Genomic DNA, 285,916 nt, shown 5'->3' on the forward strand with positions numbered 1-285,916 from the left:
CACACAATCGTGGACACACTCTAGATTTACTTATCAGTACGGGTTTAAACATCTCATCAATTGTTATTAAGGATGTAGCACTGTCTGACCATTTCTGTATTTTCTTTGATATATTAATCTCTCATGCCGTTGAAGCTAGAGCTGTGTCTGTCAAGGAGAGATGCTTAAATGAAAACACTGGTGTGCTATTTATGGAGGCTATATCTTTAAAACCAAGCATATCTGCTGACTCTGTTGATTTTCTCCTTGATTCTTTTAACTCAAAAGTTAACAGTGTAATTGATGATATTGCTCCTGTGAAAGTCAGGAAGAATAGTGGCAGACAAAAAGCACCTTGGAGAAACTCAACAGCTGTGCAAAATATGAAAAGACAATGCAGAAGAGCAGAACGCATGTGGCGGAAGACAAAACTTGTAGTCCATTATAACATCTACAAAGACAGCATCCACGCTTTCAATAGGGAACTAGGCAAAGCTAGACGGACTTTCATCTCAAATATTATAAACAGCAATATAAACAACACACGCACTCTTTTTGCTACTGTAGAGAGACTGACAACCCCCCCCCCCCCCCCCCCGAGCCAGATTCCCATAGAAATGCTCTCAGAAAGGAAATGCAGTGAGTTTGCTTCTTTCTTCTCTGAGAAAATCAATAACATCAGAAAGGTGATTAGCACATCCTTGAGTTGCTCTGGGGTCAGGCAGATCAGACCACAACCTGAGAAAGTAGCTACTATGTCTGATTTCGAAGAAATTGATGGCACAATTTTGGAAGAAACCGTACAGCACCTTAAAACATCAAACTGCGCCATTGACACACTTCCCACATCTTTTTTCAAAAGTGTGTTAAACTGTTTAGAAGCAGATCTCCTAGAAGTGGTAAATGCCTCACTTCGCTCTGGGAATTTTCCGAACTCCCTGAAAACTGCAGTTGTCAAGCCCCTCCTGAAAAAGAGCAATCTGGATAAGACCATCTTCAGCAACTATAGACCAATCTCAAATCTTCCTTTCATAGGCAAGATCATTGAAAAGGTTATCTTCAATCAGCTGAACAAATTCTTAAGCTCAAATTGATACTTTGACAATTTTCAATCTGGTTTCCGATCACATCACAGCACGGAGACAGCTCTCATAAAGATAATAAACGATATTCGCTTAAATACTGATACAGGCAAATTATCCGTGTTGGTACTACTCGACCTCAGTGCTGCATTTGACACTGTTGATCATGATATACTTCTTGACAGGCTGGAAAACTGGGTGGGGTTTTCTGGGATAGTCCTAAAATGGTTCAGGTCATACTTAGAAGGGAGAGGTTATTTTGTGAGTATGGGAGAACATAAGTCTGAGTGGACATCCATGACTTGCGGAGTCCCTCAGGGCTCGATTCTTGCGCCACTCCTGTTCAACCTGTATATGCTCCCAATGAGCCAAATAATGAGAAAGAACCAAATCGCTTACCACAGCTATGCAGACGACACACAGCTCTACTTAGCCCTATCGCCTAACGACTACAGCCCCATTAACTCCCTGTGCCAATGCATTGATGAAGTAAACGGTTGGATGTGTCAACTTTCTTCAGTTAAACAAAGACAAAACTGAAGTTATTGCGTTTGGAAACAAAGATGAAGTTATCAAGGTGAATGCATACCTTGACGCTAGGGGTCTAACAACTAAAAATCAAGTCAGGAATCTTGGTGTGTCTCTAGAATCAGACCTTAGTTTCAGTAGTCATGTCAAAGCAATAACTAAATCAGCATACTATCATCTGAAAAATATTTCAAGAATTAGATGCTTTGTTTCCAGTCAAGACTTAGAGAAACTTGTGCATGCTTTCATCACCAGCAGGGTGGATTACTGTAATGGCCTCCTCACTGGCCTTCCTAAAAAGACCATAAGACAGTTGCAGCTCATACAGAACGCTGCTGCCAGGATTCTGAGCAGGACCAGAAAATATGAACACGTCACACCAGTCCTCAGGTCTTTACACTGGCTGCCAGTTACATTTAGGATTGATTTTAAAGTATTATTACTGGTATATAAATCATTTAGTGGGTTAGGACCTCAATATATTGCAGATATGCTCACTGAATATAAACCCAACAGATCACTCAGATCATTAGGATCACATCAGCTAGAAATACCGAGGGTTCACTCTAAGCATGGAGAGTCTGCTTTTAGCTATTATGCCAGCCGCAGCTGGAACCAGCTTCCAGAAGAGATCAGGTGTGCTCCTACAGTAGTCACATTCAAATCAAGACTCAAAACACATCTGTTTAGCTGTGCATTTACTGAATGAGCACTGTGCCACTGTTCGTCCAACTGATACTGTACTTCATTTTATTCTAAATGGTTTTAATTTACTGTATTTTATTTCTATCATAATTTTTATTTTTCATTATTTCTTATTTTTTATTCTAAACTGTTTTAATTATTCTGATTTATTTTGATTATTTTAATTTCTTCTATGTAAAGCACTTTGAATTGCCATCGTGTATGAAATGTGCAATATAAATAAACTTGCCTTGCCTTGCCTTGCCTAAATCGTGGGAAATGCACTTGAACACACTCATGTGGTATTTCCACTGGGCAGCTCGTAGAATATTTTGATGCACGAGTTCCCGAGATGAGATAACCTTTGACCCTTTCAAAATGGCGGAGAGCAACGCGAGAGTCGTGAATGGTAAAAATATGTACTTTTCATGATCTAGAAAATATACAGCATATTATTTACCGTTTGAGTTTTGATTAATCATTTTTGTGCTGTAGCAGATCATGTAAGCAATCTCAAATGGTTTTAGATTAAAGGACAACTCCGGCGCAAAATGAACCTTTGGTCTAATTGCACATTGTTACCTATTCAACCGTTATCTGAGATTTTTTTTCATGATTGCCGAATCTAAATAGTTTTATCTATAAAAACAGTTTAGCCTATAACGCTAGTATAACGCTAGTCTATAGGGCATAGAGTAATGACAATGTAACTAATCAAATAAATGTAACTTTATTTGTATTTTTTAAGTGAATACATTTTTGTGTTTTTTTTTTCAGTATAAACAATGAGGCCATTGAAATGTCAAATTAAAATTTCAAGATAAAATACTAAGAAAAAAAATACAGACTTTATATTGATGGTTTCCAATAGCATTTTACTATTAGGAAAACATTAGATTTAAAAATATATATATCTTGTTAGACAATGCACATATTGCATATTGTCTGTGACGGGGTGACCTTGCCTGCATAAAAAGGATATTAAGGATTTTGTGCCTGAGGTGGGAAAATATGTTTTGTGGAGGATTAATGTATCTTTAAAGTTGTACGTTTTTTAAAAATAATATTTTTTTTTAATGAAAATTTGGATAATTGCTAAGTGGAAGTTTCATAGAATGACTGTTTAAACTGTGTTCTGTTTAGACAAGTGTTCTCATCGATACGCTTGTTGTGATTTGTGGAGTTTTGACGAGTTTTATAGACTTTCAAAAATTCAAAAGTGGTGACCTAAAAAAAAAGGGAAAGAAGTAACGAGTAGAAATAAGGTGTGGCCCCTTTAAGAGCTGCGCGCTCCCGGATGAATGCTCTGCTTTTGTATGTGCGTCTCGATCACACCATGCGGGTTATTTCTGTCTGATGCTCTTTTTAAAGTAATTGTGTTTAGTTAATAATGCTGTGGACGGTTGATCGTGTCTGACAGAGAGTTACAGGAGATCAACTGGGGAATAAAGAGTGAGTTGTGAATTCCCGATCGCTCCGTGAGTCTGTGGCCTCTGAAATGACTCCAGATAAGTGAGATTTCCATAGTTTACTCCGAACACAACGTCTTACAAATACCCTGACTTTGAATGTGGAGGATCCTCAGAATTTCAACCAAGGAGTGAGTCCTTATTTCGGGAAATATCCCATTCACAGGAAAGGATGCGTGTAGCCAACGCTCTCAAATCACCCCCAATCCTGATCGCTTGTTCAAAAAATAGAAAATGGCGAACGTTAGGAGTCGGAGTGATAACGGCAATGTGCTTTCAAATGTAAGCAAGTTTAAGTGTAATTTCAGTTTATTTAAAGTTGCCATTTATTTAATGTTTGTTAAACTATTAATAGATACATTAATTAGATTAACAGCGTGATTTACGAGGGGGGATTTAAAGCTGTTCCCTTATACCGGTGATTCACTTATTAAAGGTTCTATATGGAACTTATTTTATAAAATGAATCCTCTTTTTATTGCCTGTGTTTGAAGGGGTTGTAATCACACATTGCAATGATCCACTTTTCGGGTTTTGCTATTACCTCTGAAGGCCAATATTCATATTTATATGAGAGGTCTCCGGGGTCGGATTCCCTGCGAAATCCTTCGGATGTGACGTGCATGCGCGCTCCCGAGCCTCTCTATCCTACAGCCTATGCGACCCATAGACAGTAAAGGAAATGGACACAGTAACCCCGTTGATTTCAACATGCGACCAACAGTCTTTACTCGGACACACACTGCGCGTACTTCAATCTATCGCTGTTGCAGAGACTCTATTCATTCTGGTGAAATCACGAAATAAAATGCACTCAAATGTGTCTCTGCTTGATATAGACTGTAACCACTGATGAACATATTCGGTTTGATGGGAGAAAAAAACTATATGAGTGCGGATTAGAACCCGTAACCTCTGACACGCTTGGCAAAAGATCTTCCACTAGACCATTGAAGAACTTGAGCAAATATTAGCGGATCGATGCATTTATTTACGGGTTGAGCAGAAAGGCTGCACAGTTTGTACCAGCACTTTTGAAAATGCACTTCCGAATGCGTCTCTGTCCAGCACATTTCAACCCAAACTGACACCCGTGTGTTATACTGAGCGGCGTCTGTTATCAAGAAACCGTGAATTCTACCAAGCCATGTAATAAATGCCTATCTTTAAATGCAAATATGAACAATAACAGTGTATAATAAATCACTAATATATCACTAATCGTGCTCCTGTCCTGTCCATGCTGCTGGGTCCTTCCTCATCTGCACCTCCAGCTGCCATTTAGCTGCCTCTTGTGCCAATGTTTTTTATTTTAATTTTTAATTCATATTTTTTCGGCCCCATCCATTTCTTTCTCTTCTTTCCTTCTTTTGGACATTTTTACCACCAAACTTGACCAAAAGTAAACTCCTTTGATCGGCGTCAGGAAAAACGAGGATCAGTCCAAGTTGGGAGGGGCCGCTCGTATCCCCCCTCAGATTGAGAGTATTGGCCCGGTCTGATGATGCGTTCGCGTGCTATCCACAAGTTTCCTACGCCCCATGAGGCCTTGCGTCAAAAGTGGGCGCGACTTCCGGTTTGAAGTAAACAAAGCGCTACTTGACATGCTTGACACTCGTTCATTCAACAGTTGACAGTCATTCAAGTTATAGCGATCCAAACTAGCTAACGATGTGGGAACACAACCTCAACGAAATTCAAAAGGGTGAAGAATAGTGGTGCAACGGATCATTACTGATCCGTGATTCGTTCGGATCAATGTCTTCGGTTCGGCACACACGTGATCCGCGGATTGATTATGAAAAAAAAATGAAAAAAAAAACGTGCGCATGTTGTTCAGTCAACGCACAGCTTCGTCATAGCGAGCGGAGGAACGGATCGAGAAGCTTGAACGCCCCGCGTCATTTCAGGGCTCCAAACCAGACTGCGACCAAAATTTGAGAGTGTGCGACTGAATTTTACATCCAGTCGCACATGTGCGACCAGTGAATTTGCCACACGTTAAACGCATGGTAAAGCGGCGCGTCAATGAATCCGTGACAAGAATAGCGCGCGTAAACATCTGTGGGAGGGAGACGGAGACAAATATCACAACCTGATGTGCGTCTGAGCAATCAGCGATCTATCGACTTGTCAGTCGTTACCTAGCAGCGAATGCAAACAAAATGAAAGTGGAACGAAAATACGCTACTCATTTATGATTAGGACCGTGGTCGGAGCAGCAGCAGCGATCCATTGACAAAATAAAGCCCCGAACTTGACAGTCGCGGGCCGATCTCGCTCACGCAACACTGTTACTAGGAGATGAGCTCCAGTGAAGAAATCCATTGAATTCGCCTCAGAATTAATTACATCAACACCACGAGATCCAATTAGAAACACTCCGATTCGGCGCAGGTTTCTGTTATAAACCATATCAGATCAAACAGAGCTGACGTGGAAACCAGGAGAAACACTTAAAGAAGGCTTTCAGTCCACAAATCAGCCTATATATGATAATGTGTAAGAAATAGTCAAATGCTTACAAGTAGCCTACTACACATCTTTTCCCAGCACTTCAATAATATCATAAATAAATGTTTTATTTTTTTGAATTTTTTATGTGATTACCAACACATTTTTTGTTTATCCTTTAAAGATTGTCCTAAAATGAAAAAAGTACGATGATATTTTCACTACTTTTATTAATTGATATTAAGACATTATAAATGATAATAACGAAGTTAATTTCATCTACACCCTATTAAGCTTAGTGATTTATAATGTCAGCCCCAGTGCTACCAGAATTTTTTTTTTTTTTTTTTTTTTTTTTTGTAGAACTCGCTGTGAGTTCTCATTTGAGGTGATGCTGCCCTCAACTTTCAGTTTGGAACCCTGTGAAGTTAAAATAAAACAGAATATCATAATGTTAAGTCTATTTATTATTAAAGAATTTGTCAGTAGGCTATTACAGTTATTTTGGTTATTATTTACAGTAATTTTTTTTTTTTTGCTGATCCGAAAAATGATCCGATCCGTGACCCTGATCCGAGAAACGATCCGATCCGTGAGTTTTTTGATCCGTTGCACCCCTAGTGAAGAACAGTACCTTTACCCTCCGCAGTAGTTGATTGGGAGTATTATAATAACATTATTAATAATCAATACTCATCAAGGCATGGTGACAGACAGTTGTGTGAGCTGACAAACAATTAAAATAAAAAATACACACTTAGTCGTTGTGCTTTGGAGTTTATTCAAAATTATAAATGAATGTGCTGCTTGAATACATTACTGGCACATTTGGTATTCTGTCAACACAGGCTTTGATCCTGAGTTTAGGTGTAACATCAGTAGCGAACAGCCAATCACATGCTGATAGAGTTTATAGAATATTAAGAATTTAAACAAATGTACACAGGAAGATTCGTTTTCTTTTGGGAGGTGATGGAAACTACAGTGGTTGGCAGGATCACTCTGATTTCGTTTTCGGCTTATGTTCAAAACAATCACGTTTAAGCCACTAAATTAGTTTAGTCCGGTTATACATACAACCGCGAACAGCACATGTTGTCCCTGAGCTCCGTAACGACATCTCTCATAAAGATTGGCGTCTTTAAATAGTAAAATAAATCTCCGAAAAACAGCTAGCCTCTTCGCTAACTAACACACAAAATACCATTGGAATGCTACTTCCGCCGCCTCACCGGAAGTTTCACCCACTTTATTTTTTACAGGAGCGCCCCTCGGAAACTTGTGGATTGTTATTATGGTAAATCGTGGGAAATGCACTTGAACACACTCATGTGGTATTTCCACTGGGCAGCTCGTAGAATATTTTGATGCACGAGTTGCCGAGACGAGATAACCTTTGACCTTTTCAAAATGGCGGCGAGCAACGCGAGAGTCGTGAATGGTAAAACTATGTACTATTCATGATCTATAAAATATACAGCATATTATTTGCTGTATGAGTTTTGATAAATCATTTTCGTGCTGTAGCAGATGATGTAAGCAATCTAAAATAGTTTTAGCTTAATAACAGGTCTGGATCTCCATCTTTTTACCACATTACGACAACAAAAGCACTTGATCACAACACACTGGTAACGTTAAATACCAGTTCACAAGTGGAAAATATATTTTCTATAGCACGTGAACACACCATGACACACACACACACACACACATACACACACACACACACACACACACACACAGTGTTCTGCTGCGGCTGAGCGGCTGGTCACGTATCATACTTTTTTTTTTTAAACTCTTTGACCACCGACCGGTCTTCGGCCTGAATTGGACCGGCTGTTCGGGATTGTTCCCGGTATTCCCGATGGCCAATCCGCCCCTGCCTTGTGTGTGCAGACCTCTATGGTACATGATTATTCATAAACCCTTATTGTAAAGTGTTACCAGAAAAATACTGTATGATTGTAATCTTCTGCTTGTTATGCTGGTTTGGTTTATGGTTTGATTTATTAATAAATATCATAATGATCACTGAGATCTACTGTGTTTCAGGCACCAGTGGAGTGGATCATGTGTTCATCAGTTCTGGTGGAAATGTCCGTCTGTCCTGTAATAAAACTCTTTCTGACTGCAAATCAACTGCATGGATCTATAACAGATTCAGACATTTAGCAGCAGTTGAACTGATATATTTAGGGATAAAGAAAGACACAGAGAGACATGAGAGACTGAGTCTGGAGTCTGACTGCTCTCTGAACATCAAGAACGTCACAGAAGAAGATTATGGATCTTACACCTGCAGACAATATGTGAACGACACACAACATCACCAACCAGAAACTGATGCACTTGTTTATCTGCATGTTCTTCATGGTAAGTTTATGATTATATGGTCAATTTAAAAAGGGAAGATTCTTTATTAAACTCAGATGATGATTGAAGAGTCTGTGATTTGTGTCTTGTGTTCAGTTTCAGTGTCTCCATCATCATCATCATCTTCATCCTCACAGACTGAGATCAGTCCAGGCCGCTCTGTGACTCTCTCCTGTCAGTTGTATTCATATATTAGATACTCCTGTGATGATTGGGTTTATGCTCAGGGATTTGAGCTGTTGTGGGTGAATCAGGCTGGTGTTGATCTGAAGACAGACTCCAGATATCAGATATCATCATCATCATCATCATCATATCGCTGTATCATCACTCTGACTACAACACTCCTGAATGAAGATAACAACAGACAGTGGAGATGTCAGCTTACTCACAGAAATCAACTCCAGACGTCAGTCACATACACTGTCAAGTATTCAGGTGAGAAACTGTTAGAAGACAGATTTGAGAAAACTTCCACAGACTGGCTCTACTCTTTATGATGACTTCATACGTTTGGAAATTGTAAAATATTAGTATTAACCTCCTATATGGGTCATATATGAAATATTTTATACATCTATTAAAGCCTAGTATGACCCATGTAGGAGTTCAGCTTTAGGAGTTATACGGCTTAATAATGTCCTTCATTCAGGAAAGCTGAAGGTTTATGGGAAGCAGCTCAACTGTGTTTCACTCTCATATAAATCATATAAAATTATTAGACGGGTCCGTTGCATTACGATTGAAAGCAGGACAAATAATATAAAAAATGTGATGTGCAGTCGAGTTTGTGTGTGTGTGTGTGTGTGTGTGTGTGTGTGTGCTGTTTAAATAAGTGTTTTCACTGATACACTTGTTGTGATTCGCTGAGTTCTGACGAGTTTTACTGTAAACTGTCACGCATTGAGCGCGAGACTCACACAGTTGACCCTTTCCACACACTCTCACCACACATCCATTTACTCACACAGAGAATGATCATGTAGCAAAGAGGACACTGACACCGACAGACAAGACATAGCAGGTTACTTTAATACAAAACAAATGATCAGCGCTCAGATTCTGTCCATTTTATTACCAAATTCAATCAATAAATGGCGTTTTGGCTCTTGTAAGTGTGTCGTGACAGATCTCAGTAGCGCTTCAGTTCAAGCGGCACGTAACCGATCATCTGTTACTCTTCTTTACTACTAATATAAGCACGAATTATCAATAGGCCATTTTGAAAAATATCTAATTTGAAAATTTGAAATAAAATTTCTTGATCAGTGTTTATCAACCGGGGAAAGAGGTCCATAAAACAGCTGGAGAACAACATGTCAACGTTACATTTACCTCACGAAAGCCATTTAATGATCATACAGGCTAGACAAATTAGCTATAGAGAGAAGTGTTTTGTTAAATATGTCCACTATATTAGGCTACATATTATATTTTTACTTTACTTATATCATTAAAATATTTTTACGTTGTCGTTATTATAAAACGAACCTCTCTAGGGTTAGTTCGGTATTTTACACTTAAAGCCCTGTTTTAAAGGATTAGTTCACTTTTGAAAAAACTTTTGCTGATAATTTACTCACCTCCATGTCATCCAAGATGTCCATGTCTTTCTTTCTTCAGTCGAAAAGAAATTAAGGTTTTTGATGAAAACATTCCAGGATTTTTCTCCATATAATGGACTTACATGGGAACCAGTTGGTCGGAGGTCCAAAAGAGAGTTAATAACAGTTTCAGATGCAGCTTCAAATCTCTTTAAACGACACCAGACGATGAATAAGGGTCTTATCATGCGAAACGATCGGTTATTCCAAAACTTATTCCAAAAATGTAACTTTTCTAAGGACAAATGCTAGCCTTGTATTAAACTGTGAGGCGCGTTTGCAACGTCACGTATTACGTAATTACGTTCAAAAGGTCACGGGCGACGTAGCCAGAAGTACAGAATCAAAATCGTCCGACATCGTTGTTTTACCTTTTAATTCCTTTTTTGTAAACGGCGTTTGAGTTAGTTTTCACGTTCAACCTATGCGTTCAACTTGTAAACACTCTGACTCTGTACTTCCGGCTACGTCGCCCGTGACCTTTTGAACGTAATTACGTATTATGTGACGTTGCAAACGCGCCTCACAGAATAGAGCAAGGCTAGCATTTGTCCTTAGAAAAGTTACATTTTTGGAATAAGTTTTGAAATAACCGATCGTTTCGCATGATAAGACCCTTATTCATCGTCTGGTGTCGTTTAAAGAGATTTGAAGCTGCATCTGAAACTGTTATTAACTGTCGTTTGGACCTCCGACCAACTGGTTCCCATGTAAGTCCATTATATGGAGAAAAATCCTGGAATGTTTTCATCTAAAACCTTAATTTCTTTTCGACTGAAGAAAGAAAGACATGGACATCTTGGATGACATGGGGGTGAGTAAATTATCAGCAAAAGTTTTTTCAAAAGTGAACTAATCTTTTAAGATCGTTTCTGATGAAATAGAACGGTTAAGATTGAAATTTGGACAAATGCTGCTGTCCCGAGAATTGTAGTTTTCTGTGTTAGCACCCCCACATACACAATGGTTGTCTATGTGCACATGAACAATCATTCATAAAACACATTAAACTTTAGTTTACAAAGACGTGAAACTCACCGAGTGGTCTGGGGTGTTCACTGATATACTCACACAAATATCGCTGCAAAAGATGCTTTCCAACAGGTTTTAGCGTAGTTTTGTCCGACTCCATTGACTTGACTTGGTACAAAAACTACGATAAAACCTGTTGGAAAGCATCTTCACAATGTGACGATATGATGTTAATGTCCTACAGGTGATGTGTGTGAACATTCATCTTCTGCAGCTCCAGTCTCTTCAACAACACTTGACTCCAGTCAGCAGATCAAACTCTGAGAAGACATCAAGCAGAACTACAGCAACAGCTCCTACACAAGGTTCATGATCACATGACCACGGGCACACATCATCACTCTCGCTTCAGTGGTTTGATCACACCACAGTAAAATCAGCCGGATAATTCCATCAATTCAGTATTGAAACCTCAAAGGATATATTGTGTTCATGTATTAAAATATGACATTTCTATTTCCATCTTGTTTTCTAATAGTTGTGACTACAACTACATCAACTACAGTAACAGCACGTCCCACAGTAACTGCTGGATTATTATACAGAGGTACGACACGTTGATTTAGACGGACAGCTTTCTAACATTACACTATCAGTCCGTCTGTAAATGCTTCATCAATAACTGTTGATAGATGAAGACCCTTGACTTCAGTCATGTCCAGTTTCTCTTCTTCCTCTCATGTTTCCTGCAGTGATTGTGAGTATTGTTGAGATGGCAGTGTTTGCTGCTCCTACTGTGATTCTTCTTCAGATCATCTGTGCAAGAAGAGCTGGTGAGTTTGAGCCGCACACACTCTGAAGATTCACACTCGTCTGATCTGAACATCTGCAATCATGATAAACACACACCAGAGGTCAGGCAATGCTTTTATTTTGCAGGGAGGAAGGACTCGAGACACCCGGAGGAAATAGAGATGCCTGCAATACAACAATAAAAACTGGTGAGTTGTGAGCAAATCTGCAATAATATTTACAATAGCAAAAACTGAGTTCGTTTTATTTTTTTCTTCTCAGATAAAAAACTCTTCCTCCATTTCTCGACGTCTGTCGCCATGGTTACTGTGGTTGTCTGAGCAGAAACTGAGGGTAACGTGGATATGACGCCATTGACTGGAAACTCCCTCAGCCCTGCTCACACGCCCCGTTTCCTTGGTTACCATCGCAATTTTCTCGCTTTTGGATATTTTACTGCAAAAATCCTACATATTGTACCTTTAAGTCACCATTATAGTGATCAGTGTTTAAGTTGGGCTCATGAGATTGAGATTTTGAATGTGCCTTTGTTTTAACAGTTTTTAGTGTGGTCTAAAATGAATTCTCAGGAGAGTTATTTTAACACTCGTGTTTTTGCTGTGTAAATATAGATGAAGTGTGATCATGATGTCAACAACACTTCTGGGGGTTGTGCATTTGTGGTTGTCATGATAAAGACTTCTTAAACAATTCCATATTTGCATTAAAAATGTCATTATTGAGTGAAAGACTTAATGACAGTTGTCATAAAACCTTACTTCATGTTCAAGACACATGTCATGTCATGGTTATGAAGGGTGTCGTGTCAGTCTTATGCACACCCCTTCAAGTAAAGTGTCACGAACATTTTTACTTAGTTCCCAAAACAATGAATTATTCGTGAAGCAAGAAGAATCCGCAGACAAAACAAATTCTCCATGGAGAGCCGCCCCAAAGTGTGGAGTTTTGTTCGCAGGTCCTGGACATATTACATTTTTTTTACTATTAGAAGGTCCGTCCTCCCAAGCCTCTCTAAGCACATCCAATACCCCACGGGGCTGGCGTCCATAGAGAAGCTCGAAGGGGGAAAACCCCGTGGAGGCTTGCGGGACCTCCCGTACAGCGAACAAGAGGGGTTCTAACCACTTATCCCAATTTTTGGCGTCTTCCCGCACGAACTTACGAATCATGGACTTTAACGTGCGATTAAATCGTTCCACCAAGCCGTCCGTTTGTGGGTGATAGACGCTGGTGCGAATCGATTTAATGCCCAATAACTCATACAGTTCGCGTAAGGTCCGTGACATAAACGCCGTGCCCTGATCGGTGAGAATCTCTTTCGGGATTCCCACCCGGGAGATTAATGAAAACAGTGCACTCGCAACACTTTTAGCCGAGATATTGCGAAGTGGTACTGCCTCCGGGTATCGCGTTGCATAATCCACCAGGACTAATGCAAAGCGATGCCCCCGTGGTGATCGCTCTAATGGCCCGATGAGGTCCATCCCAATTCGCTCGAAGGGGACCTCGACTAACGGAAGCGGGCACAATGGTGCTTTATTTTGGGCCGGCGGGTTCACTAACGGACATTCATGACAAGACGCGCACCACCTGCACACGTTCTCATGAATGCCCGGCCAAAAAAATCGGGTCATTAGACGATTTAACGTGGCTGCCTGCCCGAGGTGTCCAGCCATCGGATTACAATGAGCCGGCTGGAATAGCGTTTCCCGAAGGCTCTTAGGAACTAACAACTGGGTTGTATCTTGCTTTGTCTGGGTGTCCTGGGTCACCCGATACAACCTGTCTTTTATCATGGCAAAATAAGGGTACGTGAGCGGCTGATCCGGCCGTACCGGCTGTCCGTCAATGACCTGGACCCGTTCAAACGCGTTTTTTAGCGTGTCATCACGGGACTGTTCCAGAGGAAAATCATCACGGACCGAAAAGATGGGTATTTCGGTCCCGCTCTGTTCCTCTGAACCAGCCGCCGATGGTCCCGGTATAGCCTCACCAGCCTGAACAGTCCGGTGCCGTTGTTTTTGCCCAGGAGCACCCGCACGCAAACAAGCCAATAAAGATTGAAACCCTGGCCAATTGGTTCCCAAAATCAGCGGGTGCCGGAGGTGCGGATTAACTGCCACCTCCACACTATGTTTTTGTCCCCTAAATTGAATTATAACTGGCACGACGGGATAACCCATCACCTCGCCGTGCACACACCGCACCATAACCTCGCGGCTCCTATCCAATGCCACCGGCTGAATCAAACTTTGGTGGATGGAGGTCTGGTTAAAACCTGAATCCACCAAAGCTTGATACGTATCCCCCTTAATACTTACAGGTATCTGATACAGCCCAGTCTGATCGGGGGCGGCCTGTGGCGCATAGGGGACCCGAATGAAGGTGTCCACCTCCATCAATGGACACCTATCAATAAAGTGCCCCGGGTCCCCACAACGCCAACAGGCCGGCCCAGGCCTCCCCGCCACTCCGGTGGCGGGAAGCGGGTCAAGGGATTGGCGAGGGGAGAGCGCGGGGCCAGAGAACGGAGGAGCGCTCCCGGTCAGGGATCCTCCCCGAGGTGGAGCACGGGGCGCTGGGGCCGCCTCTGTGCTCGGCCCGGGTCTCCAGCGGGGTGCCGGTCGCGGGGGTATTCCGCCTCGGGACCTGGGGGCAGGGACAGGGCGAGAGAGAGAGGGAGGGGGAGAGAGAGAGAGAGAGAGAAGAAGATGTTTGGGGTTCGCCGACCCCCGGGCACGCCACCAGCTGGTCCTCCGTCAATGTGATGGCCTGGTCCAGCGACGTCGGCCGGTGGCACTGGACCCACTGCGCGGTTTTCTTCGGCAGCTTAGTGATGAACTGCTCCAGTACCACCAGCTCGATGACTCCCTCGACGTTGCGTCCCTCGGCCACCAGCCATTTGCGGCAGGCGTCTAGACTATTGAAGAATTCAAATGGAAAATGGAAATATCCCTTTAAAAAGCTTTTTCAATGAATCTCCCAGCTCTGTGTATTAATGCTGTTTTGTGATTGAGATCGGCAAACCCGAGTAAACCCTGTCGTATTGCTCTGAGCTGATAAACTGTTTGCGATGCACAGCTCAGACGAGTAGCGGGGTTTCATTCCTCTCCAGCATTATAGGGGGAGAGGAGAGATTTGGCTTTAGGGTGATGTGTGGCTAACTTACACAAAAGAGAATTTGTTACTAAGCACATGAAAATAAACTACTTACCGTGATTTCAGACTGTGGTGATGTGGTGATCTTTTCACACTGATCACATGTGAACGGCTTCTCCCCAGTATGAACTCTCATGTGAATCTCAAGACTACATTTGGTTGTAATACTCTTCCCACACTGAGTGCAGGTGAAAGATTTCTCGGCTCTTCTTTTCTTTAAAAATGTCTGTTTAGTCTTTGAGCGACTCAAGGGTTTTCCTCCAGGTTGGACATGATGTTCCTCCTCCACTTCACTCAGTTCTTCTCTCTCCTCGCTCTCTTCCATCAGGTCTGAAATAAAAGAAAAAATATATTTTTTAAAATGTTTTCACCTCGCTCTGCTACTCCGGTTATCTGTGTATGTACATTCTAGGCAACATTAAAACTAATTTTATTATAAAACGATTATAAAACACCACTCTGCTTCTTTTCGATTTCATTTAAATACATTTTAAACATTATAAGCACACAACTCATGTTTGTGTTTGTAGCTTCGGAGAATTTCTTCACTAATCCTTGATTTTCTTCTTTACCACTTATTTATAAACAAGCACTTTCTATTTCTATATCATGTGAACTTATCCTCGATACTATTCCTTATAAAAAACAATTGGATTGCTTTGATATCGCTACTTATATCCAACCTTCGAGATCTCCACCCGGAACCGCTTCTCCCCTCTTCGCGAGCCGGAACGCGACGACGCCGTGATCATCGGCACATCCATGGTCCGCCATGTCCGCGCTACTACTTCGGGGAAAGGTAAGGTGCGCACTCACTGCTTTCCTGGTGCTCGTGTTCTTGATGTCGCTGCACAGGTTCCCGAGATCCTGAACGGGGACGAGCGCGTCGGAGCTGTTGTGCTGCACGCGGGAGCGAACGACATCAGGCTGCGGCAGACGGAGGTTCTGAAGAAGGACTACAGGAGCCTGATCGAGACGGTACGCAGCACAGCGCCTAAAGCAGCGATCATCGTGTCTGGACCGCTTCCCACGTACAGACAAGGACAGGAAAGGTTCAGTAGACTATTTGCATTAAATGAATGGTTAATGTCATTGTGTAATGAACAGAAGCTGCTCTTTGTAAATAATTGGCATCTGTTTTGGGAGAGACCCAGGCTGTATCGTGCTGATGGCCTTCACCCCAGCAGAATCGGAGCGGCTGTGCTGTCGGACAACATCTCCAAGACGTTACGCACCAGATGACTAGTAAGTCAAAGTCCAAATCACAGCCTTTGCGGCCCAAACTTACCTAATATGCATAGTGTGGAACATTATATAGAAACTGTGTCTATTCCTCGTTTAGTGAAGCCAAACAATAAATCTAGTGCAGGATCTAGCAAAAATCTTAACCAGAAAATCTAAATATCGGTGAACAAAAACAATTTCTAAAGCTAGGTCTTCTAAACATTAGATCGCTCACACCTGAGGCGGTTATTGTAAATGAAATGGTCACAGATAATAACTTATCTGTTGGAGGAGGAGCTGTAACTATATAATGAAGAGGAGGAGCTGTAACTATATAAAATGAGGAGGAGGAGCTGATGATGTTTAAAGGAGGAGCTGTAACTGTATATAATAAAGAGGAAGACAGACAGAAGCTGACAGAAGCAGAAATGTCTGATCAGTGTGATCTGTGTCTGCTGGGACTGATCATTCTCTCTTCACTTCTCACAGGTAAAGAAATCTGTATTTTCTCTAAACACATTTAGTGGAATTAGTCTGGAAAGAGTTGATTTGAACATGCTCAGTTTATTCTTGCACACATTCACGTTGTGATCTCAGAGTTGTGTATTGATACACACAGATCATACTGTATTATTCCTGATACTGGACATAGTGTCAAAGGGTAACACTTTACAATAAGGCTACATGAATAATCATGTACTAAAACCTGAATTAATACTTTATTAAACATGAACTAATAATTATTGAAGGCACGACCGAATCATGAACCAATGAAGAGTTATCTTGAACTACGACTGCAGTCATTATGGATTCACACATGAATAACGGCAGCCTTCACTACATGTTATACATGTTTGATAATTAATTAATTCATTAACATTTATGGATAAACTTAATCAAACCAGAGATACAGGAAGTGGGTGTGCAGCAGCTGCAGATTTTGTGTTCATTTCTATTTCCTGTATCTGTGTACGCTCTTCTATTGTGTGTTTCAGTGTAAACAGCACAATAACCCTTTTATTTAAAGGGTTAATTTATGTCCTGTAGACCAGTCCGTTGCATTACGATTGAAAGCAGTATCAATAATGTCGAAAATAATGTCAAAAATTTGATGCGAGTCATTCTAGCAAACTGGTGCCATTTGGGTCCGCAACGTTTGATGAGATGTTTAAGGCACAAAATGTCCCAAAATGTGTTTATAAAGCTTAAAGTTATTAATTCAAGATATGTGATAAAATACTATTTTTAAAAAATAACATACTATTTTTAATAATTTGTCATCAGTACATTGCCAATTTCACATGTACGTGAATTAATGTTGAATGCTGTTCTTGTTATGTGGACTAATCAAATAAATGCAACTTTATTTGTATTTTTTAAGTGAATTCATTTTTGTGTTTTTTTTTCAGTATAAACAACGAGGCCATTGAGATGTCAAATTCAAATTTCAAGATTATAAACTAAGGAAAAAAAATACAGACGTTATATCGATGGTTTCCAATAGCATTTTACTAGGGAAACATTAGATATAAAAAAATATATATTTCTTGTCTGTGACAAGACTTCCTCGCCTGAAAAAAAAGGATATTAAGGATTTTGTGCCTGAGGTGGGAAAATATGTTTTTTGGAGGATTAACATATCTTTAAAGTTGTAAGTTTTTTAAAAAATAATATTTTTTTAATGAAAATTTGGAAAATTGCTAAGTGGAAGTCGCACCCATTTCATGGAATGACTGATGTTTAAACTGTGTTCTTTAGACACGCTTGTTGTGATTTGCAGAGTTTTGACAAGTTTTATAGACTTTCGAAAATTCAAAAGTGGTGACCTAAAAAAAAAAATGAAAGAAGTAACAGTAGAAATATGTGGCCCCTTTAAGAGCTGCGCGCTCCCGGTTAAACGGTCTTCTTTGTATGTGCGTCTCGATCACACCATGCGGGTTATTTCTGTCTCATGCTCTTTTTAAAGTAATTGTCTTTAGTTAAAGGGATACTCCACCGGGTTTTCATATTAAACTATGTTATTCCCTTCACTAAGACGAGCTGATGCATACCTCTCTCGTCTCAGTGCGTGCACTCTATCGCTCTGTATTGCCGCAAAACTATGTTAGCACTTAGCTTAGCCCAGTGCATTAAATATGGGCCAAAAAGAGAAGCACTTCCTCGTTTTCCCTATTTAAACACAGTTACTCGATTAGTGTACCTCGACCTAGGCTGGTGACACAAAATAAAACGTTGTGTTTTTCTAAGCGTTTAAAATTAATGACTATATTGTATGGCGGAATACCATAAAAAAGTGCTTTAGAGCACTTCAACTTGGCGCAATAATACCTTCACTCGTGAAAAGTCCTCTTACCGGCTCCCGCTTTGTCGCATGTCACGTTGGTTGCATTGACGGAAATAAGAAGGAGGGGGAGAGCGAGGAAGCGGGAGCCGGTAAGAGGACTTGTCACGAGTCCATTGCGGTGCCATTGAAGAACTCGAGCAAGTATTTACGGATCAATGCATTTATTTACGGGTTGAGCAGAAAGGCTGCACAGTTTGTTCCCAGCACTTTTGAAAATGCACTTCCGAATGCGTCTCTGTCCAGCACATTTCAACCCAAACTGACACCCGTGTGTTATACTGAGCAGTGTCTGTTATCAAGAAACCGTGGAATTCTACCAAGCCATGTAATAAATGCCTATCTTTAAATGCAAATATGAACAATAACAGTGTATAAATATAGCTGCGAGCAGCGATTCCGGGCCCAAGCCGGTGGCACCGCAATCGCGGTGCCTTTAGGTGTGGTTCCACTGGCTTTGGCCCTCATTGCTGCTCACAGCTATTTATATATATATATATATATATAAGCCAGTGGCACTGCCACCATGGTGCCTTGAGGGTTATTGTGCACGACATGCAAAACGTAACCCTGCTTTGACTGATGCAAGCTTGACACCACAGTTCTTTTTGACAGTGTGGGTGCAAAAGTGCGGCATCGAGGGCATATATAAACCACAAAGTATGCGTGAGTAACCTTCTGAAACCTAAAATGAAAAATGAGACGCCCTACAGACGTCATGGATTTAACGGACACATGATATAAGTACACAAGACTGAAAATACATATGAAGTGAGCCATTTGGGACAGGACCTATGATTGTGAACACAGTTCAATTCCCTTTAATTTTTTACTTGCTGAGATTTTTAATATTTGGCTCACATTTTTCACCACCTGATCAAAAATACCTGTACAGCACGTAGAAACACAATGGTTTCAACATTCAGTTTTAACTTTTAACTTGAGTATGCCATTTATATTTTATTTGACCCTTGATGTAACTTAAGCCAAGTTCACACTACATGATTTTAAGCCCGATTTATGCCCGATTTGCAAATCGTTGAGTCGCCGACAGGTCAGGGTGTTATCGCGTGCAAATCGCGGGAGATTAGCGGGCGATGAACGCTTGCCAATCTGTTAGTATGAAAGAGCCAACAACGCAGCGAAAACGCTCGCAGACGCGTCGCCGAGCCCAGAAAAATATCTAGCCTGCTAGATATCCAGAGCAGTCGCGCGACTCAAACTCAGTGATGTCATGAGTACAGCCAATCATAGCAACGCATGGGTTGAGGACACCAGGTAAATCTTACTTTTTCTTTTCTTTTTTGCATTTTTTTTTCTCAGAGCAGATCGTCGAGCAAACAGTGTGCAGCAGTAGTTTCTGTCTGACGTCCATATTCGTGTGTTGTGTTCTTCTCTGCAGTTTCGCGTCATTTCTGGTTCGTTTTATTGCGTGGTTTCTCGTGACAAAACATGGTTTCTAGTCCAGATAGAATTGTGTTGTTGTCAACTCGTTATTTGTTTGATTATTTTCAGGATTTAGACCGTACTATAGTACTGAAACAGCTCTCATTGAGTCACAAATGATATGCTCTTATCATCCGATCGTGGTTGTATCTCTATGTAGTGCGTTGTTAACTCGTGTAGTGAGTTACCTCCTGTTGTGGATCAATCACGTTGTGTTGTGTGGTGTGAACAGCTAAACAACTTGAACACTCATGATTTCACTGAGAGCAAGTCATGTAGTGTGAACCGCACAGTTCAGCCCGACATTTTAAAATCATGTAGTGTGAACTAGGCTTTATTGGTATTAAATTATATTTGTGAAAACAAGCAGTTTGTTAAGAAGTCACTAAATGAAGCACATTTTAGGTTATCTGATATTTTTTTCCAGTGCTGTTAACTGTACAGTCTTTACCAATAAACACTATGAAAAATTATTTACATTATTTAAATCTTTTGCAGGACAGTTCAATTGTTTACAATAAAAGAATATAGTAAGAAAGAAAAGTAAGCTGTTACACTGAGATGGTTTGGGAAAACCATAGTGTTTTTGTACAGTCAATGAATTGTGTACAGGAAGCATTAAACCATCAAAGTTAAATGATTGTTTGTTTCTTGTGAATTTTCAATATTTTCTTTAGCAATACAAGGGGTTTCAGACTTTTTAATGGCAATGAGCCCTAAACAATACACTTGTGAGGTTCTTAATTTAGCCTTAAAATATAATAAAATATAGGCCTAATTCAACCTAAACAATAGCTTTGTTAGATTCTTTATTTAGGCTCATAATGTAATACAAAAGAGGCCTAATATAATATAATATAAAAAAACGAATTGAAGTATTTGAAGTGATATAATATATCAGTTTAAATGCTTCAATTTGTGCACATATTATATTATTATAATATGAAAATAAACTGAAGCATTTAAATAAATCTAATAGCTAAATATGTTCAAGAAAAGTGAATTGCAAACTCTTTAATAGTAATTAAACTAATGATGTATTTTGGCTTCACGTGGGTGGGTGTGTAATTTTTACTGTTCTGTGTCCATCAACTGTTATTTCCACCACTTTAATCAAACCACTCTTCTTTAAACATTATGTTGTGATTTTATTTCACGTCTTATTGTTTCTCGTTGCCTTTCCTATTGAGCTATTTTGTCCGCACACAGGACTCACTGCCAATCACACGTTCTCACATCATTCTCTTTCTATGAAAGCTGTAAACTGCATTCACCAGTTCCCTTTCGTAGTCACTTCGAGTTACGTCAGAAGTGATGGAGAATGGGGGTTTCGCATAGAAAGCCAATCCTCTTCGAGTATTTAACAACGAGCCAATGGCATGAAAATGCCTTGGGGCTGCGGAATTTGCATAGCGTATCTCCGCCCCACGCAGTGGGTATAAAAGGAGGAAGTGAATGCAACCGCAGTGTTTTCGCTTCGGAGCCAAGAGATTTCTTCACTCCTCAAGCCATTCTCACTGATTCAAGACTCTTCGAGACGAGCGTCCTCTTCAGTGTTGGTTTGACGGCGGTACCCAGCGAGACTCTGCATTGCCTGCGATCTGAGCAGTGGTCTGCCAGACTTTGCGCTTCTCCCTGGTCGCCTCAGCGCTGAAAGAGTGAATTTCCTCCTCTCTAGTGAAAGAGCTGCACGCGGCAAGTCTTTTTAAAGACAACTCGCCCGTGTTCTTCTGGGTGCGGTCGTTTCATGTCATTTTCTGATGGTCGCGATCGCTGCTCTGTGTGCCTGGGCTTTCAGCATGCAGTAGCAGCGTTCGTGGATGACTCATGTTCCTTCTGAATGGAACATGAGCATCTCTACACTGTGATCGAGACTCAATGATCTGATAAAGTGAGAGTCCCCGTGTCCGTTACACGTTCTGCTTCTTAAAATAGAAGCTCTTCGACTCACGGATAGGGTGATATGACGGTGAATGTGTGGCACAACCCCCGACGCTAGTTCCTCGGGCCACACCCACCGCTCCAGTGTTAGAGCCAGTGAGCGCTGTATCGCTTCAGACGTCTGCCTCTTTGCAGGTACCGTCTGTTTCGTTCAGCTGCCGCCCTACGGCCACGGCCAACCCCAATTTCCTTTTTCCCCGAGTTTCCTTTTCGCCGCCGAGGACGCCCCCCTGCGGCTCCCTTCCCTCCCACGCGGCCCCAGCAGCAGCCTTCAGCCGGTTCGCGTCGCGGAGGAGGCCACAGGTAAGCATCTCAGCCCCCTCAGGCCGTGTGCCCCGCTAACGTGTGCTCCCTGGTCTCTTCTGTCGGGGAACGGGGCTCGACTGGGCATCCGCACAGGGTAACTCCTGTGTGCATGCCGGTCTCCCTGTACCGCTGCCCCTCCGGGGGGACGTCTGTGGTTCGCATGACTCCGCTGGTTCAGTTCCTGGGAGCCTGGCTAGAGCTCCTCGACCTGTCCCGCTGCGTCATCAGAACGATCAGATTCGGCTACGCGACTCAGTTCGCGAGATCTCCTCCCCGTTTCAGGGGAGTTCGCTCCACGGTGGTCGGTGGCAATGCCCCGGTCATGAGAGCGGAGATTGCGACCCTGCTGGCGAAGGGTGTAATCGAGATGGTCCCTCCAGCCGAGGTGAGGTCCGGGTTTACAGCCCATACTTCTCTGTCCCCAAGAAGACCGGTGGGTTACGACCGATCCTGGATCTGCGCATTTTGAACCGTACTCTCCATCGACTTCCGTCAAAATGCTCACAGCCAAACACATTTTCGAATGCGTTCGGCCTCAGGATTGGTTTGCAGCGATCGACCTGAAGGACGCGTACTTTCATGTCTCCATATTGCCTCGACACAGACCGTTCTCGGTTTGCCTCAAGGCCAGGCATCAGTACACGGTTCTCCCTTTCGGGTTAGCTCTGTCCCCTCGCGTCTTCACGAAGATCGTCGAGGCAGCCCTTGTTCCCCTTCGGGAACACGGGGTTCGCATCCTGATTTATCTCGACGATTGGCTGATACTGGCACACTCTCGAGCTCAGGTTTGCGAACACAGAGACCTGGTGCTCCGGCACCTAGCCCGTCTGGGCCTTCGGGTCAACCGGGAGAAGAGCAAACTTTGCCCCGTGCAGAGGATCTCTTTTCTCGGCATGGAGATAGACTCGGTCGCCATGTCCGCGCGGCTCACGAATGAGCACGCGCACTCACTGCTGACTTGTCTTCGACTGTTCGAGGGCAAGAGTGCGGTGGCATCCGCTGCCACGGCAACGCCGCTCGGATTGCTTCATATGAGACCGCTTCAGCTGTGGCTTCGCGATCGAGTCCCGAGGTGGGCATAGCATCGAGGCTCGCTCCGAGTTCCAGTGACTCCAGCGTGCCACCAAACCTTCTCCGTGGTCGAACCTCAGCTTTTTACGGGCCGGTGTCCCTCTTCAGCGAGTTTCCAGGCATCTCGTTGTCTCCACGGATGCATCTACCACTCCACTCTACAATCTACTTCTCCCTCCATCATCCTTCTGCAGTGTGTGCCAATCCATTCAACCTGAATGGCACTCACACACCTGGACACAGTATGAACGACCACAGGACTTCACTTCAACACCTAAATGGACATATTGCTGACACATCACACAAGGACAATGATAACACCACTCAGCCACAACAACAACCTCTGCTCATGGATACAATCTCAACAGAGCTCTGCCCACAGAGCTCACCACAGACAGACTGTGACATATCAGAACTGCTCCCAGATTCAGCACCCAAGGACGACTTTCTGGAAAACAACGAGGGAAACCAGGACAGCATTTTACACCCCCCAATAACACCAGAGCAACAGCCCATCTCACCTGACACGTTATCACTCTCTCCAGCATCTCCACTTCTGTGCTTCTCAGAGAAAATGGAACAACTGGTGTCTGCTGGAACCAAACTATCACACTCTTTTGCTGCAAGCCCCCAGATACCAACCAAAAAAACGGCAGGCCCCAAAACCACCAAAGCTTTCGGGCTCAGCTCGCCCTCCCCCTCCTCGGAGAGCTCTTCGGCCTCTGCCACAGCGCCAGGGCCCACACTCTCCCCCATCGGCTCAAGGTGAACCAAAAACAACTGATACCAGCTCTAAGTGAAATATTTCGGTTCCTCGCTATGAAAACAATAACTTTATAAAATGTTTACAGAACAAGCGGGAACGCAGTGTGCCTGAATCTTTCTCTATTGCTGTTCATTTACATAATAGAAAATCTAAGGCCTTCAACAGCCGTACAGCAAACCCATCTAATCTGGTGCCCATTACACACCAAACTAAGACTGCTGTGAGGACAAAAAGTAAGACTATAAAGTTAGCACTTTTAAACATCCGCTCCATTAAAAATAAATCACTTCTAGTCAATGACTTAATAACCACACACAACCTGGACTTCATGTTTCTAACTGAATCTTGGCTAGAAGACAGCTGTAGTGCAACGGTCCTAAACGAAACATCCCCTCCAAATTTTACTTATATGAGTGTCTGCAGAGCGGGTAAGAGAGGTGGCGGCTTAGCTGCTCTTTTAAAAGATGTTTATCAATGTAAGCAAATATCATTTGGGAATTACCCCTCTTTCGAATATCTGGTTATTGTGTTAAAAGGTGCTCCACGTATTTTACTTATCATAGTTTACAGGCCTCCAAAATACTCTCCAGCCTTTGCTGAGGATTTTACTGAATTGCTATCAACAATTGCCTCTGAGTTTGACTGTTTTGCCATTGCTGGAGATTTTAACATTCACATAGATAACGCAGAAAACAATATGGCAAAAGAAATTAAAACTGTTTTAAAAACTTTTGATCTGACACAGCATGTACACGGTCCCACACACAATCGTGGACACACTCTAGATTTACTTATCAGTACGGGTTTAAACATCTCATCGATTGTTATTAAGGATGTAGCACTGTCTGACCATTTCTGTATTTTCTCTGATATATTAATCTCTCCTGCCGTTGAAGCTAGAGCTGTGTCTGTCAAGAAGAGATTCTTAAATGAAAACACTGGTGTGCTATTTATGAAGGCTATAGCTTTAAAACCAAGCATATCTGCTGACTCTGTTGATTTTCTCCTTGATTCTTTTAACTCAAAAGTTAAGAGTGTAATTGATGATATTGCTCCTGTCAAAGTCAGGAAGAATAGTGGCAGACAAAAAGCACCTTGGAGAAACTCAACAGCTGTGCAAAATATGAAAAGAGCAGAACGCATGTGGCGGAAGACAAAACTTGTAGTCCATTATAACATCTACAAAGACAGCATCCACGCTTTCAATAGGGAACTAGGCAAAGTCAGACAGACTTTCTTCTCAAATATTATAAACAGCAATATAAACAACACACGCACTCTTTTTGCTACTGTAGAGAGACTGACAAACCCCCCGAGCCAGACTCCCATAGAAATGCTCTCAGAAAGGAAATGCAGTGAGTTTGCTTCTTTCTTCTCTGAGAAAATCAATAACATCAGAAAGGTGATCAGCACATCCTTGAGTTGCTCTGGGGTCAGGCAGATCAGACCACAACCTGAGAAAGTAGTTACTATGTCTGATTTCGAAGAAATTGATGACACAATTTTGGTAGAAACCGTACAGCACCTTAAAACATCAAACTGCGCCCTTGACACACTTCCCACATCTTTTTTCAAAAGTGTGTTAAACTGTTTAGAAGCAGATCTCCTAGAAGTGGTAAATGCCTCACTTCGCTCTGGGAATTTTCTGAACTCCCTGAAAACTGCAGTTGTCAAGCCCCTCCTGAAAAAGAGCAATCTGGATAAGACCATCTTGAGCAATTATAGACCGATCTCAAATCTTCCTTTCATAGGCAAGATCATTGAAAAGGTTGTCTTCAATCAGCTGAACAAATTCTTAAGCTCAAATGGATATTTTGACAATTTTCAATCTGGTTTCCGATCGCATCACAGCACGGAGACAGCTCTCATAAAGATAATAAACGATATAAATACTGATACAGGCAAATTATCCGTGTTGGTACTACTCGACCTCAGTGCTGCATTTGACACTGTTGATCACAACATACTTCTTGACAGGCTGGAAAACTGGGTGGGGCTTTCTGGGATAGTCCTAAAATGGTTCAGGTCATACTTAGAAGGGAGAGGTTATTTTGTGAGTATGGGAGAACATAAGTCTGAGTGGACATCCATGACTTGCGGAGTCCCTCAGGGCTCGATTCTTGCGCCACTCCTATTCAACCTGTATATGCTCCCAATGAGCCAAATAATGAAAAAGAACCAAATAGCTTACCACAGCTACGCAGACGACACACAGCTCTACTTAGCCCTATCGCCTAACGACTACAGCCCCATTGACTCCCTGTGCCAATGCATTGATGAAGTAAACGGTTGGATGTGTCAAAACTTTCTGCAGTTAAACAAAGACAAAACTGAAGTTATTGCGTTTGGAAACAAAGATGAAGTTCTTAAGGTGAATGCATACCTTGACGCTAGGGGTCTAACAACTAAAAATCAAGTCAGGAATCTTGGTGTGTCTCTAGAGTCAGACCTTAGTTTCAATAGTCATGTCAAAGCAATTACTAAATCAGCATACTATCATCTGAAAAATATTTCAAGAATTAGATGCTTTGTTTCCAGTCAAGACTTAGAGAAACTTGTGCATGCTTTCATCACCAGCAGGGTGGATTACTGTAATGGCCTCCTCTCTGGCCTTCCTAAAAAGACCATAAGACAGTTGCAGCTCATACAGAACGCTGCTGCCAGGATTCTGAGCAGGACCAGAAAATATGAACACATCACACCAGTCCTCAGGTCTTTACACTGGCTGCCAGTTACATTTAGGATTGATTTGAAAGTATTATTACTGGTATATAAATCATTTAATGGGTTAGGACCTCAATATATTGCAGATATGCTCACTGAATATAAACCCAACAGATCACTCAGATCATTAGGATCACATCAGCTAGAAATACCAAGGGTTCACTCTAAGCATGGAGAGTCTGCTTTTAGCTATTATGCCAGCCGCAGCTGGAACCAGCTTCCAGAAGAGATCAGGTGTGCTCCTACAGTAGTCACATTCAAATCAAGACTCAAAACACATCTATTTAGCTGTGCATTTACTGAATGAGCACTGTGCCACTGTTCGTCCAACTGTTACTGCACTTTATTTTATTCTAAATAGTTTTAATTTACTGTATTTTATTTTTATCATAATTTTTATTTTTTTCATTATTTCTTATTTTTTATTCTAAACTGTTTTAATTATTCTGATTTCTTTTGATTATTTTAATTTCTTCTATGTAAAGCACTTTGAATTGCCATTGTGTATGAAATGTGCTATATAAATAAACTTGCCTTGCCTTGCCTACCACGGGTTGGGGTGCCATGTGCAATGGGCATGCAGCCACGGGTTCCTGGACAGGACCCCAGCGCCTCATGCACATCAATTGCCTCGAGCTGCTGGCAGTACGCCTGGCCCTGCACCGCTTTCGAGCACTGCTCAGGGTCAACACGTACTTGTCCGTTCAGACAACACCGCTGCAGTAGCGTACATCAACCACCAGGGTGGTCTACGCTCACGCCGGTTGTCGCAGCTCGCCCGCCACCTCCTGATATGGAGTCAGAAGCACCTGAGGTCCCTTCGTGCAGTGTACATTCCAGGAGACCGGAACCTGGCGGCCGACGAGCGGTCACGGGTCCGCCCTATCTCCGGCGAATGGCGACTCCATCCCCAGACGGCCCAGCTGATTTGGGACCAGTTCGGGGAGGCACAGATACTTCTGTTCGCCTCCCGGGACTCATCCCACTGCGCCCAGTTTTATTCCCTGTCCGAGGGCTCACTCGGCACAGATGCACTGGCGCACAGCTGGCCGCGGGGCCTATGCGTTTTCCCAGTGAGCCTTCTTGCACGGGTGTTGTGCAAGATCAAGGAGGACGAGGAGCAGGTCTTGCTGGTAGCCCCCTATTGGCCCACCAAGACGTGGTTCTCCGAACTCATGCTCCTCACGACAGCACCTCCTTGGCCTATTCCTCTGAGACTAGATCTACTCACTCAGAGACGGGGCACTCTGTGGCACCCTCGTCCCGATCTTGGAGGCTACACGTGTGGCTCCGGGACGGGGCAGGTTTGAGTTCGCTGCCACGTGCGGTGGCGGCAACCATCACTTCCGCTAGAGCGTCGTCCACGAGACACCTGTACGCGTTGAAGTGGAACCTCTTCATCAACTGGTGCTCTTCTCGCGGAGACGACCCCCGGAGATGTTCGATCGGAGTCGTGCTTTCCTTCCTGCAAGAAGGGCTGTCGCCCTCCACCCTTAGGGTTCATGTCGCGGCCATTGCCGCGTCTCATGATGCAGTGAAAGGTAAGTCTATGGGAAGCATGACCTGGTCATCAGGTTCCTGAGGGGAGCGAGGAGGCTAAAACCACCTTCCTCCCCTCGTGCCCTCTGGGGACCTCTCAGTAGATCTAAGTGCTCTGCAGAGGCCTCCCCTGAAGCCTTGCAGTCGGTAGAGTTTAGCCCTGTCCTATGTAGACAGCACTCCTGATTGCATTGGCCTCCATCAGGAGAGTAAGGGACCTGCACGCACTCTCCGTTGATGAAGCGTGCCTGGAGTTCGGGCCGGCTTACTCTCATGTGTTCTTGAGACCCCGGCCTGGATATATGCCCAAGGTTCCTACCACTCCCTTCCGGGACCAGGTGGTGAACCTGCAAGCGCTGCCCCTGGAGGAGGCAGACCCAGCCTTGGCACTGCTCTGTCCGGTACGTGCTCTCCGCACCTACGTCGACAGAACGCGGTGTTTCAGGACCTCAGACCAGCTCTTTGTCTGTCATGGGGGGAGCCAGAAGGGAAGGGCTCTCTCAAAGCAAAGGCTGTCTCACTGGATGGTGGACGCCATTGCTTTGTCTTACCAGCAGCAAGGCCGCCGTGCCCCCTTGGTGTGACGGCCCATTCCACTCGGAGTGTGGCCTCCTCTTGGGCTCTAGCGCACGGCGCCTCGCTAACAGACATTTGCAGAGCTGCAGGCTGGGCGACACCAAACACCTTCGCGAGTTTCTATAATCTGCGAATTGAGCCGGTGTCCTCTCACGGACTCGCTTCCGCCAGTACTGGACCCGCTCAGGTGTCTTTGCTTGCTCGCCATTTCACTCCTCGGATTGGATAAGTGCGATTTTTCCTCAGTTCTTCCATTGAAGCCTTGAGTCCTCCAGCACCGACGATGCAGGCACCACTACTGTTGCTCTGGATGCCGGCTAGGTGCCTCCGTGTGCACGGTTCCCAATGGTAACTGTCTCATGTTTATTATCCACTGTAAGCCTCTCTGAGCATGTGTCTTCCCTTGGCAAGCCAACTGCCACCCCTGGAGTTAAATTCTATTAGCCACCTGCGGTTGGTGCTCCAGTGATCTCCATATGCGTTCCTACGCGGCCATATGCATATTAGTAAGTCCTCCTTCGGTAGGCATCTGGTAGCATGTCCCTCCCGGGATATGTTTCCCAGTGTACCTTGGTAATCCTGTGTCAAAGTGGGACCCCTGTTAAAAAAAAAAAAAAAAGAGTTCAGGGGTTCAGACTTTCGCAGGGCACTGGAAGACAGCTTGAAGATGGCGTGATGGCACTGACCCCCATTCTCCGTCACTTCTGACGTAACTCGAAGTGACTACGAAAGGGAATGTCTCGGTTACGGATGTAACCCTCGTTCCCTGAGTAGGGAACGGAGACGTTACGTCTCCCTGCCACTTCTGCTGTATCGCTGGTTAGACGCCGGAGTTCAGTCTTGGCTCCCCAGCGAAGACATACTACGGTTGCGTTCACTTCCTCCTTTTATACTCACTGCGTGGGGCGGAGATACGCTATGCAAATTCCAAGGCATTTTCATGCCATTGGCTCGTTGTTAAATACTCGAAGAGGGTTGGCTTTCTATGCGAAACCCCCATTCTCCGTCACTTCTGACGTAACGTCTCCGTTCCCTACTCAGGGAACGAGGGTTACATCCGTAACCGAGACGTTTTCACTCTACAGCGGTTAACCAGAGCACTGAAATTATTTCTCACTTAAACTACAATCAAATGGATTTCCACACATTTCGCGTTGGTCCTCTGCGTGGCATTTTCTTATTTTCTGCGCCCCAGTGGCTTCAGAAGTGCACACGCTCAAAGGGAACTTTAATACACACACTTCGACGCGTGCGCTTCTCTCAAGCCGGAGTGTGTGTGTGTGTGTGTGAACAGTGGAAACAGGAAACATAATCCGTTATTTTGTTCATAAAGGACAACATTCAGACTGCAAACTCTTTACCTATATTTGTGTACACTCGCAATAAAATAACATCCTCTGTCACATACGTAATAAATATAGAAAAATAATGACACAAGAGTGCATTATAGCCCTACTTATGATTTTGAGTTTAAACTATCGTCTGAAGTGATTCTGAAAGAATGGTAAAGTTTATGCCACGGCAACAGTATCAAAGATATCAAGAATCCATTCACAGGTCTACATCTGCCATGTATTTACATTATACAGATGAAGTTTGAAGCAAATCGGGTAAAAATAAAAGGGGGAGTTCAAAGCATTTTGAAAGTGACACACTTTCTGCTGCCAGTTGGTGGCACTATAACTTTGACTCACAATAGTCACATCCATGTGATCATCCTCTTACAGCGAACACACTGCTGAAGTTTCATCAGGATCAGTTAATGTATGCAGAAGTTATAACACTCTTCCTGTTTCATGTTTCTCGCCATAATTTTGTTTCCTCGCCACGGCCAAACCGTTCGAGATATCAAAAATCCCCTGGCAATTTTTTATCCTCAATGTCTTGACTTCACGCTGATCGAGTTTGTGGCATTTCTTTGAATTCTCTAGAGAAGTACTTTAAATTATTCCATTGCATGTTTTTTTTACAAACAACCCTAAATAGCCGACTTCCTGTTGGGCTGGGGTAAAACGTAAGAGTGTGAAGTATACATGAACCGATGAGATCCATATGTTTACCGAGTTTCATATTATTACAAGCAAGTGTGTTTGATTTATGGACCAAATTTTCAGACCAAGTTTATTGACCAAGTTAATCTGATTAATAAACTAATTATATAAAACTATTGTCAATGCACTACAATTAAACTAGTTATATGCATTTACTTATAAAAAATGAAAATAAAAACTTATTTAAAAAATACCAGGCTTAAGAAATGTATTTTCTTTATGCAGGTCATATGTAGAGGCTGCAGTCTTTAGCCTCCTTGCTAGAGCGTCCGACTCTCACGCCGGAGACCCGGGTTCGAGGCCCGCTCGGAGCGGGGCGAGTAGGACCCGGGTGTGAGGGGTTACATTGGTGCCGTGACCCGGATGAGAGTGAGGTTTAGGGGGGTGAGTGTAACGGAGGCCAGCTAGTAGTTGCTGTGCGAGTAAACCTCACTCCCCGATCTCAATAAGGCGCTCTAGCGACAGACGCTAGAGGCTGCAGTCTTTAGCCTCCTTGCTAGAGCGTCCGACTCTCACGCCGGAGACCCGGGTTCGAGGCCCGCTCGGAGCGGGGCGAGTAGGACCCGGGTGTGAGGGGTTACACATACACACAGCAGTGAAATGGTTAAGGCACACACACAAAGCCAAAGACACAGAGACATGTAGGCTCAGAGTGAGCATGACCATATTCAAACAAAAATATCTGACTTTCTGTGGGTCCTAGCTAATAAGTGTAAATTAGAAAGTTGTCCGGCTCGAGGAGTACAATATACAAACCGAATTCCATAAAAGTTGGGACACTGTACAAATTGTGAATAAAAACAGAATGCAATGATGTGGAAGTTTCAAATTTCAATATTATATTTAGAATACAACATAGATGACATATCAAATGTTTAAACTGAGAAAATGCATAATTTTAAGGGAAAAATAAGTTGATTTTAAATTTCATGGCATCAACACATCTCAAAAAAGTTGGGACAAGGCCATTTTTACCACTGTGTGGCATCCCCTCTTCTTTTAAAAACAGTCTGCAAACGTCTGGGGACTGAGGAGACAAGTTGCTCAAGTTTAGGAATAGGAATGTTGTCCCATTCTTGTCTAATAAAGATCTTCCTCTTTATGATGCGCCAAATGTTTTCTATGGGTGAAAGATCTGGACTGCAGGCTGGCCATTTCAGTACCCGGATCCTTCTTCTACGCAGCCATGATGTTGTAATTGACACAGTGTGTGGTTTGGCATTGTCTTGTTGGAAAATACAAGGTCTTCCCTGAAAGAGACGATGTCTGGATGGGAGCATATGTTGTTCTAGAACTTGGATATACCTTTCAACATTGATGGTGCCTTTCCAGATGTGTAAGCTGCCCATGCCACACGCACTCATGCAACCCCATACCATCAGAGATGCAGGCTTCTGAACTGAGCGCTGATAACAACTTGGGTTGTCCTTGTCCTCTTTAGTCCGGATGACATGGCGTCCCAGTTTTCCAAAAAGAACTTCAAATTTTGATTCGTCTGACCACAGAACAGTTTTCCACTTTGCTAGAGTCCACTTTAAATGAGCCTTGGCCCAGAGAAAACGCCTGCGCTTCTGGTTCCCGTTTAGATATGGCTTCTTTTTTGACCTATAGAGTTTTAGCCGGCAACGGTGAATGGCACGGTGGATTGTGTTCACTGATAATGTTTTCTGGAAGTATTCTTGAGCCCATGTTGTGATTTCCATTACAGTAGCATTCCTGTGTGTGATGCAGTGCCGTCTAAGGGTCCGAAGATCACGGGCATTCAGTATGGTTTTCCGGCCTTGACCCTTACGCACAGAGATTGTTCCAGATTCTCTGAATCTTTGGATGATATTATGCGCTGTAGATGATGATAACTTCAAACTCTTTGCAATTTTTCTCTGAGAAACTCCTTTCTGATATTGCTCCACTATTTTTTGCCTCAGCATTGGGGGAATTGGTGATCCTCTGCCCATCTTGACTTCTGAGAGACACTGCCACTCTGAGAGGCTCTTTTTATACCCAATCATGTTGCCAATTGACCTAATAAGTTGCAAATTGGTCCTCCAGCTGTTCCTTATATGTACATTTAACTTTTCTGGCCTCTTATTGCTACCTGTCCCAACTTTTTTGGAATTTGTAGCTCTCATGAAATCCAAAAGGAGCCAATATTAGGCATGGCAATTCAAAATGTCTCACTTTCAACATTTGATATGTTATTTGTATTCTATTGTGAATAAAATATAAGTTTATGAGATTTCTAAATTATTCCATTCTTTTTTTACTCACAATTTGTACAGTGTCCCAACTTTTTTGGAATCGGGTTTGTACATACCAATTTTTGTAACTCTAGTTAAAACTAACAACCCCACTTTTGTCAAAAGGTGGTGCTACTGAGCCCTCACCACGCCCGTTTCTGAAACTTTGCACATGTTTACTGGCTAATAAATGTGATGTGTCTGTCGAGTTTCATGCAATTTGAAGCATGCTAAGAGTCTCAAAAGCATCCTAAAAGAATGGTAAAGTTTGATGCGTTGCCACGGCAACAGTTTCAAAGATATCAAGAATCCATTCACAGGTCTTCATCTGCCATGTATTTCCATTATACAGATGAAGTTTGAAGCAAATCGAGTTAAAATTAGAGGGTGATTTCAAAGCGTTTTGGCAGTGGTGGCGCTATAACTTTGACTCACAATAGTCACATCCATGTGATCGTCCTCTTACAGCGAACACACTGCTGAAGTTTCATCAAGATCAGTTAATGTATGCTGAAGTTATGACACACTTCCTGTTTCTCGCCATAATTTCGTTTCCTCACCACGGCCAAACCGTTCGAGATATAAAAAATCCCCTCGCAAACTTTTATCCTCAATGTCTTAACTTCACGCTGCTCGAGTTTGGTCGAATTTGGATCAAAGCTCTAGGAGGAGTATTTCAAATTCCATTGCAAGTGTTTTACGAACAACCCTAAATAGCCAACTTCCTGTTGGGCTGGGGTAAAAAGTAAAAGTGCGAAGTATATATGAAACAATGAGGTCGATATGTGTACCGCTGTCGAGCCCCTCTGCCACGCCCGGGTACCATCTTCAGCCCGGCCCTGATGGCCGCGGGTTCTGACCCGTGTGCAAAGTTTCAAGAGTTTTTGAGCATGTTAAGGGCCCCAAAAGTGCCGGAATAGTCGTTAGAAAAATAAAATATAAAAATAATCGGAAGGAAAACAATAGGGCCTTCGCCCTTTCAGGGCTTGGGCCCTAATAAATCACTAATATATCACTAATCGTGCTCCTGTGCTGTTTATGCTGCTGGGTCCTTTCTCATCTGCACCTCCGGCTGCCATTTAGCTGCCTCTTGTGCCAATGTTTTTTATTTAAATTTTTAATTCTTATTTTGTCGGCCACATCCATTTCTTTCTCTTCTTTCCTTCTTTTGTCCATTTTTACCATCCGTCTCTGTTGCATTAACACAAACCCACCAAACATGACCAAAAGTAAACTCCTTTGATCGGCGCCTAGTTTGAGCCAATCGGATGTCAGGAAAAACGAGGATCAGTCCAAGTTGAGAGGGGCCGCTCATATCCCCCCTCAGATTGGCCCGGTCTGATGATGCGTTCGCGTGCTATGGTAATTATGGTAAATCGTGGGAAATGCACTTGAACACACTCATGTGGTATTTCCACTGGGCAGCTCGTAGAATATTTTGATGCACGAGTTGCTGAGACGAGATAACCTTTGACCTTTTCAAAATGGCGGAAAGCAACGCGAGAGTCGTGAATGGTAAAATAATGTACTATTCATGATTTAGAAAATATACAGCATATTATTTACCGTTTGAGTTTTGAAAAATCATTTTCGTGCTGTAACAGATGATGTAAGCAATCTAAAATAGTTTTAGCTTAATAACAGGTCTGGATCTCCATCTTTTTACCACATTACGACAACAAAAGCACTTGACCGCAACACACTGGTAACGTTAAATACCAGTTCAAGAGTGGAAAATATCATATTTACCATAGCACATGAACGCACCATGAAACACACACACACACACAGTGTTCCACTGCAGCTGAGCGGCCGATCGCTTATCATTTAAAAAAATTAAAAAAGATGTTTACAATAGTTTACAATGGTTTTATTAATAAATATCATAATGATCACTGAGATCTACTGTGTTTCAGGCACCAGTGGAGTGGATGATGATGATCATGTGTTCATCAGTTCTGGTGTAGATGTCCGTCTGTCCTGTAATAATGCTCTTTCTGACTGCAAATCAACTACATGGCTCTATAACAGCTTCAGACATTCATGGACAGATGAACTGATTACTTTAGGGATAAAGAATGAAGACACAGAGAGACATGAGAGACTGAGTCTGGAGTCTGACTGCTCTCTGAACATCAAGAACGCCACAGAAGAAGATTATGGATTATACAGCTGCCAACAATATGTGAACGACAGACAACAAGGAACTGATGCTGATGTTTATCTGCATGTTCTTCATGGTAAGTTTATGATTATATGGTCAATTTAAAAAGGGCAGATTCTTTATTAAACTCAGATGATGATTGAAGAGTCTGTGATTTGTGTCTTGTGTTCAGTTTCAGTGTCTCCATCATCATCATCATCTTCATCCTCACAGACTGAGATCAGTCCAGGCCGCTCTGTGACTCTCTCCTGTCAGTTGTATAAATATATGAGATACTCCTGTAATGATCGGGTTCGTTCTGAGGGAGTTGAGCTGTTGTGGGTGAATCAGGCTGGTGTTGATCTGAAGACAGACTCCAGATATCAGATATCATCATCATCATCATCATCATCATCATCATCATCTCCAGATCACTGTATCATCACTCTGACTACAACACTCCTGAATGAAGATGACAACAGAGAGTGGAGATGTCAGCTTACTCACAGAAATCAACTCCAGGCCTCAGTCACATACACTGTCAAGTATTCAGGTGAGAAACACTGTTAGAAGACAGATTTGAGAAAACTTCCACAGACTGGCTCTACTCTTTATGATGACTTCAATTGTAAAATATTAGTGGTCAAAGTCATAAACTGCATAAAAATCCTTAAAAGTCCCGATATATTTCACACATGATAAATTGCATAAATCAGAAGAGTCTATTAAAGCCTAGTATGACCCATGTAGGAGTTCAGCTTTAGGAGTTATACGGCTTAATAATGTCCTTCATTCAGGAAAGCTGAAGGTTTATGGGAAGCAGCTCAACTGTGTTTCACTCTCATATAAATCATATAAAATTATTAGACAGGTCCGTTGCATTACGATTGAAAGCAGGACCAATAATGTCAAAAATGTGATGTGCAGTCGAGTGTGTGTGTGTGTGTGTGTGTGTGTTTGTGTGTGTGTGTGTGTGTGTGTGTGTGTGTGTGTGCTGTTTAAATAAGTGTTTTCACTGATACACTTGTTGTGATTCGCTGAGTTCTGACGAGTTTTACTGTAAACTGTCACGCATTGAGCGCGAGACTCACACAGTTGACCCTTTCCACACACTCTCACGACACATCCATTTACTCACACAGAGAATGATCATGTAGCAAAGAGGACACTGACACCGACAGACAAGACATAGCAGGTTACTTTAATACAAAACAAATGATCAGCGCTCAGATTCTGTCCATTTTATTACCAAATTCAATCAATAAATGGCGTTTTGGCTCTTGTAAGTGTGTCGTGACAGATCTCAGTAGCGCTTCAGTTCAAGCGGCACGTAACCGATCATCTGTTACTCTTCTTTACTACTAATATAAGCACGAATGATGAATAGGCCATTTTGAAAAATATTTCATTTGAAAATTTGAAATAAAACTCTTGATCAGTGTTTATCAACCGGGGAAAGAGGTCCATAAAACATCTGGAGAACAACATGTCAACGTTACATTTACCTCACGAAAGCCGTTTAATGATCATACAGGCTAGACAAATTAGCTATAGAGAGAAGCGTTTTGTTAAGTATGTCCACTATATTAGGCTACATATTATATTTTTACTTTACTTACTGTATATCATTAAAAATGTTTAAGTTGTTATTATAAAACGAACCTGTCTAGGGTTAGTTCGGTATTTTAAACTTAAAGCCCTGTTTTAAGATCGTTTCTGATGAAATAAAACGGTTAAGATTGAAATTTGGACAAATGCTGCTGTCCCGAGAATTGTAGTTTTCTGTGTTAGCACCCCCACCTACACAATGGTTGTCTATGCGCACTGGAACAATCATTCATAAAACACATTAAACTTTAGTTTACAAAGACGTGAAACTCACCGAGTGGTCTGGGGTGTTCACTGATATGCTCACACAAATATCGCTGCAAAAGATGCTTTCCAACAGGTTTTAGTGTAGTTTTGTCCGACTCCATTGACTTGACTTGGTACAAAAACTACGATAAAACCTGTTGGAAAGCATCTTCACAATGTGAAGATATGATGTTAATGTCCTACAGGTGATGTGTGTGAACATTCATCTTCTGCAGCTCCAGTCTCTTCAACAACACTGACTCCAGACACCACAACAAACTCTCTGAATCCAGGTGTGTATGAATGAACTACAGCAACAGCTCCTACACAAGGTTCATGATCACATGACCACTGGCACACATCATCACTCTCGCTTCAGTGGTTTGATCACACCACAGTAAAATCAGCCGGATAATTCCATCAATTCAGTATTGAAACCTCAAAGGATATTGTTACGAACTGCTCCGAGACTTGGAGATGAAGATCCAAATGCAGCTTTATTTAAGATTAGTCGTACAGGCAGGGTCGAGAATTAGCAGACAGGACAATGGAGAATACACAGTGGGAATCCGGGAAACAGGCAGAGGTCAGGGCAGGCAGCAGTAATCAAAATCCAAGAACAATCCAACGTCAAAAACCAGAAAACAAACACGGAAAACGCTCAGAAATGCAGTGTAACACTTAAACAAGACTTCGCAAACACTGAACGTGAACACAAGGTATATATAGACACACTAACAGGATGAGACACAGGTGAATGCAATCAGTGAATGAGGTACAGGTGAATGTGATCAGTGATGATGAGTCCGGGCAGTGAGTTCTGGGAAATGTAGTTTGTGTGAAACATAGTCTTATCTGGAGTGCCCTCTGGTGGCTCAAGAGGGCACTCCAGCTGGTAACCGTTACATAGCCCCCCCTTTAAGGAGCGGATTCCAGATGCTCCTCAAAATGTCCAGGAGGGAGGTGGAGCGGAGGCGGACCTGGGGGCGGGATGGAGGGCCAGGCCCGTGGAGCGGAAGAGGACCTGGAGACTGCGGCGGAGCTGGCTGTGGAGGCGACCAGGTCAGAGCAGGCTGTGCAGGCGGCCAGGGCGGAGCAGGTTGTAAGGGAGGCCAAGGCGGCGGAGACCCCTCGGGCGGCCACGCCGGCGAAGACCCCTCGGGAGGCCACGGCGGCAAGGACCCCTCGGGCAGGTACGGCGGCGAAGACCCCTCGGGCGGCCACGGCGGCAAAGACCCCTCAGGCGGCCACGGCGGCGAAGACCCCTCGGGCGGCCACGGTGGCAAAGACCCCTCGGGCGGCCACGGCGGCGAAGACCCCTCGGGCGGCCACGGCGGTGAAGACCCCTCGGGCGGCCACGGCGGTGAAGACCCCTCGGGCGGCCACGGCGGTGAAGACCCCTCGGGCGGCCACGGCGGTGAAGACCCCTCGGGTGGCCACGGCTGTGAAGACCCCTCGGGCGGCCACGGCGGTGAAGACCCCTTGGGCGGCCATGGCGGTGAAGACCCCTTGGGCGGCCTGGGCGGTGATGCCCTCTCAGGACCAGACACCGGCTCGGGACCAGACACCAGCTCAGGAACAGACACCGGCTCAGGAACAGACACTAGAACAGAAATGGTCACAAACACAGAAACAAACTCAGGAACAGACACTGGGTCGGCCATCTTGTCCGGAGACACTGGGTCGGCCATCTTGTCCGGAGACACTGGGTCGGCCATCTTGTCCGGAGACACTGGGTCGGCCATCTTGTCCGGAGACACTGGGTCGGCCATCTTGTCCGGAGACACTGGGTCGGCCATCTTGTCCGGAGACACTGGGTCGGCCATCTTGTCCGGAGACACTGGCTTGGAGGCGGCCATCTTGTCCGGAGACACTGGCTTGGAGGCGGCCATCTTGTCCGGAGACACTGGCTTGGAGGCGGCCATCTTGTCCGGAGACACTGGCTTGGAGGCGGCCATCTTGTCCGGAGACACTGGCTTGGAGGCGGCCATCTTGTCCGGAGACACTGGCTTGGAGGCGGCCATCTTGTCCGGAGACACTGGCTGCGTTCCAAACCGCATACTCAATGAGTAGGTACTTAATTTCAATAAGTACTTACTCATCGAGCGCTAAAAGAGTAGGTACTTTATAGCCAAATCTCGTTGAGTATGAATGCGAACCGGACATCTGCCATGTTGACGTTATCATGTGACCTACTACGCGTTATCACAAGCGCAACACCTTCATGCAATTAAAAAAAATATGAACGATACGTTTAATTAATCTACCTATAAATATCTTGATATTGATGAAACTTGCTCATTTTGTTGTGGTATTGTTGAAGAAACAGCTGCCTATTTATTTTGTGAATACATTTAGGGTTGATTTAAGTTGTTATATTTTAAACCCTACTGACCAACAGTGTTATTCTAACGATACTTTTTTTTTATTAAGAAACCCCAAAATCATCATCTCTTGATTATGTTGTTAATTTCTTTATTTTATACCCAAAAAGTTTCTCCTTTAAGTTTTCCTCTTTTTCTTCATGAATTTACCTCGTTTCATCCCTCAGATATAACAACAACTTTTTTTATGTATTATGAAGAACTATAATGAAGATATTTAGCCTTTTTTATTGTTCTTATTTCCTGTGTATAAATATAATTTTATGTCATATTATGATGTACACAAACCAATGATCTTTATATTTTCTGTTTTGTCACTATGATTGTTACATAAACTATAGTATCTTTCCATGATCTTGCATATTAATAAGTTTAAATTATATGAGCGACAGGTGCTCTAACACTTCATAACATCAGTAACTTGACAGCACAACCTAGAACAGCGCTTGTAATGTCTGCACAAAGGAGACGGGCAGCTGCTTGAAGATCTCTTTTGGAGAAAACTGTTGATTTTATACTCCAAAAATGTAAGTATCACTGCTTAAAAATTAATATTACCTCAGAATGAATTTCATTGTTAGCCCACCCCAAAACTTAAACAAAATAATAATATTAAATGCTGACCAATACTTATATAACTTTTTATATACTAAAAATATAATTTAATAAAACAAGCAAAATGTCATTTGTTTTGTAATATGACAGTAATGCATGAATTCATTTATATTGCTAAATGCAGTGAAACATCTCAATTGTCAGTCAATCGATGAATTAATGCATAAATTAATTACATTTTATATACTGACAACAATAAGAAACATGAATAAATGAGTAAAAGAACAAATAAAAGTAAATAAAAGTAACCATCACAATAAACAAATGCATATACAAGTCAACACATGAAACAGCTTTATTCAAACTACAAGCATGTATTACAGGCACTGAACCCCAAACCCTACTGCCGACTCAACACAGCGGTTCCCATTCTTTGATGACAGCATTCAGCATCATGAGCCTCTCTCCACTGGATAAACACACGCGTGTTCTCCTGTCCCTGTAACATACAGACAAGATTCACATTACGAGCTCAACACTGCATTTACATGTTGAGGTTGATGTGTTAACTCACTTTTAATCCAACTTAAATGTTCCTCAATATATCAACACCAATAAGGGACAAATTAAATATATATCATGTTTAGTTACTTTATATATGTTTTTATTCACAGCACATAATTTGTCTAATGTAAGCAGTGTTGACAACAGTGAATTATCCTACATAATAGCACACACATGTATTTTTCATGTTGGGATGTGCTCACCTGCAATACTTATACAATATTTTCCTTCCTGATGTAAATAGACATTTTAAATAAGCGTTTTTAAGATGTATGGTTATGTAAATACACGTTGGAAACGTAACTTTACGGTTACTGGAGCTCCCCTGTTATCAATACATAATAAAACATGTGTTTACAGCAAAATCACAACTATACTATACTGTCTAACTCCTTTAGACGTTCAACAGTTAAAACGTTTACTCTATAGTAGTTTAACACATACGATTTAAACCGTATTTACTCACATTTGAAAACCCCCGCGTCGCTTATCTCCGCGATGTTGATATTGACGTATCCTCTCTTCTTCTTCTTCTTCTTCTTCTGTGATTTTTATTGGCAGTTTGCAAGCTATGTGCATTGACGTATCCTCTCGCGTGGCCTCCTGGGATAGATGAGTATCATGAGTAGCCGTGGAAAAGCACTCAAAAATCTGGGCGGAAGCAGTAAGCCATCCGGGAACTTCTCGCCTACTCTTTTTATGAAAACTGATGTTTGGAACGTACTGCTTCCTTCACGTACTGTTTTCGCCTACTATATAGTAGGAAAGTAGGCATATTGGAACGCACTTAAGTCCGAATCTCGCGACAATTGCTACGTCACCCAGGTAATTCTCGCCTACTCTTTTGGATTCATTCATACTTTTTTGCTCGCCTACTCTTTTTCCCATACTAAATAGTAGGGAAGTATGCGGTTTGGAACGCAGCCACTGGCTTGGAGGCGGCCATCTTGTCCGGAGACACTGGCTTGGAGGCGGCCATCTTGTCCGTAGACACTGGCTTGGAGGCGGCCATCTTGTCCGGAGACACTGGCATGGAGGCGGCCATCTTGTCCGTAGACACTGGCTTGGAGGCGGCCATCTTGTCCGTAGACACTGGCTTGGAGGCGGCCATCTTGTCTTTAGACACTGGCTTGGCAGAAGTGACGTGGAGCGTCTCTGGCTCGGCAGAAGTGACGTGGAGCGTCTCTGGCTCGGCAGAAGTGACGTGGAGCGTCTCTGGCTCGGCAGAAGTGACGTGAAGCGTCTCTGGCTCGGCAGAAGTGACGTGGAGCGTCTCTGGCTCGGCAGAAGTGACGTGAAGCGTCTCTGGCTCGGCAGAAGTGACGTGGAGCGTCTCTGGCTCGGCAGAAGTGACGTGGAGCGTCTCTGGCTCGGCAGAAGTGACGTGAAGCGTCTCTGTCTCGGTAGGGCTGACATGGAACTCTGGCTGGGCTGTCTCGGCAGGACGAGACTCTGGCTGGGCTGTCTCGGCAGGACGAGACTCTGGCTGGGCTGTCTCGGCAGGACGAGACTCTGGCTGGGCTGTCTCGGCGGGACGAGACTCTGGCTGGGCTGTCTCGGCGGGACGAGACTCTGGCTGGAAGGTGAGCGCAGGCGCGGCAGGGCTGACGGTGAGCGCGGGCTCGGCATGAAGCTCTGGCATAACGTGAAGCTCTGGTTGAGTAGATACCACGGGTTCATGAATCTCCTTCTCTACAACGCCCACAGTAAACAAGGAACCGCTTAGCAAAAGGGCCTGGTTAATATAGTCCTCTAATGTCCCGTGACGATTGTGTAAGGGCATGAGTGAACTAAGGGGTTCAGAGAGTCCTCCTCGGAAAAAGATCATTAAACACTCTGTGCTCATTGAGGCGAAATGGGCCAGTTCAATGAACTCAGAAACATAGTCCTCGACGGACCGATTCTCCTGACGGAGACGCAAGATCTGGACGTCTGGGCTTCTTGTTGGCATGGCTGCTGGATCTTGGTGTGGCGAAGTCTTCTGTTACGAACTGCTCCGAGACTTGGAGATGAAGATCCAAATGCAGCTTTATTTAAGATTAGTCGTACAGGCAGGGTCGAGAATTAGCAGACAGGACAATGGAGAATACACAGTGGGAATCCGGGAAACAGGCAGAAGTCAGGGCAGGCAGCAGTAATCAAAATCCAAGAACAATCCAACGTCAAAAACCAGAAAACAAACACGGAAAACGCTCAGAAATGCAGTGTAACACTTAAACAAGACTTCGCAAACACTGAACGTGAACACAAGGTATATATAGACACACTAACAGGATGAGACACAGGTGAATGCAATCAGTGAATGAGGTACAGGTGTATGTGATCAGTGATGATGAGTCCGGGCAGTGAGTTCTGGGAAATGTAGTTTGTGTGAAACATAGTCTTATCTGGAGTGCCCTCTGGTGGCTCAAGAGGGCACTCCAGCTGGTAACCGTTACAGATATATTGTGTTCATGTATTAAAATATGACATTTCTATTTCCATCTTGTTTTTAATAGTTGTGACTACAGCTTCTTCAACTACAGTAACAACACGTCCCACAACAAACTCTCCGAATCCAGGTGTGTATGAACATCATCCTCATTGTCCAGAGAATCAGTTTCTGATCACATCATCACTCTCGCTTCAGTGGTTTGCACTGGCTCTCTCAGGCTGGTTTATTATCACAGATATTATCTACAAGAAGTATCTCTTAAGTCAGATTTGTCAGTGAGTCTATGCCATTTTAATACATACCCCACTAAACACAATGATGTCCAAAAGACGCCTTTTGGACATAATTTTGCTTACTGGGACAGTATGACTTGTACTTTCTGTTGTCTGATACAAATTAATTATAAATATTATACAGATAGTGTATCTCATGCCATCCCATGATAAATTCAAATGATAGTGTGGATTCATTTTTGGAAAATAAATGCCTTGACATTCTGTTCATGCATTAAAATATGACATATTTCTATTTCCATCTTGTTTTAATAGTTGTAACTACAACTACATCAACTACAGTAATAGGACTTCCCACAGCAAAATCTCTGAATCCAGGTGTGTATGAACATCATCCTCGTTTGATCGATTCAAAGTTTATAGAATCAGTATCTGAATCCTCTCTAAAGTTGTTCAAACAGCTGATCACAAATATTGTTTGTTATTAAATGTCAAAGATACATCATTCTCATCCAGACTGTCCTAAACAATAGGGGAGTGATTTGCTTACATTCATAAACATATTTAAAAAGAGCAGCTAATCCCCTGCCTCTTATACCCGCTCTGCAGACACTCATAACTGTAAAGTTCCATTGAGGACTGTCTTATAGGCAAGTTTCATTTAGAAACATAAAGTCCAGGTTTTATGTGGTTATTAAGTCGTTGACCAGAAGTTATTAATTTTTAAGTGAGCGGATGTTTAAAAGCGCTAACTTAACAGTCTTTTTGTCCCCACAGCAATCTTAGTTTGGCATGTAATAGGCATCAGATTAGATGGGTTTGCTGTGCAGCTTTTGAAGGCCTTAGACTTTCTATTGTGCACAGCAATAGAGAAAGATACAGGCACACTGGGTTCCCGCTTGTTTTGTAAACATTCAAGAAAGTTACTGTTATCATAGCGGGGACCCGATACATATCAGCGAGAGCTAGTATCAGTTGTTTTTGGTTCACCTCGAGCCTCCGGAGGAGAGTATGGGGCCTGGTGCTGTGTCATAGGCCATAGAGCTCTCAGAGGAGGGGGGAGGAGGGCTTGGGGGTGAGCTGGGCCTACAGGCTTTGGTGGTTGTGAGGCCTGCCGTTTTTTGGTTGACATCTGGGGGCTTGCAGCAAAAGAGTGGGATAGTTTAGTTCCAGCATACACCAGTATTTCCTGGTTGAAATGCTGGAGAGAGGGATAACTGTTCCCTCGCTTTTTTCCAGAAAGTTGTCCCTGGTATCTGAATCTTGGAGCAGTTCTAGCATGTCACAGTCTGTCTGCGGTGAATTGTGGGCAGAGCTCAGCTGAAATTGTGTCTGTGAGGTGTTATCATTGTCCTTGTGTGGTATGTCAACCGCATGTCCATTCAGGTGTTGACGTGAAGTCCTGTGGTCATTCATACTGTGTCCAGGTGTGTGTGTGCCATTCAGGTTGAGTGGATTGCCACACATTGCAGAAGGATGATTGGGGGAGAAGAAGATATAGTCGTTGAGCACTCTTGAACCAAGTTTGTTTGGGTGGTGGCCATCCCGTTGAAACAGTTGCCTCTGACTCCAGAAAAGATTGAAGTTGTCAATGAAGTTCCCTCCTTTTATATTGCAGGTTTTTTGCAGCCATGTATTAAACCCAAAGCAACCGTGAAAACCTGTTTGTTCCTCTTGCTGGGAGTGGTCCACTGATGAATGTCTGAACTTTCAGTCTTTTAAGTGCTTCAAAAAGTTCATTGAAATCATTCTTTAGGAGTTCTGACTGCTCTTTATGAATATCAATCTTTCCCCACATGAATGATGAATCAATATGTTTCATCAGAATGTTCTGAAGTTCCCTGTTTACATCATAAGTTGTTGCTTGTGGAAGGCAGAACGTGGTTGTATCCCTGTGAGTCCTCTCTGGCGACTTGTGCTGGATGAGCAGAGCAGATGTTTACAATAGTTTACAATGGTTTTTATTTTTAAAGAAACAGCAAAAACGATCTTGGAGGCAGTGACGCGGTCGTAATGTGAATGTAGAGGCGCATATTCTGTGCTAATTCCACCCTTGCACTCCGTCAAGGCGATATCACAAGACCACTTCCACTCGACAAGAGATCTCATCACATTTTATTCTCGCGAGGTCTCGTCACATTTTTGTCTCGTGATATCTCGTCACATTTTTGTCTCGTGAGATCTCGTCACATTTTATTCTCGCGAGATCTCGTCACATTTTAGTATTGCAAGATCTCATCACATTTTATTCTCGCGAGGTCTCGTCACATTTTTGTCTCGTGAGATCTCGTCACATTTTTTTCTCGCGAGGTCTCGTCACATTTTTTCTCGTGAGATCTCGTCACATTTTATTCTAGCGAGGTCTCGTCACATTTTATTCTCGTGAGATCTCGTCACATTTTATTCTCGCGAGATCTCATCACATTTTATTCTCGCGAGGTCTCGTCACATTTTATTCTCGCGAGGTCTCGTCACATTTTATTCTCGCGAGGTCTCGTCACATTTTATTCTCGCGAGGTCTCATCACATTTTTGTCTCGTGAGATCTCGTCACATTTTATTCTCGCGAGGTCTCGTCACATTTTTGTCTCGTGAGGTCTCGTCACATTTTATTCTCGCGAGGTCTCGACACATTTTATTCTAGCGAGGTCTCGTCACATTTTATTCTAGTGAGATCTCGTCACATTTTATTCTCGTGAGATCTCGTCACATTTTATTCTCGCGAGATCTCGTCACATTTTATTCTCGTGAGATCTCGTCACATTTTAGTATTGCGAAATCTTGTCACATTTTAGTCTTGTGAGATCTCACCACATTTTAGTCCCACGAGATCCCGTCACATTTAAGTCCAATGAGATCTCTTCACATTTTACCCTCGCGAGATTTTGTCACACCCCGACTAGTGAACATGTGAGGTACAGTCAGTTAGTGTGCAGATGGCTTTCAGCACATATAAACAATCTGCAAAACTTGAATTATTATTAATATCACTCTTATATTGAGTATACTCTTAATATATACTCTTATTTACTGATATTGTTTGTGTTGTTGCTGTATTTATAGTTAAGGCTTTAAGATAATAAACACTTTACAGGTGCTGATCTATGAAGCAACAACAGTATCTCAGAGGACCATCACTATAATAATATCTGACAGAAACTTACTGAACTTTATATAAATTCATCAATTTACTTTATGATAAATATGGATAATTATGCTATAGTTGTTTTTATGTTTTTGGTTAAACAGTAATATAGTCCTGCTGAATGTGTCTCTCTATTTATAATGTCTCTCTCAGGGCTTGTGGCTGTGATTGTGATTGTTGCCGCTTCATTCGCTCTGGCTCTTATTCTCTGGGTGATTCGTAAAAAAAGAGCAGGTGAGTTTTTCATATTTGTAACAACAGACAAAATTTTAAAAACTGATTGTCATCTGCATTATAGACTGTGTGTTTGATCATAAACTTTCCTGTGACATTATGTTTCAGGCAACAGAAGAGGGACTGGTGACTCTGTGGTAAGTATTGCAGGTTTAACCATGAGTTATTAATGTTCATGTGGTGGGGAAGGGCAAAAATTACACTAATGTCCAAAATAGAGTAAGATAAAGAGCAGACTACACCACCACATTTCCATAAACTGGGAAATTTCATGAGGCACATAGGTTCGCTACCACATGTAGGTGCAACGTCACTTATAGTCAACTGAATGTGTTAAAGGGACCATCCAAATAAAGTGAAACTGACAAATTAAGATGGCGTCTGAAAGTTGCGGCTGTTTGTGTGTAAATGTAAATTTTTGATTAACTTTTACCGCTTGTGGTGTCATTTCTAGCGATAAATTACTATTGTAGTCATTAAATATTCTCTCAGTTTTCACCAAAGCTCGCTCTATTTTGTTGTAGATTATTAAACCGTAGCAGAAGTCTGAAATCAGTTTCGTGAGGAACGTTCAACGACAACGACACGTTCACGACAACGCTTTCAACCAAAAACTTAAAACTTTTTATTTACACGACAGTGTTTTGGGTGCCTGAAATCTGTGAAATGTAAACAACAAAAACGTGAATCTGTGGAGACGATAACATCATGCACATGCGTATTACATGTTCAGTCTATAGTGTTTCATCGCCATCTAGTGGCCTGGCAGAAAAATACAGTGTTTAGTCGTTTTCGCGGATCTGTGTGAACGGGGATAATTTTGACAATCGTGTCGTCTGTACGCGGAAAACTCAAAGGAAAAACTTATTTTTTTAAGCATAATGTTTTAGAGTAAACGTACCCTGAGTGTGTGTGTGTTGTTGTGCTACTGCAAAACCTGAGTAAAATATTATTGATGGATGGCATTTGATTTTTAATCGTATTTCCATTGATGTTTAGGAGCAGACAGATGACGTGACTTATACTGAAGTCGCTGCGTACAGTAAAAAACAAAACAAAAAGAACAAGGTGAGCGAACACTTCCTTGATGTTGTCCAGCTTCACTCAACATGATAGTTTGTGTTTTCCTCTCATATTCAGTTATTCTTGATTTGTGTGATGATATGCAGTTCTTCATGAATTGAGCTCAGACAACATGCTGTAATAATGGTGGGTTGAAACGACTGTGATGTTCATTCAGGTTCGCTGTGATGATAGAGTGACGTATGCTTCCATCAGAGGAGCAAAAGCTGGAGCTCAGGAGAACTGCAGTGAACTTTATGCCTCTGTGAACAAGAACACACCAGTCAAATAATTATACAAAACACACATCAGCAGAGGAATATCAATCTAATATAACTCATTCTTTAACATGTTAACAAACTAATTGTAGTGAATTGTGTCTTTTATCCTCTTTGTGTTCTGGCTTTGAGTTCTAGCGCTTTCAGAACTGTTTTAATAACCTTTGGTCTAGTTTTAATTTAGCGATATGGAGCTAGTGTGACTAACGGTATATATTTTCAGTAGTATTTTCAGAGCGATGAACTCACTGTTGAGGTCTGGGAACATGTTACTGATGTGTGTGAGAACTCAGTTAGTTTGACCACACACGCTATTAGAGAAACACGTGTGGTTAAAGAAGAAAGAAAGAAGAGGAACTGACATCTTAACCCACACACAACTGGTCATCTCTGAACCCAGTTTGGACAAATGGGTTTTGGGGGTTTGTGAACCCGAGGTTACCCCGTGAGTCAGTCCTAGAGCTCGTCCTGTCCGACTTTAGGGGGAAATCGGGTCCATCAGAGACACCCAGTAGATTTATATTGCGCCAAAACAACAAGTGTAATCGAAAATCTCAGGGTAAAACTGGGTGTTGTGAAAAATACAATACATCCAAGTTTTGCCAGATGAGAAGTTTATCTAATGCATCATCTTTTTACTATTTAAATCATTTTTTAACTGTATCATATATATTTTTTTAATATTATTATTATTCCAATAGAATTATGGCTTTCTCAATTCTCAATGTCTAAAACCAGTATGGCCAAACTAACACACACGTGTTTCTGCCTAATTGTTGTCTTTTGTCCTCTTGGAGTTCTTGTGCTTTCAGAACTATTTTAATAACCTTTAGTCTAATTAATTGGAGCTAGTGTGACTTCATATTTTCAGTAGTATTTTCAGAGCGATGAACTCACTGTTGAGGTCTGGGAACATGTTACTGATGTGTGTGAGAGCTCAGTTAGTTTAACCACACACGCTATTAGAGAAACATGTGTGGTTAAAGAAGAAAGAAAGAAGAGGAACTGACATCCTCACCCACACACAACTGGTCATCTCTGAACCCAGTTTGGACTGAACCTGAACATGAAAACAATGTTGCAAGAGAAAATGAACTTCCATATAGACCATTTCACAAGATGTAAACAACACTGGTCCAGAAACACTTCCTGTTTCAGTTTGTAACTGTTTTCTTTATTTCACATGTAAAGAAAACATCTTAAAGATGTTTGTTTAACTTTTTGATTCAGTTTTAAATGTTCTGTTGGTTGTATTTTATCCCAGCTTTTATGTGTTAAAAAACTGAAACAGGAAGTGCTTCTGGACCAGTGTTGTTTACATCTTGTGAAATGGTCTATATCGCAGATCCTTGATGTATTCCTTATCATGTTTTATTGACCCCAAATAAATGTGTGTAAATGGTCAGTGAATCAAACATTATACATATATTGAAGAGTTCAGATGCAAAAGCCTCTAAATGCCATTTGAAATTTTCTTCTTTAATGATGATTTTTATCAAACTTGTATATTTAAGTTCAGTAATTTCACTTAAATAACAATTAATAGGTAATTATCATTGCCATTTAAGTGAAATCACTGAACTTAAATATACAAGTTTGATAAAAATCATCATTAAAGAAGAAAATTTCAAATGGCATTTAGAGGCTTTTGCATCTGAACTCTTCATATATATAAGGATTATTAGGAACACCACACTAATACTGTGTTTGACCCCATTTCACCTTCAGAATTGCTTTAATTCTACGTAATTTTAATGGTGAAAATGCATAGCTTTTCGATCGAGGGAACCCATGTGCTGCTAACTTCTGAGTTGTCCCACAAAGTGACATCATCACTTCAGCACTCAAGTGTGTCCAGAAAACATCCCCACACCATTACACCACCACCACCAGCCTGCACAGTGGGAACAAGGCCCATTTACTTTTTTTTTCTTTTTTTTTTTCAAATATTTAATCTTTACTGCTTTATCTGCTAATTTGTTACTGCTGTTCAGCTGAAATAAATGATCACATCTTAAGACTCCAACATTTCTCTTTGTAACATGTTGTTCAGGTTTGATTCTAATCATAATGTAACATTATTGAAAAACTGTGGTTTCTTCAGTACAAAAACCAATGCTAAACTTTGACAAAAAGTATTTTATTTTTGTTATAATTGTGATTTTATAATATTTAGATATGAATCCAACTTTAGAAACTATATCTTTCAGTAATTCAAATAGTATATAGGCCTAGGATCTCTATAGCCATCTAGTGGTTAAAGTGACTTATTACATATTTTAACCTGTATTTTCCACACAAAAAAATGGGCAAAAGTCTTACATTAAACCTTGTAAAATTATCCATGGCATCCCCAGTAATGAAAGTTAGAAATCTGGGTCTTTTATAAAGTTTATTGGTAACACTTTACAATACGGGGGCATTAATTCATGCTTAACTAATGCACAGATAATACTGAATTAATGTGTAACTAATGATTATTTAAGCTATTCATTAATGATTACCACATTAGGAACTAATTAAGAGTCTGAAAGGTTAATGTATTAGTTCATACATGAAATGTTATTAATTAAATATGTAATTGTGGTGACCCACAAATAACACTGCGAGACATTCACCTAAGAAATATACCTTTAAGAGAGGAGGAGGCAGTTGGTAGTTCCGGGGTGACGTTGTTGTGTCGATTTGACTGTTGTGTAGTTCTGTATTATTGAAGTGGAGAGTAAAGCTAACTCAACGCATTCCCATCTCCAGTCTACTTCTTTTTGCACTCCACATTGGTGACCCCGACGCGAGTTGGATACGGCAGAATTATGTCACACAACGACGGTGGCGAAAACGCTGCTGCTGCGGCGCCAGATGCTGTTAGCGGCGCGGCTAATGTCGGCGCTATATACGCGGCCACCATCAAGTTACCGGACTTTTGGCAGCACAATCCACGGCCGTGGTTTCAACACATCGAGGCACAGTTCCAGCTGAGAGGAATAACACAGGACGTTACAAAGTATTTCCATGTGGTAGCGGCCTTAGATGCATCGACAACAGCCAGGGCTATGGCGTTATTAGAGGCTCCGCCAGCTGACGGCAAATACGACGCGCTCAAAACGTTTCTGTTAAACCTCTTTGAACTGTCGGAGCTAGAAAAAGCAGATCGCCTGCTGTCCCTGAACGGCCTTGGTGACAGTAAGCCGTCTGAGTTAATGGAGAGGATGCTAGCGGTGCTGGGCGCGGCGGATCCCGCGTTCCTTTTCGCCCACATATTCCTGCGGCAACTTCCAGCACCTGTGCGCACCGCACTGGCCAGCTCCGCCCTCCCTTCCTCCAGAGACTACCGAGCGCTTGCTGTGGAGGCAGACAGGATTTTTCTCGCCAACCGGCAACAGTTTGTCCACGCACTGCTTCCCCCCCCGCACGCGGCTGTTCCGTTTCCACCCGCAGCGGACGACCCAGACACCGCGGCTGCGGTGACGGCCCGCCGGCAGCGTGAAAACGGGTGGTGCTATTACCATTCAAGGTTTGGGGCCAAGGCCAAACAGTGTCGCCAACCTTGCAGTTTTGGAGCCCAGGGAAAAGCCAGGGCCGGCGCTCATTAGCAGCTATGGGCGCTGGCCGGGACTGCAAGCTGTTATTCATCACTGACACATTGTCCGGCCGGCGGTTGCTGGTCGATTCGGGGGCTCAGCGTAGCATCTTGCCGGCGAAGCTGGTGGACACAATGGCTGGCGGGCATGGCCCCCCAATGGATGCCGCCAACGGCACACCCATTCGTACATATGGCACAAGGTATGTGGAAGTGTGTTTCGGCGGGCGGCGTTTCGGCTGGGATTTCGTCATGGCTGCCGTGTCTACGTCGCTCCTGGGGGCGGATTTCCTCTGTGCTTACAGGCTGTTGGTGGACGTTACAAACCACCGCCTGATCGACGCCCTCTCTTTTGCTTCATACCCCTGTACACTGGGGGGACGGGGGCACTTTGTCTGTCAAACACATTAGCCACAGGGGACCTGTACCAACGTCTTCTCGCTGAGTTCCCTGACATCACCACACCCACGTTTTCATCGGCGGTGGCTAAACACGGCGTGGAGCACTACATCACCACGGTGGGCCCACCAGTCTACGCACGAGCTCGGCGCCTCGACTCTGCCAAGCTCGCGATCGCCAGGGAGGAGTTTGCCACTATGGAGCACCTCGGCATCGTGCGCCGCTCCAACAGCCCGTGGGCTTCCCCCCTGCACATGGTGACAAAGTCCGATGGCAGTTGGCGTCCCTGTGGTGATTTCCGTCGCCTGAACAACGCTACAACCCCCGACCGGTACCCGGTGCCGCACATACAGGACTTTTCCGCCCACCTAGCCGGCACCACCATATTCTCAAAGGTGGACCTGGTGCGCGGTTACCATCAGGTGCCGGTCCACCCGCAGGATGTCCCCAAGACAGCGGTCATCACACCCTTTGGCCTTTTTGAATTCTTACGGATGCCTTTCGGCCTTAAAGGGGCAGCGCAAACGTTTCAGCGCCTTATGGACTCTGTGCTGAGAGACATGCCGTTTCTATTTGTCTATTTGGATGACATTCTCGTGGCCAGCGCGTCCGCAGACGACCACCTGACGCATCTCCGGCAGCTGTTTGGCAGGCTCAGTGAACATGGTCTCATCATCAACCCGGCCAAGTGTGAGTTTGGCCGGTCATCCATCACTTTCCTCGGCCATCACGTCACACCGCAAGGGGCCGTCCCCCTCCCGGCCAAGGTGGATGCCGTCGCCAATTTCTCTCGCCCACACACGGTAAAGTCCCTGCAGGAGTTTCTGGGTATGGTCAACTTCTACAACCGTTTCCTCCCCCATGCGGCTCAGCTCATGCGACCATTGTACGATGCCTTGCGTGGTGGGCGGGCGGCGGAAGTGTTGGATTGGTCCCCAGAGATGGTTTGTGCTTTTGATGCTGCCAAAACGGCGCTGGCCAATGCTGCTCTGCTAGCGCACCCATCTCCTACCGCCCCAGTGGCTCTGACTACGGACGCCTCGGACTACGCCGTTGGGGCAGTGTGTGAGCAGTGGGTGGGCGGAGCCTGGCAGCCGCTGGCCTTTTTCAGCAGGAAGCTCCGGGACAACGAGAGGAAATACAGCGCCTTCGACAGGGAGCTCCTGGGTCTTTTCCTCGCCACCCGTCATTTTCGTTTCCTGTTGGAGGGCCGGCGGTTCACGGCTTTCGTTGACCACAAGCCGCTGACGTTTGCTATGGCCAAGTCTTCAGAGCCATGGTCTGGTCGCCAGCAGCGTCAGCTCTCTGCCATATCTGAATATACCACCGACATTCAGCATGTGGCCGGTAAGGAAAACTTTGTGGCCGACTGTCTCTCCCGGGCGATCATTGGTTCCGTCCACTTGGGCCTTGACTACGCAGCTATGGCTGAGGATCAAACCGCGGACTCTGAGGTGCAAGCCTACAGGACGGCTCCCACAGCGCTGCTCATGGAGGATGTGGTGTTTGACACTGCCAACTCTACACTTCTCTGCGACGTCTCCACTGGACAACCGCGCCCCATGGTACCTGTTGGCTGGAGACGTAAGGTGTTTGACACTATACACGGTCTTTCCCACCCAGGGGTGAAGGCCTCGACCAAGCTGGTGGGGGCCAAGTTCGTCTGGCCAGGCCTGCGGAGGGACGTCAAGGCGTGGGCTGCTTCCTGTGTGGCGTGCCAGCGCGCAAAGGTGACTCGTCATACCAAGGCCCCTTTGGCAACCTTCAAAGTGCCGGAGAGGCGTTTTGATCATGTGAATGTGGACCTGGTGGGCCCACTTCCCCCCTCCCGTGGTTACTCCTACCTCCTCACCATGGTGGACAGGACCACCAGATGGCCGGAAGTGGTGCCCCTGGCCTCCACTACATCAGCTGAGGTGGCACGGGCGTTCATTATGGCTTGGGTGGCCCGTTTCGGTACGCCGTCTGACCTCTCCTCGGACCGAGGTCCGCAGTTTACGTCGGAGCTTTGGAATGCGGTCGCCGAGGTCCTGGGAGTGAAGGTCCACCGTACCACAGCCTATAACCCCCAGAGCAACGGACTTTGCGAGCGGTTCCATCGGGACATGAAGGCCGCGCTCAGGGCCAGCCTCACGGGTAGCGACTGGGCTGACCGCCTCCCATGGGTTATGCTTGGCCTTCGTTCTGCCCCCAAAGAGGATCTTCAAGCCTCATCGGCAGAGTTGGTGTACGGCCAGCCTCTGCGCGTCCCGGGGGAGTTTCTTCCAGATGCAACGGCCCCGTGGTCGGTTGACTCCCATCGTACTGTGTCTCGGGACATTGCCAACGCTTTTATTCCTCTTCCAACGTCGCACCATGGCCTCCCCCAGACCTACGTGCCCAAGGATTTACCGTCAGCCAAGTATGTGTTCATCCGCCACGACGGACATCGTACTCCACTGCGTCCCCCCTATGATGGGCCCTTCCGTGTCCTGACGGGAGGGTCTAAGAACTTTGTGGTGGATATGGGAGGTAGGCCTGAGCGGGTGGCTATAGACCGGCTCAAGCCTGCTCATGTGGATATTGGCGAACCCCTGCAGTTGGCCCTGCCCCCACGGCGGGGGCGCCCCCCTGCGGAGGCCTCGAACCAGGTACCTGCCCCGCCCCAAGCCCCTGGCCCCTCTTTGGTGAAGCGCAGCCGGTATGGCCGCCCGGTCCGCCCCCCTATGCGTTGACTTTTCTAAAGACTGTTCGGACCTGGACTGTTCTGTTTTGCACTGGTGAATAGCGCCCTATGTTCTGTTGGGGGTGCCCGTTTGTTTTGGACTTGTTTATGGGTGAATTATGGGGGGGCCTGTGTGGTGACCCACAAATAACACTGCGAGACATTCACCTAAGAAATATACCTTTAAGAGAGGAGGAGGCAGTTGGTAGTTCCGGGGTGACGTTGTTGTGTCGATTTGACTGTTGTGTAGTTCTGTATTATTGAAGTGGAGAGTAAAGCTAACTCAACGCATTCCCATCTCCAGTCTACTTCTTTTTGCACTCCACATAATTGTGGATTAATTCCATTATAACAATTTTTGTTTAACTAATAGTGTTAATTAATATCTTAATGTAGAGAATCGAGGCGAATCAAACACAACTTAATCAAATTAATCTCTCATGGGATTAATTCACATGGCTTCAACAGAGTCACGGAACGGCACCAAGGGTCTGCTCCAAAAGGACAATAACCCCCCCCCTCCGAAGACTTTTTATGGTCCTGCAGATAGCAACAGAATGCCACAGGAAGAAACGTGTCAATATGTTAATGTTTTACTAAGACAAATCGGCTCCAAAATGGTGGAACGAGAGGCTCACAACAAAGACCCCTTTGATCCACTGACAGAGATGTTCCACAGAACACCTTTCCTCGTCCCCTACGAGTTGAACCCTCAGTGACCTTGCGGTTGAGTTTGGAGATCTCCCACATAAAATCATATAAACTCACCACAGAACAATTCTTGGACTTATAACTAGGGTTGGGTATCGTTTGAATTTGAACGATTCTGATTCCGATTCCTTGTTTCGATTCCGGTTCCTAACGATTCTCGATTCCGATTCTTTTAAGAGGCAGGGTCAAAAAAGTTTAGCTAACCTTGCTAACCAACTGCCTTTCTGAAGGAAATACTCCTTCTGTAAAAATACTGTGAAGCCACACTTTGGATCGCCGACGTAAGCTACTCATGTTCGACTCGCGTGGTTATGCCAACACTTCCGGCAGACGCTTCTTCGTTAGTGTTGTTCAGCGGTTTCTTCTTCCGCTCGGCGGACTGTGAATATCGAAACTAGGAATCGAAATTTTAACTTTTGTTTTGAACGATTCCGGGAAAAACGAAAAGTTAGTCTCGGTTCCAATCAATACTCGATTCTCGATACCCAACCCTACTTATAACCAGTCATAATTCTTGTTGTTCCTACACTTCATGTGTTATTATGCTTAGATCACATAATAATCATGTAATTGTTGTTAACTATTAACTCTTGTAATTGTCATACAACCATTAGGAGTGTGAATGCCTCGTTTACTCTTAAACGAACCGTATTCTCCTAATTCAAAAGATGGCTTGATTGAAATCTGCGTAAACGGTTTTGTTTTATGATTACAATAATCATAAGGTTTAAACTATAGTCTTTTGTCTCTCTGCTAAGTGCTGGAGACCAGCTCACAGACCATGCATAAATTATGATAAGCAAGAAGTAGATCCACCTCCTTAAATCATGCCATTACCTCATTGGCCAGAAGTTTCTAGGAGGTTGGACTAAAGTCTAAGTTAAAGATTTGAACAAAGAACAAAGGACCTCATGTTAGATTTTTGTTCCGTTCCTGTTAGATTTTTCTGTTCGTGTTTTCCAGTTTGTAACTGTTAAGTTCGTGCCTCTCTCTAAAACCAGCAAGAGAGTGTTCTGTTCGTGCTTATCTCTGAAAAAAAAAGAGCGTGTTCGCATGCTTCTACATCGACTAGACCAAATTCGACCAGCAGACGAATAACCCATCAAGATCAGGGTTACAATTCAGCTCAGTCAAGCCATCCGACTCGCCTTACTTTCATTTCTTTCCTTTATTTCCTTTTTCGTAAAAGTCTCGTTTCAAAGTTAAGTTTGCTGCCAAGCTTCGTTTTAAACGGCTCTCCGCAACGCGCTTCGAAATCGTAAAGACTTTTCATTCGGCTGCTAGTCACACGTGACCGGCAAACTCAGGAACTTCCAGCCAGGCACTTTAAAGACAACCCGCCACGAGGACCCGGGGAACCGCCTTCGATGCAACGCAACAAAGGAATCCCCAAAGCCACGCAAAGACACAAGCAAGTACTCCAGACTCTTAGCTGAACTGGTGCTTTAATGTGAAGTGAATAACCTCTCTAAGAAACGAAGGTTCAAATTAATGCTTGGTGGTCCTTTCAGGTCATGTCTTACGTGCATATAGAAAGTTAAAACTTTCTCTCACTCTTTCCAACTCACTCTTTCCCTTTCGCGACTGTATGAATGTGTGTGCGTGATTATGTTTAGACCTTAGTTTTGGGTTTAGAATAGCTAATAAAGTCTTCCATATATTTGAAAAGATAATTGCCTTGTGTTGTGTTTGCACATTTAATGTCTTGTACTGTTCGATCTAAAGTTACCTTGCTAAGACATAGTGTTTCACTATAGATTTGGTATTTATATCCTTGCAAAGGTTATAATTACGGCCCGTTCAAATGAATTCTAAGCGAGTCATTTGCTCGGTTCAGTGATTCGGTTCCATAGATTCATTGCAAATCAATGAATCATTTCCCTTTGAGCTAAATTGGCCTTCGGCCCCCTTAAATACATTTTATGTATATTATTAAATGTTGCATTTGCTACATTAATTACCAGAATTGAAGTGCATAGCTTTGACTAATTGTGGTAATTAATACATTAATTTACACGATTACTTAATAAAATGTGTTATTAAGGAATTAATACACAATGACACATTGAATTAATAGCAATTAATGTACTTAATCTATTAATCATATAGACTCTTTATTAGTTGCTGATGCAGTAATCATTAATTAATGGTTTAGTTCTTCATTAGTTATACATTAACTCATGATTATCTGTGCATTAGTTACGCATGAATTAATGTATTTTAGTGCACCCGTATTGTAAAGTGTCACCAGTTTATTTAACATAAAATGCTGATGTTTCAGCACCGCAGAACTATTATGTCATAACAGTCTGAGGACCACTGCGCCAGCCCGACAGTCTGAAGGCGGAAGTGGGCGGATAGCAGTCCGATGCCGGAACTGTACGGAGTTCATGTTTAGACGTGTTTAGACTACACAGAAAAAGGTTTTAAGACAGTAAAAGTTTTAATTATGGCGGAGCACACTGTAGAACAAGGAAAAGAAGACGAAGAAGAAGAGAAAGAGGTAAAAAGAAGTTATATATATTTGATATGGATCATGCAACATACTTAACATTATAACGTTACGCTTTTTTACGCTACGATTTTCTTTTCGATCCGATACCAAGTACTTTCAGGACAAGTATCGCCGATACCGATACCGATACTTTTATGAAATATTTTTATGTACGGGATTTTATAGAGTATTTTGATAGCAACATTATTAATAATAAATAAAATGGACATGATAACGTTTTGCTTGCGTTTATTAACAAACACTGAACACTGTTTTACCACATTTCTTCCCTTTATAGGTTTTTGAGATGAAACAAGTTGACATTAACATTTTCCTCTTGAGCCTGTTTTTTCTATGACTGATAAACTCTACAGCTTAAAAAATAAAATAACCCCCTGATAAAAGACTGGAATGCACTTGAAACCAAACCAGGGATGACTGTTAGGCTGAGAACACTTCAAATTAGTTAAATGTCAAACTTGAACCTGAACTTGTTAAGTTGGAATCTTCATATGTTAACACAGTCTCATCCCAAAAAGTCATATAACTGACGTTTTGGGACGTATTTTGACCATACGTCAATATCAGCCTTTTTAGGCCCCCCTTAAACGTCGGTAGATGGCGATCCCGGGCCGTCATACAACTGACGCTTTACCTTTAACGTCAGTAAGGTGACGTGTTAGGTTTAGGGTTAAGTTTAGGTATGGGGTAGAGTTAGGATCCCATAACCTCATCTACCGACGTTTAAGGGGGCCCTAAAAAGGCGAATATTGACGTATGGTCAAAAGACGTCCCAAAACGTCAGTTATATGACGTCTTGAGGTGAGACCGGGTTGCATATGTGCATGTACTGATATATACACAGCCAGCATGAGTAAACCATTAAATGATTTAGAACTGATTTATAGGTTTTTGTTAAGGAACAAGAGAATGTTGACATTTTTGCCCTTTAGTCTGTTTCTTCTGTGACTGATCAACTCCCCTGCTTTGGAAAAAAGTCTCTCAGAAGGGACAGATGATGCAGTGACCCCAAGATATTTTCCTGCTAGTTTGCTGAGAGTTGGAAACGTTTGTTCGTGATTTCTCCACCAAACTAATGGGTCTTGGTTTCGGGGAAGTACTTTTTCCTCAGCATAGCGACGCATTTCAATTATGGAATCGCTGCTTCCTGATTGTTGTTGTTGTGCTGATAGAACCTGCGAGTCAAAATCCCCCCATATGCCTCCTTTAGCTGTAGATGATGCAGTACATGGGGTCATTGGAGGAGTCTCGGATGATGCACAGTTTGCAGGTACTGACACAGACCTTAGGGTAGATGTTGAGGTAGCTCAAGTGAACATCCCGCATTTCAGATAGGAGTCGCTTTTTTACAGCTTCTACATCAGAGATGCCCAAACTAGGGCCCGCGGGCCAAATTTGATTGATTAATTTGATTGATTTGGCCCGCCATACCGTCCGGGGAGAGAGCAGTGTTTCCGCTACATTCGTTCCGCTGTGGCGGGCCGCCACACAAATCCTCCCTGCACGGCTGCAGCTTCTGTATTGTGTTGTTTTGTTGAGCCCCACTAAAGGCATAAAAAACGTTGTAAAGCACAATCGAGTTTTCGCACTATATTGCAAGACTTCTAAAGTCATTCAATAGCATAATGTGAGGTAAAATGAATATTTAAGTCGTAAAGTTAAGTCATCTCTCCTCAGTCATTCTCCATTCAGCATTCAAACTGCACGTCGCGTTCGGTTGCGACAGTAACACGACGACACTCTCTTCAAGATCAATGTTCCCATTATAATAGGCTACTTTATTTGTAGATAAAGCATAAAGGTCTAAAATGACTTTCTCGTTGGAGTTTATTGCCCTTTCTAAATCATATCCCTTTCTCCCAGGTGTCCGTAAGATTCCAGCACTGGAGTCGAGTGCTATAATTGTTCTTCATGCCCACTGCGTAACTGAAATTTAAAAATGTTAAAAGAAAAGGCTAAAAAAAACTGTTGCATAGATAGAATACACTAAGCATTAGTGCTGCACGATTAATCATATCATATAGCAATCGTAATAATAGCGTTTAGTAGGCTATATAACGCAAAATGCCGCGATTTTATTAAATAAACAAATTAGGGATATTAACGCAGTACAGTAGGATATCTCTTCTTTTTTGTCATCCTTTGACTAGTGTTCCATGATCCCGCTCTTATTCGTGAAAATGCCGTTTTGCATTTTGTACGACAAGAAGTCAAAAGAGAGCGCGCTGCCTGGATGTCCTGAATGAGACTCGCAGAAAGACGCGCGCCAGAATAATGCGCAGACCGCGTACCAGAGAATGCAGTTCTCTTTCGAGCTTGAACGAACAATAACACACACAATTATGCCAAAATGTCGTTTTGTCGAGTATGTTAATAACATAAGAAAAGTCTTATATGGACGAAAAGAGTTGTGCATGTGGGAGAATGAGGCGCGCGTGAGATCCGCGTCTCGGCAACTGCTGCTCTTTTTACTCACTGCTCTTGACTAAAGAACTTTAGTAGCTTTAATAAAGTCTGTATATAATTTATAATTCATGCAGCGCAGACTGTTTATTCAATTTCTGTATCCTACTTTTTAAGACAGGAAGGGCACATGTAAATATGGCACTTATGGGTTTATGTGAGGATTGTTTGAAGTTCACTTTATTTAAAAGCTGTTATATTTTTTTAAGCCTAATAATTTTTTTAAAAAGCTCGATCGCTTGTGGAGCCTTTCATATTATAATACTTAAGGCCAATTTATACTTCTGCGTCGAGGGTACGCCGTAGTGTACGGCGTTGGCTACGCACGTAGGCGACGCCGTTGTGAGCATTTATACTTCTGCGTTCAGCTCTTGGTTGCACTGCAGTACTGCTCCGAAACGCTAGTTGGCGGCGGAGGGTTTTAATGTTCCACTGTGTTTAGATTCCTCACGGCTAGGTTACTACAAGCAATAGCGACTGAAAGAGAGTGGATCATGTTGGAGTTGGAGCTTATTGAGGTGGAAAAACAGTTCAATTTAGTGAAATTACTAAAACTGAAAGGCAGAAATGAGAGAGGACGTCGGAGGAGATGGTACGTGTGGAAATCATAGATAGTGGTGGAAATGAGTGAGAAGGTACGTGCGGAAATGCGTAGGAGGAAATGCGATGCTACCAAGCCGACCAATCACAGATCTTGCGGTCTGCGTCGTCGCGACGTGTAGTTACATTTTTGAAGAGGTGCGCGTCAGGCGAAGGGTACGCGGTATGGGACGCGTCTGTGCGTATGCTACGGCGTACCTACCGCGCGCACCCTACGCAGAAGTATAAATTGGCCTTTAGGGGAGACAAGGGGGCGTGGCCTAAGGGAATATCACTCGTGGGCCACGCCCCCTCCCCCTGGGGATATGGGCCTGCCACCACAGCTTGGAAAAATCCTAGAGGAAACACTGGAGGGGATTTCTTTAAAATGCAAAACTTTACAAATAAAACTGCATTAGTTAATCAGATTGAAGTTGTTTTATATTTATTTTAAATATTATAAAATAAATAAACCCATAGCAACTTTAATGTAATACCGTTTGATTTATGATGCAAAATTTACTTTACAATCAAGTTTGATTTTTGGCCCTTCGTAGGAAAAAGTTTGGGCACCCCTGTTCTACATGATCCTTGTCACGAAATGCCAGGTGCTTAAACCTTATGTCAAGAAAGGTGCTGGCACCAAGACTGTGAATCTCCGCTGACATTGCTGTGCCAGTTCTGTGGCAAAAGAGCTTCCTTGACGCTCAGTGGCAGCAGATGCTTTAAGCAGCAGTGATACTAGGGGAATGACCTTTGAGACAGAAGTGTATGTTTCTGCTGATACTTCACGTGTTGCCTCCTCAAAAGGTTTCAGGGCCTCAATGGTGGATAACAGACCGCTCTTCAGTTGTAAAGCACAGGTCACTCTTTTCCAAGTAAACAGAGGGCTGTGGTAACCGGATGTAGCCTCTCCAACATGTAGAAAGCTGAATTCCACCGGGTTTCAACTGAAATAATCAGTTTATGTTCTGCCACTTTCAGTTGATTTTGTATCTGTTTAAGCTTCTCTGTGGCTTTTGTGCTGTGGTGGAAAAAAGGATACAATGCTTCTGCATTTTTCCAGCAGATGAACGGTCTCCGGAGATTCCTTTATTGCATCTTTGACCACCAAGTTTAATGTGTGGGCAAAACATGGGTAATGCCTCCACCCAGCCTTATGCACTGCTGCAACCATGTTTGCACCATTGTCTGTGACAACTGCAAGCACCTTTTGAGTTATGCCCCATTCTTCAGCTGTTCTTTTTAGCTCTGCACTAATATTGTCAGCTGTGCGCTGTACACTGAAATGGCAGGTTTCTAGCACAAAATCCTGCATTTGCCAGTTGTCAATAAAATGACAGGTCACAGTTCAATATGCCTCTATGGACCTTGAGGTCCACATATCTGTTGTGAGAATGACATGGTTTGCATGTTGTAATTTTGTCATTACTTTGGCTTTACATTCAGCATACATATTGTTAATTGTGCACTCCATCATCTTTTTCCGAGAAGGGATTTGGTAACGTTGATCAAGAATCTTGACAAGAGCAATAAATCCTCTGTCTTCTACAACTGAGATTGGCTGGAGGTCCCTTGCAATCATCTCTCCTATGCCTCTTGTAATTTCTGATGCTCTCTACGAGTCATCTATAAAATATAATACATATATTTTATTCTTAAAGCTGTTACAGGCATTAAGAATTTATAATGACAGTAAATCTCTCCTGTATTACTTGACACTTAAACTGTCATTTGTTTAATAATTTTTTTAAATGATAAAAATAATATATAAATTATTTAATTAAGAATATCCACCAGATAGCCTATCAAGTAACAGAAATAGATATAGCTAATGAAAAACATTTAAAGCAAAATATCCAGTTTAATATTCTGCTCCACATCTTCATATCCGAAACAGTAGGCCTATGTATTGTACAAAGTAGCCTATAGCTATAAAATATAGTGACTTAAAGGGATAGTTGACTTTGAAATTAATTTTTGATATGTTTTAGCTAACCTCAAGGTACTGGTAAAAGGTAAAAACTATATAAATTATGTTCGTTTTCTCACACAAACCTCTCGTTTCGTGTCTTAGGCCATCAATGTGTACTTACATTTACGAGTCATTAAATCATGTTTAATTTTGACTTCTCTGTGCATGCTTTTTGGCCTTAGCCTCCAGAGATAGACTGATAGACAACAACGGTTTGACTGAAAAATGCCAAAATTGAAAATACCGTGGAAACAAAGACACCTACATCTTGGATGCCCTTGAGGTAAGATAAAACATATCAAATTAATTTCAAAGTCAACTATCCCTTTAACTTTTTGTATTCAAATAATCTAACAACCACTTGATACCTGGATAACGTCGTTGACCTCTCTGAAAGCATTCTGCTAATGAACTCTGCCTCGAACCAGAAGATGGGGGTCGTGTCTGTGTTACCTCCTCTGCTCGCTTCAGCTGCACTTCGTCGTGTCTGTAGGGTGTTTTGCTTTAAGATGTTTTGTCAAATTTGTGGTATTACCACAGTGGCGTATGTTTTTTTTACAAATGTCACACGAGGCTTCATCAGTATTTACTGGAGTGAAATAACTCCAAATTACACTTCTTTTTCTTTCACTCATCGCAGCCATGCACTCTAACGATCACCTTTCTTAAACCTGACTGTCTGCGCTGACTGACTGAGCGTGCTCCTGTGCTGGACTTGTTGTGAGTGTTTGAGCGCCGCGGCGCGCACGGTGATATACAGCGGAAGGAGACGTAACGTGAGCGAACGCGGTGATACAGTTCGCTCACGTAAGAAGATATAGTTCCCATTGACGTTATAATTTAAGTGTATTTGTACAATACGGTGTACTACTCATTTTAAAAATGAAAAAAAAAAACGTACACAAAAAACAGATAGTATCGATACTTGTATGTGAGAATCGATCCTTTCGATACAAAAGCAGTATCGAAAAAATATCGATACTTAAGGATCGATCCGCCCATCCCTACTGATGGTAATCTCTTTTCACATTGATCACATGTGAACGGCTTCTCTCCAGTGTGGATCCTCGTGTAATGCTCAACAATAAAACTAATTATATTATAAAACGATTATAAAACACCACTCTGCTTCTTTTCGATTTAATTTAAATACATTTTAAACATTATAAGCACACAACTCATGTTTGTGTTTGTAGCTCTGGAGAATTTCTTCACTAATCCTTGATTTTCTTCTTTACCACTTATTTATAAACAAGCACTTTCTATTTTTATATCATGTGAACTTGATACTATTCCTCATAAAAAACAATTGGATTGCTTTGATATCGTTACTTATATCCAACCTTCCTAATCCCGGCTACTAGCCTTTAGCCCGCTAGCATTCCACGCGTGGCCTATTGATCGTCTCATTTTACATCCGTTTCACTGAATCCTGGTTATTTCCGGCATTTCAGTCCTAAATTAGTGGTGATGGTTGTAGTATCACTACTAACTTACTGTTCATCTGTTATAATGGCGAACACATCAGATGCGTGTCTAACATTACCTCTGAGTGCAGGTGAGGACACGTTCGAGCTCTTCACGGTGAAGCAGGAGCTGGAATACGTCGAGAAACAGATCCGTGGTCTGCTGGTGAAGCAAGCCGAGCTGTTGGATCGGCGCTCAACGCTTGAAGCATCACGCGCAAATCAGTGGTTAGTAACGTTAACTCTTTGACTCCGACTTCCTCTACTCCGTATGTTCCTCTGCCCAGGAGGACGCGATCATCTCGGGCTTCATTCACTCCGGCACCGAAACAGCAACATGGACCGTGGATCACACAGCGGAAGACACAAGCTAGGACCAGAGCTGCCTCTCCGCCCCTCCCGGTCTTCGAGATCTCCACCCGGAACCGCTTCTCCCCTCTTCGCGAGCCGGAACGCGACGACGCCGTGATTATCGGCACATCCATGGTCCGTCACGTCCGCGCTACTACTTCGGGGAAAGGTAAGGTGCGCACTCACTGCTTTCCTGGTGCTCGTGTTCTTGATGTCGCTGCACAGGTTCCCGAGATCCTGAATGGGGACGAGCGCGTCGGAGCTGTTGTGCTGCACGCGGGAGCGAACGACATCAGGCTGCGGCAGACGGAGGTTCTGAAGAAGGACTACAGGAGCCTGATCGAGACGGTACGCAGCACAGCACCTAAAGCAACGATCATCGTGTCTGGACCGCTTCCCGCGTACAGACAAGGACAGGAAAGGTTCAGTAGACTATTTACGCAGAACTAGTAAGTCAAAGTCCAAATCACACCCTTTGCGGCCCAAACTTACCTAATATGCATAGTGTGGAACATTATATAGAAACATTATATAGGATCTAGCAAAAATCTTATTGTAATTAAACCAGAAAATCTAAATATCGGTGAACAAAAACAATTTCTAAAGCTAGGTCTTCTAAACATTAGATCGCTCACACCTAAGGCGGTTATTGTAAATGAAATGGTCACAGAAAATAACTTATCTGTTGGAGGAGGAGCTGTAACTATATATAATGACGAGGAGGAGCTGTAACTATATATAATGATGAGGAGGAGCTGTAACTATATAATGAAGAGGAGGAGCTGTAACTATATATAATGACGAGGAGGAGCTGTAACTATATATAATGAAGAGGAGGAGCTGTAACTGTATATAATGAAGAGGAGGAGCTCTAACTGTATATAATGAAGATGAGGAGCTGTAACTATATAATGAAGAGGAGGAGCTGTAACTGTATATAATGAAGAGTTGGAGCTGTAACTATATAATGAAGAGGAGGAGCTGTAACTTTATATAATGAAGAGTTGGAGCTGTAACTATATAATGAAGAGGAGGAGCTGTAACTATATAATGAAGAGGAGGAGCTGTAACTATATATATTAAAGAGGAGGAGCTGTAACTATATATAATGAAGAGGAGGAGCTGATGATGTTTAAAGGAGGAGCTGTAACTATATATAATAAAGAGGAAGACAGACAGAAGCGGACAGAAGCAGAAATGTCTGATCAGTGTGATCTGTGTCTGCTGGGACTGATCATTCTCTCTTCACTTCTCACAGGTAAAGAAATCTGTATTTTCTCTAAACACATTTAGTGGAATTAGTCTGGAAAGAGTTGATTTGAACATGCTCAGTTTATTCTTGCACACATTCACGTTGTGATCTCAGAGTTGTGTATTGATACACACAGATCATACTGTATTATTCCTGATACTGGACATAGTGTCACAGGGTAACACTTTACAATAAGGCTACATGAATAATCATGCACTAATACCTGAATTAATACTTTATTAAACATGAACTAATAATTATTGAAGGCACGACCGAATCATGAACCAATGAAGAGTTATCCTGGACTGTCATTACGGATTCACACATCAATAACGGCAGCCTTCACTACATGTTATACATGTTTGATAATTAATTAATTCATTAACATTTATGGATAAACTTAATCAAACCAGAGATACAGGAAGTGGGGGTGCAGCAGCTGCAGCTTTTGTGTTCATTTCTATTTCCTGTATCTGTGTACGCTCTTCTATTGTGTGTTTGTTTCAGTGTAAACAGCACAATAACCCTTTTATTTAAAGGGTTAATTTATGTCCTGTAGACCAGTCCGTTGCATTACGATTGAAAGCAGTATCAATAATGTCGAAAATAATGTAAAAAATTTGATGCGAGTCATTCTAGCAAACTGGTGCCATTTGGGTCCGCAACGTTTGATGAGATGTTTAAGGCACAAAATGTCCCAAAATGTGTTTATAAAGCTTAAAGTTATTAATTCAAGATATGTGATAAAATACTATTTTTAAAGAATAACATACTATTTTTAATAATTTGTCATTAGTACATTGCCAATTTCACATCTACGTGAATTAATGTTGAATGCTGTTCTTGTTATGTGGACTAATCAAATAAATGTAACTTTATTTGTATTTTTTAAGTGAATTTATTTTTGTGGTTTTTTTCTTCAGTATAAACAATGAGGCCATTGAAATGTCAAATTCAAATTTCAAGATTAAAAACTAAGAAAAAAATACAGACTTTATATTGATGGTTTCCAATAGCATTTTACTATTAGGAAAACATTAGATTTAAAAATATATATGTCTTGTTAGACAATGCACATATTGCATATTGTCTGTGACGGGGTGACCTTGCCTGCATAAAAAGGATATTAAGGATTTTGTGCCTGAGGTGGGAAAATATGTTTTGTGGAGGATTAATGTATCTTTAAAGTTGTACGCTTTTAAAAAATAATCTTTTTTTTATGAAAATTTGGATAATTGCTAAGTGGAAGTGGCACCCGTTTCATAGAATGACTGATGTTTAAACTGTGTTCTGTTAGACAAGTGTTCTCATCGATACGCTTGTTGTAATTTGTGGAGTTTTGACGAGTTTTATAGACTTTCAAAAATTCAAAAGTGGTGACCTAAAAAAAAAAAAGGAAAGAAGTAACGAGTAGAAATAAGGTGTGGCCCCTTTAAGAGCTGCGCGCTCCCTGTTGAATGCTCTGCTTTTGTATGTGCGTCTCGATCACACCATGCCGGTTATTTCTGTCTGATGCTCTTTTTAAAGTAATTGTGTTTAGTTAATAACGCTGTGGACGGTTGATCGTGTCTGACAGAGAGTTACAGGAGATCAACTGGGGAATAAAGAGTGAGTTGTGAATTCCCGATCGCTCCGTGAGTCTGTGGCCTCTGAAACGACTCCAGATAAAATGAGATTTCCATAGTTTACTCCGAACACAACGTCTTACAAATACCCTGACTTTGAATGTGGAGGATCCTCAGAATTTCAACCAAGGAGTGAGTCCTTATTTCGGGAAATATCCCATTCACAGGAAAGGATGCGTGTAGCCTAACGCTCTCAAATCACCCCCAATCCTGATCGCTTGTTCAAAAAATAGAAAATGTCGGACGTTAGCGGAGTCGGAGTGATAACGGCAATGTGCTTTCAAATGTAAGCAAGTTTAAGTATAATTTCAGTTTTGCCATTTATTTAATGTTTGTTAAACTATTAATAGATACATTAATTACATTATCAGCTCAAGTGATTTACGAGGGGGGATTTAAAGCTGTTCCCTTATACCGGTGATTCACTTATTAAAGAGTAACTAAACCCCTGGTCAGAGCCTGACTCCACCCACTAGCAATATTTGAAAAATGCTGAAAAAATGGGCAGACCCCAGCGGAGCCAAGGGGCGTGCACCTGAGACCAGCCGTGACCCGTGAGTGACAGCTGCTGTCAGACTCTAAAATAGAGAGAGACTGGAGTGACGCAAGTAGCTGCCTTTGCAACAGAGCGGCCATTTGAAGTCGAGGACTTTTCTCCTTCACCTTCACCTGAAGTGGATGAGGGTGAATTGTATGTAGACACAGGGCCAAATCCATTCGAGCCGCTGGCTCAAACTGCGGTCTTAACTCCCGCATCGCGACCGGCATCTGATGAGTTTTGTCGTCGAGTTGATCTCAATAGCGCGCGCTCTGTGGGCATATATTCATATTGATATTCTGCCGCTATGTGAAAAAATCCAGCAAAATGCACCGGCTCATTTGTCGACCCCAGAGGATTAACTTTATCCTAACCATAAATTGTGATTAAAATATCCATGATCACTCACATCAAGACGCCGCTGCGGTGGAGGAGTCCATGCAGGAGGAGCTGTGTTTGGCGCTGTGTGGAGAAGCCCATGTCCACCTCTATTCCGTTACTATCCTGATCACTGTACTAAACACTGATAAATCTATGCTAACTTGAAGCTATCCTAACTGTACTATGCTACTAGCTACACAAAATAATCTAAATTATCTATATAATGCTATGCTAAATAGATGCAACAATACTCTATCCTGATTGTTTTCATAAATAACTATATAAATGCTATGCTAACTAGATGCTAATATATGCTATCCTGATCGTTTTCAATACTCATAAATCCAACTCCTGACTCGCTACAGTAGTTTTGACGGAACCAGATGCTTTTATACCAGGGGCTGCCAAGGGCGTGGTGAGCTCGCACCAAGGGTGTGACAGAGTGCGTCTGAGAGTTCGCTACGTCAGCAAGTACCCCTACTGCAGGAGCTTTCCGTTTAACCTGAAGAGGGCAGCACTCAGACGTTTTTACACCATATATTTGAAAATCAAAACACTTTATACTCAATTGTCAAAAAATGTACTCGAATCAATGAACAGCATTTATGAAGCTCCATTCTTACAGATCATTAACTAAAAAAGTTGTTTTGGTGTTTAGTTACCCTTTTAAGGTTCTATATGGAACTTTTTTTATAAAATGAATCCTCTTTTTATTGCCTGTGTTTTTGAAGGGGTTGTAATCACACATTGCAATGATCCACTTTTCGGGTTTTGCTATTACCTCTGAAGGCCAATATTCATATTTATATGAGAGGTCTCCGGGTCGGATTCCCTGCGAAATCCTTCGGATGTGACGTGCATGCACGCTCCCGAGCCTCTCTATCCTACAGCCTATGCGACCCATAGACAGTAAAGGAAATGGACACAGTAACCCCTTTGATTTCAACATGCGACCAACGGCACTTCAGCTGACGACACGGAGTCTGATAACTCCCCAAAACGTCTCACAACACAGACTCCACAAAAATAACAAAAGTTTTATCTGCTGAAGCTCGTCAGGCAAAACGTGAATCTGATCGACTCCGGACGCAAACGCGGATCAACATCGGCAACATATTAGTAAACTCTAGTGAAATAGCAGGTAAAGTACATGAAACATGACATGAATACAAAAGAATGATCCAGGATAACAAAAAGTCGGTGCTTTAGGATGTAACTTATTTTATTTACTAGATCTACTGACTAACGTCACTCATCCACTACTACCATATTGTTTATACACATTTCCAGACACGTTCACTACAGTAATGTCACTTCCTACAATCTTACTGATACACTGAAACTGTTCAGTTTAGTTCACTAACCGTTTTCGTTATCATATTATACATTCACCTGTGTTGACATATCTGATTGTGAAAGATACACGAATAGTTAGAGAAATGGCTTATGCTATATAACATCACATGTTAGCTAAATGTAGTTCCCTTTCGTAGTCACTTCGAGTTACGTCAGAAGTGACGGAGATTGGGGGTTTCGCATAGAAAGCCAATCCTCTTCGAGTATTTAAAAACGAGCCAATGGCGTGAAATGCCTTGGGGCTGCGGAAATTTGCATAGCGTACTCCGCCCTACTCCATGAGTATAAAAGGAGGAAGTGAACGCAACCGCCGTATGTTTTCGCTTCGGAGCCAAGAGAACTCTTCACTCCTGAAAGCCATTCTCACTGTTCAAGACTCTTCGAGACGAGCGTCCTCTTCAGTGTTGGTGTGACGGCGGTACCCAGCGAGATTCTGCATCGCCTGCGATCTGAGCAGTGGTCTGCCAGACTTTGAGCTTCTCCCTGGTCGCCTCAGCGCTGAAAGAGTGAATTTCCTCTTCTCTTTGAAAGAGCTGCACGCGGCACGTCTTTTTAAAGATGGTCGTCATCTGATGGTCACGATCGCTGCTCTGTGTGCCTGGGCATTCAGCATGCAGCAGCAGCGTTCGTGGATGACTCATGTTCCTTCTGTGGGAACATGACCATCTCTACACTGAGGTCGAGACTCAATGATCTGACTAAAGTGAGAGTCCCGGTCCCCCCTACTCCTCCACTTCTCCTCCACTGCTTCCCTCACGGGGGGCCCGTCGACCCAGGGACCTGGTGATTTCACGGTGACGGTGTGGAACAAAGCCCCGACGATTTCTCGGGCCACACCTCCCGCCTCAGTGCGAGAGCCAGCGAGCGTTAGTTCGATTCAGTCGGCTGCTTCTTCAGTGGTACCGGCTGTTTCGGGCAGCGCTCCAGATGATGATGCGATGTCGATCACAGCATCACTAGGCGGGCTAGAGTCCTCGGGAGATGAGGATGCGGCTGCGTTGCCTCCTTCGGGAGTGCCAGCGTTGCCCGTGTCGGATCCCGAGCTGACGGCCATGCTGTCTCGAGCCGCTGGGACTATCGGGTTAGAGTGGAACCCTCCGCCCTTCCCCCGATCTCTCACGGATGGATGATTGGTTTTTGGACAAAGCTGCCGCCGCAAGGCCGCGGCCAACTCCAACTCCATTTCCCCGAGCTGCATGTGGAGTTATCGCGCTCTTGGGGGGCTCCCCTGTCCACTCGAGAGCGCGATCTCTCCCCCGCCTTTCCCCCCCTCGATGGTGGGGCCGCCCGTGGGTACACTGGGATGCCCCCGGTGGAGCGCTCTGTTGCGATGCAGCTGTGTCCACAGGGCGCCTCCTCCCGTGGTCCTCCTAAGCACCCATCCAAAGCCTGTAGGTTCTCGTCTGCTATGGCGGCGCGTTCCTATAGAGCGGCGGGACAGGCGGCCTCCGCTTTGCATGCGATGAGCACTTTGCAGGTCTTCCAAGCGAAGCTGCTCAGAGATATGCACGAGGGCGGGACTGATCCAACGGCATTCAAAGATTTGCGGTCCGCCACTGACTTTGCTCTCCGGGCGACGAAAGTGGCCGCTCGCGCCGTTGGTCAGGTGATGGCCACCAGTGTGGTCCAGGAGCGTCATCTCTGGCTCAACCTGGCAGACACTCGGAGCGCTGAGCGGACTCGTCTGCTCGACGCCCCACTCTCCCAGGTTGGCCTTTTCAGCAGTGCAGTCGAGGACTTTGCCCAGCAGTTCTCCACTGCCCAGAAGCAGACGGAGGCAATCAAACATATTCTGCCCCGGCGACCAGCTGCTGCCTCCACCCAGTCGTCGGCACAGATGCCTCCCGCTGCTCGCCGCCGAGGACACCCCCAGGCTAAGCGACGTTCCTGACACGGGCTGCTCAGTGATGAGGTTGAGTTTTTCCCAGGAGGCGGTAGCAGGCCCCCTCCTTCCCCCGGTGGAGGGCCGGGGGAGAATCTTTTGTTCTCAGCTCCCCGCTGCTCACCCACAGGTGGGCAGCACCCTGAGTTGGTTAAAGAAAGACTTGACATCATCACTGAGCACACAGACAGGATTGGGTGCGCTCGACATCCCAGTGCGTCAGCCCACTCATTCCTCTCTGTCTTTGAGGGCGCGGAAGGGTGCGTGTGTCGTCCCCGGGCTACGGCCCTCCCTTCCCCCTCTATCGCCAGACCCCCGGCAGAACAGACCCCCGTGGAACGCTCTGCCTTCCCTGGTCTCTTCTGTCGGGGAGCGGGCTTCGACGGTGCATCCGGGCGGGGTAACTCCTGCGCGCATGCCGGTCGACCCGCCTCGCTGCCCTTCCGGGGGGACGTCTTTGGCTCGGATGACCCCGCTGGTTCACTTTCTGGAAGCCTGGCTAGAGCTGCCCGGGCTGTCTCGCTGGGTCATCAAAACGATCAGATTCGGCTACGCGATTCAGTTCGCACGGTCTCCTCCCCGTTTCGGGGGAGTTCGCTCCACGATGGTCGGTGGCAATGCCCCGGTCATGAGAGCGGAAATTGCGACCCTGCTGGCGAAGGGTGCAATCGAGACGGTCCCTCCAGCCGAGATGAGGTCCGGGTTTTACAGCCCCTACTTCATTGTCCCCAAAAAGACCGGTGGGTTACGACCGATCCTAGACCTGCGCATTTTGAACCGTTCTCTCCATCGACTACTGTTCAAAATGCTCACAGCCAAACGCATTCTCGAATGCGCTCGGTTTCAGGATTGGTTTGCAGCGATCGACCTGAAGGACACGTACTTTCATGTCTCCATTTTGCCTCGACACAGACCGTTTCTTCGGTTTGCTTTCGAGGGCCAGGCATATCAGTACACGGTTCTCCCATTCGGGTTAGCTCTGTCCCCTCGCGTCTTCACAAAGATCGTCGAGGCAGCCCTTGTTCCTCTTCGCGAGCACGGGGTTCGCATCCTGAACTATCTCGACGACTGGCTGATACTGGCACACTCTCGAGCTCAGGTTTGCGAACACAGAGACCTGGTGCTCCGGCACCTAGCCCGTCTGGGCCTTCGGGTCAACCGGGAAAAGAGCAAACTTTGCCCCGTGCAGAGGATCTCTTTTCTCGGCATGGAGATAGACTCGGTCGCCATGTCCGCGCAGCTCACGAACGAGCGCGTGCACTCACTGCTGACTTGTCTTCGACAGTTCGAGGGCAAGAGTGCGGTTCCACTGAAACTATTTCAGAGGCTCCTGGGGCATATGGCATCCACGGCCGCGGCAACGCCGCTCGGTTTGCTTCATATGAGACCGCTTCAGCTGTGGCTTCGCGATCGAGTCCCGAGGTGGGCATGGCATCGCGGTTCGCTCCGAGTTCCAGTGACTCCAGCAGGCCGCCGAACCTTCTTCCCGTGGTCGAACCTCAGCTTCTTACGGACCGGTGTCCCTATTCAGCGAGTTTCCAGGCATCTCGTTGTCTCCACGGATGCGTCTACCACGGGTTGGGGTGCCATGTGCAATGGGCATGCAGCCGCGGGTTCCTGGACAGGAACCCAGCGCCTCATGCACATCAATTGCCTCGAGCTGCTGGCAGTACGGCTCGCCCTGCACCGCTTCCGAGCGTTGCTCACGGGCCAGCATGTGCTACACTACGGCAGTAGCGTACATCAACCACTAGGGGGGTCTACGCTCACGCCGGTTGTCGCAGCTCGCCCGCCACCTCTTGTTATGGAGTCAGAAGCACCTGAGGTCCCTTCGTGCAGTATACATTCCTGGAGACCGGAACCTGGCAGCCGACGAACCGTCACGGGTCCGTCCTATCTCCGGCGAATGGCGACTCCATCCCCAGTCGGTCCAGCTGATTTGGGACCAGTTCGGGGAGGCACAGATAGATCTGTTCGCCTCTCGGGACTCATCCCACTGCGCCCAGTTTTATTCCCTGACCGAGGGTACGCTCGGCTCAGATGCACTGGCGCACAGCTGGCCACGGGGCCCACGCAAGTATGCGTTTCCCCCAGTGAGCCTCCTTGCACGGGTGTTGTGCAAGATCAAGGAGGACGAGGAGCAGATCTTGCTGGTAGCCCCCTATTGGCCCACCAAGACGTGGTTCTCCGAACTCATGCTCCTCGCGACAGCACCTCCTTGGCCTATTCCTCTGAGACAAGATCTACTCTCTCAGAGACGGGGCACTCTGTGGCTCCTGGACGGGACGAGGCAGGTTTGAGTTCGCTGCCACCTGCGGTGGCGGCAACCATCATTTCCGCAAGAGCGTCGTCCACGAGACACCTTTATGTGTTAAAGTGGAACCTCTTCGTCAATTGGTGTTCTTCTCGCGGAGAAGACCCCCGGAGATGTTCGATCACGGTCGTGCTTTCCTTCCTGCAAGAAGGGTTGGAGCGCAGGCTGTCGCCCTCCACCCTTAAGGTTTACGTCGCGGCCATTGCCGCTTCTCATGAAGCAGTGGAAGGTAAGTCCTTAGGGAAGCACGACCTGGTCATCAGGTTCCTGAGGGGAGCGAGGAGGCTACATCCGCCTCGTCCTCCCCTCGTACCCTCTTGGGACCTCTCGGTAGTTTTAAGTGCACTGCAGAGGCATCCCTTTGAGCCTTTGCAATCGGTAGAGTTAAAGTTTCTGTCCATGAAGACAGCACTCCTGGTTGCATTGGCCTCCATCAAGAGGGTGGGGGACCTGCACGCATTCTCCGTTGACGAAGCGTGCCTGGAGTTCGGACTGGCTTACTCTCACGTAATCCTGGGACCCCGGGCTGGATATGTGCCCAAGGTTCCCACCACTCCCTTCCGGGACCAGGTGGTGAACCTGCAAGCGCTGCCCCTGGAGGAGGCAGACCCAGCCTTGGCACTGCTCTCTCCCCGGTACGTGCTCTCCACACCTATGTCGACAGAACGCGGTGTTTCAGGACCTCAGACCAGCTCTTTGTCTGTCATGGGGGGAGCCAGAAGGGAAGGGCTCTCTCAAAGCAACGGCTGTCCCACTGGATAGTGGACGCCATTGCTTTGTCTTACCAGCAGCAAGGCCGTCCGTGCCCCCTTGGTGTGACGGCCCATTCCACTCGGAGTGTGGCCTCCTCTTGGGCTCTAGCGCACGGCGCCTCGCTAACAGACATCTGCAGAGCTGCAGGCTGGGCGACACCCAACACCTTCGCCAGATTCTATAATCTGCGAATTGAGCCGGTGTCCTCTCACGTACTCGCTTCCGCCAGTACTGGACCCGCTCAGGTGTCTTCGCTTGCTCGCCACTCCACTCCCCAGACTGGATAAGTGCGATATTTCCTCAGTTCTTCCATTGAAGTCTTGAGTCCTCCAGCACCGACGATGCGGGCACCACTGCTGTTGCTCTGGATGCTGGCTAGGTGCCTCCATGCGCACGGTTCCCCATGGTAACCATCTCATGTGTATTTTCCACTGTAAGCCTCTCTGAGCATGTGTCTTCCCTTGGCAAGCCATCTGCCACCCCTGGAGTTAAATTTTAGTAGCCACCTCGGTTGGTGCTCCAGAGTTTCCATATGCGTTCCTATGCGGCCATATGTGTATTGTAAGTCCTCCCCTTGGTAGGCAGCTGGTAGCATGTCCCTCCCGGGATATGTTTCCCAGTGTACCTTGGTAATCCTGTGTTAAAGTGGGATCCCTAAAAAAAAAAAAAAAAAAGAGAGGAGTCCAGACTTTCGCAGGGCACTGGTAGACAGCTTGAAGATGGCGTGATGGCACAGACCCCCAATCTCCGTCACTTCTGACGTAACTCGAAGTGACTACGAAAGGGAACGTCTCGGTTACGGATGTAACCCTCGTTCCCTGAGTAGGGAACGGAGACGTTACGTCTCCCTGCCACTTCTGCTGTATCGCTGGGTAGACGCCGAGTTCAATCTTGGCTCCTCAGGGAAGACATACTGCGGTTGCGTTCACTTCCTCCTTTTATACTCACGGAGTAGGGCGGAATACGCTATGCAAATTTCCGCAGCCCCAAGGCATTTCACGCCATTGGCTCGTTTTTAAATACTCGAAGAGGATTGGCTTTCTATGCGAAACCCCCAATCTCCGTCACTTCTGACGTAACGTCTCCGTTCCCTACTCAGGGAACGAGGGTTACATCCGTAACCGAGACGTTTATTGTAACATTATGATCATGGTACGAGCACAGAGCATTACTTCAACGTCAAGCTGATAAAAGTAGGCTATTATTGTACCTGCAGTGGGAGTTTACATTAGTTTCCAGCATGTTGTGTGATGATTTCGCCGTTGCGTTGAAAGTCTCCGTGTGGCCGGTAGTGAATGCTCGCTCTTGAGATTGATCACGCTCACGAGCACGAGCGCTCTTGTTGTATTCTAAAACATCACCGCTAGAGGCCGCTAAAAACTCCATAGAGTACCTTTAATTTTTACTTCATATAACGTTAACGTTAGCCTTTTTTGTTGATCACATATTTTACCATTGCATGTTTTAACAGCTAGATTGTGTTGCTATGGACGCAGTTCTGTTCACTCCGGTAATATAATCGTTTTTAAATTAATAAACTCCTTTTTAAATCAATATTTTGTGTCAAATTATTGATTTATTTGGTGCAGATGTACCTAATACAAATAAAACATCTCGAGTTAACTAGCAGAGCATTAATTCAGTTCGCTCTTTAATAAGAGATCTAGTGCTAAAATAAATCAAGCTGAGCGCTCGTTATCGCTGCTGTCAGTGTCATGGATACAGTGTTTGGACAGTCTTCACTCGGACACACACTGCGCGTACTTCAATCTATCGCTGTTACGGAGACTCTATTCATTCTGGTGAAATCACGAAATAAAATGCACTCAAACGTGTCCCTGCTTGATATAGACTGTAACCACTGATGAACATATTCGGTTTTGATGAGAGATAAAACTGTACGAGTGCGGATCAGAACCCGTAACCTCTGACACGCTTGGCAAAAGATCTTCCACTAGACCATTGAAGAACTCGAGCAAATATTTGCGGATCGATGCATTTATTTACGGGTTGAGCAGAAAGGCTGCACAGTTTGTACCAGCACTTTTGAAAATGCACTTCCGAATGCGTCTCTGTCCCAGCACATTTCAACCCAAACTGACACCCGTGTGTTATACTGAGCGGTGTCTGTTATCAAGAAACTGTGTAATTCTACCAAGCCATGTAATAAATGCCTATCTTTAAATGCAAATATGAACAATAACAGTGTATAATAAATCACTAATATATCACTAATCGTGCTCCTGTGCTGTCCATGCTGCTGGGTCCTTCCTCATCTGCACCTCCAGCTGCCATTTAGCTGCCTCTTGTGCCAATGTTTTTTTTTCTTTAATTCATATTTTTTTGGCCACATCCATTTCTTTCTCTTCTTTCCTTCTTTTGGCCATTTTACCATCCGTCTCTGTTGCATTCACACAAACCTGCCAAACATGATGAAAAGTAAACTCCTTTGATTGACGCCTAGTTTGAGCCAATCGGATGTCAGGAGAAACGAGGATCAGTCCAAGTTGGGAGGGGCCGCTCGTATCCCCCCTCAGATTGAAAGTATTGGCCCGGTCTGATGATGCGTTCGCGTGCTATGGTAATTATGGTAAATCGTGGGAAATGCACTTGAACACACTCATGTGGTATTTCCACTGGGCAGCTCGTAGAATATTTTGATGCACGAGTTGCCGAGATGAGATAACCTTTGACCTTTTCAAAATGGCGGAGAGCAACACGAGAGTCGTGAATGGTAAAACTATGTACTTTTCATGATCTAGAAAATATACAGCATATTATTTACCGTTTAAGTTTTGATAAATCACTTTTGTGCTGTAGCAGATGACTTTAGCAATCTAAAATAGTTTTAGCTTAATAACAGGTCTGGATCTCCATCTTTTTACCACATTACGACAACAAAAGCACTTGAATGCAACACACTGGTAACGTTAAATACCAGTTCACAAGTGGAAAATATATTTTCTATAGCACGTGAACGCACCATGACACACACACACACACACACACACATAGTGTTCTGCTGCGGCTGAGCGGCTGGTCACGTATCATACATTTTTTTTTAAACTCTTTGACCACCGACCGGTCTTCGGCCTGAATTGGACCGGACGGTCGGGATTGTTCCCGGTATTCCCGATGGCCAATCCGCCCCTGCCTTGTGTGTGCAGACCTCTATGGTACATGATTATTCATAAACCCTTATTGTAAAGCGTTACCGGAAAAATACTGTATGATTGTAATCTTCTGCTTGTTATGCTGGTATGGTTTATGGTTTGATTTATTAATAAATATCATAATTATCACTGAGATCTACTGTGTTTCAGGCACCAGTGAAGTGGATGATGTGTTCATCAGTTCTGGTGTAGATGTCCGTCTGTCCTGTAATAATGCTCTTTCTGACTGCAAATCAACTACATGGATCTACTCTAACATATTCAGACGTCCACAGATAGTTGAACTGATTGAGTTAGGGATAAAGAATGAAGACACAGAGAGACATGAGAGACTGAGTCTGGAGTCTGACTGCTCTCTGAACATCAAGAACGCCACAGGAGAAGATTATGGATTATACACCTGCCAACAATGTGTGAGCGGACGACAACACCAACCAGAAACTGATGCACATGTTTATCTGCATGTTCTTCATGGTAAGTTTATGATTATATGGTCAATTTAAAAAGGGCAGATTCTTTGATTCTGTGAATTGTGTCTTGTGTTCAGTTTCAGTGTCATCATCATCATCATCATCATCTTCATCCTCACAGACTGAGATCAGTCCAGGCCGCTCTGTGACTCTCTCCTGTCAGTTGTATTCATATACTGGATACTCCTGTGATTATCGGGTTCGTTCTGAGGGATTTGAGCTGTTGTGGGTGAATCAGGCTGGTGTTGATCTGAAGACAGACTCCAGATATCAGATATCATCATCATCATCATCATCATTATCATATCGCTGTATCATCACTCTGACTACAACACTCCTGAATGAAGATAACAACAGACAGTGGAGATGTCAGGTTACTCTCAGAAATCAACTCCAGACGTCAGTCACATACACTGTCAAGTATTCAGGTGAGAAACTGTTAGAAGACAGATTTGAGAAAACTTCCACAGACTGGCTCTACTCTTTATGATGACTTCATACGTTTGGAAATTGTAAAATATTAGTATTAACCTCCTACATGGATCATATATGAAATATTTTATACATCTATTAAAGCCTAGTATGACCCATGTAGGAGGTCAGCTTTAGGAGTTATACGGCTTAATAATGTCCTTCATTCAGGAAAGCTGAAGGTTTATGGGAAGCAGCTCAACTGTGTTTCACTCTCATATAAATCACATAAAATTATTAGACGGGTCCGTTGCAATACGATTGAAAGCAGGACCAATAATGTCAAAAATGTGATGTGCAGTCAAGTTTGTGTGTGTGTGTGTGTGTGCTGTTTAAATAAGTGTTTTCACTGATACACTTGTTGTGATTCGCTGAGTTCTGACGAGTTTTACTGTAAACTGTCACGCATTGAGCGCGAGACTCACACAGTTGACCCTTTCCACACACTCTCACCACACATCCATTTACTCACACAGAGAATGATCATGTAGCAAAGAGGACACTGACACCGACAGACAAGACATAGCAGGTTACTTTAATACAAAACAAATGATCAGCGCTCAGATTCTGTCCATTTTATTACCAAATTCAATCAATAAATGGCGTTTTGGCTCTTGTAAGTGTGTCGTGACAGATCTCAGTAGCGCTTCAGTTCAAGCGGCACGTAACCGATCATCTGTTACTCTTCTTTACTACTAATATAAGCACGAATGATCAATAGGCCATTTTGAAAAATATCTCATTTGAAAATTTGAAATAAAACTCTTGATCAGTGTTTATCAACCGGGGAAAGAGGTCCATAAAACAGCTGGAGAACAACATGTCAACGTTACATTTACCTCACGAAAGCCATTTAATGATCATACAGGCTAGACAAATTAGCTATAGAGAGAAGTGTTTTGTTAAATATGTCCACTATATTAGGCTACATATTATATTTTTACTTTACTTATATCATTAAAATATTTTTTTAAGTTGTTGTTATTAAAAAACAAACCTCTCTAGGGTTAGTTTGATATTTTACACTTAAAGCCCTGTTTTAAGATCGTTTCTGATGAAATAGAACGGTTAAGATTGAAATTTGGGCAAATGCTGCAGAATTGTAGTTCCCTTTCGTAGTCACTTCGAGTTACGTCAGAAGTGACGGAAATTGGGGGTTTCGCATAGAAAGCCAATCCTCTTCGAGTATTTAAAAACGAGCCAATGGCGTGCAATGCCTTGGGGCTGCGGAAATTTGCATAGCGTACTCCGCCCTACTCCGTGAGTATAAAAGGAGGAAGTGAACGCAACCGCAGTATGTTTTTGCTTCGGAGCCAAGAGAACCTCTTCACTCCTGAAAGCCATTCTCACTGTTCAAGACTCTTCGAGACGAGCGTCCTCTTCAGTGTTGGTGTGACGGCGGTACCCAGCGAGATTCTGCATCGCCTGCGATCTGAGCAGTGGTCTGCTAGACTTTGCGCTTCTCCCTGGTCGCCTCAGTGCTGAAAGAGTGAATTTCCTCCTCTCATTGAAAGAGCTGCACGTGGCACGTCTTTTTAAAGATGGTTCGCCCGTGTTCTTCTGGGTGTGGTCGATTTCTATCGTCATCTGATGGTCACGATCGCTGCTTTGTATGCCCGGGCATTCAGCATGCAGCAGCAGCGTTCGTGGATGACTCATGTTCCTTCTGTGGGAACATGACCATCTCTACACTGAGGTCGAGACTCAATGATCTGACTAAAGTGAGAGTCCCCGTGTCCGTTACTCGTTCTGCTTCCCTCACGGGGGGCCCGTCGACTCGGGGACCTGGTGATCTAACGGTGACGGTGTGGAACAAAGCCCCGACGATTCCTCGGGCCACACCTCCCGCCTCAGTGCGAGAGCCAGCGAGCGTTAGTTCGATTCAGTCGGTTGCTTCTTCAGTGGTACCGGCTGCTTCGGACAGCGCTCCAGATGATGATGCGATGTTGATCACAACATCACTAGGCGGGCTAGAGTCCTCGGGAGATGAGGATGCGGCTCCGTTGCCTCCTTCGGGAGTGCCAGCGTTGCCCGTGTCGGATCCCGAGCTGACGGCCATGCTGTCTCGAGCCGCTGGGAGTATCGGGTTAGAGTGGAACCCTCCGCCCTTCCCCCGATCTCTCACGGATGGATGATTGGTTTTTGGACAAAGCTGCCGCCGCAAGGCCACGGCCAACTCCATTGCCTTTCTTCCCCGAGCTGCATGTGGAGCTGTCGGGCTCTTGGGGGGCTCCCCTGTCCACTCGAGAGCGCAATCTCTCCCCCGCCTTTCCCCCCCTCGATGGTGGGGCCGCCCGTGGGTACACTGGGATGCCCCCGGTGGAGCGCTCTGTTGCGATGCAGCTGTGTCCACAGAGCGCCTCCTCCCGTGGTCCTCCTAAGCACCCATCCAAAGCCTGTAGGTTCTCGTCTGCTATGGCGGCGCGTTCCTATTGAGCGGCGGGACAGGTGGCCTCCGCTCTGCATGCGATGAGCACTTTGCAGGTCTTCCAAGCGAAGCTGCTCAGAGATATGCACGAGGGCGGGACTGATCCAACGGCATTCAAAGATTTGCGGTCCGCCACTGACCTTGGTCTCCGGGCGACGAAAGTGGCCGCTCGCGCCGTTGGTCAGGTGATGGCCACCAGTGTGGTCCAGGAGCGTCATCTCTGGCTCAACCTGGCAGACACTCGGAGCGCTGAGCGGACTCGTCTGCTCGACGCCCCACTCTCCCAGGTTGGCCTTTTCGGCGGTGCAGTCGAGGACTTTGCCCAGCAGTTCTCGACTGCCCAGAAGCAGACGGAGGCAATTAAACATATTCTGCCCCGACGACCAGCTGCTGCCTCCACCCAGTCGTCGGCACAGATGCCTCCCGCTGCTCGCCGCCGAGGACGCCCCCCCGCGGCTCCCCTCCCTCCCGCCCGGCCCCAGCAGCAGCCTTCACCCGGGCCGCGGCATAGAGGAGGCCGCGGCGTAGAGGAGGCCGCAGGCAGGCGTCACAGCCCCCTCAGGCCGCACGCCCCGCTAAACGCCAGGCTAAGCGACGTTCCTGAGACGGGCTGCTCAGTGATGAGGTTGAGTTTTTCCCAGGAGGCGGTAGCAGGCCCCCTCCTTCCCCCGGTGGAGGGCCGGGGGAGAATCTTTTGTTCTCAGCTCCCCGCTGCTCACCCACGGGTGAGCAGTACCCTGAGTTGGTTAAAGAAAGACTTGACATCACTAAACACACAGACAGGATTGGGTGCGCTCGACGTCCCAGTGCGTCAGCCCACTCATTCCTCTCTGTCTCTGAGGGCGTGGAAGGGAGCGTGTGTCGTCCCCGGGCTACGCCCCTCCCTTCCCCCTCTATCGCCAGACCCCCGTGAAACGCTTTGCCTTCCCTGGTCTCTTCTGTCGGGGAGCGGGCCTCGACGGTGCATCCGGGCGGGGTAACTCCTGCGCGCATGCCGGTCGACCCGCCTCGCTGCCCCTCCGGGGGGACGTCTGTGGTTCGGATGACCCCGCTGGTTCAATTCCTGAAAGCCTGGCTAGAGCTTCCCGGGCTGTCCCGCTGGGTCATCAGAACGATCAGATTCGGCTACGCGATTCAGTTCGCACAGTCTCCTCCCCGTTTCGGGGGAGTTCGCTCCACGATGGTCGGTGGCAATGCCCCGGTTATGAGAGCGGAGATTGCGACCCTGCTGGCGAAGGGTGCAATCGAGACGGTCCCTCCAGCCGAGATGAGGTCCGGGTTTTACAGCCCCTACTTCATTGTCCCCAAAAAGACCGGTGGGTTACGACCGATCCTAGACCTGCGCATTTTGAACCGTTCTCTCCATCGACTACCGTTCAAAATGCTCACAGCCAAACGCATTCTCGAATGCGTTCGGTTTCAGGATTGGTTTGCAGCGATCGACCTGAAGGACGCGTACTTTCATGTCTCCATTTTGCCTCGACACAGACCGTTTCTTCGGTTTGCTTTCGAGGGCCAGGCATATCAGTACACGGTTCTCCCATTCGGGTTAGCTCTGTCCCCTCGCGTCTTCACGAAGATCGTCGAGGCAGCCCTTGTTCCCCTTCGCGAGAACGGGGTTCGCATCCTGAACTATCTCGACGACTGGCTGATACTGGCACACTCTCGAGCTCAGGTTTGCGAACACAGAGACCTGGTGCTCCGGCACCTAGCCCGTCTGGGCCTTCGGGTCAACCGGGAGAAAAGCAAACTTTGCCCCGTGCAGAGGATCTCTTTTCTCGGCATGGAGATAGACTCGGTCGCCATGTCCGCGCAGCTCACGATCTAGCGCGCGCACTCACTGCTGACTTGTCTTCGACAGTTCGAGGGCAAGAGTGCGGTTCCACTGAAACTATTTCAGAGGCTCCTGGGGCATATGGCATCCGCTGCCGCGGCAACGCCGCTCGGTTTGCTTCATATGAGACCGCTTCAGCTGTGGCTTCGCGATCGAGTCCCGAGGTGGGCATGGCATCGCGGTTCGCTCCGAGTTCCAGTGACTCCAGCATGCCGCCGAACCTTCTTCCCGTGGTCGAACCTCAGCTTCTTACGGACCGGCGTCCCTATTCAGCGAGTTTCCAGGCATCTCGTTGTCTCCACGGATGCGTCTACCACGGGTTGGGGTGCCATGTGCAATGGGCATGCAGCCGCGGGTTCCTGGACAGGAACCCAGCGCCTCATGCACATCAATTGCCTCGAGCTGCTGGCAGTGCGGCTCGCCCTGCACCGCTTCCGAGTGTTGCTCACGGGCCAGCATGTGCTTGTCCGTTCAGACAACACTACGGCAGTAGCGTACATCAACCACCAGGGGGGTCTACGCTCACGCCGGTTGTCCGCAGCTCGCCCGCCACCTCTTGTTATGGAGTCAGAAGCACCTGAGGTCCCTTCGTGCAGTTTACATTCCTGGAGACCGGAACCTGGCAGCCGACGAACTGTCACGGGTCCATCCTATCTCCGGCGAATGGCGACTCCATCCCCAGTCGGTCCAGCTGATTTGGGACCAGTTCGGGGAGGCACAGATAGATCTGTTCGCCTCTCGGGACTCATCCCACTGCGCCCAGTTTTATTCCCTGACCGAGGGTACGCTCGGCTCAGATGCACTGGCGCACAGCTGGCCACGGGGCCCACGCAAGTATGCGTTTCCCCCAGTGAGCCTCCTTGCACTGGTGTTGTGCAAGATCAAGGAGGACGAGGAGCAGGTCTTGCTGGTAGCCCCCTATTGGCCCACCAAGACGTGGTTCTCCGAACTCATGCTCCTCGCGACAGCACCTCCTTGGCCTATTCCTCTGAGACAGGACCTACTCTCTCAGAGACGGGGCACTCTGTGGCACCCTCGTCCCGATCTTTGGAGGCTGCATGTGTGGCTCCTGGACGGGTCGAGGCAGGTTTGAGTTCGCTGCCACCTGCGATGGCGGCAACCATCACTTCCGCAAGAGCGTCGTCCACGAGACACCTTTATGCGTTGAAGTGGAACCTCTTCGTCAATTGGTGTTCTTCTCGCGGAGAAGACCCCCGGAGATGTTCGATCGCGGTTGTGCTTTCCTTCCTGCAAGAAGGGTTGGAGCGCAGGCTGTCGCCCTCCACCCTTAAGGTTTACGTCGCGGCCATTGCCGCTTCTCATGAAGCAGTGGAGGGTAAGTCCTTAGGGAAGCACGACCTGGTCATCAGGTTCCTGAGGGGAGCGAGGAGGCTACATCCGCCTCGTCCTCCCCTCGTACCCTCTTGGGACCTCTCGGTAGTTTTAAGTGCACTGCAGAGGCATCCCTTTGAGCCTTTGCAATCGGTAGAGTTAAAGTTTCTGTCCATGAAGGCAGCACTCCTGGTTGCATTGGCCTCCATCAAGATGGTGGGGGACCTGCACGCATTCTCCGTTGACGAAGCGTGCCTGGAGTTCGGGCCGGCTTACTCTCACGTGATCCTGAGACCCCGGCCTGGATATGTGCCCAAGGTTCCCACCACTCCCTTCCGGGACCAGGTGGTGAACCTGCAAGCGCTGCCCCTGGAGGAGGCAGACCCAGCCTTGGCACTGCTCTGTCCGGTACGTGCTCTCCGCACCTATGTCGACAGAACGCGGTGTTTCAGGACCTCAGACCAGCTCTTTGTCTGTCATGGGGGGAGCCAGAAGGGAAGGGCTCTCTCAAAGCAACGGCTGTCCCACTGGATATCCCTAAAAAAAAAAAAAAAAGGAGGGGTCCAGACTTTCGCAGGGCACTGGTAGACAGCTTGAAGATGGCGTGATGGCACAGACCCCCAATCTCCGTCACTTCTGACGTAACTCGAAGTGACTACGAAAGGGAACGTCTCGGTTACGGATGTAACCCTCGTTCCCTGAGTAGGGAACGGAGACGTTACGTCTCCCTGCCACTTCTGCTGTATCGCTGGGTAGACGCCGAGTTCAATCTTGGCTCCTCAGCGAAGACATACTGCGGTTGCGTTCACTTCCTCCTTTTATACTCACGGAGTAGGGCGGAGTACGCTATGCAAATTTCCGCAGCCCCAAGGCATTTCACGCCATTGGCTCGTTTTTAAATACTCGAAGAGGATTGGCTTTCTATGCGAAACCCCCAATCTCCGTCACTTCTGACGTAACGTCTCCGTTCCCTACTCAGGGAACGAGGGTTACATCCGTAACTGAGACGTTTTCTGTGTTAGCACCCCCACCTACACAATGGTTGTCTATGTGCACATGAACAATCATTCATAAAACACATTAAACTTTAGTTTACAAAGACGTGAAACTCACCGAGTGGTCTGGGGTGTTCACTGATATGCTCACACAAATATCGCTGCAAAAGATGCTTTCCAACAGGTTTTAGCGTAGTTTTGTCCGACTCCATTGACTTGACTTGGTACAAAAACTAAGATAAAACCTGTTGGAAAGCATCGTTAATGTCCTACAGGTGATGTGTGTGAACATTCATCTTCTGCAGCTCCAGTCTCTTCAACAACACTGACTCCAGTCAGCAGATCAAACTCTGAGAAGACATCAAGCAGAACTACAGCAACAGCTCCTACACAAGGTTCATGATCACATGACCACTGGCACACATCATCACTCTCGCTTCAGTGGTTTGATCACACCACAGTAAAATCAGCCGGATAATTCCATCAATTCAGTATTGAAACCTCAAAGGATATATTGTGTTCATGCATTAAAATATGACATTTCTATTTCCATCTTGTTTTAATAGTTGCAACTACAACTACATCAACTACAGTAACAACACGTCCCACAGCAAACTCTCCGAATCCAGGTGTGTATGAACATCATCCTCATCATCCAGAGAATCAGTTTCTGAACACACATCATCACTCTCGCTTCAGTGGTTTGCACTGGCTCTCTCAGGCTGGTTTATTATCACAGATATTATCTACAAAAAGTATCTCTTAAGTCAGATTTGTCAGTGAGCCATTTTGATACATACAGTATGACTTGTACTTCCTGTTGTCTGATGCAAATTAATTATAAATATTATACCGATAGTGTATCTCATGCCATCCCATGATAAATTCAAATGATATTTAGGATTCATTTTTGGAAAATAAATGCCTTGACATTCTGTTCATGTATTAAAATATGACATATTTCTATTTCCATCTTGTTTTAATAGTTGTAACTACAACTACATCAACTACAGTAATAGCACATCCCACAGCAAAATCTCTGAATCCAGGTGTGTATGAACATCATCCTCATTTGATCGACTCATAGATTTTATAGAATCAGTATCTGAATCGTCTCTAAAGTTGTTCAAACAGCTGATCACAAATATTGATTGTTATTGTCAAAGATACATCATACAAAGATACACTGGGTTCCCGCTTGTTTTGTAAACATTCAAGAAAGTTACTGTTATCATAGCGGAGACCCGATACATATCACTGAGAGCTAGTATCAGTTGTTTTTGGTTCACCTCGAGCCGCCGGAGGAGGGTATGGGGTCTGGCGCTGTGTCATAGGCCAAAGAGCTCTCGGAGGAGGGGGGAGGGGGGCTTGGGGGTGAGCTGGGCCTACAGGCTTTGGTGGTTGTGAGGCCTGGCGTTTTTTGGTTGACATCTGGGGGCTTGCAGCAAAAGAGTGGGATAGTTGCTCTGGTGTTATCTTAAATAAGGCTGTAATATGTAAGGCTAAAAATATAAAAGCGATAGAGCGATAAAAATATAAAAGCGATAAAACAAAGCGCGGAGCAGTAAGCAAGAGCGTCCGAACAGTAGCTGAGCAGGAAATGTTGATCGTTGGTGGAGAGAAAGTGTTCAGCACTGTTTTGTGTTCAACCTCCCTTATCTATCGTTCTTCAGACGCTACACCTCTCTCAATATTCAAAGTGCAAACAGAGACCAGAGCTACAACTACTCAGTCCAGGATAGGTTTGATAGCTCTGTTGCGCAGCAAACCCTTCGCCATCATCACGTGATCAGTGAACTGTGAGTCCTACTCTGGCGACTCGTGCTGGATGAGCAGAGCAGACGTTTACAATAGTTTACAATGGTTTTTATTTTTTATAGAAACAGCAAAACGATCTTGGAGGCAGTGATGCAGTCATAATGTGAATGTAGTGGCGCATATTCTGTGCTAATTCCACCCTTGCACTCCGTCAAGGCGATATCACAAGACCGATCGTCTCGTCACATTTTATTCTCGCGAGATCTCGTCACATTTTACTCTCGTGAGATCTCGTCACATTTTATTCTCGCGAGATCTCGTCACGTTTTAGTATTGCAAGATCTCGTCACATTTTAGTATTGAAATATCTCGTCACATTTTAGTCTCACGAGATCTCATCACATTTTATTCTAGCGAGATCTCGTCACATTTTAGTCTCACGAGATCTCGTCACATTTTAGTCTCGTGAGATCTTGTCACATTTTAGTATTGAAATATCTCGTCACATTTTAGTCTCACGAGATCTCATCACATTTTATTCTAGCGAGATCTCGTCACATTTTAGTCTCACGAGATCTCATCACATTTTATTCTAGCGAGATCTCGTCACATTTTAGTCTCATGAGATCTCGTCACATTTTAGTCTCGCGAGATCTCGTCACATTTTATTCTCGTGAGATCTCGTCACAGTTTAGTATTGCGAGATCTCATCACATTTTAGTCTCTCGAGATCCCGTCACATTTTAGCTTCACGAGATTTCGTCACACACCGACTAGTGAACATGTGTGGTGCAGTCAGTGTCCAGATGGCTTTCAGCAGCATATAAACAATCTGCAATACTTGAAATATTATTAATATATTATATTGAGTATACACTTAATATATACTCTTATTTACTGATATTGTTTGTGTTGTTGCTGTATTTTTAGTTAAGGCTTTAAGATAATAAACACTTTACAGCTGCTGAACTATGAAGCAACAACAGGATCTCAGAGGACCATCACTATAATAATATCTGACAGAAACTTACTGAACTTTATATAAAATCATCAATTTACTTCATGATAAATATGGATAATTATGCTATAGTTGTTTTTATGTTTTTGGTTAAACAGTAATATAGTCCTGCTGAATGTGTCTCTCTATTTATAATGTCTCTCTCAGGGCTTGTGGCTGTGATTGTGATTGTTGCCGCTTCATTCGCTCTGGCTCTTATTCTCTGGGTGATTCGTAAGAAAAGAGCAGGTGAGTTTTTCATATTTTGTAACAACAGACAAAATTTTAAAAACTGATTGTCATCTGCATTATAGACTGTGTGTTTGATCATAAACTTTCCTGTGACATTATGTTTCAGTTAACAGAAGAGGGACTGCCCAGCAAGCAATAGCCCTCATTTCACCATCTAGGTTAAATATAGACCCGATATAGTCCGGCTATGTGTAACCCACTTTTAGCCAAAATAACATTGAATCATGGCTAAATGTAATTTTTTCCAAAATAGCTTGCAAAATGTATTTATTCCATCATGTAAGCAAAGTCAACTGTGATTACAAGGTGTTTGGTTTGATTTCTTTGACATTTTCTATGTGTAGGCTGTGTGTAGACGCGATCTAGCTCGTATAGTCTGCCCGGCTATTTATAGCCCACTTCTAGTCGAAACTGATTAATTGTCGTTTTAACGAATTGTTGGGCAGGCAACGCATGAGATGGTTGATATTTGATATCCCATCATGTTCGCATTAGTAAACATATCTACAAGGTGCCAGTGTCATATCATTACATGATCGATCTGTATAGTCACGATCCTCTTGGATGGGCTATGTACAGTCTGCTTTTAGTCCACCGGCGAAATCGAGGCAATCAGTGGTCTACGTTTAACGGCTTGGCTATAGCCCTGATTTAGACCAGCGATTAGTATAGCCAAAATAAAATCTTAAAATTGTTTACTTGTTTTTCACCCACGCAGCTTCATGTTTGCTGTCACAGTCACACATTAATAAAAAATCTACGGTTTTATTTGACTGTCTTTCATTTTAAATTAAATAAAAATACAATTACATTTCTCAACCGCTAGATGGGAACAGCCCTACTGAGACATGCTGACAACGCGAGACTTGATAGCACAGATCACCGGTCACGCGATCGACCATTTTTTCAAGTATTTTAAACGAGGCAGAGCATGCATGCATTCAGCTGAGGGTCGACGACAACAGGTAAAATACATTCCCACTTTTGTCTTGTAAGCATCTGTGTTTTCATTTTGACGTGTTAATTTTTTAGATAAATTATTTGTTATCATGTTGTTGGAATCGTGACATTTTAGCGGGTAACAGTGTATCATGGTACATGCACGTGTAACTGCTTTATCTGCTTATTTGTTACTGCTGTTCAGCTGAAATAAATGATCAAATCTTAAGACTCCAACATTTCTCTCTGTAATATGTTGTTCAGGTTTAATTCTAATCATAATGTAACATTATTGAAAAACTGTGGTTTCTTCAGTACAAAAACCAATGCTAAACTTTGACAAAAAATATTTTATTTTTGTTATAATTGTGATTTTATAATATTTAGATATGAATCCAACTTTAGAAACTATATCTTTCAGTAATTCAAATAGTATATAGGCCTAGGAGCTCTATAGCCATCTAGTGGTTAAAGTGACTTATTACAAATTTTAACCTGTATTTTCCAAATAATGAGCAAAAGTTTTACATTAAACCTTATAAAATTATCCATGGTATCCCCAGGAATGAAAGTTAGAAATCTGGGTCTTTTATAAAGTTTATTGGTAACACTTTACAATACGGGGGCATTAATTCATGCTTAACTAATGCACAGATAATACTGAATTAATGTGTAACTAATGATTATTTAAGCTATAAATTAATGATTACCACATTAGGAACTAATTAAGAGTCTGTAAGGTTAATGTATTAGTTCATACACAAAATGTTATTAATTAAATATGTAATTGTGGATTAATTTCATAATAACTAATTTTTTAACTTATAGTGTTAATTAATATGTTAATTACCAGAATGAGCCAAAGCCTTGTATTTCAACTTCCAGATAATATGACAGGTACATTAATTTGCATTAATACATGATTAATTACTTTTTTAATTTGATTAATTTACTTTATTACATTGTTACTGCAAATTCATGTGCAAATTACCACAATTATTAAATGACTAGTTAATAATGATGTGCCCCAACAAGTAAAGTCATGATATAATGATACTTTATTAGCTAATGATTAATTAAAGCAGACAACTGGAAGTTGAAGTGCATAGCTTTGACTAATTATGGTAATTAACACATTAATTTACACGATTAGTTAATAAAATATGTTATTAAAGGATTAGTTCACTTTTGAAAAAACTTTTGCTGATAATTTACTCACCCCCATGTCATCCAAGATGTCCATGTCTTTCTTTCTTCAGTCGAAAAGAAATTAAGGGTTTTGATGAAAACATTCCAGGATTTTCTCCATATAATGGACTTACATGGGAACCAGTTGGTCGGAGGTCCAAACGACAGTTAATAACAGTTTCAGATGCAGCTTCAAATGTCTTTAAACGACACCAGACGATGAATAAGGGTCTTATCATGCGAAACGATCGGTTATTTCAAAGCTTATTCCAAAAATGTAACTTTTCTAAGGACAAATGCTAGCCTTTCTCCATTCTGCGAGGCGCGTTTGCAACGTCACGTAATACGTAATTACGTTCAAAAGGTCACGGGCGACGTAGCCGGAAGTACAGAATCAAAATCGCCCGACATCGTTGTTTTTCCTTTTAATTCCTTTTTTGTAAACGGCGTTTGAGTTAGTTTTCACGTTCAACCTATGCGTTCAACTTGTAAACACTGACTCTGTACTTCCGGCTACGTCACCCGTGACCTTTTGAACGTAATTACGTATTACGTGACGTTGCAAACGCGCCTCGCAGAATGGAGAAAGGCTAGCATTTGTCCTTAGAAAAGTTACATTTTTGGAATAAGTTTTGAAATAACCGATCGTTTCGCATGATAAGACCCTTATTCATCGTCTGGTGTCGTTTAAAGACATTTGAAGCTGCATCTGAAACTGTTATTAACTGTCGTTTGGACCTCGGTTAGACCTGGTTCCCATTGAAGTCCATTATAAGGAGAAAAATAGTGGAATGTTTTCATCAAAAACCTTAATTTCTTTTCGACTGAGGAAAGAAAGACATGGACATCTTGGATGACATGGGGGTGAGTAAATTATCAGCAAAAGTTTTTTCAAAACTAATCCTTTAAGGAATTAATCCACAATGACACATTGAATTAATAGCAATTCATGTAATACTAAATATATTAATCATATAGACTCTTTATTAGTTGCTGATGCAGTAATCATTAATTAATGGTTTAGTTCTTCATTAGTTATACATTAACTCATGATTATCTGTGCATTAGTTACGCATGAATTAATGCATATTAGTGCACCCGTATTGTAAAGTGTTACCAGTTTATTTAACATAAAATGCTGATGTTGTTTTTGTGTGTGTGTGTGTGTGTAAAAATCCTATTTAAATAAATATTTATTTAGAATACTCTCAACAGCCGTTTATGAGCGCTATTTATTCATATTACACATTTAATTTAGTAGAAACTAAAAAAAAGATTATAACTTTAATAACGGTGAGGCTGAAATGGAGAAACAACCGGTGTCTTTATACATTTTATTCTTGCAAGAAGCTTGTTCGGACACACAGAGAGTGTGCCGCTGTCAGAAAGGAAGTCACAATCAGACAGTTAACAGTCACACAAAATATGTTGCACAAGACAACCACTGAGTTTCATTTCCTCTATGTTAGACACAAAACGGCCTACACAGTGTGTTTAAATTAGCCTATACAGCACTTAAAAACTTGCAGAGTAGACTACAGTCTTCGTGCTCGCAGACACAACACAAGTAATTTAACAATTTATTGGGATAAATTCATCTGGGATTTCTGTATGAAGATCAAATTTACGTTACGTCATACCGTTTGTTGTTTTCTTGTCTGGCAGAAAGTTTAGATCTGGAAGCGGTGACACAAGACTTAAGCAGAAAGCACTGAAGCGTTTATGCCAAACCATAGACATAAACACCAGACCTCACCTGGGGGTTCTAAGCATGCGTCAAAACCGCCGCCATCTTGGAACAGGGGTCTTGTCATAGGAAGAAGCTACAGTAGATAACGCTGCTATCTCTGCCTTTACTTCGAATTCATTGATGGTGGCGGACTGTTGTGCAGCGTATGATGTTCACGGATGAAATCTGAACTAGGAAGAATGTTTTTAATTTTTTTTACAAGTCTGACCGTTGGAACAAACCAAAAAAACGAGAAAAAAATCGCGTTCATGATTATTTATGGTGATTTTATTTCCGTTAGACCTGAGTCTACATTGACGCTGATGCATTAAAGTGGAGGGGCTCGTCTGTTTCAAGATGGCGGCTCTATTGACGCATTCGTTCCAATGAACTGCCGTAGCCAAGGTGACGTCTAGTTTATATATGTCTATGATGCAGAACAGGCAGCTTTCACAACCAATCGTAAAGACCTTTCAATGCGCCCATTTCTTAATTTAAATTATAGTTAACGTTTAATGTTGTGTTAGTTAGCAATTATAATTGTCTACACAACAGCACGTAACATTTGTTAGTTAATCATAACTGGTTACAGACGCACATCGTGCTCTTGAAAACCTCATACGACAGCGAACTAGCCCAGGACTGCAAACACAAGGAAAATAAATAGGGAGCAAACAAAGCAGGTAATGAGGGAGGACAGGTGAGGAAAATTAACCAATAATCAGGACACAAGGGGTTAGACAATTGAAAGGAGACCACATGGCATGAGGAAACACGCATGCTCACAACAAAAATGACAAAAAACACAAGCACACGGCCAGCAAACACAATAACAAGCCATTACCTCAAAACAAGACAGAGCGAATGAGGTCCAAATCTTGACACAGAACCGAAGCAAAACAACAACAGACAACACACGGCGGGAAATCAAAACACAGAGAGAAAGAGGGGAGGGAGTCAAGCCACTGCTGACGGAAAGACCCCAGAAGGTCTGTATGAAAACATGGCAAAGTTTTTCTTTTACTGTAGCCGTGATGATATAGATGAGATTCTGTGCTCTGATCGACTACAGACGAGATGATAGTTCCTCCAAACACCAGAGAGATGAAAACTTCCCGTATGATGAGATCATGATCTGAATCATTAATGTTTATTTATGGTCTAGTTCTTGTAAAGTTCATCCTGCGGTTTATCTTCTCTTCCTCTGATGGCAGCGTAAGTCACAGTATCATGATCCTGAAAGAACAGATTCTGTCCATCAATGTTTGAACCACAGCGATTATTATTATTATTAGAGCATGAGCTGGTATCTACTCACATTGAGCGATTTTGCTGGCTTTGTACTGGAAGAAGTGACCTCAGAATAAGTCACCTCATCTGTCTGCTCCTAAACATCAATGCAAACGTACAGAGAGTCGAGTTTAACACACAGAACAGACATTTCTCTCACTAAAATATGTAGAATAACACAAACATGAACGTAATGTTTGATGATTTAGACTCACATCGGCTCTTGCAGCAGGAGGAATGGACATGTTGATCGTCTCATACGTCTCTTTATGTTCATCCTCATCTTTGACCTTTAGACAACAAACGATTAAAACTTCATGAATGACACTTTATTGAGCTTTAAAGACTAATCAAATCTAAATCACTGCATTACTGAACTCACCGCAGAGTCGCCAGTCCCTCGTTTATTATCTGAAAACAAAAACAAGTGCCTCATGAAATACAACTATTTATGATAAAACACACATGTGCAAAACACACAATCTTCACAATAAGATAGTTTTGTGAGTACTAAAAACGTCTCTGTTACTTACGTAACCTCAGTTCCCTAAGAGAACGGAAACGAGTGTTGGGTCTTTGCTAGACGCAATGGGGGAAACTCCTTTTCTCAGAATTGTTAAGCCTTTAAAGGGGTGGTTTAATGTCCTTTTCACAAGATGTAAAATAAATCTTTGAGTTCCCAGAGTGCGTACGTGAAGTTTTAGCTCAAAATACCCCACAGGTATTTTTATATACCGAGGTTACATAAATAACCAAGACTTTCCGTTTCGAAATGTTTACTTGTATTGTATCTATGCTAGATGCTATGGGGAACCAATCTATGTGAGCATTATGACATATTCTGTGGCCCTAGCCTGGGATGCTTGGGTAAGGGTCTATAGATCCCTTTTCAGTTGGTAAACATGGTGACGTTTTTATGTGGGCGGAGCTTAGGTGGAAGCAGAACGATCCCTCCGGCCGCTTCACTAACGCTAGTTAGCAAGTTTTATTAGCTTGTTTTTTTAACAATGACTGGAGAAAAATAGATTTTATCTTGATGTGTAAGGTCACTCAGTGTCCAGGACCGCGATTGTTATTTACACAAGTAACTTTTAACAGACGGAACCAGATTGGCCGACCCGTAGCCGGCTACACGCTCACTCAATGATGGACAATCTGACAGGATTAACGTACGTTACCTCGGTTGAGTGGCCTGACTTCTACACCTACCTTATAGAGAAACCGATCGTAAAGAGAAACTGAGGGCATATAAATCTTTAGATGACTATATGGTCCTGTACAAGACTTGTGTGTATGATCCGCAGTTCTGCCGAGCCAGCGCCGAGACCACGACAATGTAAAGAGTGTCATTACGGTGCGATTTTAATCATGTGAATATTTTCTAGAAATGAAAAATCCAGATACAGCATATTCATTTTTCATTGATTCTTGCACCAAACAACACAATAAGATGACATTCAAAAATATTAACAGTAATTTAAGCTCCTTATTATGTAGCCGAATCTGTGCTGGTTTGCATTGGCCGCCTCCAGTTTTCACTTTGCTTTGCCTCCAGCTAGCGCCGTGACGTAACTGTGATGTCGTCGCAAAAGGGGTCTATAGGCAATAGGGCTAGGGAAGGGCAAGTTATCAGATCAAAAAAGGTGGTCGGACTGAGGTCGGCGCCTCCGGAGAGGTTATAGTTGGTTGAGCTCCCTCTGAGATCAACTCCTGCTAGACAGAGGATTTGAGCCTGCAGTTGTAAAATCTGGCGAAGGTGGACGGCGAGAAGCGCACCGATGTCGCCAATACACACACAACTGGACCACGCCCAGGAAGACCCCACGCTTCACGACTCCGATGGGGCATTGGAGGCCCACTGAAGCATAAGCCAACGTGATAGTGTCCACTATCCAGCAGGATAAGCGTGATAGTGTCCACTATCCGTCCACCTTCATAATCACTTTGGTGCGACCACCGAAACATACAAAGAGCTGCTCTAACTGTCTGAAATGGACAGAGCACTGTATATATACGCCTAAGGCCTGAGCAGGGCAGAGTAAGTGAGGTTGACGCTGGTCTTCTGAATCGGGAAGAGCGGACAGCGTAAGAACTTGAGCTCTGAACAGACTAGAGAGCACTTTGGGCACATAGCCATGCTGTGGCTTGAGGATGACCTTCGAGTCGATAGGCCCAAACTCGAGGCAGGAAGCGCTGACGGAGAGAGCTCGCAGGTTATCCACTCGCTTCGCCGATGCTAATGCTAGCAGTAGTGTGGCCTTTAGCGAAAGTGGCCTGAGCTCAGCCGATTGTAGCGGCTCGAACAGGGCCTCTAAGGAAAGATAGATCCCAAGAGGGTACGGTAAGAGGACGAGGCAGGTTGAGACTCCTTGCCCCTTTCAGGAAGCGGACGAGCAAGTCGCTTCTACCCAGAGACTGGCCGGCCACCGGAGTGTGATGAGGTCTTGTAAGATGAGAGTCCCAGAGGTACTTTGTATGAGTACCTTCACCCCGGATGCGCAGCGAGGGGTCCTGGGTGTCCAATCCAGACCTGCATTTATTGTAAGTGCACTTTTAACTTGGGGGCGGCAGTGGTTCATGTAGGTTGTCTACAAACCAGAAGGTTGGTGGTTCAATCCCCGGTTCCACCTGACCAAGTGTCGAGGTGTCCGTGAGCAAGACACTTAACCCCAGCTGCTCCCGACGAGCTGGATGGCGCCTTGCATGGCTGACACCGCCGTCGGTGTATGAATGGGTGAATGTGAGGCAAACTGTAAAGCGCTTTGGAAGCCATTGGGTCTGTGAAAGCGCTATATGAATGCAGTCCATTCACCATTACCATGATAAAGGGTCCATCATGGTATGAAAAGCTAAGCTCGATTAGCCAGAGGACGTGTAAGCCTGCCCGGCATTGGCTGAAGTCGTCCTGCATGCCGAACTCTGAACAGAGTCAGAGATCTATCTGCGGTCCTTAGGGCTCTCAAAGGCCTCTTGTTCTCGGCCCCTCGGCTGAGCTCAGGCCACTTTCGCTAAAGGCCGCACTACTGCTAGCATTAGCATCGGTCAAGCGAGTGGATAAGCTCAAGTTCTTACGCTGTCCGCTCTTCCCGATTCAGAAGACCAGCGTCAACCTCACTTACTCTGCCCTGCTCGGTATATATACAGTATATATACAGTGCTCTGTCCATTTCAGACAATCAGCTCCTTGTATGTTTCGGTGGTCGCACCAAAGTGATTATGAAGATGGTCGTATAGTGGACAGTATCATGCTTATCCTTTTTTGGACGAGCCACCTTTCCATCCAGTGGCAGTGGGCACACAGAGGTATTCCTAGAGATTAAGGGGGCAGGTGACTCTCGTGTACTTTTTCCACGGCACCATCAACGGTAATGAGAACAGTGCTAATGCGCCAAGTTCGTCGTGACCCTCAATGAAGAAAGGTGCTCCTCGCTGGAGAGGAGTCTGCAGGCGCCCCGGCTGGAACCAATCATCATCGCAGCTGCGAGTGTCAATACCAGACTTGGTGTCGCTCATGTCCACTGAGCTCGACCAATGCAGACCATTCATTGGCTGCCATAGACACGCTGCTTAGCTAAGGGTTCATGCAGTTCCCACTGATGTGCTCAGATCTCTGCACTGTTATAAGTGTGTAGTGGCGCTGCTTTTTTCATTTAAAGGCTTCAAAATTCGGAGAAAAGAAGTTCCCCCCATAGCGACCAGCAAAGATGCAATACGAGTAGGAAAGATTTTTGTTTCACTTGATAACTATTTGAGATTGACATTACAGGATTTCTCAGCAGGAATAAACTTCTGTTTGAGAATTGAATATTATCCACATGTTTCTGTGATACTTACAGTCTGAACATGATGTGTTTGTTTGCTCATCTGAACTGTTTTTAATCGTTGTAAAGGAGTAAATCTGAATCTCACCAGCTGTTTTTCTGTAGATCAGCCAGAGAAGAGCAAGAAGGAGAACAGCGACTGCAGCGACAGAAATCCCTATGACTGAAGAAGAGATCGAGCTCAGAGTCAGAGACGGACAGGTCAGATTGAGGACAATTATAGACAAAAGATGTGATTATGAACCTGTGTTTGTAGTTGAATTATCCTGAGAGTCTGTGCCTGGTTTTGTTGTATCAGCTTGAGCTGAAAAGGATGATTAGGGACAGTTATAGACAAAGACGAAAGCCATCGACACCGGATGACATTTCAAATGATTCTGACTGTAGATTAATGCCATGAGATTTATTTATTGTTCATTTCTCTTCTTTCAAGAAATGAAAGGAAAAAGTCATCTCAACTCTTAGACCCCGTTTACACCTGGTATTAAAATGCGATCTGTATCCAGATAAGTTATCCGGATAATAAGCACTGATTCCATTTACACCTGGCCACATAAATGTGTTTTTGCAAAACGGATATAAATCCGATCTTCACCTCCCGCGTATGCAGATTTATTGGATTGCACGCCACCAAAAGCAACAGATCTGAGCGGCATTTTATTGATCATCAGCTAATTTCCAAATCAGAGACATCAATAAGAGAGAGTGGCAATAGGCCTGGTAAGATAATTTCGTTTCTTTACTTAAAGATGTGTTAACTGCGTCTGTGACTTACTTTCACTTTTATTTGCGATGTTTGCACGTTGAATCGACGCTCAGCTGCTCATCTGCGGTGATGCGTGTCGCGTGTCGCATCTGACTAGGCTATAACATGTCATAGCCTATATAACACGCTCTCACTCGTTTATTTTTTTTAGCATTTTTGGGAGGAGTAAAATATACATATGTGGTTTCAACAACCAGATTGCGTTTACACCTAGTAAAGATCCGGACACAATGCGAGCCAGACTACCTCCAGATGTGGTCAGGCAGATCCGATCACGATCCGATCACAACGCGTTTACACCTTGTATTAACATGCGTTTTTTATTATCCGGATAACTTATCTGGATACAGATCGCATTTTAATACCAGGTGTAAACGGGGTCTTACATACATTATTTAAATAATGTGGTAGAGTGTATATATGGTAAATCATTTATATTTTCTATTAAATTGTAATACAAATCTGTTCTGTGAATAACATCAAGGCTTAAACGCATCAGCATCATCGTGTACCTTTTGTAGAAGGACTCACTGGTGGTGTTGGATCAACTGGAGCTGTAAAGATGAATGTTTGTTCAGATGATTCATAATGTACAATATTATCATATTGTCAAAAGTTAAGGATAACAGGATAACTTTTAATACTGATTAATGAGAGTGTTTCTCACCTGAATACTTGACAGTGTATGTGACTGAGGTCTGGAGTTGATTTCTGTGAGTAAGCTGACATCTCCACTGTCTGTTGTTATCTTCATTCAGGAGTGTTGTAGTCAGAGTGATGATACAGCGATATGATGATGATGATGATGATGATGATATCTGATATCTGGAGTCTGTCTTCAGGTCAACACCAGCCTGATTCACCCACAACAGCTCAACTCCCTCAGAACTGACCAAATCATCACAGGTGTATCTAATATATGTATACAACTGACAGGAGAGAGTCACAGAGCGGCCTGGACTGATCTCAGTCTGTGAGGATGAAGATGATGATGAAGATGGAGACACTGAAACTGAACAAAAGACACAAATCACAGACTCTTCAATCATCATCTGAGTTTAATAAAGAATCTGCCAATTTTAAATTGACCATATAATCATAAACTTACCATGAAGAACATGCAGATAAACAGGTGCATCAGGTCCGTGTTGTTGTCTGTTCACATATTGTCTGCAGTTGTAAGATCCATAATCTTCTCCTGTGACGTTCTTGATGTTCAGAGAGCAGTCAGACTCCAGACTCAGTCTCTCATGTCTCTCTGTGTCTTCATTCTTTACCCCTAAAGTAATCAGTTCAACTGTTGAATGACTGAAGCTGTAGATCCATGTAGTTGATTTGCAGCCAGAAAGAGCATTATTACAGGACAGACGGACATTTACACCAGAACTGATGAACACATGATGATCATCCACTCCACTGGTGCCTGAAACACAGTAGATCTCAGTGATCATTATGATATTTATTAATAAATTAAACCATAAACTATACCAGCATAACAAGCAGAAGATTCAAATTATACAGTGTTTTTCCTCACTAAAAGCAATCAACACACTCTCCAGAATAAACTATGAGTGTTTATCAGAGAGCTGTTCAAATCACTGACACACTCTTAATATGAAGATCATTCTTCATCATCAGATGTTTGAGTGACACTATGTCCAGTATCAGGAATAATACAGTATAATCTGTGTGTATCAATACACAACTCTGAGATCACAACGTGAATGTGTGCAGGAATAAACTGAGCATGTTCAAATCAACTCTTTCCAGACTAATTCCACTAAATGTGTTTAGAGAAAATACAGATTTCTTTACCTGTGAGAAGTGAAGAGAGAATGATCAGTCCCAGCAGACACAGATCACACTGATCAGACATTTCTGCTTCTGTCCGTCTTCGTCTTCATTAGATATAGTTACAGCTCTTCCTCTTGTCGTACATCGTCAACTCCTCCTCTGGTTGTGAACTTCCTCTGTTTTGACAGACTGGGTGATGAAACCCTGAGAAGTGTTACTTCACTTTAATATTAATGCTTATGTAGTAAGTGGCTCGATTATGGAGTTAATATGTGCCATAAATAAACAAACATATAAAGCATTTTGCAAACAAATTCAATCTGCTTTGCAAAGGAAAACTCGACTCGGAAACAAACAGAAAGCAATGTGCCAGTACAAAGGCCAAATTGAGCGAAAATGCAGTGGAGTAACACATATGCATTGTGCTTCGCAAATATAAATAAATTAGCCTAAATAATCTTTCACAAGTAAATACAAACCATTCTTCAAATTGCATGTAACCTTTGAACAAACAATCTGTCTGTTATAATTGTGAGACACTTGGCTTTTTCTTTTAATTATGGCACAAATTAGCTCCATACTAAATTCTTAGCGACTACGTAAGCCTGAAATAACAGGAAAAAACAATCCAAATAAAGACTTCCACTTAGAAAAGGGCAAAGGCGTGAGTTCCTCTTCAAAAAAATATCTTTTATTAAAGCGAAAATAGTTGGCCAACAATCTTTTAAAACTGGAAGTGAACAATCAAATCAGTTATTGGTTGAATAAAACAGAAAAAAAAAGAAAATTAGCAATAGTTATGGGCTTTGTACGTGAGAGCGGGCGAGTTCAACACAGCCAATCAGAATCACATCCAGAAAGTTGGCTGCAAATAATGACACATCAATACTGAAAAAGAAATAACTAACGCCAACCCTTAAGGAAGTAAAGAACCCGCTTCAGGAAGTGCTCAGAAATAAATCAAACTAAAAAAAAATTAAATTAGATAAAAACACAAATTACAATACACTTTATAAATAAAAGAACCATACGCTTTAAAGACAGAAACAAAGAGTTCACAAAAGATCACAACAAACTTAAAGCTAATTACACGCAATATATTAATATGTTAATTAATATTTCACAATGGCCGAAACCACTACTACTACTAGGCCTACCAATACAATTGATGAGACTGTTGCAAAACATTGAGAATAACTCAACGTCGTGCGTGAACGATCCATTCATTGCGTCCGTCACGCGACAAATGAACGAAAGACTCGGAAGGTAAAGTAATTATATGTTCTCTGTAAATTACTTTTTACTGCAATATAACGATTTCTTAATTCAGAATATGATCAAGTTTGCGTAGGTGTGTGTTCGGGGAATTTCGACAGTTGATAACATTTAAAGCCCCTTAAAGCTACAATATGCAAGATTGTTTCGCCACCAGGGGTCGCTAACCTCTTACAATAACAAAGGCGCATATTTATGACGCAGAATTGTGGATCTTGTCGTCAAGCTGATGGATCTTTTATGGATGAGTGAATACATTGATGTTTTTATCATGACTGTAGTATAATGCAGGGCGTGATTGCTGGACGTATACCACACGCAACGCGAGTCCCGCGGAAATAAAGGATTAAGGACAAATCATTCTCCGAACTAAACGCATGTGCTGAATAACTCACACAGGTCAGTTTATTCGAGGAATTAAACTTGAGGCATTTTGAGTTTGTTATGGTGCTTTCTAAATCTGCCCTCCACTTGTATTTCGTCATATGAAAACAAGCTATTGGATGTAATGTTTTAAATTATTTTATTGCACTGTTTGTGGAGCACCTTGGCCAACTGCCGTTGTATTATGTTTGATATATATATATAAAAAAAAAAATAAAAAAAAATAACAATAAAGAAAAAATATTTCTGAAGGAATTTAATTATTATGTTTCATGGTAAAGTGAAAATGTATTCTTTTTAGTGTTCTTAGTAGTTTTTTTTTTATTATTATTTTATTATACATTTTAAATTTGTAGTTAGCTAAATATGCAGGATCATTTTGCTTAATAATTAGAGTTAATTTTCGTGCATTTATAATGTCCTGGGGACAGAAATATCACACTGTTGGTGGAATGGCTTATTTATACAATAGATAGCAGAATATAAATATTGTAATAAAATTATCCCAAAGATAAATAATGGTAAGGAAACAATTCAATGCATAAAGACAGAAATAAATGTACATAGTAACCACCAAATCCCCTCAGTCTGCTGACACCAATGAAATGAGCTTTAAGTGTCAATTTACAGGAGATGACATCAGCATAATAAATGAGGTGAAAACAGGAACTATTGTCATAAAATAAAGAGTGTTTTCAGCATTTCTGTTAATATTGACGATCCTCAGACTATCAGCACTCATTGACATAAATGCTTAACAGGTTAAAGAACGAATATTTTTGCAACCTTTCATTATCTATTGTGTGGATATGTGAGTATTTAATGAGTCTTGTATTGATCAGTCGCGGGTATTGTGAGAGTTGTTTGTTGTGTAGGTTCGCCCTCTATTGGACAGAGGCGACAGTGGCGCTCATTTACTGAATCTTCCCGCTCGTTTCTTAGTCTGCATTTACTGGACTGAGAGAGGTACGTGTTCACATCAGTGCGATGTCCGCTTGAAATATACCGGTTGAAACTTTAACTTTAGTACACATGGTAACTTGTACGTGTATTTTATTATGAGTGAACATACTTTTAGTGAAGATGTGTCGAGAACTGCTGTTTTGAGTGCTTAAGAAATTGCTAGCATAGCTCTCCTCATGGTTTGTTTTGCTGTATGCTAGCGCGCTCGCCGTTCTATCGTCTTTTAATGAAGCCCACACGTTTCAGTTTTCCTTTTTCTTCTGTTAGGCTGATTCTGAATGGAGATATAATCCTGAACCTTTGTTCTCTGTGAAATTGTACAGGTATGTAGACTACTTCAGATACCTGGTTTAAAATATAATGTGTTTATAAAAGTTTTCTTGTATTGATTTGTGTTCAATGGCACTGAACAGCCCAGATGTGAAGCCTGTACATTTTGATTCATGCATGTTACTGTGTGTAATTAGTGAAAGGAAGATTCATGATGCTTAATGTAAAATATTATCTTTATTATTTATAACTTCAAAACGTCATTACCCATAGTTAATAACAGAAATAACTCACAATATGACAGATACACATGGTAAAAACAAGGCTAATGTGATATGTTCATTTTTCATAGTAATTTTTCTGTATTTTATTTTCTGAGTTTTGAATGTGATAAAATACTGAGTCTGCATTTTACTCAAATGATTCTCATTGAAGATCGTCAGTGTCCTGTCATTAGTTTACCAGAACACAACGCAGGAGTCAGAGAAGTGCAGACCGCACCAGCTACACTCAGAAGTGTAATTTATTATAAAAACAAACTCAGTAATTGATACTTTTGATTTTGGCAGATCAGCTCCCCCATCTCTGGAATTCATCATCAGTGAAACTCCTCCCACTGCTGTCACATCATCAGCGAAGCTCCTCCCACAGTAATTCAGGAATAAACGCTGTAAATTCCCATCAGCTACAAGTGAAGACGAGCATCAGGAAGAGCTGAAATCTGTAAAGACTGAGTTTATTAAAGAGGACAGTGAGAACATGAGTGATCCAGAACCCTGCAGAATGAAACACACTGAAGATCCTGAAGAACAAAGAGGTTGGTGTTTATTCTTCATTCATTCATGATGCTGGAGAACATTCATGTTAAAAACATTCAAGCTCTTCATCACATTTAGATAAAGAGTTAAACTATCAAATGCTACAGAATGTTCTGGGTTTTCTTCAACAAATGGTCAGTAAAGGGATTTATATTGATTATCAATATTAAATCAAGCTAAATACTATTTTACATTTATTTTATGACTGGTTTCCAAATTGCAACAACGTTACCAGAATTTATTTTTGTAATTTTTAACAATTATATATATTTTTTAAGAATAATCAGTAAATACAAGTTACTAATGATGTTGTATTTTTTAAATCTCACACAAGTTATTCATAGTTATAGAGATTCCTCTTACAGTAACTTTGGTAACAGGGTTGATGAATGCAGTCAATGCTACGGTTTGTGTAAAAACGATGACGATGGATTGAGATTATTTTCTCGTCTTCCCATCAAGAAATGTTGTGTTTTTTTTTAAAAGGATGAAAATCATGTCAGGAGTAACAGGGTTAAGTGAAACATGTAGGACACAGATCATGCTGATAAAAATGGTTTATTTAAAGGGTTAGTTTGATATTTTACACTTAACGCTTAACGTTTCTGATGAAATAGAACGGTTAAGATTGAAATTTGGACCAATGCTGCTGTCCCGAGAATTGTAGTTTTCTGTGTTAGCACCCCCACCTACACAATGGTTGTCTATGTGCACTTGAACAATCATTCATAAAACGCATTAAACTTTAGTTTACAAAGACGTGAAACTCACCGAGTGGTCTGGGGTGTTCATTGATATGCTTACACAAATATCGCTGCAAAAGATGCTTTCCAACAGGTTTTAACATAGTTTTTGTATCAAGTCAGTGGAGTCAGACTAAAACTACGATAAAACATCTTTTTACAGAAGCATCTTTTGAACCCATCTATCCTTTCATCTATCTATCTATTTCAATTAATGCCGAGTTCAGACTGTACGATTTTCAAAGTAGTCGGGTCACTGTTTTATTCACACCGCATGACTATCTTGGCCAGCATTCAGTCGCTGCATGATTTTACTATAGAATCGCCGAGAACTCTGTCTAGCACGCTGCGCGTAAACTACGTTTCACAACAAACACAGGCGAGATTTGACAAGGAAACAACGCTCATGTGCAAGACCGGTTACAGCTCAGATGAAACGTCAAACAGACACGAGTGCTCCTGCCAAATTTCTACTAATTCTTCCAAAACCTGTCGGCAAGCCAAAATCGTGCAGTCTGATCTCGACGCGCCCCCTTTTACAGTTAGTTAAAGCCGTGGCCACTCTACACTGTGAGCATGTGAAGTTTCTACACACACTGCAACGGTCGTGAAATGACGTCACATTCTGCGGCAGCTTTTTCACAAACAGAAATTTATTGAATGATAATGTTTGTGTTATTTCTCTCCGGGTTATTGACTTGAGCTTGTGTTTCTGGTGTCCCACTTTCACAGACTCATGAATGGAAGTCAGTGCAAGGGAAAGTCTAGTGTGGACGGCCATTAATAATTAAAACATTTTAGTTAAATAAATATTAATCTCAAAGTTGGTGTCAAAATATGGCAGTACATTTTAATGTTCATATTATGTTGGATGATTGTGTCGTTGCTAAAGAAACATGGGATTTGTGCCTATAATGTTTTAAAAATTATAATTGGATTGGAAGATAAATTTACCTCATTCATCAGTAGCACCTCAATGCAGAACATGAGATCCACGGGGAGGAGTCGGATCACGATCCAAAGGGTGGAGATGGGTAGGATTAGGGTTGGGTTTAGGGATTAGGGGGCGGAGTTGATTAGGTTTAGGTGTATGTAAGGTGGGAGGAGTTGGATCTGGATCCGACTCCTCCCCATGGATTTCATGTTCCGCAGTGAGGACCATCTCTCATTCATGGAAAGTTTCAAGGACATGTAATCAATTTATAAAAAGGCATGACATTATCATAATAATTTAGAACAGTTGTCTATTTCACACTTTCATGTCCTTTCACTTTATATTTCTCTCTTTGAAGAGAAATATTTTGATGTACTAAAAATTAAATGTAATAATTGTTTCTTTCCTGTCAGACCCGTTGGAAGTGAAGGAGGAGAGAGAAGAACTGAGTGAAGTGGAGGAGGAACATCATGTCCAACCTGGAGGAAAACCCTTGAGTCGCTCAAAGACTAAACAGACATTTTTAAAGAAAAGAAGAGCCGAGAAATCTTTCACCTGCACTCAGTGTGGGAAGAGTTTAACAACCAAACAATATCTTGATGTTCACATGAGGATCCACACTGGAGAGAAGTCGTTCACATGTGATCAGTGCGGAAAGAGTTTCTCTTGTAAAGCTGAACTGAAGATACACATGAGGATCCACACCGGAGAGAAGCCGTTCTCATGTGATCAGTGCGGGAAGAGTTTCAGACAATCTTCACACCTTAATGTTCACATGATGATCCACACTGGAGAGAAGTTGTTCACATGTCATCATTGTTGCAAAACGTTTCTAAGGGCATCAGAGCTGAAGAGACACCTGAGAGTTCATACGAAGGAGAAGCCGCATTCATGTTCTGTGTGTGGAAAAAGTTTTTCACTGCTGACAACTTTACATAGACACGAGAAAACTCACACTGGTGTGAGAGAGTACATGTGCTTTGAGTGTGAGAAGACTTTTATTACAGAAAACAGTTTAAAGGTGCACCAGAGAATTCACACTGGAGAAAAACCTTACAAGTGTTCACACTGCGACAAGAGATTCAGTGACTCATCACATCTGAAAACCCATGAGATGGACCACACTGGAGAAAAACCTTACAAGTGTTCAAACTGTGACAAGAGATTCAGTCAGGCAGGAAATCTGAAAACACATGAGATGATCCACACTGGAGAGAAGCCGCACACGTGTGATCAGTGCGGGAAGAGTTTCTCTATTAAAACTAACCTGAAGCGACACACGAAGGTCCATACGGTGGATAAACCACTGAAACACAGTCTGAAATCACGCTAAGATGATTTTCATGTGATGAGCAACAAAGTCTCTTCTGTGTAAGTTAGCCACACATCACCCGATAGCCACATCTCTCCTCACCACCTGTAGCCGGTGTGTGGTGAGCACAGGACACTTTGTTGATTGATTGATATCTATTAGCTTGTGTTCAACCGACAGGAATGTGTAATTCGTCAGTTCAAGTCAAAGCAAATATATATACAGGGCTCTAGACTGCGATATTTGAGATATTTGGCAAATTGTTATCTGCTCAATTCCAGATGTACTGATCAATCAGTCCTTCCAGAAAAACGCGGAGTTTTTTTGTGATTGTTGCGGGCAAAAATCCTTGATTACGCGGCCCGTTTTCTTTAAAAATGCGATGGAATATGCGGGATATTTATGCAAATTTATGCAATAAAATTGCTGGAACTTGCAAAAATTGCGGGAATTGCAAAAACTGTGGTTTGATGAAAAAGAGAAAAAAAAGTGATTCCCCCAACACCCTGTTCTCACTAGGCTACTACCTTAATGTAAAGAGTCATTTCTTTTTATTTCCTTTGATAAGCAAGCATACTACATCATAGAAAGTGCTGGGAATATTTAATTACTCATCTTGTTTTATTTCAGACTGTAACGAGTGTAAATAAGGTGTGGCCCCTTTAAGAGCTGCGCGCTCCCTGTTGAAGTGTGTGCGCCTCAAACACCCCATGTGTGCGGGTAATTTCTGTTTGATGCTACTTCCTTTATCTTATGTTGTTTATTAAGTAACGATGTGACGGTAGAACGTGTGACGGACAGTTATACGAGTTCGATTTGTGAGATATCGATCGCCTCCGTGAGTCTGTCTGGCCTCTGCAATAACTTCAGCTGTGAGCTATCCCGTCGCGTAATTGTGTCACTTCATAACGTTCCCATGGAAACGGAGAAATTGCTGCTCTCGTGTGAAGCAAACGCAACATTTTTCAACTTTCTGCTAAGATATATGTGGCTTTTTTGCAACGAAAATGCGAGGATTATAAAATCATGCAAACCCCGCATATTTTGCACGAAAATCGGCAATTTATGCGGAAAGTGCGGCATATTTGAAAAAATGCGGCCCCCGCATAAATATGCGGACTTTGGCTGATTTTGCGTTGAATTCAGCGATCGCATAATCGCGTTTTTCTGGAGGGACTGATCAATAAGATGCCACCGGTTTTAATGACAGGCACCATTGTGCAGTCAATGTATCAAAATGAGCCTGAGAGTGAAATCTTTCAAATGTTTGAACTTTTTGAGAGTATTCTGTAATTAAAGATGTTTTCCACAACAGTGTAATTGTCCTTGAATTAATGCTTATAAATGCAGGGTGTGTGTACAGCCATCGCTCGTGTGGTGCTTCATTTTCAAAATTGTAAATGCATACTAGACCAAATGTCTTGTGTTAAAAATGAAAAATACTGATAATTTTAATCATTTACAATCAAAATGTGTTGAATGAGTTTGTCTGTGTTGAATGAGTGTCGCACTGCTATTTTCCATAAAGTTGGAGTTAAAACATACACAGGACCACAGAAACGCCACACGGCTACAATGTTTCACAGTTCCGTTAGCCATGTAGATGTGTTTTGTTTTGTTTTTTTCACAAATTTGTCTTTTATCATGTTTGAGTAGATATACGTCACAACCAAACGTTAGCGATCCTTAGCGACCTTCTAGGAAATGAATTCTTATCAGAGTGGCCAGACTCTCAGGTCCCGTACACACTGCGTTTTCGTTTAAAAACGGACAATTTACAAATGGGATCTCCGTCCACACCAGCGTTTTATCTGCGTATTAGAATTGATCTCCGTCCACATTAAAACGACTGAAAACGTGGATAACGTGACCATTCACCAACACTGGGCATGATCAGGATCATCAGCAGATCATCTCACTTTATTCTGAGTAGATAGACAGACATAAATGCTTAACAGGTTAAAGAACGAATATTTTTGCAACCTTTCATTATCTATTGTGTGGATATGTGAGTATTTAATGAGTCTTGTATTGATCAGTCGCGGGTATTGTGAGAGTTGTTTGTTGTGTAGGTTCGCCCTCTATTGGACAGAGGCGACAGTGGCGCTCATTTACTGAATCTTCCCGCTCGTTTCTTAGTCTGCATTTTACTGGACTGAGAGAGGTACGTGTTCACGTCAGTGCTATGTCCGCTTAAAAATATACCTTTTGTAACTTTAGCTTTAGTACACATAACTTGTACGTGTATTTTATGATGAGTGAACATACTTTTAGTGAAGATGTGTCGAGAACTGCTGTTTTGAGTGCTTAAGAAATTGCTAGCATAGCTCTCCTCATGGTTTGTTTTGCTGTATGCTAGCGCGCTCGCCGTTCTATCGTCTTGTAATGAAGCCCACATGTTTCAGTTTTCCTTTTTCTTCTGTTAGGCTGATTCTGAATGGAGATATAATCCTGAACCTTTGCTCTCTGTGAAATTGTACAGGTATGTAGGCTTTCCAGTCCCGGTTTAAAATATAATGTGTTCATATAAAAGTTTTCTTGTATTGATTTGTGTTCAATGGCGCTGAACAGCCCAGATGTGAAGCCTGTACATTTTGATTCATGCATGTTACTGTGTGTAAACTAGTGAAAGGAAGATGGTTTATTCATGATGCTTAATGTAAAACATTATCTTTATTATAACGTCAAAACGTCATTACCCATAGTTAATAACAGAAATAACTCACAATATGACAGATACACATGGTAAAAACAAGCCTAATGTGATATGTTCATTTTTCGTAGTAATTTTTCTGTATTTTATTTTCTGAGTTTTGATTGTGATAAAATACTGAGTCTGCATTTTACTCGAATGATTCTCATTGAAGATCGTCAGTGTCCTGTCATTAGTTTACCAGAACACAACGCAGGAGTCAGAGAAGTGCAGACCACACCAGCTACACTCAGAAGTGTAATTTATTATAAAAACAAACTTGGTAATTGATACTTTTGATTTTGGCAGATCAGCTCCTCAACTCTGGAATTCATCATCAGTGAAACTCCTCCCACTGTTGTCACATCATCAGCGAAGCTCCTCCCACAGTAATTCAGGAATAAATGCTGTAAATTCCCATCTCTACAAGTGAAGACGAGCATCAGGAAGAGCTGAAATCTGCAAAGACTGAGTTTATTAAAGAGGACAGTGAGAACATGAGAGATCCAGAACCCTGCAGAATGAAACACACTGAAGATCCTGAAGAACAAAGAGGTTGGTGTTTATTCTTCATTCATTCATGATGATGGAGAACATTCATGTTAGAAAGCTTTAAGCTCTTCATCACATTTAGATAAACAGTTAAATAATGTTCTGGGTTTTCTTCAACAAATGGTCAGTAAAGGGAAGTTTGTGACAATTTTATATTGATTATCAATATTAAATTAAGCTAAATACTATTTTACATTTATTTTATGACTGGTATCCAGTTTGCAACAACGTTACCGGAATTTTATTTTTGTAATTTTCAACAATTATATTTTTTAAGAATAATCAGTAAATACAAGTTACTAATGAAGTTGTATTTTTCAAATATCATACAAGTTATTCATAGTTATAGAGATTCCTCTTACAGTAACTTTGGTAACAGGGTTAATGAATGCAGTCAATGCTACGGTTTGTGTAAAAACTGGATTGAGATTATTTTCTCGTCTTCCCATCAAGAAATGTTGTGGTTTTTTAAAGGAAGAAAATCATGTCAGGAGTAACAGGGTTAAGTGAAACATATAGGACACAGATCATGCTAATAAAAATTGTGTATTTAAAGGGTTAGTTCGGTATTTTAAACTTAAAGCCCTGTTTTAAGATCGTTTCTGATGAAATAGAACGGTTAAGATTGAAATTTGGACAAATGCTGCTGTCCCGAGAATTGTAGGTCCCTTTCGTAGTCACTCCGAGTTACGTCAGGAGTGATGGAGAATGGGGGTTTCGCATAGAAAGAGTGAATTTCCTCCTCTCTATTAAAAAAGAGCTGCACGTGGCACGTCTTTTTAAAGATGGTTCGCCCGTGTTCTTCTGGGTGCGGTCGATCCATGTCATCTTCTGATGGTCACGATCGCTGCTCTGCGTGTCTGGGCATTCTGCATGCAGTAGCAGCATTCGTGGATGACTCATGTTCCTTCTGAATAAGGGGAACATGATCGTCTCTACACTGTGATCTAGACTCAATGATCTGATAAAGTGAGAGTCCCCGTGTCCGCTACTCGTTCTGCTTCTTCTTAATAGAAGCTCTTCGACTCGCGGACAGGGTGATTTGACGGTGACTGTGTGGAACAGACCCCCGACGCTAGCTCCTCGGGCCACACCCACCGTTCGAGTGTTAAGGCCTCATTATGCTTCTGCGTCAACTCCACGGCGTAGCTACGTCGTCACTGCTACGGCGTCGTGGCCGTTTTATACTTCTGCGTGAGGTTGTGGTGCATCGCGGTGCATTTTGCCGCCAGAACGCTAGGGGGGTTCGCGAATCTCTTTGGTTCCGTGCGCCGCGAGCGAAAGAGAGCGAATGTTGTTGTTTTTGCAGCTGCCAGCTGGAGCTAATCGACATTGAATAACAAGACGACACAAACTTTATCCCCACAGAATCAACACGGATGTCCAGGGCCCGTTCCACCCATAGACAGTAAAATAAAGGTTCCACCCAAGCTGCCATAACGATACCTGTTCGAAATGACTTGAAAGGATTTTTTTCAGTCTCCACATGGAACTGTGCTATTCAGGATAATGTGTCCCGTGGCAGACTTGGTTAGTACTGTATTATCAATGATGTAACCGTGAACATTGTATTGAAAATAAACAACAAACTGTGTTTCAAAACAAACGTTGATTTATTGATTGATTGAAGTTTATTGCGAGCAAAAAAGAAAGAAAAGAATATAGACATATATATTAACAATGAAATAAAAAAATAGTTTATTTTTAGATTAATTCTTTATTTACTTTCTTTATAAGAGTATTATAATTATCAGAACGAGGGTGCAGGTGCAAATGTTAAAAATAGAGCTAATAGCGGGAGGGGGAAATCGGAAAAGCTACACTCCTGAAATTATGTATAATCTGACCAATCAAAGCCCTTGCTGTCTGCGTCGCCTCGACGCGTAGTTACAAATTTTTGGAGGTGCACGTCGAGCTACGGCGGAAGGGTCGGAGAGGGGTTCGCGTCGACGGATAGGGGTCTGCGGGGGTACGCCGTCGATTCGACGCAGAAGCATAAAACAGGCTTTAGAGCCAGCGAGCGCCGGATCGCGGCAGGGGTCTGCCTCTTCGCAGGTACCGTCTGTTTCGTTCGGCGCTCCAGAGGATGATCCGATGTCGATCGCAGCATCACAAGGCGGGCTTGATTCCTCGGGAAGTGAGGATGCGGCTGCGCTGCCTCCCTCGGGAGCGTCAGCTTCGCCGTGTCTGATCCCGAGATGAAGGCCATGCTATATCGGGCCACCGTGAGCATCGGGTGGGAGTGGAACTCCGCCCTGTCCCGATCTCTCACGGATGGATAATTGGTTTTTGGTTAAAGCAGCCGCCTCACGGCCACAGCCACAGCCAACCCCAATTTCCTTTTTTCCCCCGAGTTGCATGCGGAACTGACACGCACTTGGTGGGCCCCTTCGTCCTCCCGAGAGCGCGCTTCAGCTTCCCCGCCTTTCCTCTCCTCGGCGGCCGGTTGCCCGTGGGTACACTGGAACTCCCCCGGTGAAGCGCTCTGTTGTGATGCTTCTGCGTCCGCAGAGCGCGTCCTCCCGCGGTACTCCCAAGCGCCCACCCAAAGCCTGTAGGTTCTCGTCGTCTATGGCGGCGCGATCCTATAGAGCGGCGGAACAGGCAGCCTCCGCCCTGCTAGTGATAAGCACCTGCAAAGCTGCTCAGGGATATGCACGAGGGGGGGACGGACCAAGCGAGCTGCCGCCGACCTCGCTCTCAAACAGGCGACGGAAGTGGCCACTCGCTCCCCTGGTCAGGTGATGGCCACCACGGTGGTCCAGGAGCGTCATCTATGACTTTTCGGCGGTGCGGTCCAGGACTTCGCCCAGCGGTTTTTGACCGCCCAGGAGCAGACGGAGGCGGTTGTACACTTCTGCCCCGACGGCCAGCTGCTGCCTCCACTCAGCCGTCAGTTCAGACGCCTCCGCCTGCTCGCCGCCGAGGACGCCCCTTCCCTCCCACGCGGCCCCAGCAGCAGCCTTCAGCCGGTTTGCGTTGCGGAGGAGGCCACAGGTGAGCGTCACAGCCCCCTCAGGCCACGTCAGGGCTCGAGACTAACGGCGACCTATCGTCCTGGGGACGATAGAAAATGTGTTTAGGACGAACAGAAATATTCTCCAGGACGCCTACAGGACGAAAGACATTTTGTATGTGAGTTCACAGGGCTCGAATTTCGGCGCGGGTATTGCGCATAATTCTATTCATTCCCCACAGGTCTCCTAATTATAATGCGGGATATTCCCGCAATCGTAATCCACAAAGATTATAAAATGCCAGACGCAATTTCACAAACAGCGTGAGTGTTCAGCGGTGCCGCGTCTTCTCTCCTCTCAATGTTGTGGAAGGCAAGCATCAGTCACTGCTGCGAGAATACACACTCGCGTTCAGGAGTGGGACATGACGGAATATTCACTTGCACAATCGGGCAAGCAGTGCATCGTGAATGAAGTTTACCAGTTGCACGACTTTTTAAGTCTTAGCAGTTTAAACATTCAGGCGATTTTAAACTAATCAGTGCTTGCGCGCTCTCTGGGATGACTATGCGCACATTCATAGAAAATCCGCCTCAAGAACAGCTGGCCAGTAACAAAAGTTATTTTTCACGGATTATATTGCATTTAACACTCAAAACTGTGTCAATTTCGGTCTTCGTGAGTACAATAGTCTAAATATAGTCGGTTTTGTCTTTAATAAGCATAAAACGCATGCCAGTACAGGGCTCCAGACTAACTTTTTTACTAGGAGCGCAGTTGCCCCTGACTGAAAATTTTAGGAGCGCAAGCAGAAAATTTAGGGGCACACCTTAAATCAGCTTGCAATGCAATTATTCAAATTTCCCCCAAAATTACTGTAATACTGACAAATTCTTTAATAATAAATAGACTTAAAACTATGATACGCTGTTTTATTTTAACTTCACAGGGTTCCAGACTCAAAGTTGAGGGGCAGCATCACCTCAAATGAGAACTCACAGCGAGTTCTACAAAAAAAAAAAAAAATTCTGGTAGCACTGGGGCTGACAATAAATCACTAAGCTTAATTTAGGATGTAGATGAAATTAACTTAGTTATTATTATTTATAATGTCTTAATATTAATTAAAATAATAATATGTATATGGAGTGAAAATAGCCAATAAACATCCTACTGTTTACAATGGTATTATTATTAATTATTTTAGTGTTTAAATAAGAGTTTTCCAACATCTTAAATTTTTTGCGTTTCAGGACAATCTTTAAAGGATGAACAAAAAATGTGTTGGTAACGTTTATCACATAAAAAAATTAAAAAAAATAAAACATTTATATATGATATTATTGAAGTGCTGGGAAAAGATGTGTAGTAGGCTACTTGTAAGCATTTGACTTTCTTACACATTATCATATTTATGGTTAGTTAACTTACTACATTAGCCTAAATCCATGGTTCTGTTAGGCTGATTTGTGGATTGAAAGCCTTCTATAAGTGTTTCTCCTGGTTTCAACATCAGCGCTGTTTGATCTGATATAACAGAACTCTGAGTGTTTCTCACTGGATCTCATGATGTTGATGTTAATAATTCTGAGGCGAATTCAATGGATTTCTTCACTGGATCTCCTAGTAACAGTAGTTGCATGAGCGAGATTGGCTAATCATATTTGAGTGGCGTTGAGTGGCGTAGAAGTGTTCCACTTCCATTTAGTTTGCATTCGCTGCTAGGTAACGACTAACGAGTCGATAGATCGCTGATTACTCAGATGCACATCAGGTTGTGATATTTGTCTCCTTCCCACAGACGTTTACGCGCGCTATTCTTGTCACGGATTAATTGACGCGCCCCTTCCACGCTTTACCATGCGTTTAACGTGTGGCAAATTTACGCTATTCTTGTCACGGATTAATTGACGCGCCCATTCCACGCTTTACCATGCGTTTAACGTGTGGCAAATTTACTGGTCGCACATGTGCGACTGGATGTAAAAGTCAGTCGCATACTCTCAAATTTTGGTTGCAAAATGCGACCATTTGGTTGCAGCCTGGAGCCCTGCATACAGTCCAGCTGTAGGCGGAGTGAGACAGAGAGCAGGGCGTTGCTAGCAGTCTTCATATTATTCTTTTCAAAGAACTTTATGACTACCCCTAATAACCTGGGAGTCTTCTCACCTCAGAGGTGTCTGCCCAACCACCTGCTGAGTGCCTCACACACACTCTCCAGCACACACAACAACACACAACAACAGAAACACAAGAGGCTCTCTGTTCTAGCATTCAGGAATACAGAGATCATATGGTATTTTTTTTAATGCAATGTCCATTAATCAGCCAATATTAAAATTTCCACTACAAAACAAACAACATACAAACACACACACATACACACACTTATGCAAAGCCACGCCAACAGCGTTCCCACAGCGGTCTTGGCCAAGGCCAGTGCTGGTTGAGGGCGGCCAAAAACAGATAAGATTGGGATTGTTTGGTCTTGGGGCGAAAAGCCGCTTTCAATTCACACGGCTAATTCTCGTGGTCTCTGGTCTCCGAAACAATCCATATCCTTCTGCAAAGCTGTGAGCTTATATGGATCGTTTCGGAGACCAACATGGACCTTAAGAATGGCCGTGTAAATTGAATGCGGCTTCTCACCCCAAGACCAAACAATCCTAATCTTATCTGTTTTTGGCCGCCCTCAACCAGCACTGGCCTTGGCCAAGACCGCTGCTGGATCAACAACTCCCCCGGAAGAGCACTGCAGTGAGCCGCTCTTGCGTTTCTTCCCCGACTCCACAGACACCTGGTGATTGTTGACTCTGGCACCTGATCAAGGTTTTCTCCATGGTAACTTGCTGTGTATCGCTATGACAATCCTGCGGACTGAGGCACCTAGATTATGATGCCAGGCATAGCGACTCTCCAGGCCTACACACACACAAACTCTTACACATAAATACAGATATGCAATCACCCGCCCCACACCCCATCCCTCGCCTCGCTTTGTACCCCCAGTCTGACAGGCGGGTCTGTGACCAGCGTCCCGTACCTGTGGTCTGTCCCTCACTCCCCAACACTGTTGCAAGTTTTGTTCATGTTGTACTGATTGTGCTAATGTTGCTGAGGTGTTTTTTCCGGTTCCCACAATGCACTCCTTACAGGAGGATAGTCTGGGGGTTGCCTCTTTTTCCTCACCTCTCCTCATGTCATGCTGTATTTTCCTCAATTGCCTGTCTTCCTGTCCTGTCTACCCCCTTGTCATATCGTATATATGTTTGTATGGGCAGGTTGATGGACAATTTCGCTGGTACTTGTGACCAAGTGACACAGTTCCTTCCATTCCATCTCCAGACATAAACATCAAATTATTTTCACATGACTCTGCGGTAACGAATACATAAACATACGCTCGTATTTTAGCCATCTCCGTCGAGATATCTGGAAAGAAGCGAAGTTTCATTCCGCAAACCTTTTGTACCCTTTCTTCTTGAGCTTGTGTTTCTGGTGTCCCACTTTCACAGACTCAGGAATGGAAGTCAGTGCAAGGAAAAGTCTAGTGTGGACGGCCATTAATAATTAAAACGGGTCCCACTTTATATTAAGTGGCTTTAAGTACTATGTACTTACATTGAAATTAATAATTTGATACAATGGACTTATTGTGTAGATACATGTTTTTACATTGTACTTATATTTTGAAAATACCTGCATGTAATTACAGCTGTAATTAATAAATGTAATTACATTTGTAATTACACAGTTGACCCTTCCCTTACACCTTAACCCACCCTTAAACCGACCCATACAACCACACCTAACCCTAACCTTACCCGTATCACACCTCAATAGCAACAAAAGTGTTTTACAATACAACCCTAACAAAATAAGTACATTGTACTTATTTTTTGATGTAAGTACATAGTACTTAAAGCCACTTAATATAAAGTGGGACCTTAAAACGTTTTTGTAAAATAAATATCAATTTTAAAGTTGGTGTCTAAATATTTTAATGTTAATATTATGTCATTGCTAAAGAAACATGGGATTTTTGCCTGTTTTAAAAATGATAATTGGAAGATAAATTTACCTTGTTCATGGAAACTTTCAAGGACATGTAATCAATTAATAAAAAGGCATGAAGTTCATAATATTTTATAACAGTTGTCTACTTTCTACCATTACATCAGGGCTCACTTTCATGTCCTTTCACTTTATATTTCTCTCTTTGAAGAGAAATATTTTGATGTACTAAAAATTAAATTTAATAATTGTTTCTTTCCTGTCAGACCCGACGGAAGAGAGTGAGGAGAGAGAAGAACTGAGAGAAGTGAAGGAGGAGAGAGAAGAACTGAGTGAAGTGAAGGAGGAGAGAGAAGAACTGATGGAAGTGAAGGAGGAGAGAGAAGAACTGAGAGAAGTGAAGGAGGAGAGAGAAGAACTGAGTGAAGTGAAGGAGGAGAGAGAAGAACTGAGAGAAGTGAAGGAGGAGAGAGAAGAACTGATGGAAGTGAAGGAGGAGAGAGAAGAACTGAGTGAAGTGAAGGAGGAGAGAGAAGAACTGAGTGAAGTGAAGGAGGAACATCATGTCCAACCTGGAGGAAAACACTTGAGTCGCTCAAAGACTAAACAGACATTTTTAAAGAAAAGAATAGCCGAGAAATCTTTCACCTGCACTCAGTGTGGGAAAAGTTTCAGTCGATCATCACACCTTAATGCTCACATGATGATCCACACCGGAGAGAAGTCGTTCACATGTGATCAGTGCGACAAAACGTTTCTTAGGGCATCACACCTGAAGAGACACCTGAGAGTTCATACGAAGGAGAAGCCGTATTCATGTTCTGTGTGTGGAAAGAGTTTTTCACAGAGTAAATCTGTACGTATACATGAGAAAATCCACACTGGTGTGAGAGAGTACATGTGCTTTGAGTGTGAGAAGACTTTTATTACAGAAAAACGTTTAAAGGTGCACCAGAGAATTCACACTGGAGAAAAACCTTACAAGTGTTCACACTGCGACAAGAGATTCAATCAGACAGGACATCTGAAAACACATGAGAGGATCCACACTGGAGAGAAGCCGCACACGTGTGATCAGTGCGGGAAGAGTTTCGCTTTTAAAAGTGAACTGAAGAGACACATGATGATCCACACTGGAGAAAAACCTTACAAGTGTTCACACTGTGACAAGAGATTCAGTCAATCATCACATCTGAAAACACATGAGAGGATCCACACTGGAGAGAAGCCGCACACGTGTGATCAGTGTGGAAAGAGTTTCGCTTTTAAAAGTGAACTGAAGAGACACATGATGATCCACACCGGAGAGAAACCGCACACGTGTGATCAGTGTGGAAAGAGTTTCGCTTTTAAAAGTGAACTGAAGAGACACATGATGATCCACACCGGAGAGAAGCCGTTCGCATGTGATCAGTGCGGGAAGAGTTTCTCTACTAAATCTGAACTGAGGATGCACATGATGATCCACACTGGAGAAAAACCTTACAAGTGTTCACACTGTGATGAGAGATTCAGTGTTTCAGCAAATCTGAAAAGACATGAGATGATCCACACTGGAGAGAATTCGCACACGTGTGATCAGTGCGGAAAGAGTTTCGCTTTTAAAAGTGAACTGAAGAGACACATGATGATCCACACTGGAGAGAAGCCGTTCTCATGTGATCAGTGCGGGAAGAGTTTCGCACAATCTTCTTCCCTTAATGCTCACATGATGATCCACACTGGAGAGAAGAAGTTCACATGTCATCATTGTTGCAAAACGTTTCTTTGGGCATCAAAGCTGAAGACACACCTGAGAGTTCATACGAAGGTGAAGCCGCATTCATGTTCTGTGTGTGGAAAGAGTTTTTCACGGCTGCAATATTTAAAACTACATCAGAAAGTTCACACTGGTGTGAGAGAGTACATGTGCTTTGAGTGTGAGAAGACTTTCACTACAGCAAACTGTTTAAAACTACACCAGAGAATTCACACTGGAGAAAAACCTTACAAGTGTTCACACTGTGACGAGATACAGTTAGGGCTGTCAGTTTAACGCGTTATTAACGGCATTAACGCAAACCCATTTTAACTGCGTTAATTTTTTTATCGCGCGATTAACAGTCTTTTTTGTCCTAGCAAACTTTGTAGTTTTTTCACATGCTTTTGCAACAGGACGCGGCATGCGTCCTGATCCATTTCGGCGTCTCGCGCTTGTCCACTCAAAGCCGGCTCGCAAGTCCAAACGTGTGTTTGCGGCGTGCCTGTTGTTTTGTTTATGGTCTTGATCCGCTTGCGCTTTGGTCGAAGAAGCAACAAAATGTCCTCGCCCAGCGCAAGCCATTGAAATGAATGGGTTTCAGAGCGCAGCGTGAGGTCGTTTCGGCTTGCGAGCCGGCCAAATAGTAACGTTACTTTTGAGTGGATGACGAGTGCGAGATGCCGAAATGGATGCCCTAAAATTCTGAATCGAAAGTTTACTTTTAAAAAGTTGCCATATTGTCCCATTGACAAGACCAAGTGATCTGTGTGTTTTGTCATTGTGAACTGAGCGATCATCATCGCAGTACGTCCAGTCAGAAACACCACTTGATGGCCAAGCAAACACACACACACACACAGATGATGCGAATTCTCCACCCCCTCGCCAATATTAGGGCCTCGTCAGTATTTCTTTCTTTCACCCTTTTATTGATAGCCAGTGTTACATTGTGTGAGAGATTATTTATAGGCTATATTTTAGTGTGAAATTGAACACTATTCCAGTGTTATTTTCGATAATAATTTTTCCACTTTTCCATATTGATAAGAGCATTAAAATGAGAAAAAAAAATAATGTAACAAAAAGAAATCAAGAGACATTTAGAATAGATAAAAATGTGCGATTTAATCGTGAGTTAACTATAACATTAATGCGATTAATCGCGATTAAACATTTGAATCGTTTGACAGCACTAGATTCAGTGTTTCATCACATCTGAAAACTCATGAGAGGATCCACTTTGGAGAAAAACCTTACAAGTGTTCACACTGCGACAAGAGATTCAATCAGTCGGGAAATCTGAAAACACATGAGAGGATTCACACTGGAGAGAAGCCGTACACGTGTGATCAGTGTGGGAAGAGTTTCTCTATATAAACTAACCTGAAGCGACACATGGAGATCCATGCGGTGGATAAACCACTGAAACAGTCTGAAATCACGCTAAGATGATTTTCATGTGATGAGCAACAAAGTCTCTTCTGTGTAAGTTAGTCATCACCCGATAGCCACATCTCTCCTCTCCACCTGTAGTTGGTGTGTGGTGACAATTTTTCATACCCCTAGATTTTTTTTTATGAATAAAATGTCTATGAAGTATATTCCCATTAAGATTTACCTTTTTTAGCACACCAGGGTGACTAGGAACATGAAATTGTCCAGCTGTGACTTCTTGTTTCAAGGAGTTTAAATATGAGGAAGCACAAAGGCCAAATTCCCTGAATCATCCATCACAATGAATAAAACCAAAGAACATGGTTCTGATGTGCATCAAAAGATTGTTGTGCTTCACAAAATAGAAAGTGGATGTAAGAAAATAGGAAAAGAATTGAAAATTCACATTTTGACCATCAGGACAATAATTAAGAAGTTAATCAACTAAAGATGTTACGATTCTGTTTACTTGCATTTAATTACAATGCAGTCTTGACCTCCGCAAAATGGCGGACCCGTTGACTTATCGCAGCAACGTTCCAAAGCGGCCAATAGGGGGTCTATGTATATATTATGTCTATGTTCCTGCCTCCTTCTTCCCTGAACCTTACTACAGTAATGTTTGAAATTATTTTATTCCACTGTTTGTGAAGCACCTTGGGCAACGGCTGTCTTATTATGTGTGCTAAATAAAATAAATAAATAAAGATTTCTGAAGGATTTTAATCGTTATGTTACATAGTAAAGTTTAGAGATAGAGAGTGGCGACATGCTGAAAATGTTTTGTGTGTGTGTGTGTGTGTATTCTTAGTTGTTGCTTTTTGATTTTTTTATTATAGCCTACATTTTAAATTTCTAGTTAGCTTAATATGCAGGATCATTTTGCTTAATAATTAGAGTTAATTTTCGTGCATTTATAATGTCCTGGGGACAGAAATATCACACTGTCGGTGGAATGGCTCTTTTATACTTATAGATAGCAGAATATAAATATTGTATAAAGATAAATAATGGTAAGGAAACAATTCAATGCATAAAGACAGAAATAAATGTACATAGTAACCACTATCCCCTCAGTCTTCTGACACCAATGAAATGAGATTTAAGTGTCAATTTACAGGAGATGTGAAGACATCAGCATAATAAATGAGGTGAAAACACGAACTATTGATAATATATGAAATACAGAGTGTTTTCAGCAGATCTGTTAATATTGACGATCCTCAGACTATCAACACTCATTCAACAAGCCATTCAGGATCATCAGCAGATCATCTCACTTTATTCTGAGTAGATAGACAGACATAAATGCTTAACAGGTTAAAGAACGAATATTTTTGCAACCTTTCATTATCTATTGTGTGGATATGTGAGTATTTAATGAGTCTTGTTTTGATCAGTTGCGGGTATTGTGAGAGTTGTTTGTTGTGTAGGTTCGCCCTCTATTGGACAGAGGCGACAGTGGCGCTCATTTACTGAATCTTCCCGCTCGTTTCTTAGTCTGCATTTACTGGACTGAGAGAGGTACGTGTTCACATCAGTGCGATGTCCGCTTGAAATATACCGGTTGTAACTTTAGCTTTAGTACACATGGTAACTTGTACGTGTATTTTATGATGAGTGAACGTACTTTTAGTGAAGATGTGTCGAGAACTGCTGTTTTGAGTGCTTAAGAAATTGCTAGCATAGCTCTCCTCACTGTTTGTTTTGCTGTATGCTAGCGCGCTCGCCGTTTTATCGTCTTGTAATGAAGCCCACATGTTTCAGTTTTCCTTTTTCTTATGTTAGGCTGATTCTGAATGGAGATATAATCCTGAACTTTTGCTCTAATGGCGCTGAACAGCCCAGATGTAAAGCCTGTACATTTTGCTTCATGCATGTTACTGTGTGTAAACTAGTGAAAGGAAGATGGTTTATTTCATGATGCTTAATGTAAAACATCTTTATTATAACGTCAAAACGTCATTACCCATAGTTAATAACAGAAATAACTCACAAATTGACAGATACACATGGTTAAAACAATGTTATTTTCTGAGTTTTGAATTTGATAAAATACTGCGTCTGCATTTTACTTTACTCTAAGAGAGACTGATTCTGATCGTCAGTGTCCTGTCATCAGTTTACCACAACGAAGTGCAGACCGCGCCAGATACACTTACAAGTGTAATTTATTATAAAACAAACTCAGTAATTGATGCTTTTGATTTTGGCAGATCAGCTCCCCCAACTCTGGAATTCATCATCAGTGAAACTCCTCCCACTGCAAATACATCATCAGCGAAGCTCCTCCCACAGTAATTCAGCAATAAATGCTGTAAATTCCCATCAGTTACAAGTGAAGACGAGCATCAGGAAGAGCTGAAATCTGCAAAGACTGAGTTTATTAAAGAGGACAGTGAGAACATGAGTGATCCAGAACCCTGCAGAATGAAACACACTGAAGATCCTGAAGAACAAAGAGGTTGGTGTTTATTCTTCATTCATTCATGATGCTGGAGAACATTCATGTTGGAAACATTCAAGCTCTTCATCACATTTAGATAAAGAGTTAAACTATCAAATGCTACAGAATGTTCTGGGTTTTCTTCAACAAATGGTCAGTAAAGGGATTTATATTGATTATCAATATTAAATCAAGCTAAATACTATTTTACATTTATTTTATGTCTGGTTTCCAATTTGCAACAACGTTACCAGAATTTATTTTTGTCATTTTTAACAATTATATTTTTTTAAGAAATAAGAATAATCAGTAAATACAAGTTACTAATGAAGTTGTATTTTTCAAATATCACACAAGTTATTCATAGTTATAGAGATTCCTCTTACAGTAACTTTGGTAACAGGGTTGATGAATGCAGTCAATGCTACGGTTTGTGTAAAAACGATGACGATGGATTGAGATTATTTTCTCGTCTTCCCATCAAGAAATGTTGTGTTTTTTAAAAGGATGAAAGTCATGTCAGGAGTAACAGGGTTAAATGAAACATGTAGGACACAGATCATGCTGAAAAAAATGGTTTATTTAAAGTAAGGTTAGTTTAATGTTTTACACTTAAAGCTCTGTTTTAAGATCGTATCTGATGAAATAGAACGGTTAAGATTGAAATTTGGACAAATGCTGCTGTCCCGAGAATTGTAGTTTTCTGTGTTAGCACCCCCACCTACACAATGGTTGTCTATGCCAGTCATTCCCAAAGGCGGGGTCCCGACCCACAAATGGGTCGTGGAAGATTTTGAATGGGTCGCCAAGTCGAGCACTATTTTTCAGTGTGCTATATATATACTCTCTAGATCAGGGCTATTCAATTGGCGGCCCGTGGGTGAAGTGCGGCCCGCCATTAATCTCCATACGGCCCGAGGGCACCCCAACCTCCCTCCTCCTATTTTCTAGTGGTGCGGCTAAATTTGGTTAGATATGCGCGTGGCCGCAGTGGCGCGTGCAGCTGGACGACTATACGCACTGTGTGTGGCGCTCTGACTGACCTGAGAGAAACGTTTACAGTCCGAATATTTCAGCAGTCCTTATCTGTGTCCCGTATTTCTGTCGATTGAACCAGCGATATTAATCATTCGTTGGTTTGATTATTTCCTTTCCATGAATTGGCCAAACGCGCGTGCATAATGGTCTGAAACGATTTGGATTCGTTCACCTGAAGCGTTTTCTCGGTCAGTAATAACAAACAGAGAACAAAATAGCGCTGGGTTCAGTTGTTTCACTAGTTTACTTTGAACTAGGCAGCACGGGCCAGTGGATAACGAAACGCAAAGCTTAAAGGAGTCGCGTTTACTCCCGGTCCCGGACACTATTATTAAACAGCGTTGTGAAATCTAGTGAGAAGCGTTGCGGACACTCTTACAAACCATAAATCACTCAATGATTTTATCTAGTTTTAAATCGGATGAAACAGCCTTAACATTCCCAATAAATGTGGAATATTTATATTGAATACTATGTTATAGTCATTTATATTGCATTAGATTTATTAGGGGGGTAGATGAATATATACTAATTGTGTGTATAGTTTTTTTTTTACCTGTTTAGGCATTTTTTTATACAGTGGTAGTGAGCCATGCATGGTTACAAAGTCTCACTGTCAGGATATTTTAATTTAAGCCTATAATAATTATTATAGTATATTGTGTACACTGTAATGATGAGAATATGAAAACAGTGAGATGCCCTGTCAACTCTTCATTTCTCATTTCACCTCTGCATTTCGCTTATTGCCAACAACAGGTTAATAAAAAAAGTGCTTTGTATCTGTATCTCTTTTAAATAGTTAACTGGAAGCTTAAGTGATCTTAAAAATGGTCATACATATTTTGTTAATGCATACATTCTCTTTGTGATATATTTAGTTATTTATCCTTATGTTTATTGGGTCACAAAGATTTATCGACTTTAAAATGGTCTATGCGCACTGGAACAATCATTCATAAAACGCATTAAACTTTAGTTTACAAAGACGTGAAACTCACCGAGTGGTCTTGGGTGTTCACTGATATGCTCACACAAATATCGCTGCGAAAGATGCTTTCCAACAGGTTTTAGCGTAGTTTTTGTACCAAGTTTAGTTTGGTTTATTAAGATCCCCGTTAGCTACTGCAACTACTGGGTCTATAGACTTCAACACACACCAAAAAATTCTTATAACATAAAACCATACTGTAGGAGCCATTTCAATGTTTATGTCCAGGTTTGGCCATTAGGTGGCACTAGGGTTATGGCACATGAATTGGGGCTCATTTACTTAGGAGGTTAGCTGTAATCAAGGACAGGTGTGCCAGAGGGAAAAGGGCAAACTAGTTTTTGACCGCCACCGAGGCTGTGGTTGAATGTTTTGTTATGTGAAAGTGTTGGTGAAGATGGAATACTGTTCCGTTATGGAAAAGGAAATCCTTGTGTAAATCCAATAAATCTCTCACAACAGAGAAGAAAACCGAACTTTAAGCTTTGTTGCATTATTCAATCAAGCCAAATCGACCACGGTAAGCGCGTCAACTATAGCCCACTTCAACCCTCTGCATAACCCTCGGCTGTTTTAAGCTTAGCGGTTACACAAAGTCAAAAACTACCTTTTATGAAGCGGGAAGATCGTCGCGTGTGGAGTTAGATGTCCACCGTTAAAGACATGCGGAGTGGACGCTGGAAAGGGGACATCTGAAAGCTACTCATCGTGTATCTGCCCGGCTGTGTTACACATCGGAACCCGGCGAGAGGACAGGCTGAAACGGAGTCAGCGGGGAGATTACCCGCTCAGCCCAGCATCGGTGATGTGACGCGGCGGTGCTCAGCCAGCACGGAACCAATCTATGCAACTGTTTGAGGACAACGATAAACTTCTTTCATCATTCACCAATGTGAGGACATCGTGAAACGATTCTTCATCTACAAGGCGCCCCACGTAAGGTATGTTGTAGCGCTACAAAGTAATTGAATGGCCATTCATGAGTTGTGTGCACACTATTATAATTACCCGGGCGTAAAAAATCCAATGCATTGGTAAAGAAAGAACTGAACGGTAACTTTGTATTGACAACAAATTGCATTGACAATTGATTACGTGGTGACGTTTAAGTGCACTATGAGTTTACTTGAAAAAGACGTGTCAGCTGCTGAGGCGGTTGCGCAATCAGCTGAATGTAACAGTAAAGCAGATGGTCCGGGTGTGTTAAAAGAAAAGGAAAAACGTGTTGTAACATTAACTGCAAAGGCATTTGAACAAAAGCTGGAAATACTGCAAAATGATAGGAAGGCTAAATTAAATAAGGCTTCTAAGCTAAGGGAGAAAATCAAAGAGCTTATGCAAATAAGTGATAAAGAGGGTGTACAATGTACAATGAGTGCTCTTGTTGATTTGTGTGATGATGCAAAATGTGTTCATGATTCCTTGCTGGTCATATTACCTGAGGGTGAAAGGGAAAAACATGATATTTGGTTCAAAGCAAAAATGATTTGCAATGATGAAATGCTGTCTGAGGTAAACCGCTGGTTAAATGCTATTCAATTAAAAAAAGGTAATAAAGGTAATGAATGTGGTGATGAAAAAGGTTCTCAAAAAGGTAAAAGGCATGAGCAGAATAATGATGATATCAGGCCAGAGGACAGTATCTCAAATGTTTCTAGCAAGCAATCAAGCAGGAGGAGTTGTCGTAGTGGAAAATCTACTAACTCTGCAAGAATAAAGGAAAAGGCAGAAAGAGCTGCACTGCTTGCTCAGGCTGCATCTTTAAAGGAACGGCATGCATTGGAGGAACAGGAGCAACAACTAAAAAGGAGAAGAGAGCAACTTGAGCTGGAAGCTATGCTAGCTGCCTCCAATGCCAAACTGGAAGTGCTGGCCTCTGCCTCTGACATCAGTACCACATCTAATGGAATGAGTTCTTATATGAGTAAAAGCAAAAGACCAGCAAATGTTACTGCGCTCAATCCTATGGCAAAGGAATACAGGCCTGTAAACCACCACCAAGCACAGCAGGGCCAGGATTGGGCATTGCCAATTGGCAATCCACAACCTACAGCTAGGCTAACACAGCAGTCTAGTCACCAAAGCCAGGCTGGGCTAAACCAAAGGATTGGTTCTCAAAAGGACGGTCATCATATTGTACCACCACAAAGTTTGGGACCCCACTCATTCAATGCTCAGCCATTAGAGGAACAGCAGCGGGGGAACATCTGTTCCATAATGGAAAGGCAAAACGAAATAACTACTGCATTGGTCCAACAGCAGCGCTTCATGTTATTGCCTGCAAGAGAGATTCCCTTATTTGATGGGGATCCTCTTCAATATATTTCATTTATGCGAGCATTTGAGCAGGTAGTGGAGGATAAGGTTAGTCAAAGTGATTGTTTATATTACCTGGAACAATTCACGAGAGGACAGCCACGGGAATTGGTACGAAGCTGCCAGCACATGGCAGCTGATCTAGGTTATGTTAAAGCAAAGGAGCTGCTTAAACAACACTTTGGCAACGAGTATAAGGTTGCCTCTGCATATATGGAAAGGGTTTTTGCGTGGCCGTCTATAAGGGCAGAAGATGTCAATGCACTGCAGGCCTATTCACTTTTTCTGCGCTCATGCTGTAATGTCATGGAGAACATACAACATATGCAGGAGTTAGACATGACAAGCAACATGAGAACAGTCACGTCCAAGCTCCCATTCAAGCTGAGGGAGCAATGGAGGTCGGTGGCACATAACATAATGCATACATCTGACCGCAGAGCTCTGTTCAAGGATTTGGTGGCATTCATTGAGAAACATGTCCATATTCTGTCAGACCCTTTATTTGGCGATATTCGGGACTCAGCACCAGGTACAGGTGGTGCTAAGGTCATTGGGCTGAAGTCGCAGCCAGGCACAAGATTTAAAGGAAACAGTTTTGCCACCAGTATTGCCCCTGTACATTCAGCAAGGGGCTTTGGAGAGAGAAAGACTGTCTTGCCAGAAAATGGTTCTACTATTAGATCAATTTGTGTGTGTTGTTCGCAAAGTCACTCTTTGGAGGAATGTCAACAGTTCAAAGGGAAGAAGCACCAGGATAAAATAACCTTTCTAAAGGAGAAAGAGCTTTGCTTTGGCTGTTTATGTGCTGGGCACATGAGTCGCAGTTGTGGAAAGCGTGCAACCTGTGGGATTTGCGGTCAAGCACATCCTAGTGTGCTTCATGTCGACAGGAGAGACAAAGCCAATGCATACATGGAGCGATCTAAGGAGCTTGTGAGACCCAACACCACAGCATCTAAAGAAGCCTGTGGCCGTGTAGGGGTCGGAAGTGATCGCTGCCTCCTTTCCATCTTGCCAGTCCAAGTCAAATCTATCAAAGGAGGCAGAGTAGTACAAACTTATGCATTTCTGGACCCCGGCAGTTCAGCCACTTTCTGTTCGGAACATCTCATGCAAAGGCTTGGGTTGTCTGGTAAACGAACACATTTTCTGTTACAGACCATGGGACAGGAAAGGGTCGTGCCAGCAAATTTATTGTCGGACTTGGAGGTGTCTGGTATGGATAGTAATGTTTTCTATAAGCTACCAGAAGTCCTCACGCAGAAGAAAATGCCTGTAAGTGCAGACAGTATTGTCTCTAAAGAAGAGTTGGCAAAATGGTCATATCTGGCAAAAGTACAGATTCCCAGCTTAGAGGCTAATGTCGACCTATTGATTGGAAGCAATGCTCCCAGGATATTGGAACCTTGGGAGGTCATAAACAGCCAAGGGGGAGGACCATATGCAATTAAGACGGTATTGGGGTGGGTCCTTAATGGCCCTTTGCAGTCTAATGACAGCAGTTTGGAAACAGAGGCCTCTTCAGTAGTTGTCAACAGGATTTCTGTGAGACGATTGGAAGAAATGCTACACAGCCAGTACAATCATGATTTCAATGAAAGAGCTACAGAGGACAAAGGCCCTTCAGTAGAAGACATCAAGTTCATGGAAATTATGGAAAATTCTGTAACACTGGACGATGGTCATTACAGTTTGAAGCTGCCCTTTAAAAGGAACAATGTTTCTCTGCCCAACAACTTCTCGGTAGTAAAGCAAAGGTTGCTCGGGCTGAAAAGGAGGTTCCTTAATAACAAAGAGTTTTATGAGGAATACAAAATGAACCTCAACAGGGTGATCAGTCTGGGCTACGCAGAGCAAGTTCCAGATCAGCAGTTGGATCACAATAGTGGTAGGGTGTGGTATCTCCCGCACCATGGTGTATGTCACCCCAAGAAGAGGAGTCTGCGGGTGGTGTTTGACTGTGGCGCAACCTTTAAGGGAACATCTTTGAACCAGCAGCTCTTGCAAGGTCCTAATTTGACCAGTACATTGCTTGGTGTCCTGCTCAGGTTTAGGCTGGAACCTGTAGCAGTTATGGGTGACATACAGGCAATGTTCCATCAGGTCAGAGTTGCAAAGGAGGATAGAGACTTCCTGCGCTTTGTATGGTGGCCAGAGGGAGATCTCAGCAAGGAGGTAGCTGAGTTTCGTATGACTGTCCATCTGTTCGGTGCTGTGTCCTCCCCGAGTTGTGCTAGCTTTGCTCTGAGAAAAACAGCAGCTGATAATCAATCTGAATTTCCAGCAGAAGTTCTTCAAACAGTAAAGGAGAACTTTTATGTGGACGATTGTTTGAAGAGCATGCCCTCTGATGAAGAAGCTGCCTTTATGGTCAAAAATTTAATTACTCTCTGTCAGGCAGGAGGATTCACTCTGATGAAATGGATCAGTAACAGTCGCACCACCCTGCAGACTATTCCAGAGGAATACAGAGCTAAAGATCTGACTGAACTGAATCTGGATAGAGACAAACTTCCTCTTGAGAGAGCTCTTGGCTTGCAATGGTGCGTTGAGAGTGATTCGTTCAAGTTCAAAATGGAGATCCAGCAGAGGCCAGTCACCAGGAGAGGAATGTTGTCAGTGGCTAGTTCGGTGTACGATCCTCTTGGCTTTGTTGCACCTGTGGTGTTGCCTGCCAAAATCATGCTACAAGAACTTTGCAGAAGAAATTATGGATGGGATGAGACTGTGCCACAAGACATCTTGCAACGGTGGTTCAGGTGGTTGGAGGAATTGGATATGCTGTCTGAATTTAAGGTTGATCGGTGTATTAAGCCCAAGGGCTTTGGACAATCAAGACATGCTCAGCTGCATCACTTTGCAGATGCTAGTGAAACAGGATATGGTGCCGTCACATATCTCAGGATGCTGAATGAAGGAAATGATATTCATGTTGCATTCCTGATGGGCAAGGCCAGGGTTACACCTTTAAAGACTGTTACTATTCCTCGCCTGGAGCTAACTGCTGCTGTGCTTGCCATTCGTGTTGATCTGCTGTTGAAGGCTGAGCTGAGATTCCAGTTGCAGCAGTCCATTTTTTGGACCGACAGTACGTCTGTGTTGAAGTATATAAAAAACGAAGATAAACGTTTTCATACATTTGTGGCCAACAGGGTTTCAACTATAAGAGGAGCCACTAAAACTTCACAATGGCGATACATCAGTTCCAAGGAAAATCCAGCGGATGAGGCATCCAGAGGAGTGAGGGCTGGAGACTTTATTCATGGCCGTAGGTGGATAGAGGGTCCAAGTTTTTTGCGTAAACCAGAAGCTAATTGGATAACAAATGTGGTAGAAACTATCATGGAACCAGATGATCAGGAGGTCAAGAAGGAAGTCACAGTGAATGTTGTGTCTGTGGATGGCCTACCTGATGCCACAAACCGGTTACTGACTTACTTCTCAAGTTGGAGTAAGCTCAAGGTGGCAGTAGCCTGGTTACTTAAATGGAAAACCATCCTGTTGGAAAAATGCTGCAGGAGGAGGGAGGAGAAATCTGCTGTTGCTGGTAAGACTACAGACAATAATGTGTCATGGAGGAGGCAAGGGTTAAAGGACAAGCCTGGAGGGCAAAATTTGTCCATAGATGACCTTATGGGAGCTGAGCTGGCTATCATTCGATACTGTCAGCAACAGAGATTTGGAGAGGAAATCGCCATGTTGTCAGCTGGGAAATCTACAGTGAGCAGGCGTAGTACAATCCATAGGTTGGATCCGCGCTTGGATGATGGGCTTCTCAGAGTTGGAGGGCGGCTGACTAAAGGTTCTTTGCCAGAGTCGATTAAACATCCAATAATCCTCGCCAAGGATCAAAATGTGGCCACTCTCATCCTCAAGCACATTCATCAGCAGCAGGGCCATAGTGGGCGGAATCACACGCTATCAACACTACGGAAGAAGTATTGGGTCACTAGCGCCAACTCCGCTGTAAGAAAGGTCATTGCAGAATGTTTCTGTTGCAAGAAATATAATGGAAAGATGCAGGAGCAAAAAATGGCAGATTTGCCAGAGGAAAGGATTCTTCCTGACAAACCACCATTTACTAACGTTGGCATTGATTATTTTGGCCCAATTACAGTGAGGAAAGGACGTGGTACAGACAAGCGCTATGGCGTGATACTAACCTGCTTGGCAAGCAGAGCAATCCATCTCGAAGTGGCTGACTCTTTGAACACTGATGCATGTATCAATGCTCTGCGACGTTTCATCTGTAGAAGGGGTCAAGTTTCTCATATTATATCTGATAATGGAACCAACTTTATAGGAGCAGAGCGAGAACTAAGAGAGGCTCTCGCAGCTTTGGATCATGGAAAAATTCAGAGAGTTCTACGGCAAAGGGGAGTTAAGTGGAGCTTTAATCCTCCAGCAGGTTCACATCATGGTGGAGTTTGGGAGCGTGTTATCCGCATGGTGAGAAGGATTTTAAGTTCAGTTCTTCAACAGCAGACCCTGAACGATGATGGGCTTCATACAGTTATGTGTGAAGCTGAAGCCATCCTAAATGATCGGCCTATCACCAAACTCTCAGATGATCCAAATGATTTGGAGCCACTTACTCCCAACCACATTCTTCTGATGAAAGGAAATCCATCATTGCCGCCAGGATTGTTTGAGCCACATGACTTGTATTTAAAAAGGAGATGGAAGCAAGTCCAGTATATTGCTGAACTTTTTTGGAAACGTTGGATACGGGAGTATTTACCTTTGCTGCAAGAGAGGCAAAAATGGCATGAAATCAGGAGAAACCTGACGCCTGGAGATATTGTCGTTATTATGGATCCTACTGCCCCACGAGGTTCTTGGCCACTAGGAAGAGTGTTGGAAGCTTTCCAGGATAAAAAGGGATTTGTGCGTTCAGTGAGTCTACAAACAAAGTCAAGTGTCATTCAACGTCCTGTTACAAAGCTCTGCCTTTTGCTTGAGGCTGCAGGTTAAATGGGCAATTTTCAGGGTTAATGTGTGTGTGAACTCTTGTAACAAATGTTGGATAATATGTTATGTCAGGTTGGTGATGGCTCCTTAATTTGGTTTGTTTTGAATTGTAATGTTTGTTAACCATTCCAATTGGGGGCCGGTGTTGTAGGAGCCATTTCAATGTTTATGTCCAGGTTTGGCCATTAGGTGGCACTAGGGTTATGGCACATGAATTGGGGCTCATCTACTTAGGAGGTTAGCTGTAATCAAGGACAGGTGTGCCAGAGGGAAAAGGGCAAACTAGTTTTTGACCGCCACCGAGGCTGTGGTTGAATGTTTTGTTATGTGAAAGTGTTGGTGAAGATGGAATACTGTTCCGTTATGGAAAAGGAAATCCTTGTGTAAATCCAATAAATCTCTCACAACAGAGAAGAAAACCGAACTTTAAGCTTTGTTGCATTATTCAATCAAGCCAAATCGACCACGGTAAGCGCGTCAACTATAGCCCACTTCAACCCTCTGCATAACCCTCGGCTGTTTTAAGCTTAGCGGTTACACATACATTATATAGACAAAAAAGGAGTGTAAACATTCATACTAACCATACAGCAATGTACTAAAAAAAATACAGTTCATACCTTGACTTAAAGTTGAAACTTTATTCTTGAAATAAGAACTTAAATGATTTGCAATATCACTGGGGTTTTTTTTGTTTCTTTCGGGTTGTTTTTAATCTTCTAAAACCTGTCGGATCGTCCGCTTTTTGTCCCGCCAAAGCCTTTTTGATCGGCGAGTGTTGTATAATAGAATGACTGATGCGTTTGACCGGACGCTAACGAGCTGAGAGCGAGAGCGCGCGCACTATCATGTCTTCATACAACATAAGCGCTGTCTTGCATGCTGTCTCTCTCATGATAGGACATGATAGTAAAAGGTTTGTGTCTTTATAATAGGCATGCTAATCACAATCATATAGGCTACCATCTGGGCCTGCATGGCGGCAGGAAAAAGACGCAGAGATGTAAGTCTCTACCTTACGATGGTTTGGTACACCAAAGGTAGATTTGCGCTCTGGAGTTCGGCTGATAAACTCTGCCATGAGCTAACTAATTATATTGCTAGCGCTGATGTTGACATCGACTAACGTTATATGATCACTGGCAGTTTTTTAGACTAGTTTTTTTTTGTGCTGTGTAGGCTGAATCATAATCGCGTGATTCGCGTCAAGACACCTGAATGGCTAATACTAAACACTGAGGATAAATTAAATAATGTTTTATTAAATAATTACTGAAAATACCCCTCTCTTCATCCCACACCCCAAACATGACATACAAAATGTTGTGGAACAGAAACAACAACCAGAGATATAAGCTATCATTTTATTGTCATCACAGTTTGCCAACAGTCCTGCGTCCATAATTCTACATTGATTAAAAAAGAAAATCAAATGTGTTTTAATGGTAATTATTTTATACGTAAACCATTTATTTATAATTCAGATGAGAATAAAGTGTTAATTAAAATTAAGGAAAACAAATATATTGATCTGAAATATAGCAAATTAATTTTACATTCATTGAAGTACAATTACCAAACATATATTAAGGTCATTTTGTCTTTTTATTCATTTAATTAATAAACTAATTATATAAAACTATTGTCCGTGCACTACAAATAAACTGGTTCCTTTATTAATAAAACTTAAATACGAGGCTTAAGAGATTTATAAAAATGCCTTCTGCATTTTTGTTTTGCTTTTCACTCCATTGTACCGAAATTGTACTGAACCGAGGTATGAACCCAACCGTGACTTCTGTACCGTTCCACCCCTAATGCAGTTTCATTATTATTCATTACTATTCCAGAGAGCGGCTTACTATAAATAATTTGTGCGAACATATCATGTTTTGCGCCCTTAACTGAAAAAGTTAATAGCGCAAGTGCCACCAGTGGAAAAGGTTATTGTAGTTCCCTGGATTGAGATATCTGGAAAATCTCTTGCACCCTTTTCTTGTTGAGCTTGTGTTTCTGGTGTCCCACTTTCACAGACTCATGAATGGAAGTCAGTGCAAGGAAAAGTCTAGTGTGGACGGCCATTAAAAATTAAAACGTTTTTGTATAATAAACATCGATCTTAAAGTTGGTGTCTAAATATTTTAATGTTAATATTTTGTTAGATGATTGTGTCATTGCTAAAGAAACATGGGATTTGTGCCTATAATGTTCTAAAAATTATAATTGGAAGATAAATTTAGCTCATTCATGGCAACTTCAAGGACATGTAATCAATTAATAAAAAGGCATGAAGTTATCATAATATTTTATAAAAGTTGTCTACTTTCTACCATTACATCAGGGCTCACTTTCATGTAATAATTGTTTCTTTCCTGTCAGGCCTGATGGAAGAGAGCGAGGAGAGTGAAGAACTGAGTGAAGTGGAGGAGGAACATCATGTCCAACCTGGAGGAAAACCTTCGAGTCGCTCAAAGACTAAAAAGACTTTTTTAAAGAAAAGAAGAGCCAAGAAATCTTTCACCTGCACTCAGTGTGGGAAGAGTTTCACAACCAAACAACATCTTGATGTTCACATGAGGATCCACACCGGAGAGAGGCCGTTCTCATGTGATCAGTGTGGGCAGAGTTTCAGTCGATCATCAAGCCTTAATGTTCACATGATGATCCACACCGGAGTGAAGCCGTTCTCATGTGATCAGTGTGGGCAGAGTTTCAGTCGATCATCAAGCCTTAATGTTCACATGAGGATCCACACCGGAGTGAAGCCGTTCTCATGTGATCAGTGTGGAAAAACATTTCTTAGGGCATCACACCTGAAGACACACCTGATGGTTCATACGAAGGAGAAGCCGTATTCATGTTCTGTGTGTGGAAAGAGTTTCTCTCAAAGTCAATCTGTACGTGTACATGAGAAAATCCACACTGGTGTGAAAGAGTACATGTGCTTTGAGTGTGGGAAGACTTTTATTACAGAAAGAAGTTTAAAGGTGCACCAGAGAATTCACACTGGAGAAAAACCTTACAAGTGTTCACACTGCGACAAGAGATTCAGTCAGACAGGAAATCTGAAAACCCATGAGATGAACCATACTGGAGAAAAACCGCACACGTGTGATCAGTGCGGGAAGAGGTTCTCTTCTAAAGTTGACCTGAGAAGGCACATGATGATCCACACTGGAGAAAAACCTTACAAGTGTTCACACTGTGACAAGAGATTCAATCACTCATCACATCTGAAAAGACATGAGATGATCCACACTGGAGAGAAGCCGCACACGTGTGATCAGTGCGGGAAGAGTTTCTCTTGTAAAAGTGACCTGATGATACACATGAGGATCCACACTGGAGAGAAGCCGTATGAATGCCATCAATGCGGGAAGAGTTTCACATCCAAAAATTCTCTTAACGATCACATGTTGATCCACACCGGAGAGAAGAAGTTCACATGTCATCATTGTTGCAAAATGTTTCTAAGGGCATCAGAGCTGAAGTCACACCTGAGAGTTCATACGAAGGAGAAGCCGCATTCATGTTCTGTGTGTGGAAAGAGTTTTTCACGGCTGCAACATTTACGTGGACATGAGAAAATCCACACTAATGAAAGCGAGTACATGTGCATTGAGTGTGGGAAGACTTTTACTTCAGCGAACGGTTTAAAACTGCACCAGAGGATCCACACTGGAGAAAAACCTTACAAGTGTTCACACTGCGACAAGAGATTCAGTCAATCATCATATCTGAAAAAACATGAGAGGATCCACACTGGAAAGAAACCACACACGTGTGATCAGTGCGGGAAGAGTTTCTCTATTAAAAATAACCTGAAGAAACACATGAGGATTCACACTGGAGAAAAACCTTACAAGTGTTCACACTGTGACAAGAGATTCAATCACTCAGCACATCTGAAAACACATGAGAGGATCCACACTGGAGAGAAACCGCACACGTGTGATCAGTGCGGGAAGAGTTTCGCTTTTAAAAGTGAACTGAAGATACACATGAGGATCCACAACGGAGAGAAGCCGTTCTCATGTGATCAGTGTGGGAAGAGTTTCAGTCAATCAGCACACCTTAATGCTCACATGATGATCCACACCGGAAAGAAGTTGTTCACATGTCATCATTGTTGCAAAACGTTTCTTAGGGCATCAGCGCTGAAGTCACACCTGAGTGTTCATACGAAGGAGAAGCCGCATTCATGTTCTGTGTGTGGAAAGAGTTTTTCACTGCTGCAATATTTACATAGACATGAGAAAATCCACACTGGTGTGAGAGAGTACATGTGCTTTGAGTGTGAGAAGACTTTTACTACAGAAAACAGTTTAAAACGACACCAGAGGATCCACACTGGAGAAAAACCTTACAAGTGTTAACACTGTGACAAGAGATTCAATCAGTCATCAAATCTGAAAAAGCATGAGATAATTCACACTGAAGAGAAGCCGCACACGTGTGATCAGTGCGGGAAGAGTTTCTCTAATAAAACTAACCTGAAGAGATCCATGTAGTGTATAAACCACTGAAACACAGTCTGAAATCACGCTAAGATGATTTTCATGTGATGAGCTACAAAGTCTCTTCTGTGTAAGTTATCCACACATCACCCGATAGTTTTGTTGATTGATTGATTATCTATTATCTTGTGTTCAACCGACAGGAATGTGTAATTCGTCAGTTCAAGACAAAGCAAATATATATACAGGGCTCTAGACAGAGATATTTGGCAAATTGTTATCTGCTCAATTGGCTTTATGCACAGCTGCACTACTTCCTGAACTTAAGCCAGCTCCTTGTTTCCTGTCTGCCATTATTGGCCGAACTTGATTAATTCAGGTGTGTTTGATTATTGTTGCCGTGACTACTGAGGTCAGGCACACCTCAGGGGTGTTCCATTCGTCAGGGTCCCTACGCAGTGTTCACTGCTCCCTACTCCCTGAACACGGTTTATCATTTGAAGTGGACTTCACTGACTTCCTGTGAAGTGATGTATCGATGTTCCCTTATTCCCTATGCCGTTTGCAGTGCCCTTCGAACTGAACATGTTTGTTCCCTTCGAATTGGAATCTCACTTAAGATGGCTAAATACCCTGTGAAGTCCACTTCGCAGTCCACTTACGGTCGAATGGAACGCACCTCTGGATTAATCAATTTGTCCAATAATGACAGACAGGAAACAAGGAGCTGGCTTAAGTTCAGGAAGTAGTGCAGCTGTGCATAAGGTCAATTCCAGATGTACTGATCAATAAGATACCACCGGTTTTAATGACGGGCACCATTGTACGGTCAATGTATCAAAATGAGCCTGAGAGTGAAATCTTTCAAGTGTTTTAACTTTTTGAGAGTATTCTGTAATTAAAGATGTTTTCCACAACAGTGTAATTGTCCTTGAATTACTGCTTACAAATGTAGAGTGTGTACAGCCATCGCTCATGTGGTGCTTCATTTTCAAAATTGTAAATGCAAACTAGACCAAATGTCTTGTGTTAAAAATGAAAAATAATGTTATTGTTAATCATTTACAATCAACATGTGTTGAATGAGTTTGTCTTCTTAGTGTCGCACTGCTATTTCCCATATAGCTGGAGTTAAAACATACACAGGAGCACAGAAACGCCACACGGCTATGCTTCACAGTTCTGTTAGCCATGTAGATGTTTTTTTTTTCACAAATTTGTCTTTTACCATGCTCTAGTAACAAACCATGATGAAAAGTAATTTGATCCCATTTACAACCTGATCACAAGTCTCATTCCCCATCTCACTAAAAAGATGTTGATGGACTCCCTGTTGCTAGCCTGGCTCCGGCGTCCTACGCACTTCTGCTCAATTTTCATTTTCCTTCAGTACTACGTCTGGGCTTGCGGTGAATTCTTAGGTTTTCTCCTGTTGATTTTTAACTGCCCTAGATTGAGTTGATATACGTCACGACCAAATGCTAGCGATCCTTAGCGACCTTCAAGGAAGTTAACGCTTATCAGAGTGGCCAGACTCTCAGGTCCCGTACACACTACTGCGTTTTCGTTTAAAAACGGAGAATTTTCGAATGCGATCTCCGTCCACGCCAGCGTTTTATCTGCCTATTAGAATTGATCTCCGTCCACATTAAAACGACTGAAAATATGGATCACGTGACCATTCACCAACACTGGGCATGCGTGTGCCGGTGTAAACACGAAACGGATTGACTATTCCTCAGATTTGGGGACGGGTCATGTGATGGGTGGCTGACGAATCAGGGACAGAAAAGTGATGACTGATGACACCCAATTATAGAGCTGAGCGTGAGTCTTTGCGTCATCGTTTCTAAAGTCCTCCGTCTTGTCCCGTCTTCGCTAAAACGCCGTCCGGAGATTCAAAAATGCTAAACGGAACTGCACCGTTTCTAAACTACGTTTTAGTCCTTCGTTTTTTTTTCGTTTTAATCTGGGCGGGAGGTGCAAACGTAGCAAAAGGTCTCCATTTTTAAACGAAAGCGCAGTAGTGTGGACTGGGTCTGAGTACAAATGAAATGTTCAAGAGTCTGGTAGCTCCAGGTGACCTTGTTGCATCACAGGACCAAATTTACATCATAATTGTCAACAGCAACCTTTCTCACCTTGGGTTGGAGCATGGTCCACAAACACACAGGTAAATATGATCACACAAACACACAGCTAAATACGATCACACAAACACACAGCTAAATACAGTCACACAGATGTTCTCGTCAGGGCCGTAATAGAAAGAGTCCCTTACATTGGGGATGCGACAAACACACCCAAATTAGCTTCGGTTAAACATGCATATAATAATTTGGGTAAATCTGTTAGCTTTATGCCTATTTTTCCCATCGTCATGGACACAACAATGATTTCCCTCATGTTAAATATTTTTCCTTATAATAACATATTATTAGCAAAAAGAAAAAATGCATCTGTATAGATGAGAGAATCATCTACAGTGTTTGACGCACCCACCGCTAGCCTAGCTTAGCACAAAGACTGGATGTGACTGGTTGCAGCTTTCATACTAATCCAAATGAGTGGCAAAATAACGCAAACGTTTTCCTATTTACATGTTGTGATTTGTATAGTCACATAATGTACAAATAACAAAGTCAAATGAGACACAGACATCTTTTAACCGTATAAAACCTGGGAACTATTCTCTGAAGGCGAAGCACTGCTACTTTGACGGAGTAATAACCGCATCACCGGAGACACGCCGTGGTGAGGAGCGGAGAGTTCGCTCAGTGTTTGGATAATAGAGTCAGCAATTTATAAATAGTAAAAGCGTAGTTTACAGTCATGGGTTTTCGCTCTATTGTAAATAGCTGCGACAGTAAACAGGGGAGGTAATACCATGTTTCACAGAATTCCAACTAAAAACGCTGACTGGATAAAGAAATGGCTAACTTACTCTGGATATTTATCCAAACACACCTAAGATTATCAAGGGACATTATGTTTGCTCGGTACATTTCAATGAAGACGACTGTTTTGAAAAAATGAAATTTGCCACACGGACCATAATGTGCTGAAGGATACGGCCATCCCATCGATAGCACAGACAGGACAAGTGGATCACCTGCGGCTGAGGTAAGTGTTCCGTTATGTTTTTAGATGACCTACTGTAACAGTGCCATTAGCCAGAGCTAATGTAACGTTAGTGACACTATTATATGATTAGGGTATGAATATGTTTTTATCTTGATGCGGTGCGGACGCGCTTGGGAAAAAAAACGAGCGCGTTCACCGCGTTGAACTTGCACCCTGCACGCGGCGCGCCTAGTAGCCTAAATTTGAAATAACCATGGAAATAACGAACTTGAGCGTGCAAAAGGGTACGATAGGCTGTGAGTTCATTGTGCAAAAACAATTTGTGCTATTACTTTCCCCTTATTCTATCCTATAGTAATGCAATACTGTATATTATACAGGCTACTGTTGAATACATTTGGTTCAGCTAATAAATTGCATTTAAAATATATTGATTCCTGTAATAATAATTATTTATTCATGTGATATTTATAAATCTGGGTGCGTTTTTGGTTGGAAATCAATGAAACATGGTACTGTATTACCTGGTCTCCCCTGTTTATTGTCACAGCTCATACAATAAAGCAAACACCCATGATAAACTATGCTTTTCTATCTAACGTTAGTAATTGCTGACTCTTTATTCCAACGCTGAGCGAAGCGAACTCTCTGCTCCTCGTCACGGTGCGTCTCAGGTGATTGTTATCACTCTGCCCAGTGCTTCCCCTTCAGAAAATATAGTATTTATACGGTCAAAAGATGTCTGTGTCTCATATGGCCTTGATATTTGCACACTCTGTGACTATACAAACCACAACAAGTAAATAGGAAAACGTTTGCGTTATTTTGCCACTCATTTGGATTAGTATGAAAGCTGCAACCATTCACATCCAGTCTTTGTGCTAAGCTAGGCTAGCGGTGGGTGCGTCAAACAGACTTATAGCACGCACGGAGATGAAAAAGGTATGTATGGACTTATCTAACTCTGGGGGGTAAGGTGAATAGGCTAAAGTCCCAAAAAGTCGGAGTGTTCCTTTAACAATTAAAACGTTTTTGTAAAATAAATATCAATCTCAAAGTTGGTGTCTAAATATGTCAGTACATTTTAATGTTAATATTATGTTGGATGATTGTGTCGTTGCTAAAGAAACATGGGATTTGTGCCTATAATGTTTTAAAAAATAATAATTGGAAGATAAATTTACCTCATTCATGGAAACTTTCAAGGACATTTAATCAATTAATAAAAAGACATTAAGTTATCATAATATTTTATAACAGTTGTCTACTTTCATGTCCTTTCACTTTATATTTCTCTCTTTGAAGGGAAATATTTTGATGTACTAAAAATGAAATGTAATAATTGTTTCTTCCCTGTTAGGCCTGATGGAAGAGAGTGAGGACAGTGAAGATCTGAGTGAAGTGGAGGAGGAACATCATGTCCAACCTGGAGGAAAACCCTTGAGTCACTCAAAGACTAAAAATACATTTTTAAAGAAAAGAAGAGCCAAGAAATCTTTCACCTGCGCTCAGTGTGGGAAGAGTTTCACAACCAAACATAATCTTGAGGTTCACATGAGAGTTCATACTGGAGAAAAGCCGTTCTCATGTGATCGGTGCGGGAAGAGTTTCTCTTCTAAAGCTGACCTGAGGATACACACTGGAGAAAAACCTTACAAGTGTTCACACTGTGACAAGAGATTCAGTGTTTCAGCAAATCTGAAAACACATGAGAGGATCCACACTGGAAAGAAGCCGCACACGTGTGATCAGTGCGGGAAGAGTTTCACTTATAAAAGTGACCTGAGGAGACACATGATGATCCACACTGGAGAGAAGCCGTTCTCATGTGATCAGTGCGGGAAGAGTTTCACACAATCTTCTTCCCTTAATGGTCACATGAGGATCCACAGCGGAGAGAAGCCGTTCTCATGTGATCAGTGCGGGAAGAGTTTCACACAATCTTCTTCCCTTAATGGTCACATGAGGATCCACAGCGGAGAGAGGCCGTTCTCATGTGATCAGTGTGGGAAGAGTTTCAGTCGATCATCACACCTTAATGCTCACATGATGATCCACACCGGAGAGAAGTCGTTCTCATGTGATCAGTGCGACAAAACATTTCTTAGGGCATCAGACCTGAAGTCACACCTGAGAGTTCATACGAAGGAGAAGCCGTATTCATGTTCTGTGTGTGGAAAGAGTTTCTCACAGAGTCAATCTGTACGTGTACATGAGAAAATCCACACTGGTGTGAGAGAGTACATGTGCTTTGAGTGTGGGAAGACTTTTTTTTTAGAGACAAAATTAAAAGTGCACCAGAGAATTCACACTGGAGAAAAACCTTACAAGTGTTCACACTGCGACAAGAGATTCAGTCGATCATCACATCTGAAAACACATGAGATGATCCACACTGGAGAGAAGCCGCACACATGTGATCAGTGCGGGAAGAGTTTCTCTACTAAAGCTGACCTGAGAAAGCACATGAGGATCCACACTGGAGAGAAACCGTACACGTGTGATCAGTGCGGGAAGAGTTTCTCTGGTAAAACTCACCTGAAGCGACACATGAAGGTCCATGCGGTGGATAAACCACTGAAACACAGTCTGAAATCACGCTAAGATGATTTTCATGTGATGAGCAACAAAGTCTCGTCTGTGTAAGTTAGCCACACATCACCCGCCACATCTCTCCTCTCCACCTATAGTTGGTGTGTGGTGAGCACAGGACACTTTGTTGATTGATTGATTATCTATTAACTTGTGTTCAACCGACAGGAATGTGTAATTCGTCAGTTCAAGTCAAAGTATGCAGCCGTGCTCAGAATTAATGGCACCCCTGGTAAATATGAGGAAAACTGGCTGTAAAAAATAATTCTGCATTGTTTATCCTTTTGATCTTCCATTCAAAAAATTGGCAAAATCCTAACCTTTCATTGAAGCAAAAGAATTGAAAGTGGGGGTAAATCACACTATGAAATAAATGTTTTTCTCCAAAACACTCTGGCCATTATTGTTGGCACCCCTAGAATTTTTTATGAGAAAAATATCTCTGAAGTACATTCCCATTAATATTTATTTTTTTAAGCAAATCAGGGGGACTAGGAACATGAAATTGTCCAGCTATGACTTCTTGTTTCAAGGAGTTTAAATATCAGGAAGCACAAAGGTCAAATTCCCTGAATCATCCATCACAATGAATAAAACCAAAGAACATGGTTCTGATGTGCAGCAAAAGATTGTTGAGCTTCACAAAATAGAAAGTGGATGTAAGAAAATAGCTAAAGAATTGAAAATCCCCATTTTGACCATCAGGACAATAATTAAGAAGTTAATCAACTAAAGATCTTATGATTCTGCCAGGAAGAGGACGTGTGTCTTTTTTGCCTTAATGGACGGTGAGGATGAAAGTTTGAGTGTCCAAAGACTCTTCAAGGATCACAGATGGAGAATTGCAGAGATTAGTTGAGTCTTGGGGTCAGAAAACCTAAAAAAAAATTATCTGACAACCCCTACATCCCCACATGTTGTTTGAGAGGGTTTCAAGAAAAATGCTCCTCCAAAAACAAACTCCAGCATATTCAGGTGTCAGACACGACTGGATCTTCAAACGGCACAGGGTTCTGTGGTCAGATGAGACTAAAAAAGGGGCTTTTTGGCAGCAAACCCAGCAGATGTGTTTGGTGCAAACAGGGATGAAGAGTACCCCATGCCTACGGTTAAATATACTGCTGGATCTTATATGTTGTGGGCCTATTTATTTGCTGGAGGTCCTGGACATCTTGTTCAGATACATGGCATTATGGATTCTATCAAATACAAAAAGATAAAAAATAAAAACCTGACGCCTTCTGCTAGAAATCTTATAATGGGCCGTGGTTGGATCTTCCATCAGGACAACGATCCAAAACAAAAATCAAAAATCAACACAAAAATTAGTTACGGAGCACAAAATGAAGCTTCTGCCATGACCGTTCCAGACCCTGACCTGATGAGTGGAGTGAACTGAAGAGATGAAGCACCAACATGGATCGGGGAATCTGCAGGATCTGGAGAGAGTCTGTATGGAGGAATGGTGTCTGATCTTTGGTCAGGTGTTCTCCAAACTCATCACGCATTATAGGAGAAGATCTGTTATCTTGGCAAAAGTTTACAGATCTGAGGTGGCAAAAAGTTTTTAATAACAGGGTGCCAATAATTATGGCCAGAGTGTTTTGGAGAAAAAACATGTATTTCATAGTGTGATTTACCCCCAGTTTCAATTCTTTTGCTTCAATGAAAGGTTAGAATTTTGCCAATTTTTTGAATGGAAGATCAAAAGGATAAAAAATGCAGAATTATTTTTTACAGACAGTTTTCATCATATTTACCAGGGGTGCCATTAATTCTGAGCACGACTATATATACAGGGCTCTAGACTGCGATATTTGAGATATTTGGGAAATTGTTATCTGCTCAATTCCAGATGTACTGATCAATAAGATACCACCGGTTTTAATGACAGGCACCATTGTGCAGTCAATGTATCAAAATGAGCCTAAGAGTGAAATCTTTCAAATGTTTGAACTTTTTGAGAGTATTCTGTAATTAAAGATGTTTTCCACAACAGTGTAATTGTCCTTGAATTAATGCTTACAAATGCAGGGTGTGTGTACAGCCATCGCTCGTGTGGTGCTTCATTTTCAAAATTGTAAATGCATACTAGACCAAATGTCTAGTGTTAAAAATGAAAAATACTGTTATTGTTAATCATTTACAATCAAAATGTGTTGAATGAGTTTGTCTGTGTTGAATGAGTGTCGCACTGCTATTTTCCATAAAGTTGGAGTTAAAACATACACAGGAGCACAGAAACGCCACACGGCTACAATGTTTCACAGTTACGTTAGCCATGTAGATGTGTTTTGTTTTGTTTTTTCACAAATTTGTCTTTTATCATGTTTGAGTAGATATACGTCACAACCAAACGTTAGCGATCCTTAGCGACCTTCTAGGAAATGAATTCTTATCAGAGTGGCCAGACTCTCAGGTCCCGTACACACTGCGTTTTCGTTTAAAAACGGACCATTAACAAATGCGATCTCCGTCCACACCAGCGTTTTATCTGTGTATTAGAATTGATCTCCGTCCACATTAAAACGACTGAAAACGTGGATCATGTGACCATTCACCAACACTGGGCATGCGCGTGCCGGTGTAAACACGAAACGGATTGACTATTCCTCAGATTTGGGGACGGGTCATGTGATGGGTGGCTGACGAATCAGGGAAGCACACGTCATGACTGATGACACCCAATCATAGAGCCGAGCGTGAGTCTTTGCGTCATCGTTTCTAAAGTCCTCACTAAAACGCCGTCCGGAGATTCAAAAACGCAAAACGGAGCTGCAGCGTTTCGAAACTTCTCCGTTTTAGGGCTTTGTTTTTTCCGTTTTAGTCTGGACGGGAGGTGCAAACGTAACAAAAGGTCTCCTTTTTAAACTAAAGCGCAGTAGTGTGGATGGGGCCTAACTGGTTGCAGTTTCTATGATTTCTTTTGGTACGCGAGAAAAACTCCTTGTGGTTTGATCGATTCAAGTAACCATAAATTACTCAAAACACAGGCATTTTGAGTTTGTTACATTGCTTTCTAAATGCAGCAAATCACTTCCTGCCCTCCATTTATATTTTGCATCATGGCAACGCAGTGGCGTGACGTCATATGAAAACAAGCTATTGTATAGCCTGGGTTTCCCCTCGCTGCAGTACGATTTTATTCACGCTGCTAGGCAGCCTGGACACCATGAACCAAATTTTCCCCTGAGATAGGGAACCAATCACAGAATGGGGAGGGAGTCTTTGTGTATAAATAAATCTCCTAAATCTCTGACCCATCGTCATCTTCATCGTCTAATTTTCTGTCGCTCTACATACATCATCTGGTATCATTGACCCGATTGGCGATGAGCTACGCACAGGCGCATTTGATAGACATTCGTAGCACCCAATAATACGGCTCTGGGCATTCGTAAACCACGCCTCAAATACGAGAAAATGAACATGTGGTTTCCAGATCACGTCTCGTTCTCAATGATACGTGGTCTGGCGTTAGCCAGGCTAGCTACATGTAATTGTGGCAAACAGGACGGCAGAGGGACGTGAGAGAATGTCGCGAGACCGGTGTACTCACAGGTGTTGCTCATTAGCAATCACGATTTCTCTCAATTCCACAATTCGATACAATAGCTAGCCTGGCTAATGCCAGACCGTTTATCATTGAGAACGAGACTTGGTCTGGAAACCATCTCTCACAGAGGAGCAGAAGCATAAAGGGGGAGCGACGACGTGGATGAGGGAGAGAGGAACAGGCCTGCTTTTGTTTGTATTTTGTTATATTTTATTTTGGTAGCCAGCAGTCGTCCGCGAGGGATTGCTGGCAGGTAGTTTGTTTGTTTATTTCATTTGAATAAAGTTTTTATTTGATTGTTCTCTGGTTCCTGCCTCCTTCTTCCCTGAACCTTACTACTGTAATGTTTGAAATTATTTTATTCCACTGTTTGTGAAGCACCTTGGGCAACGGCCGTCTTATTATGTGTGCTAAATAAAAATAAATAAATAAAGATTTCTGAAGGATTTTAATCATTATGTTACATAGTAAAGTTTAGAGATAGAGAGTGGGGACATGCTGAAAATGTGTGTGTGTGTGTGTGTGTGTGTGTTCTTGTTGTTTTTTTGATTTTTTGATTATAGCCTACATTTTAAATTTCTAGTTAGCTTAATATGCAGGATCATTTTGCTTAATAATCAGAGTTAATTTTCATGCATTTATAATGTCCTGGGGACAGAAATGTCACACTGTCGGTGGAATGGCTCTTTTATACTTATAGATAGCAGAATATACATATTGTAATAAAATTATCCCAAAGATAAATAATGGTAAGGAAATAATTCAATGCATAAAGACAGAAATAAATGTACATAGTAGCCACCAAATCCCCTCAGTCTGCTGAAACCAATGAAATGAGCTTTAAGTGTCAATTTACAGTAGATGTGAAGACATCAGCATAATAAATGAGGTGAAAACAGGAACTATTGTCATGAAATACAGAGTGTTTTCAGCAGATCTGTTAATATTGACGATCCTCAGACTATCAACACTCATTCAACAAGCCATTCAGGATCATCAGCAGATCATCTCACTTTATTCTGAGTAGATAGACAGACAGACATAAATGCTTAACAGGTTAAAGAACGAATATTTTTGCAACCTTTCATTATCTATTGTGTGGATATGTGAGTATTTAATGAGTCTTGTATTGATCAGTCGCGGGTAACGTGAGAGTTGTTTGTTGTGTAGGTTCGCCCCCTATTGGACAGAGGCGACAGTGGCGCTCATTTACTGAATCTTCCCGCTCGTTTCTTAGTCTGCATTTACTGGACTGAGAGAGGTACGTGTTCACATCAGTGCGATGTCCGCTTGAAATATACCGGTTGTAACTTTAGCTTTAGTACACATGGTAACTTGTACGTGTATTTTATGATGAGTGAACATACTTTTAGTGAAGATGTGTCGAGAACTGCTGTTTTGAGTGCTTAAGAAATTGCTAGCATAGCTCTCCTCACGGTTTGTTTTGCTGTATGCTAGCGCGCTCGCCGTTTTATCGTCTTGTAATGAAGCCCACACGTTTCAGTTTTCCCTTTTCTTATGTTAGGCTGATTCTGAATGGAGATATAATCCTGAACTTTTGCTCTCTGTGAAATTTTACAGGTATGTAGACTACTTCCAACACCTGGTTTAAAATATAATGTGTTCATGAAAGTTTTCTTGTATTGATTGGTGTCAATGGCACTGAACAGCCCAGATGTGAAGCCTGTACAGTATTTTGATTCATGCATGTTACTGTGTGTAAACTAGTGAAAGGAAGATGGTTTATTTCATGATGCTTAATGTAAAACATTATCTTTATTATAACGTCAAAACGTCATTACCCATAGTTAATAACAGAAATAACTCCCAATATGACAGATACACATGGTTAAAACAAGCCTTATGTGATATGTTCATTTTTCATTGTAAATTTTCTTTATTTTATTTTCTGATTTTTTTTCATGAGTCTGCATTCTACTTGACTAAGAGAGACTGATTCTGATTGAAGATCGTCAGTGTCCTGTCATCAGTTTAACATAAAGTGCAGACTGCGCCAACTACACTTACAAGTGTAATTTATTATAAAAACAAACTCAGTAATTGATACTTTTGATTTTGGCAGATCAGCTCCCCCAACTCTGGAATTCCTCATCAGTGAAACTCCTCCCACTGTTGTCACATCATCAGCGAAGCTCCTCCCACAGTAATTCAGCAATAAATGCTGTAAATTCCCATCAGTTACAAGTGAACACGAGCATCAGGAAGAGCTGAAATCTGCAAAGACTGAGTTTATTAAAGAGGACAGTGAGAACATGAGAGATCCAGAACCCTGCAGAATGAAACACACTGAAGATCCTGAAGAACAAAGAGGTTGGTGTTTATTCTTCATTCATGATGCTGGAGAACATTCATGTTGGAAACATTCAAGCTCTTCATCACATTTAGATAAAGAGTTAAATAATGTTCTGGGTTTTCTTCAACAAATGGTTAGTAAAGGGAGGTTTGTGACATGTTTATTTTGATTATCAAAATTAAATCAAGCTAAATACTATTTTACATTTATTTTATGTCTGGTTTCCAATTTGCAACAACGTTACCAGAATTTATTTTCGTCATTTTTAACAATTATATTTTTTTTAAGAAATAAGAATAATCAGTAAATACAAGTTACTAATGAAGTTGTATTTTTCAAATATCACACAAGTTATTCATAGTTATAGAGATTCCTCTTACAGTAACTTTGGTAACAGGGTTGATGAATGCAGTCAATGCTACAGTTTGTGTAAAAACGATGACGATGGATTGAGATTATTTTCTCGTCTTCCCATCAAGAAATGTTGTGTTTTTTTAAAGGAGAAAAGTCATGTCAGGAGTAACAGGGTTAAGTGAAACATGTAGGACACAGATAATGCTGATAAAAATGGTTTATTTAAAGGGTTATTTTAATATTTTACACTTAAAGCCCTGTTTTAAGATCATTTCTGATTAAATAGTACGGTTAAGGTTGAAATTTGGACAAATGCGGCAGAATTGTAGTTTTCTGTGTTAGCACCCACACCCACACAATGGTTGTCTATGCGCACTGGAACAATCATTCATAAAACACATTAAAGTTTAGTTACAAAGACGTGAAACTCACCGAGTGGTCTGGGTTGTTCACTGATATGCTCACACAAATATCACTGCAAAAGATGCTTTCCAACAGGTTTTAGCACCAAGTTTATTTTAGTTTATTAAGATCCCCATTAGCTACTGCAACTACTGGGTCTATAGACTTCAACACACACAAAAAAATTCTTATAACATAAAACCATACATTATATAGACAAAAAAGGAGTGTAAACATTCATACTAACCATGCAGCAATGTACTAAAAAAAATACAACAGTTCATACCTTGACTTAAAGTTGAAACTTTATTCTTGAAATAAGAGCTTAAATGATTTGCAATATCACTGGGTTTAGTCAAAAAGGATCCGGCAACTTCAATAAAAGATGCCACTATTTCAGTTTTTCTCCCCAAATATCCTTTTTGTTTTTCTCTTCCAAAATATCCTGAATCTTGTTTCTCAGGCTACAGACATTTAAATATGCTATGCGTAACCCTTTAATATTTAATCCATCTCTGTCAATAGTAGAAGTGTACAACAACAATAAATAACATCTAACAATAAATATACAGACAGAACCACATAGAAGCACACTGATGTGGCAAAATCAATAATTAAACAGAGCATCACGTTAAGAGACCCCAGATTCCAAATTGTATTAAAAAAAGATTTATTTCTTGCAAAAAAGTTCCCAGTCAACCATTCAGTCCAGCTGTAGGCGGAGTGAGACAGAGAGCAGGGGGTTGCTAGCACTCTTTATACTATTCTTTTCAAAGAACTTTATGACTACTTTTAATGACCAGGGGGTCTTCTCACCTCAGAGGTGTCTGCCCAACCACCTGCTGAGTGCCTCACACACACTCTCCAGCTGCATACACACAACAACAGAAACACAAGAGGCTCTCTGTTCTGGTATTCAGGAATACAGAGATCATATGGTATTTTCAATGCAATGTCCATTAATCAGCGAATATTAAAATTTCCACAACAATACAAACAACCAAAACAACATACAAACACACACACTTATGCAAACCCCACTTGTCAACATTTTTCAGACCCTCCAGACAAACAATGCAAAATCAGCCAAAGTCCGCATATTTATGCGGGGGCCGCATTTTTCAAATACACCGCACTTTCGCCGCATAAATTGCCGATTTCTGTGCAAAATATGCGGGGTTTGCGTGATTTCATAATCCTCGCGTTTTCGTTGCAAAAAAGTCACATATATCTAAGCAGAAAGTTGAAAAATTTTGCGTTTGCTTCACACAAGAGCAGCAATTTCCCCGTTTCCATGGGAACGTTATGAAGTGATGCAATTACGCGACGGATAAAGCTCACAGCTGAAGTTACTGCAGAGGCCAGACAGACTCACGGAGGCGATTGACATCTCCCAAATCGAACTCGTATAACTGTCTGTCACACGTTCTACCGTCACATCGTTACTAAGATGAAACAAGTTGCATCAAACAGAAATTACCCCCACACATGGGGTGTTCGAGGTGCACATATAACACTTCAACAGGGAGCGCGCAGCTCTTAAAGGGGCCACACCTTATACTCGTTACAGTCTAAAATAAAACAAGATGAGAAATTAAATATTCCCATTACTTTCTATGATGTAGTATGCTTGCTTATCAAAGGAAGTAATAAGAAATGACTCTTTACATTAAGGTAGTAGCCTAGTGAGAACAGGATGTTGGGGGAATCACTTTTTTTTTCACTTTTTCATCAAACCGCAGTTTTTGCAAGTTCCCGCAATTTCATCGCATAAAATTGCAAAAATGTCCCGCATATTCCATCGCATTTTTAAAGAAAACGGGCCGTGTAATCAAGGCTTTTTGCCCGCAACAATCACAAAAAAACTGCGTTTTTCTGGAAGGACTGATTTATGAGCAAAACCAATTGGCAGCCATGCCAACAGCGTTCCCACAGCGGTCTTGGCCAAGGCCAGTGCTGGTTGAGGGCAACCGAAAACAGATAAGATTGGGATTATTTGGTCTTGGGGTGAAAAACCGCATTCAATTTACACGGCTAATTCTCATGGTCTTTGGTCTCCAAACAATCCATATCCTTCTGCAAATCTGAGAAGCTCACAGCTTATATGGATCGTTTCTGAGACCAACATGGACCTTAAGATTAGCCGTGTAAATTGAATGGGGCTTCTCACCCCAAGACCAAACAATCCCAATCTTATCTGTTTTCCTCAACCTCAACCAGCACTGGCCTTGGCCAAGACCGCTGCTGGATCAACAACTCCCCCGGAAGAGCACTGCAGTGAGCCGCTCTTGCGTTTCTTCCCCGACTCCACAGACACCTGGTGATTGTTGACTCTGTCTGGCACCTGATCAAGGTTTTCTCCATGGTAACTTGCTGTGTATTGCTATGACAAATCTTATCTTATCTAATCCCAATCTTATCTGTTTTCCTCAACCTCAACCAGCACTGGCCTTGGCCAAGACCGCTGCTGGATCAACAACTCCCCCGGAAGAGCACTGCAGTGAGCCGCTCTTGCGTTTCTTCCCCGACTCCACAGACACCTGGTGATTGTTGACTCTGCCTGGCACCTGATCATGGTTTTCTCCATGGTAACTTGCTGTGTATTGCTATGACAATCCTGCGGACTGAGGCGCCTAGATTATGATGCCAGGCATAGCGACTCTCCAGGCCTACACACACACAAACTCTTACACATAAATACAGATATGCATTAACTTGCCCCACACCCCATCCCTCGTCTTCACCGCTGTGTACCCCCAGTCTGACAGGCGGGTCTGTGACCAGCGTCCCGTACCTGTGGTCCGTCCCCCACTCCCCAACATTGTTGCAAGTTTTGTTCATGTTGTACTGATTGTGCTAATGTTGCTGAGGTGTTTTTTTCCGGTTCCCACAATGCACTCCTTACAGGAGGATAGTCTGGGGGTTGCCTCTTTTTCCTCACCTCTCCTCATGTCATGCTGTATTTTCCTCAATTCCCTGTCTTCCTGTCCTGTCTACCCCCTTGTCATATCGTATATATGTTTGTATGGGCAGGTTGATGGACAATTTCGCTGGTACTTGTTATGTCTCTGCAGGTAGATGGTTGGAAAACTTTTTCGAAGTTATCATAATATTTTATAAAAGTTGTCTACTTTCTACCATTACATCAGGGCTCACTTTCATGTAATAATTGTTTCATTCCTGCCAGACCCGATGGAAGAGAGCGAGGAGAGTGAAGAACTGAGTGAATTGGAGGAGGAACATCATGTCCAACCTGGAAGAAAACCTTCGAGTCGCTCAAAGACTAAACAGACATTTTTAAAGAAAAGAAGAGCCGAGAAATCTTTCACCTGCACTCAGTGTGGGAAGAGTTTCACAACCAAACAATATCTTGATGTTCACATGATGATCCACACCGGAGAGAGGCCGTTCTCATGTGATCAGTGTGGGCAGAGTTTCAGTCAATCATCAAGCCTTAATGTTCACATGATGATCCACACCGGAGTGAAGCCGTTCTCATGTGATCAGTGTGGGCAGAGTTTCAGTCGATCATCAAGCCTTAATGTTCACATGATGATCCACACCGGAGAGAAGCCGTTCACATGTGATCAGTGCGGCAAAACATTTCTTACTGCATCACACCTGAAGACACACCTGATGGTTCATACGAAGGAGAAGCCGTATTCATGTTCTGTGTGTGGAAAGAGTTTCTCTCAGAGTCAATCTGTACGTGTACATGAGAAAACTCACACTGGTGTGAAAGAGTACATGTGCTTTGAGTGTGGGAAGACTTTTACTGCAGAAAAAAGTTTAAAGGTGCACCAGAGAATTCACACTGGAGAAAAACCTTACAAGTGTTCACACTGCGACAAGAGATTCAATCAGGCAGGAAATCTGAAAACCCATGAGATGAACCATACTGGAGAAAAACCGCACACGTGTGATCAGTGCGGGAAGAGTTTCTCTTCTAAAGTTGACCTGAGAAGGCACATGAGGATCCACACTGGAGAAAAACCTTACAAGTGTTCACACTGTGACAAGAGATTCAATCACTCATCACATCTGAAAAGACATGAGAGGATCCACACTGGAGAGAAGCCGCACACGTGTGATCAGTGCGGGAAGAGTTTCTCGGGTAAAGCTGAACTGATGATACACATGAGGATCCACACTGGAGAGAAGCCGTATGAATGCCATCAATGCGGGAAGAGTTTCACATGCAAGAATTCTCTTAACGATCACATGTTGATCCACACTGGAGAGAAGAAGTTCACATGTCATCATTGTTGCAAAACATTTCTTAGGGCATCAGAGCTAAAGAGACACCTGAGAGTTCATACGAAGGAGAAGCCACATTCATGTTCTGTGTGTGGAAAGAGTTTTTCACAGCTGCAATATTTACGTGGACATGAGAAAATCCACACTAATGAAAGCGAGTACATGTGCATTGAGTGTGAGAAGACTTTTACTACAGCGGAAAGTTTAAAACTGCACCAGAGAATTCACACTGGAGAAAAACCTTACAAGTGTTCACACTGTGACAAGAGATTCCGTGTGTTATCATCTCTGAAAACACACGAGACAATTCACACCGGAAAGAAACCACACACGTGTGATCAGTGTGGGAAGAGTTTCTCTATTAAAAATAACCTGAAGATACACATGAGGATCCACACCGGAGAAAAACCTTACAAGTGTTCACACTGTGACAAGAGATTCAGTCACTCAGTAAATATGAAAACACATGAGATGGACCACACTGGAGAAAAACCTTACAAGTGTTCACACTGTGACAAGAGATTCAGTCAATCATCATATCTGAAAACACATGAGATGATCCACACTGGAGAGAAGCCGCACACGTGTGATCAGTGCGGGAAGAGTTTCTCTATTAAAACTAACCTGAAGCGACACATGAAGATCCATGTAGTGTATAAACCACTGAAACACAGTCTGAAATCACGCTAAGATGATTTTCATGTGATGAGCAACAAAGTCTGTTCTGTGTAAGTTAGCCACACATCACCCGCCACATCTCTCCTCTCCACCTATAGTTGGTGTGTGGTGAGCACAGGACACTTTGTTGATTGATTGATTATCTATTAGCTTGTGTTCAACCGACAGGAATGTGTAATTCGTCAGTTCAAGTCAAAGCAAATATATATACAGGGCTCTAGACTGCGATATTTGAGATATTTGGCAAATTGTTATCTGCTCAATTCCAGATGTACTGATCAATAAGATACCACCGGTTTTAATGACAGGCACCATTGTACGGTCAATGTATCAAAATGAGCCTGAGAGTGAAATCTTTCAAATCTTTTAACTTTTTGAGAGTATTCTGGAATTAAAGATGTTTTCCACAACAGTGTAATTGTCCTTGAATTACTGCTTATAAATGCAGGGTGTGTGTACAGCCATCGCTCGTGTGGTGCTTCATTTTCAAAATTGTAAATGCAAACTAGACCAAATGTCTAGTGTTAAAAATGAAAAATACTGTTATTGTTAATCATGTACAATCAACATGTGTTGAATGAGTTTGTCTCCTTAGTGTCGCACTGCTATTTTCCATATAGCTGGAGTTAAAACAAACACAGGAGCACAGAAACGCCACACGGCTATGCTTTACAGTTCTGTTAGCCATATAGATGTTTGTTTGTTTTTTCACAAATTTGTCTTTTACCATGCTCTAGTAACAAACCTAGATGAAAAGTAATTTGACCATTTGCAACCTGATCACCTGATCAAGTCTCATTCCCCATCTCACTAAAAAGATGTTGATGTACTCCCTGTTGCTAGCCTGGCTCCGGCGTCCTACGCACGTCTGCTCAATTATCATTTTCCTTCAGTACTACGTCTAGCTTCAGTACTACGTCATGAACCAAATTTTCCCCTGAGATAGGGAACCAATCACAGAACAGGGAGGGAGCCTTTGTGTATACATAAATCTAAATCTCTGACCCATCGTCGTCTTCATCGTCTAATTTTCTGTCGCTCTACATACGTCATCTGGTATCATTGACCCGATTGGCGATGAGCTACGCACAGGCGCATTTGATAGACATTCGTAGCACCCAATAATACGGCTCTGGGCATTCGTAAACCACGCCTCAAATACGAGAAAATGAACATGTGGTTTCCAGATCACATCTCGTTCTCAATGATACGTGGTCTGGCGTTAGCCAGGCTAGCTGTAATTGTGGCGAACAGGACGGCAGAGGGACGTGAGAGAATGTCGCGAGACCGGTGTACTCACAGCTGTTGCTCATAAGCAATCGCGATTTCTCTCAATTCCACAATTCGATACAATAGCTAGCCTGGCTAACGCCAGACCGTTTATCATTGAGAACGAGACTTGGTCTGGAAACCATCTCTCACAGAGGAGCAGAAGCATTTAAAGGGGGAGCGACAACGTGGATGAGGGAGAGAGGAACAGGCCTGCTTTTGTTTGTATTTTGTTATATTTTATTTTGGTAGCCAGCAGTCGTCCGCGAGGGATTGCTGGCAGGTATTTTGTTTGTTTATTTCATTTGAATAAAGTTTTTATTTGATTGTTCTCCGGTTCCTGCCTCCTTCTTCCCTGAACCTTACTACAGTAATGTTTGAAATTATTTTATTCCACTGTTTGTGAAGCACCTTGGGCAACGGCCGTCTTATAATGTGTGCTAAATAAAAATAAAAATAAAAAGATTTCTGAAGGATTTTTATCATTATGTTACATAGTAAAGTTTAGAGATAGAGAGTGGGGACATGCTGAAAATGTTGTTTTTTTGTGTGTGTGTATTCTTAGTTGTTGTTTTTTGATTTTTTTATTATTATAGCCTACATTTTAAATTTCTAGTTAGCTTAATATGCAGGATCATTTTGCTTAATAATCAGAGTTAATTTTCATGCATTTATAAAGTCCTGGGGACAGAAATGTCATACTGTCGGTGGCTCTTTTATACGTATAGATAGCAGAATATAAATATTGTAATAAAATTATCCCAAAGATAAATAATGGTAAGGAAATAATTCAATGCATAAAGACAGAAATAAATGTACATAGTAACCACCAAATCCCCTCAGTCTGCTGACACCAATGAAATGAGCTTTAAGTCTCAATTTACAGGAGATGTGAAGACATCAGCATAATAAATGAGGTGAAAACAGGAACTATTGTCATGAAATAAAGAGTGTTTTCAGCAAATCTGTTAATATTGACGATCCTCAGCTCAGACTATCAACACTCATTCAACAAGCCATTCAGGATCATCAGCAGATCATCTCACTTTATTCTGAGTAGATAGAAAGACATAAATGCTTATTTGTGTATAATTTAAGTTAAAGAACGAATACTTTTGCAACCTTTCATTTTCTATTGTGAGTATTTAATGAGTCTTGTATTGATCAGTCACATGTATTGTGAGAGTTGTTTGTTGTGTAGGTTCGCCCTCTATTGGACAGAGGCGACAGTGGCGCTCATTTACTGAATCTTCCCGCTCGTTTCTTAGTCTGCATTTTACTGGACTGAGAGAGGTACGTGTTCACATCAGTGCGATGTCCGCTTGAAATATACCGGTTGAAACTTTAGCTTTAATACACATGGTAACTTGTACGTGTATTTTATGATGAGTGAACATACTTTTAGTGAAGATGTGTCGAGAACTGCTGTTTTGAGTGCTTAAGAAATTGCTAGCATAGCTCTCCTCACGGTTTGTTTTGCTGTATGCTAGCGCGCTCGCCGTTCTATCGTCTTGTAATGAAGCCCACATGTTTCAGTTTTCCTTTTTCTAATGTTAGGCTGATTCTGAATGGAGATATAATCCTGAACTTTTGCTCTCTGTGAAATTGTACAGGTATGTAGACTACTTCCAATGGTTTAAAATATAATGTGTTCATATACAAGTTTTCTTGTATTGATTTGTGTTCAATGGCGCTGAACAGCCCAGATGTGAAGCCTGTTCATTTTGATTCATGCATGTTACTGTGTGTAAACTAGTGAAAGGAAGATGGTTTATTTCATGATGCTTAATGTAAAACATTATCTTTAATATAACGTCATTACCAATTTAATAACAGAAATAACTCACAATATGACAGATACACATGGTAAAAACAAGCCTAATGTGATATGTTCATTTTTCATTGTCATTTTTCTGTATTTTATTTTCAGATTTTTTTCATGAGTCTGCATTTTACTTGACTAAGAGAGACTGATTCTGATTGAAGATCGTCAGTGTCCTGTCATCAGTTTACCATAACGAAGTGCAGACTGCGCCAGTTACACTTACAAGTGTAATTTATTATAAAAACAAACTCAGTAATTGATACTTTTGATTTTGGCAGATCAGCTCCCCCAACTCTGGAATTCATCATCAGTGAAACTCCTCCCACTGTTGTCACATCATCAGTGAAGCTCCTCCCACAGTAATTCAGCAATAAATGCTGTAAATTCCCATCAGTTACAAGTGAAGACGAGCATCAGGAAGAGCTGAAATCTGCAAAGACTGAGTTTATTAAAGAGGACAGTGAGAACATGAGAGATCCAGAACCCTGCAGAATGAAACACACTGAAGATCCTGAAGAACAAAGAGGTTGGTGTTTATTCTTCATTCATTCATGATGCTGGAGAACATTCATGTTGGAAACATTCAAGCTCTTCATCACATTTAGATAAAGAGTTAAACTATCAAATGCTACAGAATGTTCTGGGTTTTCTTCAACAAATGGTCAGTAAAGGGATTTATATTGATTATCAATATTAAATCAAGCTAAATACTATTTTACATTTATTTTATGTCTGGTTTCCAATTTGCAACAACGTTACCAGAATTTATTTTTGTCATTTTTAACAATTATATTTTTTTAAGAAATAAGAATAATCAGTAAATACAAGTTACTAATGCAGTTGTATTTTTCAAATATCACACAAGTTATTCATAGTTATAGAGATTCCTCTTACAGTAACTTTGGTAACAGGGTTGATGAATGCAGTCAATGCTACGGTTTGTGTAAAAACGATGACGATGGATTGAGATTATTTTCTCGTCTTCCCGTCAAGAAATGTTCTGTCTTTTAAAAGAGGAAATTCATGTCAGGAGTAACAGGGTTAAGTGAAACATGTAGGACACAGATAATGCTGATAAAAATGGTTGATTTAAAGTAAGGTTAGTTTGATATTTTACACTTAAAGCCCTGTTTTAAGATCGTATCTGATGAAATAGAACGGTTAAGATTGAAATTTGGACAAATGCTGCTGTCCCGAGAATTGTAGTTTTCTGTGTTAGCACCCCCACCTACACAATGGTTGTCTATGCCAGTCATTCCCAAAGGCGGGGTCCCGACCCACAAATGGGTCGTGGAAGATTTTGAATGGGTCGCCAAGTCGAGCACTATTTTTCAGTGTGCTATATATACTCTCTAGATCAGGGCTATTCAATTGGCGGCCCGTGGGTGAAGTGCGGCCCGCCATTAATCTCCATACGGCCCGAGGGCACCCCAACCTCCCTCCTCCTATTTTCTAGTGGTGCGGCTAAATTTGGTTAGATATGCGCGTGGCCGCAGCTGGACGACTATACGCACTGTGTGTGGCGCTCCGACTGACCTGAGAGAAAAGTTTACAGTCCGAATATTTCAGCAGTCCTTATCTGTGTCCCGTATTTCTGTCGATTGAACCAGCGATATTAATCATTCGTTGGTTTGATTATTTCCTTTCCATGAATTGGCCAAACGCGCGTGCATAACGGTCTGAAACGATTTAGATTCGTTCACCTGAAGCGTTTTCTCGGTCAGTAATAACAAACAGAGAACAAAATAGCGCTGGGTTCAGTTGTTTCACTAGTTTACTTTGAACTAGGCAGCACGGCCCAGTGGATAACGAAACGCAAAGCTTAAAGGAGTCGCGTTTACTCCCGGTCCCGGACACTATTATTAAACAGCGTTGTGACATCTAGTGAGAAGCGTTGCGGACACTCTTAAAAACCACAAATCACTCAATGATTTTATCTAGTTTTAAATCGGATGAAACAGCCTTAACATTCCCAATAAATGTGGAATATTTATATTGAATACTATGTTATAGTCATTTATATTGCATTAGATTTATTAGGGGGGTAGATGAATATATACTAATTGTGTGTATAGTTTTTTTTTACCTGTTTAGGCATTTTTTATGCAGTGGTAGTGAGCCATGCATGGTTACAAAGTCTCACTGTCAGGATATTTTAATTTAAGCCTATAATAATTATTATAGTATATTGTGTACACTGTAATGATGAGAATATGAAAACAGTGAGATGCCCTGTCAACTCTTCATTTCTCATTTCACCTCTGCATTTCGCTTATTGTCAACAACAGGTTAATAAAAAAAAAGTGCTTTGTCAAATATCTGTATCTCTTTTAAATAGTTAACTGGAAGCTTAAGTGATCTTAAAAATGGTCATACATATTTTGTTAATGCATACATTTTCTTTGTGATATATTTATTTATTTATCCTTATGTTTATTGGGTCACAAAGATTTATCGACTTTAAAATGGTCTATGCGCACTGGAACAATCATTCATAAAACGCATTAAACTTTAGTTTACAAAGACGTGAAACTCACCGAGTGGTCTGGGTTGTTCACTGATATGCTCACACAAATATCGCTGCAAAAGATGCTTTCCAACAGGTTTTAGTGTAGTTTTTGTACCAAGTTTAGTTTAGTTTATTAAGATCCCCATTAGCTACTGCAACTACTGGGTCTATAGACTTCAACACACACAAAAAAATTCTTATAACATAAAACCATACATTATATAGACAAAAAATGAGTGTAAACATTCATACTAACCATACAGCAATGTACTAAAAAAAATACAGTTCATACCTTGACTTGTTGAAACTTTATTCTTGAAATAAGAACTTAAATGATTTGCAATATCACTGGGTTTAGTCAAAAAGGATCCGGCAACTTCAATAAAAGACGGCACTATTTCAGTTTTTCTCCCCAAATATCTATTTTGTTTTTCTCTTCCAAAATATCCTGAATCTTATTTCTCAGACTAAAGATAATTAAATATGCTATGCGTAACCCTTTAATATTTAATCCATCTTTTACCATAACCGTTGTTATACATATACATAACAACTGATTAAAGAAGCTCACAGCTTTGCAGAAGGATATGGATCGTTTCAGAGACCAACAGGGCTTCTCGCCTCAAGACCAAACAATCCCAATCTTATCTGTTTTCGGCCGCCCTCAACCAGCACTGGCCTTGGCCAAGACCGCTGCTGGATCAACAACTCCCCCGGAAGAGCACTGCAGTGAGCCGCTCTTGCGTTTCTTCCCCGACTCCACAGACACCTGGTGATTGTTGACTCTGTCTGGCACCTGATCAAGGTTTTCTCCATGGTAACTTGCTGTGTATCGCTATGACAATCCTGCGGACTGAGGCACCTAGATTATGATGCCAGGCATAGCGACTCTCCAGGCCTACACACACACAAACTCTTACACATAAATACAGATATGCATTAACCTGCCCCACACCCCATCCCTCGCCTCGCTGTGTACCCCCAGTCTGACAGGCGGGTCTGTGACCAGCGTCCCGTACCTGTGGTCCATCCCCCACTCCCCAACACTGTTGCAAGTTTTGTTCATGTTGTACTGATTGTGCTAATGTTGCTGAGGTGTTTTTTTCTGGTTCCCACAATGCACTCCTTACAGGAGGATAGTCTGGGGGTTGCCTCTTTTTCCTCACCTCTCCTCATGTCATGCTGTATTTTCCTCAATTCCCTGTCTTCCTGTCCTGTCTACCCCCTTGTCATATCGTATATATGTTTGTATGGGCAGGTTGATGGACAATTTCGCTGGTACTTGTGACCAAGTGACAAAGTTCATTCCATTCCATCTCCAGACATAAACATAAAATTATTTTCACATTACTCTGCGGTAACGAATACAGAAACAAACTTATAATCGTTTAGTTATTATGAAACATTCTGTTGTACAGTCTCACAAAATTCTTCCTGCTACCTCTTATCAAGCCTCTTCCTTGTCTTGTTTTTCCAACTCAGGCTCTATGACCGTCTTTAGATATGTCTCTGCAGCTAGATGGTTGGAAAACTTTTTCGTATTGAAAGTCAGAATCAAGGTGGCAGGGAACTACACTGCGACCAAAATGGTCGCATATGCGACCTTTTGAAATCCCATTGCGACCCTAATTTTTTATGGGTCGCAAATGTATCACTGACTATTTTGACGGGTCGTTTTTTGGGGTTTTTTTTTGTTTTTTTGTTTCTTTCGGGTTGTATTTAATCTTCTAAAACCTGTCGGATCGTCCGCTTTTTGTCTTGCCAAAGCCTTTTTGATCGGCGAGTGTTGTATAATAGAATGACTGATGCGTTTGACCGGGCGCTAACGAGCTGAGAGAGAGAGAGCGCGCGCACTATCACGTCTTCACACAACATAAGCGCTGTCTTGCATGCTGTCTCTCTCATGATAGGACATGATAGTAAAAGGTTTGTGTCTTTATAATAGGCATGCTAATCACAATCATATAGGCTACCATCTGGGCCTGCATGGCGGCAGGAAAAAGACGCAGAGATGTAAGTCTCTACCTTGCGATGGTTTGGTACACCAAAGGTAGATTTCCGGTCTGGTGTTCAGCTGATAAACTCTGCCATGGAGAGTAAAATTTGTTATTTCGGTTTTTGTCCAAAACCCACTTTTGCGAACTAGTCCCTGGTTTTTTGCCCAATACTATTCTCTGGACTCTCTAGATAAATAATTATCGAAAAAAAGTAGAAATTTTGCTTTTGATTGGCTTTAACAGAGTCGTTTACAAAAGGGGTGGGACAAAATGCACCCAAAATCATATAAATCCTAAAGGAAAACTCTTTTGCTCTTTTACATATGCTCATCAAAAATTGATGAGCACATGTCTCATAACTTGCCGAAGAAGCATGCACAGTTTCATGGAGATCGGACCATAGGTGGCACTATAACTGTTAAAAAGCTTTAAAACCATGCATTTCCAATGTTAAATTGCCTGTATTGATTGTAAATGGTGTTTTACATCTATTATGTCCGTGGATAAATGCATGTTAAATAAAATTGAATGCCTTTCGATGCTTTTGTGCTTAAAGGCCTGGACTGCTTGAACACCGATAAATGCTGCTTGCAGCTTTAATAATTAAAACGTTTTTGTATAATAGTTATAAAGTTGGTGTCTAAATATTTTAATGTTAATATTATGTTAGATGATTGTGTCATTGCTAAAGAAACATGGGATGTGTGCCTATAATGTTTTAAAAATTATAATTGGAAGATAAATTTAGCTCATTCATGGCAACTTTCAAGGACATGTAATCAATTAATAAAAAGACATGAAGTTATCATAATATTTTATAACAGTTGTCTACTTTCTACCATTACATCAGGGCTTACTTTCATGTAATAATTGTTTCATTCCTGTCAGACCTGATGGAAGAGAGCGAGGAGAGTGAAGAACTGAGTGAAGTGGAGGAGGAACATCATGTCCAACCTGGAGGAAAACCTTCGAGTCGCTCAAAGACTAAACAGACATTTTTAAAGAAAAGAAGAGCCGAGAAATCTTTCACCTGCACTCAGTGTGGGAAGAGTTTCACAACCAAACAATATCTTGAGATGCACATGATGATCCACACCGGAGAGAGGCCGTTCTCATGTGATCAGTGTGGGCAGAGTTTCAGTCAATCATCAAGCCTTAATGTTCACATGAGGATCCACACCGGAGAGAAGCCGTTCAGATGTGATCAGTGTGGAAAAACATTTCTTACTGCATCACACCTGAAGACACACCTGATGGTTCATACGAAGGAGAAGCCGTATTCATGTTCTGTGTGTGGAAAGAGTTTCTCTCAGAGTCAATCTGTACGTAGACATGAGAAAATCCACACTGGTGTGAAAGAATACATGTGCTTTGAGTGTGGGAAGACTTTTATTACAGAAAAAAGTTTAAAGGTGCACCAGAGAATTCACACTGGAGAAAAACCTTACAAGTGTTCACACTGTGACAAGAGATTCAATCAGGCAGGAAATCTGAAAACACATGAGATGATCCACACTGGAGGGAAGCCGCACACGTGTGATCAGTGCGGGAAGAGTTTCTTTTCTAAAGCTGACCTGAGAAGGCACATGATGATCCACACTGGAGAAAAACCTTACAAGTGTTCACACTGCGACAAGAGATTCAATCACTCATCAACTCTGAAAAGACATGAGAGGATCCACACTGGAGAGAAGCCGCACACGTGTGATCAGTGTGGGAAGAGTTTCTCCGGTAAAAGTGACCTGATGATACACATGAGGATCCACACTGGAGAGAAGCCGTATGAATGCCATCAATGCGGGAAGAGTTTCACATCCAAAAATTCTCTTAACGATCACATGTTGATCCACACCGGAGAGAAGAAGTTCACATGTCATCATTGTTGCAAAATGTTTCTTAGGGCATCAGCGCTGAAGACACACCTGGAAGTTCATACGAAGGAGAAGCCGCATTCATGTTCTGTGTGTGGAAAGAGTTTTTCACAGCTGCAATATTTACGTGGACATGAGAAAATCCACACTAATGAAAGCGAGTACATGTGCATTGAGTGTGAGAAGACTTTTACTACAGCAAACAGTTTAAAACGGCACCAGAGGATCCACACTGGAGAAAAACCTTACAAGTGTTCACACTGTGACAAGAGATTCAGTCAGTCAGTAAATCTGAAAACACATGAGATGATCCACACTGGAGAGAAGCCGCACACGTGTGATCAGTGCGGGAAGAGTTTCTCTATTAAAAATAACCTGAAGCGACACATGAAGGTCCATGTAGTGTATAAACCACTGAAACACAGTCTGAAATCACGCTAAGATGGTTTTCATGTGATGAACAACAAAGTCTGTTCTGTGTAAGTTATCCACACATCACCTGATAGCCACATCTCTCCTCTCCACCTGTAGCTGGTGTGTGGTGAGCACAGGACATTTTGTTGATTGATATCTATTAGCTTGTGTTCAACTGACAGGAATGACTGTTATATTTTAGATACATTTGGCAAATTGTTATCTGCTCAATTCCAGATGTACTGATCAATAAGATACCACATGTTTTAATGACGGGCACCATTGTGCAGTCAATGTATCAAAATGAGCCTGAGAGTGAAATCTTTCAAATCTTTTAACTTTTTGTGAGTATTCTGTAATTAAAGTGTAAATCTCCTTGAATTAATGCTTATAAATGCAGGGTGTGTGTACAGCCATCACTCGTGTGGTGCTTCTCCAGCACAAAATACATTGTGAGGTAGCTGTGTTATTTAGAAAACCACACTGTGCCAAACTGAACAGATTCTGTGATTCCTGTCACAAAACAGGCCATACAGAGGAAAAGTGCTGGTCATTGGGCAGCGGCAGACCTAAACCCTATTTCATAAGAGAGAGCCCGACCGATAAAGCATTTTGATGGCCGATACCGATACAAATATTTGTTGGTTTTAAAATCCGATATATCGGCCGATAATTATATATTTTTTTACATTTCAGAAACGCGCAACAAAACATTAACAGATTTCGCTAACATTAGTTATTTGTATGAGTTTTAACTAAAATAATATGATAATTCATTTTGCTTCTTTTATTGTCACAACAGAACAGACTGATGATAGTGGCATTAGCTAGCTTTGTGGTTAGCTAGTCTATGATGAGCCATAATTTAGCAATGGATAACGTAAAACCTAAATTGAAAAACATGCATTTTCAATATAACAGGCCAAGGAGAGATGATGCGTCTCATTGCTGTAACTGTCACACGCCATTAAAGAAATACTTCAGTCACATTGTCAAAAGTTAAAAGGACAGTCAGTCAACTACACTGTAACGTAACTATTACTAGCTAATTCCGCTTCACTCTCGGCTTATTTAACAGCAGCAAAACTGGACATGATGGTCACAAATTTTGTCATGCTTATTTGAGTTAAGTGAACTGATGGGGATGATCTTTTAATTGTTATTCAAACAATGTATGTCTCGTGACCAATTAGCCTTTCGCCGAGCCCCGCCCCCCTTAGTTACTGTTGATACCTCCGTCAAACAAATGATTGCGTGTCATGCTCATGCTGAATGCGATTTTCGTGTTTAAAAAGTAACGTTATGCATAAGAGACGGAAAGAGGCAGAGAACCATACGTTATTTAAGGTTATTTCTATTCGTTACGATATTGATATATGAACTGATGTTGTCATGTAAGCTTCATGCTTTCCCCGTTGCGAACGTCCTCTAAACTGTAGTCTACGGTGCTGCACTGCTAACTTAGCTGACTGCTGCTCATTTTCCCAGAGAATATCATGGTATGTTAACAACAACCCTTTAGAAAATGTACAGTAAGTCCTTTGTGGATCCTCTTGATCTGCTTTCTCCGTGCTTCTTTGACTAATCTCAGTCGCACGCGAGACGAGTTAACCATGTTCGACACATTTAACTGGAATTGGGGCGTCCACACTATTTAATACATCTTAGGCACCGCTCGCGTTGTGTTTTGGGCTTTGGAAAGGGAAAAAACACAATTTCTCGGGGTATCATGTGTCCGATTTACTAACGCCGTGGGCGCACCACTTAACTGTTTGACGGAACAGCTCACACAGTAACGGTTGCTATGATGTGTGATTGGACAATGGCCATTTTGTGGGAGGGGCCGGCGAAAGGTCAATTCAATGAGTGTTGCCAACAGGAACGGTGTAGAGCGCCCTCTGGTGGACAAACTATACAACTCCGACACTCATGATATGGTAGAAGCGTGTTTCGTCTGTTTTTATTTTATTTTTGAAATATTCATTTATCTGCCATTATAACTGCCGATACCGATAGTTTGGAAAATGCCTAATATCGGCCTGCCGATAAATCGGTCTGGCTCTACTTTACACACTGAGTTAAAATAAATTCCTCTTCTTATTGTAACAGCACATAAACTGAATTATTTTCATTACTGAAACATCATACATCAGATGTATGCATTCAACTAAGTATTTAATTTTTTGCTTTTGTCTATTTTTCCATCTTTGTTTTTTGCCATCTTACAGTAACACCGTGTGCATTTCATTTACTTTTCATTTGAGACTTTTTTGTTGTTGTTGAGGTCTTTACTGTTAATTATAGAAGCTTGTTTCTGCCACAGAATGAAAAATAAAAAAGGTAATTGTTGCTTTTTATCTCACAATTCAGACTTTTTTTTCTCACAATTGCGAGTTTACATCTTACATCTTTATTTCTTTAAAGTCAGAATTGTGAGATAAAAAGTTGCACTGTCTTTTTTTCTCAGAATTGCGACTTTATATGACGCAATTCGGACTTTATCATGCAATTCGGAATTTATCACGCAATTCTGACTTTATATCTCGCAATTCTGACTTTATATCACGCAATTCTGACTTTACATCTTGCTATTCTGACTTTATATCTTGAAATTCTGACTTTATATCTCGCAATTCAGACTTTATATCTCACAATTCAGACTTTATATCACGCAATTCGGACTATATCACCCAATTCGGACTTTATATCTCACAATTCAGACTTTATATCTCGCAATTCGGACTTTATATCTCAGAATTCAGACTTTATATCTCGCAATTCGGACTTCATATCTCACAATTCAGACTTTATATCTCGCAATTCAGACTTTATATCTCACAATTCAGACTTTATATCTCGCAATTCGGACTTTATATCTCACAATTCTGAATTTATATCACGCAATTCTGACTTTATATCACGCAATCCTGACTTTATATTTCGCAATTCGGACTTTATATCTCAGAATTCAGACTTTATATCTCGCAATTCGGACTTTATATCTCGCAATTCGGACTTTATATCTCACAATTCAGACTTTATATCTCGCAATTCTGACTTTATATCTCGCAATTCTGACTTTATCACCCAATTCGGACTTTATATCTCACAATTCAGACTTTATATCACGCAATTCGGACTATATCACCCAATTCGGACTTTATATCTCACAATTCAGACTTTATATCTCGCAATTCGGACTTTATATCTCAGAATTCAGACTTTATATCTCGCAATTCGGACTTCATATCTCACAATTCAGACTTTATATCTCGCAATTCAGACTTTATATCTCACAATTCAGACTTTATATCTCGCAATTCGGACTTTATATCTCACAATTCTGACTTTATATCACGCAATTCTGACTTTATATCACGCAATCCTGACTTTATATTTCGCAATTCGGACTTTATATCTCAGAATTCAGACTTTATATCTCGCAATTCGGACTTTATATCTCGCAATTCGGACTTTATATCTCACAATTCAGACTTTATATTTCGCAATTCGGACTTTATATCTCAGAATTCAGACTTTATATCTCGCAATTCGGACTTTATATCTCACAATTCAGACTTTATATCTCGCAATTCGGACTTTATATCTCACAATTCAGACTTTATATCACGCAATTCGGACTATATCTCACAAATTTGACTTTATATCTCGCAATTCGGACTTTATATCTCACATATCACGCAATTCGGACTTTATATCTCACATATCACGCAATTCTGACTTTATATCTCGCAATTCGGACTTTATATCTCGCAATTCTGACTATATCTCACAATTCTGACTTTATATCTCGCAATTCTGACTTTATATCTTGCAATTCTGACTATATCTCACAATTCTGACTTTATATCTCGCAATTCTGACTATATCACGCAATTCTGACTTTATAACTCGCAATTCTGATTTTTTTTATCTCGCAATTCTGACTTTATATCTCGCAATTCTGACTTTATAACTCGCAATTCTGATTTTTTTTATCTCGCAATTCTGACTTTATATCACGCAATTCGGACTTTACATCTTGCTATTCTGACTTTATATCTTGAAATTCTGACTTTATATCTCGCAATTCTGACTTTATATCTCGCAATTCAGACTTTATATCTCGCAATTCAGACTTTATATCTCGCAATTCAGACTTTATATCTCGCAATTCAGACTTTATATCTCGCAATTCAGACTTTATATCACGCAATTCAGACTTTATATCACGCAATTCAGACTTTATATCTCGCAATTCAGACTATATATCACGCAATTCAGACTTTATATCACGCAATTCTGACTTTATATCTCGCAATTCTGACTTTATATCAGGCAATTGCGACTTTCTATCAGGCAATTCTGACTATATCTCGCAATTGCGACTTTATTTCTCACAATTCTGACTTCAAATCTTGCAATTGTGAGTTAAAAAGTGGAAATTATTTTTTTCTTTTTTTAAATTCAGTGGTGGAAACAAGCTTCCATAGTTAATTACATCAACTATTGATTGAAGTTCATCAAGTTTAGGTTTGAAAACAACACCTTTTTGATTTTCTTTAAGGCAATTTATTCATGTTTCAAGAAACCGTACTAGAGATTCTAAAACTTTTCTTTTTGACTCCATATGCATTGAAGACCCGGGAACCCCTTATCTCAAATCATATACCACAGGTTCCTGATTGTCAACTCTTTTTATTTGTTCAATTCATATCCACCGCATTCTTTTCCCTTTTTTTTTTCATGTGGAATACTACGATGCCTAACAATTTAACTACTACATGTTGATACTCCCTTAAAAGTTGTAACCTTTTCATACTTTTGCATACTTTCATAAATTTTTTATATATTATTGTTTTGTCATCTAGGACTGTGTTACCAAAAGTATGCCTTTTTCAGTTTTCAGAGCTTGCTATTGTCTGCAAGCCATTTTCTCTACTTTGTAACTTTGAATAGTGTTTTTATAAAGCAAGACACGAGAGGTTTTTGTTGAACTATTTGTTAGAAAATATGCAGTCTTTGGGAGTTTCCGCCAGGGGATTTCTGATAACAAATCTTAGGAAGTTTCCAGGAGATTTATGGAGATGTCAGAGAGTTTGATGGACTGGAGAGATGATGTCCAGCAGACGCTGATTCCCCAAAGACGGCCTCGCGGTTAGATGCCTTGCCATTGCGCCTCATGCAGTTCAAGCTTGGAAATGATTTGGTTTTGATTGACTTTTATTTGTGTTTCATATAGTAGTACCTTTTTCTGTTAACTAGTTAACCTGTACTTAATAAAAAATATATACAACTGAAATTAAGAAGCTCGCCTGTGTCTGTTTTACAAAAGATTGAGCTAAACTGATCACAGTCTTCTGTGATTGAAATTAAATTTCAAATGCTTATTATTTAGGACAGATTTGAATTAATTTACCTAACCTGAGAATAATTAAAATAAGGTTAAAGGTGTTTAAAATTACGCACCATGGCGTTCGACGTGGTAAGACGGGATTGATTACTGATTTCTGGCCAGGATCAATGACCAATTGCTCAAAATACAAGAAACTTTTTAGTAGGAAACATAAGAGTGTAGGGTTAAATAGAAGAAAGCACTCAATATCAAACTTGATTAGACTAAGGATAATTGTAAGACAAATCATTTAAACGACCCAGAAAGGGTTAAGTGCAGATATAACAAATAATAAACCATGAAAAAAAAACACCAAAGAAAAGCTGTGAAGGTTTATTTAGCCAGATAAATCTCATACGGTCTCAGAGAGGCTACAGGGCTTCTCCTTAACACAGAGCCAGACTCTTCATTCAAGCTCATACGAGTGATCCTCGTGTGCCTTTAGTGGAGGAGAGTGATATATCAGTAAAAACATCAGTTCGAGAGAGAACTTGATTTATTATTACTTTGATTTGAGAATGCTTCCCCCTAATATAGTCCCAAGTCAATATCTGCCTAGTGTTATTCTGCGTCGCTATTTGTACTCGTTGTGAATACGCAGGCCACAATAAGTAATAACGTGGGTTTGTTTATTCTTTTTAACCACTTTTACTCAGGACATGCTTGCTGGGAACAAAGGAATTAATTCATTGTGCTAAGCTAAGCTAGCGCCGACCCTGTCGAACTAAAACAATGCATGCACTGAGACAAAAATGCATTTGCACACATGTCTAAATGTAGGAAAGAATGTGAATAACCCAATTTCAAAAAACGGTGGAGTGTTCCTTTAAAAGCTGAAAGTAATGTCATCCTAATTCAAAATGAAATCAGTAGAAATGTATAAGAAATATAAACCATTAAAAGGACTCTGGTGGAATCTCATGATGTTGGGTATAAACAGCCCTGAAGCGGAGGGAAAAAGAGAAGCAAATAAGACTGGTGGTTTTCCCAGTTCTGCTCCTCTGACTATAGAGGAAGGGAAAGTTTTGGCCAGCGTAGGCTTTGGAAGGGCTCTCTGGAGACCAACGCTTCGCCCGAAAGTCGTCTGTAATATGTATTTTAAAATACGTGCTTTTCTAATAAAATTGTAAGCAATAGTAGTTTACTTTTGCTGATAATTTACTCACCCCCATGTCATCCAAGATCCGTGTCATTCTTTCTTCGGTCGAAAATAAATTAGTGTTTTTGATGAAAACATTCCAAGATTTTCTCCATATAATGCACTTCAATGGGGTCCAAACGGTTCAAGGTCTAAATGAGAGTTTCAGTGCAAACTGTTCAAAGGGCTTTAAACGACACCAGACGATGAATAAGGGTCTTATCAAGCGAAACGATCGCTCATTTAATAAATAAATAACAAAGTTTAAGTTTTATAAGCTCAAATGGTCGCCTTGCTCTGTTCTGTGATGCGCGTTCGTGACTCTCCTGTTCAAATGAACGAATTGACTTGAAAAGATTTGTTCATTTTGATGAACGAGTTCGAACAAGAGAGTCACGAACTCGCATCACAGAACAGAGCAAGGCGAGCATTTGAGCTTACAAAACTTAAACTTTGTTATTTATTTATTAATTTAAATGAGCGATCATTTCGCTTGACAAGACCCTTATTCATCGTCTGGAATCGTTTAAAGCCCTTTGAACATTTTGCACTGAAACTGCCTTTTGGACCTTGAACCGTTTGGACCCCATTGAAGTCCATTATATGGAAAAAAAATGTTGGAATGTTTCCATCAAAAACCTTAATTTCTTTTCGACTGAAGAAAGAAAGACATGGACATCTTGGATGACATGGGGGTGAGTAAATTATCAGCAAAAGTTTTTTTTTTTTTTTTTAAAGTGAACTTTTCCTTTAAGTCAAGACATTAAAACTATGATAAAACAGCTTGACAACCATTGATGAATCTCTCACATCAGTTTATTTAGCATGATTAGCCTCAGAGGAAAGCAATAATAGCATGAAATGACTTCTAAATGTCTTAAAACCAAAGATTGGGCACTAATGGTGGACTAGTGTTCAATCCAGTTGTTTGACAATTGATTTTTGGTGCCATGTTGAACTTTGTATTATACACAACTCAAAATAAAATATATGTTGATCCCTTACTTAATGTGACATCAAAATTCAGCTGTTATAGATTATTACAGTATGATTTATCATCAAAGTCCTCGTGATGATGTCTCTGCTTTTTTTGCATATCCGGATCTGATGTCATAAACCACAAAAGCAACAGCAGCCACGCCCACCAGAGCAGCGACGACCAATCGGGTGACAGGTTCAGCAAAACCACAGCTGTAGATTTCTAAAGGAAAAAATAGGAATTAGATGTTTTCTCCTTGAATTTACATCACTGTAGCTAATATCGACACTGACACACCTGGACACGGCTGACAGAGCCGCCTGATGTCCAGATGTGTGCTGTGGTTTGTGATGGGGTTGTTGAGCACACAGCTGTAGGGGTTCTTATCCTGATCTTCCACCTCCAGATGTAAAGAGATGCTGCTTCTGAGATCAGACACACTGATGCTGGACAATACACTGTTTCCTTTGTACCAGGAGAGAGTCACATGGTTCACATTCAACACTGAACACAGCAATGAACAATTTGATGATGTAGAACACTGTGAAGCGTCTCTGGTGATGGCAGGAACAGGCAGACGAGCTGGAGAATAAACAGACATAATCACTTTGGGCTAATAAATGTAAACTAATTTAAAAAATGACTCCTAATTCAGAGGCTGCGTCCTTCTAATGTCACTGTGGCACAATAAAGTCTGTTCCAATTCAAAGTGCATTTACGAAGTAGTAGCATCATTATTGCGCGCCAGTCATGGAAGGATTTTGCACCGTAGACAGCAACATTATCTGGGCTGACACTATGTTGCTGTTTGGGACTTTTAAATTGAATTATTTGGTTTTACTTATGGCACTTTTCCCCTGCTGGTACGGCTCACTATGGTTCGGCTCGCTTAGCTTTTCCACGAACTTTATTTCGAATTGCTGACTCTATATTCCAACTCTGAGCAAACTCTTTACTCCTGACCACGGCGCGTCTCGGTGCTGCGGTTATCACTCCGCCCAAGTAGCAGTGCTTTGCCTTCTGGGAATATAGTTCCCAATATTTATACGGTTAAAAGATGGCTGTGTCTCATATGGCCTTGTTATTTGGACACTCTGTGACTATACAAATCACAACATGTAAGTAGGAAAATGCTTGCGCAATTTTGTCTCTTATTGGGATTAGTATGCTAGCTGTATCCATTTACATCTAGTCTTTGTGCTAAGCTAGGCTAGCGGTGGGTGCGTCAGACAGAATTACAGTACGAACGGAGATGAAAAAGGTATTATGGACTTATCTAAATCTATACGGTGAATAAGCTAAAGTCTCAAAAACTCAGAGTGTGCCTATAAAACACTTACTGGCTGCTTTTTACCGCGGTTACTGTCGCTCGTCGATGGCCGTCCCATTGGTTCAATCATTGTGGCCTTTAAAGTGTGGTCATATGACGGATGCAGACTTTCTGTACGTTCACACCGCCACCGGCGAGAGCGTCAAAGTGGCCGGAAGTCATTCATTTTCATTGAGATCCGGCGGCGAGAGCAGCGCGGCGCGTTTCGGACGGCAAGAGCGACGAGGAGAGTTGAAATCAGTTCAACTTTATGGTAATAAGCAATGACGCGGTTCGGCGGCAACCAATCGGAATGTAGAAGTGCTCCGTTTGAGAGTATCCCAGAGAATGTAGTCCTGTAAACTTTGGTTCCGGCCACATTAGTTCCCAAGCAAAATAGAGGAGGTTGATAATTTGAATTAGGCAAGATTTTCGTGCTAGAACACTTTTTCAGCGGGAATGCAAATTATAATAGCACTTAACCATGAACACAAAAGCCACACCACACATATGGCTTTTAATTTGTTTATTTCATTAGCAAACATGTCACTATAATTTTAAAGTTATTTCCATCGATCAATTTTCGGCAAAAATAACCGACATTTTTGTTTGCTTGTTTGCATACCGTTTTAAAAAAAGATCACGCATTCGATCTACGTCAGAGCATCAGAGCGTCCACGAATCTTTGCACGGCGTCGTTGACAGGGCGGCAAGAGCGAATTTTGCCGCTCTCGCCGGCGGCGGTGTGAACGTACGGTTTGAATTGGGACACAACTTGTTTGTTCTAAAGATAGGTCATAATAATCTGAGTTATAACTGACACGCATTAATATTCTTCTATATTTCATGACCAGCAGGGGGAGCTGTCTGGGCCGTTTCTAACTCCACAGATAACAGCGGTTAAGGCCAATTTATACTTCTGCGTAGGGTGCGCGCAGTAGGTGCGGAGTAGCATACCACATACCCTTCGTCGTAGCCTGACGCGCACCTCCTCAAAAATGTAACTACACGTCGTGACGACGCGGACCGCAAGATCTGTGATTGGTCGGCTTGGTAGCATCGCATTTCCTCCTACGCATTTCCGCACGTACCATCTCCTCCGACGTCTTCTCTCGTTTCTGCCTTTTATTTTATTAACTTCACTAAATTAACTGTTTTTCCACCGCAATAAGCTCCAACTCCAACATGATCCGCTCTCTTTCAGTCGCCATTGCTTGTAGTTACCTAGCCGCAAGGAATCTAAACACAGTGGAACATTAAAACCCTCCGCCGCCAACTAGTGTTTCGGAGCAGTACTGCAGAGCAACCAAGACCTGAACGCAGAAGTATAAATGCTCACGACGGCGTCGCCTACGCCGTACACTAAGGCGTACCCTCGACGCAGATAACATAGTCTCATCCCAAAAAGTCATATAACTGACGTCTTGGGACGTCTTTTGACCATACGTCAATATCCGCCTTTTTAGGGCCCCCTTAAACGTCGGTAGATGGCGATCCCGGGCCGTCATACAACTGACGCTTTACCTTTAACGTCAGTTAGGTGACGGGTTAGGTTTAGGTATGGGGTAGAGTTACCTCATCTACCGACGTTTAAGGGGGCCCTAAAAAGGCGAATATTGACGTATGGTCAAAAGACGTCCCAAAACGTCAGTTATATGACGTCTTGGGATGAGACCGGGTTGACGCAGAAGTATAAATTGGCCTTTAGTGTCCTCTGTATTACTCCTGGAGAGGTTTTGAAAAAGGAAGTTTCTTGAACTGAAACATTTGACAGATGTTTCAGTTCTAGAAATTGTTATATAACAATACTAACAAGTAGAGTATGTGAACATCTAAGACCAATGCTATAAAAATGTTCTTTTTCCCATCCCATCTATTTTAAATCATATTTCAATATTGTTATTTTGTACCAATGATTTTGTTACTCACAATAGACGGTGAGCTTAAATTTGCTGACTTGGTCTCCTGCTCCTCCCTTGATGTTTACGTCATAAGGTCCAGAGTCTGAGGTTCTGGTGTGTGTGATGGTCAAAGATCCAGTGAGATCCAGCTTCAGTCTGTCTTTGAATCGTCCATCAGGACCTTTATATAATGAGATCTGACCGGCATCTATGAGAGCAATGAGAACCCCTTGATCTCCAAACCTCCACAGTATCTTATCTCTCAGAGTCGCAACACCAGGCTTTAGAGTGACTGAATCTCCCTCCGTCACTGACACAGACTTCACTGCATCGACATCACCAAACACACCTGCAAAACACAACAAACACACACACCTAAGGACTATACACACCGATAACAATCTACAGAATTAAATACAGTATTTTAAATGAAGACAAAAGTTGACTAGCATCAAGGTCAGGTTCTGTTTTAGCTGGGTAAATAAATTGAGAAAAAAAAAGGAAAGACAAAAAAAAGATGTGTTTTAGCTATAATAAATCAATATCAACGTACATTTAGAGGACATAGTAGTTTTTTTAATTACTGAAGCCACATATGCTTACCAACGGGACTCCACAAACAACAGAGCACAGCAAACAGACGAAGCATTTTCCTCAAACGCTCGCAGACGTCTCCAGTAGCTAATAGCCTATCAGTTGGCATGAATCTGTGGAAAACTCTTCAAAGCCCACTAGTTTAACACTTAAATGAGAACAAAAGTTGTATGACGTGGTGTTTGTGAAAGTCAGCCGTCAGAATGAACTCCTGTCCCCTTATTTTGTGTCGAGTTACACTCATAAAACCACAAACCACAACTTTTATTGGTGTCATTTCCCTTTTGGTAGAGTCAGTTTTAATAGGAAATGAGAAAACAATAATTTTGCTTGAGTTTCTGAAATGTAGAGCTTAGGAGTTTTGTTAGAGTTTTGTGTGTGTGTGTGTGTGTTTACAGCAAAATACTGGCAATACTGTTATCTAATAGACTGTTCACATTTAATAGACTGCATTTCACAATACTGTTGTCTGTTGACGCTACTGTGTCATGACGTCACACACGCGCTGTTGTTTTGGTTCAGAGTAGCAATCATGACATCGAGGCAGAAGCGCTCAAAAGTTTGCTTATATTTCATGGGCAAAGAGACAATATATGAGGCTTTAATCAAACTTCATTCACTCACCCATATATAAAACACTTGCATACACATAATAAATAGTCAAACATGATACATATAGGCCTACTGAATGCTCACACACCTAAAGTCGCTCATGCACATACTGTACACGCAAACTCTACACACACGAGATGCGCGGAATTCTCCAGGCACATCCACGCGCGCACAGCCACACACACACACACACAAACTCTCCACGCACATGCTCATATGAGGCACGCTCACACAAACTCTCCACGCAGGCACGCACGGACTCATTTGAGACCCGAGCACGCACACACACACACACACACACACACTGAAATGCCTTTGCTTATAATTGATTTAATTTTAGGTTTATTTGTTTTTATTTTGTTTATTGAATTTTGTTCAATGTAACTGTTATGTTATGCACATGAGTCTCCCAACGAGAGATTTTGTAAATTGCTTTTTTTGTAAATAAGTGTGTTCAAAAAAAAAAAAAAAAAAAAAAACCACACACACACGCAAATAGGCTACAATGAGAAACCGGAATCCGCAGCCAAAAACACATCATCCACCCGCCCTAATGTTCTCTTTTTAAGTATCCTGCTTTTAAATGAGCATTTCTTTAAAACAAAATTGATAAACAGAATATAATATTCATGAATCATTGCCATTCGTTATGTTGGATCTTGTTTTCCCAGCTAACAACATAAGACAGTCAGTCACAGGTGAGTTGAAAGATAGCCTAATCAACAATTAACGTTAAAGATGGTTTTAAACTTATTAGAGGGGAGTAGGTTAATAATAAAGTTTTTAAGTAGAACAAATTTGATCTTTAGAATATAGATAGGCTATTAGTATTATTAGTATCTGTATCCTTCTCTGGAAGATAATGGACTTTGGCTGTAAATAGAGGAGCTGAACACGCAGCAACATTGAAGCAGAGTTTTGATATGTGTCTCTGATCTATTCCTGCAGTAGATGGCGGTAATGCTCTTTTTAAGAATGCGAACCGCCAATAAGCTCAAAGAAGAAGAAGAAGAAGACGACGACAGGTGAGTTTGCGCAGGCGCAGTGCGGGATTTCAGCGGTGGGTGCGGTTCAGAAATCAAACACTCACAACACAGACACAACGGTGGATATTGATAGCCACAATCGGCCTTATTAAACTCAACTGTCACTCAACTTCTCAACAAAATGAAGATCGTGTTTTCTATCTGTGTATTTTGCTTCGCCATAGAAGGTAAGTGTTTTAATTCGGTTTTCTGTGATGCTTTCAGTTTCTCTTTGTAACTTACCTGTCAGGTGTGACAAGTGTTGTCTTCAAATGCCTTTGCTTATGAAACGCGTTTTAAACTACACATAAGGTCTATGATAGATAATGTGCTTGACTTTATAGGATCCACGAAATGTTCTGATTTAAAGGAAACTTGGTTTAGTAAAGTTGATAACATTCACAGATTCGAAATTACTGAATCAATAACTTCAATGATACACACTGTACTGTCAGTAAATTCAATTTCCACATCAGTCGTCTCCTACTGATTATATGACATCATTTAGCAAATAAAGGGCTTTTGCATAATTTTACTATGCAGTTATGGGTTTTTATTATGAAAATATTAGATATCTTCACAGTAACAATGTCACCATTCGGTTCACACATCATATACTATATATATATATATATATATATATATATATATATATATATATATATATATATATATATATATATATATATTCAAATTAATTGTTGTAAAGGAGAGCATTGGTGTGTGGACTGGATTTGATGGAATTACAGTGAAGTTATTCAATATTTTTCAGAATATAAAGTAATAAAATTAAAAAAAAATACAGAAGAAGACTAAAGGTAACAAATAATTACTGTAAAACTATACTTAGGACTACATTGTTCTTTAATTATTGCAATTAACATCATTTGGATGTATTCAATGCATGTATTTAAAAATAAATAAATATTATTACAAATTAGAATTTCACAAGGTAACCAGAGATTATGGTTTTCTGTTTTAATATAATTTAAAATGTTATTTATTTCTGAAACAGTTGTGCTGCATCACATTTAATTGTGTTACTTTTTCCCTTTAACATTTTTGTTTTCTTTTTCTGGCAATATTTTATTTTTGATAAAAGGTATACATGTGACATCTGGTGTTTCCATGTGTTCTGCAGGCGTGTGGGATGTAGATCCAGTGGAAGTGAAGACGGTGATCGAGGGAGATTCTCTCACTCTACATGCTGATTTCACTGCAACACAGACAGATGGACTTGCACGGTGGATTATTAATGAGACGAGGATAGCAACAATTAACAAAGCAACTGGTAAAGTTGAATATAGTGATGTGAAGTTGATGATGATGTTTAGTGGCAGACTTCATTTGGATCAAACTGGATCTCTCACCATCTGGAACATGAGAATCAAACACTCTGGTGAATACACAGTCGAGAGTATCAGCAGTGTAGAGACCAATTTCAAGAAATTTCAAGTTATTGTGAAAGGTGAGTACATTAAATCTGAACTTCTTTGTGAGTAGGCAAGTTGCATTTGAATGAAACGAGAGCACCTTGTGGGCAGCCCACTGTGCACTCTAAAAAATGCTGGGTTGTTTTAACCCAACTTTGGGTCAAATATGGACTAACCCAGCCGTTGGGTTAAATTTTTACATTACATTCTTAACCCAACATTTCGGGTTTGTCCATATTTGACCCAAAATTGGATTAAAACAACCCAGCATTTTTTAGAGTGTGGGCACAGACACTGGTGTGAAATTCGGGGCACATACGTGACCGAGTGGGTCCCCATGCAGTGGGAAAAGTGTGGGTATACTGTGGTTACATTGGGTTAAGTGTGGACAGTAACGGTTTTGGGCACGGGCAAACCGGGCAGTCGCCGGGGGTGGCATTTTTTTCATGACACATGCAGTGCTCGAAGTGGGGCGGTACTCACCGGTACGCAGTACGGCACTTCTACATTTTACTCTTCAGCGTAACTGCACTTTTTGTTGCGTACCGCTACTTCTCGCAGATATAGCTGGTACTCTATACCACTGACAGAAAAAGCGCGACGGCCGTTTATCCCTTTATTTACTGCACACATCTGTGGCGCGTTACGGCTGTGAAACGGCAACCGGAGCTGATCGCGGCCACCGCACCGCAAGCGTGAGTAGCACGTATCTTTTTCGGCTTGCATGAAGTGTACACCGCGAGGAGGAGCGTCGCGTAAGCAGCAGTGAGAGTCTATCTTTGTTGTGTTCACGCTCATTTAAGGTAAAAGCACACTTTTGATGGAGAAAATAAATATGATTTCACACAAAAAGTGACCAAAATGCACAGAATTTGCATGTCTTGTGTGTTTTAACAAGAACTGGAGTAGGCTAAGTCAGAAAAGAAAAAGACTACAAGATTTAGCCATTTAAACTTGTCTTAATTATTAGTTTGGGTAAAACTATGTTTTATAAATAAATAAAACGAGCAAGCTAGTCAGAATATAAGCTTTTCTTTTAGTTTATGTATTAGCCTACACAGACAGGTAGCCTACATGCCCAAATCAAACCTAGTGTAGGCCTACTTTTTTATGCTTGCTGTCTTGTAAACATATCGAAGTATGACTGAAAAGACAATATCGGGAGCTGTTTTCTAGGTTGTTTCTGTTGTTTATCATTTACATGCAATTGTTGTATACTTCCCCAATCTTAACAAACTTCAAGAATCAAGTTTACTAATGACCAACTTCTAAAAAGACAATGTTTCTTTTTAAAGAAATGCGCACACACGCGACTTGTTTAAATACATTGATGTTGTTAATAATTAACAATAAATTGTTGTTGTAAGAGCAATATTTCCAAGTTTTGTTTTTCCCTGTAAAAATTTCAAATGTCAAGATTTGCCAATGCAAGAGAGTACCGGCACCTTACAAAGATGGACGCCGCCGTCGAACATCACTCGCTCGAATCAGCTATCGCGTCTGTTTTTAAGCGATTTGAACGTTTCCTTTTGTTAAAAACCGAGCAAAGAACAACACACTGTGCTCCTTTATTGATACTTGCTCATTACATAGATTTTGTCAATTTAACACAAAAAAGTTACTTACTGCAGCTTTAAATAAGTGCATAGAGCTGCTCATTATATTTGTCATTTGTTGATTTTCAACTATACAACTTTTCAGTGTGCGTATCAACATTTTCATCTCATTTGAACAAAAACGTGATAATATTGATGATCGTGATTTGAAATTTTCATACCGTTTGATCTCTATTTTTGTAATAAATAACCAACAGTTATGAGACTATGAGATATTATTTTTGCAGAATCTCCACTCAAGTCTGTTGAAGATAATGAAGAAATCAAGGCATTGTTAGCCACAAAGGGAAACTCTGAGACTCTCCACACTGACACTGAACTGCGGACACGAGATCTCATACTATGGAGATATGGAGCTGAAGGATCTCTTATCGCTAAAGGCAATAGAGAAGACGATCATGCATCACTCTATGACGTGGACGATGGGAGATTCAGAAACAGACTGAAGATGGACAACACTGGATCTCTGATCATCAGTGACATTGAAACTGTACATGCTGGAGAATATAGACTAAAGATTGTTAATGACAGAGGGATCTTATTCAAGAGATTCACTGTTACTGTCTCTGGTGAGTTGTTATTTTCTGCCAGTACAGCTCTAAAGCACTAGCGTCTCCTCATGATTGAGTTGATCATGTGTCTCTTCCTCATGTCAGTGCCAGGTCTTCCTCCAGGAGTGCTGGTCGGGATATGTGTTGTTTTGATGCTGGCGGCTGCGACTGCGGCTGCGACTGGTGTCGGGATTTACTGGCGACACAGAGACTCTGAACTCAAAAAACTCATACGTAAGTCATACAGAATTCATGCAGATGATGAATCACCACACAGTGTCTTCTCAGTGTTTCATCTATTCACTCATTTCTGTTTTGATGTGCTGTGACATGAAGCGGAGATCTCCAAACAACTACAGCAACTGCGTAAGTATTACAGCTGATACAACAGAACTGTCTACTGTAGTAGATTATAACCGATTTTTAAGGCAATATTTATAATTTTCTCCATAAGTTGTTATGATTATCCAGTGAGCTGTGTGATATTAATATAATCATGAATGAATCGCTCTGTTTTAAATGCTGAATTTGGAACAAGCTCACTTATCTCATTTCTATTTCGCTGTGCGGCTGCTGACATGAAGCGAAGATATCCAAACAGCTGGAGGAGTTGTGTAAGTGTTACACCTGATACGCATAGTTTTAATGTTTAATATGATTTTTTAATTTGTTTTTGCCACAAATTCTGCTTATAAATAAATAATTAATAAAGTTTATGATTATCCAGTATTGATATGCATGAATTTAAATGAATCACGCACAACCAGAGGTAGATATTACAAAGTATTTTTATATTGTTACTGTGCTTTAGTTCATTTTATTTTTTCTCTGCGTAATATGGCTGCCGTCGCATCATCCAGGTGGAGCTGTAAATTGGTGGTGTTGAGGAGATTCCCCCCTTCTATGTAAAACGCTTTGAGTGCAGAGAAAAATATAAATGTAATGAATTAGGTTGTATCAGCAATTGTGGGTGACGTCACTTCGTGCGAGATCCCAAACAAACCAAGTTAGCTCGCCCCTCCCTCACATACAATCTTCACTAGTTCGGCATAATGTCGCGTACGTTAGCTAGATCTGCCCAAGTTTAGTCACGCTTCACTAATTTTTTTTCTCAAGAAGGATATTTCACACAGTGTTCACATCCAAAAAGGTCAGCACTAGCAGCTAGTCACCTGTCCAAAAGAAACAGTGCAACCCCGGCGTCCGATTTAAACATCTTCAGTTCTTTAAGTTCTCTCCACCTTTCAAAAGAATTCCAGATAACTATTTGGGTCTTGGAATAAACACAAAGGTATTAGTGTACCTCCTAATCCTCCACCTCCTCCTAATCCTCCTCTTCATAATCCTCGTCATAATCCTCCTCCTAATCCTCCTTCTCCTAATCCTCCACCTGCTCCTAATCCTCCTCCTAATCCTCCTCCTCCTAGTCGTCCTCCTCCTACTCCTCCTCCTAATCCTCCTCTTCATAATCCTCCTCCTAATCCTCCTCCTCCTCATAATCCTCCTCCTAATCCTCCTTCTCCTAATCCTCCACCTCCACCTAATCCTCCACCTGCTCCTAATCCTCCTCCTAATCCCCCTCCTCCTAGTCGTCCTAAACCTACTCCTCCTAATCCTAATCCTACTCTTCCTTCTCCCAATCATACTCCTTATCCTCTTCCTAATCCTCCTCCTAATCATCCACCTCCTCCTAATCCTCCTCCTCTTCCTAATCATTCTCCTCCTAATCCTCCTGCTCCTAATCCTCCTCCTAATCCCCCTCCTCCTCCTAATCCTCTTCCTCCTAATCCTTCTCCTCATAATCCTCCTAATCCTCCTCCTAATCCTCCTCCTACTAATCCTCCTCCTCATAATCCTCCACCTCCTCCTAATCCTCATCCTCTTAGTCATCCTCCTCCTAATCCTCCTCTTCCTCCTCCTAATCCCCTCCTTCTCCTCCTTCTGCTCCTCCTAGTCCTCCTCCTAATCATCCTCCTCCTAATCATCCTCCTCCTAATCCTCCTCCTCCTAATCCTTCTCCTCCTAATCCTCCTCCTCCTACTAATCCTCCTCGTCATAATCCTCCTCCTCCTCCTAATCCTCATCCTCTTAGTCATCCTCCTCCTAATCCTCCTCTTCCTCCTCCTAATCCCCTCCTTCTCCTCCTCCTTCTCCTCCTCCTAGTCCTCCTAATCCTCCTCCTCCTAATCCTCCTTCTCTCCTAATCCTATTCCTCCTAATCCTCCTCCTAATCCTCCTCCTACTAATCCTCCTCCTCATAATCCTCCACCTCCTCCTAATCCTCATCCTCTTAGTCATCCTCCTCCTAATCCTCCTCTTCCTCCTCCTAATCCCCTTCTTCTGCTCCTCCTTCTGCTCCTCCTAGTCCTCCTCCTAATCATCCTCCTCCTAATCCTCCTAATCCTTCTCCTCCTAATCCTCCTCCTAATCCTCCTCCTCCTCCTACTAATCCTCCTCGTCATAATCCTCATCCTCCTCCTAATCCTCATCCTCTTAGTCATCCTCCTCCTAATCCTCCTCTTCCTCCTCCTAATCCCCTCCTTCTCCTCCTCCTTCTCCTCCTCCTAGTCCTCCTCCTAATCCTCCTCCTCCTAATCCTCCTTCTCTCCTAATCCTATTCCTCCTAATCCTCCTCCTAATCCTCCTCCTCCCCCTTATAATCCTCCTCCTAATCCTCCTTCTCCTAATCCTCCACCTCCACCTAATCCTCCACCTGCTCCTAATCCTCCTCCTAATCCCCCTCCTCCTAGTCGTCCTAAACCTACTCCTCCTAATCCTAATCCTACTCTTCCTTCTCCCAATCATACTCCTTATCCTCTTCCTAATCCTCCTCCTAATCATCCACCTCCTCCTAATCCTCCTCCTCTTCCTAATCATTCTCCTCCTAATCCTCCTGCTCCTAATCCTCCTCCTAATCCCCCTCCTCCTCCTAATCCACTTCCTCCTAATCCTTCTCCTCATAATCCTCCTAATCCTCCTCCTAATCCTCCTCCTACTAATCCTCCTCCTCATAATCCTCCACCTCCTCCTAATCCTCATCCTCTTAGTCATCCTCCTCCTAATCCTCCTCTTCCTCCTCCTAATCCCCTCCTTCTCCTCCTTCTGCTCCTCCTAGTCCTCCTCCTAATCATCCTCCTCCTAATCATCCTCCTCCTAATCCTCCCCCTCCTAATCCTTCTCCTCCTAATCCTCCTCCTCCTACTAATCCTCCTCGTCATAATCCTCCTCCTCCTCCTAATCCTCATCCTCTTAGTCATCCTCCTCCTAATCCTCCTCTTCCTCCTCCTAATCCCCTCCTTCTCCTCCTCCTTCTCCTCCTCCTAGTCCTCCTAATCCTCCTCCTCCTAATCCTCCTTCTCTCCTAATCCTATTCCTCCTAATCCTCCTCCTAATCCTCCTCCTACTAATCCTCCTCCTCATAATCCTCCACCTCCTCCTAATCCTCATCCTCTCAGTCATCCTCCTCCTAATCCTCCTCTTCCTCCTCCTAATCCCCTCCTTCTGCTCCTCCTTCTGCTCCTCCTAGTCCTCCTCCTAATCATCCTCCTCCTAATCCTCCTAATCCTCCTCCTCCTAATCCTCCTCCTAATCCTCCTCCTCCTCCTACTAATCCTCCTCGTCATAATCCTCATCCTCCTCCTAATCCTCATCCTCTTAGTCATCCTCCTCTTCCTCCTCCTAATCCCCTCCTTCTCCTCCTCCTTCTCCTCCTCCTAGTCCTCCTCCTAATCCTCCTCCTCCTAATCCTCCTTCTCTCCTAATCCTATTCCTCCTAATCCTCCTCCTAATCCTCCTCCTTCTCCTCCTCCTAGTCCTCCTCCTAATCCTTCTCCTCCTAATCCTCCTCCTCCGCCGCGCAGCCGTGCACGAGCGCAAAACCTCACAACACCCACCCCCTGTCGGTGATTGTTTGGAACAGTATTGATTATTTATTTTGGTTTTGAGTGTTTGGTGTAGTAGTGTTGTTGTGTGTACATCTCAGAGCCTAGGCTGTCTACAGAGACACAATTTTTGTGAGGCTTTATGAGGCTAGCGGATCGTTTAGATGAATGGTATCATTTATGTTTGAAATGGCTGACACAACTTTTAATATAATTATAAGTAGTCACAATTTAAAAAAAAATAATACTAATTGCGGGAAATCTCACACTATTTTCTCAGTGTTTCTGACATGTAAATTTTGAGTCTCCTCTTTTCTGTTTCTATGTGCTGTTGTGACATGAAGCGAAGCTCTCCAAACGCTTGTGTAAGTATTAAAGCTGATACAGCAACTGAATAAAGCTTAATACAAAAACATTACAGGTGTCATACATCACTGAAGTAATTTTAAAATAAATATCAATTCATATTTTAGAAGTTTTAACTTTATGATATAGTCCTATTTGTTATAATGAGAAGTATGCACTTTTTCGTGTTCACGTTAAATAATGTTGTTAAAGGTACAATATGAAGGATTTTTCACCGCTAGGGGTCACTAACCTCTTACAATAACAAAAGCATATATTTATGATGCAAAGCATTAAGCGGAATTATGGATCTTGTTGTCAAGCTGATGGATCTTTTCTGGATGAGTGAATATATTGTCATTATCACACAATCACACAGTATCTTCTCAGTGTTTCCGACATGTTCATCATTTACTCATAATCTCCTCATTTCTGTTTCTATGCGCTGCTGGAACACAAAGCCAAGATCGATGAGAAAGAACTGGGTAAGTGTTAAAACTGATGCAGCAAAAGTCAAACAAATTCATAAATTAACTATGAAAACCATTATCTTTAAAAAAAAAAAAAAAAAAAAACTAAACATTGAATATTTTATTTTTAATGCCGTTTCAGATCACTTTAGAGGATTATGTTCGTTCGGAGCATTTGACTGAAGATATAAACTATACATATTAATAAAACTGTCAGATTTGATTTCATGGTGACTTTAACACACAACATTACTGTAATTGTTCCAGACCATTAAGATATAGACCTGCAGATGATGAGGTGATAATCACACAGTGTTTCTTCATCTGTCCTCATTTCTGTTTCTATGTGCTGCAGAACATGAAGCGAAGGGCTGTGAAAATGAAATAAGTAAGTACTTTATACTGATGCAGTGATAGTAAAACTGATCTGTAGTAAATTGGTAAATTTAAAATTTATATTTATATAAGATGTTAATTCTGTATATGAAATCATCTGTTCATTCACTTATTTATAATCTCCTTATTTCTGATTCTATGTGATGCTGTGACATGAAGCAAAGATCTCGGAAAAACTAAAGAAAATGTGTAAGTATTGCAGCGGATACAAAGGAAAAGTGAGCTTTATTGTGCTACAATACGACACATTGCTAGTCTAGATCAGCTGATGAAGAATGACACAGTATATTCTCAGTGTTTCTGATCGCTCTCTAATAATCTCCTTATTTCTGTTTCTATGTGCTGCTGTTACACGAAGCCGAGGACTGTAAAAGAGAAATACGTAAGTTTCAAAGGTGATACAGCATGATGGGGCGGCAGTGGCTCAGTGGTTCATGTGGGTTGTCTACGAACCGAAAGGTTGGTGGTTCAATCCTCGGTTCCACCTGGCCAAGTGTCGAGGTGTCCATGAGCGAGACACCTAACCCCAGCTGCTCCCGACGAGCTGGCTGGCGCCTTGCATGGCTGACACCGCCGTCGGTGTGTGAATGTGTGTATGAATGGGTGAATGTGAGGCAATATGTAAAGCGCTTTGGTGGCCATTAGGTCTATGAAGGCGCTATATAAATGCAGTCCATTTACCATTTACCATTTACCAAGATAAAAAGTAGTTTTATTGTGCTATAATCTAGACTAGTGCTGAGGAAACTCTTATTAAGAGTAATCGTTATTAAGAGTAATCCACAATCATATTCCAAATAGCTATAAAAAGGTCAAAACCAAATGCAAACATTGAAATCCAGGAAACTAGGCTAAAGATCAACACCATAACACAAGGAATCCTAGTGAGAGTGTAAACACAGCGTGAGAGTAAAACACAGGACTTGTATAGGCAGAGAAACACCTGAAGGGAATCCGGCACAATGGCTTATAGGAATCATAGTCAATAATTTATCATTCATCATCTCTGAACTAATTTCAAATCAAAATGCTGTGGAAAGTATTGTTTATTAATTCACATTATGCTTTAATATTCACACACTACTTTACTGTAATTGTTACTGATCATTAATATAGTCATGTAGATGTAGAAGATGATGTGTTTCATCAGTGTTTCATCTATTCACTCATTTCTGTTTCGATGTGCTGTGACATGAAGCGGTGATCTCCAAACAACTACAGCAACTGCGTAAGTATTACAGCTGATACAACAGAACTGTCTACTGTAGTAGATTATAAATGATATTTAAGTCAATATTTATAAAGTTCTGCTTGTGAGTGATTGTCCAGTATTGAGCTGCATATTAAAATACTGATAGCAGTAAATCAAAAATCACATTCCTGCTGACTCTGGATCTGTTATTTTGAGTGTTGTCTGCGCTGTGTCAGTTTTTCTGACATGTTCATCTGATCACTTGCTATAATCTCGTTTCTCTGTTTCTATGTCCTGCTGTAACAGATGAAGAGAAGATCTCAGAGCGACTGTGTACGTATTAAACCCGATGAAAGATAAGCTTTATAGTACGGAGGCGTATTGCATTCACTTGAAGAAAAAAAATCTACTGAGTTTTTCTGAATTAACAAGGTAATTATCTCAGAATTACGAAATAATTTTTCATGGAAGAAAGTTTTTGCTCTGTTTTTCTGAATTAACGAGTTAATTTTTCATGAGAATTTTTTTTGCTCTGTTTTCCTGAATTAATTAGTTAATTTTTCATGAGAAAAAAATGTTTTTGCTCTGTTTTTCTGAATTAATGAGTTAATTTTTCATGAGAAAAAAATGTTTTTGCTCTGTTTTTCTGAATTAACGAGTTAATTCAGAAAAACAGAGAAAAAAAATTGCATGAAAAATTTACTCGTTAATTCAGAAAAACAGAGCAAAAACATTTTTTTCTCATGAAAAATTAACTCGTTAATTCAGGAAAACAGAGTAGATTTTTTTCTTCAAGTGAATGCAATACGCCTCCGTATTATTGTGCTGCAGCGGAAATCTTTTTTCTTTGCCAGTATTTATCATTTCTCACATGTTCTGCTTGTGAGAGATTGAGGTGCATAATATTAATATATGATCTTTCACTTCTAATCTCCTCATGTCTGTTTCTATGTGCTGCTGTAACCTGTAGTCGAGATCTCTGAAAACATAAAGAAAGTGTGTAAGTATCGCAGCTGATGCAGTGAGAGAAAAAAAATCGCTTCATTATGTGAGAGTAGAGTTTAACTTCTAGATATTACAGGTGTGAAACTGTCCTGAACTAATTAATAAATTACTGTGAAAAGTATTGATAATTCATGTTAGTGTTAGATTTAACGGATTTTACTGATCATTAATAAAAAAACACAGTATCTGTCCATATTTCTCTGTTTCTTTGTACTGCTGTAACAGATGAAAGCAAGAAACCTGAAAATCCAGAGCGACTGCGTAAGTATTACCAATAAGACAGCAAGTGTAACAAAACGTGATGCACCTTTTGATGGAAATAACTGTTGTTGATGCTATTTTCATCAAGAGGTGCATCAGTTTTTAGTCAGTATCTTACATTGACATCCTTAAATATGGTCATGATGCTCATTCCATTGTTGTTTAAAAAATATTTTGAGTAGCTTTTCATTTATTAGAGTTGAAAGAAATGTCTTATGTATTATCCTATTACCCCCTTTTATATATATATATATATTAGGGCTGTCAAACGATTAATCGCGATTAATCGCATCCAAAATAAAAGTTTGTGTTTACATAATATATATGTGTGTAGTGTGTATAATTATATTATATCTATAAATACACACACGTGCTTATATATCTTTAAGAAATATTTGCATGTATATACTGTATATAGATTTATATATAATTTATATTATATATATAAATATAAATAATTTATACATAAATAATATTTTTTTTCTTAAATATACATGCATGTGTGTATTTATATATGAAGAGTTCAGATGCAAAAGCCTCTAAGTGCCATTTGAAATTTTCTTCTAGAATGATAATTTTTATCAAGCTTGTATATTTAAGTTCAGTGATTTCACTTAAATGGCAATGAAGATTACCTATTACATATATATATATATATATATATATATATATATATATATATATATATATATATATATATATCACTATCACTGTCATTCATCTATTAATTCGCTGTAATCTAATTTCTCTGTTTCTCTGTGCAGCCTTGACAGATGAAATGAAGAACTCTGAAAAGGAAATATGTGAGTATTGCAACTAAAACAGCAAGTGTACAATGTGTTTTGTTGTGTGACAATAAATGTTCAATGAAAAAGAGGTTTGTTGCTGTGCTATAACTTATAAGCTTATAGAAATTTAGACCTTCTTATTACATGAGTGACTGAAAACAGCAACTACGTCAAAAAACACATGCAAGAGAAGCTGTCTTTGATAATCTTTAGTAAAGTCTGATCTCTACAGCTGGTTTAGCCCGGAATACACGTGTCAAACAAAATACATTTTGCATGATAATTAATGGTTAATTATTACAGATTTGTATTATTATTATTTTAAGATTTTAAAAAGCATAGTTGTGGTTAAAATTATGCATTTACTGAATGAGAAGTCACACAGAACAGAATTAAATACAAACCCAATTCCATAAAAGTTGGGACACTGTACAAATTATGAATAAAAACAGAATGCAATAATGTGGAAGTTTCACATTTCAATATTTTATTTAGAATACAACATAGATGACATATCAAATGTTTAAACTGAGAAAATGCATAATTTTAAGGGAAAAATAAGTTGATTTTAAATTTCATGGCATCAACACATCTCAAAAAAGTTGGGACAAGGCCATTTTTAGCACTGTGTGGCATCCCCTCTTCTTTTAATAACAGTCTGCAAACGTCTAGGGACTGAGGAGACAAGTTGCTCAAGTTTAGGAATAGGAATGTTGTCCCATTCTTGTCTAATAAAGGCTTCTAGCTGCTCAACTGTCTTAGGTCATCTTTGTTGCATCTTCCTCTTTATGGTGCACCAAATGTTTTCTATGGGTGAAAGATCTGGACTGCAGGCAGGCCATTTCAGTACCCGGATCCTTCTTCTACGCAGCCATGATGTTGTAATTGATGCAGTATGTGGTTTGGCATTGTCTTGTTGGAAAATACAAGGTCTTCCCTGAAAGAGACGATGTCTGGATGGGAGCATATGTTGTTCTAGAACTTGGATATACCTTTCAGCATTGATGGTGCCTTTCCAGATGTGTAAGCTGCCCATGCCACACGCACTCATGCAACCCCATACCATCAGAGATGCAGGCTTCTGAACTGAGCGCTGATAACAACTTGGGTTGTCCTTGTCCTCTTTAGTCCGGATGACATAGCGTCCCAGTTTTCCAAAAAGAACTTCAAATTTTGATTCGTCTGACCACAGAACAGTTTTCCACTTTGCTAGAGTCCACTTTAAATGAGCCTTGGCCCAGAGAAAACGCCTGCGCTTCTGGTTCCCGTTTAGATATGGCTTCTTTTTTGACCTATAGAGTTTTAGCCGGCAACGGTGAATGGCACGGTGGATTGTGTTCACTGATAATGTTTTCTGGAAGTATTCTTGAGCCCATGTTGTGATTTCCATTACAGTAGCATTCCTGTGTGTGATGCAGTGCCGTCTAAGGGCCCGAAGATCACGGGCATTCAGTATGGGTTTCCGGCCTTGACCCTTATGCACAGAGATTGTTCCAGATTCTCTGAATCTTTGGATGATATTATGCACTGTTGATGATGATAACTTCAAACTCTTTGCAATTTTTTTCTGAGAAACTCCTTTCTGATATTGCTCCACTATTTTTTGCCTCAGCATTGGGGGAATTGGTGATCCTCTGCCCATCTTGACTTCTGAGAGACACTGCCACTCTGAGAGGCTCTTTTTATACCCAATCATGTTGCCAATTGACCTAATAAGTTGCAAATTGGTCCTCCAGCTATTCCTTATATGTACATTTAACTTTTCTGGCCTCTTATTGCTACCTGTCCCAACTTTTTTGGAATTTGTAGCTCTCATGAAATCCAAAACGAGCCAATATTTGGCATGGCAATTCAAAATGTCTCACTTTCAACATTTGATATGTCATCTATGTTGTATTCTAAATATAATATTGAAATTTGAAACTTCCACATCATTGCATTCTGTTTTTATTCACAATTTGTACAGTGTCCCAACTTTTATGGAATTGGGTTTGTACATTATTTTAAATTATGGGGGTTGAGAAGGATAGGATTATGGGTGGGGTTAGCGATCAGGGGGCGGAGATGGGTAGGATTAGGGGTGGGGTTAGAGATCAGGGGGCGGAGATGGGTAGGATTAGGGGTGGGGTTAGAGATCAGGGGGCGGAGATGGGTAGGATTAGGGGTGGGGTTAGAGATCAGGGGGTGGAGAATGGTAGGATTAGGGGTGGGGTTAGAGATTGGGCGGTGGAGATGGGTAGGATTAGGGGTGGGGTTAGGGATAAAGGTTGGAGATTGGTAGGATTAGGTGTGGGGTTAGAGATTGGGTGGCGGAGATGGGTAGGATTAGGGGTGGGGTTAGGGATAAAGGTTGGAGATTGGTAGGATTAGGGGTGGGGTTAGAGATTGGGTGGCGGAGATGGGTAGGATTAGGGGTGGGGTTAGAGATTGGGTGGCGGAGATGGGTAGGATTAGGGGTGGGGTTAGAGATCAGGGGGTGGAGATGGGTAGGATTAGGGGTGGGGTTAGGGATCAGGGGGTGGAGATGGGTAGGATCAGGGGGTGGAGATTGGTAGGATTAGGGGTGGGGTTAGGGATCAGGGGGTGGAGATTGGTAGGTTTAGGGGTGGGGTTAGAGATCAGGGGGCGGAGATTGGTAGGTTTAGGTATATGTAAGGTTGGAGGAGTTGAATCCAGATCTAACTCCTCCCACCTTACATATACCTAAACCTCCCCTAAACCTAACCCCCCCTGGATATCGTGTTCTGCAGTGAGGACCATCTCAAACTTTCTGGGGTCCACAGAGCAATAAATAAACGACAATAAATAAAATTGTTCCAATCAAATCATCAAACTGTACATCTTCGCAGTAGCAGCACATTAAAGATACAAGTTACAACATCTTTACACAAACACATGTGCTTTTACTCTTTCGGATGTTTATGGGAACCATATTCCAAGCAACAGAACTTCGATAAAGCAAACTCTTTTTCATCAAATGTGTTTGTGACAAGCTAGAAAGAGTTGAGCCTTACACACTTGACGCGTTCTATAGTCATACAAATCCTGGTAATCCTCTGTGTAGTAATTTCAATCTCTGAGGTTCGTATGCAAACACGCACTTGATCTTTGCATTTCTCTATTTCTAGGCGCTGATGTCACAAATATGGAGGAAGGTGAAGGGGAACGGTGCATGTATGTTGAGGAGACTGCCTTAAGTATAGCGATAGGTGCTAACATGGCATCCATAGACCGACGGGGCAGGAGGAGCATTCGAATCCCCAGTAACCCCAGTACTGAACATGCTGGAGATCATGGTGAGTCTTTTGATTTATTTTTTTAATGCAAGAAGGGATTGTTCATTCAATAGTAGTTTGTAGTTTATGTACAAACCGGAAGGTTGGTGGTTCAATCCCCGGTTCTACCTGACCAAGTGTCGAGGTGTCCGTAAGCGAGACACCTAACCCCATGCAGCTGCTCTCCATGAGCTGGATGGCACCTTGTATGGCTGACACCGCCATCAGTGTATGAATGAGTGTGTGAATGGGTGAATGTGAGGCAAATGTAAAGCGCTTTGGTGGCCATTGGGTCTGTGAAAGCACTAAGGAATATATGATTCCTGTTACCACGGATCTGCGAAAAATGACCAAAAAGGCTGTAATGTGCATGTCAGTAGATGGCGGTGTCACTTTGTCAAAAAAACTCCTTGCGAAAACATAATACTGATGTGTGAGCACATATGTATGCACGTGACTTCACTGTTTTCACAGATTCACATTTTAGGTTTTTTTTTATATTGAGAAGGTAAAGCATAGATTTTAAAACCAGTTTTCAAAACCTCGTGTTTTTAGGCCCCCAAAATTCTGTTGTCGTGTAAATGAGCGGCCAAAACACATTCGTTTTCCATTTCGGTGTTGTGTAAACCTACCCTGAATTCACAAATATAACAAACGTCATGTTCATTGATGAGAAAACAGCAAGTGCCCAAACAATGTGCTATTGTCAATTATTTTGTACATCTAATTTCTATTGGTAATTTGATGATTAATAATTGACATTTTAATTTCTCATGAATAACTTAAGAAATGATTTCCAGATTTCTCTCTTATATTAATGTCTGTGATTGTCCCCTTCCAGAATCCTCAGGAATAGAAACACCTTCTAGCCAAATAGATCATGATGATGATGATGATGATGATGATGGAGAGATTTAGCAGTAGAAGACGAGTTTAGTTTGATGAGATAAGACATGCCTACATGCCTACCAGCTTCAATCACTGTGACATCATCAGCACTTCAGCTCAGTCTTTTATAAGCTTCTAGAAACATGTGATGAAAGTGAGAACGAGTTTTTTGAGTTGTGTGTGAAAATCTTCATGGGTTTAGATGAACTGGGAAATGTGTTGATGGAAACACTGCCATATATAATTGTGCTAAATAATGCTTCACTACAAGTGTTACTCTTAACATAATACTAATATGACTCTCAAACCTTTGATCACATATATTTTTAAAGATGTGTTTTACCACAGCAGTAAAACCATTCTATGTGCTGTTTTATTTAATTAACACTAGTACAAGGTTTTTTTTAGTTTTGTTTTTTGGTCAAGTAAAACCAAGTAGCAAAGTACACACTGCACTAGTTTAAAGGCAAAACAACCTACGAGTGTCTGCCTTGAAGAGTCATTAAAGGGATAGTTCACCCAAAAATGTAAATCCTGTATTTACTTACTTCATCTACTTTTTCCAATAGTTTTATTTGTTCCTACTATGAAAGTCAATGGATACTGTCAACTGTCTGGTCACCAACATTCTTCAAAACATCTCCCTTTGTGTTCAGAAGAAAAGAAAAAAAACTGATTTGGAACAACATACAGGTGACTAAACAAAGACAGGATTTTCATTTTTAAGTGAACTATCCCTTTAAGTATTTATTGGGTTTGTTCAACTATACATTGACTTCTTCAACTACTGTATATGTTTAGATGCATCGGTTTGCTCAAGTATATATTGGGTTTGTTCAAGTATACATCTGTTGGATCAAGTATGTCTTCTTCTTGTTTTTTCCAATTATAAATTGGTTTGTACACATATATATATATGTGTGGAGGGCAAATTATATTTTTTCAAAAATATATGACTTTATGAATTTGGCCATTCCTTTACCAAATGTATGAATGACCAAACATTTTTTAGAAGAAAACATTTACATAAAAAATATTTTAGCAAATGTATTTCTGGCAATTTTGTTTTGTATATTTTGAAATATGTATTTGAAAAAATATATGTGAAAAAATTACATGGCGTATATTTTTGGCTATTTTTTTTCTTCCATTTTGTAAGTCAGAAATGTCCACATATAATATAAGCCTTAATCTTTTTCCAAACCCTCAGATGCCTAAAGGGGGTCAAACTGATCTGACACTTTTTTTTTTTTTTTTGCATAATATGATTATATTTGCAAAATAATTAAATTCCCCATTATTTTTCAGCTTTTGCATATACATTTCCACTTGGGTTGTTCTAAATATGTCTGGATATTAAATACAAATTATATATATATAGTTATTTTGCTACATAAACGATTTGTTTATGTCCTATATATTAAATGCCACATTTAAGCATATTTATAAAATAAATTATAAAACTCCATTATATGACTGACAGACAAGAACGGTTTGACCTAAAAATATCAAAACTTAAACTACTGCGGAAACAAAGACACCTACATCTTGGATGGCCTTGAGGTAAGATAAAACATATCAAAAATTAATTTCAAAGTGAACTATCCCTTTAACACACCGAGGGAGAATCTGATAAGATAATCTGTAGAACAATCAAGATAATCGGGACATATAGGATTACCGGAAGGGGGAAATCGTCCCGAAATCAGCCCTATTGATTGATCTATAGCTACATTTTATTAAATGCTGCATTAACTAGTTTCAGAGCTCTATACAGGTCATTATAAAAAAATAAAAAAATCTGCAGCGTTTTAATTGGAAAGTTTACATGCACATCATCACACACATTCCACCACACCTAGAGATTGCCATGGTTTTACTTCAGTTAGCCTAATAGCTGGTTTGATTTGCATTGAAAGATGATCTTATGGAAAGTACCCCGTGCCAATCTCTAGGTGTGGTGAAGGTGTGTGATGATGTGGGGATATTTTAATTCCAAAGGCCAAGGGAACTTTATCAGGATGCATATTATCCTGGATCCATGAAATAACTGGCTTTTCAAAAAAAAAATCTGCCTGACTCTATGGGAATTTAACATAGGGGTGCCCTGACTTATGCACCCTGTATTTTAAGGAAAAACATTTATTTATTTATGATACATTATTCATTCACAAAGAAAATTTGTGTCCTTAAAGGTTGAAGTTTTCCTTATTTTTCTATTTAAGGCATTAAGATCAACATCCAAAAGATGATTTTTTATTCCTCTTCAAAATTTTGGGATCTTAATATCTCAGCTCTGGAAGGGTCTAGAGCAGGGGTGCCCAATCCTGCTCCTGGCGATCGACTGTCCTGCACAGTTCATCTCAAACCCTAATCAAACACACCTGAATGTGATCCTAAAGACCTTAATTGGCTACTTCAGGTGTGTTTGATTAGGGTTTGAGATGAACTGTGCAGGACAGTTGATCGCCAGGAGCAGGATTGGGCACCCCTGGTCTAGAGCCTCTATTTTTGCTCTCAGGTCTAAGTCCCATGGCCCTTTATCAGAATCCAGAGTTTGAAGAAGATTGGAGAAACTCATTTTTTCTCACCAAAAAAAAAAAAAAAAAAACGACAGGGGTAACACTGTCGTTTTTTTTTTTTTTTTTCGGGTCGAAATTTTGAGTTTCTCCAATCTTCTTCAAACTCTGGATTCTGATAAAGGGCCATGGGACTTAGACCTGAGTGCAAAAGGGGAGGCTCTAGACCGTTCCAGAGTTGAGATATTGAGATTTTTATAAGTACATAAATGCTACGTGGGATCTCAATATCTCAACTCTGGAAGGGTCTAGAGCCTCCATTTTTGCACTTAGGTCTAAGTCCCATGGCCCTCTATCAGAATCCAGACTTTCAAGAAGATTGGGGAAACGTATTTTTTCACACCAAAAAAAAAACCCCGACAGGGGTAACACTGTCGTCTTTTTTTGGGGGGTCGAAATATTGGGATCTCAATATCTCAGCTCTGGAAGGGTCTAGAACCTCCATTTTTGCACTCAGGTCCAAGTCCCATGACCCTCTATCAGAATCCAGAGTTTCAAAAAGATTGGAGGAACTCATTTTTTCGCACCAAAAAAAAAACAGACAGGGGTAACACTGTCGTTTTTTTGGGGGGGGTCGAAATATTGGGATCTCAATATCTTGGCTCTGGAAGGGTCTAGACTCTAGAGCCTCCATTTTTGCACTCTGGTCTAAGTCTCATGGCCCTCTATCAGAATCCAGACTTTCAAGAAGATTGGGGAAACTTATTTTTTCGCACAAAAAAAAAAAAAACGACATGGGTAACACTGTCGTTTTTTTGGGGGGTCAAAATTTTGGGATCTCAATATCTCAGCTCTGGAAGGGTCTAGAGCCTCCATTTTTGTACTCAGGTCTAAGTCCCATGGCCCTCTATCAGAATCCAGGGTTTTGAGAAGATTGGAGAAACTTCATTTTTCGCCCGAAAAAAAAACGAAAAGGGGTACCACTGATATTTTTTTTTCGGTTCGAAATTTTGAGTTTCGACATCTCAGCTCTGGAAGGGTCTAGAGCCTCCATTTTTGCACTCAGGTTTAAGTCTCATGGCCCTCTATCAGAATCCAGAGTTTTTGAGAAGATTGGGGAAACTTAATTTTTCGCCCCCCCCCCCCAAAAAAAAAACATAAGGGGTACCACTGTCGTTTTTTTTTTTCGGGTTGAAATTTTGAGTTTCGACATCTCAGCTCTGGAAGGGTCTAGAACCTCCATTTCTGCACTCAGGACTAAGTCTCATGGCCCTCTATCAGAATCCAGAGTTTTGAGAAGATTGGAGAAACTTCATTTTTTGCCCGAAAAAAAAAACGAAAGCGTACCACTGTCGTTTTTTTTTTCGGGTCGAAATTTTGTATTTCGATATCTCAGCTCTGGAAGGGTCTAGAGCCTCCATTTTTGCACTCAGGTCTAAGTCTCATTGCCCTCTATCAGAATCCAGAGTTTTGAGAAGATTGGGGAAACTTAATTTTTCGCCCCCCCAAAAAAAACCTAAGGGGTACCACTGTCGTTTTTTTTTTCTGGTTGAAATTTTGAGTCTCGATATCTCAGCTCTGGAAGGGTCTAGAGCAGGGGTGCCCAACCCTGCTCCTGGCGATCGACTGTCCTGCACAGTTCATCTCCAACCCCAATCAAACACACCTGAATGTGATCCTAAAGACCTTAATTGGCTACTTCAGGTGTGTTTGATTAGGGTTTGAGATGAACTGTGCAGGACAGTCGATCGCCAGGAGCAGGATTGGGCACCCCTGGTCTAGAGCCTCCATTTTTGCACTTGGGTCTAAGTCTCATTGCCCTCTATCAGAATCCAGAGTTTTGAGAAGATTGGGGAAACTTTATTTTTTGCCCCCCCAAAAAAACGTAAGGGGTACCACTGTCGTTTTTTTTTCCGGTCGAAATTTTGAGTCTCGATATCTCAGCTCTGGAGGGGTCTAGAGCCTCCATTGTTGCACTCAGGTCTAAGTCTCATGGCCCTCTATCAGAATCCAGAGTTTTGAGAAGATTGGGGATAATTAATTTTTCACCCAAAAAAAACGTAAAGGGGTAAAACTGTCGTTTTTTATTTCTGGTCGAAATCTTGAGTTTCGATATCTCAGCTCTGGAAGGGTCTAGAGCCTCCATTTTTGCACTCAGGTCTAAGTCTCATGGCCCTCTATCAGAATCCAGAGTTTTGAGAAGATTGGGGAAACTTAATTTTTCGCCCCCCCCAAAAAAAACGTAAGGGGTACCACTGTTGTTGTTTTTTTTTTTGGGTCGAAATTTGGAGTTTCGATATCTCAGCTCTGGAAGGGCCTAGAGCCTCCATTTTTGCACTCAGGTCTAAGTCTCATGGCCCTCTATCAGAATCCAGAGTTTTGAGAAGATTGGAGAAACTTAATTTTTTGCCCCCCCAAAAAAAACGTAAGGGGTACCACTGTAGTTTTTTTTTCGGGTCGAAATTTTGAGTTTCGATATCTCAGCTCTGGAAGGGTCTAGAGCCTCCATTTTTGCACCCGGGTCTAAGTCTCATTGCCCTCTATCAGAATCCAGAGTTTTGAGAAGATTTGGGAAACTTAAGTTTTTGCCCCCCCCAAAAAAAAACGTAAGGGGTACCACTGTCGTTTTTTTTTTTGAGTCGAAATTTTGAGTTTCGATATCTCAGCTCTGGAAGGGTCTAGAGCCTCCATTTTTGCACTCAGGTCTAAGTCTCATGGCCCTCTATCAGAATCCAGAGTTTTGAGAAGATTGGAGAAACTTCATTTTTCGCCCGAAAAAAAAAACGAAAGGGTACCACTGGCGTTTTTTTTTTCGGGTTGAAATTTTGAGTTTCGATATCTCAGCTCTGGAAGGGTCTAGAGCCTCCATTTTTGCACTCAGGTCTAAGTCTCATTGCCCTCTATCAGAATCCAGAGTTTTGAGAAGATTGGGGAAACTTTATTTTTTGCCCCCCCAAAAAAAATGTAAGGGGTACCACTGTCGTTTTTTTTTCCGGTCGAAATTTTGAGTCTCGATATCTCAGCTCTGGAGGGGTCTAGAGCCTCCATTGTTGCACTCAGGTCTAAGTCTCATGGCCCTCTATCAGAATCCAGAGTTTTGAGAAGATTGGGGATAATTAATTTTTCACCCAAAAAAAAAACGTAAAGGGGTAAAACTCGTTTTTTTTTCCGGTCGAAATTTTGAGTTTCGATATCTCAGCTCTGGAAGGGTCTAGAGCCTCCATTTTTGCACTCAGGTCTAAGTCTCATGGCCCTCTATCAGAATCCAGAGTTTTGAGAAGATTGGGGATACTTAATTTTTCGCCCCCCCAAAAAAAATGTAAGGGGTACCACTGTCGTTTTTTTTCGGGTCGAAATTTTGAGTTTCGATATCTCAGCTCTGAAAGGGTCTAGAGCCTCCATTTTTGCACTCAGGTCTAAGTCTCATGGCCCTCTATCAGAATCCAGAGTTTTGAGAAGATTGGGGAAACTTAATTTTTCGCCCCCCCAAAAAAAACTTAAGGGGTACCACTGTTGTTTTGTTTTCGGGTCGAAATTTTGAGTTTCGATATCTCAGCTCTGGAAGGGCCTAGAGCCTCCATTTTTGCACTCAGGTCTAAGTCTCATGGCCCTCTATCAGAATCCAGAGTTTTGAGAAGATTGGAGAAAATTAATTTTTTGCCCCCCCCAAAAAAAACGTAAGGGGTACCACTGTCGTTTTTTTTTTCGGGTCGAAATTTTGAGTTTCGATATCTCAGCTCTGGAAGGGCCTAGAGCCTCCATTTTTGCACTCAGGTCTAAGTCTCATGGCCCTCTATCAGAATCCAGAGTTTTGAGAAGATTGGAGAAACTTAATTTTTTGCCCCCCCAAAAAAAACGTAAGGGGTACCACTGTCGTTTTTTTTTTGGGTCGAAATTTTGAGTTTCGATATCTCAGCTCTGGAAGGGCCTAGAGCCTCCATTTTTGCACTCAGGTCTAAGTCTCATGGCCCTCTATCAGAATCCAGAGTTTTGAGAAGATTGGAGAAACTTAATTTTTTGCCCCCCCAAAAAAAACGTAAGGGGTACCACTGTCGTTTTTTTCCGGTCGAAATTTTGAGTCTCGATATCTCAGCTCTGGAGGGGTCTAGAGCCTCCATTGTTGCACTCAGGTCTAAGTCTCATGGCCCTCTATCAGAATCCAGAGTTTTGAGAAGATTGGGGATACTTAATTTTTCGCCCCCCCCCCCAAAAAAATGTAAGGGGTACCACTGTCGTTTTTTTTTCGGGTCGAAATTTTGAGTTTCGATATCTCAGCTCTGAAAGGGTCTAGAGCCTCCATTTTTGCACTCAGGTCTAAGTCTCATGGCCCTCTATCAGAATCCAGAGTTTTGAGAAGATTGGAGAAACTTAATTTTTTGCCCCCCCCAAAAAAACGTAAAGGGTACCACTGTCGTTTTTTTTTTGGGTCGAAATTTTGAGTTTCGATATCTCAGCTCTGAAAGGGTCTAGAGCCTCCATTTTTGCACTCAGGTCTAAGTCTCATGGCCCTCTATCAGAATCCAGAGTTTTGAGAAGATTGGGGAAACTTAATTTTTCGCCCCCCCCCCAAAAAAACGTAAGGGGTACCACTGTTGTTTTGTTTTCGGGTCGAAATTTTGAGTTTCGATATCTCAGCTCTGGAAGGGCCTAGAGCCTCCATTTTTGCACTCAGGTCTAAGTCTCATGGCCCTCTATCAGAATCCAGAGTTTTGAGAAGATTGGGGATACTTAATTTTTCGCCCCCCCCAAAAAAATGTAAGGGGTACCACTGTCGTTTTTTTTTCGGGTCGAAATTTTGAGTTTCGATATCTCAGCTCTGAAAGGGTCTAGAGCCTCCATTTTTGCACTCAGGTCTAAGTCTCATGGCCCTCTATCAGAATCCAGAGTTTTGAGAAGATTGGGGAAACTTAATTTTTCGCCCCCCCCCAAAAAAACGTAAGGGGTACCACTGTTGTTTTGTTTTCGGGTCGAAATTTTGAGTTTCGATATCTCAGCTCTGGAAGGGCCTAGAGCCTCCATTTTTGCACTCAGGTCTAAGTCTCGTGGTCCTCTATCAGAATCCAGAGTTTTGAGAAGATTGGAGAAACTTAATTTTTTGCCCCCCCAAAAAAAACGTAAGGGGTACCACTGTCGTTTTTTTTTCGGGTCGAAATTTTGAGTTTCGATATCTCAGCTCTGGAAGGGCCTAGAGCCTCCAATTTTGCACTCAGGTCTAAGTCTCATGGCCCTCTATCAGAATCCAGAGTTTTGAGAAGATTGGAGAAACTTAATTTTTTGCCCCCCCAAAAAAAACGTAAGGGGTACCACTGTCGTTTTTTTTTCCGGTCGAAATTTTGAGTCTCGATATCTCAGCTCTGGAGGGGTCTAGAGCCTCCATTGTTGCACTCAGGTCTAAGTCTCATGGCTCTCTATCAGAATCCAGAGTTTTGAGAAGATTGGGGATAATTAATTTTTCACCCAAAAAAAAAACGTAAAGGGGTAAAACTGTCGTTTTTTATTTCTGGTCGAAATCTTGAGTTTCGATATCTCAGCTCTGGAAGGGTCTAGAGCCTCCATTTTTGCACTCAGGTCTAAGTCTCATGGCCCTCTATCAGAATCCAGAGTTTTGAGAAGATTGGGGATACTTAATTTTTCGCCCCCCCCCCCAAAAAATGTAAGGGGTACCACTGTCGTTTTTTTTTCGGGTCGAAATTTTGAGTTTCGATATCTCAGCTCTGAAAGGGTCTAGAGCCTCCATTTTTGCACTCAGGTCTAAGTCTCATGGCCCTCTATCAGAATCCAGAGTTTTGAGAAGATTAGGGAAACTTAATTTTTCGCCCCCCCCAAAAAAATGTAAGGGGTACCACTGTTGTTTTGTTTTCGGGTCGAAATTTTGAGTTTCGATATCTCAGCTCTGGAAGGGCCTAGAGCCTCCATTTTTGCACTCAGGTCTAAGTCTCATGGCCCTCTATCAGAATCCAGAGTTTTGAGAAGATTGGAGAAACTTAATTTTTTGCCCCCCCCAAAAAAAACGTAAGGGGTACCACTGTCGTTTTTTTTTCTGGTCGAAATTTTGAGTTTCGATATCTCAGCTCTGGAAGGGTCTAGAGCCTCCATTTTTGCACCCGGGTCTAAGTCTCATTGCCCTCTATCAGAATCCAGAGTTTTTAGAAGATTTGGAAAACTTAAGTTTTTGCCCCCCCCCCCCCCCAAAAAACGTAAGGGGTACCACTGTCGTTTTTTTTTTTGGGTCGAAATTTTGAGTTTCGATATCTCAGCTCTGGAAGGGTCTAGAGCCTCCATTTTTGCACTCAGGTCTAAGTCTCATGGCCCTCTATCAGAATCCAGAGTTTTGAGAAGATTGGAGAAACTTCATTTTTTGCCCGAAAAAAAAAAACGAAAGGGTACCACTGTCGTTTTTTTTTTCGGGTTGAAATTTTGAGTTTCGATATCTCAGCTCTGGAAGGGTCTAGAGCCTCCATTTTTGCACTCAGGTCTAAGTCTCATTGCCCTCTATCAGAATCCAGAGTTTTGAGAAGATTGGGGAAACTTAATTTTTCGCCCCCCCCCCCAAAAAAAACGTAAGGGGTACCACTGTCGTTTTTTTTTTCGGGTTGAAATTTTGAGTCTCGATATCTCAGCTCTGGAAGGGTCTAGAGCCTCCATTTTTGCACTCGGGTCTAAGTCTCATTTCCCTCTATCAGAATCCAGAGTTTTGAGAAGATTGGGGAAACTTTATTTTTTGCCCCCCCAAAAAAAACGTAAGGGGTACCACTGTCGTTTTTTTTTCCGGTCGAAATTTTGAGTCTCGATATCTCAGCTCTGGAGGGGTCTAGAGCCTCCATTGTTGCACTCAGGTCTAAGTCTCATGGCCCTCTATCAGAATCCAGAGTTTTGAGAAGATTGGGGATAATTCATTTTTCACCCAAAAAAAACCCGTAAAGGGGTAAAACTGTCGTTTTTTATTTCTGGTCGAAATTTTGAGTTTCGATATCTCAGCTCTGAAAGGGTCTAGAGCCTCCATTTTTGCACTCAGGTCTAAGTCTCATGGCCCTCTATCAGAATCCAGAGTTTTGAGAAGATTGGGGAAACTTAATTTTTCGCCCCCCCAAAAAAAACGTAAGGGGTACCACTGTTGTTGTTTTTTTTCGGGTCGAAATTTTGAGTTTCGATATCTCAGCTCTGGAAGGGCCTAGAGCCTCCATTTTTGCACTCAGGTCTAAGTCTCATGGCCCTCTATCATAATCCAGAGTTTTGAGAAGATTGGAGAAACTTAATTTTTTGCCCCCCCCCCCCCCAAAAAAAACGTAAGGGGTACCACTGTCGTTTTTTTTTCTGGTCGAAATTTTGAGTTTCGATATCTCAGCTCTGGAAGGGTCTAGAGCCTCCATTTTTGCACCCGGGTCTAAGTCTCATTGCCCTCTATCAGAATCCAGAGTTTTGAGAAGATTTGGGAAACTTAAGGTTTTGCCCCCCCCAAAAAAAAACGTAAGGGGTACCACTGTCGTTTTTTTTTGGGTCGAAATTTTGAGTTTCGATATCTCAGCTCTGGAAGGGTCTAGAGCCTCCATTTTTGCACTCAGGTCTAAGTCTCATGGCCCTCTATCAGAATCCAGAGTTTTGAGAAGATTGGAGAAACTTCATTTTTCGCCCGAAAAAAAAAAACGAAAGGGTACCACTGTGGTTTTTTTTTTCGGGTTGAAATTTTGAGTTTCGATATCTCAGCTCTGGAAGGGTCTAGAGCCTCCATTTTTGCACTCAGGTCTAAGTCTCATTGCCCTCTATCAGAATCCAGAGTTTTGAGAAGATTGGGGAAACTTTATTTTTTGCCCCCCCCCCCCCAAAAAAACGTAAGGGTACCACTGTCGTTTTTTTTTCTGGTTGAAATTTTGAGTCTCGATATCTCAGCTCTGGAAGGGTCTAGAGCCTCCATTTTTGCACTCGGGTCTAAGTCTCATTGCCCTCTATCAGAATCCAGAGTTTTGAGAAGATTGGGGAAACTTTATTTTTTGCCCCCCCAAAAAAAACGTAAGGGGTACCACTGTCGTTTTTTTTTCCGGTCGAAATTTTGAGTCTCGATATCTCAGCTCTGGAGGGGTCTAGAGCCTCCATTGTTGCACTCAGGTCTAAGTCTCATGGCCCTCTATCAGAATCCAGAGTTTTGAGAAGATTGGGGATAATTAATTTTTCACCCAAAAAAAAAAAAACGTAAAGGGGTAAAACTGTCGTTTTTTATTTCTGGTTGAAATTTTGAGTCTCGATATCTCAGCTCTGGAAGGGTCTAGAGCCTCCATTTTTGCACTCGGGTCTAAGTCTCATTGCCCTCTATCAGAATCCAGAGTTTTGAGAAGATTGGGGAAACTTAATTTTTTGCCCCCCCAAAAAAAACGTAAGGGGTACCACTGTCGTTTTTTTTTCTGGTCGAAATTTTAAGTTTCGATATCTCAGCTCTGGAAGGGTCTAGAGCCTCCATTTTTGCACTCAGGTCTAAGTCCCATGGCCCTTTATCAGAATCCAGAGTTTCAAGAACATTGGAGAAACTCATTTTTTCGCACAAAAAAATAAAAACGACAGGGATAACTGTCATTTTTTACAGTTATCCCTGTCGTTTAAGTTTTGGCACCCAAGTTTTGGCACCCATGCTAAAGTTGCCTAAAAAGCGGAATAAAAAAATCATCTTTTGGATATTGATCTTAATGCCTTAATTAGAAAAATGAGGAAAACTCCAACCTTTAAGGACACCAATTTTCTTTGTGAATGAATAATGTATCATAAATAAATAAATGTTTATATATAAAAGTACCCCATGCCAATCTCTAGGTGTGGTGGAAGGTGTGTGATGATGTGGGGATATTTTAATTCCAAAGTCCCCACTGTCATTTTTTGGGAGGGTCTAAATTTTGGGATCTCAATATCTCAGCTCTGGAAGGGTCTGGAGCCTCCATTTTTGCACTCAGGTCTAAGTCTCATGGCCTTCTATCAGAATCCAGAGTTTCAAGAAGATTGGAGAAACTCATTTTTTCGCACCCAAAAAAAAAAAAACACAGGGGTAACACTGTTTGGCACCAATGCTAAAGTTGCCTAAAAAGAGGAATAAAAAAATCATCTTTTGGATATTGATCCACACCTAGAGATTGACATGGTTTTACTTCAGTTAGCCTAATAGCTGGTTTGATTTGCATTGAAAGATGATCTTATGGAAAGTACCCCATGCCAATCTCTAGGTGTGGTGGAAGGTGTGTGATGATGTGGGGATATTTTAATCCCAAAGGCCAAGGGAACTTTATCACGATGCATATTATCCTGGATCCATGAAATAACTGGCTTTTAAAAATAAAAATCTGCCTGACTCTATGGGAATTTAACATAGGGGGGCAATGACTTATGCACCCTTTATTTTAAGGAAAAACATTTATTTATTTATGATGCATTATTCATTCACAAAGAAAATTTGTGTCCTTAAAGGTTGGAGTTTTTCTCATTTTTTTAATTAAGGCATTAAGATCAACATCCAAAAGATTTTTATTCCTCTTTTTAGGCAACTTTAGCATGGGTGCCAAAACCTATTCATACCACTGAATACTACAGAAATGGATGACAAAATCTATTGAATGTTAAGTTGTAGTTTATTTGAATGATTGTAATTTCAAACTGAGAAATTACAACACCACCTTTCTGAGTCTTGATTTCTGCATTTTGCTGCAGAGCTTTTGTGGTGGAGCAGGACCTGCAAGGAAAGATGATGGCAGCATTTGTTGGGGGAAAAAAAGGTTTCAGGGATTTTACTCAAATATAAAATAAGGCTATTTTTAATACATAAATCAAATGACATTGTGCTGTTAAAATGACTGCTTTTGTGTAATGTTTGTGAGCATCTTTGTAGGATCTGAAAAGTCTGCAGACTGGTGTGAGCACTGAAGATGAGGAGCCCAGAGCTGAATCCTGGAAGTGGTGCCATGGATGAGTCCCTCCATCTGTCCACCTGCCCTTATGAGTCCCTCCATCACTCCACCTGCCCTTACAAGACCCTCTATCGCTCCACCTGCCCTTATTGCCTCAGATTGTGAAGCGCAGCAACAAGCTCCAGCACGAAGGCACAGTCCCCTCTGGTGAATTCATCAGAATAAAGCTGCAGAATGGGAACCGCTGTGTTGAGTCGGCAGTAGGATGTGGTGTTCAGTGGCTGTAAATACATGCTTGTAGTTTGAATAAAGCTTTGTTTCATGTGTTGTTGACTTGTATATACATTTGTTTATTGTGATGGTTACTTTTATTTGTTATTTTACTCATTTATTCATGTTTCTAATTGTTGTCAGCATATACAATTTAATTAATGTATGCATTAATTCATCGATTGACTGACGATTTAGATGTTTCACTGCATTTAGCAATATAAATGAATTCATGCATAACTGTCATATGACAAAACAAATTACATTTAGCTTGTTTTATAAAATTATATTTTTAGTAAAAAAATAATCTAATTAAGTATTGGTCAACATTTAATATTATTATTTTGTTTAAGTTTTGGGGTAGGATAACAATGCAATTCATTCTGAGGTAATATTAATTTTTAATACATTTTTATTGAGTCAACAGTTTTCTCCAAAAGAGGTCTTCAAGCAGCTGCCCGTCTCCTTTGTGCAGACGTTACAAACGCAGATGAAAACTGTTCTAGCTTGTGCTGTCGAGTCACTGATGTTATGAAGTGTTATTGCACCTGTCGCTTAAACTTATTACATGCAAGATCATGGAAAGATACTATAGTTTATGTAACAATCATAATGCAAAACAGAAAATATAAAGATAATTGGTTTGTGTACATCATAATATGACATAAAATTATATTTATACACAAGAACAATAAAAAAGGCTAAATATCTTCATTATAGTTCGTCATAATACATTAAAAGAAGTTGTTATATGTCTGAGGGATGAAACGAGGTAAATTCATGAAGGAAAAAGAGGAAAACCTAAAGGAGAAACTTTTTGGGTATAAAAAAAAGAAATTAACAACATAATCAAGAGATGATGATTTTGGGGTTTCTTAATAAAAAATATCGTTATAAGAATAACACTGTTGGTCATTAGTAGAGTTTAAAATATAACAACTTAAATCAACCGTAAATGTATTCACAAAATAAATGGGCGGCTGTTTCTTCAACAATACCACAACAAAATGAGCAAGCAAGTTTCATCAATATCAAGATATTTATAGATGAACGTATGAATTAAACGTATCGTTCTTATATTAAGGTGTTGCGCTTGTGATAACGCGTCGTAGGTCACATGATAACGTCAACATGGCAGATGTCCGGTTGGCATTCATACTCAACGAGATTTGGCTATAAAGTACTCTGGATTCTGATAAAGGGTCATGAGACTTAGACCTGAGTGTAAAAATGGAGGCTCTAGACCCTTCCAGAACTGAGATATTCAGATAATAATGGCATAAACGCTACGTGGGATCTCAATATCTCAGCTCTGGAAGGGTCTAGAGCCTCCATTTTTGCACTCAGGTCTAAGTCTCATGGCCCTCTATCAGAATCCAGAGTTTTGGGAAGATTGAAGAAACTTAATTTTTCACCCGAAAACGAAAAAAAACGTAAGGGGTAACACTGTCGTTTTTTTTTCGGGTCGAAATTTTGAGTTTCGATATCTCAGCTCTGGAAGGGTCTAGAGCCTCCATTTTTGCGCTCAGGTCAAAGTCTCGCGGCCCTCTATCATAATCCAGAGTTTTGAGAAGATTGGAGAAACTTGATTTTTCGCCTGAAAACGAAAAAAAACGTAAGGGGTAACACTGTCGTTTTTTTTTCGGGTCGAAATTTTGAGTTTCGATATCTCAGCTCTGGAAGGGTCTAGAGCCTCCATTTTTGCGCTCAGGTCAAAGTCTCGCGGCCCTCTATCATAATCCAGAGTTTTGAGAAGATTGGAGAAACTTGATTTTTCGCCCGAAAATGAAAAAAACGTAAGGGGTAACACTGTCGTTTTTTTTTTCGGTCGAAATTTTGAGTTTCGATATCTCAGCTCTGGAAGGGTCTAGAGCCTCCATTTTTGCGCTCAGGTCAAAGTCTCGCGGCCCTCTATCATAATCCAGAGTTTTGAGAAGATTGGAGAAACTTGATTTTTCGCCCGAAAACGAAAAAAAACGTAAGGGGTAACACTGTCGTTTTTTTTTCGGGTCGAAATTTTGAGTTTCGATATCTCAGCTCTGGAAGGGTCTAGAGCCTCCATTTTTGCGCTCAGGTCAAAGTCTCGCGGCCCTCTATCATAATCCAGAGTTTTGAGAAGATTGGAGAAACTTGATTTTTCGCCCGAAAATGAAAAAAAAACGTAAGGGGTAACACTGTCGTTTTTTTTTTCGGTCGAAATTTTGAGTTTCGATATCTCAGCTCTGGAAGGGTCTAGAGCCTCCATTTTTGCGCTCAGGTCAAAGTCTCGCGGCCCTCTATCATAATCCAGAGTTTTGAGAAGATTGGAGAAACTTGATTTTTCGCCCGAAAACGAAAAAAAAAACGTAAGGGGTAACACTGTCGTTTTTTTTTCGGGTCGAAATTTTGAGTTTCGATATCTCAGCTCTGGAAGGGTCTAGAGCCTCCATTTTTGCGCTCAGGTCAAAGTCTCGCGGCCCTCTATCATAATCCAGAGTTTTGAGAAGATTGGAGAAACTTGATTTTTCGCCCGAAAACGAAAAAAAAACGTAAGGGGTAACACTGTCGTTTTTTTCGGGTCGAAATTTTGAGTTTCGATATCTCAGCTCTGGAAGGGTCTAGAGCCTCCATTTTTGCGCTCAGGTCAAAGTCTCGCGGCCCTCTATCATAATCCAGAGTTTTGAGAAGATTGGAGAAACTTGATTTTTCGCCCGAAAATGAAAAAAAACGTAAGGGGTAACACTGTCGTTTTTTTTTTCGGGTCGAAATTTTGAGTTTCGATATCTCAGCTCTGGAAGGGTCTAGAGCCTCCATTTTTGCGCTCAGGTCAAAGTCTCGGGGCCCTCTATCATAATCCAGAGTTTTGAGAAGATTGGAGAAACTTGATTTTTCGCCCGAAAATGAGAAAAAACGTAAGGGGTAAGGGGTAACACTGTCGTTTTTTTTTTCGGGTCGAAATTTTGAGTTTCGATATCTCAGCTCTGGAAGGGTCTAGAGCCTCCATTTTTGCGCTCAGGTCAAAGTCTCGCGGCCCTCTATCATAATCCAGAGTTTTGAGAAGATTGGAGAAACTTGATTTTTCGCCCGAAAATGAAAAAAAACGTAAGGGGTAACACTGTCGTTTTTTTTTCGGGTCGAAATTTTGAGTTTCGATATCTCAGCTCTGGAAGGGTCTAGAGCCTCCATTTTTGCGCTCAGGTCAAAGTCTCGCGGCCCTCTATCATAATCCAGAGTTTTGAGAAGATTAGAGAAACTTGATTTTTCGCCCGAAAACGGAAAAAAACGTAAGGGGTAACACTGTCGGTTTTTTTTCGGGTCGAAATTTTGAGTTTCGATATCTCAGCTCTGGAAGGGTCTAGAGCCTCCATTTTTGCGGTCAGGTCAAAGTCTCGCGGCCCTCTATCATAATCCAGAGTTTTGAGAAGATTGGAGAAACTTGATTTTTCGCCCGAAAACGAAAAAAAAACGTAAGGGGTAACACTGTCGTTTTTTTTTCGTGTCGAAATTTTGAGTTTCGATATCTCAGCTCTGGAAGGGTCTAGAGCCTCCATTTTTGCGCTCAGGTCAAAGTCTCGCGGCCCTCTATCATAATCCAGAGTTTTGAGAAGATTGGAGAAACTTGATTTTTCGCCCGAAAATGAAAAAAAACGTAAGGGGTAACACTGTCGTTTTTTTTTTCGGGTCGAAATTTTGAGTTTCGATATCTCAGCTCTGGAAGGGTCTAGAGCCTACATTTTTGCGCTCAGGTCAAAGTCTCGCGGCCCTCTATCATAATCCAGAGTTTTGAGAAGATTGAAGAAACTTGATTTTTCGCCCGAAAACGAAAAAAACGTAAGGGGTAACACTGTCGTTTTTTTTTCGGGTCGAAATTTTGAGTTTCGATATCTCAGCTCTGGAAGGATCTAGAGCCTCCATTTTTGCGCTCAGGTCAAAGTCTCGCGGCCCTCTGTCATAATCCAGAGTTTTGAGAAGATTGGAGAAACTTGATTTTTCGCCCGAAAATGAAAAAAAACGTAAGGGGTAACACTGTCGTTTTTTTTTCGGGTCGAAATTTTGAGTTTCGATATCTCAGCTCTGGAAGGGTCTAGAGTCTCCATTTTTGCGCTCAGGTCAAAGTCTCGCGGCCCTCTATCATAATCCAGAGTTTTGAGAAGATTGGAGAAACTTGATTTTTCGCCCGAAAATGAAAAAAAACGTAAGGGGTAACACTGTCTTTTTTTTTTTCGGGTCGTAATTTTGAGTTTCGATATCTCAGCTCTGGAAGGGTCTAGAGCCTCCATTTTTGCGCTCAGGTCAAAGTCTCGCGGCCCTCTATCATAATCCAGAGTTTTGAGAAGATTGGAGAAACTTGATTTTTCGCCCGAAAACGGAAAAAAACGTAAGGGGTAACACTGTCGTTTTTTTTTCGGGTCGAAATTTTGAGTTTCGATATTTCAGCTCTGGAAGGATCTAGAGCCTCCATTTTTGCGCTCAGGTCAAAGTCTCGCGGCCTTCTATCATAATCCAGAGTTTTGAGAAGATTGGAGAAACTTGATTTTTCGCCCGAAAACGGAAAAAAACGTAAGGGGTAACACTGTCGTTTTTTTTTTTCGGGTCGAAATTTTGAGTTTCGATATCTCAGCTCTGGAAGGGTCTAGAGCCTCCATTTTTGCGCTCAGGTCAAAGTCTCGCGGCCCTCTATCATAATCCAGAGTTTTGAGAAGATTGGAGAAACTTGATTTTTCGCCCGAAAACGAAAAAAAACGTAAGGGGTAACACTGTCGTTTTTTTTTCGGGTCGAAATTTTGAGTTTCGATATCTCAGCTCTGGAAGGGTCTAGAGCCTCCATTTTTGCGCTCAGGTCAAAGTCTCGCGGCCCTCTATCATAATCCAGAGTTTTGAGAAGATTGGAGAAACTTGATTTTTCGCCCGAAAACGAAAAAAAACGTAAGGGGTAACACTGTCGTTTTTTTTTCGGGTCGAAATTTTGAGTTTCGATATCTCAGCTCTGGAAGGGTCTAGAGCCTCCATTTTTGCGCTCAGGTCAAAGTCTCGCGGCCCTCTATCATAATCCAGAGTTTTGAGAAGATTGGAGAAACTTGATTTTTCGCCCGAAAACGAAAAAAAACGTAAGGGGTAACACTGTCGTTTTTTTTTCGGGTCGAAATTTTGAGTTTCGATATCTCAGCTCTGGAAGGGTCTAGAGCCTCCATTTTTGCGCTCAGGTCAAAGTCTCGCGGCCCTCTATCATAATCCAGAGTTTTGAGAAGATTGGAGAAACTTGATTTTTCGCCCGAAAACGAAAAAAAAACGTAAGGGGTAACACTGTCGTTTTTTTTTCGGGTCGAAATTTTGAGTTTCGATATCTCAGCTCTGGAAGGGTCTAGAGCCTCCATTTTTGCGCTCAGGTCAAAGTCTCGCGGCCCTCTATCATAATCCAGAGTTTTGAGAAGATTGGAGAAACTTGATTTTTCGCCCGAAAACGGAAAAAAACGTAAGGGGTAACACTGTCGTTTTTTTTTTTCGGGTCGAAATTTTGAGTTTCGATATCTCAGCTCTGGAAGGGTCTAGAGCCTCCATTTTTGCGCTCAGGTCAAAGTCTCGCGGCCCTCTATCATAATCCAGAGTTTTGAGAAGATTGGAGAAACTTGATTTTTCGCCCGAAAACGAAAAAAAACGTAAGGGGTAACACTGTCGTTTTTTTTTCGGGTCGAAATTTTGAGTTTCGATATCTCAGCTCTGGAAGGGTCTAGAGCCTCCATTTTTGCGCTCAGGTCAAAGTCTCGCGGCCCTCTATCATAATCCAGAGTTTTGAGAAGATTGGAGAAACTTGATTTTTCGCCCGAAAACGAAAAAAAACGTAAGGGGTAACACTGTCGTTTTTTTTTCGGGTCGAAATTTTGAGTTTCGATATCTCAGCTCTGGAAGGGTCTAGAGCCTCCATTTTTGCGCTCAGGTCAAAGTCTCGCGGCCCTCTATCATAATCCAGAGTTTTGAGAAGATTGGAGAAACTTGATTTTTCGCCCGAAAACGAAAAAAAAACGTAAGGGGTAACACTGTCGTTTTTTTTTCGGGTCGAAATTTTGAGTTTCGATATCTCAGCTCTGGAAGGGTCTAGAGCCTCCATTTTTGCGCTCAGGTCAAAGTCTCGCGGCCCTCTATCATAATCCAGAGTTTTGAGAAGATTGGAGAAACTTGATTTTTCGCCCTAAAACGAAAAAAAAAACGTAAGGGGTAACACTGTCGTTTTTTTTTCCGGGTCGAAATTTTGAGTTTCGATATCTCAGCTCTGGAAGGGTCTAGAGCCTCCATTTTTGCGCTCAGGTCAAAGTCTCGCTGCCCTCTATCATAATCCAGAGTTTTGAGAAGATTGGAGAAACTTGATTTTTCGCCCGAAAATGAAAAAAAACGTAAGGGGTAACACTCTCGTTTTTTTTTCGGGTCGAAATTTTGAGTTTCGATATCTCAGCTCTGGAAGGGTCTAGAGCCTCCATTTTTGCGCTCAGGTCAAAGTCTCGCGGCCCTCTATCATAATCCAGAGTTTTGAGAAGATTGGAAAAACTTGATTTTTCGCCCGAAAACGAAAAAAAAAACGTAAGGGGTAACACTGTCGTTTTTTTTTCGGGTCGAAATTTTGAGTTTCGATATCTCAGCTCTGGAAGGGTCTAGAGCCTCCATTTTTGCGCTCAGGTCAAAGTCTCGCGGCCCTCTATCATAATCCAGAGTTTTGAGAAGATTGGAGAAACTTGATTTTTCGCCCGAAAATGAAAAAAAACGTAAGGGGTAACACTGTCTTTTTTTTTTTCGGGTCGTAATTTTGAGTTTCGATATCTCAGCTCTGGAAGGGTCTAGAGCCTCCATTTTTGCGCTCAGGTCAAAGTCTCGCGGCCCTCTATCATAATCCAGAGTTTTGAGAAGATTGGAGAAACTTGATTTTTCGCCCGAAAACGGAAAAAAACGTAAGGGGTAACACTGTCGTTTTTTTTTCGGGTCGAAATTTTGAGTTTCGATATCTCAGCTCTGGAAGGATCTAGAGCCTCCATTTTTGCGCTCAGGTCAAAGTCTCGCGGCCTTCTATCATAATCCAGAGTTTTGAGAAGATTGGAGAAACTTGATTTTTCGCCCGAAAACGGAAAAAAACGTAAGGGGTAACACTGTCGTTTTTTTTTTTCGGGTCGAAATTTTGAGTTTCGATATCTCAGCTCTGGAAGGGTCTAGAGCCTCCATTTTTGCGCTCAGGTCAAAGTCTCGCGGCCCTCTATCATAATCCAGAGTTTTGAGAAGATTGGAGAAACTTGATTTTTCGCCCGAAAACGAAAAAAAACGTAAGGGGTAACACTGTCGTTTTTTTTTTCGGGTCGAAATTTTGAGTTTCGATATCTCAGCTCTGGAAGGGTCTAGAGCCTCCATTTTTGCGCTCAGGTCAAAGTCTCGCGGCCCTCTATCATAATCCAGAGTTTTGAGAAGATTGGAGAAACTTGATTTTTCGCCCGAAAACGAAAAAAAACGTAAGGGGTAACACTGTCGTTTTTTTTTCGGGTCGAAATTTTGAGTTTCGATATCTCAGCTCTGGAAGGGTCTAGAGCCTCCATTTTTGCGCTCAGGTCAAAGTCTCGCGGCCCTCTATCATAATCCAGAGTTTTGAGAAGATTGGAGAAACTTGATTTTTCGCCCGAAAACGAAAAAAAACGTAAGGGGTAACACTGTCGTTTTTTTTTTCGGGTCGAAATTTTGAGTTTCGATATCTCAGCTCTGGAAGGGTCTAGAGCCTCCATTTTTGCGCTCAGGTCAAAGTCTCGCGGCCCTCTATCATAATCCAGAGTTTTGAGAAGATTGGAGAAACTTGATTTTTCGCCCGAAAATGAAAAAAAACTTAAGGGGTAACACTGTCGTTTTTTTTTTTCGGGTCGTAATTTTGAGTTTCGATATCTCAGCTCTGGAAGGGTCTAGAGCCTCCATTTTTGCGCTCAGGTCAAAGTCTCGCGGCCCTCTATCATAATCCAGAGTTTTGAGAAGATTGGAGAAACTTGATTTTTCGCCCAAAAACGAAAAAAAAAACGTAAGGGGTAACACTGTCGTTTTTTTTTCGGGTCGAAATTTTGAGTTTCGATATCTCAGCTCTGGAAGGGTCTAGAGCCTCCATTTTTGCGCTCAGGTCAAAGTCTCGCGGCCCTCTATCATAATCCAGAGTTTTGAGAAGATTGGAGAAACTTGATTTTTCGCCCGAAAATGAAAAAAAACGTAAGGGGTAACACTGTCGTTTTTTTTTTTGGGTCGAAATTTTGAGTTTCGATATCTCAGCTCTGGAAGGGTCTAGAGCCTCCATTTTTGCGCTCAGGTAAAAGTCTCGCGGCCCTCTATCATAATCCAGAGTTTTGAGAAGATTGGAGAAACTTGATTTTTCGCCCGAAAACAAAAAAAAACGTAAGGGGTAACACTGTCGTTTTTTTTTTTCGGGTCGAAATTTTGAGTTTCGATATCTCAGCTCTGGAAGGGTCTAGAGCCTCCATTTTTGCGCTCAGGTCAAAGTCTCGCGGCCCTCTATCATAATCCAGAGTTTTGAGAAGATTGGAGAAACTTGATTTTTCGCCTGAAAGCGAAAAAAAACGTAAGGGGTAACACTGTCGTTTTTTTTTCGGGTCGAAATTTTGAGTTTCGATATCTCAGCTCTGGAAGGGTCTAGAGCCTCCATTTTTGCGCTCAGGTCAAAGTCTCGCGGCCCTCTATCATAATCCAGAGTTTTGAGAAGATTGGAGAAACTTGATTTTTCGCCCGAAAATGAAAAAAAACGTAAGGGGTAACACTGTCGTTTTTTTTTTCGGGTCGAAATTTTGAGTTTCGATATCTCAGCTCTGGAAGGGTCTAGAGCCTCCATTTTTGCGCTCAGGTAAAAGTCTCGCGGCCCTCTATCATAATCCAGAGTTTTGAGAAGATTGGAGAAACTTGATTTTTCGCCCGAAAACGAAAAAAAACGTAAGGGGTAACACTGTCGTTTTTTTTCGGGTCGAAATTTTGAGTTTCGATATCTCAGCTCTGGAAGGATCTAGAGCCTCCATTTTTGCGCTCAGGTCAAAGTCTCGCGGCCCTCTATCATAATCCAGAGTTTTGAGAAGATTGGAGAAACTTGATTTTTCGCCCGAAAACGGAAAAAAACGTAAGGGGTAACACTGTCGTTTTTTTTTTCGGGTCGAAATTTTGAGTTTCGATATCTCAGCTCTGGAAGGGTCTAGAGCCTCCATTTTTGCGCTCAGGTCAAAGTCTCGCGGCCCTCTATCATAATCCAGAGTTTTGAGAAGATTGAAGAAACTTGATTTTTCGCCCGAAAACGAAAAAAAACGTAAGGGGTAACACTGTCGTTTTTTTTTCGGGTCGAAATTTTGAGTTTCGATATCTCAGCTCTGGAAGGATCTAGAGCCTCCATTTTTGCGCTCAGGTAAAAGTCTCGCGGCCCTCTATCATAATCCAGAGTTTTGAGAAGATTGGAGAAACTTGATTTTTCGCCCGAAAACGAAAAAAAACGTAAGGGGTAACACTGTCGTTTTTTTTTCGGGTCGAAATTTTGAGTTTCGATATCTCAGCTCTGGAAGGATCTAGAGCCTCCATTTTTGCGCTCAGGTCAAAGTCTCGCGGCCCTCTATCATAATCCAGAGTTTTGAGAAGATTGGAGAAACTTGATTTTTCGCCCGAAAACGAAAAAAAACGTAAGGGCTAACACTGTCGTTTTTTTTTCGGGTCGAAATTTTGAGTTTCGATATCTCAGCTCTGGAAGGATCTAGAGCCTCCATTTTTGCGCTCAGGTCAAAGTCTCGCGGCCCTCTATCATAATCCAGAGTTTTGAGAAGATTGGAGAAACTTGATTTTTCGCCCGAAAACGGAAAAAAACGTAAGGGGTAACACTGTCGTTTTTTTTTCGGGTCGAAATTTTGAGTTTCGATATCTCAGCTCTGGAAGGGTCTAGAGCCTCCATTTTTGCGCTCAGGTCAAAGTCGCGCGGCCCTCTATCATAATCCAGAGTTTTGAGAAGATTGGAGAAACTTGATTTTTCGCCCGAAAACGAAAAAAAAAACGTAAGGGGTAACACTGTCGTTTTTTTTTTCGGGTCGAAATTTTGAGTTTCGATATCTCAGCTCTGGAAGGGTCTAGAGCCTCCATTTTTGCGCTCAGGTAAAAGTCTCGCGGCCCTCTATCATAATCCAGAGTTTTGAGAAGATTGGAGAAACTTGATTTTTCGCCCGAAAACGAAAAAAAACGTAAGGGGTAACACTGTCGGTTTTTTTTCGGGTCGAAATTTTGAGTTTCGATATCTCAGCTCTGGAAGGGTCTAGAGCCTCCATTTTTGCGCTCAGGTCAAAGTCTCGCGGCCCTCTATCATAATCCAGAGTTTTGAGAAGATTGGAGAAACTTGATTTTTCGCCCGAAAACGAAAAAAAAACGTAAGGGGTAACACTGTCGTTTTTTTTTCGGGTCGAAATTTTGAGTTTCGATATCTCAGCTCTGGAAGGATCTAGAGCCTCCATTTTTGCGCTCAGGTCAAAGTCTCGCGGCCCTCTATCATAATCCAGAGTTTTGAGAAGATTGGAGAAACTTGATTTTTCGCCCGAAAACGGAAAAAAACGTAAGGGGTAACACTGTCGTTTTTTTTTTCGGGTCGAAATTTTGAGTTTCGATATCTCAGCTCTGGAAGGATCTAGAGCCTCCATTTTTGCGCTCAGGTCAAAGTCTCGTGGCCCTCTATCATAATCCAGAGTTTTGAGAAGATTGGAGAAACTTGATTTTTCGCCCGAAAACGGAAAAAAACGTAAGGGGTAACACTGTCGTTTTTTTTTTTCGGGTCGAAATTTTGAGTTTCGATATCTCAGCTCTGGAAGGGTCTAGAGCCTCCATTTTTGCGCTCAGGTCAAAGTCTCGCGGCCCTCTATCATAATCCAGAGTTTTGAGAAGATTGGAGAAACTTGATTTTTCGCCCGAAAATGGAAAAAAACGTAAGGGGTAACACTGTCGTTTTTTTTTCGGGTCGAAATTTTGAGTTTCGATATCTCAGCTCTGGAAGGATCTAGAGCCTCCATTTTTGCGCTCAGGTCAAAGTCTCGCGGCCCTCTATCATAATCCAGAGTTTTGAGAAGATTGGAGAAACTTGATTTTTCGCCCGAAAACGGAAAAAAACGTAAGGGGTAACACTGTCGTTTTTTTTTTTCGGGTCGAAATTTTGAGTTTCGATATCTCAGCTCTGGAAGGGTCTAGAGCCTCCATTTTTGCGCTCAGGTCAAAGTCTCGCGGCCCTCTATCATAATCCAGAGTTTTGAGAAGATTGGAGAAACTTGATTTTTCGCCCGAAAACGAAAAAAAAACGTAAGGGGTAACACTGTCGTTTTTTTTTCGGGTCGAAATTTTGAGTTTCGATATCTCAGCTCTGGAAGGGTCTAGAGCCTCCATTTTTGCGCTCAGGTCAAAGTCTCGCGGCCCTCTATCATAATCCAGAGTTTTGAGAAGATTGGAGAAACTTGATTTTTCGCCCGAAAACGAAAAAAAAACGTAAGGGGTAACACTGTCGTTTTTTTTTCAGGTCGAAATTTTGAGTTTCGATATATCAGCTCTGGAAGGGTCTAGAGCCTCCATTTTTGCGCTCAGGTCAAAGTCTCGCGGCACTCTATCATAATCCAGAGTTTTGAGAAGATTGGAGAAACTTGATTTTTCGCCCGAAAATGAAAAAAAAAACGTAAGGGGTAACACTGTCGTTTTTTTTTTTTCGGGTCGAAATTTTGAGTTTCGATATCTCAGCTCTGGAAGGGTCTAGAGCCTCCATTTTTGCGCTCAGGTAAAAGTCTCGCGGCCTTCTATCATAATCCAGAGTTTTGAGAAGATTGGAGAAACTTGATTTTTCGCCCGAAAACGAAAAAAAACGTAAGGGGTAACACTGTCGTTTTTTTTTCGGGTCGAAATTTTGAGTTTCGATATCTCAGCTCTGGAAGGGTCTAGAGCCTCCATTTTTGCGCTCAGGTCAAAGTCTCGCGGCCCTCTATCATAATCCAGAGTTTTGAGAAGATTGGAGAAACTTGATTTTTCGCCCGAAAACGGAAAAAAACGTAAGGGGTAACACTGTCGTTTTTTTTTTCGGGTCGAAATTTTGAGTTTCGATATCTCAGCTCTGGAAGGGTCTAGAGCCTCCATTTTTGCGCTCAGGTCAAAGTCTCGCGGCCCTCTATCATAATCCAGAGTTTTGAGAAGATTGGAGAAACTTGATTTTTCGCCCGAAAACGGAAAAAAACGTAAGGGGTAGTAACACTGTATTTTTTTTTTTCGGGTCGAAATTTTGAGTTTCGATATCTCAGCTCTGGAAGGGTCTAGAGCCTCCATTTTTGCGCTCAGGTCAAAGTCTCGCGGCCCTCTATCATAATCCAGAGTTTTAAGAAGATTGGAGAAACTTGATTTTTCGCCCGAAAACGAAAAAAAACGTAAGGGGTAACACTGTCGTTTTTTTTTCGGGTCGAAATTTTGAGTTTCGATATCTCAGCTCTGGAAGGATCTAGAGCCTCCATTTTTGCGCTCAGGTCAAAGTCTCGCGGCCCTCTATCATAATCCAGAGTTTTAAGAAGATTGGAGAAACTTGATTTTTCGCCCGAAAACGAAAAAAAAAACGTAAGGGGTAACACTGTCGTTTTTTTTTTCGGGTCGAAATTTTGAGTTTCGATATCTCAGCTCTGGAAGGGTCTAGAGCCTCCATTTTTGCGCTCAGGTCAAAGTCTCGCGGCCCTCTATCATAATCCAGAGTTTTGAGAAGATTGGAGAAACTTGATTTTTCGCCCGAAAACGAAAAAAAACGTAAGGGGTAACACTGTCGTTTTTTTTTCGGGTCGAAATTTTGAGTTTCGATATCTCAGCTCTGGAAGGGTCTAGAGTCTCCATTTTTGCGCTCAGGTCAAAGTCTCGCGGCCCTCTATCATAATCCAGAGTTTTGAGAAGATTGGAGAAACTTGATTTTTCGCCCGAAAATGAAAAAAAACTTAAGGGGTAACACTGTCGTTTTTTTTTTTCGGGTCGTAATTTTGAGTTTCGATATCTCAGCTCTGGAAGGGTCTAGAGCCTCCATTTTTGCGCTCAGGTCAAAGTCTCGCGGCCCTCTATCATAATCCAGAGTTTTGAGAAGATTGGAGAAACTTGATTTTTCGCCCAAAAACGAAAAAAAAAACGTAAGGGGTAACACTGTCGTTTTTTTTTCGGGTCGAAATTTTGAGTTTCGATATCTCAGCTCTGGAAGGGTCTAGAGCCTCCATTTTTGCGCTCAGGTCAAAGTCTCGCGGCCCTCTATCATAATCCAGAGTTTTGAGAAGATTGGAGAAACTTGATTTTTCGCCCGAAAATGAAAAAAAACGTAAGGGGTAACACTGTCGTTTTTTTTTTTGGGTCGAAATTTTGAGTTTCGATATCTCAGCTCTGGAAGGGTCTAGAGCCTCCATTTTTGCGCTCAGGTAAAAGTCTCGCGGCCCTCTATCATAATCCAGAGTTTTGAGAAGATTGGAGAAACTTGATTTTTCGCCCGAAAACAAAAAAAAACGTAAGGGGTAACACTGTCGTTTTTTTTTTTCGGGTCGAAATTTTGAGTTTCGATATCTCAGCTCTGGAAGGGTCTAGAGCCTCCATTTTTGCGCTCAGGTCAAAGTCTCGCGGCCCTCTATCATAATCCAGAGTTTTGAGAAGATTGGAGAAACTTGATTTTTCGCCTGAAAGCGAATAAAAACGTAAGGGGTAACACTGTCGTTTTTTTTTCGGGTCGAAATTTTGAGTTTCGATATCTCAGCTCTGGAAGGGTCTAGAGCCTCCATTTTTGCGCTCAGGTCAAAGTCTCGCGGCCCTCTATCATAATCCAGAGTTTTGAGAAGATTGGAGAAACTTGATTTTTCGCCCGAAAATGAAAAAAAACGTAAGGGGTAACACTGTCGTTTTTTTTTTCGGGTCGAAATTTTGAGTTTCGATATCTCAGCTCTGGAAGGGTCTAGAGCCTCCATTTTTGCGCTCAGGTAAAAGTCTCGCGGCCCTCTATCATAATCCAGAGTTTTGAGAAGATTGGAGAAACTTGATTTTTCGCCCGAAAACGAAAAAAAACGTAAGGGGTAACACTGTCGTTTTTTTTCGGGTCGAAATTTTGAGTTTCGATATCTCAGCTCTGGAAGGATCTAGAGCCTCCATTTTTGCGCTCAGGTCAAAGTCTCGCGGCCCTCTATCATAATCCAGAGTTTTGAGAAGATTGGAGAAACTTGATTTTTCGCCTGAAAGCGAATAAAAACGTAAGGGGTAACACTGTCGTTTTTTTTTCGGGTCGAAATTTTGAGTTTCGATATCTCAGCTCTGGAAGGGTCTAGAGCCTCCATTTTTGCGCTCAGGTCAAAGTCTCGCGGCCCTCTATCATAATCCAGAGTTTTGAGAAGATTGGAGAAACTTGATTTTTCGCCCGAAAATGAAAAAAAACGTAAGGGGTAACACTGTCGTTTTTTTTTTCGGGTCGAAATTTTGAGTTTCGATATCTCAGCTCTGGAAGGGTCTAGAGCCTCCATTTTTGCGCTCAGGTAAAAGTCTCGCGGCCCTCTATCATAATCCAGAGTTTTGAGAAGATTGGAGAAACTTGATTTTTCGCCCGAAAACGAAAAAAAACGTAAGGGGTAACACTGTCGTTTTTTTTCGGGTCGAAATTTTGAGTTTCGATATCTCAGCTCTGGAAGGATCTAGAGCCTCCATTTTTGCGCTCAGGTCAAAGTCTCGCGGCCCTCTATCATAATCCAGAGTTTTGAGAAGATTGGAGAAACTTGATTTTTCGCCCGAAAACGGAAAAAAACGTAAGGGGTAACACTGTCGTTTTTTTTTCGGGTCGAAATTTTGAGTTTCGATATCTCAGCTCTGGAAGGGTCTAGAGCCTCCATTTTTGCGCTCAGGTCAAAGTCGCGCGGCCCTCTATCATAATCCAGAGTTTTGAGAAGATTGGAGAAACTTGATTTTTCGCCCGAAAACGAAAAAAAAAACGTAAGGGGTAACACTGTCGTTTTTTTTTCGGGTCGAAATTTTGAGTTTCGATATCTCAGCTCTGGAAGGGTCTAGAGCCTCCATTTTTGCGCTCAGGTCAAAGTCTCGCGGCCCTCTATCATAATCCAGAGTTTTGAGAAGATTGGAGAAACTTGATTTTTCGCCCGAAAACGAAAAAAAACGTAAGGGGTAACACTGTCGTTTTTTTTTCGGGTCGAAATTTTGAGTTTCGATATCTCAGCTCTGGAAGGGTCTAGAGCCTCCATTTTTGCGCTCAGGTCAAAGTCTCGCGGCCCTCTATCATAATCCAGAGTTTTGAGAAGATTGGAGAAACTTGATTTTTCGCCCGAAAACGAAAAAAAACGTAAGGGGTAACACTGTCGTTTTTTTTTCGGGTCGAAATTTTGAGTTTCGATATCTCAGCTCTGGAAGGATCTAGAGCCTCCATTTTTGCGCTCAGGTCAAAGTCTCGCGGCCCTCTATCATAATCCAGAGTTTTGAGAAGATTGGAGAAACTTGATTTTTCGCCCGAAAATGGAAAAAAACGTAAGGGGTAACACTGTCGTTTTTTTTTTCGGGTCGAAATTTTGAGTTTCGATATCTCAGCTCTGGAAGGATCTAGAGCCTCCATTTTTGCGCTCAGGTCAAAGTCTCGCGTCCCTCTATCATAATCCAGAGTTTTGAGAAGATTGGAGAAACTTGATTTTTCGCCCGAAAACGGAAAAAAACGTAAGGGGTAACACTGTCGTTTTTTTTTTTCGGGTCGAAATTTTGAGTTTCGATATCTCAGCTCTGGAAGGGTCTAGAGCCTCCATTTTTGCGCTCAGGTCAAAGTCTCGCGGCCCTCTATCATAATCCAGAGTTTTGAGAAGATTGGAGAAACTTGATTTTTCGCCCGAAAACGAAAAAAAACGTAAGGGGTAACACTGTCGTTTTTTTTTCGGGTCGAAATTTTGAGTTTCGATATCTCAGCTCTGGAAGGGTCTAGAGCCTCCATTTTTGCGCTCAGGTCAAAGTCTCGCGGCCCTCTATCATAATCCAGAGTTTTGAGAAGATTGGAGAAACTTGATTTTTCGCCCGAAAACGAAAAAAAAAACGTAAGGGGTAACACTGTCGTTTTTTTTTCAGGTCGAAATTTTGAGTTTCGATATATCAGCTCTGGAAGGGTCTAGAGCCTCCATTTTTGCGCTCAGGTCAAAGTCTCGCGGCCCTCTATCATAATCCAGAGTTTTGAGAAGATTGGAGAAACTTGATTTTTCGCCCGAAAATGAAAAAAAAACGTAAGGGGTAACACTGTCGTTTTTTTTTTTCGGGTCGAAATTTTGAGTTTCGATATCTCAGCTCTGGAAGGGTCTAGAGCCTCCATTTTTGCGCTCAGGTAAAAGTCTCGCGGCCCTCTATCATAATCCAGAGTTTTGAGAAGATTGGAGAAACTTGATTTTTCGCCCGAAAACGAAAAAAAACGTAAGGGGTAACACTGTCGTTTTTTTTTCGGGTCGAAATTTTGAGTTTCGATATCTCAGCTCTGGAAGGGTCTAGAGCCTCCATTTTTGCGCTCAGGTCAAAGTCTCGCGGCCCTCTATCATAATCCAGAGTTTTGAGAAGATTGGAGAAACTTGATTTTTCGCCCGAAAACGAAAAAAAACGTAAGGGGTAACACTGTCGTTTTTTTTTTCGGGTCGAAATTTTGAGTTTCGATATCTCAGCTCTGGAAGGATCTAGAGCCTCCATTTTTGCGCTCAGGTCAAAGTCTCGCGGCCCTCTATCATAATCCAGAGTTTTGAGAAGATTGGAGAAACTTGATTTTTCGCCCGAAAACGGAAAAAAACGTAAGGGGTAACACTGTCGTTTTTTTTTCGGGTCGAAATTTTGAGTTTCGATATCTCAGCTCTGGAAGGATCTAGAGCCTCCATTTTTGCGCTCAGGTAAAAGTCTCGCGGCCCTCTATCATAATCCAGAGTTTTGAGAAGATTGGAGAAACTTGATTTTTCGCCCGAAAACGAAAAAAAACGTAAGGGGTAACACTGTCGTTTTTTTTTCGGGTCGAAATTTTGAGTTTCGATATCTCAGCTCTGGAAGGATCTAGAGCCTCCATTTTTGCGCTCAGGTCAAAGTCTCGCGGCCCTCTATCATAATCCAGAGTTTTGAGAAGATTGGAGAAACTTGATTTTTCGCCCGAAAACGAAAAAAAACGTAAGGGGTAACACTGTCGTTTTTTTTTCGGGTCGAAATTTTGAGTTTCGATATCTCAGCTCTGGAAGGGTCTAGAGCCTCCATTTTTGCGCTCAGGTCAAAGTCTCGCGGCCCTCTATCATAATCCAGAGTTTTGAGAAGATTGGAGAAACTTGATTTTTCGCCCGAAAACGGAAAAAAACGTAAGGGGTAACACTGTCGTTTTTTTTTCGGGTCGAAATTTTGAGTTTCGATATCTCAGCTCTGGAAGGGTCTAGAGCCTCCATTTTTGCGCTCAGGTCAAAGTCGCGCGGCCCTCTATCATAATCCAGAGTTTTGAGAAGATTGGAGAAACTTGATTTTTCGCCCGAAAACGAAAAAAAAAACGTAAGGGGTAACACTGTCGTTTTTTTTTTCGGGTCGAAATTTTGAGTTTCGATATCTCAGCTCTGGAAGGGTCTAGAGCCTCCATTTTTGCGCTCAGGTAAAAGTCTCGCGGCCCTCTATCATAATCCAGAGTTTTGAGAAGATTGGAGAAACTTGATTTTTCGCCCGAAAACGAAAAAAAACGTAAGGGGTAACACTGTCGTTTTTTTTTCGGGTCGAAATTTTGAGTTTCGATATCTCAGCTCTGGAAGGGTCTAGAGCCTCCATTTTTGCGCTCAGGTCAAAGTCTCGCGGCCCTCTATCATAATCCAGAGTTTTGAGAAGATTGGAGAAACTTGATTTTTCGCCCGAAAACGAAAAAAAACGTAAGGGGTAACACTGTCGTTTTTTTTTCGGGTCGAAATTTTGAGTTTCGATATCTCAGCTCTGGAAGGGTCTAGAGCCTCCATTTTTGCGCTCAGGTCAAAGTCTCGCGGCCCTCTATCATAATCCAGAGTTTTGAGAAGATTGGAGAAACTTGATTTTTCGCCCGAAAATGAAAAAAAACGTAAGGGGTAACACTGTCGTTTTTTTTTTCGGGTCGAAATTTTGAGTTTCGATATCTCAGCTCTGGAAGGGTCTAGAGCCTCCATTTTTGCGCTCAGGTAAAAGTCTCGCGGCCCTCTATCATAATCCAGAGTTTTGAGAAGATTGGAGAAACTTGATTTTTCGCCCGAAAACGAAAAAAAACGTAAGGGGTAACACTGTCGTTTTTTTTCGGGTCGAAATTTTGAGTTTCGATATCTCAGCTCTGGAAGGATCTAGAGCCTCCATTTTTGCGCTCAGGTCAAAGTCTCGCGGCCCTCTATCATAATCCAGAGTTTTGAGAAGATTGGAGAAACTTGATTTTTCGCCTGAAAGCGAATAAAAACGTAAGGGGTAACACTGTCGTTTTTTTTTCGGGTCGAAATTTTGAGTTTCGATATCTCAGCTCTGGAAGGGTCTAGAGCCTCCATTTTTGCGCTCAGGTCAAAGTCTCGCGGCCCTCTATCATAATCCAGAGTTTTGAGAAGATTGGAGAAACTTGATTTTTCGCCCGAAAATGAAAAAAAACGTAAGGGGTAACACTGTCGTTTTTTTTTTCGGGTCGAAATTTTGAGTTTCGATATCTCAGCTCTGGAAGGGTCTAGAGCCTCCATTTTTGCGCTCAGGTAAAAGTCTCGCGGCCCTCTATCATAATCCAGAGTTTTGAGAAGATTGGAGAAACTTGATTTTTCGCCCGAAAACGAAAAAAAACGTAAGGGGTAACACTGTCGTTTTTTTTCGGGTCGAAATTTTGAGTTTCGATATCTCAGCTCTGGAAGGATCTAGAGCCTCCATTTTTGCGCTCAGGTCAAAGTCTCGCGGCCCTCTATCATAATCCAGAGTTTTGAGAAGATTGGAGAAACTTGATTTTTCGCCCGAAAACGGAAAAAAACGTAAGGGGTAACACTGTCGTTTTTTTTTCGGGTCGAAATTTTGAGTTTCGATATCTCAGCTCTGGAAGGGTCTAGAGCCTCCATTTTTGCGCTCAGGTCAAAGTCGCGCGGCCCTCTATCATAATCCAGAGTTTTGAGAAGATTGGAGAAACTTGATTTTTCGCCCGAAAACGAAAAAAAAAACGTAAGGGGTAACACTGTCGTTTTTTTTTCGGGTCGAAATTTTGAGTTTCGATATCTCAGCTCTGGAAGGGTCTAGAGCCTCCATTTTTGCGCTCAGGTCAAAGTCTCGCGGCCCTCTATCATAATCCAGAGTTTTGAGAAGATTGGAGAAACTTGATTTTTCGCCCGAAAACGAAAAAAAACGTAAGGGGTAACACTGTCGTTTTTTTTTCGGGTCGAAATTTTGAGTTTCGATATCTCAGCTCTGGAAGGGTCTAGAGCCTCCATTTTTGCGCTCAGGTCAAAGTCTCGCGGCCCTCTATCATAATCCAGAGTTTTGAGAAGATTGGAGAAACTTGATTTTTCGCCCGAAAACGAAAAAAAACGTAAGGGGTAACACTGTCGTTTTTTTTTCGGGTCGAAATTTTGAGTTTCGATATCTCAGCTCTGGAAGGATCTAGAGCCTCCATTTTTGCGCTCAGGTCAAAGTCTCGCGGCCCTCTATCATAATCCAGAGTTTTGAGAAGATTGGAGAAACTTGATTTTTCGCCCGAAAATGGAAAAAAACGTAAGGGGTAACACTGTCGTTTTTTTTTTCGGGTCGAAATTTTGAGTTTCGATATCTCAGCTCTGGAAGGATCTAGAGCCTCCATTTTTGCGCTCAGGTCAAAGTCTCGCGGCCCTCTATCATAATCCAGAGTTTTGAGAAGATTGGAGAAACTTGATTTTTCGCCCGAAAACGGAAAAAAACGTAAGGGGTAACACTGTCGTTTTTTTTTTCGGGTCGAAATTTTGAGTTTCGATATCTCAGCTCTGGAAGGGTCTAGAGCCTCCATTTTTGCGCTCAGGTCAAAGTCTCGCGGCCCTCTATCATAATCCAGAGTTTTGAGAAGATTGGAGAAACTTGATTTTTCGCCCGAAAACGAAAAAAAACGTAAGGGGTAACACTGTCGTTTTTTTTTCGGGTCGAAATTTTGAGTTTCGATATCTCAGCTCTGGAAGGGTCTAGAGCCTCCATTTTTGCGCTCAGGTCAAAGTCTCGCGGCCCTCTATCATAATCCAGAGTTTTGAGAAGATTGGAGAAACTTGATTTTTCGCCCGAAAACGAAAAAAAAACGTAAGGGGTAACACTGTCGTTTTTTTTTCAGGTCGAAATTTTGAGTTTCGATATATCAGCTCTGGAAGGGTCTAGAGCCTCCATTTTTGCGCTCAGGTCAAAGTCTCGCGGCCCTCTATCATAATCCAGAGTTTTGAGAAGATTGGAGAAACTTGATTTTTCGCCCGAAAATGAAAAAAAAACGTAAGGGGTAACACTGTCGTTTTTTTTTTTTCGGGTCGAAATTTTGAGTTTCGATATCTCAGCTCTGGAAGGGTCTAGAGCCTCCATTTTTGCGCTCAGGTAAAAGTCTCGCGGCCCTCTATCATAATCCAGAGTTTTGAGAAGATTGGAGAAACTTGATTTTTCGCCCGAAAACGAAAAAAAACGTAAGGGGTAACACTGTCGTTTTTTTTTCGGGTCGAAATTTTGAGTTTCGATATCTCAGCTCTGGAAGGGTCTAGAGCCTCCATTTTTGCGCTCAGGTCAAAGTCTCGCGGCCCTCTATCATAATCCAGAGTTTTGAGAAGATTGGAGAAACTTGATTTTTCGCCCGAAAACGAAAAAAAACGTAAGGGGTAACACTGTCGTTTTTTTTTTCGGGTCGAAATTTTGAGTTTCGATATCTCAGCTCTGGAAGGATCTAGAGCCTCCATTTTTGCGCTCAGGTCAAAGTCTCGCGGCCCTCTATCATAATCCAGAGTTTTGAGAAGATTGGAGAAACTTGATTTTTCGCCCGAAAACGGAAAAAAACGTAAGGGGTAACACTGTCGTTTTTTTTTCGGGTCGAAATTTTGAGTTTCGATATCTCAGCTCTGGAAGGATCTAGAGCCTCCATTTTTGCGCTCAGGTAAAAGTCTCGCGGCCCTCTATCATAATCCAGAGTTTTGAGAAGATTGGAGAAACTTGATTTTTCGCCCGAAAACGAAAAAAAACGTAAGGGGTAACACTGTCGTTTTTTTTTCGGGTCGAAATTTTGAGTTTCGATATCTCAGCTCTGGAAGGATCTAGAGCCTCCATTTTTGCGCTCAGGTCAAAGTCTCGCGGCCCTCTATCATAATCCAGAGTTTTGAGAAGATTGGAGAAACTTGATTTTTCGCCCGAAAACGAAAAAAAACGTAAGGGGTAACACTGTCGTTTTTTTTTCGGGTCGAAATTTTGAGTTTCGATATCTCAGCTCTGGAAGGGTCTAGAGCCTCCATTTTTGCGCTCAGGTCAAAGTCTCGCGGCCCTCTATCATAATCCAGAGTTTTGAGAAGATTGGAGAAACTTGATTTTTCGCCCGAAAACGGAAAAAAACGTAAGGGGTAACACTGTCGTTTTTTTTTCGGGTCGAAATTTTGAGTTTCGATATCTCAGCTCTGGAAGGGTCTAGAGCCTCCATTTTTGCGCTCAGGTCAAAGTCGCGCGGCCCTCTATCATAATCCAGAGTTTTGAGAAGATTGGAGAAACTTGATTTTTCGCCCGAAAACGAAAAAAAAAACGTAAGGGGTAACACTGTCGTTTTTTTTTTCGGGTCGAAATTTTGAGTTTCGATATCTCAGCTCTGGAAGGGTCTAGAGCCTCCATTTTTGCGCTCAGGTAAAAGTCTCGCGGCCCTCTATCATAATCCAGAGTTTTGAGAAGATTGGAGAAACTTGATTTTTCGCCCGAAAACGAAAAAAAACGTAAGGGGTAACACTGTCGTTTTTTTTTCGGGTCGAAATTTTGAGTTTCGATATCTCAGCTCTGGAAGGGTCTAGAGCCTCCATTTTTGCGCTCAGGTCAAAGTCTCGCGGCCCTCTATCATAATCCAGAGTTTTGAGAAGATTGGAGAAACTTGATTTTTCGCCCGAAAACGAAAAAAAACGTAAGGGGTAACACTGTCATTTTTTTTTCGGGTCGAAATTTTGAGTTTCGATATCTCAGCTCTGGAAGGATCTAGAGCCTCCATTTTTGCGCTCAGGTCAAAGTCTCGCGGCCCTCTATCATAATCCAGAGTTTTGAGAAGATTGGAGAAACTTGATTTTTCGCCCGAAAATGGAAAAAAACGTAAGGGGTAACACTGTCGTTTTTTTTTTCGGGTCGAAATTTTGAGTTTCGATATCTCAGCTCTGGAAGGGTCTAGAGCCTCCATTTTTGCGCTCAGGTCAAAGTCTCGCGGCCCTCTATCATAATCCAGAGTTTTGAGAAGATTGGAGAAACTTGATTTTTCGCCCGAAAACGGAAAAAAACGTAAGGGGTAACACTGTCGTTTTTTTTTTCGGGTCGAAATTTTGAGTTTCGATATCTCAGCTCTGGAAGGGTCTAGAGCCTCCATTTTTGCGCTCAGGTCAAAGTCTCGCGGCCCTCTATCATAATCCAGAGTTTTGAGAAGATTGGAGAAACTTGATTTTTCGCCCGAAAATGGAAAAAAACGTAAGGGGTAACACTGTCGTTTTTTTTTCGGGTCGAAATTTTGAGTTTCGATATATCAGCTCTGGAAGGATCTAGAGCCTCCATTTTTGCGCTCAGGTCAAAGTCTCGCGGCCCTCTATCATAATCCAGAGTTTTGAGAAGATTGGAGAAACTTGATTTTTCGCCCGAAAACGGAAAAAAACGTAAGGGGTAACACTGTCGTTTTTTTTTTTCGGGTCGAAATTTTGAGTTTCGATATCTCAGCTCTGGAAGGGTCTAGAGCCTCCATTTTTGCGCTCAGGTCAAAGTCTCGCGGCCCTCTATCATAATCCAGAGTTTTGAGAAGATTGGACAAACTTGATTTTTCGCCCGAAAACGAAAAAAAACGTAAGGGGTAACACTGTCGTTTTTTTTTCGGGTCGAAATTTTGAGTTTCGATATCTCAGCTCTGGAAGGGTCTAGAGCCTCCATTTTTGCGCTCAGGTCAAAGTCTCGCGGCCCTCTATCATAATCCAGAGTTTTGAGAAGATTGGAGAAACTTGATTTTTCGCCCGAAAACGAAAAAAAAATGTAAGGGGTAACACTGTCGTTTTTTTTTCAGGTCGAAATTTTGAGTTTCGATATATCAGCTCTGGAAGGGTCTAGAGCCTCCATTTTTGCGCTCAGGTCAAAGTCTCGCGGCCCTCTATCATAATCCAGAGTTTTGAGAAGATTGGAGAAACTTGATTTTTCGCCCGAAAATGAAAAAAAAACGTAAGGGGTAACACTGTCGTTTTTTTTTTTTCGGGTCGAAATTTTGAGTTTCGATATCTCAGCTCTGGAAGGGTCTAGAGCCTCCATTTTTGCGCTCAGGTAAAAGTCTCGCGGCCCTCTATCATAATCCAGAGTTTTGAGAAGATTGGAGAAACTTGATTTTTCGCCCGAAAACGAAAAAAAACGTAAGGGGTAACACTGTCGTTTTTTTTTCGGGTCGAAATTTTGAGTTTCGATATCTCAGCTCTGGAAGGGTCTAGAGCCTCCATTTTTGCGCTCAGGTCAAAGTCTCGCGGCCCTCTATCATAATCCAGAGTTTTGAGAAGATTGGAGAAACTTGATTTTTCGCCCGAAAACGAAAAAAAACGTAAGGGGTAACACTGTCGTTTTTTTTTTCGGGTCGAAATTTTGAGTTTCGATATCTCAGCTCTGGAAGGATCTAGAGCCTCCATTTTTGCGCTCAGGTCAAAGTCTCGCGGCCCTCTATCATAATCCAGAGTTTTGAGAAGATTGGAGAAACTTGATTTTTCGCCCGAAAACGGAAAAAAACGTAAGGGGTAGTAACACTGTATTTTTTTTTTCGGGTCGAAATTTTGAGTTTCGATATCTCAGCTCTGGAAGGGTCTAGAGCCTCCATTTTTGCGCTCAGGTCAAAGTCTCGCGGCCCTCTATCATAATCCAGAGTTTTAAGAAGATTGGAGAAACTTGATTTTTCGCCCGAAAACGAAAAAAAACGTAAGGGGTAACACTGTCGTTTTTTTTTCGGGTCGAAATTTTGAGTTTCGATATCTCAGCTCTGGAAGGATCTAGAGCCTCCATTTTTGCGCTCAGGTCAAAGTCTCGCGGCCCTCTATCATAATCCAGAGTTTTAAGAAGATTGGAGAAACTTGATTTTTCGCCCGAAAACGAAAAAAAAACGTAAGGGGTAACACTGTCGTTTTTTTTTTCGGGTCGAAATTTTGAGTTTCGATATCTCAGCTCTGGAAGGGTCTAGAGCCTCCATTTTTGCGCTCAGGTCAAAGTCTCGCGGCCCTCTATCATAATCCAGAGTTTTGAGAAGATTGGAGAAACTTGATTTTTCGCCCGAAAACGAAAAAAAACGTAAGGGGTAACACTGTCGTTTTTTTTTCGGGTCGAAATTTTGAGTTTCGATATCTCAGCTCTGGAAGGGTCTAGAGCCTCCATTTTTGCGCTCAGGTCAAAGTCTCGCGGCCCTCTATCATAATCCAGAGTTTTGAGAAGATTGGAGAAACTTGATTTTTCGCCCGAAAACGAAAAAAAACGTAAGGGGTAACACTGTCGTTTTTTTTTTCGGGTCGAAATTTTGAGTTTCGATATCTCAGCTCTGGAAGGGTCTAGAGCCTCCATTTTTGCGCTCAGGTCAAAGTCTCGCGGCCCTCTATCATAATCCAGAGTTTTGAGAAGATTGGAGAAACTTGATTTTTCGCCCGAAAACGAAAAAAAACGTAAGGGGTAACACTGTCGTTTTTTTTTCGGGTCGAAATTTTGAGTTTCGATATCTCAGCTCTGGAAGGATCTAGAGCCTCCATTTTTGCGCTCAGGTCAAAGTCTCGCGGCCCTCTATCATAATCCAGAGTTTTGAGAAGATTGGAGAAACTTGATTTTTCGCCCGAAAACGGAAAAAAACGTAAGGGGTAACACTGTCGTTTTTTTTTCGGGTCGAAATTTTGAGTTTCGATATCTCAGCTCTGGAAGGGTCTAGAGCCTCCATTTTTGCGCTCAGGTCAAAGTCTCGCGGCCCTCTATCATAATCCAGAGTTTTGAGAAGATTGGAGAAACTTGATTTTTCGCCCGAAAACGAAAAAAAAACGTAAGGGGTAACACTGTCGTTTTTTTTTCGGGTCGAAATTTTGAGTTTCGATATCTCAGCTCTGGAAGGGTCTAGAGCCTCCATTTTTGCGCTCAGGTCAAAGTCTCGCGGCCCTCTATCATAATCCAGAGTTTTGAGAAGATTGGAGAAACTTGATTTTTCGCCCGAAAACGAAAAAAAAACGTAAGGGGTAACACTGTCGTTTTTTTTTCGGGTCGAAATTTTGAGTTTCGATATCTCAGCTCTGGAAGGGTCTAGAGCCTCCATTTTTGCGCTCAGGTCAAAGTCTCGCGGCCCTCTATCATAATCCAGAGTTTTAAGAAGATTGGAGAAACTTGATTTTTCGCCCGAAAACGAAAAAAAACGTAAGGGGTAACACTGTCGTTTTTTTTTCGGGTCGAAATTTTGAGTTTCGATATCTCAGCTCTGGAAGGGTCTAGAGCCTCCATTTTTGCGCTCAGGTCAAAGTCTCGCGGCCCTCTATCATAATCCAGAGTTTGGAGAAGATTGGAGAAACTTGATTTTTCGCCCGAAAACGAAAAAAAAACGTAAGGGGTAACACTGTCGTTTTTTTTTCGGGTCGAAATTTTGAGTTTCGATATCTCAGCTCTGGAAGGATCTAGAGCCTCCATTTTTGCGCTCAGGTCAAAGTCTCGCGGCCCTCTATCATAATCCAGAGTTTTGAGAAGATTGGAGAAACTTGATTTTTCGCCCGAAAACGGAAAAAAACGTAAGGGGTAACACTGTCGTTTTTTTTTCGGGTCGAAATTTTGAGTTTCGATATCTCAGCTCTGGAAGGGTCTAGAGCCTCCATTTTTGCGCTCAGGTCAAAGTCTCGCGGCCCTCTATCATAATCCAGAGTTTTGAGAAGATTGGAGAAACTTGATTTTTCGCCCGAAAACGAAAAAAAAACGTAAGGGGTAACACTGTCGTTTTTTTTTCGGGTCGAAATTTTGAGTTTCGATATCTCAGCTCTGGAAGGGTCTAGAGCCTCCATTTTTGCGCTCAGGTCAAAGTCTCGCGGCCCTCTATCATAATCCAGAGTTTTGAGAAGATTGGAGAAACTTGATTTTTCGCCCGAAAATGAAAAAAAACTTAAATGGTAACACTGTCGTGTTTTTTTTTCGGTCAAAATTTTGAGTTTCGATATCTCAGCTCTGGAAGGGTCTAGAGCCTCCATTTTTGCGCTCAGGTCAAAGTCTCGCGGCCCTCTATCATAATCCAGAGTTTTGAGAAGATTGGAGAAACTTGATTTTTCGCCAGAAAATGAAAAAAAACGTAAGGGGTAACACTGTCGTTTTTTTTTTCGGTCGAAATTTTGAGTTTCGATATCTCAGCTCTGGAAGGGTCTAGAGCCTCCATTTTTGCGCTCAGGTCAAAGTCTCGCGACCCTCTATCATAATCCAGAGTTTTGAGAAGATTGGAGAAACTTGATTTTTCGCCCGAAAACGAAAAAAAACGTAAGGGGTAACACTGTCGTTTTTTTTTCGGGTCGAAATTTTGAGTTTCGATATCTCAGCTCTGGAAGGGTCTAGAGCCTCCATTTTTGCGCTCAGGTCAAAGTCTCGCGGCCCTCTATCATAATCCAGAGTTTTGAGAAGATTGGAGAAACTTGATTTTTCGCCTGAAAACGAAAAAAAAAACGTAAGGGGTAACACTGTCGTTTTTTTTTCGGGTCGAAATTTTGAGTTTCGATATCTCAGCTCTGGAAGGGTCTAGAGCCTCCATTTTTGCGCTCAGGTCAAAGTCTCGCGGCCCTCTATCATAATCCAGAGTTTTGAGAAGATTGGAGAAACTTGATTTTTCGCCCGAAAACGAAAAAAAAAAACGTAAGGGGTAACACTGTCGTTTTTTTTTCGGGTCGAAATTTTGAGTTTCGATATCTCAGCTCTGGAAGGGTCTAGAGCCTCCATTTTTGCGCTCAGGTCAAAGTCTCGCGGCCCTCTATCATAATCCAGAGTTTTGAGAAGATTGGAGAAACTTGATTTTTCGCCCGAAAACGAAAAAAAAACGTAAGGGGTAACACTGTCGTTTTTTTTTTTTTGGGTCGAAATTTTGAGTTTCGATATCTCAGCTCTGGAAGGGTCTAGAGCCTCCATTTTTGCGCTCAGGTCAAAGTCTCGCGGCCCTCTATCATAATCCAGAGTTTTGAGAAGATTGGAGAAACTTGATTTTTCGCCCAAAAACGAAAAAAAAAACGTAAGGGGTAACACTGTCGTTTTTTTTTCGGGTCGAAATTTTGAGTTTCGATATCTCAGCTCTGGAAGGGTCTAGAGCCTCCATTTTTGCGCTCAGGTCAAAGTCTCGCGGCCCTCTATCATAATCCAGAGTTTTGAGAAGATTGGAGAAACTTGATTTTTCGCCCGAAAATGAAAAAAAACGTAAGGGGTAACACTGTCGTTTTTTTTTTTGGGTCGAAATTTTGAGTTTCGATATCTCAGCTCTGGAAGGGTCTAGAGCCTCCATTTTTGCGCTCAGGTAAAAGTCTCGCGGCCCTCTATCATAATCCAGAGTTTTGAGAAGATTGGAGAAACTTGATTTTTCGCCCGAAAACAAAAAAAAACGTAAGGGGTAACACTGTCGTTTTTTTTTTTCGGGTCGAAATTTTGAGTTTCGATATCTCAGCTCTGGAAGGGTCTAGAGCCTCCATTTTTGCGCTCAGGTCAAAGTCTCGCGGCCCTCTATCATAATCCAGAGTTTTGAGAAGATTGGAGAAACTTGATTTTTCGCCTGAAAGCGAATAAAAACGTAAGGGGTAACACTGTCGTTTTTTTTTCGGGTCGAAATTTTGAGTTTCGATATCTCAGCTCTGGAAGGGTCTAGAGCCTCCATTTTTGCGCTCAGGTCAAAGTCTCGCGGCCCTCTATCATAATCCAGAGTTTTGAGAAGATTGGAGAAACTTGATTTTTCGCCCGAAAATGAAAAAAAACGTAAGGGGTAACACTGTCGTTTTTTTTTTCGGGTCGAAATTTTGAGTTTCGATATCTCAGCTCTGGAAGGGTCTAGAGCCTCCATTTTTGCGCTCAGGTAAAAGTCTCGCGGCCCTCTATCATAATCCAGAGTTTTGAGAAGATTGGAGAAACTTGATTTTTCGCCCGAAAACGAAAAAAAACGTAAGGGGTAACACTGTCGTTTTTTTTCGGGTCGAAATTTTGAGTTTCGATATCTCAGCTCTGGAAGGATCTAGAGCCTCCATTTTTGCGCTCAGGTCAAAGTCTCGCGGCCCTCTATCATAATCCAGAGTTTTGAGAAGATTGGAGAAACTTGATTTTTCGCCTGAAAGCGAATAAAAACGTAAGGGGTAACACTGTCGTTTTTTTTTCGGGTCGAAATTTTGAGTTTCGATATCTCAGCTCTGGAAGGGTCTAGAGCCTCCATTTTTGCGCTCAGGTCAAAGTCTCGCGGCCCTCTATCATAATCCAGAGTTTTGAGAAGATTGGAGAAACTTGATTTTTCGCCCGAAAATGAAAAAAAACGTAAGGGGTAACACTGTCGTTTTTTTTTTCGGGTCGAAATTTTGAGTTTCGATATCTCAGCTCTGGAAGGGTCTAGAGCCTCCATTTTTGCGCTCAGGTAAAAGTCTCGCGGCCCTCTATCATAATCCAGAGTTTTGAGAAGATTGGAGAAACTTGATTTTTCGCCCGAAAACGAAAAAAAACGTAAGGGGTAACACTGTCGTTTTTTTTCGGGTCGAAATTTTGAGTTTCGATATCTCAGCTCTGGAAGGATCTAGAGCCTCCATTTTTGCGCTCAGGTCAAAGTCTCGCGGCCCTCTATCATAATCCAGAGTTTTGAGAAGATTGGAGAAACTTGATTTTTCGCCCGAAAACGGAAAAAAACGTAAGGGGTAACACTGTCGTTTTTTTTTCGGGTCGAAATTTTGAGTTTCGATATCTCAGCTCTGGAAGGGTCTAGAGCCTCCATTTTTGCGCTCAGGTCAAAGTCGCGCGGCCCTCTATCATAATCCAGAGTTTTGAGAAGATTGGAGAAACTTGATTTTTCGCCCGAAAACGAAAAAAAAAACGTAAGGGGTAACACTGTCGTTTTTTTTTCGGGTCGAAATTTTGAGTTTCGATATCTCAGCTCTGGAAGGGTCTAGAGCCTCCATTTTTGCGCTCAGGTCAAAGTCTCGCGGCCCTCTATCATAATCCAGAGTTTTGAGAAGATTGGAGAAACTTGATTTTTCGCCCGAAAACGAAAAAAAACGTAAGGGGTAACACTGTCGTTTTTTTTTCGGGTCGAAATTTTGAGTTTCGATATCTCAGCTCTGGAAGGGTCTAGAGCCTCCATTTTTGCGCTCAGGTCAAAGTCTCGCGGCCCTCTATCATAATCCAGAGTTTTGAGAAGATTGGAGAAACTTGATTTTTCGCCCGAAAACGAAAAAAAACGTAAGGGGTAACACTGTCGTTTTTTTTTCGGGTCGAAATTTTGAGTTTCGATATCTCAGCTCTGGAAGGATCTAGAGCCTCCATTTTTGCGCTCAGGTCAAAGTCTCGCGGCCCTCTATCATAATCCAGAGTTTTGAGAAGATTGGAGAAACTTGATTTTTCGCCCGAAAATGGAAAAAAACGTAAGGGGTAACACTGTCGTTTTTTTTTTCGGGTCGAAATTTTGAGTTTCGATATCTCAGCTCTGGAAGGATCTAGAGCCTCCATTTTTGCGCTCAGGTCAAAGTCTCGCGGCCCTCTATCATAATCCAGAGTTTTGAGAAGATTGGAGAAACTTGATTTTTCGCCCGAAAACGGAAAAAAACGTAAGGGGTAACACTGTCGTTTTTTTTTTTCGGGTCGAAATTTTGAGTTTCGATATCTCAGCTCTGGAAGGGTCTAGAGCCTCCATTTTTGCGCTCAGGTCAAAGTCTCGCGGCCCTCTATCATAATCCAGAGTTTTGAGAAGATTGGAGAAACTTGATTTTTCGCCCGAAAACGAAAAAAAACGTAAGGGGTAACACTGTCGTTTTTTTTTCGGGTCGAAATTTTGAGTTTCGATATCTCAGCTCTGGAAGGGTCTAGAGCCTCCATTTTTGCGCTCAGGTCAAAGTCTCGCGGCCCTCTATCATAATCCAGAGTTTTGAGAAGATTGGAGAAACTTGATTTTTCGCCCGAAAACGAAAAAAAAACGTAAGGGGTAACACTGTCGTTTTTTTTTCAGGTCGAAATTTTGAGTTTCGATATATCAGCTCTGGAAGGGTCTAGAGCCTCCATTTTTGCGCTCAGGTCAAAGTCTCGCGGCCCTCTATCATAATCCAGAGTTTTGAGAAGATTGGAGAAACTTGATTTTTCGCCCGAAAATGAAAAAAAAACGTAAGGGGTAACACTGTCGTTTTTTTTTTTCGGGTCGAAATTTTGAGTTTCGATATCTCAGCTCTGGAAGGGTCTAGAGCCTCCATTTTTGCGCTCAGGTAAAAGTCTCGCGGCCCTCTATCATAATCCAGAGTTTTGAGAAGATTGGAGAAACTTGATTTTTCGCCCGAAAACGAAAAAAAACGTAAGGGGTAACACTGTCGTTTTTTTTTCGGGTCGAAATTTTGAGTTTCGATATCTCAGCTCTGGAAGGGTCTAGAGCCTCCATTTTTGCGCTCAGGTCAAAGTCTCGCGGCCCTCTATCATAATCCAGAGTTTTGAGAAGATTGGAGAAACTTGATTTTTCGCCCGAAAACGAAAAAAAACGTAAGGGGTAACACTGTCGTTTTTTTTTTCGGGTCGAAATTTTGAGTTTCGATATCTCAGCTCTGGAAGGATCTAGAGCCTCCATTTTTGCGCTCAGGTCAAAGTCTCGCGGCCCTCTATCATAATCCAGAGTTTTGAGAAGATTGGAGAAACTTGATTTTTCGCCCGAAAACGGAAAAAAACGTAAGGGGTAACACTGTCGTTTTTTTTTCGGGTCGAAATTTTGAGTTTCGATATCTCAGCTCTGGAAGGATCTAGAGCCTCCATTTTTGCGCTCAGGTAAAAGTCTCGCGGCCCTCTATCATAATCCAGAGTTTTGAGAAGATTGGAGAAACTTGATTTTTCGCCCGAAAACGAAAAAAAACGTAAGGGGTAACACTGTCGTTTTTTTTTCGGGTCGAAATTTTGAGTTTCGATATCTCAGCTCTGGAAGGATCTAGAGCCTCCATTTTTGCGCTCAGGTCAAAGTCTCGCGGCCCTCTATCATAATCCAGAGTTTTGAGAAGATTGGAGAAACTTGATTTTTCGCCCGAAAACGAAAAAAAACGTAAGGGGTAACACTGTCGTTTTTTTTTCGGGTCGAAATTTTGAGTTTCGATATCTCAGCTCTGGAAGGGTCTAGAGCCTCCATTTTTGCGCTCAGGTCAAAGTCTCGCGGCCCTCTATCATAATCCAGAGTTTTGAGAAGATTGGAGAAACTTGATTTTTCGCCCGAAAACGGAAAAAAACGTAAGGGGTAACACTGTCGTTTTTTTTTCGGGTCGAAATTTTGAGTTTCGATATCTCAGCTCTGGAAGGGTCTAGAGCCTCCATTTTTGCGCTCAGGTCAAAGTCGCGCGGCCCTCTATCATAATCCAGAGTTTTGAGAAGATTGGAGAAACTTGATTTTTCGCCCGAAAACGAAAAAAAAAACGTAAGGGGTAACACTGTCGTTTTTTTTTTCGGGTCGAAATTTTGAGTTTCGATATCTCAGCTCTGGAAGGGTCTAGAGCCTCCATTTTTGCGCTCAGGTAAAAGTCTCGCGGCCCTCTATCATAATCCAGAGTTTTGAGAAGATTGGAGAAACTTGATTTTTCGCCCGAAAACGAAAAAAAACGTAAGGGGTAACACTGTCGTTTTTTTTTCGGGTCGAAATTTTGAGTTTCGATATCTCAGCTCTGGAAGGGTCTAGAGCCTCCATTTTTGCGCTCAGGTCAAAGTCTCGCGGCCCTCTATCATAATCCAGAGTTTTGAGAAGATTGGAGAAACTTGATTTTTCGCCCGAAAACGAAAAAAAACGTAAGGGGTAACACTGTCGTTTTTTTTTCGGGTCGAAATTTTGAGTTTCGATATCTCAGCTCTGGAAGGATCTAGAGCCTCCATTTTTGCGCTCAGGTCAAAGTCTCGCGGCCCTCTATCATAATCCAGAGTTTTGAGAAGATTGGAGAAACTTGATTTTTCGCCCGAAAATGGAAAAAAACGTAAGGGGTAACACTGTCGTTTTTTTTTTCGGGTCGAAATTTTGAGTTTCGATATCTCAGCTCTGGAAGGGTCTAGAGCCTCCATTTTTGCGCTCAGGTCAAAGTCTCGCGGCCCTCTATCATAATCCAGAGTTTTGAGAAGATTGGAGAAACTTGATTTTTCGCCCGAAAACGGAAAAAAACGTAAGGGGTAACACTGTCGTTTTTTTTTTCGGGTCGAAATTTTGAGTTTCGATATCTCAGCTCTGGAAGGGTCTAGAGCCTCCATTTTTGCGCTCAGGTCAAAGTCTCGCGGCCCTCTATCATAATCCAGAGTTTTGAGAAGATTGGAGAAACTTGATTTTTCGCCCGAAAATGGAAAAAAACGTAAGGGGTAACACTGTCGTTTTTTTTTCGGGTCGAAATTTTGAGTTTCGATATATCAGCTCTGGAAGGATCTAGAGCCTCCATTTTTGCGCTCAGGTCAAAGTCTCGCGGCCCTCTATCATAATCCAGAGTTTTGAGAAGATTGGAGAAACTTGATTTTTCGCCCGAAAACGGAAAAAAACGTAAGGGGTAACACTGTCGTTTTTTTTTTTCGGGTCGAAATTTTGAGTTTCGATATCTCAGCTCTGGAAGGGTCTAGAGCCTCCATTTTTGCGCTCAGGTCAAAGTCTCGCGGCCCTCTATCATAATCCAGAGTTTTGAGAAGATTGGAGAAACTTGATTTTTCGCCCGAAAACGAAAAAAAACGTAAGGGGTAACACTGTCGTTTTTTTTTCGGGTCGAAATTTTGAGTTTCGATATCTCAGCTCTGGAAGGGTCTAGAGCCTCCATTTTTGCGCTCAGGTCAAAGTCTCGCGGCCCTCTATCATAATCCAGAGTTTTGAGAAGATTGGAGAAACTTGATTTTTCGCCCGAAAACGAAAAAAAAACGTAAGGGGTAACACTGTCGTTTTTTTTTCGGGTCGAAATTTTGAGTTTCGATATCTCAGCTCTGGAAGGGTCTAGAGCCTCCATTTTTGCGCTCAGGTCAAAGTCTCGCGGCCCTCTATCATAATCCAGAGTTTTAAGAAGATTGGAGAAACTTGATTTTTCGCCCGAAAACGAAAAAAAACGTAAGGGGTAACACTGTCGTTTTTTTTTCGGGTCGAAATTTTGAGTTTCGATATCTCAGCTCTGGAAGGGTCTAGAGCCTCCATTTTTGCGCTCAGGTCAAAGTCTCGCGGCCCTCTATCATAATCCAGAGTTTGGAGAAGATTGGAGAAACTTGATTTTTCGCCCGAAAACGAAAAAAAAACGTAAGGGGTAACACTGTCGTTTTTTTTTCGGGTCGAAATTTTGAGTTTCGATATCTCAGCTCTGGAAGGATCTAGAGCCTCCATTTTTGCGCTCAGGTCAAAGTCTCGCGGCCCTCTATCATAATCCAGAGTTTTGAGAAGATTGGAGAAACTTGATTTTTCGCCCGAAAACGGAAAAAAACGTAAGGGGTAACACTGTCGTTTTTTTTTCGGGTCGAAATTTTGAGTTTCGATATCTCAGCTCTGGAAGGGTCTAGAGCCTCCATTTTTGCGCTCAGGTCAAAGTCTCGCGGCCCTCTATCATAATCCAGAGTTTTGAGAAGATTGGAGAAACTTGATTTTTCGCCCGAAAACGAAAAAAAAACGTAAGGGGTAACACTGTCGTTTTTTTTTTCGGGTCGAAATTTTGAGTTTCGATATCTCAGCTCTGGAAGGGTCTAGAGCCTCCATTTTTGCGCTCAGGTCAAAGTCTCGCGGCCCTCTATCATAATCCAGAGTTTTGAGAAGATTGGAGAAACTTGATTTTTCGCCCGAAAATGAAAAAAAACTTAAATGGTAACACTGTCGTGTTTTTTTTTCGGTCGAAATTTTGAGTTTCGATATCTCAGCTCTGGAAGGGTCTAGAGCCTCCATTTTTGCGCTCAGGTCAAAGTCTCGCGGCCCTCTATCATAATCCAGAGTTTTGAGAAGATTGGAGAAACTTGATTTTTCGCCAGAAAATGAAAAAAAACGTAAGGGGTAACACTGTCGTTTTTTTTTTCGGTCGAAATTTTGAGTTTCGATATCTCAGCTCTGGAAGGGTCTAGAGCCTCCATTTTTGCGCTCAGGTCAAAGTCTCGCGACCCTCTATCATAATCCAGAGTTTTGAGAAGATTGGAGAAACTTGATTTTTCGCCCGAAAACGAAAAAAAACGTAAGGGGTAACACTGTCGTTTTTTTTTCGGGTCGAAATTTTGAGTTTCGATATCTCAGCTCTGGAAGGGTCTAGAGCCTCCATTTTTGCGCTCAGGTCAAAGTCTCGCGGCCCTCTATCATAATCCAGAGTTTTGAGAAGATTGGAGAAACTTGATTTTTCGCCCGAAAACGAAAAAAAAAACGTAAGGGGTAACACTGTCGTTTTTTTTTCGGGTCGAAATTTTGAGTTTCGATATCTCAGCTCTGGAAGGGTCTAGAGTCTCCATTTTTGCGCTCAGGTCAAAGTCTCGCGGCCCTCTATCATAATCCAGAGTTTTGAGAAGATTGGAGAAACTTGATTTTTCGCCCGAAAACGAAAAAAAAAAACGTAAGGGGTAACACTGTCGTTTTTTTTTCGGGTCGAAATTTTGAGTTTCGATATCTCAGCTCTGGAAGGGTCTAGAGCCTCCATTTTTGCGCTCAGGTCAAAGTCTCGCGGCCCTCTATCATAATCCAGAGTTTTGAGAAGATTGGAGAAACTTGATTTTTCGCCCGAAAACGAAAAAAAACGTAAGGGGTAACACTGTCGTTTTTTTTTCGGGTCGAAATTTTGAGTTTCGATATCTCAGCTCTGGAAGGGTCTAGAGCCTCCATTTTTGCGCTAAGGTCAAAGTCTCGCGGCCCTCTATCATAATCCAGAGTTTTGAGAAGATTAGAGAAACTTGATTTTTCGCCCGAAAACGGAAAAAAACGTAAGGGGTAACACTGTCGTTTTTTTTTTCGGGTCGAAATTTTGAGTTTCGATATCTCAGCTCTGGAAGGGTCTAGAGCCTCCATTTTTGCGCTCAGGTCAAAGTTTCGCGGCCCTCTATCATAATCCAGAGTTTTGAGAAGATTGGAGAAACTTGATTTTTCGCCCGAAAACGGAAAAAAACGTAAGGGGTAACACTGTCGGGTTTTTTTCGGGTCGAAATTTTGAGTTTCGATATCTCAGCTCTGGAAGGGTCTAGAGCCTCCATTTTTGCGCTCAGGTCAAAGTCTCGCGGCCCTCTATCATAATCCAGAGTTTTGAGAAGATTGGAGAAACTTGATTTTTCGCCCGAAAACGGAAAAAAACTTAAGGGGTAACACTGTCGGTTTTTTTTCGGGTCGAAATTTTGAGTTTCGATATCTCAGCTCTGGAAGGGTCTAGAGCCTCCATTTTTGCGCTCAGGTCAAAGTCTCGCGGCCCTCTATCATAATCCAGAGTTTTGAGAAGATTGGAGAAACTTGATTTTTCGCCCGAAAACGAAAAAAAACGTAAGGGGTAACACTGTCGTTTTTTTTTCGGGTCGAAATTTTGAGTTTCGATATCTCAGCTCTGGAAGGGTCTAGAGTCTCCATTTTTGCGCTCAGGTCAAAGTCTCGCGGCCCTCTATCATAATCCAGAGTTTTGAGAAGATTGGAGAAACTTGATTTTTCGCCCGAAAACGAAAAAAAACGTAAGGGGTAACACTGTCGTTTTTTTTTTCGGGTCGAAATTTTGAGTTTCGATATCTCAGCTCTGGAAGGGTCTAGAGCCTCCATTTTTGCGCTCAGGTCAAAGTCTCGCGGCCCTCTATCATAATCCAGAGTTTTGAGAAGATTGGAGAAACTTGATTTTTCGCCCGAAAACGAAAAAAAACGTAAGGGGTAACACTGTCGTTTTTTTTTCGGGTCGAAATTTTGAGTTTCGATATCTCAGCTCTGGAAGGGTCTAGAGCCTCCATTTTTGCGCTCAGGTCAAAGTCTCGCGGCCCTCTATCATAATCCAGAGTTTTGAGAAGATTGGAGAAACTTGATTTTTCGCCCGAAAACGAAAAAAAAAACGTAAGGGGTAACACTGTCGTTTTTTTTTCGGGTCGAAATTTTGAGTTTCGATATCTCAGCTCTGGAAGGGTCTAGAGTCTCCATTTTTGCGCTCAGGTCAAAGTCTCGCGGCCCTCTATCATAATCCAGAGTTTTGAGAAGATTGGAGAAACTTGATTTTTCGCCCGAAAACGAAAAAAAAAAACGTAAGGGGTAACACTGTCGTTTTTTTTTCGGGTCGAAATTTTGAGTTTCGATATCTCAGCTCTGGAAGGGTCTAGAGCCTCCATTTTTGCGCTCAGGTCAAAGTCTCGCGGCCCTCTATCATAATCCAGAGTTTTGAGAAGATTGGAGAAACTTGATTTTTCGCCCGAAAACGAAAAAAAACGTAAGGGGTAACACTGTCGTTTTTTTTTCGGGTCGAAATTTTGAGTTTCGATATCTCAGCTCTGGAAGGGTCTAGAGCCTCCATTTTTGCGCTAAGGTCAAAGTCTCGCGGCCCTCTATCATAATCCAGAGTTTTGAGAAGATTAGAGAAACTTGATTTTTCGCCCGAAAACGGAAAAAAACGTAAGGGGTAACACTGTCGTTTTTTTTTTCGGGTCGAAATTTTGAGTTTCGATATCTCAGCTCTGGAAGGGTCTAGAGCCTCCATTTTTGCGCTCAGGTCAAAGTTTCGCGGCCCTCTATCATAATCCAGAGTTTTGAGAAGATTGGAGAAACTTGATTTTTCGCCCGAAAACGGAAAAAAACGTAAGGGGTAACACTGTCGGGTTTTTTTCGGGTCGAAATTTTGAGTTTCGATATCTCAGCTCTGGAAGGGTCTAGAGCCTCCATTTTTGCGCTCAGGTCAAAGTCTCGCGGCCCTCTATCATAATCCAGAGTTTTGAGAAGATTGGAGAAACTTGATTTTTCGCCCGAAAACGGAAAAAAACTTAAGGGGTAACACTGTCGGTTTTTTTTCGGGTCGAAATTTTGAGTTTCGATATCTCAGCTCTGGAAGGGTCTAGAGCCTCCATTTTTGCGCTCAGGTCAAAGTCTCGCGGCCCTCTATCATAATCCAGAGTTTTGAGAAGATTGGAGAAACTTGATTTTTCGCCCGAAAACGAAAAAAAACGTAAGGGGTAACACTGTCGTTTTTTTTTCGGGTCGAAATTTTGAGTTTCGATATCTCAGCTCTGGAAGGGTCTAGAGTCTCCATTTTTGCGCTCAGGTCAAAGTCTCGCGGCCCTCTATCATAATCCAGAGTTTTGAGAAGATTGGAGAAACTTGATTTTTCGCCCGAAAACGAAAAAAAACGTAAGGGGTAACACTGTCGTTTTTTTTTTCGGGTCGAAATTTTGAGTTTCGATATCTCAGCTCTGGAAGGGTCTAGAGCCTCCATTTTTGCGCTCAGGTCAAAGTCTCGCGGCCCTCTATCATAATCCAGAGTTTTGAGAAGATTGGAGAAACTTGATTTTTCGCCCGAAAATGAAAAAAAACGTAAGGGGTAACACTGTCGTTTTTTTTTCGGGTCGAAATTTTGAGTTTCGATATCTCAGCTCTGGAAGGGTCTAGAGCCTCCATTTTTGCGCTCAGGTCAAAGTCTCGCGGCCCTCTATCATAATCCAGAGTTTTGAGAAGATTGGAGAAACTTGATTTTTCGCCCGAAAACGGAAAAAAACGTAAGGGGTAACACTGTCGGTTTTTTTTTTTTCGGGTCAAAATTTTGAGTTTCGATATCTCAGCTCTGGAAGGGTCTAGAGCCTCCATTTTTGCGCTCAGGTCAAAGTCTCGCGGCCCTCTATCATAATCCAGAGTTTTGAGAAGATTGGAGAAACTTGATTTTTCGCCTGAAAACGAAAAAAAAACGTAAGGGGTAACACTGTCGTTTTTTTTTTCGGGTCGAAATTTTGAGTTTCGATATCTCAGCTCTAGAAGGATCTAGAGCCTCCATTTTTGCGCTCAGGTCAAAGTCTCGCGGCCCTCTATCATAATCCAGAGTTTTGAGAAGATTGGAGAAACTTGATTTTTCGCCTGAAAACGAAAAAAAAACGTAAGGGGTAACACTGTCGTTTTTTTTTCGGGTCGAAATTTTGAGTTTCGATATCTCAGCTCTGGAAGGATCTAGAGCCTCCATTTTTGCGCTCAGGTCAAAGTCTCGCGGCCCTCTATCATAATCCAGAGTTTTGAGAAGATTGGAGAAACTTGATTTTTCGCCCGAAAACGGAAAAAAACGTAAGGGGTAACACTGTCGGTTTTTTTTTTTTTCGGGTCAAAATTTTGAGTTTCGATATCTCAGCTCTGGAAGGGTCTAGAGCCTCCATTTTTGCGCTCAGGTCAAAGTCTCGCGGCCCTCTATCATAATCCAGAGTTTTGAGAAGATTGGAGAAACTTGATTTTTCGCCCGAAAACGAAAAAAAACGTAAGGGGTAACACTGTCGTTTTTTTTTCGGGTCGAAATTTTGAGTTTCGATATCTCAGCTCTGGAAGGGTCTAGAGCCTCCATTTTTTCGCTCAGGTCAAAGTCTCGCGGCCCTCTATCATAATCCAGAGTTTTGAGAAGATTGGAGAAACTTGATTTTTCACCCGAAAATGAAAAAAAAACGTAAGGGGTAACACTGTCGTTTTTTTTTTTTGGGTCGAAATTTTGAGTTTCGATATCTCAGCTCTGGAAGGGTCTAGAGCCTCCATTTTTGCGCTCAGGTCAAAGTCTCGCGGCCCTCTATCATAATCCAGAGTTTTGAGAAGATTGGAGAAACTTGATTTTTCGCCCGAAAACGAAAAAAAAAACGTAAGGGGTAACACTGTCGTTTTTTTTTCGGGTCGAAATTTTGAGTTTCGATATCTCAGCTCTGGAAGGATCTAGAGCCTCCATTTTTGCGCTCAGGTCAAAGTCTCGCGGCCCTCTATCATAATCCAGAGTTTTGAGAAGATTGGAGAAACTTGATTTTTCGCCCGAAAATGAAAAAAAACGTAAGGGGTAACACTGTCGTTTTTTTTTTCGGGTCGAAATTTTGAGTTTTGATATCTCAGCTCTGGAAGGATCTAGAGCCTCCATTTTTGCGCTCAGGTCAAAGTCTCGCGGCCCTCTATCATAATCCAGAGTTTTGAGAAGATTGGAGAAACTTGATTTTTCGCCCGAAAACGGAAAAAAACGTAAGGGGTAACACTGTCGTTTTTTTTTTTTTCGGGTCAAAATTTTGAGTTTCGATATCTCAGCTCTGGAAGGGTCTAGAGCCTCCATTTTTGCGCTCAGGTCAAAGTCTCGCGGCCCTCTATCATAATCCAGAGTTTTGAGAAGATTGGAGAAACTTGATTTTTCGCCCGAAAACGAAAAAAAACGTAAGGGGTAACACTGTCGTTTTTTTTTCGGGTCGAAATTTTGAGTTTCGATATCTCAGCTCTGGAAGGGTCTAGAGCCTCCATTTTTTCGCTCAGGTCAAAGTCTCGCGGCCCTCTATCATAATCCAGAGTTTTGAGAAGATTGGAGAAACTTGATTTTTCACCCGAAAATGAGAAAAAAACGTAAGGGGTAACACTGTCGTTTTTTTTTTTTGGGTCGAAATTTTGAGTTTCGATATCTCAGCTCTGGAAGGGTCTAGAGCCTCCATTTTTGCGCTCAGGTCAAAGTCTCGCGGCCCTCTATCATAATCCAGAGTTTTGAGAAGATTGGAGAAACTTGATTTTTCGCCTGAAAACGAAAAAAAAAACGTAAGGGGTAACACTGTCGTTTTTTTTTCGGGTCGAAATTTTGAGTTTCGATATCTCAGCTCTGGAAGGATCTAGAGCCTCCATTTTTGCGCTCAGGTCAAAGTCTCGCGGCCCTCTATCATAATCCAGAGTTTTGAGAAGATTGGAGAAACTTGATTTTTCGCCCGAAAATGAAAAAAAACGTAAGGGGTAACACTGTCGTTTTTTTTTTCGGGTCGAAATTTTGAGTTTTGATATCTCAGCTCTGGAAGGGTCTAGAGCCTCCATTTTTGCGCTCAGGTAAAAGTCTCGCGGCCCTCTATCATAATCCAGAGTTTTGAGAAGATTGGAGAAACTTGATTTTTCGCCTGAAAACGAAAAAAAACGTAAGGGGTAACACTGTCGTTTTTTTTTCGGGTCGAAATTTTGAGTTTCGATATCTCAGCTCTGGAAGGATCTAGAGCCTCCATTTTTGCGCTCAGGTCAAAGTCTCGCGGCCCTCTATCATAATCCAGAGTTTTGAGAAGATTGGAGAAACTTGATTTTTCGCCCGAAAATGAAAAAAAACGTAAGGGGTAACACTGTCGTTTTTTTTTTTTGGGTCGAAATTTTGAGTTTCGATATCTCAGCTCTGGAAGGGTCTAGAGCCTCCATTTTTGCGCTCAGGTCAAAGTCTCGCGGCCCTCTATCATAATCCAGAGTTTTGAGAAGATTGGAGAAACTTGATTTTTCGCCCAAAAACGAAAAAAAAAACGTAAGGGGTAACACTGTCGTTTTTTTTTCGGGTCGAAATTTTGAGTTTCGATATCTCAGCTCTGGAAGGGTCTAGAGCCTCCATTTTTGCGCTCAGGTCAAAGTCTCGCGGCCCTCTATCATAATCCAGAGTTTTGAGAAGATTGGAGAAACTTGATTTTTCGCCCGAAAATGAAAAAAAACGTAAGGGGTAACACTGTCGTTTTTTTTTTTGGGTCGAAATTTTGAGTTTCGATATCTCAGCTCTGGAAGGGTCTAGAGCCTCCATTTTTGCGCTCAGGTAAAAGTCTCGCGGCCCTCTATCATAATCCAGAGTTTTGAGAAGATTGGAGAAACTTGATTTTTCGCCCGAAAACAAAAAAAAACGTAAGGGGTAACACTGTCGTTTTTTTTTTCGGGTCGAAATTTTGAGTTTCGATATCTCAGCTCTGGAAGGGTCTAGAGCCTCCATTTTTGCGCTCAGGTCAAAGTCTCGCGGCCCTCTATCATAATCCAGAGTTTTGAGAAGATTGGAGAAACTTGATTTTTCGCCTGAAAGCGAATAAAAACGTAAGGGGTAACACTGTCGTTTTTTTTTCGGGTCGAAATTTTGAGTTTCGATATCTCAGCTCTGGAAGGGTCTAGAGCCTCCATTTTTGCGCTCAGGTCAAAGTCTCGCGGCCCTCTATCATAATCCAGAGTTTTGAGAAGATTGGAGAAACTTGATTTTTCGCCCGAAAATGAAAAAAAACGTAAGGGGTAACACTGTCGTTTTTTTTTTCGGGTCGAAATTTTGAGTTTCGATATCTCAGCTCTGGAAGGGTCTAGAGCCTCCATTTTTGCGCTCAGGTAAAAGTCTCGCGGCCCTCTATCATAATCCAGAGTTTTGAGAAGATTGGAGAAACTTGATTTTTCGCCCGAAAACGAAAAAAAACGTAAGGGGTAACACTGTCGTTTTTTTTCGGGTCGAAATTTTGAGTTTCGATATCTCAGCTCTGGAAGGATCTAGAGCCTCCATTTTTGCGCTCAGGTCAAAGTCTCGCGGCCCTCTATCATAATCCAGAGTTTTGAGAAGATTGGAGAAACTTGATTTTTCGCCTGAAAGCGAATAAAAACGTAAGGGGTAACACTGTCGTTTTTTTTTCGGGTCGAAATTTTGAGTTTCGATATCTCAGCTCTGGAAGGGTCTAGAGCCTCCATTTTTGCGCTCAGGTCAAAGTCTCGCGGCCCTCTATCATAATCCAGAGTTTTGAGAAGATTGGAGAAACTTGATTTTTCGCCCGAAAATGAAAAAAAACGTAAGGGGTAACACTGTCGTTTTTTTTTTCGGGTCGAAATTTTGAGTTTCGATATCTCAGCTCTGGAAGGGTCTAGAGCCTCCATTTTTGCGCTCAGGTAAAAGTCTCGCGGCCCTCTATCATAATCCAGAGTTTTGAGAAGATTGGAGAAACTTGATTTTTCGCCCGAAAACGAAAAAAAACGTAAGGGGTAACACTGTCGTTTTTTTTCGGGTCGAAATTTTGAGTTTCGATATCTCAGCTCTGGAAGGATCTAGAGCCTCCATTTTTGCGCTCAGGTCAAAGTCTCGCGGCCCTCTATCATAATCCAGAGTTTTGAGAAGATTGGAGAAACTTGATTTTTCGCCCGAAAACGGAAAAAAACGTAAGGGGTAACACTGTCGTTTTTTTTTCGGGTCGAAATTTTGAGTTTCGATATCTCAGCTCTGGAAGGGTCTAGAGCCTCCATTTTTGCGCTCAGGTCAAAGTCGCGCGGCCCTCTATCATAATCCAGAGTTTTGAGAAGATTGGAGAAACTTGATTTTTCGCCCGAAAACGAAAAAAAAAACGTAAGGGGTAACACTGTCGTTTTTTTTTCGGGTCGAAATTTTGAGTTTCGATATCTCAGCTCTGGAAGGGTCTAGAGCCTCCATTTTTGCGCTCAGGTCAAAGTCTCGCGGCCCTCTATCATAATCCAGAGTTTTGAGAAGATTGGAGAAACTTGATTTTTCGCCCGAAAACGAAAAAAAACGTAAGGGGTAACACTGTCGTTTTTTTTTCGGGTCGAAATTTTGAGTTTCGATATCTCAGCTCTGGAAGGGTCTAGAGCCTCCATTTTTGCGCTCAGGTCAAAGTCTCGCGGCCCTCTATCATAATCCAGAGTTTTGAGAAGATTGGAGAAACTTGATTTTTCGCCCGAAAACGAAAAAAAACGTAAGGGGTAACACTGTCGTTTTTTTTTCGGGTCGAAATTTTGAGTTTCGATATCTCAGCTCTGGAAGGATCTAGAGCCTCCATTTTTGCGCTCAGGTCAAAGTCTCGCGGCCCTCTATCATAATCCAGAGTTTTGAGAAGATTGGAGAAACTTGATTTTTCGCCCGAAAATGGAAAAAAACGTAAGGGGTAACACTGTCGTTTTTTTTTTCGGGTCGAAATTTTGAGTTTCGATATCTCAGCTCTGGAAGGATCTAGAGCCTCCATTTTTGCGCTCAGGTCAAAGTCTCGCGGCCCTCTATCATAATCCAGAGTTTTGAGAAGATTGGAGAAACTTGATTTTTCGCCCGAAAACGGAAAAAAACGTAAGGGGTAACACTGTCGTTTTTTTTTTTCGGGTCGAAATTTTGAGTTTCGATATCTCAGCTCTGGAAGGGTCTAGAGCCTCCATTTTTGCGCTCAGGTCAAAGTCTCGCGGCCCTCTATCATAATCCAGAGTTTTGAGAAGATTGGAGAAACTTGATTTTTCGCCCGAAAACGAAAAAAAACGTAAGGGGTAACACTGTCGTTTTTTTTTCGGGTCGAAATTTTGAGTTTCGATATCTCAGCTCTGGAAGGGTCTAGAGCCTCCATTTTTGCGCTCAGGTCAAAGTCTCGCGGCCCTCTATCATAATCCAGAGTTTTGAGAAGATTGGAGAAACTTGATTTTTCGCCCGAAAACGAAAAAAAAACGTAAGGGGTAACACTGTCGTTTTTTTTTCAGGTCGAAATTTTGAGTTTCGATATATCAGCTCTGGAAGGGTCTAGAGCCTCCATTTTTGCGCTCAGGTCAAAGTCTCGCGGCCCTCTATCATAATCCAGAGTTTTGAGAAGATTGGAGAAACTTGATTTTTCGCCCGAAAATGAAAAAAAAACGTAAGGGGTAACACTGTCGTTTTTTTTTCGGGTCGAAATTTTGAGTTTCGATATCTCAGCTCTGGAAGGGTCTAGAGCCTCCATTTTTGCGCTCAGGTCAAAGTCTCGCGGCCCTCTATCATAATCCAGAGTTTTGAGAAGATTGGAGAAACTTGATTTTTCGCCCGAAAATGAAAAAAAACGTAAGGGGTAACACTGTCGTTTTTTTTTTCGGGTCGAAATTTTGAGTTTTGATATCTCAGCTCTGGAAGGGTCTAGAGCCTCCATTTTTGCGCTCAGGTAAAAGTCTCGCGGCCCTCTATCATAATCCAGAGTTTTGAGAAGATTGGAGAAACTTGATTTTTCGCCTGAAAACGAAAAAAAACGTAAGGGGTAACACTGTCGTTTTTTTTTCGGGTCGAAATTTTGAGTTTCGATATCTCAGCTCTGGAAGGATCTAGAGCCTCCATTTTTGCGCTCAGGTCAAAGTCTCGCGGCCCTCTATCATAATCCAGAGTTTTGAGAAGATTGGAGAAACTTGATTTTTCGCCCGAAAATGAAAAAAAAACGTAAGGGGTAACACTGTCGTTTTTTTTTCGGGTCGAAATTTTGAGTTTCGATATCTCAGCTCTGGAAGGGTCTAGAGCCTCCATTTTTGCGCTCAGGTCAAAGTCTCGCGGCCCTCTATCATAATCCAGAGTTTTGAGAAGATTGGAGAAACTTGATTTTTCGCCCGAAAATGAAAAAAAACGTAAGGGGTAACACTGTCGTTTTTTTTTTTTTGGGTCGAAATTTTGAGTTTCGATATCTCAGCTCTGGAAGGGTCTAGAGCCTCCATTTTTGCGCTCAGGTCAAAGTCTCGCGGCCCTCTATCATAATCCAGAGTTTTGAGAAGATTGGAGAAACTTGATTTTTCGCCTGAAAACGAAAAAAAACGTAAGGGGTAACACTGTCGTTTTTTTTTCGGGTCGAAATTTTGAGTTTCGATATCTCAGCTCTGGAAGGGTCTAGAGCCTCCATTTTTGCGCGCAGGTCAAAGTCTCGCGGCCCTCTATCATAATCCAGAGTTTTGAGAAGATTGGAGAAACTTGATTTTTCGCCCGAAAATGAAAAAAAACGTAAGGGGTAACACTGTCGTTTTTTTTTTTCGGGTCGAAATTTTGAGTTTCGATATCTCAGCTCTGGAAGGGTCTAGAGCCTCCATTTTTGTGCTCAGGTCAAAGTCTCGCGGCCCTCTATCATAATCCAGAGTTTTGAGAAGATTGGAGAAACTTGATTTTTCGCCTGAAAACGAAAAAAAACGTAAGGGGTAACACTGTCGTTTTTTTTTCGGGTCGAAATTTTGAGTTTCGATATCTCAGCTCTGGAAGGGTCTAGAGCCTCCATTTTTGCGCTCAGGCCAAAGTCTCGCGGCCCTCTATCATAATCCAGAGTTTTGAGAAGATTGGAGAAACTTGATTTTTCGCCTGAAAACGAAAAAAAACGTAAGGGGTAACACTGTCGTTTTTTTTCGGGTAGAAATTTTGAGTTTCGATATCTCAGCTCTGGAAGGGTCTAGAGCCTCCATTTTTGCGCTCAGGTCAAAATCTCGCGGCCCTCTATCATAATCCAGAGTTTTGAGAAGATTGGAGAAACTTGATTTTTCGCCCGAAAACGAAAAAAAACGTAAGGGGTAACATTGTCGTTTTTTTTTCGGGTCGAAATTTTGAGTTTCGATATCTCAGCTCTGGAAGGGTCTAGAGCCTCCATTTTTGCGCTCAGGTCAAAGTCTCGCGGCCCTCTATCATAATCCAGAGTTTTGAGAAGATTGGAGAAACTTGATTTTTCACCCGAAAATGAAAAAAAAACGTAAGGGGTAACACTGTCGTTTTTTTTTTTTGGGTCGAAGTTTTGAGTTTCGATATCTCAGCTCTGGAAGGGTCTAGAGCCTCCATTTTTGCGCTCAGGTCAAAGTCTCGCGGCCCTCTATCATAATCCAGAGTTTTGAGAAGATTGGAGAAACTTGATTTTTCGCCTGAAAACGAAAAAAAAACGTAAGGGGTAACACTGTCGTTTTTTTTTCGGGTCGAAATTTTGAGTTTCGATATCTCAGCTCTGGAAGGATCTAGAGCCTCCATTTTTGCGCTCAGGTCAAAGTCTCGCGGCCCTCTATCATAATCCAGAGTTTTGAGAAGATTGGAGAAACTTGATTTTTCGCCCGAAAATGAAAAAAAAACGTAAGGGGTAACACTGTCGTTTTTTTTTCGGGTCGAAATTTTGAGTTTCGATATCTCAGCTCTGGAAGGGTCTAGAGCCTCCATTTTTGCGCTCAGGTCAAAGTCTCGCGGCCCTCTATCATAATCCAGAGTTTTGAGAAGATTGGAGAAACTTGATTTTTCGCCCGAAAATGAAAAAAAAACGTAAGGGGTAACACTGTCGTTTTTTTTTTTTGGGTCGAAATTTTGAGTTTCGATATCTCAGCTCTGGAAGGGTCTAGAGCCTCCATTTTTTTGCGCTCAGGTCAAAGTCTCGCGGCCCTCTATCATAATCCAGAGTTTTAAGAAGATTGGAGAAACTTGATTTTTCGCCTGAAAACGAAAAAAAACGTAAGGGGTAACACTGTCGTTTTTTTTTCGGGTCGAAATTTTGAGTTTCGATATCTCAGCTCTGGAAGGGTCTAGAGCCTCCATTTTTGCGCGCAGGTCAAAGTCTCGCGGCCCTCTATCATAATCCAGAGTTTTGAGAATATTGGAGAAACTTGATTTTTCGCCCGAAAATGAAAAAAAACGTAAGGGGTAACACTGTCGTTTTTTTTTTTCGGGTCGAAATTTTGAGTTTCGATATCTCAGCTCTGGAAGGGTCTAGAGCCTCCATTTTTGCGCTCAGGTCAAAGTCTCGCGGCCCTCTATCATAATCCAGAGTTTTGAGAAGATTGGAGAAACTTGATTTTTCGCCTGAAAACGAAAAAAAACGTAAGGGGTAACACTGTCGTTTTTTTTTCGGGTCGAAATTTTGAGTTTCGATATCTCAGCTCTGGAAGGGTCTAGAGCCTCCATTTTTGCGCTCAGGCCAAAGTCTCGCGGCCCTCTATCATAATCCAGAGTTTCGAGAAGATTGGAGAAACTTGATTTTTTGCCTGAAAACGAAAAAAAACGTAAGGGGTAACACTGTCGTTTTTTTTTCGGGTCGAAATTTTGAGTTTCGATATCTCAGCTCTGGAAGGGTCTAGAGCCTCCATTTTTGCGCTCAGGTCAAAGTCTCGCGGCCCTCTATCATAATCCAGAGTTTTCAGAAGATTGGAGAAACTTGATTTTTCGCCCGAAAACGAAAAAAAACGTAAGGGGTAACACTGTCGTTTTTTTTTCGGGTTGAAATTTTGAGTTTCGATATCTCAGCTCTGGAAGGGTCTAGAGCCTCCATTTTTGCGCTCAGGTCAAAGTCTCGCGGCCCTCTATCATAATCCAGAGTTTTGAGAAGATTGGAGAAACTTGATTTTTCGCCCGAAAATGAAAAAAAACGTAAGGGGTAACACTGTCGTTTTTTTTTTTTGGGTCGAAATTTTGAGTTTCGATATCTCAGCTCTGGAAGGGTCTAGAGCCTCCATTTTTGCGCTCAGGTCAAAGTCTCGCGGCCCTCTATCATAATCCAGAGTTTTAAGAAGATTGGAGAAACTTGATTTTTCGCCTGAAAACGAAAAAAAACGTAAGGGGTAACACTGTCGTTTTTTTTTCGGGTCGAAATTTTGAGTTTCGATATCTCAGCTCTGGAAGGGTCTAGAGCCTCCATTTTTGCGCGCAGGTCAAAGTCTCGCGGCCCTCTATCATAATCCAGAGTTTTGAGAATATTGGAGAAACTTGATTTTTCGCCCGAAAATGAAAAAAAACGTAAGGGGTAACACTGTCGTTTTTTTTTTTCGGGTCAAAATTTTGAGTTTCGATATCTCAGCTCTGGAAGGGTCTAGAGCCTCCATTTTTGCGCTCAGGTCAAAGTCTCGCGGCCCTCTATCATAATCCAGAGTTTTGAGAAGATTGGAGAAACTTGATTTTTCGCCTGAAAACGAAAAAAAACGTAAGGGGTAACACTGTCGTTTTTTTTTCGGGTCGAAATTTTGAGTTTCGATATCTCAGCTCTGGAAGGGTCTAGAGCCTCCATTTTTGCGCTCAGGCCAAAGTCTCGCGGCCCTCTATCATAATCCAGAGTTTCGAGAAGATTGGAGAAACTTGATTTTTTGCCTGAAAACGAAAAAAAACGTAAGGGGTAACACTGTCGTTTTTTTTTCGGGTCGAAATTTTGAGTTTCGATATCTCAGCTCTGGAAGGGTCTAGAGCCTCCATTTTTGCGCTCAGGTCAAAGTCTCGCGGCCCTCTATCATAATCCAGAGTTTTCAGAAGATTGGAGAAACTTGATTTTTCGCCCGAAAACGAAAAAAAACGTAAGGGGTAACACTGTCGTTTTTTTTTCGGGTTGAAATTTTGAGTTTCGATATCTCAGCTCTGGAAGGGTCTAGAGCCTCCATTTTTGCGCTCAGGTCAAAGTCTCGCGGCCCTCTATCATAATCCAGAGTTTTGAGAAGATTGGAGAAACTTGATTTTTCGCCCGAAAACGGAAAAAAACGTAAGGGGTAACACTGTCGTTTTTTTTTTCGGGTCGAAATTTTGAGTTTCGATATCTCAGCTCTGGAAGGGTCTAGAGCCTCCATTTTTGCGCTCAGGTCAAAGTCTCGCGGCCCTCTATCATAATCCAGAGTTTTGAGAAGATTGGAGAAACTTGATTTTTCGCCCGAAAATGAAAAAAAACGTAAGGGGTAACACTGTCGTTTTTTTTTTTTCGGGTCGAAATTTTCAGTTTCGATATCTCAGCTCTGGAAGGGTCTAGAGCCTCCATTTTTGCGCTCAGGTCAAAGTCTCGCGGCCCTCTATCATAATCCAGAGTTTTGAGAAGATTGGAGAAACTTGATTTTTCGCCTGAAAACGAAAAAAAACGTAAGGGGTAACACTGTCGTTTTTTTTTCGGGTCGAAATTTTGAGTTTCGATATCTCAGCTCTGGAAGGGTCTAGAGCCTCCATTTTTGCGCTCAGGCCAAAGTCTCGCGGCCCTCTATCATAATCCAGAGTTTTGAGAAGATTGGAGAAACTTGATTTTTCGCCTGAAAACGAAAAAAAACGTAAGGGGTAACACTGTCGTTTTTTTTTCGGGTCGAAATTTTGAGTTTCGATATCTCAGCTCTGGAAGGGTCTAGAGCCTCCATTTTTGCGCTCAGGTCAAAGTCTCGCGACCCTCTATCATAATCCAGAGTTTTGAGAAGATTGGAGAAACTTGATTTTTCACCCGAAAATGAAAAAAAACGTAAGGGGTAACACTGTCGTTTTTTTTTTTTGGGTCGAAGTTTTGAGTTTCGATATCTCAGCTCTGGAAGGGTCTAGAGCCTCCATTTTTGCGCTCAGGTCAAAGTCTCGCGGCCCTCTATCATAATCCAGAGTTTTGAGAAGATTGGAGAAACTTGATTTTTCGCTTGAAAACGAAAAAAAAACGTAAGGGGTAACACTGTCGTTTTTTTTTCGGGTCGAAATTTTGAGTTTCGATATCTCAGCTCTGGAAGGATCTAGAGCCTCCATTTTTGCGCTCAGGTCAAAGTCTCGCGGCCCTCTATCATAATCCAGAGTTTTGAGAAGATTGGAGAAACTTGATTTTTCGCCCGAAAATGAAAAAAAACGTAAGGGGTAACACTGTCGTTTTTTTTTTCGGGTCGAAATTTTGAGTTTCGATATCTCAGCTCTGGAAGGGTCTAGAGCCTCCATTTTTGCGCTCAGGTAAAAGTCTCGCGGCCCTCTATCATAATCCAGAGTTTTGAGAAGATTGGAGAAACTTGATTTTTCGCCTGAAAACGAAAAAAAACGTAAGGGGTAACACTGTCGTTTTTTTTTCGGGTCGAAATTTTGAGTTTCGATATCTCAGCTCTGGAAGGGTCTAGAGCCTCCATTTTTGTGCTCATGTCAAAGTCTCGCGGCCCTCTATCATAATCCACAGTTTTGAGAAGATTGGAGAAACTTGATTTTTCGCCCGAAAATGAAAAAAAAACGTAAGGGGTAACACTGTCGTTTTTTTTTCGGGTCGAAATTTTGAGTTTCGATATCTCAGCTCTGGAAGGGTCTAGAGCCTCCATTTTTGCGCTCAGGTCAAAGTCTCGCGGCCCTCTATCATAATCCAGAGTTTTGAGAAGATTGGAGAAACTTGATTTTTCGCCCGAAAATGAAAAAAAACGTAAGGGGTAACACTGTCGTTTTTTTTTTTTTTTGGGTCGAAATTTTGAGTTTCGATATCTCAGCTCTGGAAGGGTCTAGAGCCTCCATTTTTGCGCTCAGGTCAAAGTCTCGCGGCCCTCTATCATAATCCAGAGTTTTGAGAAGATTGGAGAAACTTGATTTTTCGCCTGAAAACGAAAAAAACCGTAAGGGGTAACACTGTCGTTTTTTTTTCGGGTCGAAATTTTGAGTTTCGATATCTCAGCTCTGGAAGGGTCTAGAGCCTCCATTTTTGCGCTCAGGTCAAAGTCTCGCGGCCCTCTATCATAATCCAGAGTTTTGAGAAGATTGGAGAAACTTTATTTTTCGCCCGAAAATGAAAAAAAACGTAAGGGGTAACACTGTCGTTTTTTTTTTTCGGGTCGAAATTTTGAGTTTCGATATCTCAGCTCTGGAAGGATCTAGAGCCTCCATTTTTGCGCTCAGGTCAAAGTCTCGCGGCCCTCTATCATAATCCAGAGTTTTGAGAAGATTGGAGAAACTTGATTTTTCGCCTGAAAACGAAAAAAAAACGTAAGGGGTAACACTGTCGTTTTTTTTTCGGGTCGAAATTTTGAGTTTCGATATCTCAGCTCTGGAAGGATCTAGAGCCTCCATTTTTGCGCTCAGGTCAAAGTCTCGCGGCCCTCTATCATAATCCAGAGTTTTGAGAAGATTGGAGAAACTTGATTTTTCGCCCGAAAATGAAAAAAAAACGTAAGGGGTAACACTGTCGTTTTTTTTTCGGGTCGAAATTTTGAGTTTCGATATCTCAGCTCTGGAAGGGTCTAGAGCCTCCATTTTTGCGCTCAGGTCAAAGTCTCGCGGCCCTCTATCATAATCCAGAGTTTTGAGAAGATTGGAGAAACTTGATTTTTCGCCCGAAAATGAAAAAAAACGTAAGGGGTAACACTGTCGTTTTTTTTTTTTGGGTCGAAATTTAGAGTTTCGATATCTCAGCTCTGGAAGGGTCTAGAGCCTCCATTTTTGCGCTCAGGTCAAAGTCTCGCGGTCCTCTATCATAATCCAGAGTTTTGAGAAGATTGGAGAAACTTGATTTTTCGCCTGAAAACGAAAAAAAACGTAAGGGGTAACACTGTCGTTTTTTTTTCGGGTCGAAATTTTGAGTTTCGATATCTCAGCTCTGGAAGGGTCTAGAGCCTCCATTTTTGCGCGCAGGTCAAAGTCTCGCGGCCCTCTATCATAATCCAGAGTTTTGAGAAGATTGGAGAAACTTGATTTTTCGCCCGAAAATGAAAAAAAAACGTAAGGGGTAACACTGTCGTTTTTTTTTTTCGGGTCGAAATTTTGAGTTTCGATATCTCAGCTCTGGAAGGGTCTAGAGCCTCCATTTTTGCGCTCAGGTCAAAGTCTCGCGGCCCTCTATCATAATCCAGAGTTTTGAGAAGATTGGAGAAACTTGATTTTTCGCCTGAAAACGAAAAAAAACGTAAGGGGTAACACTGTCGTTTTTTTTTCGGGTCGAAATTTTGAGTTTCGATATCTCAGCTCTGGAAGGGTCTAGAGCCTCCATTTTTGCGCTCAGGCCAAAGTCTCGCGGCCCTCTATCATAATCCAGAGTTTTGAGAAGATTGGAGAAACTTGATTTTTCGCCTGAAAACGAAAAAAAACGTAAGGGGTAACACTGTCGTTTTTTTTTCGGGTCGAAATTTTGAGTTTCGATATCTCAGCTCTGGAAGGGTCTAGAGCCTCCATTTTTGCGCTCAGGTCAAAGTCTCGCGGCCCTCTATCATAATCCAGAGTTTTCAGAAGATTGGAGAAACTTGATTTTTCGCCCGAAAACGAAAAAAAACGTAAGGGGTAACACTGTCGTTTTTTTTTCGGGTCGAAATTTTGAGTTTCGATATCTCAGCTCTGGAAGGGTCTAGAGCCTCCATTTTTGCGCTCAGGTCAAAGTCTCGCGGCCCTCTATCATAATCCAGAGTTTTGAGAAGATTGGAGAAACTTGATTTTTCGCCCGAAAACGGAAAAAAACGTAAGGGGTAACACTGTCGTTTTTTTTTTCGGGTCGAAATTTTGAGTTTCGATATCTCAGCTCTGGAAGGGTCTAGAGCCTCCATTTTTGCGCTCAGGTCAAAGTCTCGCGGCCCTCTATCATAATCCAGAGTTTTGAGAAGATTGGAGAAACTTGATTTTTCGCCCGAAAATGAAAAAAAACGTAAGGGGTAACACTGTCGTTTTTGTTTTTTCGGGTCGAAATTTTGAGTTTCGATATCTCAGCTCTGGAAGGGTCTAGAGCCTCCATTTTTGCGCTCAGGTCAAAGTCTCGCGGCCCTCTATCATAATCCAGAGTTTTGAGAAGATTGGAGAAACTTGATTTTTCGCCTGAAAACGAAAAAAAACGTAAGGGGTAACACTGTCGTTTTTTTTTCGGGTCGAAATTTTGAGTTTCGATATCTCAGCTCTGGAAGGGTCTAGAGCCTCCATTTTTGCGCTCAGGCCAAAGTCTCGCGGCCCTCTATCATAATCCAGAGTTTTGAGAAGATTGGAGAAACTTGATTTTTCGCCTGAAAACGAAAAAAAACGTAAGGGGTAACACTGTCGTTTTTTTTTCGGGTCGAAATTTTGAGTTTCGATATCTCAGCTCTGGAAGGGTCTAGAGCCTCCATTTTTGCGCTCAGGTCAAAGTCTCGCGGCCCTCTATCATAATCCAGAGTTTTGAGAAGATTGGAGAAACTTGATTTTTCACCCGAAAATGAAAAAAAACGTAAGGGGTAATACTGTCGTTTTTTTTTTTTGGGTCGAAGTTTTGAGTTTCGATATCTCAGCTCTGGAAGGGTCTAGAGCCTCCATTTTTGCGCTCAGGTCAAAGTCTCGCGGCCCTCTATCATAATCCAGAGTTTTGAGAAGATTGGAGAAACTTGATTTTTCGCCCGAAAATGAAAAAAAACGTAAGGGGTAACACTGTCGTTTTTTTTTTTTGGGTCGAAATTTTGAGTTTTGATATCTCAGCTCTGGAAGGGTCTAGAGCCTCCATTTTTGCACTCAGGTCAAAGTCTCGCGGCCCTCTATCATAATCCAGAGTTTTGAGAAGATTGGAGAAACTTGATTTTTTGCCTGAAAACGAAAAAAAACGTAAGGGGTAACACTGTCGTTTTTTTTTCGGGTCGAAATTTTGAGTTTCGATATCTCAGCTCTGGAAGGGTCTAGAGCCTCCATTTTTGCACGCAGGTCAAAGTCTCGCGGCCCTCTATCATAATCCAGAGTTTTGAGAAGATTGGAGAAACTTGATTTTTCGCCCGAAAATGAAAAAAAACGTAAGGGGTAACACTGTCGTTTTTTTTTTCGGGTCGAAATTTTGAGTTTCGATATCTCAGCTCTGGAAGGGTCTAGAGCCTCCATTTTTGCGCTCAGGTCAAAGTCTCGCGGCCCTCTATCATAATCCAGAGTTTTGAGAAGATTGGAGAAACTTGATTTTTCGCCTGAAAACGAAAAAAAACGTAAGGGGTAACACTGTCGTTTTTTTTTCGGGTCGAAATTTTGAGTTTCGATATCTCAGCTCTGGAAGGGTCTAGAGCCTCCATTTTTGCGCTCAGGCCAAAGTCTCGCGGCCCTCTATCATAATCCAGAGTTTTGAGAAGATTGGAGAAACTTGATTTTTCGCCTGAAAACGAAAAAAAACGTAAGGGGTAACACTGTCGTTTTTTTTCGGGTAGAAATTTTGAGTTTCGATATCTCAGCTCTGGAAGGGTCTAGAGCCTCCATTTTTGCGCTCAGGTCAAAGTCTCGCGGCCCTCTATCATAATCCAGAGTTTTGAGAAGATTGGAGAAACTTGATTTTTCGCCCGAAAACGGAAAAAAACGTAAGGGGTAACACTGTCGTTTTTTTTTCGGGTCGAAATTTTGAGTTTCGATATCTCAGCTCTGGAAGGGTCTAGAGCCTCCATTTTTGCGCTCAGGTCAAAGTCTTGCGGCCCTCTATCATAATCCAGAGTTTTGAGAAGATTGGAGAAACTTGATTTTTCACCCGAAAATGAAAAAAAAAACGTAAGGGGTAACACTGTCGTTTTTTTTTTTTGGGTCGAAGTTTTGAGTTTCGATATCTCAGCTCTGGAAGGGTCTAGAGCCTCCATTTTTGCGCTCAGGTCAAAGTCTCGCGGCCCTCTATCATAATCCAGAGTTTTGAGAAGATTGGAGAAACTTGATTTTTCGCCCGAAAATGAAAAAAAACGTAAGGGGTAACACTGTCGTTTTTTTTTTTGGGTCGAAATTTTGAGTTTTGATATCTCAGCTCTGGAAGGGTCTAGAGCCTCCATTTTTGCACTCAGGTCAAAGTCTCGCGGCCCTCTATCATAATCCAGAGTTTTGAGAAGATTGGAGAAACTTGATTTTTTGCCTGAAAACGAAAAAAAACGTAAGGGGTAACACTGTCGTTTTTTTTTCGGGTCGAAATTTTGAGTTTCGATATCTCAGCTCTGGAAGGGTCTAGAGCCTCCATTTTTGCACGCAGGTCAAAGTCTCGCGGCCCTCTATCATAATCCAGAGTTTTGAGAAGATTGGAGAAACTTGATTTTTCGCCCGAAAATGAAAAAAAACGTAAGGGGTAACACTGTCGTTTTTTTTTTTCGGGTCGAAATTTTGAGTTTCGATATCTCAGCTCTGGAAGGGTCTAGAGCCTCCATTTTTGCGCTCAGGTCAAAGTCTCGCGGCCCTCTATCATAATCCAGAGTTTTGAGAAGATTGGAGAAACTTGATTTTTCGCCTGAAAACGAAAAAAAACGTAAGGGGTAACACTGTCGTTTTTTTTTCGGGTCGAAATTTTGAGTTTCGATATCTCAGCTCTGGAAGGGTCTAGAGCCTCCATTTTTGCGCTCAGGCCAAAGTCTCGCGGCCCTCTATCATAATCCAGAGTTTTGAGAAGATTGGAGAAACTTGATTTTTCGCCTGAAAACGAAAAAAAACGTAAGGGGTAACACTGTCGTTTTTTTTCGGGTAGAAATTTTGAGTTTCGATATCTCAGCTCTGGAAGGGTCTAGAGCCTCCATTTTTGCGCTCAGGTCAAAGTCTCGCGGCCCTCTATCATAATCCAGAGTTTTGAGAAGATTGGAGAAACTTGATTTTTCGCCCGAAAACGGAAAAAAACGTAAGGGGTAACACTGTCGTTTTTTTTTCGGGTCGAAATTTTGAGTTTCGATATCTCAGCTCTGGAAGGGTCTAGAGCCTCCATTTTTGCGCTCAGGTCAAAGTCTTGCGGCCCTCTATCATAATCCAGAGTTTTGAGAAGATTGGAGAAACTTGATTTTTCACCCGAAAATGAAAAAAAAAACGTAAGGGGTAACACTGTCGTTTTTTTTTTTTGGGTCGAAGTTTTGAGTTTCGATATCTCAGCTCTGGAAGGGTCTAGAGCCTCCATTTTTGCGCTCAGGTCAAAGTCTCGCGGCCCTCTATCATAATCCAGAGTTTTGAGAAGATTGGAGAAACTTGATTTTTCGCCTGAAAACGAAAAAAAACGTAAGGGGTAACACTGTCGTTTTTTTTTCGGGTCGAAATTTTGAGTTTCGATATCTCAGCTCTGGAAGGGTCTAGAGCCTCCATTTTTGCGCTCAGGTCAAAGTCTCGCGGCCCTCTATCATAATCCAGAGTTTTGAGAAGATTGGAGAAACTTGATTTTTCACCCGAAAATGAAAAAAAACGTAAGGGGTAACACTGTCGTTTTTTTTTTTTGGGTCGAAGTTTTGAGTTTCGATATCTCAGCTCTGGAAGGGTCTAGAGCCTCCATTTTTGCGCTCAGGTCAAAGTCTCGCGGCCCTCTATCATAATCCAGAGTTTTGAGAAGATTGGAGAAACTTGATTTTTCGCCCGAAAATGAAAAAAAACGTAAGGGGTAACACTGTCGTTTTTTTTTTCGGGTCGAAATTTTGAGTTTCGATATCTCAGCTCTGGAAGGGTCTAGAGCCTCCATTTTTGCGCTCAGGTAAAAGTCTCGCGGCCCTCTATCATAATCCAGAGTTTTGAGAAGATTGGAGAAACTTGATTTTTCGCCTGAAAACGAAAAAAAACGTAAGGGGTAACACTGTCGTTTTTTTTTCGGGTCGAAATTTTGAGTTTCGATATCTCAGCTCTGGAAGGGTCTAGAGCCTCCATTTTTGTGCTCATGTCAAAGTCTCGCGGCCCTCTATCATAATCCAGAGTTTTGAGAAGATTGGAGAAACTTGATTTTTCGCCCGAAAATGAAAAAAAAAACGTAAGGGGTAACACTGTCGTTTTTTTTTCGGGTCGAAATTTTGAGTTTCGATATCTCAGCTCTGGAAGGGTCTAGAGCCTCCATTTTTGCGCTCAGGTCAAAGTCTCGCGGCCCTCTATCATAATCCAGAGTTTTGAGAAGATTGGAGAAACTTGATTTTTCGCCCGAAAATGAAAAAAAACGTAAGGGGTAACACTGTCATTTTTTTTTTTTTGGGTCGAAATTTTGAGTTTCGATATCTCAGCTCTGGTAGGGTCTAGAGCCTCCATTTTTGCGCTCAGGTCAAAGTCTCGCGGCCCTCTATCATAATCCAGAGTTTTGAGAAGATTGGAGAAACTTGATTTTTCGCCTGAAAACGAAAAAAAACGTAAGGGGTAACACTGTCGTTTTTTTTTTTTCGGGTCGAAATTTTGAGTTTCGATATCTCAGCTCTGGAAGGGTCTAGAGCCTCCATTTTTGCGCTCAGGTCAAAGTCTCGCGGCCCTCTATCATAATCCAGAGTTTTGAGAAGATTGGAGAAACTTGATTTTTCGCCTGAAAACGAAAAAAAACGTAAGGGGTAACACTGTCGTTTTTTTTTCGGGTCGAAATTTTGAGTTTCGATATCTCAGCTCTGGAAGGGTCTAGAGCCTCCATTTTTGCGCTCAGGTCAAAGTCTCGCGGCCCTCTATCATAATCCAGAGTTTTGAGAAGATTGGAGAAACTTGATTTTTCGCCTGAAAACGAAAAAAAACGTAAGGGGTAACACTGTCGTTTTTTTTTCGGGTCGAAATTTTGAGTTTCGATATCTCAGCTCTGGAAGGGTCTAGAGCCTCCATTTTTGCGCTCAGGTCAAAGTCTCGCGGCCCTCTATCATAATCCAGAGTTTTGAGAAGATTGGAGAAACTTGATTTTTCGCCCGAAAACGAAAAAAAACGTAAGGGGTAACACTGTCGTTTTTTTTTCGGGTCGAAATTTTGAGTTTCGATATCTCAGCTCTGGAAGGGTCTAGAGCCTCCATTTTTGCGCTCAGGTCAAAGTCTCGCGGCCCTCTATCATAATCCAGAGTTTTGAGAAGATTGGAGAAACTTGATTTTTCGCCCGAAAACGGAAAAAAACGTAAGGGGTAACACTGTCGTTTTTTTTTCGGGTCGAAATTTTGAGTTTCGATATCTCAGCTCTGGAAGGGTCTAGAGCCTCCATTTTTGCGCTCAGGTCAAAGTCTCGCGGCCCTCTATCATAATCCAGAGTTTTGAGAAGATTGGAGAAACTTGATTTTTCGCCTGAAAACGAAAAAAAACGTAAGGGGTAACACTGTCGTTTTTTTTTCGGGTCGAAATTTTGAGTTTCGATATCTCAGCTCTGGAAGGGTCTAGAGCCTCCATTTTTGCGCTCAGGTCAAAGTCTCGCGGCCCTCTATCATAATCCAGAGTTTTGAGAAGATTGGAGAAACTTGATTTTTCGCCCGAAAACGAAAAAAAACGTAAGGGGTAACACTGTCGTTTTTTTTTCGGGTCGAAATTTTGAGTTTCGATATCTCAGCTCTGGAAGGGTCTAGAGCCTCCATTTTTGCGCTCAGGTCAAAGTCTCGCGGCCCTCTATCATAATCCAGAGTTTTGAGAAGATTGGAGAAACTTGATTTTTCGCCCGAAAACGGAAAAAAACGTAAGGGGTAACACTGTCGTTTTTTTTTCGGGTCGAAATTTTGAGTTTCGATATCTCAGCTCTGGAAGGGTCTAGAGCCTCCATTTTTGCGCTCAGGTCAAAGTCTCGCGGCCCTCTATCATAATCCAGAGTTTTGAGAAGATTGGAGAAACTTGATTTTTCGTCCGAAAACGAAAAAAAACGTAAGGGGTAACACTGTCGTTTTTTTTTTTTCGGGTCGAAATTTTGAGTTTCGATATCTCAGCTCTGGAAGGGTCTAGAGCCTCCATTTTTGCGCTCAGGTCAAAGTCTCGCGGCCCTCTATCATAATCCAGAGTTTTGAGAAGATTGGAGAAACTTGATTTTTCGCCTGAAAACGAAAAAAAACGTAAGGGGTAACACTGTCGTTTTTTTTTCGGGTCGAAATTTTGAGTTTCGATATCTCAGCTCTGGAAGGGTCTAGAGCCTCCATTTTTGCGCTCAGGCCAAAGTCTCGCGGCCCTCTATCATAATCCAGAGTTTTGAGAAGATTGGAGAAACTTGATTTTTCGCCTGAAAACGAAAAAAAACGTAAGGGGTAACACTGTCGTTTTTTTTTCGGGTCGAAATTTTGAGTTTCGATATCTCAGCTCTGGAAGGGTCTAGAGCCTCCATTTTTGCGCTCAGGTCAAAGTCTCGCGGCCCTCTATCATAATCCAGAGTTTTGAGAAGATTGGAGAAACTTGATTTTTCACCCGAAAATGAAAAAAAACGTAAGGGGTAACACTGTCGTTTTTTTTTTTTGGGTCGAAGTTTTGAGTTTCGATATCTCAGCTCTGGAAGGGTCTAGAGCCTCCATTTTTGCGCTCAGGTCAAAGTCTCGCGGCCCTCTATCATAATCCAGAGTTTTGAGAAGATTGGAGAAACTTGATTTTTCGCTTGAAAACGAAAAAAAAACGTAAGGGGTAACACTGTCGTTTTTTTTTCGGGTCGAAATTTTGAGTTTCGATATCTCAGCTCTGGAAGGATCTAGAGCCTCCATTTTTGCGCTCAGGTCAAAGTCTCGCGGCCCTCTATCATAATCCAGAGTTTTGAGAAGATTGGAGAAACTTGATTTTTCGCCCGAAAATGAAAAAAAACTTAAGGGGTAACACTGTCGTTTTTTTTTTCGGGTCGAAATTTTGAGTTTCGATATCTCAGCTCTGGAAGGGTCTAGAGCCTCCATTTTTGCGCTCAGGTAAAAGTCTCGCGGCCCTCTATCATAATCCAGAGTTTTGAGAAGATTGGAGAAACTTGATTTTTCGCCTGAAAACGAAAAAAAACGTAAGGGGTAACACTGTCGTTTTTTTTTCGGGTCAAAATTTTGAGTTTCGATATCTCAGCTCTGGAAGGGTCTAGAGCCTCCATTTTTGTGCTCATGTCAAAGTCTCGCGGCCCTCTATCATAATCCAGAGTTTTGAGAAGATTGGAGAAACTTGATTTTTCGCCCGAAAATGAAAAAAAAAACGTAAGGGGTAACACTCGTTTTTTTTTCGGGTCGAAATTTTGAGTTTCGATATCTCAGCTCTGGAAGGGTCTAGAGCCTCCATTTTTGCGCTCAGGTCAAAGTCTCGCGGCCCTCTATCATAATCCAGAGTTTTGAGAAGATTGGAGAAACTTGATTTTTCGCCTGAAAACGAAAAAAAAAACGTAAGGGGTAACACTGTCGTTTTTTTTTCGGGTCGAAATTTTGAGTTTCGATATCTCAGCTCTGGAAGGGTCTAGAGCCTCCATTTTTGCGCTCAGGTCAAAGTCTCGCGGCCCTCTATCATAATCCAGAGTTTTGAGAAGATTGGAGAAACTTGATTTTTCGCCCGAAAATGAAAAAAAACGTAAGGGGTAACACTGTCGTTTTTTTTTTTGGGTCGAAATTTTGAGTTTCGATATCTCAGCTCTGGAAGGGTCTAGAGCCTCCATTTTTGCGCTCAGGTCAAAGTCTCGCGGCCCTCTATCATAATCCAGAGTTTTGAGAAGATTGGAGAAACTTGATTTTTCGCCTGAAAACGAAAAAAAACGTAAGGGGTAACACTGTCGTTTTTTTTTCGGGTCGAAATTTTGAGTTTCGATATCTCAGCTCTGGAAGGGTCTAGAGCCTCCATTTTTGCGCGCAGGTCAAAGTCTCGCGGCCCTCTATCATAATCCAGAGTTTTGAGAAGATTGGAGAAACTTGATTTTTCGCCCGAAAATGAAAAAAAACGTAAGGGGTAACACTGTCGTTTTTTTTTTTTCGGGTCGAAATTTTGAGTTTCGATATCTCAGCTCTGGAAGGGTCTAGAGCCTCCATTTTTGCGCTCAGGTCAAAGTCTCGCGGCCCTCTATCATAATCCAGAGTTTTGAGAAGATTGGAGAAACTTGATTTTTCGCCTGAAAACGAAAAAAAACGTAAGGGGTAACACTGTCGTTTTTTTTTTCGGGTCGAAATTTTGAGTTTCGATATCTCAGCTCTGGAAGGGTCTAGAGCCTCCATTTTTGCGCTCAGGCCAAAGTCTCGCGGCCCTCTATCATAATCCAGAGTTTCGAGAAGATTGGAGAAACTTGATTTTTCGCCTGAAAACGAAAAAAAACGTAAGGGGTAACACTGTCGTTTTTTTTTCGGGTCGAAATTTTGAGTTTCGATATCTCAGCTCTGGAAGGGTCTAGAGCCTCCATTTTTGCGCTCAGGTCAAAGTCTCGCGGCCCTCTATCATAATCCAGAGTTTTCAGAAGATTGGAGAAACTTGATTTTTCGCCCGAAAACGAAAAAAAACGTAAGGGGTAACACTGTCGTTTTTTTTTCGGGTTGAAATTTTGAGTTTCGATATCTCAGCTCTGGAAGGGTCTAGAGCCTCCATTTTTGCGCTCAGGTCAAAGTCTCGCGGCCCTCTATCATAATCCAGAGTTTTGAGAAGATTGGAGAAACTTGATTTTTCGCCCGAAAACGAAAAAAAAACGTAAGGGGTAACACTGTCGTTTTTTTTTCGGGTCGAAATTTTGAGTTTCGATATCTCAGCTCTGGAAGGGTCTAGAGCCTCCATTTTTGCGCTCAGGTCAAAGTCTCGCGGCCCTCTATCATAATCCAGAGTTTTGAGAAGATTGGAGAAACTTGATTTTTCGCCCGAAAATGAAAAAAAACGTAAGGGGTAACACTGTCGTTTTTTTTTCGGGTCGAAATTTTGAGTTTCGATATCTCAGCTCTGGAAGGGTCTAGAGCCTCCATTTTTGCGCTCAGGTCAAAGTCTCGCGGCCCTCTATCATAATCCAGAGTTTTGAGAAGATTGGAGAAACTTGATTTTTCGCCCGAAAACGGAAAAAAACGTAAGGGGTAACACTGTCGGTTTTTTTTTTTTTCGGGTCAAAATTTTGAGTTTCGATATCTCAGCTCTGGAAGGGTCTAGAGCCTCCATTTTTGCGCTCAGGTCAAAGTCTCGCGGCCCTCTATCATAATCCAGAGTTTTGAGAAGATTGGAGAAACTTGATTTTTCGCCTGAAAACGAAAAAAAAACGTAAGGGGTAACACTGTCGTTTTTTTTTCGGGTCGAAATTTTGAGTTTCGATATCTCAGCTCTGGAAGGATCTAGAGCCTCCATTTTTGCGCTCAGGTCAAAGTCTCGCGGCCCTCTATCACAATCCAGAGTTTTGAGAAGATTGGAGAAACTTGATTTTTCGCCTGAAAACGAAAAAAAAACGTAAGGGGTAACACTGTCGTTTTTTTTTCGGGTCGAAATTTTGAGTTTCGATATCTCAGCTCTGGAAGGATCTAGAGCCTCCATTTTTGCGCTCAGGTCAAAGTCTCGCGGCCCTCTATCATAATCCAGAGTTTTGAGAAGATTGGAGAAACTTGATTTTTCGCCCGAAAACGGAAAAAAACGTAAGGGGTAACACTGTCGGTTTTTTTTTTTTCGGGTCAAAATTTTGAGTTTCGATATCTCAGCTCTGGAAGGGTCTAGAGCCTCCATTTTTGCGCTCAGGTCAAAGTCTCGCGGCCCTCTATCATAATCCAGAGTTTTGAGAAGATTGGAGAAACTTGATTTTTCGCCCGAAAACGAAAAAAAACGTAAGGGGTAACACTGTCGTTTTTTTTTCGGGTCGAAATTTTGAGTTTCGATATCTCAGCTCTGGAAGGGTCTAGAGCCTCCATTTTTTCGCTCAGGTCAAAGTCTCGCGGCCCTCTATCATAATCCAGAGTTTTGAGAAGATTGGAGAAACTTGATTTTTCACCCGAAAATGAAAAAAAAACGTAAGGGGTAACACTGTCGTTTTTTTTTTTTTGGGTCGAAATTTTGAGTTTCGATATCTCAGCTCTGGAAGGGTCTAGAGCCTCCATTTTTGCGCTCAGGTCAAAGTCTCGCGGCCCTCTATCATAATCCAGAGTTTTGAGAAGATTGGAGAAACTTGATTTTTCGCCTGAAAACGAAAAAAAAAACGTAAGGGGTAACACTGTCGTTTTTTTTTCGGGTCGAAATTTTGAGTTTCGATATCTCAGCTCTGGAAGGATCTAGAGCCTCCATTTTTGCGCTCAGGTCAAAGTCTCGCGGCCCTCTATCATAATCCAGAGTTTTGAGAAGATTGGAGAAACTTGATTTTTCGCCCGAAAATGAAAAAAAACGTAAGGGGTAACACTGTCGTTTTTTTTTTCGGGTCGAAATTTTGAGTTTTGATATCTCAGCTCTGGAAGGGTCTAGAGCCTCCATTTTTGCGCTCAGGTAAAAGTCTCGCGGCCCTCTATCATAATCCAGAGTTTTGAGAAGATTGGAGAAACTTGATTTTTCGCCTGAAAACGAAAAAAAACGTAAGGGGTAACACTGTCGTTTTTTTTTCGGGTCGAAATTTTGAGTTTCGATATCTCAGCTCTGGAAGGATCTAGAGCCTCCATTTTTGCGCTCAGGTCAAAGTCTCGCGGCCCTCTATCATAATCCAGAGTTTTGAGAAGATTGGAGAAACTTGATTTTTCGCCCGAAAATGAAAAAAAAAACGTAAGGGGTAACACTGTCGTTTTTTTTTCGGGTCGAAATTTTGAGTTTCGATATCTCAGCTCTGGAAGGGTCTAGAGCCTCCATTTTTGCGCTCAGGTCAAAGTCTCGCGGCCCTCTATCATAATCCAGAGTTTTGAGAAGATTGGAGAAACTTGATTTTTCGCCCGAAAATGAAAAAAAACGTAAGGGGTAACACTGTCGTTTTTTTTTTTTGGGTCGAAATTTTGAGTTTCGATATCTCAGCTCTGGAAGGGTCTAGAGCCTCCATTTTTGCGCTCAGGTCAAAGTCTCGCGGCCCTCTATCATAATCCAGAGTTTTGAGAAGATTGGAGAAACTTGATTTTTCGCCTGAAAACGAAAAAAAACGTAAGGGGTAACACTGTCGTTTTTTTTTCGGGTCGAAATTTTGAGTTTCGATATCTCAGCTCTGGAAGGGTCTAGAGCCTCCATTTTTGCGCGCAGGTCAAAGTCTCGCGGCCCTCTATCATAATCCAGAGTTTTGAGAAGATTGGAGAAACTTGATTTTTCGCCCGAAAATGAAAAAAAACGTAAGGGGTAACACTGTCGTTTTTTTTTTTTCGGGTCGAAATTTTGAGTTTCGATATCTCAGCTCTGGAAGGGTCTAGAGCCTCCATTTTTGCGCTCAGGTCAAAGTCTCGCGGCCCTCTATCATAATCCAGAGTTTTGAGAAGATTGGAGAAACTTGATTTTTCGCCTGAAAACGAAAAAAAACGTAAGGGGTAACACTGTCGTTTTTTTTTTCGGGTCGAAATTTTGAGTTTCGATATCTCAGCTCTGGAAGGGTCTAGAGCCTCCATTTTTGCGCTCAGGCCAAAGTCTCGCGGCCCTCTATCATAATCCAGAGTTTTGAGAAGATTGGAGAAACTTGATTTTTCGCCCGAAAACGAAAAAAAACGTAAGGGGTAACACTGTCGTTTTTTTTCGGGTAGAAATTTTGAGTTTCGATATCTCAGCTCTGGAAGGGTCTAGAGCCTCCATTTTTGCGCTCAGGTCAAAGTCTCGCGGCCCTCTATCATAATCCAGAGTTTTGAGAAGATTGGAGAAACTTGATTTTTCGCCCGAAAACGAAAAAAAACGTAAGGGGTAACATTGTCGTTTTTTTTTCGGGTCGAAATTTTGAGTTTCGATATCTCAGCTCTGGAAGGGTCTAGAGCCTCCATTTTTGCGCTCAGGTCAAAGTCTCGCGGCCCTCTATCATAATCCAGAGTTTTGAGAAGATTGGAGAAACTTGATTTTTCACCCGAAAATGAAAAAAAAACGTAAGGGGTAACACTGTCGTTTTTTTTTTTTTGGGTCGAAGTTTTGAGTTTCGATATCTCAGCTCTGGAAGGGTCTAGAGCCTCCATTTTTGCGCTCAGGTCAAAGTCTCGCGGCCCTCTATCATAATCCAGAGTTTTGAGAAGATTGGAGAAACTTGATTTTTCGCCTGAAAACGAAAAAAAAACGTAAGGGGTAACACTGTCGTTTTTTTTTCGGGTCGAAATTTTGAGTTTCGATATCTCAGCTCTGGAAGGATCTAGAGCCTCCATTTTTGCGCTCAGGTCAAAGTCTCGCGGCCCTCTATCATAATCCAGAGTTTTGAGAAGATTGGAGAAACTTGATTTTTCGCCCGAAAATGAAAAAAAAACGTAAGGGGTAACACTGTCGTTTTTTTTTCGGGTCGAAATTTTGAGTTTCGATATCTCAGCTCTGGAAGGGTCTAGAGCCTCCATTTTTGCGCTCAGGTCAAAGTCTCGCGGCCCTCTATCATAATCCAGAGTTTTCAGAAGATTGGAGAAACTTGATTTTTCGCCCGAAAACGAAAAAAAACGTAAGGGGTAACACTGTCGTTTTTTTTTCGGGTTGAAATTTTGAGTTTCGATATCTCAGCTCTGGAAGGGTCTAGAGCCTCCATTTTTGCGCTCAGGTCAAAGTCTCGCGGCCCTCTATCATAATCCAGAGTTTTGAGAAGATTGGAGAAACTTGATTTTTCGCCCGAAAACGGAAAAAAACGTAAGGGGTAACACTGTCGTTTTTTTTTTCGGGTCGAAATTTTGAGTTTCGATATCTCAGCTCTGGAAGGGTCTAGAGCCTCCATTTTTGCGCTCAGGTCAAAGTCTCGCGGCCCTCTATCATAATCCAGAGTTTTGAGAAGATTGGAGAAACTTGATTTTTCGCCCGAAAATGAAAAAAAACGTAAGGGGTAACACTGTCGTTTTTTTTTTTCGGGTCGAAATTTTGAGTTTCGATATCTCAGCTCTGGAAGGGTCTAGAGCCTCCATTTTTGCGCTCAGGTCAAAGTCTCGCGGCCCTCTATCATAATCCAGAGTTTTGAGAAGATTGGAGAAACTTGATTTTTCGCCTGAAAACGAAAAAAAACGTAAGGGGTAACACTGTCGTTTTTTTTTCGGGTCGAAATTTTGAGTTTCGATATCTCAGCTCTGGAAGGGTCTAGAGCCTCCATTTTTGCGCTCAGGCCAAAGTCTCGCGGCCCTCTATCATAATCCAGAGTTTTGAGAACATTGGAGAAACTTGATTTTTCGCCTGAAAACGAAAAAAAACGTAAGGGGTAACACTGTCGTTTTTTTTTTCGGGTCGAAATTTTGAGTTTCGATATCTCAGCTCTGGAAGGGTCTAGAGCCTCCATTTTTGCGCTCAGGTCAAAGTCTCGCGACCCTCTATCATAATCCAGAGTTTTGAGAAGATTGGAGAAACTTGATTTTTCACCCGAAAATGAAAAAAAACGTAAGGGGTAACACTGTCGTTTTTTTTTTTTGGGTCGAAGTTTTGAGTTTCGATATCTCAGCTCTGGAAGGGTCTAGAGCCTCCATTTTTGCGCTCAGGTCAAAGTCTCGCGGCCCTCTATCATAATCCAGAGTTTTGAGAAGATTGGAGAAACTTGATTTTTCGCTTGAAAACGAAAAAAAAACGTAAGGGGTAACACTGTCGTTTTTTTTTCGGGTCGAAATTTTGAGTTTCGATATCTCAGCTCTGGAAGGATCTAGAGCCTCCATTTTTGCGCTCAGGTCAAAGTCTCGCGGCCCTCTATCATAATCCAGAGTTTTGAGAAGATTGGAGAAACTTGATTTTTCGCCCGAAAATGAAAAAAAACGTAAGGGGTAACACTGTCGTTTTTTTTTTCGGGTCGAAATTTTGAGTTTCGATATCTCAGCTCTGGAAGGGTCTAGAGCCTCCATTTTTGCGCTCAGGTAAAAGTCTCGCGGCCCTCTATCATAATCCAGAGTTTTGAGAAGATTGGAGAAACTTGATTTTTCGCCTGAAAACGAAAAAAAACGTAAGGGGTAACACTGTCGTTTTTTTTTCGGGTCGAAATTTTGAGTTTCGATATCTCAGCTCTGGAAGGGTCTAGAGCCTCCATTTTTGTGCTCATGTCAAAGTCTCGCGGCCCTCTATCATAATCCACAGTTTTGAGAAGATTGGAGAAACTTGATTTTTCGCCCGAAAATGAAAAAAAAACGTAAGGGGTAACACTGTCGTTTTTTTTTCGGGTCGAAATTTTGAGTTTCGATATCTCAGCTCTGGAAGGGTCTAGAGCCTCCATTTTTGCGCTCAGGTCAAAGTCTCGCGGCCCTCTATCATAATCCAGAGTTTTGAGAAGATTGGAGAAACTTGATTTTTCGCCCGAAAATGAAAAAAAACGTAAGGGGTAACACTGTCGTTTTTTTTTTTTTTTGGGTCGAAATTTTGAGTTTCGATATCTCAGCTCTGGAAGGGTCTAGAGCCTCCATTTTTGCGCTCAGGTCAAAGTCTCGCGGCCCTCTATCATAATCCAGAGTTTTGAGAAGATTGGAGAAACTTGATTTTTCGCCTGAAAACGAAAAAAACCGTAAGGGGTAACACTGTCGTTTTTTTTTCGGGTCGAAATTTTGAGTTTCGATATCTCAGCTCTGGAAGGGTCTAGAGCCTCCATTTTTGCGCTCAGGTCAAAGTCTCGCGGCCCTCTATCATAATCCAGAGTTTTGAGAAGATTGGAGAAACTTGATTTTTCGCCCGAAAATGAAAAAAAACGTAAGGGGTAACACTGTCGTTTTTTTTTTTTCGGGTCGAAATTTTGAGTTTCGATATCTCAGCTCTGGAAGGATCTAGAGCCTCCATTTTTGCGCTCAGGTCAAAGTCTCGCGGCCCTCTATCATAATCCAGAGTTTTGAGAAGATTGGAGAAACTTGATTTTTCGCCTGAAAACGAAAAAAAAACGTAAGGGGTAACACTGTCGTTTTTTTTTCGGGTCGAAATTTTGAGTTTCGATATCTCAGCTCTGGAAGGATCTAGAGCCTCCATTTTTGCGCTCAGGTCAAAGTCTCGCGGCCCTCTATCATAATCCAGAGTTTTGAGAAGATTGGAGAAACTTGATTTTTCGCCCGAAAATGAAAAAAAAACGTAAGGGGTAACACTGTCGTTTTTTTTTCGGGTCGAAATTTTGAGTTTCGATATCTCAGCTCTGGAAGGGTCTAGAGCCTCCATTTTTGCGCTCAGGTCAAAGTCTCGCGGCCCTCTATCATAATCCAGAGTTTTGAGAAGATTGGAGAAACTTGATTTTTCGCCCGAAAATGAAAAAAAACGTAAGGGGTAACACTGTCGTTTTTTTTTTTTGGGTCGAAATTTTGAGTTTCGATATCTCAGCTCTGGAAGGGTCTAGAGCCTCCATTTTTGCGCTCAGGTCAAAGTCTCGCGGCCCTCTATCATAATCCAGAGTTTTGAGAAGATTGGAGAAACTTGATTTTTCGCCTGAAAACGAAAAAAAACGTAAGGGGTAACACTGTCGTTTTTTTTTCGGGTCGAAATTTTGAGTTTCGATATCTCAGCTCTGGAAGGGTCTAGAGCCTCCATTTTTGCGCGCAGGTCAAAGTCTCGCGGCCCTCTATCATAATCCAGAGTTTTGAGAAGATTGGAGAAACTTGATTTTTCGCCCGAAAATGAAAAAAAAACGTAAGGGGTAACACTGTCGTTTTTTTTTTTCGGGTCGAAATTTTGAGTTTCGATATCTCAGCTCTGGAAGGGTCTAGAGCCTCCATTTTTGCGCTCAGGTCAAAGTCTCGCGGCCCTCTATCATAATCCAGAGTTTTGAGAAGATTGGAGAAACTTGATTTTTCGCCTGAAAACGAAAAAAAACGTAAGGGGTAACACTGTCGTTTTTTTTTCGGGTCGAAATTTTGAGTTTCGATATCTCAGCTCTGGAAGGGTCTAGAGCCTCCATTTTTGCGCTCAGGCCAAAGTCTCGCGGCCCTCTATCATAATCCAGAGTTTTGAGAAGATTGGAGAAACTTGATTTTTCGCCTGAAAACGAAAAAAAACGTAAGGGGTAACACTGTCGTTTTTTTTTCGGGTCGAAATTTTGAGTTTCGATATCTCAGCTCTGGAAGGGTCTAGAGCCTCCATTTTTGCGCTCAGGTCAAAGTCTCGCGGCCCTCTATCATAATCCAGAGTTTTCAGAAGATTGGAGAAACTTGATTTTTCGCCCGAAAACGAAAAAAAACGTAAGGGGTAACACTGTCGTTTTTTTTTCGGGTCGAAATTTTGAGTTTCGATATCTCAGCTCTGGAAGGGTCTAGAGCCTCCATTTTTGCGCTCAGGTCAAAGTCTCGCGGCCCTCTATCATAATCCAGAGTTTTGAGAAGATTGGAGAAACTTGATTTTTCGCCCGAAAACGGAAAAAAACGTAAGGGGTAACACTGTCGTTTTTTTTTTCGGGTCGAAATTTTGAGTTTCGATATCTCAGCTCTGGAAGGGTCTAGAGCCTCCATTTTTGCGCTCAGGTCAAAGTCTCGCGGCCCTCTATCATAATCCAGAGTTTTGAGAAGATTGGAGAAACTTGATTTTTCGCCCGAAAATGAAAAAAAACGTAAGGGGTAACACTGTCGTTTTTGTTTTTTCGGGTCGAAATTTTGAGTTTCGATATCTCAGCTCTGGAAGGGTCTAGAGCCTCCATTTTTGCGCTCAGGTCAAAGTCTCGCGGCCCTCTATCATAATCCAGAGTTTTGAGAAGATTGGAGAAACTTGATTTTTCGCCTGAAAACGAAAAAAAACGTAAGGGGTAACACTGTCGTTTTTTTTTCGGGTCGAAATTTTGAGTTTCGATATCTCAGCTCTGGAAGGGTCTAGAGCCTCCATTTTTGCGCTCAGGCCAAAGTCTCGCGGCCCTCTATCATAATCCAGAGTTTTGAGAAGATTGGAGAAACTTGATTTTTCGCCTGAAAACGAAAAAAAACGTAAGGGGTAACACTGTCGTTTTTTTTTCGGGTCGAAATTTTGAGTTTCGATATCTCAGCTCTGGAAGGGTCTAGAGCCTCCATTTTTGCGCTCAGGTCAAAGTCTCGCGGCCCTCTATCATAATCCAGAGTTTTGAGAAGATTGGAGAAACTTGATTTTTCACCCGAAAATGAAAAAAAACGTAAGGGGTAACACTGTCGTTTTTTTTTTTTGGGTCGAAGTTTTGAGTTTCGATATCTCAGCTCTGGAAGGGTCTAGAGCCTCCATTTTTGCGCTCAGGTCAAAGTCTCGCGGCCCTCTATCATAATCCAGAGTTTTGAGAAGATTGGAGAAACTTGATTTTTCGCTTGAAAACGAAAAAAAACGTAAGGGGTAACACTGTCGTTTTTTTTTCGGGTCGAAATTTTGAGTTTCGATATCTCAGCTCTGGAAGGATCTAGAGCCTCCATTTTTGCGCTCAGGTCAAAGTCTCGCGGCCCTCTATCATAATCCAGAGTTTTGAGAAGATTGGAGAAACTTGATTTTTCGCCCGAAAATGAAAAAAAACGTAAGGGGTAACACTGTCGTTTTTTTTTTCGGGTCGAAATTTTGAGTTTCGATATCTCAGCTCTGGAAGGGTCTAGAGCCTCCATTTTTGCGCTCAGGTAAAAGTCTCGCGGCCCTCTATCATAATCCAGAGTTTTGAGAAGATTGGAGAAACTTGATTTTTCGCCTGAAAACGAAAAAAAACGTAAGGGGTAACACTGTCGTTTTTTTTTCGGGTCAAAATTTTGAGTTTCGATATCTCAGCTCTGGAAGGGTCTAGAGCCTCCATTTTTGTGCTCATGTCAAAGTCTCGCGGCCCTCTATCATAATCCAGAGTTTTGAGAAGATTGGAGAAACTTGATTTTTCGCCCGAAAATGAAAAAAAAACGTAAGGGGTAACACTGTCGTTTGTTTTTCGGGTCGAAATTTTGAGTTTCGATATCTCAGCTCTGGAAGGGTCTAGAGCCTCCATTTTTGCGCTCAGGTCAAAGTCTTGCGGCCCTCTATCATAATCCAGAGTTTTGAGAAGATTGGAGAAACTTGATTTTTCGCCCGAAAATGAAAAAAAACGTAAGGGGTAACACTGTCATTTTTTTTTTTTTGGGTCGAAATTTTGAGTTTCGATATCTCAGCTCTGGAAGGGTCTAGAGCCTCCATTTTTGCGCTCAGGTCAAAGTCTCGCGGCCCTCTATCATAATCCAGAGTTTTGAGAAGATTGGAGAAACTTGATTTTTCGCCCGAAAATGAAAAAAAAACGTAAGGGGTAACACTGTCGTTTTTTTTTCGGGTCGAAATTTTGAGTTTCGATATCTCAGCTCTGGAAGGGTCTAGAGCCTCCATTTTTGCGCTCAGGTCAAAGTCTCGCGGCCCTCTATCATAATCCAGAGTTTTGAGAAGATTGGAGAAACTTGATTTTTCGCCCGAAAATGAAAAAAAACGTAAGGGGTAACACTGTCGTTTTTTTTTTTCGGGTCGAAATTTTGAGTTTTGATATCTCAGCTCTGGAAGGGTCTAGAGCCTCCATTTTTGCGCTCAGGTAAAAGTCTCGCGGCCCTCTATCATAATCCAGAGTTTTGAGAAGATTGGAGAAACTTGATTTTTCGCCTGAAAACGAAAAAAAACGTAAGGGGTAACACTGTCGTTTTTTTTTCGGGTCGAAATTTTGAGTTTCGATATCTCAGCTCTGGAAGGATCTAGAGCCTCCATTTTTGCGCTCAGGTCAAAGTCTCGCGGCCCTCTATCATAATCCAGAGTTTTGAGAAGATTGGAGAAACTTGATTTTTCGCCCGAAAATGAAAAAAAAACGTAAGGGGTAACACTGTCGTTTTTTTTTCGGGTCGAAATTTTGAGTTTCGATATCTCAGCTCTGGAAGGGTCTAGAGCCTCCATTTTTGCGCTCAGGTCAAAGTCTCGCGGCCCTCTATCATAATCCAGAGTTTTGAGAAGATTGGAGAAACTTGATTTTTCGCCCGAAAATGAAAAAAAACGTAAGGGGTAACACTGTCGTTTTTTTTTTTTTGGGTCGAAATTTTGAGTTTCGATATCTCAGCTCTGGAAGGGTCTAGAGCCTCCATTTTTGCGCTCAGGTCAAAGTCTCGCGGCCCTCTATCATAATCCAGAGTTTTGAGAAGATTGGAGAAACTTGATTTTTCGCCTGAAAACGAAAAAAAACGTAAGGGGTAACACTGTCGTTTTTTTTTCGGGTCGAAATTTTGAGTTTCGATATCTCAGCTCTGGAAGGGTCTAGAGCCTCCATTTTTGCGCGCAGGTCAAAGTCTCGCGGCCCTCTATCATAATCCAGAGTTTTGAGAAGATTGGAGAAACTTGATTTTTCGCCCGAAAATGAAAAAAAACGTAAGGGGTAACACTGTCGTTTTTTTTTTTCGGGTCGAAATTTTGAGTTTCGATATCTCAGCTCTGGAAGGGTCTAGAGCCTCCATTTTTGTGCTCAGGTCAAAGTCTCGCGGCCCTCTATCATAATCCAGAGTTTTGAGAAGATTGGAGAAACTTGATTTTTCGCCTGAAAACGAAAAAAAACGTAAGGGGTAACACTGTCGTTTTTTTTTCGGGTCGAAATTTTGAGTTTCGATATCTCAGCTCTGGAAGGGTCTAGAGCCTCCATTTTTGCGCTCAGGCCAAAGTCTCGCGGCCCTCTATCATAATCCAGAGTTTTGAGAAGATTGGAGAAACTTGATTTTTCGCCTGAAAACGAAAAAAAAACGTAAGGGGTAACACTGTCGTTTTTTTTCGGGTAGAAATTTTGAGTTTCGATATCTCAGCTCTGGAAGGGTCTAGAGCCTCCATTTTTGCGCTCAGGTCAAAGTCTCGCGGCCCTCTATCATAATCCAGAGTTTTGAGAAGATTGGAGAAACTTGATTTTTCGCCCGAAAACGAAAAAAAACGTAAGGGGTAACATTGTCGTTTTTTTTTCGGGTCGAAATTTTGAGTTTCGATATCTCAGCTCTGGAAGGGTCTAGAGCCTCCATTTTTGCGCTCAGGTCAAAGTCTCGCGGCCCTCTATCATAATCCAGAGTTTTGAGAAGATTGGAGAAACTTGATTTTTCACCCGAAAATGAAAAAAAAACGTAAGGGGTAACACTGTCGTTTTTTTTTTTTGGGTCGAAGTTTTGAGTTTCGATATCTCAGCTCTGGAAGGGTCTAGAGCCTCCATTTTTGCGCTCAGGTCAAAGTCTCGCGGCCCTCTATCATAATCCAGAGTTTTGAGAAGATTGGAGAAACTTGATTTTTCGCCTGAAAACGAAAAAAAAACGTAAGGGGTAACACTGTCGTTTTTTTTTCGGGTCGAAATTTTGAGTTTCGATATCTCAGCTCTGGAAGGATCTAGAGCCTCCATTTTTGCGCTCAGGTCAAAGTCTCGCGGCCCTCTATCATAATCCAGAGTTTTGAGAAGATTGGAGAAACTTGATTTTTCGCCCGAAAATGAAAAAAAAACGTAAGGGGTAACACTGTCGTTTTTTTTTCGGGTCGAAATTTTGAGTTTCGATATCTCAGCTCTGGAAGGGTCTAGAGCCTCCATTTTTGCGCTCAGGTCAAAGTCTCGCGGCCCTCTATCATAATCCAGAGTTTTGAGAAGATTGGAGAAACTTGATTTTTCGCCCGAAAATGAAAAAAAAACGTAAGGGGTAACACTGTCGTTTTTTTTTTTTGGGTCGAAATTTTGAGTTTCGATATCTCAGCTCTGGAAGGGTCTAGAGCCTCCATTTTTGCGCTCAGGTCAAAGTCTCGCGGCCCTCTATCATAATCCAGAGTTTTGAGAAGATTGGAGAAACTTGATTTTTCGCCTGAAAACGAAAAAAAACGTAAGGGGTAACACTGTCGTTTTTTTTTCGGGTCGAAATTTTGAGTTTCGATATCTCAGCTCTGGAAGGGTCTAGAGCCTCCATTTTTGCGCGCAGGTCAAAGTCTCGCGGCCCTCTATCATAATCCAGAGTTTTGAGAATATTGGAGAAACTTGATTTTTCGCCCGAAAATGAAAAAAAACGTAAGGGGTAACACTGTCGTTTTTTTTTTTCGGGTCGAAATTTTGAGTTTCGATATCTCAGCTCTGGAAGGGTCTAGAGCCTCCATTTTTGCGCTCAGGTCAAAGTCTCGCGGCCCTCTATCATAATCCAGAGTTTTGAGAAGATTGGAGAAACTTGATTTTTCGCCTGAAAACGAAAAAAAACGTAAGGGGTAACACTGTCGTTTTTTTTTCGGGTCGAAATTTTGAGTTTCGATATCTCAGCTCTGGAAGGGTCTAGAGCCTCCATTTTTGCGCTCAGGCCAAAGTCTCGCGGCCCTCTATCATAATCCAGAGTTTCGAGAAGATTGGAGAAACTTGATTTTTTGCCTGAAAACGAAAAAAAACGTAAGGGGTAACACTGTCGTTTTTTTTTCGGGTCGAAATTTTGAGTTTCGATATCTCAGCTCTGGAAGGGTCTAGAGCCTCCATTTTTGCGCTCAGGTCAAAGTCTCGCGGCCCTCTATCATAATCCAGAGTTTTCAGAAGATTGGAGAAACTTGATTTTTCGCCCGAAAACGAAAAAAAACGTAAGGGGTAACACTGTCGTTTTTTTTTCGGGTTGAAATTTTGAGTTTCGATATCTCAGCTCTGGAAGGGTCTAGAGCCTCCATTTTTGCGCTCAGGTCAAAGTCTCGCGGCCCTCTATCATAATCCAGAGTTTTGAGAAGATTGGAGAAACTTGATTTTTCGCCCGAAAATGAAAAAAAACGTAAGGGGTAACACTGTCGTTTTTTTTTTTTGGGTCGAAATTTTGAGTTTCGATATCTCAGCTCTGGAAGGGTCTAGAGCCTCCATTTTTGCGCTCAGGTCAAAGTCTCGCGGCCCTCTATCATAATCCAGAGTTTTAAGAAGATTGGAGAAACTTGATTTTTCGCCTGAAAACGAAAAAAAACGTAAGGGGTAACACTGTCGTTTTTTTTTCGGGTCGAAATTTTGAGTTTCGATATCTCAGCTCTGGAAGGGTCTAGAGCCTCCATTTTTGCGCGCAGGTCAAAGTCTCGCGGCCCTCTATCATAATCCAGAGTTTTGAGAATATTGGAGAAACTTGATTTTTCGCCCGAAAATGAAAAAAAACGTAAGGGGTAACACTGTCGTTTTTTTTTTTCGGGTCAAAATTTTGAGTTTCGATATCTCAGCTCTGGAAGGGTCTAGAGCCTCCATTTTTGCGCTCAGGTCAAAGTCTCGCGGCCCTCTATCATAATCCAGAGTTTTGAGAAGATTGGAGAAACTTGATTTTTCGCCTGAAAACGAAAAAAAACGTAAGGGGTAACACTGTCGTTTTTTTTTCGGGTCGAAATTTTGAGTTTCGATATCTCAGCTCTGGAAGGGTCTAGAGCCTCCATTTTTGCGCTCAGGCCAAAGTCTCGCGGCCCTCTATCATAATCCAGAGTTTCGAGAAGATTGGAGAAACTTGATTTTTTGCCTGAAAACGAAAAAAAACGTAAGGGGTAACACTGTCGTTTTTTTTTCGGGTCGAAATTTTGAGTTTCGATATCTCAGCTCTGGAAGGGTCTAGAGCCTCCATTTTTGCGCTCAGGTCAAAGTCTCGCGGCCCTCTATCATAATCCAGAGTTTTCAGAAGATTGGAGAAACTTGATTTTTCGCCCGAAAACGAAAAAAAACGTAAGGGGTAACACTGTCGTTTTTTTTTCGGGTTGAAATTTTGAGTTTCGATATCTCAGCTCTGGAAGGGTCTAGAGCCTCCATTTTTGCGCTCAGGTCAAAGTCTCGCGGCCCTCTATCATAATCCAGAGTTTTGAGAAGATTGGAGAAACTTGATTTTTCGCCCGAAAACGGAAAAAAACGTAAGGGGTAACACTGTCGTTTTTTTTTTCGGGTCGAAATTTTGAGTTTCGATATCTCAGCTCTGGAAGGGTCTAGAGCCTCCATTTTTGCGCTCAGGTCAAAGTCTCGCGGCCCTCTATCATAATCCAGAGTTTTGAGAAGATTGGAGAAACTTGATTTTTCGCCCGAAAATGAAAAAAAACGTAAGGGGTAACACTGTCGTTTTTTTTTTTTCGGGTCGAAATTTTCAGTTTCGATATCTCAGCTCTGGAAGGGTCTAGAGCCTCCATTTTTGCGCTCAGGTCAAAGTCTCGCGGCCCTCTATCATAATCCAGAGTTTTGAGAAGATTGGAGAAACTTGATTTTTCGCCTGAAAACGAAAAAAAACGTAAGGGGTAACACTGTCGTTTTTTTTTCGGGTCGAAATTTTGAGTTTCGATATCTCAGCTCTGGAAGGGTCTAGAGCCTCCATTTTTGCGCTCAGGCCAAAGTCTCGCGGCCCTCTATCATAATCCAGAGTTTTGAGAAGATTGGAGAAACTTGATTTTTCGCCTGAAAACGAAAAAAAACGTAAGGGGTAACACTGTCGTTTTTTTTTCGGGTCGAAATTTTGAGTTTCGATATCTCAGCTCTGGAAGGGTCTAGAGCCTCCATTTTTGCGCTCAGGTCAAAGTCTCGCGACCCTCTATCATAATCCAGAGTTTTGAGAAGATTGGAGAAACTTGATTTTTCACCCGAAAATGAAAAAAAACGTAAGGGGTAACACTGTCGTTTTTTTTTTTTGGGTCGAAGTTTTGAGTTTCGATATCTCAGCTCTGGAAGGGTCTAGAGCCTCCATTTTTGCGCTCAGGTCAAAGTCTCGCGGCCCTCTATCATAATCCAGAGTTTTGAGAAGATTGGAGAAACTTGATTTTTCGCTTGAAAACGAAAAAAAAACGTAAGGGGTAACACTGTCGTTTTTTTTTCGGGTCGAAATTTTGAGTTTCGATATCTCAGCTCTGGAAGGATCTAGAGCCTCCATTTTTGCGCTCAGGTCAAAGTCTCGCGGCCCTCTATCATAATCCAGAGTTTTGAGAAGATTGGAGAAACTTGATTTTTCGCCCGAAAATGAAAAAAAACGTAAGGGGTAACACTGTCGTTTTTTTTTTCGGGTCGAAATTTTGAGTTTCGATATCTCAGCTCTGGAAGGGTCTAGAGCCTCCATTTTTGCGCTCAGGTAAAAGTCTCGCGGCCCTCTATCATAATCCAGAGTTTTGAGAAGATTGGAGAAACTTGATTTTTCGCCTGAAAACGAAAAAAAACGTAAGGGGTAACACTGTCGTTTTTTTTTCGGGTCGAAATTTTGAGTTTCGATATCTCAGCTCTGGAAGGGTCTAGAGCCTCCATTTTTGTGCTCATGTCAAAGTCTCGCGGCCCTCTATCATAATCCACAGTTTTGAGAAGATTGGAGAAACTTGATTTTTCGCCCGAAAATGAAAAAAAAACGTAAGGGGTAACACTGTCGTTTTTTTTTCGGGTCGAAATTTTGAGTTTCGATATCTCAGCTCTGGAAGGGTCTAGAGCCTCCATTTTTGCGCTCAGGTCAAAGTCTCGCGGCCCTCTATCATAATCCAGAGTTTTGAGAAGATTGGAGAAACTTGATTTTTCGCCCGAAAATGAAAAAAAACGTAAGGGGTAACACTGTCGTTTTTTTTTTTTTTTGGGTCGAAATTTTGAGTTTCGATATCTCAGCTCTGGAAGGGTCTAGAGCCTCCATTTTTGCGCTCAGGTCAAAGTCTCGCGGCCCTCTATCATAATCCAGAGTTTTGAGAAGATTGGAGAAACTTGATTTTTCGCCTGAAAACGAAAAAAACCGTAAGGGGTAACACTGTCGTTTTTTTTTCGGGTCGAAATTTTGAGTTTCGATATCTCAGCTCTGGAAGGGTCTAGAGCCTCCATTTTTGCGCTCAGGTCAAAGTCTCGCGGCCCTCTATCATAATCCAGAGTTTTGAGAAGATTGGAGAAACTTTATTTTTCGCCCGAAAATGAAAAAAAACGTAAGGGGTAACACTGTCGTTTTTTTTTTTCGGGTCGAAATTTTGAGTTTCGATATCTCAGCTCTGGAAGGATCTAGAGCCTCCATTTTTGCGCTCAGGTCAAAGTCTCGCGGCCCTCTATCATAATCCAGAGTTTTGAGAAGATTGGAGAAACTTGATTTTTCGCCTGAAAACGAAAAAAAAACGTAAGGGGTAACACTGTCGTTTTTTTTTCGGGTCGAAATTTTGAGTTTCGATATCTCAGCTCTGGAAGGATCTAGAGCCTCCATTTTTGCGCTCAGGTCAAAGTCTCGCGGCCCTCTATCATAATCCAGAGTTTTGAGAAGATTGGAGAAACTTGATTTTTCGCCCGAAAATGAAAAAAAAACGTAAGGGGTAACACTGTCGTTTTTTTTTCGGGTCGAAATTTTGAGTTTCGATATCTCAGCTCTGGAAGGGTCTAGAGCCTCCATTTTTGCGCTCAGGTCAAAGTCTCGCGGCCCTCTATCATAATCCAGAGTTTTGAGAAGATTGGAGAAACTTGATTTTTCGCCCGAAAATGAAAAAAAACGTAAGGGGTAACACTGTCGTTTTTTTTTTTTGGGTCGAAATTTAGAGTTTCGATATCTCAGCTCTGGAAGGGTCTAGAGCCTCCATTTTTGCGCTCAGGTCAAAGTCTCGCGGTCCTCTATCATAATCCAGAGTTTTGAGAAGATTGGAGAAACTTGATTTTTCGCCTGAAAACGAAAAAAAACGTAAGGGGTAACACTGTCGTTTTTTTTTCGGGTCGAAATTTTGAGTTTCGATATCTCAGCTCTGGAAGGGTCTAGAGCCTCCATTTTTGCGCGCAGGTCAAAGTCTCGCGGCCCTCTATCATAATCCAGAGTTTTGAGAAGATTGGAGAAACTTGATTTTTCGCCCGAAAATGAAAAAAAAACGTAAGGGGTAACACTGTCGTTTTTTTTTTTCGGGTCGAAATTTTGAGTTTCGATATCTCAGCTCTGGAAGGGTCTAGAGCCTCCATTTTTGCGCTCAGGTCAAAGTCTCGCGGCCCTCTATCATAATCCAGAGTTTTGAGAAGATTGGAGAAACTTGATTTTTCGCCTGAAAACGAAAAAAAACGTAAGGGGTAACACTGTCGTTTTTTTTTCGGGTCGAAATTTTGAGTTTCGATATCTCAGCTCTGGAAGGGTCTAGAGCCTCCATTTTTGCGCTCAGGCCAAAGTCTCGCGGCCCTCTATCATAATCCAGAGTTTTGAGAAGATTGGAGAAACTTGATTTTTCGCCTGAAAACGAAAAAAAACGTAAGGGGTAACACTGTCGTTTTTTTTTCGGGTCGAAATTTTGAGTTTCGATATCTCAGCTCTGGAAGGGTCTAGAGCCTCCATTTTTGCGCTCAGGTCAAAGTCTCGCGGCCCTCTATCATAATCCAGAGTTTTCAGAAGATTGGAGAAACTTGATTTTTCGCCCGAAAACGAAAAAAAACGTAAGGGGTAACACTGTCGTTTTTTTTTCGGGTCGAAATTTTGAGTTTCGATATCTCAGCTCTGGAAGGGTCTAGAGCCTCCATTTTTGCGCTCAGGTCAAAGTCTCGCGGCCCTCTATCATAATCCAGAGTTTTGAGAAGATTGGAGAAACTTGATTTTTCGCCCGAAAACGGAAAAAAACGTAAGGGGTAACACTGTCGTTTTTTTTTTCGGGTCGAAATTTTGAGTTTCGATATCTCAGCTCTGGAAGGGTCTAGAGCCTCCATTTTTGCGCTCAGGTCAAAGTCTCGCGGCCCTCTATCATAATCCAGAGTTTTGAGAAGATTGGAGAAACTTGATTTTTCGCCCGAAAATGAAAAAAAACGTAAGGGGTAACACTGTCGTTTTTGTTTTTTCGGGTCGAAATTTTGAGTTTCGATATCTCAGCTCTGGAAGGGTCTAGAGCCTCCATTTTTGCGCTCAGGTCAAAGTCTCGCGGCCCTCTATCATAATCCAGAGTTTTGAGAAGATTGGAGAAACTTGATTTTTCGCCTGAAAACGAAAAAAAACGTAAGGGGTAACACTGTCGTTTTTTTTTCGGGTCGAAATTTTGAGTTTCGATATCTCAGCTCTGGAAGGGTCTAGAGCCTCCATTTTTGCGCTCAGGCCAAAGTCTCGCGGCCCTCTATCATAATCCAGAGTTTTGAGAAGATTGGAGAAACTTGATTTTTCGCCTGAAAACGAAAAAAAACGTAAGGGGTAACACTGTCGTTTTTTTTTCGGGTCGAAATTTTGAGTTTCGATATCTCAGCTCTGGAAGGGTCTAGAGCCTCCATTTTTGCGCTCAGGTCAAAGTCTCGCGGCCCTCTATCATAATCCAGAGTTTTGAGAAGATTGGAGAAACTTGATTTTTCACCCGAAAATGAAAAAAAACGTAAGGGGTAATACTGTCGTTTTTTTTTTTTGGGTCGAAGTTTTGAGTTTCGATATCTCAGCTCTGGAAGGGTCTAGAGCCTCCATTTTTGCGCTCAGGTCAAAGTCTCGCGGCCCTCTATCATAATCCAGAGTTTTGAGAAGATTGGAGAAACTTGATTTTTCGCTTGAAAACGAAAAAAAACGTAAGGGGTAACACTGTCGTTTTTTTTTCGGGTCGAAATTTTGAGTTTCGATATCTCAGCTCTGGAAGGATCTAGAGCCTCCATTTTTGCGCTCAGGTCAAAGTCTCGCGGCCCTCTATCATAATCCAGAGTTTTGAGAAGATTGGAGAAACTTGATTTTTCGCCCGAAAATGAAAAAAAACGTAAGGGGTAACACTGTCGTTTTTTTTTTCGGGTCGAAATTTTGAGTTTCGATATCTCAGCTCTGGAAGGGTCTAGAGCCTCCATTTTTGTGCTCATGTCAAAGTCTCGCGGCCCTCTATCATAATCCAGAGTTTTGAGAAGATTGGAGAAACTTGATTTTTCGCCCGAAAATGAAAAAAAAACGTAAGGGGTAACACTGTCGTTTTTTTTTCGGGTCGAAATTTTGAGTTTCGATATCTCAGCTCTGGAAGGGTCTAGAGCCTCCATTTTTGCGCTCAGGTCAAAGTCTTGCGGCCCTCTATCATAATCCAGAGTTTTGAGAAGATTGGAGAAACTTGATTTTTCGCCCGAAAATGAAAAAAAACGTAAGGGGTAACACTGTCATTTTTTTTTTTTGGGTCGAAATTTTGAGTTTCGATATCTCAACTCTGGAAGGGTCTAGAGCCTCCATTTTTGCGCTCAGGTCAAAGTCTCGCGGCCCTCTATCATAATCCAGAGTTTTGAGAAGATTGGAGAAACTTGATTTTTCGCCCGAAAATGAAAAAAAACGTAAGGGGTAACACTGTCGTTTTTTTTTTTGGGTCGAAATTTTGAGTTTCGATATCTCAGCTCTGGAAGGGTCTAGAGCCTCCATTTTTGCACTCAGGTCAAAGTCTCGCGGCCCTCTATCATAATCCAGAGTTTTGAGAAGATTGGAGAAACTTGATT

The 285,916-nt window shown here is 41.9% G+C and overlaps 11 protein-coding genes and 1 long non-coding RNA gene across 30 annotated transcripts; 10 read left to right on the plus strand and 2 right to left on the minus strand.

Moving 5' to 3' along the window:
- The first annotated feature begins 8,897 nt into the window (after positions 1 to 8,897).
- Positions 8,898 to 12,656, plus strand: LOC148981841 (uncharacterized). 2 transcript variants are annotated; one of them, XR_016155300.1, is made up of 6 exons: positions 8,940 to 9,010; positions 11,423 to 11,513; positions 11,687 to 11,755; positions 11,901 to 11,981; positions 12,088 to 12,149; positions 12,223 to 12,656. XR_016155300.1 is itself a non-coding variant. In XM_089129245.1 (5 exons), the coding sequence occupies exons 1-5, from the start codon at positions 8,924 to 8,926 to the stop codon at positions 12,141 to 12,143; spliced, it is 414 nt and encodes a 137-aa protein (XP_088985371.1). In that variant the 5' UTR covers positions 8,898 to 8,923; the 3' UTR covers positions 12,144 to 12,149. The 2 variants fall into 2 exon arrangements, 1 of the variants encoding a protein (XP_088985371.1); XM_089129245.1 differs by lacking the exon at positions 12,223 to 12,656 and having other exon boundaries at positions 8,898 to 9,010; positions 11,393 to 11,513.
- Positions 12,657 to 13,975: 1,319 nt separating this feature from the next.
- On the plus strand, positions 13,976 to 90,438 carry LOC120486097 (uncharacterized). 4 transcript variants are annotated; one of them, XM_089129178.1, is made up of 8 exons: positions 13,976 to 16,365; positions 78,395 to 78,718; positions 78,792 to 79,142; positions 86,050 to 86,169; positions 86,341 to 86,403; positions 86,761 to 86,823; positions 88,698 to 88,778; positions 88,888 to 90,438. In XM_089129178.1, exons 1-8 carry the CDS (start codon positions 16,359 to 16,361, stop codon positions 88,959 to 88,961), a joined length of 1,083 nt encoding a protein of 360 aa, XP_088985304.1. In that variant the 5' UTR covers positions 13,976 to 16,358; the 3' UTR covers positions 88,962 to 90,438. The 4 variants fall into 4 exon arrangements, with proteins under 4 accessions (XP_088985304.1, XP_088985302.1, XP_088985301.1 ...); XM_089129176.1 differs by lacking the exon at positions 13,976 to 16,365 and having other exon boundaries at positions 78,111 to 78,718; positions 89,608 to 90,438; XM_089129175.1 differs by lacking the exon at positions 13,976 to 16,365 and having other exon boundaries at positions 78,111 to 78,718; positions 86,080 to 86,169.
- On the plus strand, positions 23,589 to 49,683 carry LOC120486096 (uncharacterized). The gene is made up of 10 exons (XM_089129314.1): positions 23,589 to 24,214; positions 24,360 to 24,448; positions 35,259 to 35,582; positions 35,679 to 36,038; positions 37,546 to 37,632; positions 43,825 to 43,887; positions 46,807 to 46,887; positions 46,996 to 47,024; positions 47,887 to 47,955; positions 48,128 to 49,683. Exons 1-10 carry the CDS (start codon positions 23,589 to 23,591, stop codon positions 48,239 to 48,241), a joined length of 1,842 nt encoding a protein of 613 aa, XP_088985440.1. The 3' UTR covers positions 48,242 to 49,683.
- Positions 90,439 to 92,228: 1,790 nt separating the features above from the next.
- Positions 92,229 to 100,456, minus strand: LOC120486108 (uncharacterized). Its single transcript, XM_089129180.1, has 10 exons — positions 100,330 to 100,456; positions 99,623 to 99,937; positions 99,182 to 99,526; positions 99,027 to 99,068; positions 97,993 to 98,052; positions 97,837 to 97,911; positions 94,310 to 94,338; positions 94,143 to 94,217; positions 93,956 to 94,024; positions 92,229 to 93,873 (listed from the first exon to the last, which is right to left on the minus strand). The coding sequence occupies exons 1-10, from the start codon at positions 100,388 to 100,390 to the stop codon at positions 93,799 to 93,801; spliced, it is 1,146 nt and encodes a 381-aa protein (XP_088985306.1). The 5' UTR covers positions 100,391 to 100,456; the 3' UTR covers positions 92,229 to 93,798.
- Positions 100,457 to 102,721: 2,265 nt separating this feature from the next.
- LOC148981842 (uncharacterized) lies at positions 102,722 to 108,321 on the plus strand. 2 transcript variants are annotated; one of them, XM_089129213.1, is made up of 4 exons: positions 102,722 to 102,933; positions 103,198 to 103,253; positions 103,770 to 104,017; positions 106,109 to 108,321. In XM_089129213.1, exons 3-4 carry the CDS (start codon positions 103,960 to 103,962, stop codon positions 107,026 to 107,028), a joined length of 978 nt encoding a protein of 325 aa, XP_088985339.1. In that variant the 5' UTR covers positions 102,722 to 102,933; positions 103,198 to 103,253; positions 103,770 to 103,959; the 3' UTR covers positions 107,029 to 108,321. The 2 variants fall into 2 exon arrangements, with proteins under 2 accessions (XP_088985339.1, XP_088985338.1); XM_089129212.1 differs by having other exon boundaries at positions 102,722 to 103,253.
- A 479-nt stretch (positions 108,322 to 108,800) lies between these two features.
- LOC148981843 (uncharacterized) lies at positions 108,801 to 120,329 on the plus strand. Its single transcript, XM_089129062.1, has 4 exons — positions 108,801 to 109,171; positions 109,434 to 109,489; positions 110,009 to 110,254; positions 117,489 to 120,329. Exons 3-4 carry the CDS (start codon positions 110,197 to 110,199, stop codon positions 119,255 to 119,257), a joined length of 1,827 nt encoding a protein of 608 aa, XP_088985188.1. The 5' UTR covers positions 108,801 to 109,171; positions 109,434 to 109,489; positions 110,009 to 110,196; the 3' UTR covers positions 119,258 to 120,329.
- On the plus strand, positions 109,249 to 137,538 carry LOC120486103 (uncharacterized). Its single transcript, XM_089129047.1, has 3 exons — positions 109,249 to 109,489; positions 122,614 to 122,861; positions 134,542 to 137,538. Exons 2-3 carry the CDS (start codon positions 122,804 to 122,806, stop codon positions 136,536 to 136,538), a joined length of 2,055 nt encoding a protein of 684 aa, XP_088985173.1. The 5' UTR covers positions 109,249 to 109,489; positions 122,614 to 122,803; the 3' UTR covers positions 136,539 to 137,538.
- A 3,529-nt stretch (positions 137,539 to 141,067) lies between these two features.
- LOC120486104 (uncharacterized) lies at positions 141,068 to 154,269 on the plus strand. 7 transcript variants are annotated; one of them, XM_089129064.1, is made up of 4 exons: positions 146,905 to 147,112; positions 147,377 to 147,432; positions 147,935 to 148,182; positions 152,109 to 154,269. In XM_089129064.1, exons 3-4 carry the CDS (start codon positions 148,125 to 148,127, stop codon positions 153,866 to 153,868), a joined length of 1,818 nt encoding a protein of 605 aa, XP_088985190.1. In that variant the 5' UTR covers positions 146,905 to 147,112; positions 147,377 to 147,432; positions 147,935 to 148,124; the 3' UTR covers positions 153,869 to 154,269. The 7 variants fall into 7 exon arrangements, with proteins under 7 accessions (XP_088985194.1, XP_088985195.1, XP_088985193.1 ...); XM_089129065.1 differs by having other exon boundaries at positions 147,940 to 148,182; XM_089129068.1 differs by lacking the exons at positions 146,905 to 147,112; positions 147,377 to 147,432; positions 147,935 to 148,182 and adding exons at positions 141,068 to 142,169; positions 150,952 to 150,967.
- Positions 154,270 to 156,325: 2,056 nt separating this feature from the next.
- Positions 156,326 to 171,787, plus strand: LOC148981844 (uncharacterized). 7 transcript variants are annotated; one of them, XM_089129118.1, is made up of 4 exons: positions 156,326 to 156,418; positions 156,683 to 156,738; positions 157,056 to 157,476; positions 162,345 to 164,121. In XM_089129118.1, the coding sequence occupies exons 3-4, from the start codon at positions 157,419 to 157,421 to the stop codon at positions 163,766 to 163,768; spliced, it is 1,482 nt and encodes a 493-aa protein (XP_088985244.1). In that variant the 5' UTR covers positions 156,326 to 156,418; positions 156,683 to 156,738; positions 157,056 to 157,418; the 3' UTR covers positions 163,769 to 164,121. The 7 variants fall into 7 exon arrangements, 5 of the variants coding, with proteins under 5 accessions (XP_088985244.1, XP_088985242.1, XP_088985246.1 ...); XM_089129116.1 differs by having other exon boundaries at positions 157,229 to 157,476; XM_089129120.1 differs by having other exon boundaries at positions 157,234 to 157,476.
- LOC120486105 (uncharacterized) lies at positions 171,073 to 175,285 on the minus strand. Its single transcript, XM_039681968.2, has 4 exons — positions 175,067 to 175,285; positions 174,492 to 174,812; positions 171,551 to 171,835; positions 171,073 to 171,475 (listed from the first exon to the last, which is right to left on the minus strand). The coding sequence occupies exons 1-4, from the start codon at positions 175,164 to 175,166 to the stop codon at positions 171,333 to 171,335; spliced, it is 849 nt and encodes a 282-aa protein (XP_039537902.2). The 5' UTR covers positions 175,167 to 175,285; the 3' UTR covers positions 171,073 to 171,332.
- Positions 175,286 to 176,710: 1,425 nt separating this feature from the next.
- Positions 176,711 to 193,733, plus strand: LOC120486110 (uncharacterized). Of its 2 annotated transcripts, XM_089129122.1 has the most exons (18): positions 176,711 to 176,882; positions 177,836 to 178,162; positions 179,971 to 180,312; positions 180,400 to 180,528; positions 180,631 to 180,660; positions 180,879 to 180,908; positions 184,520 to 184,540; positions 184,982 to 185,005; positions 185,346 to 185,378; positions 185,546 to 185,575; positions 185,745 to 185,768; positions 186,585 to 186,614; positions 186,885 to 186,911; positions 187,549 to 187,578; positions 187,809 to 187,844; positions 188,609 to 188,647; positions 191,761 to 191,928; positions 192,749 to 193,733. In XM_089129122.1, exons 1-18 carry the CDS (start codon positions 176,837 to 176,839, stop codon positions 192,823 to 192,825), a joined length of 1,443 nt encoding a protein of 480 aa, XP_088985248.1. In that variant the 5' UTR covers positions 176,711 to 176,836; the 3' UTR covers positions 192,826 to 193,733. The 2 variants fall into 2 exon arrangements, with proteins under 2 accessions (XP_088985248.1, XP_088985249.1); XM_089129123.1 differs by lacking the exons at positions 180,879 to 180,908; positions 184,520 to 184,540; positions 184,982 to 185,005; ... (2 more) ...; positions 185,745 to 185,768; positions 186,585 to 186,614.
- Positions 193,734 to 204,850: 11,117 nt separating this feature from the next.
- On the plus strand, positions 204,851 to 205,528 carry LOC148981845 (uncharacterized). The gene is made up of 2 exons (XR_016155334.1): positions 204,851 to 205,063; positions 205,177 to 205,528. It is a non-coding gene; the product is annotated as an uncharacterized LOC148981845 (long non-coding RNA).
- The last annotated feature ends 80,388 nt before the right edge of the window (positions 205,529 to 285,916 follow it).

Source organism: Pimephales promelas, chromosome 3, assembly GCF_988280905.1.
Source record: "Pimephales promelas chromosome 3, fPimPro1.hap1.1, whole genome shotgun sequence".
NCBI lineage: Eukaryota > Metazoa > Chordata > Actinopteri > Cypriniformes > Leuciscidae > Pimephales > Pimephales promelas.

Excerpts from the sequence above, each read along its gene's own strand:
- LOC120486105 (XM_039681968.2), bottom strand. The coding sequence starts at position 175,166 with ATGCCAACTGATAGGCTATTAGCTACTGGAGACGTCTGCGAGCGTTTG. Across the intron at positions 174,813-175,066 it reads TTGTTTGTGGAGTCCCGTTG|GTGTGTTTGGTGATGTCGAT; the intron begins GTAAGCATATGT and ends TGTGTTTTGCAG. Across the intron at positions 171,476-171,550 it reads GCTCTGTCAGCCGTGTCCAG|AAATCTACAGCTGTGGTTTT; the intron begins GTGTGTCAGTGT and ends TTTTTCCTTTAG.
- LOC120486103 (XM_089129047.1), top strand. The coding sequence starts at position 122,804 with ATGAGTGATCCAGAACCCTGCAGAATGAAACACACTGAAGATCCTGAA. Across the intron at positions 122,862-134,541 it reads AGATCCTGAAGAACAAAGAG|GCCTGATGGAAGAGAGCGAG; the intron begins GTTGGTGTTTAT and ends CTTTCCTGTCAG.
- LOC120486097 (XM_089129174.1), top strand. The coding sequence starts at position 78,301 with ATGATTGTAATCTTCTGCTTGTTATGCTGGTATGGTTTATGGTTTGAT. Across the intron at positions 79,143-86,049 it reads ATACACTGTCAAGTATTCAG|GTGATGTGTGTGAACATTCA; the intron begins GTGAGAAACTGT and ends AATGTCCTACAG. Across the intron at positions 86,824-88,697 it reads AGCAAAATCTCTGAATCCAG|GGCTTGTGGCTGTGATTGTG; the intron begins GTGTGTATGAAC and ends TGTCTCTCTCAG.
- LOC148981844 (XM_089129118.1), top strand. The coding sequence starts at position 157,419 with ATGAGAGATCCAGAACCCTGCAGAATGAAACACACTGAAGATCCTGAA. Across the intron at positions 157,477-162,344 it reads AGATCCTGAAGAACAAAGAG|ACCTGATGGAAGAGAGCGAG; the intron begins GTTGGTGTTTAT and ends CATTCCTGTCAG.
- LOC148981842 (XM_089129212.1), top strand. The coding sequence starts at position 103,960 with ATGAGTGATCCAGAACCCTGCAGAATGAAACACACTGAAGATCCTGAA. Across the intron at positions 104,018-106,108 it reads AGATCCTGAAGAACAAAGAG|ACCCGTTGGAAGTGAAGGAG; the intron begins GTTGGTGTTTAT and ends CTTTCCTGTCAG.
- LOC148981841 (XM_089129245.1), top strand. The coding sequence starts at position 8,924 with ATGAAGATAACAACAGACAGTGGAGATGTCAGCTTACTCACAGAAATC. Across the intron at positions 11,514-11,686 it reads AGCAACAGCTCCTACACAAG|TTGTGACTACAACTACATCA; the intron begins GTTCATGATCAC and ends GTTTTCTAATAG. Across the intron at positions 11,756-11,900 it reads TGCTGGATTATTATACAGAG|TGATTGTGAGTATTGTTGAG; the intron begins GTACGACACGTT and ends TGTTTCCTGCAG.
- LOC120486110 (XM_089129122.1), top strand. The coding sequence starts at position 176,837 with ATGAAGATCGTGTTTTCTATCTGTGTATTTTGCTTCGCCATAGAAG. Across the intron at positions 180,909-184,519 it reads CAAACAGCTGGAGGAGTTGT|CGAAGCTCTCCAAACGCTTG; the intron begins GTAAGTGTTACA and ends TGTGACATGAAG. Across the intron at positions 188,648-191,760 it reads GAACTCTGAAAAGGAAATAT|GCGCTGATGTCACAAATATG; the intron begins GTGAGTATTGCA and ends CTCTATTTCTAG.
- LOC148981843 (XM_089129062.1), top strand. The coding sequence starts at position 110,197 with ATGAGAGATCCAGAACCCTGCAGAATGAAACACACTGAAGATCCTGAA. Across the intron at positions 110,255-117,488 it reads AGATCCTGAAGAACAAAGAG|ACCCGACGGAAGAGAGTGAG; the intron begins GTTGGTGTTTAT and ends CTTTCCTGTCAG.
- LOC120486108 (XM_089129180.1), bottom strand. The coding sequence starts at position 100,390 with ATGTCTGATCAGTGTGATCTGTGTCTGCTGGGACTGATCATTCTCTCT. Across the intron at positions 98,053-99,026 it reads AGTGAGTCCTTCTACAAAAG|CTCAAGCTGATACAACAAAA; the intron begins GTACACGATGAT and ends CATCCTTTTCAG. Across the intron at positions 93,874-93,955 it reads AGCCAGCAAAATCGCTCAAT|GATCATGATACTGTGACTTA; the intron begins GTGAGTAGATAC and ends CTGTTCTTTCAG.
- LOC120486096 (XM_089129314.1), top strand. The coding sequence starts at position 23,589 with ATGCATCTACCACTCCACTCTACAATCTACTTCTCCCTCCATCATCCT. Across the intron at positions 24,215-24,359 it reads CTCTCCCCCATCGGCTCAAG|AAAATCTAAGGCCTTCAACA; the intron begins GTGAACCAAAAA and ends TTTACATAATAG. Across the intron at positions 37,633-43,824 it reads AACAAACTCTCTGAATCCAG|TTGTAACTACAACTACATCA; the intron begins GTGTGTATGAAT and ends TTGTTTTAATAG.
- LOC120486104 (XM_089129068.1), top strand. The coding sequence starts at position 141,069 with ATGGAAGAGAGTGAGGACAGTGAAGATCTGAGTGAAGTGGAGGAGGAA.